This window comes from Rhinolophus sinicus, chromosome 3 (genome assembly GCF_057876585.1).
Source record: "Rhinolophus sinicus isolate RSI-liver-muscle chromosome 3, RSI-T2T, whole genome shotgun sequence".
Taxonomy (NCBI): Eukaryota; Metazoa; Chordata; class Mammalia; order Chiroptera; family Rhinolophidae; genus Rhinolophus; species Rhinolophus sinicus.
This window is the reverse complement of record NC_142503.1, coordinates 191,499,020-191,741,434: the sequence shown is the minus strand read 5'-3', so window position 1 is coordinate 191,741,434 and position 242,415 is coordinate 191,499,020. Positions and strand designations below refer to the sequence as shown.

General features: G+C 39.6%; 4 protein-coding genes across 9 annotated transcripts; 3 read left to right on the top strand and 1 right to left on the bottom strand.

The window, feature by feature from the left end:
- Positions 1–83,223: 83,223 nt before the first annotated feature.
- CPSF2 (cleavage and polyadenylation specific factor 2) lies at positions 83,224–119,152 on the bottom strand. Of its 2 annotated transcripts, XM_074327026.2 has the most exons (17): positions 118,990–119,152; positions 117,573–117,640; positions 115,616–115,677; positions 107,520–107,701; positions 106,325–106,484; positions 106,141–106,246; positions 105,022–105,151; positions 104,250–104,365; positions 102,808–102,995; positions 101,831–102,121; positions 94,407–94,507; positions 93,865–94,065; positions 91,859–92,011; positions 90,560–90,785; positions 89,157–89,456; positions 87,833–87,967; positions 83,224–87,455 (listed from the first exon to the last, which is right to left on the bottom strand). In XM_074327026.2, exons 4-17 carry the CDS (start codon positions 107,666–107,668, stop codon positions 87,363–87,365), a joined length of 2,349 nt encoding a protein of 782 aa, XP_074183127.1. In that variant the 5' UTR covers positions 107,669–107,701; positions 115,616–115,677; positions 117,573–117,640; positions 118,990–119,152; the 3' UTR covers positions 83,224–87,362. The 2 variants fall into 2 exon arrangements, with proteins under 2 accessions (XP_074183127.1, XP_019600869.1); XM_019745310.3 differs by lacking the exons at positions 115,616–115,677; positions 117,573–117,640; positions 118,990–119,152 and adding an exon at positions 114,541–114,651 and having other exon boundaries at positions 85,622–87,455.
- A 190-nt stretch (positions 119,153–119,342) lies between these two features.
- On the top strand, positions 119,343–125,580 carry NDUFB1 (NADH:ubiquinone oxidoreductase subunit B1). Of its 2 annotated transcripts, none has more exons than XM_019745287.3 (3): positions 119,343–119,475; positions 124,404–124,548; positions 125,476–125,580. In XM_019745287.3, the coding sequence occupies exons 2-3, from the start codon at positions 124,409–124,411 to the stop codon at positions 125,510–125,512; spliced, it is 177 nt and encodes a 58-aa protein (XP_019600846.2). In that variant the 5' UTR covers positions 119,343–119,475; positions 124,404–124,408; the 3' UTR covers positions 125,513–125,580. The 2 variants fall into 2 exon arrangements, with proteins under 2 accessions (XP_019600846.2, XP_074183128.1); XM_074327027.2 differs by lacking the exon at positions 119,343–119,475 and adding an exon at positions 120,585–120,609.
- A 4,986-nt stretch (positions 125,581–130,566) lies between these two features.
- Positions 130,567–163,755, top strand: ATXN3 (ataxin 3). Of its 3 annotated transcripts, none has more exons than XM_019745261.3 (11): positions 130,567–130,656; positions 136,440–136,604; positions 136,852–136,896; positions 138,558–138,643; positions 139,068–139,134; positions 141,457–141,544; positions 146,154–146,286; positions 146,622–146,788; positions 148,099–148,195; positions 153,805–153,926; positions 159,541–163,755. In XM_019745261.3, the coding sequence occupies exons 1-11, from the start codon at positions 130,633–130,635 to the stop codon at positions 159,633–159,635; spliced, it is 1,089 nt and encodes a 362-aa protein (XP_019600820.3). In that variant the 5' UTR covers positions 130,567–130,632; the 3' UTR covers positions 159,636–163,755. The 3 variants fall into 3 exon arrangements, with proteins under 3 accessions (XP_019600820.3, XP_088653581.1, XP_019600836.3); XM_088797455.1 differs by lacking the exon at positions 159,541–163,755 and adding an exon at positions 149,164–149,217 and having other exon boundaries at positions 130,588–130,656; positions 153,805–153,881; XM_019745277.3 differs by lacking the exon at positions 130,567–130,656 and adding an exon at positions 133,078–133,200.
- A 2,993-nt stretch (positions 163,756–166,748) lies between these two features.
- On the top strand, positions 166,749–232,112 carry TRIP11 (thyroid hormone receptor interactor 11). 2 transcript variants are annotated; one of them, XM_088797453.1, is made up of 21 exons: positions 166,749–167,670; positions 171,310–171,371; positions 175,107–175,217; positions 177,905–178,174; positions 180,114–180,182; positions 181,867–182,032; positions 183,472–183,837; positions 186,792–186,832; positions 187,416–187,502; positions 190,166–190,378; positions 190,974–193,994; positions 196,902–197,042; positions 197,651–197,844; positions 201,159–201,322; positions 202,429–202,532; positions 206,373–206,472; positions 216,761–216,842; positions 217,657–217,771; positions 227,448–227,564; positions 228,729–228,873; positions 231,483–232,112. In XM_088797453.1, the coding sequence occupies exons 1-21, from the start codon at positions 167,532–167,534 to the stop codon at positions 231,701–231,703; spliced, it is 5,928 nt and encodes a 1,975-aa protein (XP_088653579.1). In that variant the 5' UTR covers positions 166,749–167,531; the 3' UTR covers positions 231,704–232,112. The 2 variants fall into 2 exon arrangements, with proteins under 2 accessions (XP_088653579.1, XP_088653580.1); XM_088797454.1 differs by having other exon boundaries at positions 167,128–167,670; positions 171,313–171,371.
- The last annotated feature ends 10,303 nt before the right edge of the window (positions 232,113–242,415 follow it).

Genomic DNA, 242,415 nt, shown 5'->3' with positions numbered 1-242,415 from the left:
AAAGCACCTTGGCTTTGTTCCATTCCCCAAACCTGAGGAAAATTGAGTCTCCTCGGGCGGACCAGAAGGCAAAGTTCTTTCAAGGTGAGGGTCTCCCAGACATGAAGCAGTAGGTGGTAAAGATATCCCAGCTTGAATAACGTGTCAAAAATAATAATCTTGCTATTTAAAGCTGAGGTGCAGGGAGAATCCTGCAGAAGCACTGATGGCATTCCCGTGAATGCCAAGGGAGTTCATCATGATTGATGGCTCTAATAAACAGCCATCAGAAGTGATTGATTAGGCCAGCTCTTTAAAGCATTGCCAAAAACTGTCTGGGAGAGTGTAGTTGGTCTCCACCAGTGAAAAATGCATGTTCAAATCGTGTCAGCCGCACTACATTATCAGCCTTCGGCCTGGGTAGGTACACATCGATCTGCTGATACCTGCCTGCAGTGTGAAGTTGAGGACTTTGGAATGTGTTATAGATGCATATCTGTGTACGGGCTTCTCTGTATTGTCACCCTCTGCGTTGGCAGGTAGCTCAGGTGGTTAAAGCTGGGGTGATGAGGTTGAGGTCACCGTTGGAATCTCTTGCATCTATGTGGTTATGCTTCGGTTGGATGCACAGCCTGAAGCCAGCCATGGCCGACTGGCCTGCAAGACCATGACATGGGCCTGAGAAGGACCTCGGGGGGACAGTGCAGGGGATCAGAGGGGTGCGGCTGTCTCCTTCCCACACAGTCAGGCTTCCTGGAGTCGCTTCTATACTCCTCTTCCACTCTTCTTTGACCTCATTCACTCTCCAGCCACATGGGGTCCCCTGTACCTGAGTCCCCAGGCCACTGAAAACCACTCAAGTGGCTGGTAACCACACCCATTGGACAGTGTCCACTCCTCAGGGCACACGACTCAAATGACCACTCTTCCTCTACTTTCTACTCTGAGTCTTGACTCCCATGACAGCACACTTTCCTCAAACTTGGGTTGCTGTGTTTCCATCTCCTTGTCTCCCACTTGGTGCTTAATCTTGGTTCTCCTAAGGTGCCAACTTGCCCACCTACGCCCAGAAACTCAGGCATCACCCCTATGCTGAATAGACATCTTCACATCCCACATGTCCCACAGATGCTGCCATTGAACATGTCCAGTGCATAACTCACACTCCTCACAGAACCCGTGCTTTCCCACATATCCCCCCACTCAGGAATAGCACTCCCATGGTATCAGTGTCCACTGGGGATATCTGGGGGCCATCTCAGTACCTCCACCTCTGTCAACCACCCCTACCTAGTGGGTGTGAGCCCACACAGAGCAATTCTACCTTCTGTTTCTCTCACCAGTAGATCCTCTCCTCTCAACCGTCCTCCATCAGTACCTTCGCTCTGGCCCTTGTCATTTATGACTGGACTACTGAAATTTCCACCTAAACGGTCTCTCTGCTCTCTGGTCTATCTCTGCACTGACGCCAGAGTAATTCATCCAAAATGCAAATAGAATCATGCCCCATCCTACCTTCTCTCTCAATGGCATCCCACTACTTTGTAGGACTTGGAAATCAATACTCCTTTGTGGGACTTAGAAATCTTTCAGATTCTGCTCCCCAGGCACCCTGCACTCCAGCCAGCGGGAAGACAGTGGAGAGACAACTTACTATGGCTCCTCCACCTCTGTGCCTTTGCACATTCTGTCCTGCTGCCTGGACCTTCTTCTTTGCTTCTCTGATTGACAGGCTTTTATTTACCTCTCCAGCCCTGAAACCTCGGACTTTGGTCCCTGCAAGCCGAGCTGAGAGGGGATGTCTTGTTCAAGTGATTTAATGGGGTGGTCTCAAGAGAAGGGTGTGAGGAAAGCAGGGTTGGGGAGGGAACAAGCTGAGCAAGAATGCAGACCCAGCTGGGGATGAACTCCAGAATGAGCCTACGGGGAGCTCTGGATCATGCAATGCATCGCAGAGCTCGCCACTGACGCAGAACGGAGGCGGACAGCAGCCTTTTGTAGCCTGCGTCAGTCATTGGCTATTATCTGTGGGGGTGGGGGATGGAGATAGCCTCCCAGGTGAGGCCGCCTGCTGGCAGAGAGCAAGTCTCCCGACAAGGGGGCGGCTGTGAGGGGTTGCAGCAGCTGGGGGTGCTCACACTAACCTGTAAAGGGTACACTGGAAAGGCATGAAGAGCATACATTGCACCAGTGGCTCCCAGACCTAAGTGGTTCTAAAACTCTCTGCAGGGCTTCTCAGCACGCAGGCTGCTGGGCCCCAGCCCCAGAGATTCTGACTCAGGGGGTCTGGGTTGTGCTGACAGCTTGCGTTTCCAACAAGTTCCCAGGGGATGCTGATGGGATAGTCCAGACACCAGCCTTTGAGAGTCATGACAATATACCTTCTCTTCCCTGACCCCCACCCATCACCAGGGCAGAAAGGACCGCGTCCTCAGTCAGTTCACCCAACACCTGGGAGATTGCTCCATACAACCCTGGCCGTATCGTGTGACGGCTGTTACTGATGGTCTATCTCCCTTACGGGCAGGCAACTATTACAGAGCCAGTGTTGATCATGTTCACGCTTGTGTCTACGCATCCCAGCTCAGCGTCCAGCAGGTGGTAGGGCTCTATAAGTGTATCTTGAATGAATAAATGAATGCCTGCAACCATGATGCAAATATACTTTAAACCGCCCTTGCTCCAAGGATGGCTGCAGAAGTCACCGTTGGAGGGAAGAAAGCTCTGATTGTTTTGAGAAAACCACGTCAATGAATCTTCTCACTGTGCAGAGGTGAAGCCCAGTTGGGGAGCATGAGGATTAGAAGCTAAGATGTGCTGTGTAATAATGTTAGAGCCAGTCTTCACCACAGGGGAGCACCTTGGAGAAAGATCAGGATATTGACTGGAAAGAGGGAAGGGTGTTAGTGATCTGGACCCCAAGGGGGCACAGGGCCACGGTCAGGGTCCTCTGGTGGGAAATAGTGGGTGAGGACCTGTCACACGGGATCTCAGCTCCCACTCCCCGCACAAGAACGCAGGATATGGTGAGGCCAAAAAGGAACACCCATGGAGCCATAGATAAGGGAGGCATACCACTATCTCACTGGCGGCTGGGTTGGAGACACAGGAAGCTGGAGCCACAGGATCTGCAACCTGCCGTCTGCTTCTCTACCAACCAACCTCACTTGCTAACTGCAATCCGCGCTTACTAGTTTAGCCACAACAGTTATATTAGTGGCTAATGGCTAACCGGTAACAGCTGACGGCCAACCAGCCATAGCTGATGGCCATCTACTATCCGAGCCAGCACCTTTCCATGTGAGGCCGAGAGCCTGGAAACTGCTCTCTGGGACTCTGTCCCCACAGGACCCTCAACACACACCACACATTGACCCACGCCAGCAGGAGCAGGCGAGGGGCCACGGAGAGAGAAACAGCCTGTGGGTTAGGGTCCTGGGCAGCCAGGGGCCTTGAGGTACACTCAGGTTGTTCTCTTTCCCAGAGTATAGTTCCCAAGTCTTCAGAGAAACTGCAAAGCAAGAGCATCCTGGTTTTAGCTGGGCCTGGGAGAACCATGCAGGATGGGCAAAGAGAAAGCAGCATGGACGGGCCAATAACGAGACAGGAAGAGGTGACCTAAGGAGCTGGAGCAGCTGTGCAGGCAGGAGGCTGACTCGCCCAGGAAGGAGAGGTTTCCCAGGTCACGGGACGTTCAGTGCTGGTGCTGGGAGAGTTCCAGACATACCAGGAGGACTCGGTTGTCCTGCTAGATGAGCTGACCCAAGAAAACCAGCACCCATTTGTAGAAGAATTCCTCCAAGGTTTCCCTAATATATCAGGATGGGAAGCAGTTAAGAGCTGGCCTTACTTCCAACTCTCAGGAAGGGGACTGGGCTAGTTGGCTATTAAGGGAAAGGGTGACCCTGAAGGCTACACATCTGGGGGACATATAGAGTATACCACTATTCTAAGGTATTTTGAAAATTTGTATCATGGCTAATGATTTTATACTGGTCTTCAGAGGAAAACAACTAGCAAATGTGATAGAGTGGACCAAATGGTGGACTAGGAATCATAAGACTTGAGCTCTAGCCCCAAGTCCTTCCACTAACCAGCTGTGTGATGATGGACATGTGAATTACCCTCTCTGGGCTCCATTTTACTCCCTTGTCAAAATGAAGGTTTGAACGAGGTCTAGATTCCTTTATGTACTATGGATCCCTTTGGCAGTTTGGTGAGACTTATGCAACCCTTCTCACAATAATGTTTTGAAGTACATAAAATGAAATTGAATTTACAAGGGAAGCCAATTAGATTGTCATAGAATTATCAACATATTGGAAAAACAACTTTGTTATATAGTAACATATGTACTTCTTAATAAATTCAATGAAGGGCAAAACCCAGCAGTAGGTATAACTACTGCAATTTCAAAGTAATAAGCGTCAATAATATTTCAGGATGTCTGAGACAGCCATAATTTGATGTAAAAATATTGGGGATTTTTATTGGAGACAATGTCACAGGTGCCGCTAGTGCAACTCTGGCTTATTGCCCACATTTGTCATGTAGAAAGGAAATGCTACATTTCAGTTAGAGGCTAGTGAAAATAAAAATGCAGCTTTTTCCTTTCTATTCCCCCCTAATTGTATCCACAAACTCTGTTATGGGCTGAACTGTGTGTCCCCCCCCCAAATCCGTGTTTAAGTACTAACCCCTAGTACCTCAGAATGTGAACTGTATTTGGAAATAGGGTCTTTAAAGAGGCAGTTAAGTTCAGATAAGGTCCTTGGGGAGGACCCCAATCCAGTATGACTGGTGTTTTTCTAAGAAGACATTAGAACACAGACACGCACAGAGGGACAACAGAGAGAAGGCAGCCATCTACAAGCCAAAGAGAGAGGCCTCGGAAGACATAAGCCCTGCCGACACCTTGATCTTGGATTTCCAGCCTCCAGAACTGTGAAAAAAATGCATTTCTGTTATGTAAGTCACCCAGTTGGTGGTGCTTTGTTATGGCAGCCCAAGCAGACTGAGACAAACCTCCAGTCCACAGAAACCCAGGTAAAGAATTCCAGATGGGACCATCTCTAAGGTTCCTTCAACTAGGCCCATGCTGACAAAACCCTCAATGCTGGGAGGCAAGGGCTCTGAGGCTGAAGCTAAAAGGGCATGTTCTTTGGGCCACTGCAGAACAAGCCACGATGGAAAGGAGACCTAAGTGTTCCAGTCCCACTAATTGACTGTGACTGCTGGTTGTCCCCAGTGTGCTGAGAACTTTCCCCACCCTCCACCTCTAAGTGTACAATCTGTGAGCTCTCAAGGGCAACCCCTGGGCACCTCACAGTGGCTCTGAAGAAATCTTCAGCCTGGAAAGGTCTATGACTTTGACCCTGAGACACAGTGGATGGTGCCCACAAGCAAAAGAACAAGGGTTGAGGAGAATCTCCTGTCAGTTCCTGGTGAGAGGCTAAGGTTAATTTTCCCAAATGCTCATGATTTTCCCAGCACCAGAGGGCCTGCCCAGGGTGCCACCATGCAGCCAGGGGACATTTGCCATGTGGGTGGTGTGGATGATGGGAACTTCTTGGAGTTCCAGAGGAGAACGGAAGTAAAAGTGAGTGGAGGAGGAAGGGGGCAGAGGGAGGAGAGACAGGAAATACAGAGGAGAAGGGGGTTGTTGAGGGTGGAAAGGAAAGAAGGAGAGAGGGAGGGAGAAGTGGAAGACAGAGGACAGAAATGGAGGAAGAGAGAGAGAGAAAGAAAAGGAAAGTAGGCGGGGAGCAGGTAACTCTCCATCCTCAGGCAGGGCTGTCCCAAGCTCTCTGGCCTTTCCAGGGATGGCCAGTGACACAAGGACAATGAGAAGGGGAAAAGGACACAGAAAAACCCCCTCACCTTGCACCAAACACACGATTTACAATGATTGGAGCCCCAGCTCATAGGTCAGGTATTGTATCAGCAATCGGACACAAGACATTCCCTTACAGAGCCCCAACTCCTAATTCTGGAAAGGCAGGACAAGAAGGGTTGCCAATCAGCCCAACCTGTGGCTGTCTTTGAGGGGGGGCTGCCTCCATCAAACAGGGAGGTGGCCTGACCCCACGGTTGGCCCACAGCTCCTCTTCCCTGGAAATCCAGCCTTCTCATGGAAAATCATTAGCAGTGTTTATTTTTTTTATGCTGGTTTGTTTTTCAGTCCTGTTGGTCCAGATATGATGCTTAATACTCCCCTGGGGAGCAGGGTGAAGCCATTGCAATCTCTGAGGTAAATACCTAATTAGAATGCTTCTGAACGGAGTATTATTTACTTGAGAGAATGGCTCTTGGGTCAGTGTGCAATTAGGAAGGTTATTGTTTTCTCAAGAGAGGGAGATGGTTCCGGCAGGTTGTGTACTTAAATATATTATTAGGTGCTGCTTAAAGCATCTGGGGTGCCCAGAAGGCACCCTTCATTTATTTTAAAGAAACTTGTCTATTTCAGCATTCATACAGCTGAGCCACTGGAATGAGGAGAGCTGAGTTCTGATTCTAACTATGTGGTTGAGGGAGGCAAAGCCATACTCTGGGCCACCATCCAACCAAACCAGTAGCAATTAATGATTTAGAGCAAAACAGACCAATCAGTTCAACCAAGCATCCAGTCTACATCAGCATGATGCTCAGTGTTTTCATCTCGGACTTCACTTAATCCTCAGGACGGCCTGACAAGGAGCTATTATTACTCTTATTTTACGGATTCTGAATTGGGCTCAGTGAAGAGACGTGCCCAAAGTTACAAAGCTAATGAAGAGCAGAGTCACCACAGTGAGAGAGCTCCAATATAATAACAGTGGAAAAAGCTTCAGGACAGACTCTCTGAGAAGGCGTGCTTAGGGAAGCCCAATTCAAGAAGAGACAAAAACAAAACCACTAGAGGAATTTGAAGCCTCTGGAACATACAGCTGAAGCAAACATTAAACACAACTCCTAAAAAGATTAACATAAATTCTCACACTAAAGGCCTACTTGCCTCAGTATCTATCACCCAATATATGTCTGACTTTAAACAAGAAATTACAAAGCATGACAGAAGGCAAGAAGAGGAAACAGTCTGAAGAGAGAAAGCAGTTCTCAGAACCAGACTCAGATATGATAGACATATTGGATATCAGACAGAGAATGAAAATAAATATGGTTAATATGTTCAGGGCTCTAATAGAAAAAGTAACAGCATACAAGAACATATGGGTATACAAGCAGAGAGATGGAAACTGTAAGAAAGAATTCAAAGGATATGGTAGAAACAAAAAACACTGTATCAGAAAGAAGAATGCCTTTGATGAGCTCACCAGGAGACTGAGCATGGCCAAAGAAAGAATCAGTGAGTTTGGAGACAGGACAATAACTGAATGCAAAAGGAAAAAAGCATGGCAAACACAGAACAGATCATTCAAGATCTGTGGGACCACATCAAAAAGGTATAGCATAATTAGCATATCAGAGGGATGAGAAAGAAAAAACTGGAGAAGAATTTGAAGGAATAACGGTTAAAATTTTTGCAAACCACAGATCTAGGAAGCTCAGAGACACCAAGTAGAATAAACACCAAAACAGATAAGCAAGCAAACAAACTAACACCATACCTATGCACATGACATTCAAACTACAGAAAATCTAATCCAAAGAGAAAATCTTGAAAGAAGCCAGCGTGGGGAACATACCTTGCCTAGAGAGGAACAAGGAAAAAGAGCTACAGTGGACTGCTCAACATAGATAATTCAAGCAAGAAGAAAATAGAGTGGAATATTAAAAATGTTGAAAAAAAAATCCCCTGAACCTAGAATTCTATATCCAGTGAAATTATTTTCAAAAGTGAAGGCGATATAAGGACTTTCTCAAACAAAAACAGGGAATTCATCACCAGCAGACCTGCTCTGCAAAAAAAAAAAAAAAGAAAAAGAAAAGAAAAGAAAAAGATAAAAGAAGTCCTATAGGCAGAAAGCAAATGATATAGTCAGAAACTTAATTTACATAAAAAAGGAAGAATGTCAGTGAAAGAATAAATTAAGATAAAATAAAATCTTTACATTTTTTTATTCTTGATCTAAAAGATAACTTTGTTTAAAGCACCAATAGTAACAATGTACTGTATGAGTATGGCATATGGACAAGTGAAATGAATGACAGCAATGTCACAAGGGTTGGAAGAAAGAAATTTGGAAAAGATACCTGTACTGCATGCGATGTGGTACAGTATTTTTTGAAAGTGGACCTACATTTATTAAAAATGTAGTTTGTAAATCCTAGGACAACCACTAAAAGAAATTAAGAGTTAGATTGATACGTTAAGAGGAGAGATAAAATGGAATGAGGAAAAAATGTTCAATTAAAACAAGAGGAGGGAAACTTCCAGTTTCTGGTCAGACACGTAAGAAGCTTGGAAATCACCACTCCATTCTAACAACAAGTAAAAAGTTGAACAAACTGAAAAATTAGCAACTCTTCTTAGAGTTGTAAAAGAAGTGAGGTCACAGGGCAAACCCCAAAATTGGAGATACTAACAAACAAATATCGAGAATCACAGCTTATCAGAGCAGAAACCCACAGCTGTAACCTCTGAGGGAACCAGTACCAGGTAGAGAAAGCAGAACCATAATTAACAAATTGCTGGAGGCTCAGTGTGGGCAAGTCTGGGAGGTAAAAACTCCAGGGCGACCCAGTCAGAGGGAGGCACCTACACTTTTGTGCAGCTGCAGCTTTCCTCATGGGAGGAAGGACATACCCAACTCCAGCCCCCTCCTGTCCCACCTAAGGGGAAGGGAAAAAAAGAAAAGAGGAAGCATGTGTGAAGTTCACAATCCAGAAGTAGAGGCTTACTTAAATACTGAGCCCTAATCAAAGGGATTATAAAATTCTTCCCCCCACTCCACACACACATCTTACCACTACATTACTAGGGGACTAATATTAATAGAAAAAGTAGACAGCATTCAAGAACAGCAGTTCCTTTTACTTAGTATATCATGTCCAGCTATCAAGAAAAAAAAATTATAAGACATGCAAAAAGACAAAAAATACAGTTGAAAGAGACAGAGCAAACATCAAGACCAGATTCATATATGGCAGTGATGTTGGAATTATCAGACTGGGAATTTAAAACAACTATTATTAATATGCTAAGATCTCTAATTACTATAGTAGACAGCATGCAAGGGCAGATGAGCAATGTAAGCAGAGTGGTAGAAATTCTAAGAAAGAACCAAAAAGAAATGCCAGAAATGAAAAGCACTGTAATAGAAATGAAGCATGCCTTTGACGGGCTTATAAGTAGACTGGACACGGCTGAGGAAAGAATCTCTGAGCTTGAGGAGATAGCAGTAGATACCACCAAGAGTGAACAGTAAAGAGGACAAAGGCTGAAGAAGAAAGAAGAAGAAGAAGAAGGGACTATCCAAGGGCTGTGAGACAGCTACAAAAGGTTATAATGGGAATAGCAGGACAAGAAAGAGGGGAGGAAACAGAAGAAATATTTGAAACAATGACTGAGAATTTCTCCAAATTAATGTCAGAAACCAAACTACAGATCCAAGAAGCTGAGAGAACAAACACTAAGCAGGATAAATGCAAAAAACAAAACCAAAAAATAACCCACAAAAAAACAAAAACCCTACACCTAAGCCTATCATTTTTAAACTATAGGAAATGAAAGATAAAGAAAAACTAATTCTGGAAATAACTGAAGGTAAAATAAAAACTTTAAATTTTCTTATTCTTAATTGATCTAACAGATAACAATTTGTTCCAAATAATAATAGCAATAATGTATTTGAGTATGTATGCATATATATATATATATATATATATATATATATATATATATATATGCTTATGTATAAGTGAAATGAATAATAGCAATGACACAAGAGACAAGAGAGTGAAATTAGAATTATTTTGTTGTTATAAATGCACTCGCACTACCTGTGAAGCAGTATAGTGTTATTTGGAAGTGGACTTGGATTAGTTGTAAATCTATATTACAAACTCTAGGGCAGTGAACTAAAACAAAGTAAAAAAAAAGTACAACTGATATGCTAAGAAAGGAGAAAATAGAATCATATAAAATGCTCAATTAAAACCACAAAAAAGCAGCAACAGCAGAAGACAAAAATGTGAACAAAGAACAAGGACAACAAATAGAAAACAGTAGTAAGTAGAGTAGATATTAATCCAGCTACATCAGTAATCACTTTGAACTAAATGCTCAATGGTCTAAATACTCCAATTAAAAGACATTGTCAGAGTGGATGAAAAGACAAAACCCAGCTAGCTATACATTGTCTACAAGAAACTCACTTTAAATATGTTAACAAAATGTTGCAACCACCAATCCAATGCCAACAGGAATTCTCATTCTGGGGTGCAGGAAAAGCAGAGACTTTATTTAGGTGACCAGTTTGCAAACCAGGGAAACACTGCCTTCAGTGGAAACCAAAAATGTTCTCCCAGAGACAAAGGGGCGGCCCCCTTATATAGAGAATGTGATGCCCTGGACCCCGATTGGTCCATTTTTATGCAAATGAGGAGTCCAAATTTGCACAGTTGGTCCACATAGCACTGTCCTGATTGGTCGGGATCTCACATCCTGATCAGCCATTATGGAGTCTCTCTGATCTGTCCATCAAGATGCAAATGAAGATATAGCCGGGTAGCTCCAATTGGACAGGGCACCTCTCAGCCTATTGGTTGAAATACGATTCTAGGAACTCCTTTATAAGGTTTGGCTCAGACAATAGGAATGCAGTGCAAGAGGCTTGGCAGCTCAGTCTGTGGCTTTTCCCTGATACACAGCAGTGTGCATGAAACACCCTCCCCCACCTCAAGAAAAAACAATGGCTGGTGGACTCTAATTTATAAATGTGGGCCCAGTTAACCACAAGATGTCCTTTTTGACAGGTATATTCCTTTTCAGAGTCAACACATATAAAGACACATACAGATTAAAAGTAAATGGATGGTGAAAGATATACATTGCTAACACTAATGAAAATAAAGCAGGAGTAACTGTATTAATTTTAGAGCAGGCTTCAGAAAAGTTAACAAGTTTAAAGAGGAGCATTACATCATGACAAAGGGGTCAGTTTCTAAGAAAACATTGTGTATGTGTCTACTAACAGCATCAAAAGGTGAAGGGGAGTATAGTCAATAATATTGTGGTAAGTTTGCACGGCTACAGATGATTACTAGGCTTAGCGTGGTGATCACATTAGGGGAATGAGCCCAGCGTTAGGTTCAGCCAAGGGAGGAAGTGGCGGGAGCCGGGATGGTGGGGGGAAAGGGAGAAGCAAGAGTATTTCTCCTCGCCCCTGCTTCCTCAGCTAGCATCCTGGCAAGGGCTGTGCCCTCTCTGGTTCCAGCCCCAACCTGGTGACCCAACCCCTTGGCTGCAGTAACACCGCCTCCTCCCTGGGGCCCCCCAGCCCTCAGCGTCTACCTGCTAATCTCTGGATAATCTCCCCTTCCCCCAGTGGCTTCCCTGCTGTGCTCTGTCCTGTGTAACCAACGCCCTGCATGAAAGTCCCTCTGTTTTAATTCCTCAAGAGCTTCAGTTTCTTCACCAAACCTGTATTGTCTCTATACTGTGGTGGGAAAACTACAGTGCAAGGATAAGTAAGTTGCCTAGGGTTGGACAGCTAGCAAGTGGTGACGCCAGATTGGAACCCAGCTCGGTCTGATTCTGAGACTATGTTTCATTCACACACTTCCTGCCACTACCCTTGAACATCCCTCCACCCACTAGCACACTGGTCTCCATGCCACCTGTACCTGTGGCTGCCTTGGAAAGGTCTCACCTCCCTCCCTGAATGGCAGACTCCAGGTGATTTGGCAGCAGTTGCTGGGCTCCCTTTTAATGTCAGGTGTGTGTCCCCCACCCCCTAATACTGGAAAGTGTCTGCCTGTCTCCTTTCCTGGAAACTGTGAGAACAGACTTTTCCAATGAGACTTGAAAAGCTGTTTTGGTTGACTCAGTTCATCATCACCTCAAACAATGTCTATCCTGAGGACCTGGAATCCTCTCACTGCCAAATGAGACGTGAATTATTATTTTCCAGAATGTTTCCCACCCCTGCCCCCACCCCCGAAGGGACTGGATGTTTTCTATTAGACGTTATGTTAAATGATCTCAACCTCTGATGCCAACAGTACAGTCTGCTGCCCAGCAGCATTCATGGGAGCCTGTCGCAAGCGCAGAACCCCAGGCCCCACTCCAGCCCTGCTGAATCAGGATGTATATTTTAACAAGATCAAAATCCCCAGATGATGGATTCCTGTGCGAGTTGAAATTAGAGAAGTGCTGCCCTAGATGCTTCAGTAGACATTTTTGCGGGGCACCCATTATATGTAATTTCATGACAATAATCCATACCTCATGGGAAGGCAGGAAGAGTTAAATGAATCAATACCTGGGAACAGCTCCTGACACATAATAAATGCTTTACACACGTTTTGGTATAATAATCATTATTAGTGTAACTATTTGCTGGACCACACGTCAAGCACTAGGGAGCCCAAAGCTTAGTACATGAATAAGACAGAGCCAGCCTCAAGGAGCTCTCAGACTGCTGCGAGATGGGCAAGTAAACAAATCCCTCTGACTGAATATAGCCTGTGCTCTACTAGTTACACACCAGGCTACCAGATCTGAGGTGTAGACAGTGCTCTGTGATTTACGAACAAAATTCATACATTATAGCACTTGAGCATAAAGCAGCTTTATAAAGTAAGTGATACGGCCATTATTACCCCATTATTGAACTCAGAGGGGCAATGCTCAAGGTCACAAAGGGCCTTGAATCCGAATCTTTTAACTCCAAATCCTGTGTTTTCCTGTGCCCCCCACACGGCCTTCAGCTCAGGATCAGAACCTGAATCTTTGAAGCAGCCTCTCCCAGCGCTGGGTGAATAGCAGTGGTTCTCAAAGTCTAGGCCCCAGACAAGCCGCTATAGCATCACCTAGGAAATTGTTAGAAAGGAAAATCCTCCGACACACCCTGACCTTCTGAGGCAGAAACTCGGGTTGAGGTCCAGCATTAGGTATTTTAACAAGACGTCCAGGTGATTCTGAGTTTGAGAACCACAGGTGGTGCCATCTGATAGAAATTTCTGCAGTGGTAGAAATGGTCTATGTCCACTCTGTCCAGTAAGGAAGCTGCCAGCCACATGTGGCCATCGAATGTTTGAAACGTGGCTATAGCAACTGAGCAAGAGGATTTTAAATTGTATTTACTTGTAACCAATTTAAATAGTCACACGTGACTAGCGGCTGCCTTATTGGACAGTGCCTGTCTAGAGGACAGTGTTCCCACACCCAGTGCACATTTCCTAGGGAACCCTTGACTCTGAAGGTGGCACTGGAAGGTCTCAGCCACATCCTCAAGGAGAGATGCTGAAGTGGACAGGTGGGGACAAACAGGGCAGAGCCAGATGGCAGGTGGAAGGGCTCATTGACTCACAAGCTAAAGATTCAAAGAGACTAGAAAAAGGCGTCGTTGGAGACTCAGCAAAAGTAGTTGGACATCAATTAAAGCAGGACAGATTTTGGTCTAAGACAAGGAAGAACTGCTTGACAGTCATGGCTGCTGAAACAAAGCCTGCTCTGGGCACCCGAGGAGCCCCTGTCCCTGCAGGGGAAGGGGAAGTGTGAGGTAGTGAAAGGGTCCCTGCATTCTAACTCCTGTTTCCTTAACTAACCAGGTGGCTAGGCTCTTGACCTTGCTGGCCTCGGTTCCCTTCGGCTGTAAAGAACCCAAAAGGCAGAACCCCGAGGGGAGGGGGACAAAATAGCAAGGTCATCTAGAGCTCGGCTTCTGGAGCCAGCCAAATGTGGATCTGACACTCAGTGTGGCCTCGGCTACGGGACTCTGTGTAAGTCACTTGACATTTCTATACTTTAATTTCCTCATCTGTAAAGTAAGTCTGCTGACCATAGGGGTGTCACAAAGACTGATGGTTGCAAAACATAGAGCAAGGCGCTGGACACATGGCAGAGCACGACAATAAGGAAAAAGCGGGTGAAGGCCCCAAAGCCTTTACATGCACTCACTCGTCTACTCCTCACAACAGCCTGAGGAAGCAGTCCTGTTGCAATAACCATTTTTCAGATGAGGAAACTGAGGATCACAAAGACGAGTACCGAGTACCTTGCCCAAGGTCACCTACCTGATGGGTGACTGAGCCAGGATACAGACCCAGCAGTTTAGTGCCACAGCCCACGCTTTCAAACGCTGCTCTAAAGTGCCTCCCATACATGCTCACTTTTGTTATTATCCACCTGCAAAACAGCCAGGTGTAGTAGAAAAGGCAACGTATCAAGAATCAGGAGCTGCAAGCCGTCACATCCCTATGTGACCACGAGCCCCCTTTGCTGCCCTTGCCTCAGCGTTCCCATCTGTGCAATAAAAGGGGTGAACTAATAGGACCTTGAAGCCTCAAGAGCCTTGTCAGTCTTCGGGAAGAAGCTTCAGTCTGAGAAGTTTAAATCCACCGTTGCCGGCTGGTCAGAGGGAGACTGGCCCAGATGTCCCTGGAGGCCCCTTCCAAGTTGAAGACCATTTAAAGTTGTGACCTCATTCCGAAGACTCAGAGGGGGTCGAGTGGGAAATGCCAAGAGCATAGGGTGCAACCTAAGATGCAGTCCTTGGCAGGGTGAGCTGAGGCAAGCCATGCCCCCGCACGCAGCCTCTCACAGCCACTGCCGCCTGTGCACATCTTCCCCGCTGGTTTGACATGGGGTTCACCTTTCACCTTTCCGGTCCCAGGGGTGAAGGCCGAAGGGTCCAACTTAGTCATGTAACTCCACCCCTCTGCTGGTGATTGTCTCAGACCTGAATATAGGACGCAACCCTGGCCAATGAGATGTCACCATGGCCCTGCTGAGAGATTTCCTCCCTAATACCAAAAGCCCCTCCCAAGAGATTGTCTTCAGGACAGACTCTACAGATGCCTGGAACACCATGTGACCGTGAGTCATCAAAAGAATCACAGAGAAGCTGGGACCTGGTGTCATGGGACCTGAACTAACTAGCCCTGCAGCTAGTAGGGTTACTTTGCAAGGAGATAATACACCCACTGCTGTTGAAGTCAGTGTTGGTCCTGTATTCTCTCTCTTGCAGTTAAATGCATTCTAAATTACACAGTTCGTTTCCTCATTTGTCAAATGAAGATAATACCACCAGGTTCTTGTGTGGATAAAATGAGACGAAAGATGTGAAATGCCTAGAAGCATCTATGAGAGTGCCTTGGTATTTCAGTGGTCTAAAAGCCAATAGCTTTCAAGATGGGTGTGGGGACTCCCAGTCCCATTGTAACCCTCTGATAGATGAACACCCAATGGGCTTTTCTATGGGGGAAAGAAACCCTCACAATTATGCGGACTTTCCTTCCTGCTTAACTTGTTACGCTTACATCTAATTCACAGAACTCAGAAAAACAATTTTTCTCAATTATAAATATGATGAATGAAATGTTCTTAAACAATTTGAAATGCAGTTACAAACAATGCATTTGATTCTTATGAATACTTCAAACACCTCAAACATGGACCAAACATCCAGAAACACCATGGTTACATAACTTATGAGCACACTCACTTATGTTAACTTTAAACAGACACACCATGGCCTTAATTTGTTATTCTGTATTTGATATATTACCTTCCCAGGATTATTGCTAGATTTATTTATTCTTCATCACACTTTTTATATCATCCTATGGTTTTAATAATATTTTACTCCTTCTTGGGGAGTCATTAGTCTTACCAGAGCCAAAGACAGAGGACACTTTCTCAGACAAGCTGAGGACATAGAACTGGGCTATTGCCTAATTGATTCTTGGCTGGGACATGAGACCTGGATTTACAATGTAAGGTGACTCAAATATGAGTCCCAGGTCTCCAGGCTGGGTCTCTTTTGATTAAAAAAAACAACAACAAAAAACTTTTACTTGTGATGACTTGGGAATTTTAAACATCTTTTTTATGGATTTTTTTTTTTAAGTTTTAAAATTTGTTATCTTCCCTGAGATGATCTAATGAAAAAGGCACCACACCTGTGAGGTAGTCTTCCCTCAAACCCATCACTCTAGCCTAACCAGAAAAACATCAGACAAATTCAAATAATGGACATTCTACAAAATACCTGAGCAGTACTCCTCAAAACTGTCAAGGTCATAACTGTCAAGGTCATGCAAAATAAGGAAAGACTGAGGAACTGTCACCCAGCAGAGGAGACTAAGGAGACATGAGATTCAATGCAGTGTGGGCTCCCAGAACAAGAAGAAAACATTAGTAGAAAAACTGAATCTGTTTTTAGTAGAAAAATTTAGATCAAATCTAGAATTCATTTACTAGCAATGTACGATGTTACTCTCTTAGTTTTGATAAATGACAACTGACCAGGTAATATATGGGTATAAAGTTTCAGTTATGCAAGATGCATAGGCTCTAGAGATCTTTGTATAAGATCATGCCTATCGTTAACGACAAGAATTGTGCACTTAAGAATTTGTAAAGAGGGTAGAACTCATGTTAAGTGTTCTTACCAAAAAAAAAAAAAAAAGAGTGGGTGGGATACAAAGAACTTTGGAAGGTGTTGGATGTCTATCACCCTGATTCTGGTGATGGTATCCCAGGGGTTTGCATATTTCCAAACTCATCAGACCGTACACAACAAATATGTGTAGTTCTTTGTATATCAAGTATACCTCAATAAAGCTGTTAAATAAGTCAACATAGAAGAAACTAGATGAGGGGGATATGATAAGTCTCTGTATTATCTTTGCAACTTTTCTCTAAATCTAAAATTATTCCAAGTGAATTTTTTTTTTAAATGGTGCCTTAGTCTGGGTTCCTTAGATGCAGACTCTGAGACAAGGATATGAGCAGGAGTTTCTTTGGGAGGTAGTTCTAGAAATCACCAGCTAGGGTGTGGGGACGTGAAACTGGAAAGGTAGAAATCAGAGAGGCAATCAGGTTACCAATGTGGGTGATGGGGGGCCGTCCTGCCTGGAAATACAGGAGACGGGGGTGGGTAGATCAGATTTACCCTGAGAGGGAGGCAAGGATGTTAGAATATTTATCCACCATTCTCATCAGACAGTGGCTGAGGGCTGTCCTAGAGGTGGACACTTCCAGGCTGTCCCAAGTGGGACAAGCAGGTTTCAGTGGCCAGAGACAGTGCTCAGGCAGAGTGGCCGCGCTCAAGGTTGGAAGCTGTCCAACGACAGGCGAAGGGGTGATGTGTGCAGAGGGGAGGTGGGCAGGACCCTGAGGACACCTGTCACTCTCCGTGTCTTTCCCAGAACAGATTCTACCCTTATACGTCTCTTGGGTGATAGCATCTAACTCATTGTCCGATTAGGGTGCATGGACCTGATCTGACGATATTGTTTGACTTTTACATATTCTTATTAGAATTTGATTATAACTCATGTAAGGCCATCCATCTGAAAATTTCATCTCCTACTTGAGGGATCCAATGTGCAGAGCGAGTGCCTCAGGACATTTGATGAATTTGTCACTGGGGAACATCCTGTTGAACCTTCTTTGTCCTTGCTTCTTGCGTGTGCTCACCGGTGCCAGTCAGCTTTGGGTCTTTTCTGCCTGGATTTTATGTGCCCACAATGCTCATCGACTCTTCCTGCCCTTGCTACTGTGTCTGTTTATTCTGGGATTATTTGGTTTACTCGCAGCTCCTGGTGTTTATTCTCTCCTGCTTATTCAGATAGAAACAATGACATATAATCTGTCAGATACTAACCAGGAAAACAGAGTTCATTTCAGTAATTTACACAGAGGGAATTCATCAAAGGGCATTGGTTATACAGCTAAAAAGTCAAACAAGGGATGGTGAGGTCACCCAGAGATTAATGAGAGGACACTGCCAGCACCTTTGGGCTGGTGGGACACGGGAGGAGAAGGTGCTGCTGGGATCCAGGGGCTGGGGGCCCCAGAAGAAGCTGGCACCATGGTGGCTCCCACAGGATAGCTATAGCTGTGGAGGCGATGCAGGGAGGGGGTGCAGCTGGTGCCAAGGAGAAATTGCCTGGCTTCTCCTTTCCTCCTACACTGCAGCCGCCCTCCCAATTGGCCACACTCAGCCAGGAGCCTGGGAAAGGCAGCATATGGGGGCCGGCCCCTGCGTGATGCAGACCAGAGAAGAAGAGCCAAGAGTGAATCTGAGGCTCACACCCCCCCCCCCAATCATCTCTAGTCACATGCCTTACAGAAGAAACAAACTACTCATAAAATTAATACTCCCTTGCTTATTAGAATAAAAAGTGAAAATACCCTAGTAGTCATCTATCGCAAAATATTCAACTACCCTTTCAGTCAACGTGAGGCTAACTTTTCTCATTTGCATCTCATTATGAACTTGTGGCCTTTCATGACTTTGCTCCTATTAACCGCATCACTAGATGGTTAAATTGTCAAACTTGCGTACGTGAGCATCCGCAGGATACATTGGCTCCCTTGAAAGCTTTCTTCCTTTCTGGCAACAACAAGGTGATCCAGGACTTTTCAGCTCGATTTTCTCTGGCCCCAAGACAAGGAATCAGCTACCTTCCAAGGAGCGAAGAACAACGCTCAGAGCCCGTGTGCTTCCCCACTGCGCCATATGGTCAGGTTGGGGTGGTCCATGGTCCCCAAACAAACCATCTCTGTTCCACTGCCATGCCTCTGCAGTGCCATCTGCGCTGCGTCCTGTGCTTGGGATGACTCATTGACCTTCAAATTCCAGCTACATCTCAACACACATTAGAGGAATGTGTGTGTGTATGTGTGTGTGTGTGTCTGTGTGTGTGTCTGTGTGTGTGTGTGTGTGTGTGTGTGTGTGTGTGTGTGTTTATACTTGAGCCCCTCAAGAGCAGACGCTGCGTTTCATTCATCCTCATATCTACACTGCACAGTGCCTGGCACGTAGCTTGTGCGCAAGTCATACTCGATGAAGAAATAAAGAGGGAAACGTGGATCTCAGGTAGCTCAGGAAAATGTTTCCAACACCCGGCACATGCTAATGGATCCCCTCCTCCACGGTCATTTTCTATTTATTAGAAGGACCTTCCCCCCACCTGCATCTTAAATGTGCACCAATATTAGATGGCTGCTTTACTTAAAATGAGTGAGTCTTTATCTGCTGAGGAAAACAATAGCCGGATGTGCTCCTGTCTTCAAGGTTTCAGGTAACAGTCTGAGAGGTCAAGGAGAAAGACTGGCACAGGGTCAGGACTAAGGACTCACAAGCCCTTTCCTAGGGCTTATGACAAATCACCACAAATCAAGTGATGCTCCTACTAGCTGGCGCTCAATATCCTGTTCCCTCCCTCTCTCTCTCTCATTCTCTCTCTCCTTTTGCCTCTCCCTCTCTTTTTCTCTGTCTCCCTTCTCTCTGTCACTCTCTCCCTCCACCCCCACCCAGGCTGCCTTGGTAACCAGTGGTTACTAAAAGAGCCCAGATGTAGCCACATTCCCTACAATGAGAAATCTTCCGATAATGCACAGGGCACAAGCAAGTTTCTTCTGACCTGTCTCATGTGTGTTGCTTTGGAAGTGCCTGTGCATGTATGAGGCCAGGTGCATGCCCAACCTTCCAGTGCATATGCCATGGAGCATTATTTGTCAGGATTCCTCAGATTTAAAATTTGTGAACATTTGGGCAGTGCCAGGGTTTGTGGCCAAGCTTGCTTTATTGAATGCATAATTAGCATCACGTTGCTCTGCCAATGGCCATTGCTTGAGTCCTTGAAAACACTCTGTTCCCTGAAATAGGTTAACACCCCTCCACTGCCTCTGTTACCTCGTTTACACTATTGACTCAGCCACAGCGCCAATATATGTGAAGAAAAATCCCCAAAGAAATTATTAGTGTTGGCATAGCAACAATATGTTAATTATGTCTTCCCCAAAGCAGGCCAGCAGGACCTCTACCCAGTGCTGAGTTACTTTAAAGTGCTGTTCACTTTAAAACAATAAAACTAGGAGAGAGATCCAAGATGGCAGAGTAGATAAATGCTGTGCTTGCCTCCTTCTGTGAACACATTAAAATTACAACTAAATTATAAAACAATCAACCTGAAGAACCATCTGAAGTCTAGCTGAACAGAAGTTTTATAACTAAGGATATAAAGAGGAAGCTACATCGAGGCTGGTAGGAGGGGCAGAGATGTGAAATGAGGAGGCCCCAAAACTCCATGTGGTGGTTAAGAATTGGGAGGGATATCTCAGCCACAGAGGGTCCTCCTGGAGGAGTGAGGGTCCTCAGCCCCACACAAGGCTCCCCAGCCCAGAGTACCAGAGCTGGGAATAGGAATCCCCACAACATCTGGATGTGAAAAACAGTGGGGATTCTGACCATCCAGGTGGGATGGAAGGCTACGGGAAACCCAAACCCTTTAAAGGGACTGCACACATCCTTACTTGCTCGCAAGCACTCACCTTGTGCTCCAGTGGAGAGACAGTGACTCGAGCCATCAGAGACTTACAGGGAGAGACTGAGTTTTGTGGCTTCAGAGCAAGGACTGGAGGGATAGTTGCCATTTTCCCTGTGTGGGATCCTTGTCCTGTGCACCTGGCAGGGGAGCACCGTCTTTCTTGTGTTGAGCCCTGCCCCATGCCCATAGTCAAATCTGAATCTGAATTGGTCTGGTAAGCTCTGCTCATTCTACCCTGCTGACTCCCTGGGACCACACCCCACCTAACTCCCCCAATGCCAGGGGCACTTTCTCAGAGAGCAACCAGCCCCACCTACATTGCACTCTTTCCTGGAAAACCCTTAGGGTCCATAGACCCCAGTTGGGGGGACAACTGACCTCCGTGTGCTCTGAGACTTTTACTGAGTAGCTCCAGGCTCAGCACAGGTACCAAACCAGAATCTACATTAACCTGGTGAATACAACTCTTCCCACTTTAGTGACTCCCTGAGACTGTGCCTCACCCAACTCATGTACTGCATGAGCCTTACAGGAGCCAGTAGGTGGCAGGAGGCGTCTGGGTCTCCTGGCTTTTTGTGAAGCTACCCCAGGCTCAGTGCTGGTGGCAGGTGTCCTTGGTTCACAGCATGGCCTCTCCCATGTGCCTCTAGGTTTATCACAGGCAGCGAACAACCCTGGATCACTTTGTAGCTCCTACCAGGTAGTCCCTGGCCAGTCACAGGCAGTAGGTGACCTGGCCTTCACCAGTGTTCCTCACAAGAAGCCTCAGAATGAACATACTTGAAGGTTGGCTTCAGACCACAGCAGAGCACCACCCAACCAGCCCCACAAGTGGCACACCCAAAGGGTGGTGTCAACAGGCACCAGAGCCCACTGGGGGGAATTCCACTCAGTGGCATAAGCCTCCCACACAGCAGCCCATAAGCTGTGGATGTGGCCAAACCCAACATCCAGTCAGACTGAGGGTTAATTCCACCCACTGATGTGCCAATAACAATCAAGGCTCACCTATAACAGGAGGGCCCACATAAGGGACACTCCTGGAGCACCCAGAGCAGGTGACCAGGGATACTGCACCATGGGTCCACACAGGACACCTACTACATAAGGCCACCCAGCCAAGACCAGGAGACACAGCATATCTACCTAATATATAGAAACAAACACAGAGAGGCAGCCAAAATAAGGAAACAAAGAAATACGTTCCAAATGAAAGAACAGGAGTAAACTTCAGAAAAGTACTAAATAAAATGAAGGCAAGCAACCTATCAGATAGAATTCAAACCAATGTTTATAAGGATGCTCAAGGAACTTAGTGAGAACTTCAATAAAGAGATTGCAAGCATAAAAAACAACAGAGAAACCACAAAAAAGAACCAATCAGAAGTGAAGAATACAATAAACAATAACTGAAGTGAAGACTGCACTAGAATCACCAGATGACTAGGTGAAGCAGAAAATCAAATCAGAGATTTAGAAGGCAAGGTAGCAAAAACCACCCAATTAGAACAGCAAAAAGAAAAAGGAATAAAAAAAAAATGAGGATAGTTTAAGAGACTTCTGGGGCAACATCAAGTGTGACAACATTCACATCATAGGGGTACCAGAAGGAAAAGAAAGAAAGCAAGGGACTGAGAACCTATTTGAAGAAACAATGACTGAAAATTTTCCTAACCTGGCAAAGGAAGTAGACATTCAAGCCCAGGAAGAACAGAGAGTCCCAAACAAGATGAACCCAAATAGGCCCACAACACAACACAACACATTATAATTAAAATGGTAAAGGTTAAAAACAAAGAAAAAATCTTAAAAGCAGGAAGAGAAAAGCAGCTAGTAACTTATAAGGGAGCTCCCATAAGACTGTCAGCTGACTTCTCAACAGAAACTTTGCAGGCAAGAAAGGATTGGCATAAAATATTCAAAGTGATGAAAAGCAAGGACCTACAACCAAGAGGACCCTACCCACGCTACCATTTAAAATTGAAGGCCTGATAAAGAGCTTCCCAGACAAGAAAAAGCTAAGGAGTTCATCACCACCAAACCAGTATTACAAGGAATGTTAGAGGGACTTCTTTAAGATGGAATAAAAAAAGATCAATAATATGGCAATAACTGCATATCTGTCAATAATTACTTTCAATTAAATGGATTAAATGCTCCAATCAAAAGACATAAGAGGGCTGAATAGATAAGAAAACAAGATGTTTACATATGTTATCTTCAAGAAACTCACTTCAGATTGAAAGACACCCAAAGATGGAAAGTAAAGGGATGGAAAGAGATATTTCATGAAAGTGGAAACAAACAAACAAATAAAAGCTGAAGTAGCAATACTTATGCCAGACAAAATAGACTTTAAAACAAAGGCTATACTAAGAGATAAAGAAAGAACCAGTAATCCCACTTCTGGGTATTTATTTGAAGAAACCACAAATGCTATTTTGAGGGGATGTGTGTATCCATATGTTCATTGCAGCACTGTTTACAATGGCCAAGATGTGGAGGCAGCTTGGTGTCTGTTCGATGGATGAATGGATAAAGAGGTGGTACATATATACAATGGAATGTTGCTTGGCCACAGAAGAGAATGGGTTCTTGCCATCTGTAGTGGTATGGATGGACCTGGAGGGTGTTGTGCTGAGTGGAGTGTCAGACAGTGAAAGACAGATGCAATGTGATTTTGCTTATATGTAGAATCTAAAGAACAAAATAAACAAAGAAAACAGAAACAAACTCATAGATACAGAAAACATTTTGATAATTGCCGGGTGGGCAGAGACAGGGTTTGGGGAGGATGGGTGAAAAAAGGGGAAGGGATTAAGAAGTACAAATTGGTTGTTACAAAGTAGTCATGGGAATGTAGGGTATAGCATAAGAAATATAGTCATAATATTGTAATAACTATGTTTGGTGTCAGATGGGTACTAAATTTATTGGGGTGATAGATTGGGCATAAGAGGCAGGGTGGAAAAGGTGAAGGCATTAAAAAGTACAAATTGGTAGTTACAAAATAATCATGGGGATGTAAAGTAAAGCACAGGTAATATAGTCAATGATATGGTATTAACTGTGTATAGTGCTAGCTGGGTAGTAGACTAGTCAGGGGGATCATTTCTTAAATTATACAAATGTCTAACCACTATGCTGTACATGTGAAATTAATATAAAATAATATTGAATGTCAATTGTAATTGAAAATTTTAAAAAGGGAGAAAAAAAAGGTGAAAAGGAATAAGAGGCCCAAATTTCCAAGTATAAAACAAATAAGTCATGGGAATATAATGGACAGCATAGGGAATATAGTCAATACCAATGGGATAGCATATACAGTGTCAGGTGGTCCCTGGGCTTCTCATGGTGGTCACCTCTTTAGGTATATAGATGTTGAATAACTATGTTGTACACCTGAAACTAATATATATATTATTGTATGTTAGCTATGTTTTTAATTAAAATCTTAAAAAAACAACAACAGTAAAACTGCATTCCTTTCTATAGATGCCTATTTCAGACTCTCCCCTATTTAACACAAGTTAATAAGATTTAGGTAATTTTTAATGCATCCATATTAAAACGGAAGAAACTGAGACTTGGTCCATAAAACTGTCTTGATGTCAAGGCATTGAATAGAGGTCACTGTCTCTTCCACCTTCTTCCTTTCTCTTCCATCCCCAGAACCTCACTACATCCCTGAAGTCTAACTGGTCAGGAGGGCTCCTAAGCTTGGTGAGGGGAACAGCTTATAACTGTGACCATGTTTGGGGCTGCAAATAATGGAGGACCCAATTCAATTGAATTAAACTGAAGAGAAGATCATCAACTTTCTGATAAAACATCCATACAGCGTGGGCTTCACAGCTGGTCTATTTTGTGTCTCCAGGACAGAATGAAGAACTCAGGTTCTTTTCAGATCTCTGTTCATCCACCCTTAGCCCTGAACTCATTCCAAGTGTGGGCCTCTGTGGTCACGGCTACTAGCTGCCCAGCAAAGGAGAGAGAGGCAAAGACAGAGAGTCAGACAGACAGAGTGAGACAGAGACAATGGACCTGACTTCACATCCCTCCACAAAAGACAAAACATTCTTCCAGAGGTCTTCAGCAAACCACTTCTTGTGTCTCATTGGTAGAATCAGGTCATGCCTGTTCCAGAACCAGTCAGTAGCAGGATAAATGGGATTGTTCTCAAATGCCTCAGGATGATGCCGTGAGCTGAAGTTAATACTTCAAACTGAAGGTCTACTATGCTCTGTGGGAGGGATGGGTGGACATTGGGGACACTATTATAATACAGGTAAGAACTACTAAAATACGGGTACTATAGATTCTGCCACTGTTGCCACCTCTTAGCCACCCTCACTCAGGCTTAGGCTGGCTCACAGGAGATGCTGAAAAGCAATGGGAACTTGAGGATGGGATCCACTCATCCTCCTTTCAGTTGGGAAGGAGGCAAATCCTCCCTTGACTCCTTTTCATCCTCAATTGTGACATGTGACCCTCTCTCAAGAGGAGCACGGGGCTCTGCCCATGGTCAGTAGGGGTTGCTTTATAAAGCCTAGGCAGATTGTGTACAGAGGAACTTCTAACACTGGCTGCTCAACCACCATCTGACCTCTAGAACCTTCCTGGCTGAGACTTCAAGGGCTCTTGAAAAATAAATTGTGCTTCGGGTTGTGGCTGAGACAAAAGGGTGTATGTAGCTTGTCAGCAGAAACCATTTCTCCACACAGTTCCCCTTTAACTTGAATCTTTTTAATCTGTCAAGTACGGGCTTGGAAGGAGCATAACATTATGCCAATAAAGAAATACTCATTAGCAACAGACCATTCACAGAAGAACCTGGGTAATCCAAACAGCAATAGTGGTCCCTTCCCAATTGCCAATGTTTCACTTGCCCTTATCATCTGGTCCTCCAAGCAATACCGGGAAGCAGGTAGAGAAAACCACATTATCCATATTTAGTAAGTGGGGAGGTTCGGATGCTTAAGTAACTTGCTTAAACATTTGTGGATCTCAGATCCAACAAAAGACTTGTATGCAAAATATATAAAGAACTCTTAATATTCGACAATAAGAAAACCAACTACCCCCTCTAGAAAAAAAAAACAAAGGACTTGAATGGATACTTCACCAAAGAGGATATAAGAATGGCAAATAAGCATATGAAAGCTGTTCAAAATCCTTAGCCATTAGGAAAATGCAAATCAAAACCACAATTAAATTCCAATTCATACCTACTACGATGACTATAATAAAAAAGACGGACAATAGCAAGTGCTGACAAAGACGCAGGGCAACTCGGACATTTCCGGGGGGAATGCAAAATGGTAGAGCTACACTGGATCAGTAGTTTCTTATAAAATTAAACATATACTTTCCATATGACCTAGTAATCTCACTCCTGGATATTTACCTTAGAAAAGTAAAAACATGTTCACGCGACCCCCAGAAAAGTAAAAACCTGGACACAAATGTTAACAGCATCTTTGTTTGTGATAGCCCCAAACTGGAAAAACCCAAACGTTCCTCACCACGTGAATAAACAATACGATGGAATTCTACTCAGCAGTAAAAAGGAATGAAGTATTGACAACTTGGAAGAATCTCAAAAACATTATTTTGAGGGAGAGAAGCCAGTCCCAAAGAGTTACAGACTGTATGATTTCATCTACATAACATTCTCAAAAAAACCAAATCCGTGGTGATGGAGAGCAGATGAGTGGTTGCCAGGGCTTCTGGGTGGCGGAGAGTATGGCCATATAGGGCGTCTTTGGGGGTCGTGGAACTGTTCTGTATCCTGACTGTGGTGGTGGTTACACAAATTTATACACGTGTTAAAATTTAGAGAACTGTACACTGAAAGGACAAAGAGCCAAATTTATTGTATCGTAATTTTTTAAATAAAAGTGTTTTTTTTTAATTTATTGGGGTGACAATTGTTAGTAAAATTACATAGATTTCAGGTGTACAATTCTGTTTTACATCATTTGTAAATCCCATTGTGTGTTCACCACCCAGAGTCAGTTCTCCTTCCATCACCATATATTTGATCCCCTTTACCCTCATCTCCCACCACCCACCCCCCTTACCCTCTGGTAACCACTAAACTATTGTCTGTGTCTATGAGTTTTTGTTTCTCATTTGTTTGTCTTGTTCTTTTGCTGTTTTTGGTTTATATACCACATATCAGTGAAATCATATGGTTCTCTGCTTTTTCTGTCTGACTTATTTCGCTCAGCATTACACTCTCAAGATCCATCCATGTTGTTACAAATGTTCCTATATCATCTTTTCTTACCGCCGAATAGTATTCCATTGTGTATATATACCACAACTTCTTTATCCATTCATCTATCGAAGGACATTTTGGTTGTTTCCATGTCTTGGCCACCGTAAACAAAGCTGCAATGAACATTGGAGCACACGTGTCTCTATGGATAAATATTTTCAGATTTTTTTGGTAGATACCCAGGAGAGGGATTGCTGGGTCATATGATAATTCTGTTCATAATTTTTTGAGGAACCTCCACACTGCCTTCCATAATGGCTGCACCAGTCTGCATTCCCACCAACAGTGTATGAGGGTTCCTTTTTCTCCACAGCCTCTCCAACACTTTTTACTATTTGTCTTGTTGATGATAGCCATTCTGACTGGGGTGAGGTGATATCTCACTGTGGTCTTTATTTGCATTTCTCTGATGATTAGTGATGTTGAGCATTTTTTTCGTATGTCTATTTGCCATTTGTATGTCCTCTTTGGAGAAATGTCTCTTCAGGTCCTCTGCCCATTTTTCAATTGGGTTGTTTGTTTTTTTGTTGTTGAGTTGCATGAGTTCCTTGTATATTTTGGATCTTAGCCCCTTATCGGAGGCACTGTTTGCAAAAACCTTCTCCCATTCAGTTGGTTGCCTCTTTATTTTGTCGATGGTTTCTTTTGCTGTGCAGAAGCTTTTAAGTTTCATATAGTCCTATTTGTTTATTTTAGCTTTTACTTTCATTGCCTTTGGAGTCAAATTCATAAAATGCTCTTTGAACCCAAGGTCCATAAGTTTAGTACCTATGTTTTCTTCTATGTAGTTTATTGTGTCAGGTCTTATGCTTAAGTCTTTGATCCATTTTGAATTAATTTTGGTACATGGTGACAATTAGCAGTCCAGTTTCATTCTTTTGCACGTGGCTATCCAATTCTCCCAGCACCATTTATTGAAGAGGCTGTCTTTGCTCCATTGTATGTTTTTAGCTTCTTTGTCAAAAATTATCTGTCCATATTTATGTGGTTTTATTTCTGGGTTCTCAATTCTATTTCATTGGACTATGTGTCTGTTTTTCTGCCAATACCATGCTGTTTTGATTATTGTAGACCTGTAGTACAAACTAAAGTCAGGGAGTGTGATACCTCCAGTATTGTTCTTTTTTCTTAAGATTGCTTTGGCTATTTGGGGTCTTTTGTGGTTCCAAACAAATCTGATGATTTTTTGTTCTATTTCTTTCAAAAATACCATTGGGATTTTGATGGGGATTGCATTAAATATGTATATTGCTTTGGGTAATATGGCCATTTTAACTATGATGATTCTTTCAATCCATGAGTACGGAATGTCTTTCTATTTCTTTGTGCCTTCTTCAATTTCTTTCAAAAATGTCATATAGTTTTCAGCATATATGTCCTTCACATCCTTGGTTAAGTTCATTCCTAGGTATTTTACTCTTTTTGCTGCAATTGCAAAAGGAATTGATTTTGTATTTCTTTTTCTGAGATTTCATTGTTAGTATATAGGAATGCAATGAAATTTTGTACGTTGATTTTGTAGCCAGCAACTTTACTGTATTCGTTGATTGTTTCTAATAGCTTTTTGGTGGAGTCTTTAGGGTTTCCTATATATAGCATCATGTCATCTGCAAAGAGTGATAATTTAACTTCTTCATTCCCAATTTGGATGCCTTTTATTTCTTTCTCTTGCCTGATTTCTCTGGCAAGGACTTCCAACACTATGTTGAAAAGCGGAGGTGATAGGGGACAGCCCTGTCGTGTTCCTGAACATAGAGAAAAGGGCTTCAGTTTTTCACCATTAATTATGAGATTAGCTGAGCGCTTGTCATATATGGCCTTTATTATGTTAAGGTATTTTCCTTCCATACCTATTCTATTAAGTGTATTAATCATAAATGCATGTTGTGTCTTGTCAAATGTTTTTTCTGCATCAATTGATATAATCATATGATTTTTGTCCTTTATTTTGTTTATGTGATGTATCACATTGATGGATTTGCAGATGTTGAACCATCCTTGTGCCCCGGGAATGAACTCCACTTGGTCGTGATGAATAATCTTTTTAATGCATTGTTGTATTCGATTTGCTAGAATTTTGTTTAGGATTTTTGCATCTGTATTCATCAGAGATATTGGTCTGTAGTTTTCTTTTTCTGTGTTGTCCTGACCAGGTTTTGGTATCAGAGTAATGTTGGCCTCATAAAATGAGTTAGGAAGTAGTCTCTTCTTCAATTTTTTGGAAGAGTTTGAGCAGGATTGGTATTAGATCCTCTTTGAAGGTTTGGTAGAATTCACTAGTGAAGCCATCTGGTCCCTACTGGTGATCGGTCAGTTTAGATTTTCCAGTTCTTCATGGTTCAGCCTTGGAAGGCTATATGTTTCTAAGAACTTGTCCATTTCTTCTAGGTTATTGAATTTGGTGGCATATAGTCCTTCATAGTATTCTTGGATGATCCTTTGTATTTCTGTGGTGTCCGTGATAACTTCCCCTCTTTCGTTTCTGATTTTGCTAATTAGTGTCTTCTCTCTTTTTATCTTAGTGAGTCTAGCCAAGGGTTTGTCAATTTTGTTAATCTTTTCAAAGAACCAGCTCTTTGTCACATTAATTTTTTCTATTGTCTTTTTGTTCTCTATTTCATTTAGTTCTGCTCTGATTTTTGTTATTTCCTTTCTTCTGCTGACCTTGGGTTTCACTTGTTCTTCTTTTTCTAGTTCTTTAAGGTGTAACATGAGGTTATTTATTTGGGATTTTCCTTGTTTCTTGAGATAGGCCTGTAATGAGATAAATTTCCCTCTTAAAACTGCTTCGCTGCATCCCAAAAATTTTGGTAGGATGTATTTTCATTGTCATTTGTTTCTATGTATCTTTTGATCTCTCCTCTAATTTCTTCTTTGACCCAGTCATTGTTTAAAAGTATGTTGTTTAATCTCCATATATTTGTGTTTTTTCCTGCTTTCTTTTTGCGGTTGACATCCAGTTTCAAAGCCTTGTGATCAGAGAATATGCTTGGTATGATTTCAATCTTCTTAAATTTGCTGAGACTGATTTTATGTCCCAATATATGGTCTATCCTTGAGAATGTTCCGTGTACACTAGAAAAGAATGTATAGTCTGTTGTTTTAGGATAAAGTGCTTATATATGTCAATTATGTCCATTTCATCTAATGTGTCATTTAGGGCTGCTATTTCGTTATTCATTTTCTGTTTGGATGATCTATCCATAGCTGTCAATGATGTATTTTAGTCCCCTAGTATAATTGTGTTTTAGTCAATTTCTCCCTTTAGTTCTGTTAGTAGTTGCTTGGTGTATTTCAGTGCTCCCTGATTGGGGGCATAAATATTGATGACTGTTATGGCTTCTTGTTGTATAGTCCCCTTCACCAATATGAAATGTCCATCTTTGTCTCTTGTTATCTTTTTCATGCTGAAGTCTGTTTCATCTGATATCATTATGGCTACACCTGATTTTTTCTGGGTACCATTTGCTTGGAGTGTCAATTTCCACCCTTTCACTTTGAGTCTATGCTTGTCCTTGTAGCTGAGATGTGTCTCTTGGAGACAGCATAAGGTTGGGTTTAGTTTTTTGATCCAATCTGCTACCCTGTGCCTTTTTATTGGTGAGTTCAGTCCATTTATATTTAGGGTGATTATTGATATGTGAGGATTTCCTGTCATTCTATGTTTAGTTTTCTGGTAAGGCTGTGCCTCCATTGTTTCTTTGCCTTTTTGTTGTTGTCTATTATTTCTGTGTGGTGGTATTCTATGATGTTTCCCTCTGTTTCTTCGTTTATTATAGTATATATTTCAGTTCTGGATTTTTTTTTGAGTGGTTACCCTTAAGTTTATGTAAAAGAAACTTTGATATTTAGAGTATTCCATTTTCTTCAGCACGCTTACTTTCTCCATTCCCATATTCCAGTTCTGGCCTTTACTCTCCCCCTTTTTGTTTTGGTTGCCACAAATTGTCCCTGTTGATGGTGGTCGAACAGCCTCCTTTAGTATTTCTTGTAGTGCATGCAGGTCGTGTATTAGAAAATTCCCTCAGCTTCTGTATGTCTGGAAAGGTCTTTATTCCTCCTTCATATCTAAAGGATATATTTGCTGGATATATTATTCTTGGCTCATAATTTCTCTCTTTCAATAGTTTGAATATTTGGTTCCACTTCCTCCTGGCTTGTAGAGTTTCTGCTGAAAAATCTGATGATAATCTAATGGGCTTTCCTTTGTAGGTTACCATCTTCTTTTCCCTGGCTGCCTTGAGGATTCGTTCTTTGTCGTTGATTTTAGACAGCTTCAATACAATGTGCCTTGGAGAAGGCCTGTTGGGATTGAGGTAATTAGGTGTTGTATTTGCTTCTTGGATTCGAGGATCCAGTTCTGTCCACAAGTTTGGGAAGTTCTCATCAACAATTTGTTTGACTATATTCTCTGTTCCCTTGTCTCTTTCTTCTCCTTCTGGTATGCCCATTATTCTTATATTGCTCTTTCTGATGGAGTCAGAAAGTTCTTGTAGAGTTCTTTCATTTCTTTTAAGTCTCAAGTCTCTTTCTTCTTCCATCTGTGTAATTTCCAGGTTTCTATCTTCGATGTCACTGATTCTTTCCTCCATCTGGTCAACTCTACTACCTAAGCTGGTTATTTCATTCTTAATTTCTTCTATTGAGTTCTTAATCTCCAGAAATTCTATTTGGTTCTTTTTAAAAATGTCAATCTCTTTCGTAAAATGCTCATGTTATTCTTTGATTGTGTTTCTGAGTTCATTAAACTGCCTTTCTGAGTTTTCTTGTATCTCATTGATTTTTTTCAGAACTGCAATCTTGAATTCTCTGTCATTTAAGTCACATATTTCCATATCTTTAAGTTCCTTTTCTGGAGACTTTTCACTTTCTTTCTGAGCTGTCTTGTTGCCTTGGTTATTCATGGCAATTACTAATTTATTATTTCTCTTCCTAGACATCTACAGGAGTGGTTTCTGCAACAGGTTGATAGGAAGCGGTCTTGCTTTTGTTTTCCAGTACTTGTTGGTAGAATGTTTTATTTTCTCTCCGAAGGCAGCCTTTTTTATTTTTTCTCTCACACGGTAGGGCTATGTTTTCTCTGCACTATTCCAGCTTCTCACACAATAGGGGATTCCCTGGGAGACGGGCTTCTCCTTTATTAATAGTTCGCCTGGGTCACAGGGCGCAGTGTCCGTGTGGGTATGCAGAGAGCTTCTGAAGTTCCAAAGCTCTTCCTGCACCAGATTCAGAGCCCATATGTTTCAGCAGTTTTGCTTACTCCTGCAGGAATCCACCCAGATAGGTGGGGCCAGGGGTGGGGTGAGTTGTGAGAGGTGGCCCAGAGCAATGGCAGCGACCACCACTACAGCCAGTCCTCCTTCCACAGCTCCCTCCCCTTTGCTGGAACTAGTTGGGCTGCGAATCTGTGTCTGCAGTCCACAGTTCTCAGAATAGCAAATATTCTGTTCTTTTGATCTGACATTACTACTGTTCCACTTCTAGCACTGGGCAGGTGGGGGCGGGGCAAGCTCTGGGAGGGTAGGGAGGGGGCATCCAGTTAGTGGCATCCAGTTAGTCTCAGTGCCCAAGGCTTCCCTTCTCTGCTCGGCAGTGAGGGCTTAAACCACCGTTTTCAGCCTTCTTCCCTCAGTCTTTTCTCCGAGGTCTCTGCCGTGAGCGTTGGGTTCAGCCATGTTATATGCTGGTCCCCTCAGCCCTGTGGGCCATAAGCAGAGCCCTAGTAGTCCGAGTTCTTCCCTCTCCCGCAGCTGTGGTCGTTCCGGTAAGCAGGGAGCTCGGAGCATTGAGCTAGGTGTCTGCGTGCTGCGCCTGAGGGGCTCCGTCTCCGCACTTCTCCCTTCTCTCCTCCCCCCGCTTGCTCGATTCACCCACCTTTAGGTGAATTCAGTAGTGGGCTTCTTCATCTTGCCTGTCTGCTGTGCAGGGAGTCTTTTGTAGAGTTATTGTTGTTTGATTAGTTGTAAATTCCAGGGGAGCTTTACAGAGGCTCACCTCACGCCGCCATTTTGATGACGTCTCTCAAATAAAACTTTTTAAACATTGGTGATTTGAGACCCGGTCAGCTCCTTGCCCACTTGTCTCTACCTCAGCCTAAACCAACTTGAAGCTTTGCTCATGGCGCCGCCCTCAGGCTCTCACTCACAGTGTGTCTCTTACAGAAAATTCAAATAAGTTGCACTCTCAGGTTTCCCAGCCCATGGAAGCAGGAAATTAAAGGAGAAGGAAGGGAGCTGTTGGAAGCAGGCACGCTGGCAATAACGGCAAGCAGCAGTTGGCAGAGGAAGAGAAGGCAGGAAACTGTGAAATGCAAATATTTGCATTCAAAGCATGCTAGTGTCGGGGCCATTTGGTTCCAGGGCTAACAGACCCAAATATACACCACAGAGCCATGTGAGGACACACCTGCATGGCAGTCCTGGGTTCTGATGAGGAAACTGAATCCCAAGAGAAAGGTCACTTCTGGCTCCTGGCTTTCTTGGCTGCATCAGGAAGTACCCACGCGCACCCCTGAAGGTTGGACAAGCAGTGATTTTCCCTTTAGTTGGACAAGCATTTGGACACCAGGATGCCCATGAGTATACCTGTCAATGGCCAGCATCTGCTCCCAATAGGGCCTTGTTGTCTATTATTCCCACAACCAGTGAGCATTACCTCTAATGTTTATCCAGCTCCTATTGTGTTCCAGGAACTTTCTTAAAACCTTTACGTGGACTGTTCCATTTAACCCTCACAACACACCTATGAATAGGAATCATAATAAGCCCCTGTGGGGACAGAGCCAGAAGTGCAGTTTCCAGGCCCTCGGCCTCACGTGGAAAGGTGCTGGCTCAGGTAGTAAATGGCCATCAACTGTGATTGGATGGCCATCAGCTGTGGCTAGTTGGCCGTCAGCTGTAACCAGTGAGCCATTGACCATTAATATAACTGCTGTGGCTACACTAGCAGAAAAATGGGGACCTGCAAGAAGATGGTGGCTGAGCTAGCAAGCATGGATTGCAGTTAGCATGGTGGATTGCAGCTAGCAAGCGCGGAGTGTGGAGGAGTGTGGATTGCAGATTCTGTGGCTCCTGCTTCCTGGTACTCCAACCCAGCCGCCAACGAGACTGTGGTGAGATGACTCCCCTACCTATGGCTCCGTGGGTGTTCCTTTTTGGCCTCACCATATCCTGCATTCCTATGTGGGGAGCGGGACCAGAGACCCCGCAGGCTGCCCCGCACAACAGCCCCATTTTATAGATGAGGAAACTGAAGCCAGAGAGGCATCCAGTTAGTGGTGGATCCAAGACGGGAGAGCTCCAGAGCTGACCCCACAACCACTGTGCCCCACTGCCCCAGAGTGAGAGCACAAAGAAAGCTGACTTCTAGAGCTGTAAGAGAAGAGAAGAGAAAGTGAGGACAGCTAAGAAATTGGTGCTTCCTTTGAAGGGAATATGTTTGGAGTAACTCACAGAATGAAGTTCTCATTTATACAAAAATGTTTTTATATCTGATCCTAACTTTGTTCCTCTTTTGCATCAGAATTTTTGTCAGTTGCATCATTTCTAGATCATTTAGAATCTATCCTTCCATCACAGTCACTGCCTGTGTTTTGGCTCAGTCTACAGTGATGTAAATCCACCACTCTGTGCCTGACCTTTCATGGTACCCTTTCCAGTCATGTCTTAGTGGGTCCAAGTTTACTGTTTAATATTGTGTTTCCCCAAAAATAAGACCTAGCCAGACAATAAGCTCTAATACATCTTTTGGAGCAAAAGGTAATATAAGACCCAGTCTTATTTTACTATACTGTAAGACAGGGTCTTATATTAATTTTTGCTCCAAAAAACGCATTAGAGTTGATTGTCTGTCTAGGTCTTATTTTCAGGGAAACAGGGTAGGTTCCACCATTCAAATACATAGGAATTCTCTGTTGCCTGTGTACTTAAATGACTGCTCAGCTTGGAATAAAAGATCATACTTAAACTTTTTTGAAAAGAATGAAGTGTTTACTTCAATGATGGCTCATAGGGCATAGTCAAGGCCTTCAGAAACAAGAAAATTTGATTCTTGAGGCTATTTAGCATTTTTTCCAACCAGCACAAAAACTGTTAATCAAATGAAAGAGACTTTAGCAAAACTTACAAAGATATTTAGCTTAATGTGTGGGGATATTTATGAGAAACAGATGACATCATAGAATTGTGATGCCTGAGAAATCTAGTCGTACATACACACCTTTCCTTTTGTAATCTAGGTATTCCCAATGGTTTCAGGAATTATATGCCAGAATAACATGCGTCTTCTCTACAGTATGGAAAGAATTTGGGTGCTTAAAAGGAAGAGCCCTCAGTTGTCTGGAAAATCCACTTTGTGGAATGTTTATCCCAAAACCATGGAAGAGAAAGACCCTAGAACCACAGGACAGAATTCCCTGTCCCTCACACCAAAACTTCAACTCCTGAGAACTCCCTTGCAGGAGACTTTGTGGTTGAGGAACTTCTAACTTTAAAGACAAAAGAGTAGGGACATCAGGATAGTGATTAAGCCAAAGCAATCCCTGAAGTATTTGTGATGCTTTGCAGAAAGAAAAGGTAGAACCTGTGGAAGCACCTTTGACGTGGCCCAGTGATCACTACCTCCCGATCTTCACATCCTTGTTTCCTCCCCTTCTCTTGAGTGGGGTTGTATCAAGAGACTTGCTTCTAACAAACAGAATATGGCAGAACTAATGGGACAACACTTTCTAGACTAGGTTATAAAAAGACTGTGGTTTCTGCCTTGGGCCTCAGATTACTCACTCTGGGGGAGCCAATGTCATGTCACAAGGCCACACTGTGGAGAGGCCCACATGGGGAGGGACCGAGGACTGCCAGCAGCCGTGGGCGTGAGCTTGGAAGCAGACCGCCCACCTCAGTCGAGCCTTCAGATGGCTGCAGCCCGGGCCAACAGCTTGACCAAAAACTCCTAAGGGAACTTGAGTCAGACAGAAACCCTGAGCTAAGCCATTCCTGATTTCTGACCCACCGAAACTATGAGATAATAAATGTTGTTTGAAGCTGCTATGTTTGGGGGTAATGTGTTATGCCCGAATAGATAACTAATACACAAATTAAATAGACTGTCAGTGGCAGTCCACATAATAAGCTGGTAATAAAGACTATATTACCCTTATATTCCATTTATCATCCCTTACATAGTAGAAACTCTCAAGGGTCTCTCATATCGCCATTTCAAAGGGAGATATTGTCATTTGTAACTGGGTTTGCACTGAACATTTGAATGGAGACCTGGGCACAGTAAAAATAAATCTTGCCTGATGAGGACTATGTATATAATTAAGGAAACCTGTAAGCTCTCCTGGGCTATGGTGAAAGACGCTCTAAAACACCGGCTCCCAAAGTACCATTTAATTTTTAGTTTGATAAAAAGTGTGCGATAGTGAAGAATATGATAGTTCACTAGAATTTTCTAAGGGGAGTGGATTTACTTCAAAAAGTGTTTGCATTTGGGTTACTGGCAAGAAATCTCGCTCCCTCGGGGCCTCGACCTCCCTCCCACATACTCAGAAGGAGTCGGGGCTTACAGGACACAGGGACCCGAGTCTACTTCCCTAGGACTAAAGAAGCGGATTCCCCGGTTAAGCCAGGACCCTGTGCAGGGAAAGACAAAGACCTCAGCAGCATTTTCCTTAGGGTGATGACTTGGGGAATTTCCCGAGCCTCCTCTGGGCCTCACTGTCCACCCCGCAGCTCCCTTCTTCTGCTGCCTCAGGGCCTCAGCAGAGCAAAGACCCTCCAAGGCCTTAACGTAAGACTTCCGGGAGGAAGGGGGCTGCAGATTCCCGACAGCCGCCCGCTCACCTGAGTCACCTGTTTGAGCCTGATCCCAGGATTCCTCAGGTGTCCTTGGTGGAAAATAAAGCCCAGACTCCTCAGCCCGGCCGGAGGTGAGGAGGATGAGGGAGGTGGGGGAACGGAGGGATGATGACTCCCCAGCGCCCCAATCCCCGCTGGCGAGGAGAAGCGCACTTCCCGCATTTTGCAGACATGGAAAGAAGCCATCTCTTGACTTGGCCTGTTCATTCCATTTGTTTGGGAATGTTTTTTTATTCTCCTTTTCCTTAGTTCAGTTTATTTAACAAGATAAATTTCTAGAATTGGCTGAGCTCTGATTTCCTGCTAAAAAGAACAAAAAACAAAAAACATGAAAACAATAAAAGTCATCCTAACGACCCGTGAGTCTAATAACGATGAGGACCTCTGAGCCGACAGTTGCCTGGATTCGGGTCAGCATGGGGTGGGGGAGGGGAGTAGGTAACCCAGGAAACCCAGGGGCTATGTGGGACAAGTCAGACCTCAGAGGGCCATAATGAATTGCTGGAGCAGATGGTTCTAGCTGACAGGGCGTTCCTGAGTCCCAGTCTCAACCCAAATTATCTGGCATTATTAGTCCTCATTGGCTAGAGACACCTCTGAGGTTAGGGGCTCCTCTTTCCCCTTTGGGACCCCACCCCATGGTGAGCAGGAAGTGTTAATGATTGATGGTGGCTACCCCCTGAGCTTGGGGGGTCTTGCCTGGTAGGATCCTAACAGGGAAGTAAGAGTGAAAAGTGGAAAGGCACCTCTAAGCGGCAAATTGGGTCGTAGCTGCTACAGAGAATTTCCCCCCACCCTGGCCCAGCCCTCTGCGTTACCGCACAGACCTAACAGGTGGGAGGAGTTGACCACCTACGCGCGTGTAAAGGAAAGAGCGAGTGCTGACTAACTTGTATGTGTGCCCTGTGTGTTGGGAACTATGCCAGACCACGTATTATAAGAATAGCTACAATGTGATAAATCCAGTCTGTGTGCCAAGCACTTTGCATAGGAGCTTGTTAGCGGAATCTGTGAAACCACATCAGTCCTGTGTTACCTACTTTCACACTTTAGGTGAGAGAAAAAACAATCTTCCATCTCATATAGGCCAATAATATTTCAAGTCTCAGTCAGCCACAGCCAGAATGAAGCCTAAGCAATATACCCATTTTCTTGCTTAAACTACTGACTGTAACGTTGCTTCCCATTAGAGATGAGATAGACCCCTTGGAATTAAAGTGTAACTAGGAGCCCAAGGGGCAAAAAAAGGTATCCCTCAAAACTACTAAGGTGGTTTCTGTCTCCTAATACTTCTACCCTTGGCCCCCACCGGCAGGTGGGAAACTAGGCAGGTGAAGGAGACCCCCAGATCTGACAGATGCAGTGATAGGTATGTATGCAATGATCCAAGATAGAACCCTTAGAACTCTGTTCTCTGGGATTGGTTCTAGAAGACCACAAATATGCACCAGTCTTGAAATCAGCAGACCAGATATCAAGCTCTTGGCCTCTCACTTACCGATTCTGTAATCTTTACTCTGTCAACCTCTCTAAGCCTCAGTTTCCTCATCTTTAAAATGGGAAGTAAAAAGTAGTGAATATAGAAATGCTTTGTAAACCATAATGCCCTTCCCACATCATTGCTATTACATTTTATTATCGTTGGGTTTTAGCTCTGTTAAGAGCTAAATGGGTCTGTGGGCTAGCTTGGGAATGCAAACGATATTCACAACATTGGTTATGTTGTGAAATGAGCTCAGTTCCAAACAACTCAGTTGCTTTGGAAACCTTAGTGATTCTTAAATTGGGGAAGGTAGGTGTTGTTCTGTGTTACTCTCTAGCTATTGCATGTGATAATATACATTTAACAATGTAGGCAATTTTTAAGGGACAGAAATTCATATCTAGCTGCCTGTCTTTGGAGATGGTCAAAATTCAAAGGTGTTATAAATTTATAATTGCATTAGGTTAGGACCAATACCAATATATTTTACTGTTCTTACTGTTGTTTATTCCACTGTGCCTATGGCCAAGGCCCACGTAAAATTAGTTTTTCATAAGTTGACGCAGCAAGTTTTGCCCTAAGCTTGTCTATTTTTTTTATGACAGTTTCCAAAGTGCTTCTGGACCCAGTGGGTCATCTAGACTCACAATGACCCATTATAAGGGCAGACATTATGTTTCCCATTTTATAGATGAGCAGATTCTTTCAAAAGAACTAACTGAAAGTAAAATGCTTTTCCCAGTATAGTGTGGGACTTGGAGACCCCTCTGCTTCCTTCTATAGCCCCCTGAAAAGGGGCAGAGTGGGCCTGTGATGTTGACCTCTCCCACTGGTTTGGCTATCGCTGAAATTTAAAAGGCAAGAGATTAAGGGGGATCACTGAAACAATAGCTTTCAAACTTCAGTTTGCCAAAGGATCACCCCAGGAAATTACAAGGTAGGTCTAGGCAGGGCTGAGGAATCTGCATGTTAATATTGTTCTAGAGTTCTTGCTTCTCAAACTGTGGTCAGGACCACACCCCTATGATGTTGAAGCCATTCCTCCGACTTGATTAGGGTTCTGTCCAGCAGTGTCAGCAGGACCTGGGGACTTGTTAGAAATACAAATTCTCAAGCCCCATTCCAGCCCTACAGTCTAAAAATCTGTATTGGAACACGATCCCTCAAGGATATGTGTGCACGGTGAAGTTCAAGAAGCCCTGTCCTGGATGTTTTAGATCCTGGTCTTCTAGACCTCACTTTCCCAGACAGCGTCCTGGAAAAAAAATGTACTAATGCGTTTGGTTAACTTACACGATCCCATGAGAAGGGTATGTCAAGCAAAGTGACCAATTGATTGAAACAACTTTTTGATTGTGGTGACAGCAGCAGACAGACTCTCCAAGGAAGACTTTCTTCAAGGACAAATGTATGAGTACGTGAAGGAACTCACAAGCATTCTCTCATCTGCTCGGCAACCCAGTGCAGTGAGATGAGTTATTACTATTTTGTAGATGGGAAAATTGGATCTCAGAGGATAGGAGGGACTGACCCAATATCACGCTGTTCGTAGAGGCAGAATCATGTTCAAACTCAAGGCCATGTCTGACCTTCTACCCTGTTTCCCCGAAAATAAGACCTAGCCGAACAATCAGTTCTAATGAGTCTTTTGGAGCAAAAATTAATATAAGACTCGGTATTATATTATATTATATTATATTATATTATATTATATTATATTATATTATATTATTAGATTAGACCGGGTCTTATAGTAAAATAAGACCGGGTCTTATATTAATTTTGGCTCCAAAAGAAGCATTAGAGCTGATTGTCCAGCTAGGTCTTATTTTCAGGGAAACACGGTATATATGTCCCCGTTTCAGTTACTCTGCAACAGTGATTTCAAAATCTGGTCCTCAGACCTGCGTCATCAGCATCACCTGGAAACTTACTAGAAATGCAGATTTTGGACCCCACCCCAGACTTATTGAATCAGAAAGTCTGGGAATGGGGCCTAGTAACTGTACTACAAGCCTTCCAGGTGATTCCACTCTGTGCTCACGCTTGAGAACCTCTGTGCTACACATCAAGCCTGAAGAGATTCAGGGGAGGAACAGGTGGTGCCCACCAGGTGTGACTAGAGGCCCATGGCACTCAAAAATATCCCAGCGTTCCATGGTAGCTGCAATTCCAGCACAGATTTCCCTCATTAATATGATGCAGGGGGAGGGGGCTGGACTTGCTGTTCAAAGATGCCCATGAACAACAGCATCTGTAGCACCTGAGAACTTGCTATAAATGCAGAACTAGGGCCACACCCCATCAAAATCGGCATATTGAGAAGATACAGATACACATTAGAGTTTGAGAAGTACTGTAGTAGACTGAGCCCTAGGTTCGGAGTGTTAATTCCTGAGTGTAAATTCCAACTTCACCACTTTCTTAGACCTTCCATCGAGAACTCCTTCTGCCCCCACCCATCCCTACCCACCCCCCCAGTTCTTGACGACAGGTGAAACCTCCAGAGCCTCTGGGATGTGTGCCAGAGTTCACACTGGGAAGCTGAGACAGGTGAGTCTCAGCCATCCCCTCAATCCTGCTGGGATCCTGCCCATGACCCTGAGAAAAGTCCCAGGACTGCAACGTTACCCTGAGAGACTCCGGGGAGCAGACAAGCCAAGAAAGAGCAATAAGAGAATACACAGCATGACACACAGAGACTGAATGGGTAAGGTGAGGACAGGAAGAAAAATGGAGAAAATGGAGCAAAAGGTGAGGGGCAGAAAGGAGGGAATCAGTGGCTTAGAAGATTAATCATCTGTAGCCTTCAGGATGGTCCACCACGCTGGACAACTCCTATGGTGTTGAATTCATTCCGCTACTTGGTTGGGGTTCTGCCTCAGTTACCCCCTTGGCATTCCAGCCCCTGCCCTGGGCCCATCCTTAAGAGCTAGCCCAATGACCAGCTTGCCCCTCACCCCTGCCAAGCCCCATCCATAGCTACTCTTAGCGTCCTCCTCGTCCCACTGGCTCTTGTTTGATAGATCCCCTTTGCCTGAAGGTCAAGACCATCTGAAGTATAACTAGATCTTACAGAAATAAGGGACCTTGAGAGGGAGCTGGCAGTTAATCTGGTGGACAGGGAGAGGAAAGGCTGACATGCGAGTAGATATCGGAAATGGCTGAGAAAAACCCCCCAAACCAGGGATCACAGAGAAGAGAATGGAAGAAGAAAAGTTCAACACCAGTGGTAAAACCATATGCACTTTGAAGGAAGTCTAATATGCACACATCTGGGACTTTCAAATCATCAGAATACTTTTTGGTGAGGGCCATTCGATGTCCAGGAAGCCCTTGGGACTCCTTTTGTGGGCTTTGTGAGGCTCTTTATTTTCAACATCAGGAAACTGTACTCTGCCAGGAGGCGACTACTTGAACATCAGATTGAAGCCTACAAGAGTCCAGAAAACTTTATCATGGCCACACCCATTGTGAGGCACCGCTGGCCAACTTGACCACCTGTACCCACCCTGGCACTTCTCTCTGAGTACTTCTCCATCTGGTAACTCTCTGAATCCAGGTGTGTCAGTCGGCTCGGGTCACCATAACAAGATACCACAGTCGGTGTGGTTTCAACAACAGAAATTCATGTTCTCACATTTCTGGAGTCAGGAAGTCCAAAATCAAGGTACTGGCAGGGTGGGTTCCCACTGAGGCCTTGGTCCTGGCTTGCAGACAGCCATCTTCCCACGGTGTCCTCCTGGCCTTTCCTCGGTGCCCACACACAGAGAAAAAGAGCTCTGGTGTGTCTTCCTTGTTTTATAAGCACACAATCCTATTGGATTAGGGCTCCACCCATATGACTCATGTTCCCTTAATTACTTCCTGAAAGGCCCTGTCTCCAAATACAGTCTCCTTAGGGGTTAGGATTTCCACATATGGATTTGGGGAAGGGACACACAAAGGTTGAGAAACTAGGCTCTAATCACTCAAGATGCAGCAAATGGAGCCCATCACTGGTAGATTGTACCCTAAAGTCTGCAGCCCTAAGTGGTAGAGGTGAGTCTCCTCACCTCTGCACCTCAGTTTCCTCTTCTGTAAGAAATGAAGTGGGACAAAGCCCCGCTTCGGTTCTGGGACCCCTAAATTCTGCTTCTGTTTCTGCCACCATCCAGCTGAGTGCCTTTGGACGAGTGTAGCCTTTCTGTGGCCCATTTTATAATGTGTATAAAAATATAACAACAACAAAACAAACCACCCAATTTAAAAATGGGCAAAGATTAGGACAGACATTTCTCCAAAGAAGATTTATAGATGGCTAATGAGTACATGAAAAAATGCTCAACATCACTGAGCACTAGGGAAACGCAAATCAAAACCACAGTGAGACACAACCTCACACCTATTAGGGTGGCTACTATCAAAACAACAACAACAGAAAATAAGTGTTGGTGATATGGTGGAGAAATTGGAACCCTTGTGCACTGCTGATGGGAATGTAAAATGGTGCGGCCGCTGTGGAAAACAGTACAACAGTTTCTGAAAAAAAACTAAACATATCCAAAAAATTAAACCATATGATCCAGTAAATTCCACTTTTGGGTACATACCCAAAAGAATTGAAAGCAGAAACTCATAGCTATTTGTACACTAATGTTCACAGAAGCCCTTGCCAAACAGTGGAAACAACCCAAATGTACATCAACACATGAATGGATAAACAAATGTGGTACATATGTACAATAGAATATTATTCAGCCTTAAATAGGAAGGAAATCCTGTCACATGCTATAATATGAATGAACCCTGAGGACATTATGCTAAGTGAAACAAGCCAGTCACAGGATAAATACTGTATGACGTCACTTATATGAGATACTTAGAATAGTCAAGTTCACAGAGACAGATAGTTGAATGGTGGTTTCCAGGGGCTAGGGGAAGGGGGAAGGGAGAGTTACTGTTTAATGGGGACAGAATCTCAGTTTCAGAATGATGAAAAAGTTCTGGAAATGGAAAATAAAGAGGGATCATTAGACCAAGCCTAAGGTATCATCCAGCTCTAAAATTCTGTCTCTTGGTGCTAACGGCACAAATGGAGATTCCTCCTTCCCTTCACCAAAGGGCAAAATCAAACCCTCAGTTTCTTTCCAGCCTGTGCTTCCAAGACCCATTTGAGAAACCAACACCTGATGAGAATCTGTGGGTTTGGCTGGTCTGTCATCTAGCCGAGGGGAGATTGGAAGTCCCTAAGGAAACTTGCACTTGCCGGCAGCTCAGAGCAAGTATTTTGTGATCCTTGGAGGAGTAAAATTCTTTAAAAAAAAAAAAAAAAAAAAAAAAAAAGAAATCAGTGTTCTTGTACTTTGGGTGAGTCCTGTTTATTGTATTTCTCAGCTGGGCAAGGTTTCTGGTACTCAGATTCAGGAAAACGCAACTCAGAGTCCATCTGTTCAATATTTGGAGCAAAATCATGGAGAGGATTCAGGCTGAAAATTGGTTTGGGGTTTTGGTGGTTGTTTTTAAAAAAAAAAAAATCCTTCAAGCACCATGCAGATGGGCATAATATCTTAAAACGCGCCGCCTTGTGACAACATATCAAATATCATCTTCTGCTTTCCTGATCTTTGGGCATTCTAATTTCAGAAGTCTGCCCTTCAAACGTGATGAGCGACTGTCACTTTAAATATCAGACTCTTGATTCAGGCTGTCCTTAAGACTAGAGGGTTTTGCAGCTATTCAAAGGGATGGTTTCCAACCTGGGTGCCCTCCTCTGCTGGTGCTAATTTCACGGAAATCCCTGACCAGAATCGTCGTGAAGTGTGCTGGGTGTGTAGGTCTGCGGGTTTGGGCCGCTCAACTCCTTCATATTCTCACACTATGGCTGGGGCTTATCTCTGCGACCTCGGGGGTGAAGAAACCTTGTTCCATTCACCTGTGTGTCCCCAGCCTGGGAGCAAAATAGAAACTCAGTCAATATCTATTGAGTTGAACTGAATGTCATCGTGGGTGACAGATACTGAGGCATACAGATCAGGCTCTCTCAATCCAGTTTGAACACAAATCCTACATCTTCCCAGCTAGGTAAATGAATAAGAAACACTCAAGATTTGTCCTTTATACTAATTAATACCCCAGTTTTAAACCCTGAAATCATATTATTTTCGACCCAGGATTTCTTAATCCTGAGCAACAAAGGCAATTATAATGAGAAGTTGATGATTAATTTTTCTCATCAGAAAGTTTCCTTTTTCTATTATAATAAATGACCAATTCAGAACAGGGGGTCAGTACATAGTTCAAACAGATCTGGCAACCCTGAGGGAGACAGTAGGGCCTGGCTGTAGCCCCACCCACTGACCCACCTGATCCCTAAATGTTGGAAGCCCTTGGTCTTGCCACCAGGTATGCTTAGCGCCTATGTGAATCAACTTGGGTAAAACCCTTGTATTCTGTATTACACTTTGTACTTTTCAAAGCATTTCAATGTGTATCTATACCATCTTATTCTCACAATCCCCTCCCCTTAAATCAAAAGGATTCCCATTCTTGCAGCGCAGAATACTGAGGCATGGGGAGGTAAAGGGATCTCTCACTTGAGTTAATAGCATAGTTTAGATCCTAATTACTTCCCAAGTTCTCTGGTTTAATAATTTCTGATTTTAACGCACATTTATAAGTTGAAGACTTAGTAGGGCCTTGCCAGTTTTTTAAGTAGTCTGTCCACCTTCCCTTGGATACACACCAGCCAGTGCAGACACCCAGGGTGCCTGCCAGCTTCCGGTCACTTCTCTTCTGGGACAAGAGCCTTTCTCTGAGTGAGCAGGCTCCTTGGGCTCCATGCTGTCTAGCTTGTTAGTTGCTAGGCACAGAATCCACTTTAGGAATTGAGGGACTTACAGTCAGAATTCAGAGGCAGGGAACTCAGGTCACACCGAAGAGCTGGACCCCAGGAATAACGGAGGGTGATAGCTGGTTCTGGGTCCAAAGCAGCCAAGAGTTGTTTTCTTCCGTTCCCTAATGCTTTACTGATGCTCAGAGCATGTGAAGCTAATATTCTGAAATCAGCACATTAGGTGAAATTCTTGTGGAGTCAAAATTTGCCTTTGACAATTTTTTAAATCCCTCAGAGTTGAGGTGGTTTGATGCATCCAGGCCTATTTTGTAATACGTGTTACGTGCAGAATATATGGGGTACAATCCTTACAAAAACATATTTTTTGTCTGGCACCTTTTACTCAGGGACCCAATAATGGGTCCAATAAAAATTTGTCCAATAAAAATAGTTCCACAAAAGCTCAAGCATTTCTAACATCTAATTGACGACTTGCAGCAAAGAAACAAAGCATGTACTACTACGCCAAAGTATTTTTTTTAATACGTCAGCTTCATCACAGTTACTCTGAGTATATATAAAAATATTTGTAATGTTTCACAACTGCAGTTTCTATTTCAGTTGGTGGAATATCATAGCTGGTTTGAATAAATTAGACCTTACATGTGCATTGCAGCCAATTTCAAGGTCATTTCCGCTTGACAATTTTATTTAGTAAACACAACATTTTTATCACGAAGCTGTGTTTCACCAAAACGTATATTTGCATTGAGACCACAAGAGCAAATTTGTCTTCAATGCTGGATAGTTTAACTAAATTTACAAGTGTTTACATTAATTTTGTATGTTTTACCGTTGGCAGAATCAGCTTCCTAAAAGCTTTATTTTGATTCCATGAATTGGTTGAAAAACATCAAATCCTTATTGGAGTTCACTGATCTACTTAAACTATCAGATAACGTTGACAGCAAATTGGTGTTATTTAACTGTTTGCAAAGTTTTGCCAATGGAGCCCATACATTAAGTTATCACTGCTCTTTGTACAAGAAAATTTGGAATAAAAATGAGCACAATTAATTGTTTTATTGTAGCAAGGTACACGTACCATAACACTTAACCATTTTAACCAATCTTGACCGTACAGTTCTGTGGTCACATTGTTGTGCCACCATCCCCACCATCCATCTCCAGCACTGTTTCATCTTCACCTTCCCAAACGGAAACTCTGTCCCCATTCAACACTAACTCTCCATTTCTTTCTCCCTCCAGCTTCTGGTAACCACTATTCTACTTTCTTTCTCTCTGAATTTCACTATTCTAGATACTTCATATAAGTAGAATTATACAATATTTGTTTTTTTTTGTTTGGCCAATTTCACTTAGCATAACATCCTCAAGTTTCATTCATACTGTAGCATGTTATCAGAATTTCATTCCTCTTTAAGCTGAATAATATTTATTGTACGTCTACACCACATTTTGTTTATCCATTCATCTGTTGACAGACATTTGGGCTGTTTCCACCTTTGGTCGATTGTGAATAATGCTGCTATGAACACGGGTGTCAAACGTGTGTTTGAGTCCCTGATTTCAACTCTTTTGGGTTTATACCCAGAAATGGAATTGCTGGAGCATATGGTGATTCTATGTTTAACTTCCTGAGGAACTGTCATGTCATTTTCCATAGAGGCTGCACCATTTTACATTCCCACCAACAGTGCACAAGGGTTCCAATTTCTCCACCTCCTCGCCAACACTTGTTACTTGGGATTTTTGATAATAGCCATCCCGATGGATATGAGGTGGTGTCTCATTGCAGTTTCAATTTCATCAAAGTGACATTGAGCATTTTTTCATGTGCTTTTTGGCCATTTGTATATCTTCTTTGAAGAAATGCCTATTTATGTCCTTTGCCCCCAAATGGGCAAGATTAAATTTAAAGAACAATCATTTGATAGAAACGACAAGTCCCGGTTCACACTCGTCCCCGGTGATGGTGACGAGTAAGAGGCCTTCTCTGTAGCTGTGCATATCATTGGGCATCATCTGCTAAAATTAACCACTGCCTTTCGCAGTGAATGTTGATGCTTCCTCAACAGGTTTGTGTCTCCTGGTTTTTGTGGGGTTGGTGACGATGGCTCCCAGGGAGTCTCGGTAAACATCAACATTTTGTGCTAGGTACATGTTCATCACCAGCTTTCTAGAGAAACAGAAATGTGGTACTGAAGTTTTCATTAAATAGGCACGCAAATGTTTTTGAGCTCATTATGGCAGGAAGGGCTTATTGAAAAATGTAGGGCTGGCCAGGTGGCTCAGGTGGTTAGAGCTCTGTGCTCCTAACTCCGAAAGCTGCTGGTTAGATTCCCACATGGGCCAGTGGACTCTCAACCACAAGGTTGCTGGTTCAACTCTTTGAGTCCCGCAAGGGATAGTGGGCTCCGCCCCCTGTAACTAAGATTGAACATGGCACCTTGAGCTGAGCTCCCGGATGGCTCAGTTGGTTGGAGCGCGTCCTCTCAACCACAAGGTTGCCGGTTCGACTCCCACAAGGGATGGTGGGCTGCGCCCCCTGCAACTAGCAACGGCAACTGGACCTGGAGCTGAGCTGCGCCCTCCACAACTAAGACTGAAAGGACAACAACTTGAAGCTGAATGGCACCCTCCACAACTAAGATTGAAAGGACAACAACTTGACTTGGAAAAAAGGCCTGGAAGTACACACTGTTCCCCAATAAAATCGTTAAGAAAAAAAAAATGTAAAAAGCATTACTGAACAATACGGCTAATAAGCAGAGTTACACTGTATGGTAAGTGACAACACCACTGTAGCAAGAGCACTCAGGCTTCCCTCTCTATGCTCCAGGACAGGACTGCTCAGTTTCTATCTCCCACTCATATTTTCCATACACCTAATCTACGATTTCCCATATTTCCCACTGACATCATCCACTGGCAGCCCGGTGGCTTCAAGTACTTTGCAGGCCACAGCACAGCCTGTTGGTACAGGCCATCGGCACAACTGGCCGGCACACCACATGGCCACCGGGTCAGCGGCATCCAGGACTTTCTCCTGCCATCAGACAAGACTGGCAGCAATTAGCTTTCCCCGTCACTCACACCACAGTACGCTTTAGTTATTTGCAGGTGCCCTGCGTGCTGTTCTTGAAAGAAATGTGTTGGTCTAACTGTGCAACAGTGAGAGACAGACATTGCTAGGAAACTTCTGGATTTAACCACATGTTAAAATGTTCCCGTGTGTCAGCCACTGCCAGATGAGACCATGGTGGAAGCCACAAGTACCAACTAGAGTTCTCCCAAACCCGTCCGGTCTGTTCGAATGGAACTATTAACAAAATATACTTTGCTAAAAATGAAATGCTGAACAGGGTGAGACTCCAAAACAACAGGCCTCCCCTGGAACTGTCTGGACAAACGAGGGCAGGCGGTCTTTTACCAATGGCCCAAGACGGGTCAACAGGAGAACCCACTCCTCCTCGCTCGGACACAGGAGCAACTCCCCTTCGCTTCTCCACCAAGGCAGCTCATGAGCTCATTTTTCTCGCTTTAAAGATTTCCCAGGCGGGAATCCAATGCCAATCCACTAGGTTGCTTGACTACAAAAAACACATGACAAGGAACTCACTCCTTTGAGATATAGTGCACCTCACTGTTGAGTGATATGAAACTAGTCAAGGGTGTACCGAGACAGCTGAGGGAATGTTCTGGGGTGAGACTGTCTGGGTCCACAGCCCAGCCCTACCGCTTAGCAGCTGTGTGGGCCTGGGTAAGTTACTTCATTGCTCTGCTTCCTCATCTGCAAACTGGTATAAGAATGCCTGCCTTATACTTGGTACATCAGGTTGCCAGATAAAATGCAGGACATTCGCTTACATTTGCATTTCAGATAAATATATTTTTAGTAAGAGTATGTCCCCAATTTAGAGTATGTCCCCAACCGGGCATCCTGGATTTTTCATTGCTAAATCTGGCAATCCTGTGGATGTCGCTGCAAGGACAGTACCCAGCATATTGTAAGTTATACAGAGTCATTGTGGTTGTTGAGCTTTTGGCGATAAGGAACAGAAAGCTTAATGCATAGGGAAAGGGTGTATCTGAGGACACAGCTCTTCTCTTATTTCTCAGGTGCACTGTGACTTCTGTTCTATTTCTCTGTCTTTCAACTGTGGACCCTCCCAGTTGGCTTCTCTCAGACGCATCTTTCTGTTCACTTGGCTTCATGCTAGTCGCACAGAACATGGCCTCCAGCCTCAAGTCTACTCAACCTAGTGGATCCAGCTATCTTAGTTTGGGGTGATCCAGGAGTAGACCCTGACAAAAGGATTCTGGGTACGTCATTGATTTGGGAGGTACCCCACAAACTGCAGGGGAGAGGAAGTGAGACAGAGAAGAAGGAAATCAATAAAGGGGCCACTATCATGCAAATTACCACCACAGAGCCACTGAACCTCCATCCTGCTGGGAAAGTCTGGAAAACAGACTGCTCTCAACAGAGGGCTGGGGAAGCGGGTATTTATCCAATAGATCTGCTCCTGTTGAGGACTGCTTGTGGGGTCGTTAGCTCTCCGACACTTCTGGCTTGCCTTGTACGCCAGCTAAGCGAGCTCCCACTGCCAGACAAAACTCAGATGGAGAGTGTAGGTGTGCCCAGTAGCTGCCATGGGTGTGTAGAGATGAGCGTGGAGGGGCTTTGTGTGGGGCACTGGCGACATCTCCTGCCAGCTCCCACCCTCGCTGAGGAATCTATGTCTCTTAGTTCAGATTCTCGGGGAAGAGCACCCGCTTGGTCAGTGCAGCCAGTGGGCCGGGTGGACTTGGGTCAGGCGCTCATCCAAGGCTAGGTGGTCAGAGTCTGGGAAAGCGCCATGACCTACTCCTTCAGCAGAGGCATTGGGCTGGGTAGTTATCACAGAAGCGGGCAGAGGGTGGGGAGAGCGCCCCTTGTACACCGACCACATCTTATAGTCAGTCATGTTTGTGTTTCCACACAAAACTAAAATCTACCTCTGGAATCTGCCCCCTCCAGGTCAGGAACCTTCCAGACCAGGCCCAGTCAGTCTTCTCTGGGGTTCTTTTCCCACATCCGAGGCTGCATCCACGGGCCTTTGTGTCTTCTCCTTTCTAGGCTAAATCAGCATCCTCAGTTTCTTCTTCTCTTCTTCGTAGCACACTGGTATTTTATTTGGATCAGAAGGACGCTGGGTCCAAAAAAGCAGATGTGAGTGAGGAAGGCAGAGGCGGGGAGCTGGACCCGCATGTTGGGACTTGGGCTGTAAGTGTGTGGGATGGCTGGCAAGGCCAGCTGGTAAGGAACCGTGGGGCAGAAGGCAAGGCCTTGGTCTGAACCATCTTGTTGCAAACATCAGAAACCAGATGGTGCTGTGCCCTGCTGTCTCCAGGAGGAGCTGCTCGGCAGGGAGGTAAGGAACCTGCTCGGGGCCACCCACCCCAAACCAGCTGTCCAGTAAACTGAAGTACACCATCCTGCTGGTGGCTGACAGGGCCTGTGCTACTGCCAGGGGGCCCCAGGAAGGCAACGGAAGGGTCTGTAAGGAGAACGTCCCCCTGAGAGGGGCCCATACCTAGGCCATTTCTCTCAATGGGGACCTCTTCATTAAAGAGAGAAAGTTTTCATCAGAAACGCGAACTAGTTTTGGACGAAGAACAAAACAGGATAAACAAACGGGAGCCAGAGCGAAGGAACACAAACGCCCAGGATTGGCTAATAACAGTGTCTGTCTGAGTTCTATTTCTGGGTTCAGTAGCTCTAACTCGCCCTGACCCTTCTTAGAACTGAACCCTCCCCAGTCCAGCCAATGACTCACTGTCACCAGAGGCTTTCTATAGTCATCAGTGGCTTCTGTCGCCATCGGAACTGGCTTTTCCTTTAGTTAAGGTTACCAATTCTAGTGGTTTCTTGAGACTGCCTGCCATAACAAGTTACCACAAGCTGAGGGGCTTAAAACAACAGTAATTATTCCCTCACAGTTCGGGAGGCCAGCTGTCCGAAATCAAGGTGTCGGTAGGGCCACACTCCCTCTAACGGCTCTAGGGACACATCTGCTACTTGCTCTTCCAGCTTCAGCTGGATGTCAACATCCTGGGCTTTGGCTCCTGGCCCCTCCCTCCAGTCTCTGCCTCCATCTTCATATCACCTTCTGCGTGTCTATGTCTTCTCCTCTCCTGTCTCTAATACGGACACTTGTCATTGGATTTAGAGCCCACCCAGTGAGTCCAGGATGATGTCATGTCGAGATCTTTAACATAATTACATCTACAAAGACCTTCCTCCCAAACGAGTTCACATTCGCAGGCTCCCAGGGTTTATATGTGGACATATCCTTTTGGAGGCTACCATTCAACCCACTAAACCAACTAATTTAAAAGCCTAAAAAGTTCACCCGTGAGGTATTTATTGAATGCCAGTCCAATGCCAGGCTAGTGCAGGGTTGGGTCTCCTTTGCAACGCCCCTCTCCTGAGGCCTAGTGGGGCTTCAGGGAACTACGCCACCTCTGTCTCACGGTGCCTGGCTGACCAGTCATCGACAATTGTTGTCCCCAGCAAGCCAGAAAGGGCCAGGGCTTGCCAAGAGAGCGGTCACTTTTTCCTGATCTGTTGAGCTGTGAAATTATCGTGGGCACAAGGAAAAAAACCCCATCAGGAAGCCAGAACAATACAGCCTGTACCGCACAGCAGACTGAAAATGTCAACTCAGGCATTTGAACGGGGAGGGGAAGGGCATTGGTTCGCTAGTGCTGCCATAACAAAGCACCGCAAACTGGATGACTAGACAGAAATATATTGTCTTACAGTTCTGAAGGCCAGAATCCTGACATTCAAAGAGTCACGGGGGCCCTGCTTCCTCTGAGACTCTGGGTAGAAACTCTCCTTGCCTCTTCCTAGCTTCTGGTGGTGGCCATCGCTCTCGGCGTCCTTGGCTGGCAGCAGCATTACTCATCTTTGCCTGTTGTCACATGGCTTTCTCCCTGTGTCTGTCGTCACATCATTGTCCCTCTTCTTATAAGAACACCAGTCACGCTGGATTAAGGGCCCTACTGTACCTCATCTTAACTAATTACATCTGCAACAATCCTATTCCAAATAAGGTCACTTTCTGAGGTACTGGGGGTTGGGACTTCAGCATACATTTTGAGGGGACATATCCATTAGCAGTCAACAAAGGGCAACACACGTAAAACTCATGTTACAAACAATGTCTATATTTGGTACATTTCTTGTCTGCTTCCCCTGCCTTAGAATGGAGATTCCATAGAGAAAGTCTGACTGTTTTGTACGTTCATGGATGTATCTCCAGTACCTAGAACATTTCCTGGCATATATTGCATGCATTCAACAAATTACTGTGTGTCTGCAATGTGTCAGTCACTCGCTAGGCATGCAAACAGTCTTCACCCTCATTCCTTCACTTTATTTTGTCTCCCCTACCTGGCCTCTGGCTCACTCCTGCCCAAACCCTCTGGCCTTGGTACACCCTGCATTGCCATCCCAGAGTGCCAGCCTTCCAGGCCCCAGCAGGGTCTGTGCCTGCCATCTACTATTTTCCCTGGCTGGCATGACAGAGCAAGCAAGCGAACCCTTTCTGTGTGGCATGGTCACAAGCTAGACCTTTCTGACTGCTTCCCGCTGCTGTCTGAGGCTGAAATCTTTGAAGCCAGAATTTCTGGGTTGGCTCATTTTTAAACAATAATACAGTTTACACATTCAGCACTTCTGCCCAGGGCCCTTGACAACCCACCTGGGCCAGCTTCCTTCCAGCTCTGATAAATCGGCTTCTGAGTCAACCTCTTTCAGTTCAGTAGAGCTTAGCAGAATCTCACCTTGGAACTCGCTTCATCAGAAACTGACAAGACCATGTCTGCAGAAGTGTGAGGGAGTGTCTCTGCATTCTCTCTCAGAGCTAATATTATAGAGTTGACCAGAGATTCCCTTACAACTTTTCCTTGGGGTTCTGGAAATGTAGCGAGACATAAGCCAGAACGGAAATCTGTGCATGCAAAATAACCTTGTTTTAGCAGGTGTAGTACATCTGCCATTTTGTAAAAGCAAGGGAGCTGGTGATGGAGACTTGGGTTTGTACTTGCTGAAGCCCTGAAGGCAAGAAATGCTCCCCAAAGGGATTGAGATGATGGGTTCCAGGACCTGTCTTGTCTCAAGCTTCACTGAAGTGAGTTGAAAACTCAGTGGGTCAGAACAGCACAGGTGTCAAATAGGGTGGGGTGGTGGGTGTTTCTGGTGCCTTCTGTGGGTGGGAGAAGACACCCAAGACATGATTTCCTCATTCTTCTCTGGTTCCAAGAGACACAGGGAAGAAGGATAGTATAGAATATTTTTCGGAGGTGGGGGGGTGTTATTGGGTCTACTGCTAAAATACATTGCTTCAGTTTGTGTTCTCTTTGGTTGATGTAAGAAGACAAAAGGAAAGACATTGCTGAAGGAAACTGAGAGAAAGAAAAATGGCTGCCCACAGGGGTGGAACTGAAGAACCCTCACTCATCCCTCCTCTAAAACCAGGGGTGTGTGTGTATGTACAGAGAGCATGAGGTACTCGGTGCTGGTGATGTACCCATAGGACCTTGGAGAGCACCAAACAGAGCTCTTGGGAATTCCTGGCGGGCCAGAGATCTGGGAGCCAGCCCCCACTGATGGGTGCAATACCATCGTTCTGAACCTTTAGAAAGAAATCTGTCTCAGTGCCCCCCCCAAAGATGACAAAAACGACGTAGAAGAACTCTTGAGAGGCTGAGGTTTGCCTCTTAGGGGGTCCTCATTTCCCTAGGGAAGTTGCAGACTCCAGGGATGCATATCAGTGTACCTGAGATTTCCTCAGCCAATGAGAACACAGCCCCATGTGATGGGCCTCCCTCTCCCAGAAAGCCTCCACCCCCAGCTACCTGAGATTTCCTCAGCCAATGAGAACACAGCCCCATGTGATGGGCCTCCCTCTCCCAGAAAGCCCCCACCCCCAGCCGCCAGCCGCCCATTACAGCTTCCCCTGGCACAGCTCCTCCACCCCAGGCAAGTCCTGCATATTCACGAGTGGTCCCCTTGGGTTCTTCCACTCCCAGATCCCTCTGGGGCCTGCTGCCTGTGAAGCCATTCTTGCTGGCACGCTTGGGAGGGTGCTGATGGGGGTGCCGCCCACAGTGCTCCCCGACTGCCAGTCAGAGGAAGCACAGAGCAGGCTGCCCTCTGGGGCGTCCCCACTGAGCAAAGCCCCTCTGGGATCCACCAGCAGGGGACAGGGTGCTGGCTCTCACCTGGGCTCTCCCTGGGCATCCCCGTCGCACCACTAACGCCCTCCCCTCTGCCTGTCCCTCCACAGTTCTCAGCTATGTGAGGCCAGACCAAGGGGTATAAGGTTCAAACCCTGTATCCTTTTCCTCTCAGGAGCCCCGTGCAAAACTCCTCCACTGGAAAAGCCTCCTATTAGTCATTCTGGGCTCTGCCCATTCGTTCACTGCATTTGCTGAGAGGCAGCTAAATCACAGCCACAGGCACCCAGATTTTCAGCTTCTGTTTGTCTCTTGGCTTCTTAAGCCAGTGTTCCTGACGCTGGACCAGAAGTGCTTGCAAGGTGTAGGGAGCAGGGAGGAGGCAGGCGGGGGCCCCGAGCGTTCAGGCTGTTTGCAGCCTTGGTTTGCGCCCTGTTCATCCTCACCCCCACTGTCCCACTCCTGACCCTCCGGGCTAAGACACGGTGGTTTGCGCCTCTTGTACTTGGCACTGCCTTTCTGGCCTTGATCGTGGCTTCCCCGCAACAATTTTCTGGCTACCCAACACACCCTGGGTAGGCTGTCTTTAGCAGATGCTCTTCCTAGCTCGACCTGGTCCTGATACCCTCTTGCTCTGGAAATATCCCTAACCCTTGCCCTGCACCCCACTGTGGTTGGTGCTCAGGCTGAATGCCACAAGTAAGGACAGAAAATGTTCTGAAACTTAGCAACCTGGGCTCCAATAGAGGGAGACGAACTGAGTGAGTCTTCAGTGGTGGCCACCTAGTTACTCATCATGGGCCTAGGAACAGGAAGCAGAAGCAGGAATGGAGGAGTGCGTTGGCTGTATGGCTGGTCCCCAAGGACAGACACAGCCCAATACGCAATTCTTTAAGGGAGATAATGACACTGGGCTTGATTCCCTTCAGAACCACTCTCCTAGGAGAGAGCTCCTTCCCAACGGACGTCAGGCCAGGCGGCAGCACTGAGATTTACAGGGACCAGTCAGCAGAGCTGACAGGCCACCTCTGTGTCCCCTCTGTGCCAGGCCCTGGGGAGACACAGGTGAGTATGTGGCAGCATCTGTCCTCTGGAGCTCACAGTCGAGCCCTGCGCTACAGAAGCTGCTGCTCTGTGAAATGCTTGTTCCTGGTCTGCGATAAGAAGCTTGAGCCAGAATGCTGATTCCCAGGCTCACTGTCCAGTCAGCTGACTTTTCTATAGCAAGACTTTCTAAGCAGAAAGCAGCGGCTGATTTTCAAATTCTTTCCTGTGAATGGTAACAGTTTAAGGCACGAATCTAGCGGCTACTGTTTGAACAGTATTGTCTGGTAGTGAATGAAGTAGGGCCAGTTGGCACCCCCATAGTAGAGGTCTCGCGTCCCCAGCCTCACCTTTCCATGACCTACCTATAGCTTAACAATAGGTCATCCCCCTGTGGCTTGAGCTCTGAACGTCCCCTGTGCCACTTATTTCCCTGTTTTAGAAAATCACCCTGAAACTCATGATTAATACCCCTTGCTTACTGATCACACTCTCTATGGCCCAGCATCCTTTCCAGGTTACTGTCACCACTGCTCCTGGGTTGATGACTCTGAAGGGGAGCCACATCGCCAGAGGGAAGGCTCCACGCAGACCCTGGAACTGACACATGGCTTCCAGAGGAACACCCAGATTTTCCCTTAAATACCCCAAGCTTGTCTGAGAATTTTAAGGCAGTTTTTGGAGGTGTTAACCTGCTGCCTTCTCAGACCACTGCTGCTCTGACAACAAATGCTTATTCTACAGCCCAACTCCTGTGTCGGTCTATTGGCTGAGCAGCGCAGGTAGCACAAGCCCCAGACTCAGTTTGGCCTCCAGTTTCAGTTTCTGGCGACTCAGATGGGCCAGTTTCGGGGTTCCTCTGGTGAGTCTTTAGGCTTGCGGAGGGTCTCGGGGGCTGCCTGGGACTGGGCAGATTCCTTGGCGCAGGACAGGCCTCTGGGAGCAGCTGCCAAGCGATTTTGCTTGCCAGGGTGGGGTTTGTGCCAAGGTCCTCCTGTCACAGATGCCGTTTCTGCTCATTTGGGATAGAAACAGATTTGCTCTGTTTCCTGCCTCTAGTTACTGGTTCGGAAAGCCAGTAGTTTTGAGACTTACTTTAAAGGGTTAGAAGTGAAAACAGTTTGCTGCTGTAGCAATAGCAGAAGCTGTCGGGAGCCCTCACCGTATCCCCTCGGGGGCATTCACCATTCTAGTGCATGCTGACAGTTTCCTCTTGTAATCGCCTGCAGTGTTCCACCTGAGGGCTTTCCCTGAGGGCCAGTGTGAAGGGAAGACAGAAGTTGGAGCGGATGCCCCAGGGAGAACCGCCTCCCATGCCCCCCCACAATGAATAGGATTTGGAGGATAAACAGCCCAGCTTTTTGCCCCTAGCGGGACAGTACTGATATATGCTCTCTGCTCCCTCCCAGGGGTCCCCAGCAGGGCTCCACTCCAGTTGCCCACAGTAGCAAGCTGCCCATTAGCAAACTGCTGCCTCCTTTCCTTTCTTCTCACATCCCCACTCCCCTCGATGCTCCCTGAGATCACCTCCCTGTGACACTGCACCCACTCATGTCCCTGTCTCAGGATCTGCTTCTGGGGAAGCCCCATTAAGACTCTGTGTTCACTTAACGAGCGCAGTGATCAAATCATGACAGCGGTGCTTTGTGAGCACTTTGGAGGTGACGAGAAAGTGCTGTCCTGGAGCTTTTGCTGCACCCAGAGTGCTTTCATACTTCCCGTTACCAGCTCATCACTCACCACTCGGACTTGCCCAAGGACGTAACTCCACAGGTAAGGTTCGTATTTCATTAACTTTAGGGAGGCAATGGAGTAGAGTGGAAGGAGAACACCAGCTCTGGACTCTTGCTTTTGCCCCAAACCTGTTCCTCTCCCATGAGGCATCACCATCCCTCCAGCTGCCCAAGCCCCAACCCTAGGGGACAACCTGTATTCCTCCCTTTTCTGTTCCTGGCACATCCAAACCATTGGCAAGTCCCGTCACTTGTGCCTTGGGAACCTAGTTGGAATCTGTTTACCCCTCTCCAACCCCTCCCCCACCCCCGATTTCAAGCCACCATTACCTGTCCCTAGGGCCACACCATCAGCCTCCTAGCTGGTCTTCCTGCCTCCACTCTTACTCCTTACAATCCAATTTCCGCACAGCGTTCAGAGAGGCCTATCAAAAGCATAAATCAGAGGTCTCTCCCTTGCTTAAAACTTTTCAGTGACTCCTTGTCTCAGTCAGAATAACATCCAGACCCTTTATCACAGCTTACGAGGCCCTACAGGATCTAGCTCCTGCGTTCTCCAAACCCAGCCATCTCTGCTCTCCCTGTCACTTACTGAGTCCATCACGATGGCCTCCTTTTAGCTCCTCAAATGTCCCCAGCTCGTGGTGTCTCAGGGACCCAGCACTTGTTCCTTCTGCCTGGAAGGCCCTTCCTTGGGTCTTCACATGGTGATGGAGGGTCCTTTGCATCTGTCAAGGCTTAGTTCAGGTGTGACTTGTCAGCAAAGCCTACCTCAATCACCCGATGTAAAATGTTCCCTCCCCTCCAGCAAACACCAGAAACCCCAATCACTTCACACCATATCTCTGTCGTGCAGGGAGGCCTGCGAGGTCTCTGCTCCCGCTCCTCACATAAGAACGCAGGATATGGTGAGGCCAAAAAGGAACACCCATGGAGCCATAGATGGGGGAGTCATACCACTATATTCTCTCTGGCGGCACTATACTCTCACTGGAGGCTGGATCCACACTGTCCACAAACCGCCATCCACGCTTGCCAGCCCAGCCGCCATCTTCTTGCTAGCCCCCATTCTTCTCCCTTTCTGCTAGCGTAGCCACAGCAGTTATTAGTGGCCAATGGCTCACTGGTTACAGCTGACGGCCAACTAGCCACAGCTGATGGCCATCCCATCATAGTTGGCCATTTACTACCTGAGCCAGCACCTTTCTATGTGAGGCCGAGAGCCTGGAAACTACTTTCTGGGGCTCTGCCCCCACAATCTCCCTATTTATTACCTTTTTAGCATTTATCACTGTCATGCAGGGTGCCATGCGGAGTCTCTAGTTCCACTCCCCACGTAAGAACGCAGGATATGGTGAGGCCTAAAAGGAACACCCACGGAGCCATAGATAGGGGAGTCATACCACTATAGTCTCACTGGTGGCTGGGTTGGAGACACAGGAGGCAGGAGCCACACTATCCGCAATCCACCATCCATTTATCTCTGCCAACCAACCTCACTTGCTAGCTGCAATCCGCTTGCCAGCCACCATTCACTTACTAGCCCTCATTTTTCTGCTAGCGTAGCCACAGCAGTTATATTAGTGGCCAGTGGCTCAATGGTTAGAGCTGACGGCCAACTAGCCACAGTTGATGGCCATTTACTACCTGAGCCAGCATCTTTCCACGTGAGGCCAAGAGCCTGGAAACTGCACTCCTGGCTCTGTCCCCACAATCATTAATCTACAATTACCTTGCTTATTTGTTTACTTGTTTATTGCCAGCCTCCTTGACTGGAATGGAACCTCCACGAAAGCCCAGACTGGTCTGTCTCTTTTGCGCTGCATCCCCAGCCCCTGGAGAGGCCAAACGTGTCGTAAGCACTCAGTACGTTTTGTTTTTTTAAGTCACACTAGCTTAGAGTCCTGCCTCTGACACTTAATAAGTGACCTTGTGTACACAGCCTCAGTTTCCTCCAATGTAAAATGGGGTTAATGTAGTAATTAATTACCTTATGAAGCTCCTAACACACTGGGGAATTTGGCAAATGCTGGCTTATTTCTCTGTCTATCAGAATACTTTCAACTCTACAGACCAAAACTACCCAACAACAAGAGGATCAACAGTGGCTTTGTTGTCCAGCATAATTAGGACACCTGCGTAGGGAAGGCCCAGGGCTGGTTCTGAACGATGTCATCAGGACACGGGCTCTTTAAATCTTGCTGTTTGGCCCTCTTCAGCATCATAGGGCGAAGCTCCTTAGTCCTGGGCTTGTATCTGCGGTCACACAATGGCTACTACAGGTCCAACATCCCAAGTAGACAACACCTGCCTGGAGAAGAGCTTTTCTACTCACGTACCTCCTATTCCCGGGGAAGAAAACCTTACCCAGACGACACCAACAAACTCCGCCTCTCAGTGGTCCCATCGGCCAGGACTGGAGCCTAGGCCTCTACGTTCGTTGCAAAAGAGGATGGTGAGGTGTCTGTCTGGCCATGTCAGCCTCTTTGTGTGAGACGGGTGGAGGGTGGTTGGTGGGTATGCAGCCAAGAGGTTCTCTGCATCTTTCTTCTCTTTTCTCTGTTCTTCTCGAGTTTCCTTTCCTCCGAGTGCCCTCCCAGGCTTTGTTGGTTTTGAATTAGGGAGTCCATACCTTTCTCTCAGCTGTGTTACTCCCTATTTGAAAAGGGCTGCAGGGGCTGTTTGGTAGGTGTATGGGTGTTTTGAGGCTCCACGTGCAGAGGATTATTAAGAACTAAGTAGAAAGAGACCCAGGTGTTTCTGGAGGCGGGTAGAAAACACTGCTGAGCAGCCTGGGAGGGTCAACAGGGGCTGAGATGAGAGGCAGGTGAGCACTGGGCCGCCTTTAGCCAGAACGTCCCTGGGAAAAAGGGAAGTGGACAGAGGTGAGGATGGGGCTTTTATTTCAAACCTGAACTTGGTCTCTATTCTTCTTCCTCACCCACCCCCACCCCCCACTTCCCTCTCCTCCTTTCTGTTCCATTCAGACAGATGCTGCTCAAAGCTCCAGCCTCCAGATTTGTGGACCCAGAGAGGGGACAGCCCTCCCGTTCCTCTTCCTGTTCTCTGGGGACCTCTCTGCTCCCAAGCCAAAAAGGGACATTCCCAACTGAAGACACACATGATGCCAAAGGGCCTAATGGGACCTCCGTGTGGGCAGGGCTGAGAATAGCAGCTGAGGCCCCTGGGAAGCCCAGAGCTCGCCACTGTCATGGCAGAGAGAATGCATGTGTATGGCTTATGGTTGTGTGTGGTGGTGGTGGAGGAAGTTTTTAACCCATTCTAGACGAAGTGGTTCGGGATCTTGGAAGCACCACCTCACGTGCCATGTAGTGATTAAGAGCTTGATCCTGGCTTATTAAGTGTTGGAATGATAAGAGTTGGAAACCCAACCTTCATATTTACTAGTGTCATGCAGGGTGTCAGGTGGGGTCTCTGGTCCCTCTCCCCACATAAGAACGTAGGACATAGTGAGGCCAAAAAGGAACACCCACGGAGCCCTAGGTAGGGGAGTCACACCACTATATTCTCGCTGGCGGCTGGGTTGGAGACACAGGAAGCAGGAGCCACACTATCCGCAACCTGCTGTCCACTTCTCTCTGCTAACCAACCTCATTTGGTAGCTGCAATCTACCATGCTAACTGCAATCCATGCTTGCTAGCTCAGCCACCATCTTCTTGCTAGCCCCCATTTTTTGCTAGCGTAGCCACAGCAGTTATATTCGTGGCCAATGGCTCACTGGTTACAGCTGACGGCCAACTAGCCACAGCTGATGGCCATCCAATCACAGTTGATGGCCATTTACTACCTGAGCCAGCATATTTCCACGTGAGGCCGAGAGCCTGGAAATTGCACTTCTGGCTCTGTCCCCACACTAGCTAGGATGGGCATTTGTCACTTTATTCTAGCTTCTAGCACTGAACCCCTTTATGTTTTGGCACACCACACCCCCACCTGAAAAGGTGGAGCCTGCCTCCCACTGTAGAAGTTGAAAATACCAGATGCTCCTATTCCCCATCTCCCAGGCTGCTAATTACGGCGCAGGCATATGGCCGGGCCCCACATATCTGTCAATTCAGCCCATGGATTAAGTCCCTCTCTGCTTCAAAACCTGGGGTGCATTGTTTTCCTGACTGGACAGTCACTGACACTGACTAAGTCCAGTGTCCAGTATGACTCTGGCCATTTTTCATGGCCATGGAGTCTTAAAACCAGGTTCTCTGGACCTACTAATGACCCCGCTTTTTTCAGATTTATTGGGGTATATTTTTTCCAGCTTTATTGAGATCTAATTGACACATGTCATTGTGTAAGTTTAAGAGACACAATGTGATGATTTGATACATGGATATATTGGGACATGTGTGTTTACCACAATAAGGTTAGTTAAGGCATCCTTCACCTCACGTACTTACCATTTTGTTGTTATGGTGAGAACATTAGAGCTCTGCTCTGACAGCAGCTTTCAAGTATACAATACAATGTTGTTAATTGTAGTCACCATGCTGTGCATTAGATCCCTGGACCTTATTCCTCTTGTAACTGAAAGTTTTGACCAACATTTCCCCATTTCCCACACCCTTTTGCCCCTGGCAACCACCATTCTACTCTCTGTTTCTATAAGTTAAATACTTTTAGGTTTCACATAACAGTAAGATCATATAGTATTTGTCTTTCTCTGACTTACTTCATTTAGAATAAAGCATTCAAGGTCCATCCATGCTATCACAAATGACAGGATTTCCTCCTTATTTTATGTCTGTGTGTGTTACACACACATATACATAACACTTTTTTTATGTATTCCTCCATTGGTGGACACTTAGATTGTTGGACACTTGGCTATTATAAATAGTGCTGGAATGAGCATGTCAGGGGGCAGATATCCTTTGAAGTTGGTATTTTCATTTCCTTCAGATATAAACCCAGAAGTGGGATTGCTGAATCATATAGTTCTCTTTTTTATTTTTTTGAGGAATTTCCAAACTGTTTTCCAAAGTGGCTGCACCATTGTACATTCCCACCAACAGTGCATAAGGGTTCCCTTTTCTCCACATCCTCACCTGCATTTGCTCTCTTTTTGATAATAGCCATCCTAACAAGTGTGCAGTGATATCTCCTGTGGTTGTGATTTGCATTTCCCTGATAATTAGGGATGCTGAGCACCTTTTCGTGTACTTGTTGGTCATTTGTATTGGGGTACGTTTTACATGCAGTGATAGTCACCCTTTGTGAGTGTACAGTTTTATGAATTTGGGCAAAATCATTACAGTTGCATAACCACCCAACAATCGATACAGAATATTTCCTGCATGCCAAAAAATTCCCACGAGCGCCTTTCTGGCCAATCCCCTCCCCCACCTCCAGTCCCTGGCAATGACTGACATGATTTCTTTTCCTGTAGTTTGACCTTTTTTTGGTCATAGACATGGAACCATACAGTATGCTGCCTTTTGTGCCTGGCTTCTTTTACCTAGCATAATTCTGTCAAGAATCATCCATGTTGCTGCATGTGTGAGTAGTTTGTTCCTTTTTACTGCTGAGCCATGTTTTATTTTATGAATGCACCGGAATTTGTTGATCAGTTCACCAGTTGATGGACATTTATGTTGTTTCCTGTTCGGGGAGATTGTGAATGAAGCTGCTACAAATGTTCACATACAGGTTTTTGGGGTGGACATATGTCTTCATTTCCTTTGGGTAAATAAAGGAGTTGAATTGCTGAGTCATATGGTAAATATATGTGTAACGATGAGACTGCCACACTGTCTTCCAAAATGGCTGTACTAATTGGCATTTCCACCAATGAGGTATGAGAGTTCCAGTTGCTCTATACACTCACCAACATTTGATCTTGTCAGGTTTTCAAAACGTGAGTCAATTTAATAGATTTATTGGTAGCACTTTATGGTTTCAATTTCCATTTGCCTAATTATAACTGCTGAGCATATTTTCTTGTGATTATTTGCCATTCATATATCTTCTTTGGTGAAGTATCTGTTCAGGTCTTCTGCTAAGTTTTTATTGGGTTGTTTATTTTCTTCTTGAATTTTGAGGGTTCTTCATATATGTTGGTTACCAGTCCTTTATCAGATTTATGTTTTGCAAATATTTTCTCCCATTCTGTGGCGTGTATTTTAATTTTCATGTAAGTGTCTTTCGAAGAGCAGAAGTTTTTAATTTGGATGATGTTCATTTTATCATTTTTTCTAATGATTCATGCTTTTTGTGCTCTAAGAAATATTTGTCTAACCCAAAGAATCAGACTTTCTCCTGTTTTCTTCTAGAAGTTTTTGTAATTTTAGCTTTTACATTTAGGTCTGTAATGCATATCTAATTAATTTTTGTATATAGTATGAATTGAGGGGTTTTTGTTGTTGTTGTTGTTTGTTTTTTTGCATATAGATCCCAATATCACCATTTGTTGAAAAGACCATCCTTCCTCCATTGAATTACTATGGCATGTATGTAAAAATCAATTGATTTATATATGGGTCTACATCTGGGTTCTGTTTTCTGTTCTTTGATCTATATGTCTATCTTTTCATCAATATCACCTTGTATTGATTACTATAGTAAGTCTTGAAATAAGGTTTATGAATACTATAGTATTGTTTTTCTTTTTCAAAATTATTTTGGCCAACTTAATTCCTTTGCTTTTCCATTTAAATATTAGAATAAGTTTGTCAATTTTTCCAAAGAAGCCTGCTAGGATTTTGATTGGACTGGTGTTGGATCTGGAGATCAATTAAGGAAGAATTGGAATTTTGATAATATTGAGTCTTTTGGTCCAAGAACACATTATATCTCATTTATTAAAGTCGTCTTTGATTTCTCTCAAAGAGCAGTTTTCAGCTTATATTACTCATTATCCTTAAGTATTTCATCTTTTTTGGTACTATTGTAAATGGTACCTTTCTAAAATTTCCATCTCCATTTATGTATTGTTAGCATATGAAGATTCAATTAAATAAATAAATTGTAGTATGTTGACCTTGTATGCTGCGTTCTGGCAAAACCCACTCACTAGATCTAATAGTATCTTTGTAAATTCTTTGAGGTTTTTCTGTGTAGATAATCATATTGCCTACAGGTTTCTTCCCTGCCCTTATGCCTTTTATTTCTTGTTCCAGCCTTATCATGCTCCGTGGGATGTTGACTAGGAATGGTGAGAACAGACATCCTTACCTTTTCCCCAGGTCAGGAGAGTGGCCCGTCTCCTACCATTAAATACGATGTTAGCTATAGGTTTTTGTAGGTGGTCTTTGTGAAGGCGAGGAAGTTCCCATTTATTCCTAGTTCACTACGAATTTTTATCATGAATAGATGCCCAATGGCCTTTTAATAAATTTCTTTCCTGCTTAAATCAGCCAGAGTTGGTTTGTGTTGCAAATAGGAGCCCGGACTCATACTCTACCCTTACAACATTGGGCAAGTTCAATAACCTCACCTGAGCCAGGATCTGAATAGAGGCCAGGTAATGAAAACTTAAGTACTTTTAATTCTACCACCAAAAAAAAAATAGCCGTAGTATTCTCCAATGCTGTCTACTGTGTTGTAGAAAAACCTTGTGCTTAATTTATTATTTTTCTCCCACTCCACCCTCAAATAACCTTGCTTATTACATGTCATTATATAAATAATATGTACTCATTATTAAGAACCCAAACAATCCATTAAAATATGAAGAAGGGAGTAAAGATCACTGGGTGTCACCATCCTTAGATAACCACCAGCAACAATTTGGTAATCATCCTTCAAGCCCCTCTTTATGTGTGCTCACTCATACACACATGATTTTATATAAATGAGACCAGAACATACATGCTGTTTTATCATGAACAGGCTGCCATCTCCCCTCTCATCCCACATCGGAACCACTCCCCACACACACTTCTCTCATGGTTCTTAAGACTGACTGGGCTCAGCTGGGCTGTTCTCCTGCTCTCTCATGTAGTTGCAATCATACGAGGTCTGACAATTAAGTTTGCAAACTTGTTGCAACAATGTTACTAAACTTTTTTGATATCAGAGGGATTATTCATTATGAATTTGTACCAACTGGACAGTTAACCAAGTTTACTATTTGGAAGTACTGAAAGGGCTGCATGAAAAAGTTAGACAACCTGAACTTTTCGCCAACAATTCATGGCTCTTGCATCACGACAATGCACCAGCTCACACAGCACTGCCTGTGAGGGAGTTTTGAGCCAGTAAACAAATAACTATTTTGGAACATCCTCCCTGCTCACCTGATCTGGCCCCCAATGACTTCTTTCTATACCCAAAGATAAAGGAAATATTGAAAGGAATATTTTGATGACATTCAGGACATCCAGGGTAACACGATGACAGCTCTGATGGCCATTTCAGAAAAAGAGTTGTAAAATTGCTTTGAAGGGTGGACTAGGCGCTGGCATCAGTGCATAGCTTCCTAAGGGGAGTACTTTGAAAGTGACTATAGTGATTTCCGCAATGAGGTATGTAGCACCTTTTCTAGGATGAGTTGGGGCTATTGACTGGAGTACCTATGCCTGGCCTCTTCGTGTACCTTGGGCTGTGTAAAGCAGGAAGCCCAGGTTCCAAGAAGGAGCACTCCAGGAGGAGAAGTTCCAAAAAACCCTGATGGAACCTGTAAAGCTTCTTATAACTTAGCTTCAGAAGCCCCAGAGCACCACTCTGCTATATTGTGGTCATTAAGCGAGTCTTTAGGGCAAGCCCGGATTCACAGGAGAATTAGGAGAATTAGGCCCACCTGTCAATGGGAGACGTACAAGAGAATGTACGGCCATCTTTAATTTATCACATGTGTTAAACAATAAACATATTGAGCACCTACAACCTGCTGGGGGTTATTGTAAGTGCTAGGGACATAGAGGTGACCAGATAAAGTTCCTGCTCTCGTGTAACTTTCTTTCTAGTGTGAGGACAGACAACAGACAAGCAAGCAAATAAAGGTAAACCAAAAAATTAAATCACTGCATTAAATGAGATCCCTCTTTCTCTGAAGTCCTGGGAACTTTATCAGTGCTTCTGACACCATTGCCTTTGGGCCTTATACTTTCGGGGTTCATATTCCAGTTGGTATCTTTCAAGGGAAGAGGCCATGTCCATGTCTAAGGGCCGGGCACGGACTGACATTCAACAGAGACTGAGCAGCGCAGGGGTTAAGAACATGAGAGCCCGAGTGGGAGCTGCTGTGAGAGTAACATTGGTGAGCCTCTGGCCACAGTGCTTAGCACGTAGTAGGTACTTTGTCAGTGTCTGTTGAATGAATAGACATCTCCTCAAGCCTCTGCTGCTGCAGGTGGTCCAGCCACCCTGTGAAGACCTGGAGTAGCCACCCACCTGCCCGGAAGCTGGCCTGCACAAGCGTGTGTGGGAACTAAGCTGATGTGGGCTCTGCAGTGCTTGTTCGCAAATAAGCCTTTAGCGGTGGTGACGAGCAGGCCCACGCCACCTGTCATTTCAGGAAAACTACCCAGGCATTCCCCTCAAGGCCTGCAGCCAGGCAGGCAGCTCACTCACTCGTTAGCACAGCCCCAAGAAGCTCAGGAGCAGAGTCTCATAAACAATTAGCGGCTCACGGCGTAGCCTAATCGTCCCACAGTCCAGGTTCATGGTGTGGTGGCAGAACTCAAACCCCACAGATGTGTGGCCTGGGCTTTCCTGGCCTGTGGAACGAGAGTACCAGCACCCACCCTTCCAGGTGGTTTGTGCTAGTGACACGCCGTGGATTCAGAGCCGGGCCACTCTGTGGTTAAGCCTAGTGGCTTACCTTATGTACCTTCCAGCCCCGGGTAAGTAGGCTAAGGCCAGCCTGGGAAGATTATTTGCAGGGAATTAGAGCAGGGGAGAGCAGGATTAGGGCATCTTTCCAACTGGTGGTTCATCTGTAGCTGCTGTCAGCAAAGGACTGGTGCCACCTTTAGCTGAGAGTGAGCACTGACAGGGAGTCCATCACCAGCTAGAGAAGCCACTTGGGGAGGCACCTCACGACCTTACCTCCCAAGTGTCGCCCTGCTCCCTACCTCCCCCTCCCAGGACCTCCAACCAGCTACACCAACTTTGCAGAGAATAGGCAGGTAGCAGCTGGGAATGAGGGGATCTGAGTGGGTCCCTTCCCTGTCACTGTGTGACCTGGGTGAGCCACCTTCCCTTTCTGGGCCTCTGTTTCTTCACCTGTAAGATGAAAGTGCAGGGACAAATGACCTGTCAGGCCTACCTCGCTCTGATGTTCTTGAGTCATCATTCAAATTGGAAGGGAGGAGGTTGAGTAGGAAAGATCGATTTGCGATTCCTTCTGGATTTGAAGGCAACAACAGCAGAGACCAAATTGTCACCTACAGGGACACAGAATTCAATGAATGAACAAGTGATGAGAGAGTGAATGAATGAATGAGTCAATGAATGAAACAGTAGATGTGGATGGTATATAGGGCTGTTAAAAGGCAACAGAATTTCCTCCTGAGGATGTGGAGATGATATAACTAAATATACTTCTGAGGGTAAGTTACATAATCCACATCCCATCAGAATTATTCAGGTTATTTAAATAACATTAATAGTAGCATTTATTGAGCACTTATTCTCCGGACATTGTTCTTCCTGTTTTACAACTATAACCTCATTTAATCCTCACAATAATAGAAAATAGTTACTATAACTCCAAACTTACAGATGGGGAGATTGAGTCACAGCAACGTCCAGGCTAACCTTGCAGTCTTACTTCCGAGCCCATGAACCAACATTCCCCATAGTAACCAGAGCGGCGCTTAGGCTCGAGCAAGTCCTGGCAGCCATGTCACTAAGCTGGGTACTGTTTACCCTCTTCAGAGGTAAGAGTCCTCCACACCAAGTGGAGCAGGAGAAGGTCTGAGCTTCGGACTTCCTGGCTTGTCCAGTTAGAAACTGTCCTGTGCGAGCTCCGCAGATGCCAGGCTCACAACTCAGCTGCTTGCTGCTGGGAACCCGGCCACAGTGCTCCCTCCCCAGGCACCGGCCGAGCCAGGGCTGTGAGGCAGGAGCGCCTTCCTAAACCGTCATGCTCCCCTGCCACACACAGGCCTGGTCTCAGCCCGGGGTCCTCACCCCACCTCCGGCAGTATGTTTCCTCAGGATCTTGGCAGGGTGCCAGGCTGCCTGCGGGGTAATAGCTTCGGCAGAAAGCCCCCAAGTCCTGCACAATGCCACAGGGACTTGGAAATTTGGGAAGAGTATGTGGTAAGCTCGGGTCCTCAGGCTGGTTCCACTCCTTATAACTGACTTCACGTAGGGCATGACCTTTACCTGATTACCAGGACGCACCTTCCTGGTTGACAGGAAAGGGCTGAAATAACAGAAGAATTCTTTTTCTGTCACAGGCATGTGATTTCCCAGCCCACACCATAGCCCACAGAAGTAGGTATGTTCCCCTTTTTTCATCAACTCTAAGATTCACCATTATTTTAGATACCACTAAGAAGGGTCAGGGTGGAAGGCATGCTATGAGTGAAACGGGACATGCAAACAATTTTAAGACTCATGCCAATTTCAGCGTTGGGAAAATGTGCTGATTGGAATCGATGAACTATGATTTAATCCCCATTTTATAGATTAGGAAACCGTGAGCTCAGTGTAGGTAATGCAGTCAAGGTCACATGGAGAATGAGGACAGGTGGTTTGTGACACCTGTTCTAACAACAAACAACACATTTTCCATGGTGGGACCCACCCCTTCAGGGGTGTATAAGGAGAGGGGGGCCAGCCTTGCAGACAGGGACACGCTGATCAGCCACTGTTTCTAGTGGATCAGACATTGGCTTGTGCCCCTTCGGGATGCTCTAATTGCAGTGAGCTGAGAGAGCAGACAGGAAGGTCTGTTGCTGGGCAGTAGGTGTGGTGCTAGAGGGATGCTGGAAGGGCAGGGATGAAAGGCAGAACAGAGTCCCAGTGCGGGGAGAGCAGAAGGAGGGTGGAGAGTCCCAAATCTCAACCCTCCTAATTATCAACTCAGTAATCCCTGCGCTGAGCCCCTTCAACAGAAAAAGTATTTCCGAGATGCTGAATAACAATGCACTTTGAACATTGTGAAGCACTCTGAATGTTACCTAATATTTAAAAAAAAAAAAAAAAAAAAGCACCAACCCAGGCTGCTGCGTGGGGCCCATCTCAGCACATGTAACACGTTCCAACGGAACCCAAAACAAACTGGAAAGCAATTTCAATCTTCAATTGCTCTGGTCTCTTGGAAAAACAAAAATACCAAAAAGGAATTAAAGTTGTATTAAAGGTGGCTGGGCAGAAGCTTCCAGAAACTGGAAAAGGCAACACAATGGATTTTTCCCTCAAGCCCCCAGAAGGAAACCAGCCCTGCTGACACCTTGATTTTTTAGCCCAGTGAGACCCTGTTGGACGTTGGACCTCCAGAACTCTAATACATTTGTGTTATTTTAAGCCCCCTCCCCCAAAAGCAATGCATTTAGTACGGTCATGAATGTATGTCCACAGGAGGAATTGTTCTCTGTATTTCCAAGAATAGTACCAGGCAGTGTTAAAAGATGCTGTATTTCTGATAACAACTCAGCCTCAGGTGGTAAACTGTTCAAGGATTCAAAGGAGTGAGGGCACAAGTACAGGTGTCAACGGGCCACAAGCAGAGCTTGGATAAAACTGCCCCATGAAACGTGAATGTGGATACAGCAAATTTCTAAACTAATATATTCTCTCATCTGATATGTGACTTTTAGATATGTAAGCGTACATTTAAAAAATTAAATATAACACCAACACGTGACTACTTTATTTCCCTAAAAGTTTATGTATTCAAGTTGGCCCAAAACATTGGCTTTTGTTTGCTTGTTTATTTGGTTGATTGGTTGGCTGGCTGGTTTTGTTTTGGGGATATTTTAAATCTTTTCATTGGGAAAATGGGAAATTGCTTTATAGAGTTGCATATATAAATTGGGCATATGTGGTCATCATAGGAACAGAATTAATGAGCCTTGAGTTTGTTTGAGTCTGAAGGGAAATAAAATCTGCATTTACTTGCAATTTCAGGATGATGGCTCCATATTTATGTTTCCTGGGCTGATGCCTATTTGTTTCCTGGGCTGGGACTTGAAGAGCAGTAGTTGGAATTGTCAAAACAGACAAGAGACAGGGAAGCCCCTTAACACTGTCTTCAGAAGCATGAAGTTGGGAATTCCTTTTCTTTGCAAGACCTTCTCAAAGACTGTGTGGGAGGGGTAAGTTCAACAGCATGGTCCTTTTTTCTGCAGAGACTTACTCTAAAGAGAAAATGCTGTAGCTGTGACATAAAAGCCCTGGCTTCCCTCAGGGTCCTTCAGAAATGGAGGGGCAAGAGCAGAGGGGAAAGGAGCAGGGAGGGAGGGAGAAGACAGCAACAGCCAAGGAAGCCCCAAAAGAGGCCCACATGGGGTCTAATCAAGCTCCCCTATCCTGCCTGTCCCCTGCCTTCATACATAACCAATGACATCTTATCTCCTGGATTCAATGTTTAAAGATTTTCCAGATCAAGCATCGGCAAATTCTAATTCAACCTCAACCTTACCTCTTTCCAATACTTCATCATTTTCCCTATCATTAGGAAACCTTTAGAAATTTGAAACTCAACTTGCTTTCCTCTTCACAGGGCCTGGTTAGTGTTTCTCTTAATGACAAGAAAAGACAAAGAAGAAAACTTTAAAAGGAATTTGGTGTCATATTTTGAAAAACTGAAAACAAAAAAAGGAAACTTTCTGATTTGGCCACATCTCCACTTTGAATTTCCCAAAGAATCTTGATTTGAGAGAACAGCTGACTGAAAATCATTTAGCAATAGAATTGTATTTTGACTTTCAAAGGGCCTGTCTGTCTATCCTACTTGATCTCCCACCCCCACCCCCACCCAGAAACCCTACGAGGCAAGCGGGTCAAGTATCATCTCCAGTTTGCAAATCAGAGAAACCTGGGTTTAGAGAAAATGAAAACTAACAAACATTTGTGTGGCTCTCACAATTGTTTGATCCTATGCGGTGGGTGCTCTTTAGTCAGAAGCCTTCTGTTGCAAGTTTCAGAAAAAAAACAGTTCAAACTAGCTTAAACAAATAAACCAAAAAGGGAATTCATTGGTTCATGTAAGAAAGTCAAGGGGGAGGGTTCTGAGGACCTCCGACAATATAATCATAATTCTCTCTCTCTCTCTCTCTCTCTCTCTCTCTCTCTCACACACACACACACACACACTCTCTCTCTCTCTCTCTCTGTTTCTATCTTTAGCTTTTTTCCTGTGTTTGTTTCATTCTCAGGCAGGCTGTCCCCAAGAAGTTGCAGAAACAAAGGTGACCACCACCTACCAGTTTAGCAGCCCGGCAGAAAGTCCTTTCCCACCAGTGTTTAAATGACAGTCTGCTGCTGGGCCTCTTTGGCCTGGCTTGAGTCCCATTCCCAACCCTGAACCAATCACTGCGCTGGAGGTGGGGTCATCCTCCTTCCAGTCAAATGACAGGAGAGCTGGGAAGGGATGGATCTCTGAAAGGCAAACCAAGGTGCTGTTACTAGAAGAAGGGCGAACGGTTGCTGGGTAGGCAAAGCTGCGCGTAGAAGTCTATTTCATTCCCCATTCTCATTACTCAGTTGAGAAAATCAAAGTAGAGAGCCACAGTCCTGGGGCCCGTAGCCAGATCTGACTCCAGATTCTGTGGCCTCTTTGCACACTGGTAGAGAGAAACCCACTGACATGCCTTAAAGTGGTGGAATTTATATCAGAACTCAGCCCATCTGTTGTTCTGCTCTAAACTCATACTCATTGTCAGAAATCCCAGCTTGTACGCATCCCGTTGTTAGTGGATACCCCACCACCACCCCTGTAAAGCAGCAACTTTCATTTAGGAAGAATGTCTTCCCAGGTACACAATGAGCCAGCAGTCAAGACTCCTGTTCTTCCTTCGCATTTGCTGGGTGACAAAGGGAAAGCCATCCAGGTCCCAGCCTCCACTGCTTTCTGAGGTTGGCTGGGCCATTCCCAGCTACCCAGCCAGGAGGAGGGGCTCCCCCTTCCCTCGTTTTCTCCCTCACACTGCTTTTGGGCATTTCTCTAATCAACGCAGTTCTGATCTATTTAAGAGACTGCCGTGCCTGTGTTTGTAAACATACAACTAGTCAGTGCCAGGGACTGCGCCTTATTTCTTTTCTCCCCCAGAGTGACTAGTCCAGCGCCCTGCATGTACTCAGCCTCCCATAAATGATTCCACTTGCACGAGGCCCACCTGGGGGTGACTTCAGGGTTAATGTGTAGTAGCCAAAGAGAAAGCACAGGGATGGGTGGTCTCACTTCTATTTTGAATTCTAAATTTTCTAATCACAGATTAATCCAGAAGCCACAGATTGTTCCAGAGTGGATGGGACCTACTCCCTAAGTATTACATAGAGTATGAACTGGTCTTAGGCTTATTTTTCGAATCAAAGCAGTTGCTTCACAGTGTATTGTTTAGAAAATAATTTCTCCAAAGGATATCCTTTCTTAGCCAAGTTCCTCACAATAAAGAAATCCCTTTTACGTTTCTCTTTACATTTTTTGGAACACTCATTCTTTCTATAGATAGAGATTTCTATGAGAGCTATAGATATAGATGAATTATACATATTTTTTATTTCCCTCAAATTTTTATGTGTCTTCTTTAAATTCTATCCCCTATTTCAGGCTGAGAATAAGGAGTTAGATTAATCAGAGCATTAAAGGTTTATCACCTCCATCACTCTTTCTAGGACTTCTCTTACTTCTAAGGAATATCTCATTTGCTTAGGTTATATCACAGAAGAAAGGGGAATTAATGTTTTCTGAAGCCCTGCATGAGTTTTCAAAAATCTGTACGATGGTGAGTTTTTAAGAACTCCAACTAATTACCCTTTTTAAGATTAGGTGTTAAGTTGAAGCTTTTAGGTGTACCACCACTGAAAACTACTAATAAAACCAATTTATTATGAACAAAGTGTGGTTTCCATATGAAGACACCTGAAGGGAACAGCCATTTGTACCAGAAAGATTTTTCCCCAGTTGAGGGTTGAGGAGATATATAGTACATCCACTCAACAAAGAAATGTTTGTTGCAAGTGCTAAAATTCTGTGAGCAGTTCTCCCCTTTGCTGAGAGAAGTGGGCTAAATTAATGAGGTATTTGTTTTCTACCCACTGGGTTATAATGGTGATGAGGAAGGGGAGAGCCATTTGGAGGATGAGAGCTGTGGGGACCCACAAAGGCATTCATTTGCCAGGTCTTGCTTTTATTCCCTAGTCCCCACAGTATCATGGATCTAAAACATAGAATGCCATGCCCTCAGCACCACACCGTGTTTGACTTGGATGATCGAATCATAATGTAGAGAAGGTCTTACACATTATCCAGACTAACCCCACCCCAGGTCCATTTTACAGATCAACTGAGGGTGAGAGAGGACCAGAGTGTTGGCCAACGTCCCACAGAAAGTGGCAGCATCAAGCTTTCCAGATTGCCAGTGTTCTTTCTATATTTACTCATTTGTTCTCTCCATCATGTTTTCGTCCATGTGGGATGGCCAAGCTGGGGACAAAACTCAAAACACTAGCATTAAAACAAGCAGGCATGTTTTTAAACATCTCACCTGAAGCCATGTTAACTATCACAACTTGTCCAGATTTACTTTGGAAAGGGCTATAAATCATATATTGGAAATGAGATGGGCATAGATTGGACGACACTGGGGTGTGTTCCCAGACAGGGTCCATTCTTTGCAAGGGAGGGCGATGGGAGGCCATGAAAGCCACGAGGAGTGACGCTCTGGGGGAAATGCTGCCACGCAGCCTCCTCTACCTCCCTGCTTTCTCCCTCCTCCCCTCTCCCCATCGCCTCCCTGCTGCTCTCTGTCTGCATGGCCACTGTACACTGGCACTGACGACTGCTGAGGAAAAGGGAGGTGGACATATTCAGGTGACCTCCATAACGGTGTCCTTTCAGACTAAGTACTCATCGAGGCAAAAGGAAAAGAACTAGTAAAATTCATAAACTGAAAACTGGGAAAATCTTCATCTTGAATGCAGACATGGGTTAAAATCTTCCCTCAGCCATTGGCATATATGGTTTTACAAAAATGTAATCATACCTTATAGATTACTCTGCAACTGATTGTCATTTTAATGTAACATAAACATCTTTCCAGGTCAGTATGTAGTATCCATCTATCAATCAAAAATTAGTTTTTAAAATAGATGCTAAATATTCCACCGTCTGGATATACTGTAATCAACTCACTGCTCCCAATTCATGGATGGTCAGTGTTTATTGCAAAAAATGCAAATAAAGTGCCTGGCTCGGTGTCTGTGGGATAGTAAAACCAGCGGTCAGGAGGTTCCCTGTCTTCCTTAGGCTACTGGTGCCTTCATAGCTATTCACAGCCGGAAAGGGAATTAGAAGTTAAAGTTATCAAGAAGTTCACGCTATTAGCGAAGACCCACTAATCATCCTGTACACCTCTCCTTGCTGAGTTCACGGGTGTCCTTGGCTTCTGAATTTGCATTTGACATCAGTCCTTTCCCTACGTTTTCTCAAAGGTGATCTCAAAATGTTAAATCTGTCGGAGCGGCTCTACCAGCAGCAGAATACTCCGGGAGTGGGACAGGGGAAGCAGCGTCTTGCTGAGAAGGCATTCAGAACAGAACGTCACGTGATGCCGGATCAAACACCAGCTTTAATTAAGAGACGACCGTGGTTTCTATTTTGAAATGGTGATGAGTGCAAGTTGAAGCCCTGGGAATATGCAGATTCTGGAGTTTCAAGGCAATGGACAGAGAAACGTGGGTTTCCTTCTCTGAAAGAAAATACATTTGTTTTCTTTTATGAACGTCTTCACGTCCTTTCAAGACATACAACTGGTTCCTTCCATTTTCCTTTGCCGCGTTGGCTTGCGTCTCCAATCAGTCCCTTGTTGGAAGTCTTTAATCCATCCTACTCTGAGCGTGGACTTTGGGACACTCAGAAATCTGGATTTGTATCCTGGCTACAGCTCCTAAAGAGAAATTCTTAGCCTCTCTGAGCCCTCACTTCCTCCTCTAGCATAAAATGGGGGTAACTTGTTTGATCTGGCAGGGGCTGCTGTGCATTAAGTAAAGTAACGAACACCAAGTGTGTAACAGTAAGTGTTCAACAAGAGTCCTCGTCATCGTGAGTCAGCAAGTAAATGGAAACATCCTTTCCTTTTGCAGTGTATTAAATAGTGTGTGATATACTGTTATTAGGGCGTGTTATTTGTTGTCCATCATTGATTTCCATAGATTGCCAATGGAAGTTAACCTTTTCTAAGCACTTGGGAGCTAAAATATGCTAAGCTTGGCCTCATTTTTCAGGAAAGCACTCATGGAATGAAGAACATTGGTGCTTCTTGAGATAGCTGCTGGGGGCTGATGTCTGTAGGTGAGTTTTGTACAGTTGCAACAATCGCCTTGCTTTTCCCCACTGCGGAACACATTTTTAATAACTACTAACAATAAGGTCATGAGAAGAGTGACAGTTCTAACAAGTCTTTTAAGAAGCTGTTGTGGCTCCCCTGGATGGTCAGGGTCGAATGTGGTCTCACAAGTTTTGAGAGAGAAACCTTGGGAAAAAAAAAAAAAGGCAGCAAATTCTTGGAACCATTATGTGTGGGGCTTGGTGGTAGGGAGGTTACTGATGTGCTCATGTAGTGGAATGTTGAAGACTTTACTCCTCTTCTCCAAGGAAAGAGGGTTTACTGCACATTGTGTACATGAAGCTGGGTCACAATCGAGAAACTGAAGAACACTGCAACTTGCCTGGTAGTCAGCTTCTTGGATGCTTTTAGTGAGCCTTAGCTCATTTCTTAGTAAGGTACCTCTTTTCCAAAACAGCCCTACTCCAACCTATTATCCTTGGTTCTTATTTGCTGTGGTTCCCAGGCCATTCAACAAACTGAGCCTCTCCTCGACCTTACTCAGGTACTAATGTCCTTAAAAAGTGGTACTTAGGCTGTTTGCAGGTGTGTGCTAGCATTAAAATAACCAGGATGTGTGATTTTATGAATGTGTCTACACTTCAAATTATAGAGAAAAATTGGAAACCAATAATTGAGAAGAGCTAAATAATGATACACCCATATGATGGAGTATTTGTAGCCATTAAAAGATGTTTATGAATATGGAAACATATTCCCTAAAGGCACAATGAAAAATTATATACATACAAATTACATAAACATTTCATTGAAAAAAAGATGGAAATAGGCCAAAATGATAAAAGTATTACATTTAGTATAGGTCTTTTTCCTATTTCTTTATGCTTTCCTATAACTTCTAGATTTTCTATGTGTATTTCTTATTAGAGGGAAAAGTGAAAAAAGGGGGGAGAAAAGTGTTTACTGAACGAAGGGCTGTCACGGTCTTACCAGTAGAACGAAGCAGGACCAGCACCATCTTGATTATAAACAGTCCATTTGTAATTAGAGTCCATTAGTCTATTCGTAATGTGGCCCAAAGTCATTAACTCTTTGGCAGCCATCTTTATAGTCCAGTAAAATGCTTTAAAAAAAAAAAAAAAACCTAGAGTTCTGGGCTTTTTCCCTCCATTACATATTTGTGTCATTGGTTTAGAAAGAAAGGTGAAGTTTCATTTTCTTAGATTTTGCCCACTGTCCAAAGTTGTCAGGATCCCTTAGTCTCCAATTCTGTCTCATACAAGGGATCCTTCTTCCAGTGGCAGGTCATTTGCAAATTTTCTTCACCTGCCACCAATATCCTCAACCAGAAATTTTATAAAAACGTCAAGTCGGGTAAGATGAGGACAGAGCCTGCTAATTCAGACTTAACACAGGTCCATCGATGAGCAGCCTTTGGAAATAGCTTTGGGGGGGTTAGAAACCACTTGGCTGAATCCTAACCCACCCCCCACCTTTACCTCTTATCCATAAAGACTTTATGGGAAAGTGTTCGATGGCTTTTTGGAGTCAGTATGTAAGTATTCCTGGATAAATGTGTTCCAAGATTCTCACGCAGCCTATGGATTGTCTCTTTTTTGACCAAAGGACGCCTGTTTTCTGTAATTCTGAGAATAGCATGAATTTAGCAGTAAAGACAAGATGATTCAGTATCTCTAAATTAATGCATTATCACTTTGATCAAACCAGAAAGTTTGCTGCATTTAAATTGTCCTAGAAAATGTCTTAGGTCTACAAGTTCATATGGTGTAAACCCCACTGTTATTTAGAAGAAATTATGAGTAATACACTGGAAGTTACTTTCAAGGATTCTTACCTAGAAGCTGAAAGGGTTAAATTAGAGCATGTTTGTAGATCGAGCCGCACAGCAAAAGCACCTGAGTCACTATCGTTCAGCTGTGTGACTTGGAATAAGCCACTTCGACCTCCCGGAGCAGTTTGTCCATTTATAAAGATGGGGGTGACCCCTAGCCTTTAGGATTGTAATAAATGAGGCATGTACGTGAAACACTAAACAGCTAACATGTACTGAGGTGCTTACTATGTGCTCTTCGCATGGCTCACATCACTGAATCCTCATGTGAACCAAGAAATGGTACTGTTACCGTCCCCACGTATTTGAAGCGCTGACATAAAGTCACTGGTCCACACAGGAAGTGGTGGCCTTGACATGCAGTGTCTTTAACTCCAGAGCCTGTGACCTTAACCCCATCTCCTATAGCGCGGGCGCTTGTTGTTGTCTGTGCCTCCCAGGCCACTCTTCCACCTTGGGGTAAAGGCCCCTCTAATTCTCCTGGTGAAGTCTCCCTACCTGTGTCTAACCTTGGTAAACCTGACAAACAAGGTGCGACCATTTCTCTAGCCATACAGTCAGCATACGACAAAAGCCGGGCCGATGATGGATTTCCCGCATGACTGTATGTTGAGGGACGCAAATTGCAGCTGATTCGTTTCTTCAGTGCTGCCTTGGCAGTGTTTGGCCCAACACTTGGATCCCCAGAGCTACCCAGGGTTATTAGCCCAATAACTCCTTTTGCCCTGAAGTGAGCCAGTGAGAGTTTTGCTCAAAACTAAACAACTCTAACTGATGATATATCAGAATCGGTACACACCGCAATGCTATTATGTGTGGGAACTGGAGGACTAACAACAGACCACAGGCTTCAGTCTCCTCATCAGTAAAATGGGTGAAAACAGGGCCCATTCTGTTCATGAGCACAACTGAATGACACAATGCACATAAAATACTTGGCACAGTATCTGGTACATAGAAAATACTGTGTCGGCTGCTATTGCCAGAGGCTGTTATTTTTTTCAGTAAAAAAGCACTTGAGCGATTCCCATGAGGTGAACCAAATCTCTAAAATGGAAATAATTATGGCCAGACTCCATTCTTCCACAGGTCGGAATAAATTCTAATACTTACACAGGTTCCCACATTTGTTCCATCACTGGACTCCATCCTGAGCTGACTAAGGCACCATTTGTCCCGGGGCCAATATTACTCCTCCCAGTACACACGGCTGAGATTGGAGGATGACTGTTTGGAACAGCTCGGCACTCAGTGTAGTGCACGTGGTCCTGACACACCTAAAACTTAAGTTAAGGGGGTGGATGATCCAAATGATGAACTGACAGGCAGAGTTTTGCACAAGGACACTTCTAAAATATTATTACAGAACTTACGATCTTTAACTGCTAATGTGTTTCAGCTTAGAGAGCATTTTAGTAGTGACTGCTACTGTCTGGTACCCTCCTGCCTTACCCACTACTCCCCTCAAGCTAGGCTTCCCCTGCCTTCCTTTTCGTGCTCTGCGCCACTAACCCCACTCCACCGCCATCCTGACATTGTCTGGCTTAGCTATAAAGTAGAAAGTAATGAGGAAAGTATTGTAACAAAATAACCAAGACAAACACCCAAAGTCTATACCGTTCTATTCCAAGTAGAAACCTGCAGAATCTGTGCATATTTCACCATTGCTACCATGTAAACGGAAATGAAGTATCTATTGTGGCACTGCCATCTGAGCCAAAGGTGCCTTCTTTAAAATACCTGCTATGGGGTTCAGTTGGCAGGTGTTGCCACGGATTGGGGAACAGGAGGAAACTCAGTCCTTGCAGCAACCATGTGTAGGGGCTTGGGGCAAAGCAGCCAGCCCCACGGTCTGGAGATTGCTTAATCACAGGGAGTGAATAAATACATATACCGAGGGTTATGAGAGCCCCATTTTTTTGCTATAGGGTAAAGGAGGTGCAAATATGGAAGGGGGAAAGACTAGAATAAACTTAACGGAATAGAAGGGGAATTGGAGGTCAGTGTGAACTTGTGGACTTTAACATACAAGGTCAAACAATTAAGTTTGCAAACTTGTTGCAACGCTGTTGCTAACCTTTTTTGATATCAAAGGGATTATTCATTATGAATTTGTACCAACTGGACAGTCAACCAAGTTTACTATTTGGAAGTACTGAAAAGGTTGCATGAAAAAGTTACACGACCTGAACTTTTCACCAATTCATGGCTCTTGCATCACGACAATGCACCAGCTCACATGGCACTGTCTGTAAAGGAGTTTTTAGCCAGTAAACAAATAACTGTATTGGAATACCCTCCCTACTCACCTGATCAGGCCCCCAATGACTTCTTTCTTTACTCGAAGATAAAGGAAATATTGAAAGGAAGACATTTTGATGACATTCAGGATATCAAGGGTAATACAATGACAGCTCTGATGGCCATTCCAGAAAAAGAGTTCCAGAATGGCTTTGAAGGGTGGACTAGGCGCTGCATCGGTGCATAGCTTCCCAAGGGGAGTACTTCGAAGGTGACCGTAGTGATTTCAGCAATGAGGTATGTAGCATTTTTTCTAGGATGAATTTGCGAACTTAAATGTCTGACCTCATATGTAGATGACGAGCAAAGAGCAAAGATGTGTGTATTTTCTAACTGTTCGCTGAGGACCTAGTACCAATGATAGCACAGTGGTGATGACCATGACCTAGCACCCAGATCTTGGTTCTAAATACCGTTCTCCAGTAAAGTGAACCAGGAGGCTGGCAGAATGGCTGACCCCAGGACCGGCAGGGAAAATACAAGATGGAGCCCGAACAGCTTGCAATGCCCGAAAGGAAGGCGGCACTCAAAGAACCATTTTCCATTATGGAAAACACTTGGAAATTCCTCGAAAAACTAGAAATAGAACTACCATATGACTCAGTAATTCCACGGGATATATATCCAAAGGAACTGAAAGCAGGCTATCAGAGATATTTGCACAGCCACGTTCGTCATGGCATGATTCGTAATAGCCAAGTGGTGGCAACAACCCAAATGTACATCAATAAATGAATGGATGGATAAAGAAGCTGTAGCACATCCATACAATATTACGCAGACTTAAAAAAAAAAGGAAATCCTGTGAAATGCTACAACATGGGTGACATTATGCTAAGTGAAATAAGACAGTCACAAAAGGACTGATATAATCACATTCGTGAAGTATCTAAAGCTGTCAAAACCATGAAAACAGAAAGTAGAAAGGTGGTTACCAAGGCTGCGGGGCAGGGCAGGTGGGAAAATTCATGTTCAGTGGATACAGAGTTTCAGTTTTGCTCGATGAAGAAGTTCTAGAGATCTGTTGACCAACAACGTGAATATACTTAACACTACTAAACAGTGCACTTAAAATAAATTTCGGTGGTAAATTTAGTGTTATGTGTTTTTTTTGTTTTGTTTTTTTGTTTTTTTCACCACAATTAAAAACAAAAACAAAAACAACAACAACAAAAAGGAACCTGAAGACATGTCAAAAGAGCACAGAAGTCAGCTTAAAAGTGTTCCCACTAGACAAATCTTGGAAAACTGGAGCATTAAAATGAATCAGGACAGTCTGTAGATTATAAAACAGAATCCATGTTCCGCACTAATATACTAAATGCAGAGAAGGAAAAGTGCTTACACTAGAATGATAATTAAACGTAAAAGCAACAATTAGAAAACCGCCATTTGGCAATAACTGCTTCAGATAAGAATCATGAATGGATTCTAAAACTAGAGGATAAAAATTTATAAAGAACAGGATATTGATACAGTCTCAAAGTAGCTTCCCACAAAATACTACTCATTAATTAATAAGTACAAAAGACTAACTCCACAGTATTTGAGAAACCTTGCAGATATAACCAACTGCTAAAAATTAATTTCACTAGTAATATAAAATATTGATACTATGTGCTCCCTGTTACAATGTAGAGAAGAACGCAACACTTTTTTGGTTATCTCTCAAAAATTCACAACCTAAATTTAATGAGGAAACAACAGACTAAGAGTCATAAATCAAAGTAACTGGCCAGCACTCTTCAAAAATGTCCAAATCATTAAAAAAAAAAAAAAAAAAGAAAAACTGAGGACATGCTCTAGATTAGGGAAGACTGAAGGCAAAACATAACTAAAGCCATGCATCATCCTGGATTGGATCATGGAACAAAAGGGATTATTATTACAAGGATATTTTTGGAGTCACTGCTAACATTTAAATACTGTTTGTGGATTAAATGGTAGGATTTTATCAATGTTGGTTTCCTAATTTTGACGGAAGTACTGTAATTATGCAGGAGAGTCCTTGTTTGTAAAAAAATACACACTAATGTATTTAGGGCTATTGGGACATTATAACTGAGACTTAGTATCAAATATGTACATATAGATAGAATGATAAGGCAAATACGGCACAATGTTAACCACAGGGGAATCTAGCGGGAGGATACACAAGATCTTTTAAACTATTCGTGTAACTTTTCTGTTTAAAATTTCAAAATAAGTTAAAAAATAAAGATACATAAAAGTGGTATTTTATCTATTAAGAATTCATTACACTGATTTTTATACTACTAGAAAAATCTCTGCTTAATGATTTCATTATCTCAAGTAAAACTCTTCAAAAAAATAGTTAAAATAAATGTGAAAATTTTTCTTAATGGGCAATATGTGGATATAAAATTCTGCTTAAAAGGTAAAAATGCACAATGTCCTGAATCTTAATCATATCCTTCCTGCAATAGTTTGTCTCCTTGAAAAAAAAAATCACATATATTGATACAGTCTCAAAGTAGCGATGTTGAAAAACCTTGAGAATTTGACCCTGTCCATTTAGGGTAGGTAATTTTTTTCTTGTAACTGATAAAGGATTTATACAATCTCATTAGGTTTATATCCTTTGATATTTAAATATGAAATTTAACCTGAACCATGCCCTATGAGTGATGCTGGAAATTAGAGCATCTTTATGATTTCTAGTATATTCTACTACTTTTAATTATACTTTGTATTAAATAATTTTTTAAGTATTAAAAATCTCCTATGGTAGCAAATGTCTGTAGAAAAGGGGTTTCTTAATCTTTTTTGTTGTTGTTGTTGTTATCTAGAGTCCAGTGGTCATGTCATGTTGGACCAAGACCACAATGTTTTTCTGAAATAATTTACATTTCTCATAAGCTTGGTAAATGAATCTGAAGAGAAATGAAAGCTCTAAAAATATTTAAACAATGACAGCAACAGCACCCTTGGAATAAAAACAGCTTCCCACAGAGATTTGTTTGAAAGACTTCACAAGTTTTGAATGTATAATTTAGTAGTACCTTTTTTCAAAAGTATCACAATTGTGTCTGAAAAAGTAAATACATACAATAAATTGGATATTGAACATGAGAACCAACAAAACTTTAGAAAATGATGTAGGAGGTCCTTATAAATCCTTTGTGGATTCTCCACTGGAGATTATCGTTCAGTGTCAAGATCTGAGTAGGATCCCTGGAATCCATTAACAATGTCACAAAAGCACATACACTTTTGGTTCTCTTCAATTACAGTAAAGAGAGACAGAACTCTCCAAACTTCTATTTTGCGCCTTGAAATCACATTTTGACTTCAAGAATTAAAATGAAATGGGCCTGAGTAATGAAACGAAAAGCACCAAAAAACAGAGCTGTCTGCATGTGTGTATGGCGGTGGGCAGGAGAAAGGGAACAGGAGAGAGAAGAAGCAAAGATACCCCTCACTTCCAGCGAAGTCCTGGGGTTTTAAATTCATTTCAGTAATTTTTGGTATTTTCTCATAAACACAGCTGAGATGGTTAAAGTGAGAGACAAGCAGGAGGGGGAAGGAAACCATTCCCTGATCCCGGCCCAGGTAGGCAGATCTGAAGCTTCCTTCTCTAGTTCCTGTTGCCTCCTCACTTATATATGTCATTCTATCAAATGGCTGAATAAAAAGGGGGGATTGGGGGCGAAACGGAACCACCACCACCAAAGCAAACAAATAATCACCCTCTCAACCACTGAATTACTAACCACCACTTACATCCTTTGACTTAAGTGGTAATCAGTTCATCAATATTTATTTAAAGGAAAATAATAACCTTGTGATACAACTCTAGAAACTTACAACCAAAGAAAAGTACAGAAGGTCACACTTACCCTTTCTCCCCGCCACCGTTACTGGACATGACATAAAACAGAAATCAATCTCTCTCCACATGCTATTGTCCTAAGTAACAGTTTGCCAGGTACCATTCTCAGAGGAGAAAAACTGAACCTCATTCCTAAGCAAAGTGAATGGAAGCTAAGGAACTGAAACAGCACAACAGTGCAGAAAAAAGTTGAAATCTGTAGCTTCAAATCTCAGAATGTTATGGCTGAGGGACTGCAGAATTCATGTAGTTCAACATACTTAGTTTAGTATTGAATGACTGGATTCTATAAGGAGCCTAGACTCATTCATTTAGTATTGGACTCTGTGAGGCCGGTTCCCATTCCATCTCTGTCTCTGACCGACTATTTGGCTCTCAAGCAAATCCTTTCCCTTCTATAGTCCCATTCATTCAGTACTAAAATAAGTGTGTTGAACTAGACAAACTTGATATTCCCTCTCAGCCAAAACATTCTAAGATGTTTACGCTATAAATTTCAACCACTTTCCCCTCCACCATGGTTTTGTTTTGCAGAAATTTGTAAGCGGATTGAAAATTCATATGGAAATGCAAGGACACCAGAATAGCCAAAACAATCTTGAAAGAGAACAAAGTTGGAGGACACACACATGCCAATTTCAAAACTTAATATAAGGCTACAGTAATCAAGACAATGTGGTACTGATATAAGGATATATAGATCACTGAAATAGAATTTAGAGTCCAAGAACAAATTCATCCATTTATGGGCAACTGATTTGCAACAAAGGTGGCAAGTAAAGTTGATGAAGACATACTCTTCAATAAATGATGCTGGAACAACTGGATATCCACATACAAAAGAATCACATTGGATCCCTACCTCATACCATATATAAAAATTAACTCAAAATGGATCAAAGACTTAAATATAGGAGCTAAAACTCATAGGAAAAAAACAGACATAAATCTTTGTGACCTTCGATGAAGCAATAGTTTCTAAGATATGACACCAATAGCATATGAAACCAAAGAAGGAAAAAAAAAAAGATAAATTAGACTTAATCAAAATAAAAAACCTTTGTGCTTCAAAGGATACTATCAAGAAAGTGGACAAACACACAGAATGGGAGAAAACATTTGCAAATCATATATCTGATAAAGATTTAGCACCCAGACTATACAAAAAATTCTTACAATTCAAAAAAAGATAAAGAACCCAATTTAAAAATAGGCAAAGGATTTGAACAGACATTTCTCCAAAGAAGATACACAAATGGCCAATAAGTACAGAAAAGATACTCAACATCATTAATCATTAGGGAAATGGAAATCAAAACGATGAGATACTTCTTCACATACATGAAAATTGCTAAAATTAAAAAGATGGTGAGTGACAGGTGTTGCTCAGGACATGGAAAAAATGGAACCCTTATACATTGCTGGTGGGGAATGTAAAATGGTGCAGCCACTTTGGAAAACAGTCTGGCAGTTTCTCAAAAGAGTTGCCATATGATCCAGCAATTCTACTCTTATACATATACCCAAGAAAACTTAAAACATATGTCCATACAAAAAATTTGTGCACAGTGTCACAGCAGCATTGTTCATAATAGCCAAAAAGTGGAAACCACTCAAATGTCCATCAACTGCTGAATGGAAAAACAAAATGTGTCTATCAATACAACAGAATATTATTCAGCCATAAAAAGGATACCAATACTTGCTACCACATTGATGAATCTTGAAAATATTATGCTAAGTGAACAAAGTCAGACACAGAAGGCCACATATTACATGATTCAATTTTTCTGAAATATCCCTAACAGGCAAATTCATAGAGACAGAGAATAGATGAATTGATTGCCTGGTACTGGGGAAAAGGGAGAATGGGAAGTGACTGCTAATGGGCATGAAGTTTCTTTTCGAGGTGATGAAAGTGTTCTGGAATTAGATAGTGGTGATGGTTGCACACTCTGTAAATATACTAAAACCCAATGAATTGTACATTTTAAAAGAGTGAATTTTACGGTATGCAAATTGTATCTCAATTTTTTTAAAAAAAAGGCAAATGGCCCTTAGAAAATCGATTTCCTCACTTCTGTCTCAGAACACCTACTCATTCATAAAAATATAGAAAAGTTTGCTATGATATTTGACATTTATAATCCCACTACAATAAATACAAAAGAAAGTTTATTTTTAACCTACTTATTTATAGAGATCAGCTGATGGTCCACTTGTATTTATTTTGCTTCTAAACAGTAAAGATATGGAAGTTCCTCTGAGTTCATGATTTATCTCATAGTTCTTTTTAAAATTTTTATTTTTCTTAAGTAGCTGAGGCTAAACAAATACCTTCATTTTAGAAATCTTAGTAATATTGTCATCTAGAACAGGTAAAAGTATTACTCCTGCAATGATATTAGCACAACCATCTTCGAGCAGTACTTTAAAATTTAATTCCTGTTCATAGGACAATAAAAAGGCTAGGCAGAAAACAATTTTTCATTATCAGTATTGCAGTGTAATAAGTATAACCAAATGCTTTAAGCCATGAAACAAATGCAGACTTTCTTCTCCCTGGAAAATAAATAGAATTTTAGGCTTACGCTATTCAGTAATAAGAGTTTAAGTGAATTTTTTCCAGAGCTCTGCAAAGAAAACATACTCTGTATCTCCATCTTCTGTAACTTTTGTATGTTTTGTATAACATTGTATATCTGGTTTTCAGTATCAGAAGACTGTAAACTTTGCATTAGCGCTATAATCCACAAGAAAAGCTTTGTAAGCATTTGAAATAGAATGAAATATTAATTCTAGTCTGATATCACTGGGTTGTACTGTATACACATAGTTCCATAGAAGTTACATAGGAAGTCTGATCCTTCTAAAAGCGCTAAGTGTAAAGAGGAGGGCTTAAATACTTAAGAAATAAACATCAAAGTCTGCCATAATTAAGCTACATTTTTAAAAAGTATCAACAGATTACAATAGGGTGACATGATTTTCATTTTTAAGATCAATGAAAATTGCATATATTCAGTTTTTACTCTTACATACAAGTGGTTTACACAATATCAGGGCTGCCAGCCCTAAGAAAGATATGACTACAGAAAGGATGACCTGATCCAACCAACCTCAGTATTATTTCTGTAGTAATGTGTATAAATCCCTACCACTGCTTGGGCTACCTCAGGAGAGAGCAAGCCTAAGAGATGAAAACATTCACACCTTTTAATTAGATTATACTCTTACCTTATAAAAATGTGAGGGTCAACATTTATTTCCTTGAAAACAGAGCACTAAACAGTTTTTAATACAGTAACCTAGCTGACAGTTAAGATGTGTCTAAAATGTATGCAGAACTCTTAAGACTACAACACACCAGGGAGTTCTTTTGAATTATAATATGTGTATTCAAACGATGGTGTTCTAATTCACACTGAACAACAAAATCTTAATAAAACAAGAGATGGGAGAAATAAAAATTGATTTCTGAACCAAATGTGTACAAGCTCGCACTAGAGTGCATCAACACTGGGCAATCCAGGCCGGGGGTAAAATGCTCCATGTGAACACAACTGCATATTAGAATTCAAAAGAAGAAAAAGCTTTGATCAGTTTTTTTCTAATAGCACATCGTTTCTAAATAATTCTCACTTTGCATTCCAGAAAATGTAAGAAACAGTTTGCAAGAACGCATGCAAATATGTTTCTCTAAGGCCAGGAACTGGTTTGCTAAGTTGCATTGTTTTATTCAAGTAAAAAGCCCTTCTAGAATAAGGGGTCTGTAAAGGAAACCAATCAGTCCACTCTCAGGCCTGCACATGTGTTAGGATCTCTATCACTCAAAGCCAAAAGGTAGAATGCTCACGTAAGCATTAACAAAAGGGTCTCTATTTACATTTTTAAAAATCTAATGCGTGTTAAGTTTTTCTGGCAGATTCTTTTTATATATTACCCAAAAAAAAAAAAAAAAAAAAAAAGCGCAAAAGTTTAGAACAAGAATCCTTTTTTTCTTAGAAAGGTCGAACAGATAGTTCTTGACATCATGTCCTTTATACAATGGCATACTGTTCATATAAAAGGTCTCTTATCCTATAAAAATCTTGACAAAGGCAGCCTTCTAATCCAATGCGTCCAGTTTCTGTCTAGAAACCAAGTAAAACAAAAAAGTTCTTTAGTACATTTTCTATCGATTAATATGCAGACATAATAACCAAAATCTATTAACTAGATTACTTTAGGATAGGTCAGGGAATGGGTTGTTCTGATTCATGGAATGTGGATATAACGTTCAAGTCATGAATTTTACATAGACATATAAATGTCAGAGAATTCAAATACAAATTTACAATAAAATTATATATCACGTCTTTGAGTCACTTTTATAAGTCTTCAAGGTCATCATTATGAATATAATTACTGATTTCCAGTTCTGTGAAATTACCAATCAAGAACTACAGAATTCAAAATGACACAACCTCAGAAGCATTTGTTCAGTTCAACTCTTAGTGAACATACTTACTCTTCGGACAGCTACTTGATTGTTGCAAACAAGTACACCTCCTACAAATTCGGCTTGAATCCCCTCCCGTAAAAGAACTTGTTTGAAGTCTGATAGTCTTGGTTCGTTCATAAAAACTGACTGATGTCCAGGAACCTTAGATAAGGTTAAAAGGGAAAGAATAACTTCAAATAGAATACCAGGCACGTAGTTGTACTGAATCAAGTGAAGTAACACATGATGTTTAAGACATTTTCTATTATTCCCTGAAGTCCTTTGACAGATCATTTCAAGACTGTAAATCACATTCCAACTTGTTCCGAATTTTACCTCATTATTTAACATTAAAAAGCCCTTCACATCTCTGAATGTTTCACAATCAATTTTATTAGTCATGCCTCATAATAAGAGAGAGGCATTTGGCAATGCTATGCTCTTCAATCACCCACCTGCCTAACGGGTCAACTAGAGTGCCAGTAGGCAGAGCTGAACCAAAAATTTTTTTTGGTTCAGATCCTAGTCCTTTGCTTAGTTCAGAGGATAATTTTCTCCTGATCCCACTCTGCTTTCCCTCCTCCCTCCGAGCAAATGCAGTGGATGCTATGGGTTTTAGAATCGGAGAGGCAAGTGGTTCAAACAAATGCTGCTACTCTGAAATTGCTTTGAAGACTGCTGGCCTTAGTACAGAGAGAAAAAGATTCTAACTCCTCCTCCCAATTCCAGGAGTAGTACTAGAAGGGAATCCAATGACAGAGGCTGTCTCTCTAGTCTTATTGCCTGGAAGGTCTACACTTGACCTACATATGGGACTCTTATAGTTTTAATATTGTTATACATTAATGACCTAAAACCCTTGCTAATTAAGTAGATGGCTCTTGAGAACATGCCAGTACTAGACTAGAATTATATCTATACTTAAAAGATTTCTAACCATAGGTGATTTGAACTGAATTGACAGCAAACACAAACTGGAGCGCAGCAGTATGACATACTTAGAAAACGATAAATCTCCCGATTAGAAGCAAGCAGGTGATCCTCACAATCATCAAACTTAATATTTAAAAATCCATACTGAAAAAACAAGTCAATTAAAAAATCATACAAAAAAACACAATGAAACAATTATGTATCTTATAAGAAGATCTCCTAAGGTTTCCTTTAAGTTGTTATTCCCTAGCCGTACAGGATACACACGCACACACAGAAACATAACTTTGAGTAATCTTTTTAAAAACTCCAACATCAGTCTACATGTGACACATATTTGAAATGGTTAAAAACGTAAAAGGAAAATTCAAAGGATGACAAATTGAGGAAAAGAGAGAAGCAGCACACGCTTTCTTACCTCATTCGGCGGCAAGGGTTCCAAAGTAGGAATGATCTCACTCTCTTCACCTGTTTCTTTCTCATCATCTCCAAACAGACTTTTCATGGCCTTCTGTTGTGCTATCACGCTAGAATCTGAAGGGGCGTCCACTTGCATTTCTGAGTCTTCTCCATCATCCTTTAGTTCTCCTTCTTCTAAAATAACTCCTGTGTCCACTTTGGAAACTCTCATGTCTAAGACACCATCTATCCAAGCTAATTCCGCATCTTTTGCCTTACAGAACTGAAGGGAGCTAACAAGTGAGTCTTTTAATCTCACCTAGAGATGCAAAGCGGAGAAAGAGAAAGAAAACCCACAGAGTATAAATTAACTAATATAACCCATTAGTATCATTTTCTAACTCTGGTAATATGCACATATTAAAATTTGAAACTCCTTCACTCATCTGATCTTCATCATGACTGGTAATGACCTAACGGCCTGTAAGATCACTGGGCCGCTGTCTCCTTTCCAAAGTGAAGGTTCTTACCCCTGCCTGCACACTGGGGTAACATGGCAATTTGAAAAAAAAAAATGTATCACTGCCCGGGCCCCACCTCCAGTGGTTCCCATATATATAACTAGTGAGATGACCAGAGCACTGACACCTGACTCCCTGACGCTCCCCAGATCATGCGCACGTGCAGTTGAGGTTGAAAACCACTGAGAAGTTTCCCTCTCTAATACCTGATGCTACTTGAGGAGCACTGAGTTCCTTATAGTTTTCTAAATACACCATGTAGTTTCACACCTTCATATTCTTGGAACGCTCTTTCCTTTGCTCTGCCCAGAATGACTTTTCTGCCCAAATCCTAATCCATTTTTCCCAAACAAATACAGACAACACTTCTGCCTTAACTGACACCATCTCTCAATGACAAATAAGAGGTGATCAATCTCTCCTCTATTCCTGTTTTCTGTGCCTACCTCCATTTTTTATTCAAATAGGAGAACCCTGACATCTGTGAATTTTTATAAAACCTTAGAATTCTTGAACACTCACCCTTCCCTCACCTGATTGCTTTTGCAAATGCTGTTTCCTCTGCCTTCCTCGCTCTTTCCTATTCTACACACAACCCTGACAACCCAGCTGAATATCCTGTAGGATTCAGCTTAGTTATCATCACTTCCTCCGGGAAATCTTTTTGAAACCTCCAAATTTGGGCTGGGGTCTTCCTCTATACTCTCGTAGCATCCTGTACTTTCTCTATCAGAGGTGTAACAGTGTGATAAATACTATTTCCCTGTATAAGCCCCACAGACTATAAGATCTGCTAGGGCAGGGGACCACGTCTGTCTCACCACTGCATTCCTAATGGATGTGTCCCTATCTGCGACAGAAAGCACTTACTTCTGTGTGGCTCAGATGCCCCCATATTTACCTGGTAGATGTGAGTCTCACTAGTGGCATCCACGGTTTCATGGAGCTTTGGCATGTACACTTTAATATCTTTCCCGCCAAAAGCGCGGCAGCACTCTGCAAGATCCTGACTGGCCTCTGGTGGCCCGTGGACAATGATCAACTGTCGTGGTTTCATCTGATTAATGATCTTTTTAATGGAATCCCCATCGGAGCGTCCTTCATAGTCTATGTAAGTAACCCTAGCTCTGTAATAGACGTGATTATTCAAGCTTACTTTTCTGAACCCAAGAAACATAATGGGAAATATTTTATTTCATCACATCAAAATTAAAGATTTTCATAAATGAAGTAGACGATGAGCAACTCTTATAACACAATGGGAGACGACATTTATTTGCATTGTCTAAAACCAACCAGATAATACCCAGAATATATATCCAGTGAACCTGTGCAAATAAAATCTAACAAAAAGGCAGCAATCCCTAGAGAAAACTGCTCGAAGGACATACACATAGACTTTACAGAACAACCAACAAAGACGGTAACCAGCATTTGAAGAGATAATCAAACTCAATAAGAATCACAGTAAAACAAATTTAAACAATACCGATACATTATTTTACACTGATTGGACTAGAAAACATTAAAGAGTTTACTAGATAACATCAAATGTTGGTGAGAAAACAGAGACGAAGGAAGCCTCCTGGCTCTGCTAGTGAAATATAAACTGGTGCAGCCCTTCTGGAGAGAATTTTGTGATACTGTTAATACGCATTATTTAGACCTTAGCTATAGCCAAGAATATATACTAAGTGATATCACTAGACAAATAGTTTTGAAAAATTCCAAAATGATGATTTACTAATGTTATTAACCATACCAAGTAGAAAAGGAAAAAAAGGTTTCTTAACTACTTCAGATCAAAATAGTATTTTTAAGATATAAGCCAGTAGAGGTGGCTAAATCAAGGAGTATATTTTATGAAGCAAGCACTTAGGAAAATTAAACTTGTGAATTGTGTAACATCTCCTGCTACTAGACATACTGAAAAGGCCAAAAAGCACGTTTCTTCATGTAAGTGTACAATATAATGTTTAACCCTCTCCTCACCGCCAGTTCAATTACTTTGGCATTCAAACAGTATTAATGAAGAGAAAATCCCACCATACTTCATAAGTCTTTACGTGGAAGAAATTAAATTTTAAAAGGACAAACTCACTAGAGGATATTCAGAAATTTCACATTTGAAACAATTTAAATTATGTAATTCAAGTACTTGAAATTTCATGTATATTGAAAACGCAATGAAAGCACTTACTTTATTTCAATAGACTCGGTCATGGAAATGCACTTCGTGGGCACATCAGATAAATCCTGATCCATGGGCTCATCTCCGTTTGTCAAGCCAGATTCTAATTTGCTTTTTTCTTCTTCAGTGGCTTGAAGTTCTGGCACTAAGAAATCCTCTGGTCTAAATAATAAGTCTCGGATTATAAGCAGTAACAAGCAAGCTAATATTATGTAGAACTAGTAGATTGCCTAATTTGTAGACCCCTTACCTATCTCAAGATTTAAATACACATTTGATCCAAAGCGAATGCAACTTCATTGTATCAATGACAGATGACGGCATATATGCCCTTCATGACAGTCAGGTAGCTCTTTAACCACATCCTGCGGGCCAGTGAAAGGGCCCAGACACATCATTAGAAGGTCTTATGATCTATTATAAGATCTATTATAACCTGGCCCTGCATTTGTTTCAACAATTCTTTTTCTCAGTTTCTGTGGTTTGCTTTGCCAACTCCCAATTCTTACAAATCTCAGGCCTCCTTTGATTTCCTTAAGACCCCCAGTTATTCCATACCTGCCCAAAGAAAGCAGATAACTCTCCATTTGCACATTACCAAGACTGAGATACAAAACCATTAGCTACCTCAAAGCCTTAATCTTTATTTCAACAAACTATTAACACATCTATCTTCCCATTTTTACTTATAATATCAGAGAGAGTTGTATGTTAAAATTAAAAAACAAATTTAAAAACTTTGCTTTCTCTAACCTCCTCTAATGGCCTATGCTGCACCCCAAATCCACTCACACGCCTCTCTGAGAATCCCAGCCTCTGTTACCCAACACCCAGATTGTTGAAGCAGCAGCTTAGTCCCTGGAGTCCAATATCTCCAACTGTAATCCACATAATAGCAGAAGCAGTAGCAACCACTTAAAGTGCAATTACTATGAGTCAGGTTCTATGCTAAGTGCTTTAAAAACACAACCTCATTTAATTCTTACCCCATTTTTCAGATAACGACATTGAAACTAAAGAGCACTGTACATATATGCTAAACAGATTGGCCACTAATTAAGTGGAATGGTAAGCAAACTCATCAATGCTTTTAGATTGTTATTTTTCCTCTCTACAATTTTAGAGGGCCAAGTAGAGAGTGGAATTTTCCTAATTAAATCCAAGAGTGACCTAAGTCCACTATTTGCTCAAGCTAGCATGATGAAAGCACAAAGAAAGTACAACAGAGGGACCTGACTGCTGGGGTAGCAAGAAGAAACAGGACAAGTTTCCAGTAGTTTGTGAGGCCGGATTCCCACCTGGGGTGGGGAGGTGGAACCAGGCAGAAGGAAAAGCATAGGCAAAGGCATAACATGAAAAAGCTGAGCAGGAAGAAACTGAGAAGGCTGGTACCACCAGAGAGAAGAACGCACACTGACATAACAGAAGTATACAGAAACATAACAGAGAAGTAGGGAGAAACCAGGTCGTGAAAGACACCATGTGCTATGCTAAGGCATTTGACATTTACCTAAAAGAGGCAGGAACCCTCAAGATCTTTATACAGGGTAGTGATGTTTTAGAATTTGAGATTAGAACATGTGATTTCAGCTGTTTTACTAAAGTGGGTATAGATTTTATAGTTTTTTCCATGGTTCTATCCATGCTATCTCGTATTACTCTTGTAACCCGTTTCCCAAACTTAACCACCCATCAAAGTTCTTCCTACTCTACATCTCTCTCCAATGCACATCGCTTATTTCTTTTTAAGTGGGAAAAAACATCCTGATCATCCTTTTAAACCTTTCACATACTAATACAACTACCAGCTTTCCTTTAACATTAATTTGCTAGATGTTCCTTAACCTGTCAAGTTTTACGTTTCAAACTACAAGTCTCCTACATCTTTCAAGTCGAGGGCCTCAGAAACTAACAAAGTCCATGATGACCAGAAAGACCAAATGCACCAAGCTCAAATGATAACACCGTTAATACCTCTAATCTGTAAGAAAGAAAAGCTCGTTATGTTCACATACTTGATAATTTCTCCATATTCATCCCATTTAATTCTTTCTTCTGGGGCAGGAAACATAGGATAGGACTTTTTAGCCTGTTTGAAGAAACTTCCTTTACGACTGCCTTCACCTTTCATCATCAGGTCGTGCTTTGTCTTATGAGCCGATGGCTGATCAATATCTTCCTCAGCATCACTCTCATCACTGGAATCTATATCGGTCCTGGGATAATTTGGGGACAGATAAAGGTCACAGAGTCCCCAAAAGATTTAGAATTAATGTTATAAAATTACTTTTGAATACTGAATACTAATTGAAGTATGAAATAATTAGCAATATTAATGGGTTGGTATTTTGTAAGATATACTATTAACTGCCAGTTAATAAATACTTGTTAATATTAGCACTGAAAGAATTTGGTATTCAGGCATCATTTGTAAGTATAATGAAAGCAATTAAGTTAAAAGACAAGTTAAATATTTTCAGTTAAACGTTTTTGTCTTAGAAATCAGTTCTACTCAAATTGCATATATAAATTAATAATCTGTCTGAAAATAACTTACTCTTTTGACTGCTCAAGTTTTTTAGCAGCTTCTTTCTTTAATTTCTCTTTTTCCAAGTATTCTTCAAGTTCTTTCCCTTCAAGCTTCACACGTTTCCTCAACTAAAGAGAAACAGCAGACGAAAGGAAATATCAATATTAGCGGCTTTACGGCAGTGGGGTGTGACATACATCACATCTCTGAATTGATTCATCATCTTTAAATTTTCCTCTGAAATTATTCAAATTTCCATTACGTGCACTTACCGATCCTACTTAGATTAATACTAAAATTGATCTGTCACATTTCTAGGACGGGTTTAATATAAACCAAACTGGTTAAAAAAACCACCAATCAGAAAAAGAAAATACTGATAAATATTTTTATAATTTGGTAGATGAGGCCTACACATGACATAAAACCCAAAAGCCATACAGAAAAAGATAAATAAATATGGCAACATGAAAAAAAAATTGCTTTGACATTTTAAATCTTTTAAAATTAAAAGAAACTGAAAAGATTATTTGCAGCCCTATATGATTATCAGAAACTACTTTTTCCTAAGACCTCTTCTAAATCAGTTAAGAAAAAGATGATCAACACACCAAAAAGGACTACACACACACACACACACACACACACACACACACACACACAGAGGGTGCAAAAAAAAAAACGTATACACATTTTAAGAAAGGAAAAAACTGTATTAAAATTGTAATACTCAATATATACCCATAATAAAAGATAAATACAAGTCACGTTTGACTTCTGCAATTACAAGAGGTGCTCAAAGTGGTTACCATCAGTGTAATTTTAATACAGTTTTTTCCTTTCTTAAAATGCGTTTACATTTTTTTGTCACCCTCTGTGTATGTGTGTGTGTATATATAATATATAAATATATAAAAGTACTTTACAAAATAAAAACAAATAACTAATAACCACGAAGACATGCTTCATATCATTAATGATTTTTGAAAAATGCAAAATTTTAAAAATGCAATGCCAGTTTTTAATCTGTGAGATTGGCAACGCTAACTACTATATGGGAAAAAGGGTACCTTCATACACTGTCTATGGGAAAATTAGCACAACTGTGTTAGAAGGCGATTTGCCAACATCTGAGAGTAAAAATGCGCTTGTCATTTAACACAGCATTTCTATTTGTACAAATTTATCCTGCTGAAACAATCACACAAACGTGAAAAAAAATACACTGAAACAACATCTCTGATAAAAAAAAACTCTACACAACTTTAAAAATCCATCAACACAGAATGGTTAAATCAGTAGTTCTCAAATTTTTTGATATCGGGATTGCCTTGGACTCTTAAAAATGACTGCAAACCCCCAAAAGCTTTTGCTTTTAATATTTTTAAAATAAAACATAATTGACATGTAACATTTTATTAATTTAGGTGTACAGGGCTTCTTGTTTTTTGTAGGTTATATTTGTCAATATTTACCACATTAGAAATTAAAACTGAAAAATTTTTTAAATATCAATCTGTTCATTAAAAAAGAATAAAACCACTACAGGTTAATAACAATATCATATTTTTACAAAAGATAATTGTATTTTCCAGAGCAAACAAAAATTGGCAGGAAATATATTATTTTACATTTTTGCAAATCTGTTTAAATGTCTAGCTCAACAGCAGACAGCTAGATTCCCACATCTGCTTCTGCATTCAATCTTTTGTAATATGGTGGTTTTGTTAAAGTATATAAAGAAAATCCAGCCTCAAACCGATGTATAATTAGAAAAGGAAAAATATTTAAATATGAATATTTTTCTGAAGAATAATTCTTTTTATGAATATTCTTCTTCATATTACATTAAAACTCAAAAAGTGGTAGTTTCTTAAAGGTTAGTTGTAATGTAGAATCTGAAACCATACCAATAACTTTTCATACTCTGTTATATGAAAATTTACTGATTTATTTTGCACTTTGAATGGATCTTTTATTCATGCATAATTTTGTAACATCATGCATTGGTTATGTGGAAAATATTAGATCACCAAGTTACATAGATCTTACAAATGTTGACAATATTTGAAAAAATCCCATTTGCAAATATCACCACCAATCTCATCAGAAAAATCTTTTACGTTTAAGCTGTCAATTTCACAGTGATCGGTGTAAGTCTTCTAAAATTCTAATTTTCACTTGAAAGTTTGAACTTTATCAAATTTAAACAATAAATGCTATCAATCATTTTCCTTAAGGTGACCAGCTCAATTTATTCATTTTTGAGAAAATATCTGCTAATTATCCAAGTCTGAATAATCATTGTCATTATTTAAAGTAAAAATGGTGTTCCGAGGAAAAAGTGGCTAGTTCAACTCACAGCTCAAACAATTATACAAGTGGTTTTCTTCAAGACAACCACTATACTTTAGTATGCAACACAAGTGCTTTATACATACTTCCCATCGTTACCCAGATTACTAAAGAAATCTTTTACTGAAGAATTTAGCAAAATTAATAACTTTTACTGCTTCATCAAGGACATTCATAAGTGAAACTGACTTTTTTTAAACAAATGTGTGGAAATGAAAAATGCAGTGACCACTAGTACAGTTTGTGCCACTGCCTTGATTTATGCTAAGGTACCAGCCCTTTACCTACCATTGCTTTTACTCATCAGTATAATACATGTAGAACAGTGAAAAGACAAACAATACCTTAATATTATTATGAAAAATAATTTTGACCTTGTGGACTAACTGAAAGGGTCTCAGGGACACCCCGGGACCCCCACACCATATTTTTGAGAACCACTGTATTAAATAACGACAATACATATATACAAGGTATTATTATAACATTATTAAAAAGAACTCATTTATTCAAAAACATTTGAATGTTTATAATATACCAAGTAATATGTAAGGTAAATTTGTATCTACTTACACTGTTCAAGATTCAAATGAAAACAGCTAGTTTCAGAGTATGTGGATAATTTGGTCCAATTTCTTTTTTAAAGAAGCATATAGATATTGTATGTGAATAGAAAAAAACTGAGGTCATACATGCTTCAAAAATGTCAACAGTCATGAAAACTAAATGCAATGTATAACCCTGGATGGGATCCCGAACACAAAAGGAAAGGGTAACCAGAAAGGACGGTGTTGGGGCAGCAGTTAGCAAAAGGTGAGCGGGGTCAGTGGATGAATTGGTAGCACGATATCAATGCTTAGTTCCTTAATTCAATGGATTACTACGGTTTTGCAGGGGAGCGTCCTTGTGTTTAGGTAATGGACACCCCTGTGTTGAGAGGGTGGTATATCCGCAGTTTCAAATAGTTCCAAAAAAACTAATATTGTGTCTATGTGTATATAACAGAAGTGATAAGGCAAATCCAGTAAAATGTTGACAGTTGGGGAATCTGGGTATACTATTTTTATAACTGTTCTGTTAACTTTGAAATCATTTCAAAATAAAAAATAACAAAAAAATTAAGCCCAAATCAAGTGATTCTACAGTATAGGAGGAAGGAGTGAGATACATTTCTATTGGGCATCCCACATATGCCTAGTCGCTTCCTTGAAAATAAGTTTCGTTTAGAAAGGGGCATTATTTTGCTTTATGATACACTACTGGGAACTGAAACAGATGCCTGTCTTCCCCCAAAATACATTTTACCAGAACATTTACCACATAATTTAGTTTACGCCTGTTGCTGTAATAAATTATTTTTCATTTAAGATATCTGAAATTAATGGCTATATTCAGAAACAGATTTCTAGCATAATCAACCCTAAGATATTTTTTTCCTACTCCTTCACTGTATTACCTCCAAGTTATTCCTTTTCCTAATCAAATCTATTCCAATTTATTAAGCCTTATTCATTTACTATCCTTGCTCTTTCTAAATGAGTCTAAGACTTGACTCAGGAGAGCAATACATGTACATGAAAAAAACATCATACATAGTAGTCTTGTCTAATATGATCAGAAATCTGGTTTACTACATATTCACTAATTCGGTCATTCCTGAATCCGACCAACACACTGCTGGAGGAACTTCAATGTACTCTGTGTGCTAGGGATTTAAAAGAAAACAAGATCTCTTTTCTCATGAAACTTGTATTCTCGTTGGTAGTGGGCAGAGCAAGACAACAAACAAGAAAAATATCAGATGGTAATGAGTGCTAGGAAAAATAACAACTAAAGGTGATGGGTTGGCAGCTGCGTAGTTAGATTGGTAGTCAGAGAAGGCCGACCTGAGCAGGTGACCTTTGAACTGAGACGTGAATGACAAGGCGCCAGCCAAGGGCAAAGCTGGGAAAGGACACGCCAGGCAGGAGAAAACACCTAGTGCAAAGATTCTGATGCCGTGTAGCAATGCAGAGCATAGAGAGAGAGGAATGCGCGAAGGTCAGAAAGGTGGTTAGAAATCAGATCATGTGGGTCTTCAAAGCCTGGGGAAGGAGTGTGGATTTCATTCAAAGAGCAGAAAGAAGCCGTGGAGGGTTTCAGCAAGGGAGTGACATGAAATGAATGTTTAAAAGACGCCTTTGGGAGCTGTTGTTCAATGGGCCTAGAGTTTCAGTTTCACACGATGTAAAGTGCTCAAGAGCTTCTGTACAACAGTGTGCCCACTGGTAATACTGTTGCGCTAAACCCTGAGAAATGGTTAAATGGTAAACTTTGTGATGTGGTTTTTACCACAATAAAGAGAGAGAGAGAGACAGAGAAAGACCGAGATCTCTTTGGCTGCTATGAGAAGAAAGGATTATGAGAGTATAAAAGTAAAAATAGAGAAACCAGTTAGGAAACTACTGCACAGGAAACTACTGGCAAAACCATTTAGGACGGGCTAGGATGCTGGCCGGGATGATGGCAGTGGAGCTGGAGAAAGGTAGGCAGTCTGTATCTGGAGGTTAAGCCAATAGGACTCGTGGCTAGATTATGGGTGTTGAGAGAAAAGTAAGGAATTGGAAGTAAGTTTCTGCTCTTCTGTGTCCCTTGGAAGGGACAGGGAAGATCAGAAACGGGGCGCCTGGGGTACTGCTAGTATTCTATTTCTTGATCTAGATACAGGCTAGAGTAGAGAAGCGGATTCAATTTGTGAAGTCATCACAGTGTATGCTTACAACATGCACACTTTTCAGTGTATATTACACTTCAATGAACATTTTTTTTTTTTTTACATTAAAAGTTTTATTGTTAGGAATTGGCTTAAATGATTATGAGGGCTGGCTAGGCAAGTTGGAAATCCCTAACCAGGCCATCAGGAAGGGCAGAATGGAACTCTCAGGCATGGGCTGAAGCTGCAGTCCACAGGTGGAATTTCTTCAGGATATTTTTAAATTTCTGTATTTTTGGCTTTAGTGAATAGGTGGAACGTGCTGCTGTTCTCTGAGATAAGGAAGACTCAAAGAAGGGCAAGTTTGGGAGCAGAGGAGGAGACACAGTAAAAATTGTTTTGGATGTGACCAAGTAGAGAAAAAGGGATAGAAAATGGATAGAAAAGGGATAACTACAGAAGAAATATCCCTAACAAGGTAGGAAGGGAAAGAATCCTGAGCGTAAAGTACTCCCTATGAAAAAACCCAAAACCTAACATTTCAAGTTTCAGCTACGAATGTCATTTTCCTTTTTTTCAAACTTAAACCTCTTTTAATACTGTTTTATTAATTTCTCACATGGCATACCAGCCTTAATTGAATTTCTAGTAATGAATATTGCCTCATATAGTATTTCATATTTGATGAAAGTATTTCAAGTATTCAAGTATTTCTGAGTTCTTTCAGCTTTCTAAGCTATTAAATAGCCCCAAAGACAGCATTTTACTTTGGTATGCTTGCTCTGAATCATTCTTCAACAGTCTGCTTTTATAGTGAATCTGGATCAGATTTGTTTTTCTTATGTCCAGTTAGTAACAAACCCTTACTACTCACTCAGCTTTTAACAAACTAAACATTCCTTAAAATGGCTGCTATGAAGACAAAATGAAAAGCAGTCATCTAAAACTTTGCACAACCCCGGCAATTATCAACCCACTCAGTATCAAGTTTTATAAACTTTAAGTTAATGATACTAGTTTCGGGAAAATTGGTAGATTTGATGGATTGGTTATCAGCAAAATGATCTTTTGGAATCTTGACTATTTAACTAATTGTCTTGCTCCTGTAACAGGAGACAAGGCAAAGAATGCAAATGCAGGAACAGGTCAGGCAGTCAGTGGTGAGGAGATGAGGGAATTCCTGTCTGACGACTCCCGCTTCTCAGTTTAGTTGGAAACAAGGTCACGTGCAATGGGTGACGACTAAGATGGAGTTGTAGGATTTTTGAGAAGAAACAAGATGTGAAATTGTCTTACTGAAGTGTGCGAACAGGAACAGCACACAGAAGGCTGCGTGCTAGTACTGGGTGCCCTTGTGAGATGTGAGATCATGAAGGTGAAGGAAACCCTGTCCACACAGTAGTGTGTTCAACTCCAGTAACATAACGTTGCTTGGGTATAGGCTCAAATTAAGCAAACGGTTTGACTAAAGTCAAGGCTTTGCTAGCTGAGTACAATAACAGAAAGGGGGGTAAGAGAGCTGAAGGTGTTTGCAAAATGATGATGGACCACGGACTCAAAGTTGGAAGGGCAACGGACAGTAAAAGGGGTGAGGGTCGTGAACTCAAAGTCCCAATGGGAGCGAGACACTGCTGGAGCCATATGGCAGCCATCGAGAAAGCCGGCTGTCAGACCCGAGTGGAATGCCTGGGGCAGAGATGTGGACACTGTTCCATCAGCACAAGGTTGAGGGCACAACTGAGGGAAGGGATGCTGGGGCGGACTGGAGAAATTCACTAAGAAATAGAGTCAAGAAACGGAGAGGGCCAAGGAACCGCACAGACATGAAAGCCAACATCATCCAGAATGGAGTCCAGAGGACGAGTGGGCAGGAAGGCTGTGAACCAGGGTGCGAAGTCACTGTTGAATGACAGAGAAGGACCAAGAGATGGGTAAATGTCAGGAACAAGGAGGGGTTAGCGTATTGTCAAGTCTGACGCATGAACTACATACAGAGGGAAGAGAAATGGCTTCAAAGCTGCAATATAGACCAAGAACACCTACCCCACCCAAAGCACATGCACCGTGAAAGAGAAAAAAAGAGCATCTACCTGGGAGGGCTACAGGAAAAAGAGTGTCAGTAGGAAACAGCCGGATTCCAATTACAGAAAGGAGAGAGACTGAGAAGACAGTGTAATGTATACACCATCTGGGTGTGGTTCTAGAGGGTACCATGGAAGGGTTCAAAAATGAGAATTTCCAATTAAGGAGTTCTGACATTTGTGCAATTAAAAGCTCTCCACTGTTATTCTGATAAAAATCCTGAAAAAGTTTCGAGTTTTCTTTTTGGTCACTGATTTTTATACATCACACATACTGTATCCCCAAAACAGTGTTAAGATAAAGTTCACACGCAAGTGCTTACCTCTATTTCTGTAACTTTTTCAGAAGGATTATCAATTAGGAAACGTGCTAAAGTCCCAGGAGTGGTTCTGTAAGTTAGAATGATTGAGTTCTTGGGGTCCTGACACCATTGAATAAAGAGATCCCTAGAAAATCCGCATTCCAAGTCGGGTTGGCTGGCAAGGACCACTTTCGGGCTAGGCACTCGGGCCAAGTCAGAAAGACCATGACACAAAGAGAGGTGGCGAAACTGAAATGGGTTATTTCTTTTGTCTTCAAAACATCTCATCAGTTTATCACTCATCCATTCTACCTAATATAGGGGGAAAGATGACAATAATTAGAAAATGCTATATTATAACTTCAGTGTATTTTACAACAGTCCAGAGGTCAAGTTCTATCTTAAGTCTTGCTCCCCACCACTGGTTGCTTAATTTGTATTATTTTGACAAGCAGCTTATTTTCTGCCTCTGTTCCCCATTAGATCCTGCCACCCCAGCGTTCATCCCTAAAAACCCAATTTTGCATTATGTTTCACTTAGACGTTACCTTAAATCTATTAAGAAGGCCGTGTGTAGGTTCTAAATGAATATCTTACTCCAGAGATTGCTATTTCAAGGACAGGAGCTTATTCACAAGGACGAGAAAAATGAATTCTAACATTTATATCCTATAAGGTTGGTTCTATTTTTGTCTCCATTTTACAGATTGTGGTAGTAAGTGTAGAGGAGAAGCAACTTGCCCAATCTATAAAATGGGGGGAAAAAGAACCTACTTCATAGGGTATGTAAGGATTAAATTACATGATACACATAAAGCACGAAGAACAGTTAAGTGATTAATGATTAGCTTTTATTACTATTGTCATTATCATGATCACCACTATCACCATCAACCTCATCAACAGAAAAATAAAACCCAGAGGGACATTCCCATATTGTTTCCATAAGCCCAAGCTCTGTAGCAAACTCCTTTATTACAAATAACATGAAAACAAACCTGGGACTTAGAAAACTCCACCACATTGTAACTGACATTATTCAGGAGTGCCAATGAGTAAACACCCAATCCTGCATCTTTCGTTCTCCAAATCTGATCCAGGAGTTGAGCAAGTTCCAAAACTCTGCCTGCGGTGTCCACTGCTATTAATACATTTCCATCACCTCGAAGTGTTTCCAGGACATTTGCTAGAAAACAAGAATGTAAAATCCCTATAGAACATAACAATACTTTGCTACAAAATTGAAAGTAACTTTATCCCCATGTTTTTACTATAAAAACTGTCATTTATAAATAAGCAATTATTGGGCCAGGTACAAAACAAAAGAATTTCATTCAAATGATGGCAAATGTTTTTTATTCGGTGAATGTATCTTTCTAGGAGTGAAAAACAATGCCATCAACTCTCAATTTTTTTCATTGAAAAATTATAAATCAATGGTTTGTTTCCAACCCTTCCAACCATAGTACACATAGAAAATGATATTTGTACAGTACACTGGGAAAATTGAATGAGTAGGACAAATGCAACCAACCTGGGGTTTCCAGTTTACTCCATTTCACCTGTCCCGATAAACTTCACCCGATAAACTTCATTGTAACTCCCAAATTTACACACACACACGCACATACACACTAGTACTTTATTGTAATACATGCTTATTTTAAATGTATGTATGTCTGTAAAATATTGACCATATTCTCTTCCAACAAATGTATCTTTATAAATAGATTTGAATAGATGTCCTTGCTCTAGATGAAAGTCTGCTTGAAAATATTTGGTAAAACCAAACTCTAGCAAAAACAAGAATTGAAAACCTTCTTAAAGTTAGTGTAACATAGTATACGAGTTACAACTTTTTTAGTAGCTGGACGAAGGCAGTGGTTTCAAACATGTTTAAAAGTGGAATCCAACTTTCCCTGTTGAAATCCCCTGCAGCTTATAAAAACCGGAAGGTAAAGCCACTCAAGACAAAGCAGAAGCAATGAAAGGTGACACAGAGGCACCTCATTAGAACCAAGGCTACTAGATAAGAGTGTAAAACACTCAACACCAAAATCAGTGAGCTATTGGCACCCTCATTTATCTCCTTTAGTCACTTTTCTGTTAAAGTATAAATATTTTTCTAATAGATTTATGTGAGATTTTTATATATTTTGTCATTCCCTGGATATTTATCAGTGTGTGCCAGGGAGAGGTAGCTATGTGCTGAGGCAGGGAGAAGCCAATCTTTTCGCCTATCCCATAAAAGTTAAATTCAAACCAATTAGAGCATCTTTTTGTACAAAATATGGATATAGCTGCATAATATTTTTTCAAAAATAATGGACTTAGCCAATCTCTTATGACAAGAAAAGTGTTAACCAAAACCGAATAAACAGTAACTCATACTACCGTGCACTTCCACAGCTCTTTAAAAAGGACCTTATGTAACACATACTCAGAAGTTGCTCGTCTCTCTGTTTTCTCCTCGGCTGCACATACGTGGCATTAAATGAATCTGTGATGAGTAGGGAGGGTCTGCTTAGCATTTCCAGGGAACATCCATTTAAGTGGCTGTAACAAAGTTGACGAAGAGAAATATTTTATATCAATTCAAATAAACAATAGCTTATCTTACCTAAAAAATAAGAACTTCTTTTGTAAGGTTCTTCTTTCCTCTAACTATAAAAGTATACATACATGATCACTGATAAGAAAATCTGGTAAATTAAAAAAAAATTAAGATCTTCCAGAGTTCCAGATTTACCATCATTCAGATATAATCGATATAATATGCTGTGCATACAAACTGAAGTATTTAACATTAAACTATTGTGTCTCCTTTTAAAGGGAGTCTGACTTTAAATATATTTATATTAGATGGTAATACTGACTTTACCAGAGAAAAAAACAAAAAAAACAACAAAATCACAAACTTCCTTTAAATAGCAGGTCAGTGCATATATAGTTTGATGTACAAAAATTAATCTCCTTTGCAGCATCTCCAGGGAGATATTGTTTTAGAGAGGATACTAACGTGGACATTTCAAATATATCTTTTATCTCTGATATCGTGATTTTCCTTTACAATGCAAACAATTACGTAATTTTGAAAATATTCACTATTTGGTGCTTTTGAATTGCTCTAGATTTCTCGTCTAAACTTTTCCCTCCAAAGTACAAAGTAACACCCATTGCATTTTCGTTGGCTTTTCTCTTGCTATACCTACATCTCCCTCTTGTGGTTGAAGTCAACGGCATACACAATTTCTTCTTCTCCATCTTTGACTATTTTCCATATTGTTCCACCGATCATGTGACCAGCTGGCAGAGGTGTGATGGACAAGCCATGGCCTTTTCCTGTGTCAACAAGATAATGAGAATACTCAGATTTCTTTTACAACCCTAAAGAAAGGTTATTTATTGGTAAGCTATTTTTTAATAGGTATTTCATACGATGACATAAAATTCAGAAGTGAAAAGGCATACAGTGAAATGCAAGTCTATTCTCCTGTCCCCCAGCTACTCCATTCCCTCATGGAGGCACATACTCGTGTCATTTTATGATGTATGCTTGAAGACATATTTGTGCTTTTGAATAGGAGGCTAGAGACTGGACTTAAAATTACTTTTACTGTTAAATTACTTAGTATGGATTAATAATTTTTATATTTATATTACACACACATTTATCAAGTGTTTCCATTTTTGCTAACCTCTAAACTGACCATTCAAATCTCATTACAGTAAAGAATTTATCCTACAGAAAAACTAAGTACAAGCAAAACTGATGAGACCATTCATTGAGATTCCACTGTTGCACCATTTTTTTAATGCCAGGGTTCACATCTGAAAATCTTTAATACAATTCTCTGTAGATGATGAATATATACTTAACACATGCCTTCCTGACCTAATTAAATAATAATCATTTTAATGCTTGGTCCTAGAATTCAGTCATTTTCTACTCTGTGCCGCGATAGCACTTCATTTACTTCAGTCACTATGTTTAGTCATCTGAGCTACTTTATCTCCTCAATCTAATGAAATGGTGAGCTCCTCGAAGGACCTGCCCACATCACCTCTGTGCATTCTACACAGTAAACCCAAATAAGTCTTTTCCAAGTGAAACGGGAAAAGGCCCGAGTTGTGAACATTTTGTGAGTACTTCGTCTGGAATAGTTTAAAATCCAGAGGATGTGGGGGAAGATCAGAGTTCTTATCAAAAAACGCTAATTTTGTATTCTTCACAGCATAGTACCTACAATTTTTACTACAAATTCCCCTTGTACTTTTCAGTAGGTTAAATCCCATTAGTCCAATTATTTAAAACTGGAAACATTTTTTACCTTTCAAATTCACAATCTGAGAGAATTTTAACTGCTGTATTTTATCAAAGGCTGCATCCACATCATCTAATGTAAAGAGTGTAAAATCTTCTGTATTGTGTCGAGACTAAAAGAATAACACAAGTAAAAGGTTAAAAATGATCACTGCATGAGTGTTAAAAAATTTTTCAATTGCTCCAATTACCTGATAAAGATCATACATGAACATCTGTCCCATTTTATAAACAGGAATGGTTGCATAGATAGCACAGTTCAGACCCAACTTTCCGACGGCGTACGGGAGGGCACCGAGATGGAGGGGGTCGGGGTGAGACAATAGCACGGCATCGATCTGGTGAACGTGCCTACAAGAATGCAAGTGAAATGACTTTCTCAAAGCCTGTTTTAAGGATAAAGGCAGGATACTCAAAACTAACTCACCAATCTGAGTCCTCTCAATATTCTGAAGACTACGCTGGGGTAAAAGAGCAAAACTAAGAACTGAAAAGTATGAAACCTATGAATTTCAATTATTACCACCCCTGTCCTGCATAGATATCAAAATTATGGTATCAGTTGCATGTAAATACACGTAGACAGTGCATAGAACTTTTAAAAAAGAAAAGTAAAAGAAAGCAAAACAGTAGACACCACATTGTAAGCTGATTTCAAATGGCTACCTTTTATACTATTAAATAGTATAACTAGAACTCAGCTTGAAATTTCAGAAATTAAGGCGGTGATATTTAAATGGCCACATATTTATTACAGATTTTTGTCCCTGCTTTTTATCATGACTGACAGCACATTCTTTACAGTAAAACTTCAATTTCAAAGCATATGCTCTCATTGACAAAAGAAATTAACAAGAAAAATCATTTTTTAAAAGCTCTAAGTTTTTTAAATGTTTAAATCCTGTTCCCTTCCGTAATTAGTACAATACTGCAAATATAACTGAATTTTTCTTTGATGGGTTAGTATCCCTTTGTATCTCATGGTCATTATTCTGAGCACCAATTCTCCATGTCTATCATCAAAAGACACAAAAAGTAAGCTAAGGTCCTCTGGCTACAGAACTTTCACATGGAAGGTATTTCCTCTCTTCGAATTCTTATAAACTTCATCTAGCTCTTTTTCAAAATAAGTGTGCAAACATTTCTACTGAGATCTACTAGCCAAGTAACAACGTAAGATTTTGCCAAATTTCAAATAACAGCTTATAAGTCAGTCAAACTTTACAAGTGAAAACAGTCACTATTTGGCATAAGGAAAACTAAGTCTTCTACTATAAACTAAATTAGAACCAAAAAAGCAAACACTGTGTAACATGAAAACGGTAATACAGCGTAGAAAAGAGAAGTTGATTTACTGAAAGTCTAGAAATAGTAAAAGTAACTTACTTCCTCAGGGAATCTATAATATCCATAGAAAAGTGCTCATCCCAGCCACAGTCCAATAAAAACCTAAACTCGTCGACTTGGAGAAGATAACAAAGAGCAGACTCTTCTTGAACCCCTGAGAGGGTAGTTAATTTGATTATGGATGTCATTTTTTTGGTCCAATAACAACAATCCAAAAGGTTCTTTCAAAAGAAATAAAAATATAGTTAAGCATAAAGTACAGTCTAACATACATAATAGACAAATTAAAATTATATCAAATGTCTAAGTGGGCAGAAATTCCATAGACACGGAAAGCAAACATTTTAAAGACCCATTTCCATCACTGCCAAGTTTACAAGTGCAAGCATGATCTTGTTTACAGTCTGTGGCTCCCCGCTGCGCTTTGATGAAAAGTAGTGGACTTTGGAATCAGACAGACCCAGATCTGAATCTACTCCTCTGCGGTTACAGACAAGCTAATTCACCTTTCCTAACCCATGTATCCCAGTCTATAAAACATAAGGATTAATATATATATATCAAAAGGGTACTGGGATGCCTACTACTTATATTTCAAGAAGCTATAACGTGAACACATCTGTTGAGATTTAGGGCCTAGAACTAGAATTGTGTGCTATTAAACAGATGTTATAAAAATATTCACTAACAAGATACAGCTCCACAGAAACATTCCAGATCTAAGCTCCTTAAAATAAATGAGCCTTTCCCGGCTAACTATGCAAGTAGGAGAGGTCACTGCACACCTAATGGTCTGTCACCGTCCGCCCAAGGCTGTATCAACAAACTAAGGTACACTGTCCCCCGTCAGGGGGCTAATCGCACGACACCTCCCAGCTTGTTCTCCTCAGCCACAGCCAAACCTCCAAGACTCCTACTTACCCATCATCACCGACGTGTACATCTGCTAGTCGGACACAACCACCTACCTCTTCTCCCTCCCAAGTCCCCCCAGGACACCCTCTGGAACTATGATTAGAGTCACCCGTTACTTCAACTTCTCTAGGGGTTCTCTTCACCTGCTTATTTTCAGAGATCTGGCTGTTCTCAAATAATACTGTTTCTTCTGCAGCCTTCTCAAGAGGCTTTTTCTCTTGTACGCCCCGTACCTCAAAAGCAGGAAGTATGGGTTCCTTGCTCCTGCCGCAGCTTCCAAGCTACGTCTTCCCCTTCAAATACCCCAGTCCCATTGAAGGTCATGTCACCCAGTTAGTTCACCATGAGCTTTCCTTCCTTCCTTCTCATTGCTGGCATCCATTCATCTGAGCTCACTCACTGAGAACTTTCGTTCTGACTCAGTCTTCCTTTCAGTAACTTCTATGTTGACCTTTAGTTCCTTGACTTTCTCAACTCCAGTAATCTTCATTTCACTTCAGCCCCCACCATCGTTTATACTCATCACTACCAGTAAGCGGCACCACTTTCAAAATGTCACCTTCAAGCCTCAATCTCTCACGGCCGACCACCTCACTTACTCTTGTAGTGTTCTCACTGCAAAACCCTTTGGCCTCACTGGTATCTCTAATCCACTGACGACTTTTTCACTACCCTCTGGTCTCTACTCATGTCCTCACTGTGGATCTATGACCCATCATGATTATGTTGCAAACACTCTCAAGTGTCTCGCGACTCTAGTCCCTCTCTGTGCGGGCCTAGCCAACCCCAACCCTGACGGACTCGTCATTCACTTCGTCTGTCTATCCCAGTAGCTGAACGTTGCCGGGGACGGGTGGGCAGGGGGGGGGGGAGATCACACAGCTGTGTGGTTTGCTCTTTAAATTCTTGGCCGAAGAACACAAACAGGTACTAAGTACTACCTATCAGTCCTATTTTTCTTAGTAGCCTGACTTTCCGTGTCTGAGACTATTATTTCACATCTCTTCTCTGCTCAAGCATCATCACCCCTCCCTCCACCCTGCTCTCAGCTGATAATCTCACCTCATTCTTCAATTAGCAAATAAAAGTAGACAGCAGCTCCTCATTTTCCAAATACCGTATCTCTTAACCTATCAGCATGTATACTCTTGTGTCTCCAGTATATGGAATAAGTAGCCCTGCTCTCATCCAGGGCCAACCCCTGTGTGCTCTGGATCCCTCTCTCCTGGCGGACAGACGCTCATCACTGTATCATCCACGTATCACTGATGTACCTTTCCTATTAGCATATACAGATACTCCCAACTTAAAGGAACCCTCTCTTAATCCTACCATCCCCTGCAACCACGCCATCATTTCTATGCTCCCCTATCAGAACACATGTCTCAGAATACTTGCCCATCAATGTGTCTCCATTTTCCCTTTCACACTACCAAATCTGGCATCTTTCTCCAACGTATCACTAGAACTGCTTTCATCAAGGTCACTGACAAACCTCTACATGACTTAAGGCAGTGGACATTTCTCTAGCCTCAGCTTATTAGAAATTTTGTTGTAGCATTCAATAAAATTAATTACTCCATCCTCCTGGAAACGCCTTCTTTTCTGCTTCTGTCAAACGCTCTTCTCGTTTTCCTTGTATCTAACTGCCAGTCCTCAATCTCCTTTGTTAATTTCTCTTTCTCTTTTCAAACTTCTAAATGTGGCGGTGCTTCATTTCCGCCGGCAGGACTTCTTTCTTTTTTCTCTTTGTGTAGTCTCACCCAGTCCTATAGCTTTTAGTATCGTTTGGTCTCTGATGGCATCATCCTTGATTCCTTCCTTTACTTTGCTTCCCAGATCTGTCTAATCCATCAGTAAATCCTGTATCGTAACCTCCATTATATTTCCCGAACTTCCTTCTATGTCCACTGTGACCAAGATCTCTAACTAGTTTGAACAAGGTGTGATCAAACAATACGGTGAATGTTTAAATTAAAAAAAATATATATATTACAGTAAAAGACACATTGCCATTAATCCTCCTCAAAATTCCCCCCCTCGTTTTGAACACACTTATCCCATTATTCGTACCACTTTCTGAAGCAGTTCTGGAAGTCCTCTTTCGTGAGTGTCTTTAGTTGCACTGTCATGGCTGCCTTGATGTCCTGAATCATTTTGACTTTGGGGAAGAGTCAGAAGTCGCATGGTACCAGATCCAGTGAATAAGGTGGATGAGGACACACCGCAATGTTTTTATTTGACAGAAATTGCTGTACCAGAAGCGATGTGTGACATGGAGCACTGTCATGATGGAGGATGATTTACAGCAAACTTTAAAACACACCTTCTCTCAACCGTAGCTCACACCTGACTAAACCAAACAAGTTGAAACTTGTCACACACTGTTACTGAGGTTCAATGTGCCGCCTCCCATATTGAAGATCCCTGCCTTTCTGTTGGATGGCACTCGGCAGCAGCATTCACCATAGTTTTTGATCACAGCGTGTCATAAAGTGTGTCACACATCGCTTCTGGTACAGCAATTTCTGTCAAATAAAAACATTACGGTGTGTCCTCATCCACGTTATTCACTGGATCTGGCACCATGTGACTTCTGGCTCTTCCCCAAAGTCAAAAGGATTCAGGACATCAAGGCAGCCACGGCAGCCCAACTAAAGACGCTCACAAAAGAGGACTTCCAGAACTGCTTCAGAAAGTGGCAACAATGATGGGATAAGTGTGTTCGAAGCAAGGGGGAGTATTTCGAAGGGGATTAATGGCAATGTATCTTTTACTGTAATAATTTTTTTTTTTAATTTAAACATTCATTGTATTTTTTTATCATACCTCACACATTTCCTTGCTTCAAATTTATTATTTGAGAGACGTTTTCTGATCACCCTAATGTCCTTCCCCACCTTAGTTACACCCTGTTGACATCATTCTATTTCCCTCAAAAGACTCAGTGCTTTCTACACTTGCTGTTTCTTTATTTACTCACTTTATCCATTCCCTTTTCTCCTTCTAAACCACACACTAGAATATGGACTCCATGAAAGTAGGGACCTTGTCTATTTGACCACAGTTATAGTCTGATGCCCCCACAGTGCCTAATACCGTGTTTCCCCAAAAATAAGACCGGGTCTTATATTAATTTTTTTTCCAAAAGATGCATTAGGGCTTATGTTCAGGGATGTCATCCTGAAGAATCATGCTAGGGCTTATTTTCCGGTTAGGTCTGATTTTTTTGGGGAAACACGGTACATAGTGGTGGGCAATAAATGCTTCCTAAATGAATGAATGAAGCACGCCTAGTATTAAATAAGCTTAGTGCCCTTATCATGCCATTAACAATTTCCCATTTATATGCATCTCCCTCTTGGGAGAAGTCTCTGAGTGCAGGATTAGGCTTGATCTATTTTTGTCTCCTTACTGTATTAGCACACGTCTTGTGCATAGTGGTTTTTCAAAAAATAGTTGTTGAAACAAGTTAAAATTAAAAATACATGTTGACTTAGCGAGTTCCTATTTGTAAGGTGTGAGAAGTACAAAGATACTAATTCTCTATTTGATGAAAAATGTGTACAAATACGACTCTGGAAAGGAGCTAAGAAGTTCTCCTTGCCAAAAAGCTTCTTGTACCACAGTTATTCCTGCAGGCGCACTGACATTTCATAGGCACTTGGTAAATGCAACACCACGGACCCGAGTGCTACTGGTCTGGACCCACACACTGCACAGCAGAAGGCAATGGTAAACCATTGCTGCATTTTCTTTTATTTGTATCTTTCATTTTACCTTAAAAACCCTATAATGAGACTCCAAAATGAAATACGAGATAGTGCTGAAAGATGAGACTCCCAGGTTGGAAAGCACTCAGTTACTGGGGAAAAACAGAAAAGTACAAACAGCACTATTGCTAATGACGCAACAAGACCAAAGCCAAAAGGACGACGAGCAGCCGACACGCACAAAGGTGAAAGGAAATTACAATGCTACACAACACATAAAATCGGAACATGGAACTTCGTAAGAAGCGTGAACCAAGGGACACTGGAAATTGTAAAGCAAGAAATGGAACGTCTAAACATTGCAGTGCTTGGTGTTGGCGAACTGAAATGAACGGAAACAGGACATTTCCAGTCAGGCAGCTACTAAATGTTCTCCTCTGGAAATGACAAATTCAGAAGAAATGGAGTGGCTTTACTACTGAGGCAAGGTGTGGCACAGACAGTCAGGGGCTACAATGCAAGGTCTGACCAAATAATATCAATCAGACTTCCAGGAAAACTTAATTAACATAACCCTCATTCAATCTATCCTCCAAATACAAAGGCTGAAGACGATGAAAGCTTTTACGCCAGGATCCAAGAGGAAATTAATCACACTCCAAAACAAGACATGCTGATAATTTCAGGTGATTGGAACTCAAAAGTAAGAAATAAATAAAGCAGAATCAAATGTTGTCAAAATTTTGGGCTAGAGGTCAGAAATGAAGCAGGAGATTGGCTCATGGATTTCTGCGAGGCCAACAAACTGTCCATCACAAACACATGCTTCAAACAACTGAAGAGATGACTTAGACATGGATCTCACTAGATGGCCACATAGAAATCAAATAGACTGTGTAATTGGAAGCAGGAGATGGAGAAGCTGTGTTCTCTCTGCTGGCACAAGACCAGGAGCAGACTGTGGTACTGACCACACACTGTTAATAACAACGCAGAGTGAAGCTGAAGAGGAAAACTATAAGAATCAAAGTGCCAAAATATAACATAAATAACATTCCTGCTGGATGTAAAGTCCACATAAAAAACAGACTTAAACTTTTCAACATAATTGACCAAGAACCAGAAGAAATGTGAACTGAAACTAGAAAATTAGAGAAGAATGTGAAAAGACAATGCCAGAAGTGAAAAGGAAAGAAACATTGGGGTGGATGACAGAAGAAAACTAAAAATTGTTAGAGACAGGATAAAGGCAAAAGTAAAAGGTGACAAAAGCAGGTTAGAATCCTGAATGCAGTTTTTCAACGACTACCACATAAACATAAAGAAAATTACAATAGTCAATGTAAGGAGATAGAAGAGAACAACAAAAAAGGAAAAATAAGGGATTGCTACCAGGAGAGAAATAAAAGGGAAATTCAAACCTAGAATAGAAATGCTGAATGAATGACCAGGAAGGAAGCACATTATCTGACCAGGAGAAAATAAAGGGAAGGTAGAAAGAGTACCTGAAAATCTATACGGAAGAGTTATAAAAGGATGACAGACACCTTGAAGAAGATTCCTATGGGAAAGAACCTGTAATTCTAGAAAGTGAAGTGAAAGCTGCCCTGAAAGTATAGGGAAGAGATAAATCACCAAAGGTAGATGGGGTATCAATAGAACGATTCCAACCCACGGAGACTAAATCTGTCAAAATCCTAATAAGAATATGTCAACAAATATGAGACATTCAACATACATCCCAGTTCTTGAGAAAGGAGATGCAGTAAGCATAGGACCATTGCTCTAATTTCCCACATAAGTGATGCTCAAGGGGATGCAACACAGGCTTCCACCTTCTATGGAGCAAGACGTGCCAGGTGTTCAAGCTGGAGTCAGAAGGGGAAGAGGCACCTGACGTGTAATTGTAAGCATGCGTTAGGTACTAAAGTGCTCCGAACACTTTTAGAAGGTTAGTCTAGGTTGTAGAGACTACAGGAAAGCCTTTGCCTGTGTGGATTTTGAAGAGCTACAGGTTGCTTTGAAGGAAACAGACGTAACCTGTCTTGTGGACGGGAAGCCACTGTCAGGACAGAATGTGGAGTCGGAATGGTTTCCTACAAGCACAGGTGTCAGACAAGGGTGCCTTTTATCTCCCTTTTATGTTTAATCTGCACACAGAACATGTCATGTGAAAAACTGGGCTGGACTCAGAGGAAGGAGAAGTGAAAATCGGTGCAACAAATATCAGTAACTTAAGATATGCAGATGACGCCATCTTACTGGCAGAGACTAGCTATGATTTGAAAAGACTTTCGATGAAAGTGAAAGAAGAAAGTGTCAAAGCAGGACTGCATTTGACTATCAAGAAGACAAAAATCATGCCTGCAGAAGAAATACACAACTTTAACATAGACAGTGAATATATGGAAATTGTTAAAGATTTTGCTTACCTTGGTTCAGTCATCCATTCTAATGGAGACTACAGCCAAGAAATCACGAGAAGACTAAGACTCGGAAGGGCAGCAATGGAAGAATGAGGAACGATCACCAAAAGCAAAGATGTGTCATCAGAGACCAAGGCTAAGATCACCCACACCCTCATATTCCGTTACTTATGGGGAAGTAACAAAGTTAGATACAAACAGTACCTAACAGCTGTGTTGAGGGTTAGAATTGACAGGTTAAGATATTTAAGGAAACTAATAAGGACAGGTGACAGAACAGATGACCCGTGAACTTCTGTGGAGACCTATATTGTCAAGTATTTTGTAGTTTAGTGCTTTTGGTTACATTATCCTATCTGCTTAAGGCACACATTGTAATTCCCATACTTGACGGGTACGGAAGCAAAGCTGGACTGTGAAGAAAGCTGACAGGGAAAAATTGACTCATCTGAAATATGATGTTGGAGTAGAGCTCTATGGAAACACATGACAGCCAGAAAGATGAACACATGAGTCCTAGAGCAAATTAAACCTGAAACCTTGCTGGAGGCCAAAATGACAAAACTGAAGCTGTCCTACTTCGCACATATCACGAGAAGGCAGGGTTCTTTGGAAAACACAATAATGCTGGAAAAAACAAAAGGCAGCAGAAAAAGAGGAAGGCCAAATATGAGGTGATGGACTTCATAAAAGAAGCCATGGGCAGGAGTCCACAGGAGCTGAGCAGGGCTGTGAGGACAGGACATTGTGGACGTCACCCATTCATAGCCGCCGGGAGTTGGAGCCGACTCAACGGAACATCTCACACACACACACACACACACACACACACACACACGCACACACAATTATATAAATGGCCTAAGAGAAACTCTTTTTCTACTCAGATGTACTTTACCTCCCACTTTCTTTACTTGCATCATGAATTGAAAATACAAACTATCTTGCAGATATAACTGAATGAGCTCATGTTAAAACATTTTTGCAGACAGGCCCTGATTTCAACAGGTGTAAACGTACTTTAATTACCATTGTTCATAATATAATACAGCTATATCTTTATTAGACATTCATTACTTACCAATATCTCAGTCGTATATAGGATGAAACACCTTGAATTCAAAGGAAGAGTTCTTTATAAATCTAAAAAAGAAATAAGAGCGTCTCATGAATGTGGCATAATGATTTACTTCAGTTTTTATGGTGTTTAATTTCTATGTCTTGCCCTAAGATGAACACCATGAGCTGCAAGTAATATAATATTAATATACGGTCTTTTTTTAAAAAAGACACTTGTCATAATTTTAGGAAGCTTAAGCATACACAAAACTACAGGGATAAGAAATAAAAGTTATAATAAAAGACAAAAATAAATAATAAATACCAAATTGGTTATAATCAAGGGCTGAAATATGCAGTTTAGGAAATAAGATTTTTAAAATGGTCATTAGCTTGTTATTGAAAATCATAAAAAGAAAAAAGGTAGGATCTTAAATTATTTGTTAAGGATTGGGAGAACCTGGGTAGAAAGAGATAAAGAGAAAAGGTATTCAAAACAATAACATGATCAAAGCCACAAAACAACTTACAGGCCACTAGTAGAAAAACTAGGCTGGCATATGAATAAAAAGGGGCCAGGTAATGAAAGGCCTTGCAAACTTTGGACCTAGTTCTATAGGCAACAGGGAAACATTTTAAGATCCATTATCAAGATGACATGATACAGGTAATTCTGTATTTTAGGAAAATTGGCTGGTGTGTATGATTGATAAGAAAATACAAAAAGGGGAGGGACTAAAAGGGAGAATATTTAGCAGACCACTTCCTCCTTTCAACTTGGCTGTTTCTGTTTTGAGATTAAATTTCTTTAGCCCCAAATGTACTTTTATAACTCTACAACATGAATGCATAGTCTTTAAGTAACCGAGGCTTGAAATCTACGTTTGAGTCCCTCCTTCTTGAACAGTCTACAATCAACGCCTGATTATTTTTCCCTCAGGACGCTGTGCACATACCCCATTCCTTTTCCATTCCTACTGCCAGTACCTCAAAGCAAGGCCTCATTACCTTATATTCGGGTTTCTCTTTCTCAGCCTCCAGCCTTTCTCCCCTGCATCTCAACCTAAACATTCCTGCCAGATGACTCTTCAGAGATACCCCTGCACATCTCATCCCCTGCTCAGAAATCTCTGAAGGTTTCTTAGTGCTTCAAAGAAAACAAAAAACAAAATCCTGAAAGTCTTCACTAGCAATGGAGGGGAGCCAGCAAGCGGCCCTGACATCAATGCTCACCATCACCTCAAGACCCAATTCAAATTCCATCTCCTTACTAATTCCTCTATCGTCAGTCTAGACTACAATAGTCTAATCCAACAAAAATAATAATGTTCCTCACCAGAACTCAACTATATTGGAACTGTAATCTCAGACTTCCAGCTTCCAGAAATTTATTGAGAAATTGCTGTTGTTCATACGCAAAAATATATACCTAAAAATTGCAAGCCACGAATGTAATTCAAAAATTTTTCCCAGCCACATTGAAAAGTTTTAATGGATGAATTTTAATATATTTTACTTAACCCTATATATTCGAAATATTATCATTTCAACATGTAATCATTAAAAAAAAATGGAGGTATTTTATATTATTTTCTTGTACTGTCTTTGAAATTCAGTGTACATTTCATATTTACAGCACATCTCAATTGGATCTAACCACAATTTCAAGTGCTCAATGACTATATGTAGCTTCTAGCTACTGTAATAGCACAGATCTAGACTAAAAGCAATGCTTTGAACGTGGGGCACTGTGCTCTGCCACTCCTAAAATGCAGGTTGGCACCATTCTATTTTTAGGTACATGTCTTAGGCTGGATTTTAATGGTATCACCGACCACTTAGTCTCCCAGACTAAAAATTCTGGAGTCATCCTCTTACCACCAAATTGGCTGCCACCAGTTGAATCCTATTTGACGTTTCAGAAATGTCTCTCTGTCATCCTTTACTATCCTACCTCAATGGAGGTATTCATTGCTTACCTGAATGATTGCAATTTCCGCTCATCTAGTTTTCCTTTTTCAAGTAGATGTTCCGTACAGCTGTCATCCTAAAAAACAACAAAGATACTCATGCCCCTCCCTGGGGTAAAGTATTCACTGGCTTCCTGCTAATTACTGAATAAAAGCTAAATTCCTTAGTTGGAAATGAAGGTCCTTCACAAGTTGGTCTTAACCTCCCTCTTGCTTCACCCTTGCACTGCATGCTGAAGCATATTTATTTTCCCACTCGAAGTACACCAAAACTTCTCAAGTCTCAGCATCCCTGTACTCCATCCGGGAACGATCTTCCCTTGAGCCTAGCAAATTCCTTTGGACCCTCCATGACCCAGCTCAAATGTCTATTCCTTAATAAGGCTTTTCTGGTGTCCTCGGGGCATTTTTTATTTTCACCGGGCACAAACTAAGCAGAAAGAGTATTTGCTGAATGGATGCTGAATGTATAAGCGAAGAGTAAAAGCGATCATCTCTGTATCACCAATACCAAGCACAGCACTCAAAGCAACCTAAATGTGCACTGAAAGAAGGAAATGGACCCTAACTACATCATAAAGTCCGTCAGGGCAATGATTCTGACCCGTACTACTTCATCTCAATTACCTATCACAGTTACTTGCTCTCTCAATAATGTCTTTGCACGTTGAAGACAACCAAGGGGAACTATGCAAAAAAACCATGAGAAAAGAAAGGATTGAGGTGGCATTCCAGCTCACTGAGCGCGGAAAGTCTCTTCTGGGTCAGTTACGAGAGCAGCGGTTTCCTAACAGGATCAAAGGGGCTGTAAAATAAAATATTAGAAGATGGGCAATTGGTAACTCGGGTTCGCCAGGTCACAGGAGGCCAGACTTGCCCGGGTTATGGCTAGTCTGACTTTCAGTTTACTGAAGAGCATGTAGAACGGAGTGATGGTGCGAGCGCCCGGGAGACGCTGAGGGCCCAGACAAATGTAATAAGAGTCGATTCACTAAATAGGGTGCACACTTTGTCCCCAGTGCTTAGTAGCCTCGTGGTCTCTCAACCCGAGACGACGGGAAAACGCCGAGTGAAGAGGCTGAGAACACGGCAGCCACGAGACTAAGGAGCCAAAGCTGGCGTCGGATTAACTCCTCCAGCGCCGAGAGCCTGAAAGGGCAGAAGGAAACAGCAAAAAAAGGGAAGAGCATGGGAGTAAGTCGTACGGACTGCCATAAAAGACTGGGAGCTTTAGGGCCATGGAGAAGTCACTTCTCTTTCCCTCGCTGAGCATTTCTGCCAAGAACGACCAAGACAGTCTCAAGCGAAACCCCGGGGGCACATCCCAGGGAAGACTGGCTCAGACTGGGAGCCAGGTTCTCCCTGAGGGCCGAGGACGCCCCCTCCCCCATCCAATGTTTCACTCAATCCTTCCGGCCTCACTTGCCTCGTCTGTCCTCCCCCAATGCCGTCCACTGCCCTTCCCAACCCCTAGTCGAATCCAGGTTCGAGAGCAAGAAAAGCTGACGTTCGCTCAGCAGCAACCGTGACGACCGGCCAGCAGAAGCCCCACAATGGCGGCCGCCATTTTGAAACTGGAGGCGCACTTCTGAGGCGGGGAAGACCTCGGGCGATACCATCTTTGGGAATGTGGGGACGATGTTGTAGAAAGGAGATGGGACATATATCAATAATTTTCCTCACCTGGGGCCGCAGTTTTATTTTAAAATAAATTATAATGCGTGAAAGCTAAAATAAATGTGAGAAGAGTCACATATTAAGAGGGAGGAGAGGTACGGTTTCACTGTGCCACCCCTCTCTTGGATCGGGCGTGGCGAATGGTGGGTCCTGAGACCGCGGCTTCCGCCGGCGCCGGAGGCTGGGCTCGCCGCTGCCCTTGGACGAGGGGTCGCCGTTGGCGCGGAGACCGTAGGTGGGTGAGGGGTTCCCGGGCGGCCGACGCGCCGCGGGTCACCGTTGTGCAGGCGGGGAGGGTGCACCTCTAGGAAAGCCATAGACGGTGGAGTGCATATTGGGGTGGTCTGGGCCTCCTCGGGGCTGGAGCGGCCGGCCTCCTGGGGCTTCTGAGAGAAGGCGACGGGGGAAAAGAAGGGCTAAGTGGGGGTTTCTGGTGGATGGCTGGGCTCACGTTTTCTGTCTGGCGGCTTTTAGAAAGGGTACTCTGAGGTTGTCATAACTGGAAAACGTCTTTAAGAGATCACCGGGTGACCGCCCCCTACTGGACCGGAAAGGAAACCTGCCGGGATCACACTCCTAGGGCTGACGCGGGGAAGGAGCATCTTAGATGCTTTCGGCCTAGATCCAGCGTTGTCTTCCTCGTTCCTCGGGGGGAAAGCTAACCTCACTCTCTTCTAAATCTCAAACGCTCTTGAGCCTACCATTCCACAAAATGTGCACTTTTAAAAAATGTAATCTTTAAATTGTTATTAATTTCTTAGGTGTATGATGTGATTATTACACGGTTGCAGACTTGAAGGAGTTCTGTTTCTCCATGCATCCAGCACTCTTTTTCTGTAGGTTAAATCCACACTTTTTGATCAATACATATAAAAATGCTGCGGGGACCAATTAGAGAATAGAAATATATTTTTTAAACTTTTATTATTTTAAGTGTGTTTTTTTCAGGACCCATCAGCGCCAAGTCAAGTAGTTGTTTCAACCTAGTTGTGGAGGGTGCAGCTCACAGTGGCCCATGCGGGGATCAAACGGGCAACCTTGTTAAGAGCACCGCGCTCTAACCGAGTTAACTGGTTGCTCCCTAGAAATATTTTTTAAATGACTAATCATGTATATTTTTCCACCTGAATTTGGAGTCGCTTACAAAAATACTCACTGGATAATTTTCAGAAGTTAAGTGGGAAAAAAATGGGTTGGGGAATACTTATTAGGAAAAATAAGATAAAGTCAAGAGTGATGTTAATATAAATATTTACCTCTGGACTTACCGTAAGAGACGGTAAAGCAGAAATAAAATGCTCGGATCAAGGAGCCAGACTGCCTGACTACGAATCCCAGCTCTGCCACTTAACTGCGTTTGTGACCTTAGGCAAGTTGATTGTTCCTGAATTTCCCCATCTGAAAAAAATGTCTACTGCATTGGGGCCATCTTATTAGTTAATACTTGTGTAGTACTGTGAGTATTACTTAAGTTCGTGATTATGAGACGCATTAAGAACAGTGCTTTACAGAGTGTGCTGTAAGAGTCAGCTCTTTCTAGAGGTAGGCAAAAAAAAAAAAAAAAAAAACTTGATCAGTTATGTGATTCCTTGAATCCATAAGATAAAAACCAATTATTTTTTGTTTGTTTTTCAGAAATACCAGCTATGTATTTCTGTGGCAAAATTTTTCTTGAGAGTCTTCGTATAAAGAAAACACTAATATGTACAGTGCCCTCATGGGCACCCATGTGGATGTCACTCTTCATCCAAACCTAGGCTTGTCTCTTTGGAACCTGTCCCCTTTGCCCATCCTTTATGCTCTTGGTGGTCCCATGACCAAGAGTCAGAAAACCTGTCCATACTCCCCCGTCTAGCCGTTCTCCAGGGAATCATTCTAGCTCAGTTCTTATGTCCATAAACCTTCATCTGCCCTGGTCATCTACTTGCAGTAAAATATATAGGACAAATTGTATGCAGTACCACTGTTCCCAAAGTCCATTAAATAGTAGATTATACAAATGTAATATGAAATGCCTCTGGGACTAAGATTTGTCATTTACAACTTGGGGATGGAATCAGGCTTCCTTCATGGTAGTTGAGTCCAACTCTGGATTCTGAATGTACAGAATCCTTTTATCGGTCAGTCCCACTATCTTTTCCTGTAGTCTCTATAAGACCTTTAGGCAGCTAGAGCCTCAGGGACGTGTCTTATCTCTTCTGCTTGGAGTAGAACCAGACAAAATTAGCTTCTGGCCCTGTTGGTGGAATACCAATAATGAATGACTTATAGCTTACTGGTGGCCCTGGACCTATTTAAAACAATTTTGGGCTGAGCGCATGTACTTTTTTATTGTTGGTTAAATACAAACAGTATCTAACAGTTGTGTTGAGGGTTAGAATTGACACGTTGAGAAATATAGGGAAACTAATAAGGATAGGTGACAGAATAGCTGACCCGTGGACTTCTGCAGAGACCTATATTGTCTAGTATTTTGCAGTGTCGTGCTTTCAGTTACATTATCCTAGAGGCACGCATTGTTATTCCCATACTTGATTGGTTTAAATTTATAAAACAAGTAAGAGGCTAACTTCGTGGGGATTGGTCAGAATCACAAAAAGTACTTAAATGTTTATCAAAAAGTACTTAAGGATCTAAATGCAAATAATGCTAAGAGAACCATGGTCTTCTAGGAAATAAGGTAGATTAGTTACGTTTTCATTTTTATGTCCAAGATTTATTTGCAGCAAATCGTCTGAGGAGTTCTTTCAACTATACAGATTTTTCCAGCCCCACTCTGGAGGTAGGGCCAAGGAGTCCCTATTTTGAAAAAGACTCCCCAGGCTGTTTTCATATGCAATCAAGTTTGAGAATTCTAGCTATAGACAATAGACTAAAACATAAAACTAATTGATGACTAAATTGTAAAGTATATGTTTTAAACATCTTATTTACATCATCATTTTCTAGATCAATGATACTCAGACTGGAACCTGCTGTGTGTGATATTACACTTTATGAGAGACAGTATGCAGTACAGGCATACCTCGTTTTATTTTACTGTACTTCGCTTTATTGTGCTTCGCAGATGGTTGCATTTTGTTTACTAATTAAAGGCTAGACCCTCCACCAGCAAACAGATTATGACTCACTTTATTGGGACACTCGCTTTATTGCGTGGTCTGTAACCCAACCCGCAATATAGCCGAGGTACGCCTGCAATTTTTAAGTTCATGGCCATTTCCTAACCCAGTGCTTTTTGATAGTGAGTGAGTGGTTCAAGTTTGAGGAATAAAGAATTAGACTGTGTCAGTGTGAGAACCAGTGTCTTGGGAGGAGAGGCAGGAATCTGGTCTCCATAATCGTAGCGCAGTTTAGTGCTGAGCGCTTTTGTTGGCAGTAACGTACTAATACCGTGCTGCATAATGACGTTTTGGTCAGTCACAGACCGCTTATAGGATGGTGGTCCCTGAAGATAGTAATGGGGCTGAATAACCTGTAAGAAATGGAAAGATGTGTGTTTTAGCAGAAAATTTCTTTTCTCTGATGGAAGCAAAATCTGTACAGCAGTGTTGTCATGCCCTGGGCCTTCACACTCACTCACCACTCACTGCCTCACCAGGGCCACTTCCAGTCCTGCAAGCTCCATTCCCAGTAAGTGCCCTACACAGGTGTCCCATGTTTTCTACACCGTATCTTTACTGTACCTTTCCTATGTTTAGTTACACAGATACTATTGTGGTACAGCTGCCTACAGTGTTCAGTACAGTAACCTGCTGTCCAGGTTTGTACCCCAGGAGCAATAGGTTACACCATAGAGCCTAGGTGAGCAGTAGGCTGTACCATCGTTTGTGTGAGTGCCTCTGGGATGTTCGCACGGTGATGAAATCGCACGTTGCATTCCTCAGAAGGAATCCCCATCATATGACCTTATTCTCTTTCTGGGGTTTCGTCATAAGTCTTTTCAGCTATTCTAAATGATTTACTCATTTTAGACTCTTTCTGGGGTTTCATCATAAGTGCTCAGCCATTCTATGTGATTTACTAATTTTAGACTCTGGGTTTACGTCCTAAGTCTTCTCAGCCATTCTAAATGATTTACTTATTTTAGATTCATGTGTGTAAGGTATATCTTGATTTAATCTTTAGGTGCAAATTTTTACAGAAAATTAGCAATTCAACTATGTTTTTATGAATTAGTGCAAATTTATTTACCATATGATGACTTCTGATTCTTCTATTCCTCCTCTGGCTTTTGGAAACTCTTAGAGCTTAAAAGCTCTTTAGTACCATAAACACCAGTTTGGGGAGGGGTCTCTTAAAAAGGCATTGTGTTGTAATAGAAAGCACCCAGAGCTTTGAAGCCAACCTGAGTTTGAATTCCAGCTCTGCACTTAATACCTATGATATTTGGGTTAAGCTGCTTTCTTATGTGTAATGAGGATAATAAAAGTTATTTCATGTTACATATAGGACTATATGTTTCTGGTACCTAGTAGTCATTCTATAAAAGTTAAGTTCCCTTCTCTCCACATCTTTTGTAGAGTCATTTTATTGACATTCAGATCTACTGTAATATTATTGAATATGGTTTTGTTTAAAATTTCTCTCGTAACTTTTAAGTTCCTTTCCAAAATTAGTTTTCGGCTTTGCATAGTGGCAGTATCATACAGCCAATGAGATTTAGCGAAAACAAGATTACTGCTAATTGGAAAATTAGTTGTCAATAATTAATAGCTTTAGCTAAGGAATTCTGCTTCTGGCAAAATAGTACTATTCTGTATTTGTTTTAGCATTGTGAGAGTTTAAACTATTTTACGCATGAAAGTTTTTAAGTTAGTAGTAGGTGAGTATAAATACTCAGCTTTTGCAGGTAGAATTTTTTTATACTCTCTCCATTTCTCTGCATTATATCATATCAGATCACTGATGGAACTAGGAAAAAAGTTAGTAAATTGACTTTAGTGCAGTGTAATTTTTGTACTAATTGTCACCTATGTAGTCTTTATCAAATAAATTTTAAGTAGTATACTACATTTGGATGTCAAGCAAATTTAAAGAGGCTTATACTTTTAAAATCTATTCCTATATTCAGGGCTACCTTCCTGTTTCAGATACAATTTAAAAGATATATCAAAGGCAGTTACATTTCTGACAATCTTTTTTTTTTTTTTTTTTTTTAAGCATTCATGATGAACGTAATTCAGATTGTACGTGACCACTGGGTACATATACTTGTCCCTATGGGATTTGTCCTTGGATGTTATCTAGACAGAAGGAATGATGAAAAGCTAACTGCCTTCCGGAACAAGAGTTTGTTATTTAAAAGGTTAGTTTGGGTACTTTTTAAATCAAATATTAGTCAGCTTTTGGAAGTATTCTTAATATCATATATGCCAAAAAGAAACAAAAGGGGTAATTCCCTCCCCCCAGAGGACTTAGATTTAAGTGATATTATTTTGTACTCTTGTTTATTGTTTAATTCTTGCATAAAACTATATGATTACACTTGGAATGTAAACAAGTCTTCAGTTTATGAACAGTCTATTACAGATCTTTGAAAACCTCCCCCCCTTTTTTTTTTTAATTCAGGGTACATTTTAACATAGAAACAATGTTTTAAAGCAGCTCACCAAATCATGCTCTGTATGCAGCTTTCATGTACATTATCATATACTGTCTCACGTAAGCCATGGTGTACTGAAATAACTGGCACTACCAGTGGCTTGGTGCTATGTTCTCAGCAACACCGCTTGAGAGCTTAGGCATGGTGGTTGTGTGATCACAAGGCAACTGGCAGCTGCCGGGTCCCACTGTGTCTCTGGAGATGGCTCCTCTGGCAGCAGAGTTGGAGTTGTTAGCAGGGCAGGGTGTCTGCCACTGGGTGTGCAGCTGGGTAGGAGGAGGCTCAAGGAACAAGGGAACTGAGCAGAAGCCACAGTCAGTGTAGAGGAGGTTCCCAGTCAAGGATTTCCAGAAAGAAAGTGAGCTGGAAAGGGTCTAGAAAACATTAAATGAACTTGAGAGGATAATAGCTTTCCTATGAAGATAGACTAAGAAATGAATTGAAAAGATGGTAAGAGTTTAAAATCATGCGCGAATAGAATGAATATGTTGAATCTAACAAAGTTTTTTAAATGGATCAATTTAATAGAATGTAAAATATTGAATTCATATTTTTTGACTTTACCTTTTATACCCTCATAAAAGTTTTATTTATACTTTTCCCTTTCCTTCCTTTTTTCTTTCCACACAGGGAATTGAGACCTAATGAAGAAGTCACCTGGAAATAAAGGCTGTGGCTGAATTACAGAATGTTCACATTTTAAAATTAAGAGAGAAATAAAAACACATTATTTAATTTGGAGTCTCATTCTTTTAATGCTGGAGTAATCTTTCACATTTCAAGTAACAGGCAAGGCACACTAGCTTTGAAAATAATTATTGAGTGCCTGATTGTGTACACTGATTAAATTTATAATTAGCATTTAATTTTCTGTTACTCATTTTGATTACAGTACTAATAACTCACATAGCCAATTTTTTCCTGATATTTTTCAGAAATTTTTCTTTCAAACCATGTGCTTCAGAGGAGCTTTAAAAGGATGATGCTAAGATTTTATTTGCTAAAAATCATACAGCTAAGTTGTAGTGACCATGGGTTTGGCATTTCTTAAATATAATACATAAAGCATGAGCTAGTTTTAAAGATCAAGAAATTGTACTTTATTGAAATTAAAAACTTTTGCTCTTCAAAAAACAGTTAAGAAAATGAAAATGCAGCTACAGACTGGGAGAAAATATTTGTAAAACACAGCCAAAACAGAGAACTTACATCTATAATATGCAAAGAACTTAAGAAGACAACCCAATTTTTAAAATAAGCAAAAGATTTTAACACACTAAAATAGATTTGAGGGTAGAAAGGAAGCACGTGAAAAGATGCTCAACAGCAGCAGTCACTAGGGAAATGCAAATTAAAAACACACCACCACTACACACCTACTTATTAAAATGCTTAAAATTAGAGACTGGTCTTACCAAGTGTTGGGAAGAATGTAGAGCTACTGGAACTCCCACTCACTTGCTGGCAGGAATGGAAAAATGTAGCTGCCAGGAGGAGTTGTACCAATTTGGAAATCAGTTTAGCAGTTTCAAGTTAAACACAACTACCATATGACCCAGCCATTTCACTCTGAGGTACCACCCAAGAGAAATGAAAGCATACGTTCACACAGACACTTTTGTGAATGTTCATAGCAGCTTTATTTATAATAGCCAAAAATTACAGATAACCACAATGTCCACCCAAAAATGAATGGATAAATGTGATAAATCCATGTAATTGAGTACTACTCAGCAATAAAAAGATCTGTTGATACAACGGATGAATTTCAGATTAATTATACTGAATGAAAGAAGAGACAAAAACTGTGATTCCATTTATATAAAATGTTAGAAACTGCAAGCTAGTAACTCAACAGTCTTTGCCCGGGGAACCAGGGTGCAGAAAGATCGGAGGGAAGAATTACAAAGGGGCAATTGGAAACGGGTATGGTATTTTCATTTTCTTGGTTGTGGTGATGGTTTCATGTGTGTATACATATGTCCTCATATTCGACTACCTCTCTTGAGAAACATTGTTTTAGGTGAGATTGAGTTCAGAAGTAAAATTACAAGGAAATGATATTCCCTAATTATCACTGATTCTTGTCAGAACTCAGGACCCAAGACAACACCCATTACAAGTTTTAAAATGTCAAATGTTTACAATTCTGTCAAACTATTTGGTTTTGGGTAACAAAATGTCAGTTTAAAAAGTATAGTGTTCAAGAAGCTAGAAATATCTTTATGCAATCTCACTTGTTAACATAAAATTTCAATGAAGTGGATTGAGAAAAGCTGATTGGCCGAGGGGACATAGAAAGTATGGAAATGCAACTATTCCATCTACCCTGTCTCCAGGAACTCTTTCTGATTAGCTCAGTAACCTCTCCTACTGAATTATTGTAATACTTTTTTGTGCCAATCAGTCAGAAAGAATTCATGCATTTATTCACTGTTCTGTACCACCACTTTATATGAAGACTCCTCTGACCCTCAAAAGTTGAGTCTGGTAGTGTATAAAGTAATCACAGTATGATGTAATCAATGCTTTAATACAGGCATGTGCAAGGTACTGTGGTGGCACAAAGGACTTCATCAGAGGACTTTCTGGAAGTCAAGGGAAACAGCTGGTGTGACTGGATCAGAGGGAATTCTGGGAGATAAAGCCAGACAGGTGGTGGGTTCCGATCGTAGAACTTTTTAAGCCAGCAATGGGAAGGTACTGAAGGATTTTAAATAGAGTAAAACTTGTGTCATTATTTAAAGATCCCTCCCAATATAAGTTCCATGAAGGTGGGACTGTGTCTCTTTCACGGTTGTAATCCAGTGCCTGATAACATAGTAGTACTCCATTTGTTAAATGAAAGGAAAACTGCTGAGATTTGTGTTTTTGAGAGATCACTGACAGCACTATGAATCGAACATACTGAGACTGGAATCAGAAGAATAACTCAGAGATCCTCAAACAACTACACACGAGACCAAGGCAGCTCGAGCTAAGCAGTAACAAAAAAGGGGAGAGAGAGGAGTGAGTATATAGCATTTGAGGTCAAACTGGGACACAGGGTGAGGGAGAAGAGCTGGGGGAAAAGAATGAAGAATGGTTCCCAGATGCTTGGCTTCATTAATTCACTTGGAAGGCATCATCAACTACTAGATATATGAAGTCAAATAAGACCTGAGCCCGGCCATCAAGACATTTATAGGGTAGTGGAGATGCATGATTAAACCAAGTAGTATGATGCTGTGTAAAAGGCACCATGTATGATAGAAGCACATACAGAAGCTCATAAGAGGGACAGGGACTTCTAGATTAGTTGGAGAGCAGGGAATGCTTTCTGGGGAGTATGATCATTAGTCCTTAAAAGACGATATGTGTTGTCTTGCAAAGTGAAGTGCTGACTATCGAATGGAGTTATTAAAATAGGAAATGCAACAAAATCTAATACCCAAATTATACAGAGATTTGGCTTCAGAGATAAAGCCAAAACCAGAACCTGCATTCTGACTCCCAGGCATTGATCTTGTCACTTTATTCTTGCTATTAACCATATGCTCAATAGGTCTAGAAGGCCTAATGAAATGACTAGTATTAATTCAACTATACTAAATACTGTCAGGCTCTGTTCTAGGTGATAAGGATTTAACAGTGAACAAAACAGTAAGGCCCTCTGGCTAGTGTATATCCTAGTGAGCAATGAATTACTGTAGAAAGTTGAATCATGTTCCTCCAAAATTCAAGTCCACCCAGAACCAAAGACCTTATTTGGAAACAGGGTCTTTACCAATGTAATTAAAGAGCTCAACATGAAATCACCCTGGATTAAGGTGGGATCTAAATCCAGTCACTGGTACCTTGTAAGAGGACATGGAGAGACACAAAAGGAGGAAAGCCATGTGAAGACACTGGCAGAGATTGGAGTTATGTGGCCACAAGTTAATTAATGCCAGGAACCACCAGAGCTAGAAGAAGCAAGGAGGGATTCCCCCTAGAGACTTCCGAGCTGACACCTTGGGTTCAGACATCTGGCATCAAGAATAGGGAGAGAATAAACTGTTGTTTTAAGCCACCGAGTCGGTGGTAATCTGCTACAGCAGCCCTACGAAATGAACACAATCACATACTTTTTCTGAATAATACATTAATAATATAGCTCAAAAATCAAGAATAAAACTGTAGTGAAAAGTCTCCCTCCCACCCGTATCCTATTTACCTAGTTCCTTTTTCATCTCAAACACATAACCTCTGGGATTCCGGTATATACTTCCAGAGATGCTTGTATATAAATACATGTTTCTCTACATGGACACATACTCTCTTTCGAAAAAAAATCAGGAAAACTGTTTTGCATAGTTTTTCACTTCATGAGCCCATGATGTGTTTCCCCAGTTAGGCGACAAGTCCTAAGAACACAGACTATTTCCCCAATACAGTACAGGACTGCAGACCACACAGAGACGTTCAGTAAGCGGTCGCCGAATCCTCCCCTGGGCACCTGGTCCTCACTAGCAGTCTCCATTTGCTTACCTCCTGGTGCCCCCTCTGTTGCTCTGAACCTGCACTCTCCAAAGTCACCAGTGGTTTCCATAGCAACAAAATTTAGTGGGCTCTTGTCCTTACGTTGCTGAACCTCTTCTTGGCAGCAAGTGACACTGGCTGCTCTATGAAACATTTCCTTCCCAGGGCTTCCATATTACACTCTTCTGCTTTTCCTCCCTTTTCCTGGACTAGTCCTCCACTCTCAGGGCTGTGCTCCAGATATTCTTCTCAACCTCTTCCTTTCCCCCCTAGATGATTTTATTCACTCCTGTGGTTTCAGTTGCCTTTTCAATGTCAACAACTCCCAGTTGTACAGCCAAACCAACCTCCTGAACGCCAGACCAACATTTGTGTGTGTGTGTGTGTGTGTGTGTGTGTGTGTAAAATCTCCACCCATTGCTCAACACAGTTACCCTACTTTCAAGATGCAAGACCTGCTCCTGTTCTACTTCTTCAGCTTCCTCAAAGCCCTTTCCCCCTTTCTTTACTGGATTTTTCACCTACGCGAATTGATGCTTTCTCTTCAGGGCCAGAACACATACACTAGTAACAAGGTGTCTGGATTTGGACCTCAGCCCAAACTAGTAATTCACTAGTCGTTGACCTTGGACACTGTGCTGTTCTTAACCTCTCTGTGCCTCAGTTGCCTCGTGTAACATGGGATAATAACAACGCCTGCATCAAACGTTGCTGTATTAAATTCATTAACACATGCATAGCTCTTAGAAGAGTGCCCACCCTACAGTAAGCCCTATATAAATATTAACTATCATTTTCACGTAAGTGCTAGGTATTCGGGGACGCAATGATACCTGTTTTTAATGAGGCAGAGGAGGAAGATACTAAATAATTATAATCAGATACAATAAGTAGAAAGTACAAAGTAAAGTGGAAAACAAAAAGAACATAGAACCCTCGTGGCACTTATCCAAACCCCTAGAAGCCTAAGAATCTACAGCAACGGGTGCGAAGTAGAGAAAATCCTCCAGACCTCCGGAGGCGCTGCAGCATCCTCCAGCAGCCCAGGCAACAGCCCACGAGAGGACGCGCTACAAAGGTCACGTGTCCCCGCGTTTACCGCCCCTGCGTTCACTCGCTCTTCGGTCCACGTGACTCTCATCCTCGGGGGTGATTGGTCCGCATGCGGAGCGTGTTTAGGGGCGGGTCGAGGCGGGGCGGGGCAGGGTGGGCGGAGGGGTGGGGCCGGGGGGCGGAGCCGGAGTGGGGTGGCTCGGTGCGGGGGCCGTTGGCTCCAGACAAATAAACATGGAGTCCATCTTCCACGAGAAAGTGAGTGTCCGCGTCCGGGGGGACCTGTGTGCGGCGCTGTGGCGGGCGTGGGGTGCGGTATCTCTACCTCCCGGAGAGCTGGGTGGGGCCCGAGTCACCCCCATCCCGATCTCCCCGGGCGGGCGGAGCTTCACCGGAGGGGAGCTTCACCGAAGCCCCCACCGCACCCCCCGCCCCTGAGGCCAGTGCCGGCGGTCCCTGGGGAGCCCGGGGTCCGAGATGTCTGGGGAGCCGGGAGGGAGTGAGGGCAGGGCCGTGGGCGCCTCGGGGCACCGGAGAGGGGGTGGCACCGAGTGGGTTTGCTTCTGCGCTTCGCTTCCACTTTCCATGGGATTCCTTCTCCGGTCCCTTCTCCTCTACTCTCCGTAGGTTTTAGCTAGTCACCTCTCGGACACCTCCTCGATCCTTCCCAACTCTCCCAGTGCTACCCCTGGCAGAATTATAATAACTTTTCCTTCTCTGGACTCAATTCTATTTTGGAATCTCCCATACACTTAGCTCCCTGGCGGTGTATTCACGTCCTTCTCGTGCACTAGGTTCGTGAGTCTCTCGAGTGCAGGGACGTTGGCTCAGCCCACGGAGGGCCTGACACTAAGGGACATAAAGTAGGAAACCCCGTGCGCCCCTAAACAGGGAAGTCGTCATAAGTGTTTTTGTTAGGAAATGTTTGGTTTTCGTTTCTTTTGGTAGTTCCATCTTTCCGGATCAGGAAGCCAGCTTTCTTATTGGATATTAGGGGTGAACTGGAATAATATTGCAGTGGTGCGCCTGGCCTGTTTTGTTTTGATTCTTCGATGACCACGTACTTGAAGATACTGTTTGTGGCATGTGAAGAAACTCGTCTTTTCCCACGTAGAGTTATCAAGCCTTTTGGGTGTGAGTGAAATCTTCCTCAGGACAACTATGGCACATCTTGTTTCATAATAGTCTCGTTTGGAAAGGGTTGCTGGTGCGGCTCTTATTTAGTAGGAGCAAAGGGGTTTTCTTTTGTTAAATACTTCTAAATGATCATTTATTTTAAAAAATTAACACACGACAATCAAATAAAGCAATCAAAGACAAGAGACACAGCATCAATCTAAACAGATTGTTAAATGGAATGCTTTTCTTTATAGAAAACATTTCAGAAAGTTTGGCACGTTCTAGAATGGACCAATTTTTATGCGTGGGGAGGAAGAACTCTGATAGAGTTATGGCTAATCTTGACTTGACTGACCTAATATAGGAAACTTGGACAAGAGAAATTTAGTTGCTTGTCAAGGAGACTGCATGAAGAGAACCCTTGCATGTATGTATTTTTATTACTAAGCTTCAGACGCTTTGGTGTAGGACCAATGTTTCCACATGGAAAACTTCCAACATTTTCCACACCATTTCTTGAGACCTACACAATATATATTTTAACAATATTGATTGTTACCTCTTTTGGATACATTTCAGTAGAGGTAACTACCAAACCATGGCATCAAAAGAAACTGGGGGATAGCCTAATGAAAATGCGTTTATAAGAAAGAAATCAGTCTCAATTATTAGCATGTGTGTAGGCTTAAAGATACTTCAGGAGAACATTTATGCTTATTAATTTATGTGTACTTAGCAAATGAAGGTTCTTGTTCAAGTTCTTCGGGCATATTTCAAGAGTATGGAAAGCATCTGTAATCATAGGGCCCATTGTTAATCTTATACACAGTCCATTATGAAAATACTTGACCTTAATGTGCCCTTTTCCAGCATACTTGCTTCCCCTCCTACAAAGGGCCCTGCAACCTCTTCTCCGTGGAATATTGTTTTCCCCATTTTCGTTGTTGTCACTTTGAGTTCCTTGTATTACGTTACAATGTAATCTAAACAAGTTGTTTACTGATATATTCTCTAGTGCCTGGCACATAGTAGGTGCTCAATAAATATTTGAATGAATCAAGTGAGTTCTTTGAGCATCTAAGATGTATATGGTGCTGTCTACCTAAATAATTTTTCTGTAAATATTTTAGGCTTTGCAGGTCATATATAGTCTCCATACTCTAGTTTATGTATGTCTTCCCAACCATCTGTAAATATAAAAACCGTTCTTAGCTGCTGGTGCAGGTTGAATTTGGCCCAAGGGCTCGAGTTTGCCAATCCCTAACTTAAACCCTAATATTAAATGGCCATTAACTGCTCTTTTGTTTTGTTTTTATGTTTTGGTTCTGGTGCCTGCTTTCTGTCATTTTTGTTATCACATCTATTGCTGACTGCTCTTGGTGAGGTTATTGTACCATCTGAATTGGTACTTTTATGTGGTATAAACTGGGATTGATGACCGAACTGGTTGGGGTTATATTTAAAATTAGTGAAAACACCGAAAAGATGCTGAGCATTGACTTTATGACATCTATTATGCCCTTTGTGATTGCCTGTCCTTAGCCGTCTTTAGGATACTTGAGGTTTAGTAATAACCAAATTCCACATCAGTGGCCTGAGGAAGTGGTACCTAATAGCACAGACTTGAAGGCTCTGCCTGGGTTTGGAGCCCGGCTCTGCCCTTTACTACCTGTATGATCCTGGGTAAGTTACTTCTTATCTCTGCTCCAGTTTCCTCTTCTGTGTGTGAGGATAAAGTGTTTTCCTCGGAGTTGAGTGCTTAGAATGTTACCGGCACTTAGTGCTGTAGAAGAGCTGGCATTGTTGTTATTTGGATGCCTGTGTTTGCTGAATCTCCTAAAAAGGATGGAACCTTATTATCACTCAGATGAGAGGCTCAAATAAGACATGAGCCCTGCCACAGCCACCCTTACTTAGGTTCATGCCCAGTTTCTGTTCTAGTCACTAGTGTCTGGGAATTTGAACTAGTTTCAGGTTGGTCCTAAAAACTTTGAGGGCAATGGGGGAATGATTTGGATGCTCTTCCCTTTTGTGGTTTTATAAAATATCTTGGGAAAACTGGAGATGCAGTTTGTTCATTCTCTGATCCCAAGACAGTCGAGTTTGGTACTTGTTTTTTGTATTATAAAGGAATTTTTTTAAAACATTATGTACAAGAAATTTTATGTAACAAATAATTACAAAACACAAGAACAGATACAAGGTGCAAGAAATTTTATGTACCGGTAACAGATTTATGATATTTACATATCACAGAAGGCCAAGAACTCTTCTGTTATTGCAAGTTTGTCCTAAGTTCAACAAAACCGATGATCGTATTCCAGGGTATTATTTTGCATGCGGATATCGTTATTGATTTCTAGAGTTACACTTTTAACTCATAAGCATAAATAAAAGAATTAAAAACATTTATATAGATATGGAATTAGTACTACCCAGGTGTAATGCACATCCTTATTTTTCCCTCACAAATTTGGGCAAAAAAAGTGCATTATGCACAGCAAAATACGGTAGCTAGCTCTTGATGCGTGCAGTCTCTGTATCTTAGCAGAGGCTTTTTTGTTGTTTGATTTTTTTTTTTAATTAAGTATAACACATGTTGGGGCACCACATCATAAGAGTACAGCTGAATGAATTCTTACAAAGTAAACACATACTCTTGTTTCCCCGAAAATAAGACCTAGCCGGACAATCAGCTCTAATGCGTCTTTTGGAGCACCTTATATTAATTTTTGCTCCAAAAGACGCATTAGAGCTGATTGTCTGGCTAGGTCTTATTTTCGGGGAAACACGGTATGTGCAAATAACACTTAGATTGAATAGCAGACGTTTATTTCCCTGCATCCTCTAAGCCCCCCCATGCCCTTTTCCAGATACTAACTCTCCTTCCACCCCTGTAAGGGTAACCACTATCCTGAATTCTAACATCATAGACTAATTTTGCCTGTGCTTGAACTTTTGTAAATGGATTCATATAATGTGTACTCTTTTGAGTCTGTTGTTTTTAACATTGAGAGGTTCATCCATATCATCACAGGCAGTTATAGATAATTCATTCTCATTGTTACGTACTATCCCTTTGTGAATATAACACAGTTTATCCATTCTACTGAGATGGACATCTTTGCAATTTCCAGTTTGGGAGCCATTTGGAATAAGTAGTGCTTCTGTTAACATTGTTATGTAACACATGTCTTTTGATGAACGTATGTTTGTATTTCTTTTGTTTGCATTCTGTACCTAGTAGTGGAATTGTTAGATCACAGGGTGTTAAGCTTTAGTAAATACTGCAAATAATTTTCCAAAGTGGTTATACTAGGTTATGCTTTCATTAATAGTAACTAATAGTTTTGATGTCTCTAGTCCTCTCCAACGTTGTAGCCACTCTGGAGAGTGTGTGGTCTTGGTAAAACATGGTGGTTTTAATGTACGTTTCCCTAATGGTAATGAACTTGAGCACCTTTGTGTTTTTAAGCCCCTCGGTTATCCTCCTGTGAATGCTCGTTCATCCTGTCCATTTTTCAGTAGGACGTAAGTAGGACGTCTGCATGTTCTTCAGCTCGTGGTCTGGTATTCAGTGGGAGTTGCTCTCTGGTGGCAGGAATACAGTAGAAGGAAAAAGAGGTGCAGACCAGTCCCCTCACCTTTGTGACTGCACCTTGAGGGCTAGATACTGCTTCTTTACTCTAAGCTACTTATTCCGTACCAGGTTATGAAGATAACTTAACCTCTCAGCCCCCAGTCTCAGACTCACACCCTCTCAGTGCTGCCTTCCTATTCCATTATATCTGTAGTCTCTGTATCTTTTTCAGCAGCTGAATTTTGTTCCTGGAACATGAATTCACCAGGAAAAATATATGTTGCTCTCTGGGCTCACTTTCTATTGTGTAACATGGCTCAGAACAAATTGCAGGATGTCAGGCTGGATTATGGAACAGACTCTAGTGGGGAAAGGGAGAACTTAGTGGGTCCAGGGTTAGCAAGAGAAGAAAGTGTTCTCCTGTCTGCCATCATCCCACAGCAGGGCAAACCCCGGTCTGTGTTCCCAGGAAGGGATCTCATCCACCTGTGAATCTCCCTTCTTATAAGGCAAGTGGGGAAAAGCAGCACTGTTGCCAGGAGAGGGGTGACAAGCAGGCTTGTCAGTGCCAGGCAGTCTTACACGTATGGGTTCCCCAGCTGTCCAACACCCACAGACCCTGGGGCCCAAGGGAAGTTGTACTCCCCACTCACATAACAGTAAGTCAGTGATCCCATGGAGTGCTGAGCTTGGATGCAGCCCCCCCCTTTCCAGCTTGTTCAGAAGTGAGCTCCGGGGGTGCTTTTTGGGTATCTTGCTCATTGCATCATACTGTGTGTGTATTATTTACTGAGTTCCCTGAAGAGAACCTCGACTCTGTAGCTATAAGTCTTAACATCAAACAGAATTTTTCTTACCTGTATCAATTCTTGAGATACGAAGTTACGTGAACAAGCATTTAGTTCAAGTAGAGATTATCTTGTTAAAGAACAAATGTTCTAGGGATTAAAATCCCCTTTCAGCATTAGTATAATAATTTACCATGGAATCTCTAAAGTTGGATTTATGTTAGACTCTGAAATTGAGGGAGGCTAAGTGTTTGTAGAGTAGTTTTTAGTAAATTATGAGATTTGGTGTATTTGATAGATAATAATGTTTAATATAAATCATTCTTAAGTTTTTGATCCTATTACTAAATTATTGTAGTTCCATTAATGGTACAATTGTAAAATAAGTGTTAAATGAAAATGCACATGCCTTATGTTAATCATGTTTGTCAAAAACTAAAAAGGTTCAGTTTTGACAGTGTTAAGAAGGTAATGATTAAATTCCTCTTTTAAAAAGCCATTGTACAAATCTGTTTAACAAATCACATTTGAATTTTTTCTTTTGGAAAAATTAGCAAGAAGGCTCACTTTGTGCTCAGCATTGCTTGAATAATCTATTACAAGGAGAATATTTTAGCCCTGTGGAATTGTCTTCTATTGCACATCAGCTAGATGAAGAAGAGAGGATGAGGATGGCGGAAGGAGGAGTTACTAGTGAAGACTATCGCACATTTTTACAGGTACTGATTTTTAAACTCACCAAATTGCATGTGGTTTTGTTTTTCGGGTGTTTTTAATGTGGGTATTGTTTAGAAAAGGATAAACCATTCTGCCTATCAGGATCTGACTTGTTAATTATAACTCTGCTCTTGACTTTGTAAATGGGGTTGCACAAGATGTTATTTTAAATATGCACACTAATGACAGTTTTTATCCTTCTCTCCCCACCCTCCACCCCCGCCTCAACTACCTATCCAAATTAAACAGCAGCCTTCTGGAAATATGGATGACAGCGGTTTTTTCTCTATTCAAGTGAGTAGTCACAAGCGAGTACTAAGTGTTGTTTATGTCCCAGGCGCTGTTTAAGCTCAGGGTATGGTTGGTAGAAGTATTTTTTCACAGCGTTTCATAGTCACTGTAATGATGTGACCTTCAGAAGTTCCTGCAGTAGATTGTGTCTATAATGAGTATAAGTATACTCTAGAGTACTAGATTTTTTTTGTATAGATAAACATGAAAATTAAGATTGTAGCATCTTCATTATAGGGTAGGGGTTTGTTTTTTTAGAATTCTCCTGGCAGTTTGATAATTTTTTTATTTTATTAGTTTCAGGTGTACAAAACAATGTAATAGTTAGACATTTATCATTTATACCCCTCACACACAGTGATAACCTCCCTCCCCAAATCTACTACCCCTCTGACATCGCTTACAACTGTTACATTTCCACTGTCTCTATTCCTTATGCTGTACTCCACTTTTTGTGAATATATATATGTGTGATATATCTATATATAAAATTATAGTTGACATTCATTATTCTTCAGCTTCAGCTTCAGGTGTACAGTGCAGTGGTCAGGCATCTACATCATCCCTGAGGTGGTCTCCCTAATAAGACAAGTGTCTGGGATATAGAGTAGGGCTTTTTGAAAGAAGATTTAATTATCATCTAGATGCTAATAACCTTAATTCCAATAAGTCACAGTCTTTTAAACTTACTGTCTCTTGTGTAAATTTGAGAAAATGCAACCTCACTCCCCTTTAAATCAGCTTTCAGAGGAAGCTATGTTACTTGTGAAATTCTTTTATCTGTGGGTCTTTCAATGTAACACCTGGGAGGGGAGAGCTCCAGAGTTCTTTCAGAACCTCTCTTGAGGGGCCTATTTCTGCAGGTGTGTTTGTTTGCATTCCTCTCATACTGTCCTGGACTCCTCATTCACCAGCATTCCCCGTCAGTGCTTCTTTGTGGACGGTTCCAGGTAACAGCTATACAGGGCTGGCCTCGGCTGAGCTCTTGCAGTTTCCTGTGCGTGCGCTGCCCTTGGTGCTGACTCACGTCTGCCCACTTCATTGCATTCACTTTTTGTCTCTTCTGGTACCTGGTTCACTTGCTTCTATGTTGGCTGCCTTGGAAGTGAATTTTCAGAAATCTATTTTTTTCAGGCAGTTTGAAATAATCAGGTTTATCTTTTGTTTTTTCCTAAAATTATAAACCCATGATAATAGAAGTTTAAAATCTTTAAAAGCTTCAGTTTAGATCTTTAGAAAGAACTCATTTTCATAGACATACGAGATAATTATCACTGTTACAGACATATCAGGTAGTTAATTGAAATATAATTTCTCTAAAGCGGGACCTGTAGCAGCCAAAGTTTCATATGGAGACTAGTTTTAAGAATAGCACTTACTAGATAAAATACACATCTGGATTTTTGTGGCAGCTTTACTTAGGAATTGTGTGGTTCTCTGAATATCCCAGAAACCCAGTGTTAAAAAACACTCTTTCAATGTTGTGTTTATACGTCATATATAAATTTAGTGATATAGCTATATACATACACTTTTTAAAAACAATAGCCTTCTGGGGAAATTGATATATGAAGTACAATTGTTTGTACAGCTAACATGGCTACCCTGTTTGTATTTGGGATTGAATGGTTTAGCTCATGAAAACTCACTATTTTCTTCTACAGGTTATAAGTAATGCCTTGAAAGTTTGGGGATTGGAACTAATCCTGTTCAACAGTCCAGAGTATCAGAGGCTCGGGATCGATCCCATGTGAGATTGTATTTTGCTTTTCCTACACTTTCTTTTCCTAAATTTGACTTTTAGAGTTGTAATTTCTTAAAGAAGCAAAATATATTTTGAATACCTGTGTTTTGATGTGTCATGTTTCATTCCCTATTTCACCTTTTGGGGATGTCCCTGAACCTGTGCCCTCTAAGCCTTCCTGGCAACCCAGTGTCTGGCAGCGCACAGCTGACCCTTCACTGCTGTGTGATGCCGTCGTTTTTTGCAAAGCATCACTAACCTGCAGAGAGATTCATTCTGTTTGTGATTTTTTAAAAATCAGTGCTACTTAACTGTAAACATAATCCTAAATTATTACAAGTTTTGTATAATATTAACAATGGACAAACTAAATGAATATGAACGCTATTATCTCCACTTAATATTGGATCTGTATTTTTTCTTTTTCTAGAAATGAAAGATCATTTATATGCAACTATAAAGAACACTGGTTTACAGTTAGAAAATTAGGAAAACAGGTAATGTGTCTCCTCCTTCTCTGTCTTTTTTCACATTCTACACTCCATTTGCAACTAAAATGTAAGGGATTAGTGCCTAAAAGATGAAGAAACTCACCAGTACTCTGTGTGTGTGTGTGTGTGTGTGTGTGTGTGTGTGTGTGTGTGTGTGATAGTTTCAATCTTGATAGATAGGAATTTGCTATTTTAAAAGACAATATCAATTTTCCCTATATATTTATTTGTGACAACCACATACAGTTTAGCTGTATCATAAGAAGAATTATTTAAGACAATGTAAATGTGGTTACTTATAAGTGGGTTTTATGTGATAAATGTTCTATCAGCTATTTCACTTACAGATTTGTATTTAGCATAGTACTATCACAAAGCTTGAAATAGTGTTCACATGAATGAAAGTTTTCAACCATGTTTGCTTTAGCTTAACAAGATTATTCATATTCCAAAGTGCCACATAACACATATATCCACATAAAATAATTTCTATTAAAAAAAAAGAATATGGGATATGTCTTGAGCAAGCCCTTTTTAAGATCAAGAAATGTACCTACAGTGTTATTTTTAAAAATAATTAACAATGATCGTTGTACACACAGTTCCATTTTTTTAAAACAGAAATAAATTCCTTTGTTTAGAATTTTGAATCTTTGAAAGAGTGTTGTTGAAAGCGTACTAATACAGTAAAAAGGAATTAACTAGGATACATGGGATAAATCTCCAAATTATTTTGAGTGAAAGAAGGTAGACACAAAATACTGCATACTGTATGGTTCCATTTATATAAAAGTCTAGGAAATGCGAATTTCCTGCGAATAATCTGTCCTGATAGAAAGCAGAGGAATCAGTGTTTGCCTGGGGCTGAGGAAGGAGGAAGAGTGAAGGAGGAGGATCAGGAGAGCACGGGAAACTAGGCAGCGAGGAGTACAGTGCGCTCACTCTCTTGGCTGTGGTGGTTTTAGGGTGTGTGCATGTGTCAAAATTCTCAAATTGTACACTTCAAATATGTGCAGATTATTGCATGTAGATGATACCTCAAGCTGTTTTAAAAAATAATACCAAAAAGAAAATGAAGTCAAGAAAGAGTGCATTGAATTAAGTCATTAAAAGATAATTCAGAAACAAAACGCCTTGCTATTATCGTTTAAGTCAGCCACCTGAGAAGCAGCTTCATCGTAAGTGGTTATTTCTTAAGGTCCCTCCTGAGCGGCTCAGAGCAAGTAATGGGGACCTGGTGTCATAGAGAGTGACCCAGGTGTGAATAAGGAGGAAATGGGGTGTAGTAGAGAGTGACCCAAATGGGATCAGCTCTAGGGAAAAGCCAGGGCAGGACACTGCCGAGATTATTTAACCTCTGGGTTTTATTTATATCTTTGAAAATTATGATCAGGTATTCTTATTTTGTATAAAGTAATCACCGGGTTTTTTTAAAGATCTGAAGGCTTAGATTCCAGAAGTTCCTATGTATTGATTTGCATGTAAATTTACCTATTTTGAGAGATTTTTTTGTTAATTTTAATTCTTCAAAATTGATTTTTCACATTTTAAATTATCTTTGACAAATACAGGAAATGTCAAATTTTGGCTAATCTCTGGCTGTAATTGATATTCTGGTTTAAAATTGTATTTTTCACTATAGACTCTTATGTCTGAGGTCCCTGTTAAATGAAAAAGGTGACTGGAAAAAGTATTGTGATCTATGTGAAAATTAAAGAAAAGTAGTTGGTCATGATACTGACAGTAACTTTTGAAACTTTTTGTGTCTTGTGGGTTAAATTAGGAGTCCTATGAAGTAGTGACTAAATGATGTTAATTACATGTGATGGTGGCTTAGTGACCTCTTAAAATGAATTGGTGGTTACAGATTTTCTTCCTGGAATGCCTGGCTTTTTTCTCACAATTGACATTTTTGACCAAAATTATCAGTAATGGGAAAACTGTGTAGTTGTCATTTTTCTTCCACATCAATATAATGTGATTAGATTAAGGTTTTGTCAGGCATACTTTGAAAAAAGATTTACTTATAGATATCAATAAAGACACTTTAAAAGTCGTATCTCTTTCTCTTCTTTATTGGTGGGGGAAATTTAAAGTATATGGCTTAAAACAAACTTTTATTTTTAAAAACATTTAATAGTGAGTAATCTCTAACATTCTATTTCAGTCTTTTTAAATCACATTATTACTTTAAAAAAAAATCTTGGTTTGACATGTTTCCAGTGTTAGACAGTCATACTAAGTCTAGACGGGTTATATCCTTAACCTGTGTAACTTCCTTTTAATTGTGATGTACACTAACTTCAATGTTGGACATTTTTTTTCCAGTGGTTCAACTTGAATTCTCTCTTGACGGGTCCAGAATTAATATCAGACACATACCTTGCACTTTTCTTGGCTCAGTTACAACAGGAAGGTAAATAAAGATGGAAAGTTTTATAATTATATCTTTCAAAGTAGCTAAATAAAACTTAACTCATTAGATGTGAGAGTAACAATACTGTTTTTATGGCAATGGCAGTGAAAAAAATCTTTGTTTTACATGGTGAACTTGAAGTTGGGGTTTGACTGATGCTGTTCAGGTAGAGTTCTCACTGACACCTGGCCCTCTCCTGAGGATGCTGCTTCCTTTGCAGCCCCTCTAAGTAATGCCTCTTGTTTCTTCCATACCTCACATACCACAGGGCCAAGGGGAAGGCCAGGTGTTCTTCTTGCTCCTCTTAGCCTTCTCTAGGCTGCTGTTCTTCCCTAAAAACTCCGCTCCTTTGAAATATGTGCCACTAGATTCAACTACCTCTTCTCTTTTGCACTCACCTGTGATCCTTCTCCTTTTCCATTGAAGACGTTAGGATCTGACTCACTGTCTCCTTTCTGCTTCAACTCCATTCATCATTCTTAGTGATTTCTATATCAAAAATCAATCCAGTTCAACACAACACTTTGCTTCTTACTTTCAAAGATCACTTTCTTCACTCTTGCCTGGCCATTACCAATAACTGTACCACTTTCGAACCCCAGCTGCAAGCATCCTACTCTTTGACTACTGCCTCTGATCTTTGTACCATATTTTCTGTTTTTTCCGTTCAGACCATTCTTTGAACCCTACCACAAGACCCAGACATTCCCCTTATAATCTTCTTTTCTTACCCTGCTTATTTTCTATAATCCATCATTATAATCATTTCACTGCATTCAACTCCTTTCTCCTCTCCCTCCATCATACTTTCATGACCTGGTTAAAAGCAAATCTTGGTCTTGTCCATTCCTGTACCAGAGCAGCTGAACATGGCTAAAGACTATCAGAAATATGATGATTGATTTTGCTTTAAATTTATGATCACAAACTTCAAATGAGCCTTTAGTGCTACTTGCCATTCCTACTATGTTTTTTAGTAACTTCACCTACTCTCCATGGTGGTTATTTCATAGCTTATCTCTTCAAAACTAACCACCCCCCTCTCCCTTCCTGACTCCTAGCTTATGACCTTCCTTTGTATTCTACTAAGAAAAGAGAAGAAGAAACTGAAAGAGAACTTCTTCATCTTTCTATGAGAAAATCTGTCCACTTGCCTATATCTCTACATGTGCTTTGAGTCTTTAAAGTAGATGAATTGTCCCCTCCTCCTAACCAAGACCAACCTCTGTTCATTGGGGCTTGATCCCAGCTCCTCCCACTTACTCAAGCTCTTTGCTCCTGCTTTTATCTTTACCCTCCTGTAAGATGAGTTCTCCCTCTTTCTGTATTATTCCTATCAGCAGAGAAATAAGCTCATTATGTCCATTGATTAAAAAGAAAAGGCCACTCTTAACTCCAGGAAACTCCACCTGCCTTCCATTTTTATTTTCTCCTTAGAATCATCTCCAGTGTACTGTCTCCTGTTCGTGAGCTTGTTCCAGTTACACTGTCACAACGTGTCACTGAAACATTCTCTTCTCAGTGTCACCAGTGACCTCTGCATTTGCCAATGCCAGTATTTAATTCTCAGTCTTTTATTTGCGCTCATCTTATTTAAGAGTGTAGTTGATTATACCCTCCTTTAAACAGAACTAAACAAAACTTACTGAAAATTTCCAACAAATATAAAGTATAGCAAATAACTTGATGAATCGTCATGTACCTTTCACCCAGCTTCACCAAATATCTTATGGCCAATCTTGTTTTATTTATATCCTACCCTCTTCCTTCTCTTTATTTGAGCAAACACTAGGCATCTTGTTATTTTCTCTGTAAATTTTTAAAATTAAAATCTGTAAAAGCAAGGATTCTTAAAAAAATATAGCCACAATACTATAATCACACCTGAAAATTTTAACTATTGTGCTTTCATAACATCAAATACCCAGTCATTGTTTAAATTTCCCATTTCCGTGGTTGTCTCCTATGTTTTTCACAGTTTAATCCAGGTTGAAGTAAGGTTCATTGATTGCGTCTAGCAATGGGATTCCTCTCCACTTTATTTTTTCTTTGATTTATGTTTTGGAAGAAAATGGGTCATCTGTTCTGTTTCCCACATTCTGGATTTTGCTGATTACATCCCTATTTTTCTCTCAGGCCTGGATACACAGTAGTTTAGTCCTTAAATCAAGAGGCTTAAGCAGATTCAGGTTGATTTTGGGGGGACAGAAGGCTTCACAGATGGTGTGGCACTTAATGTCTGGTTGTCTTTTTGTGATTTGAGTAGTTATTGATGAGCAATGCCTAGTTCATTATTTCATTAAGGATTGCAAAATGGTGATAATAGATTCCCATCATTCCTTCATTTATTAGCTGGAAAGCTTCTATACTAATAAACTTTCATTATTTGGTTATCCTGAAGTATGGTGTTATAGTAAAAGCAGGGTGAATACTATTTTCCCTTTATCGGTTTTTAAAATGAGTTCGTTTCATAGTCTCTTTAAAAAGTAACCAATTGTCTGTTTTTTTCTGAAGTGTCATTATAAACTAATCCAGTAAAACATAGCTCATGTGCTCTAGTCCGTCATACTATTCATATTGATACTCTAATTGTCCCATCTTGGGCCAGTGGGGACCTTCTGAACTTGACTCACAAGTTTCTGAAATGACCACTGTAGGCTTTTGAAGCCGTTCTTTCTCAGGTAAGCAGAATTTCAGGCTTATTTTGTGTATTTCCTGCCCCTTTAGTGATGGTGTTTAGAGATCACAATGTGGGCACTGGCGTATTTACTGCTAATGGGTTGGCCGTCATGTAGTTCTTTCCAATTCGTATGTAAGACTTTAGTATTGTAACTAATTTGATTTTTATATACTTCTGTCTCTTTTCTTTTGTGCCCCAAACCTTGGGTCCTAACTATTTCTTCCTTCTTGAAATACCATCTACACTTGGCTTCCAGGCCACAATGCTCTGATTCTCCTCAGATTTCACTGGCTGCTTCATTCAGATTCCTTTTGTGGATCTTAACTCTTTCCAACCTCTAACTGTTGAAGTGACCCACAATTCAGTCCTTGGACAACTTCTTGACCATGTACTGTCCCATTATTTTAAATATCATCTCTGAAAACATCTATATGCCAATAATTCCCAAACTTTTATCTTCTGCTTAGATATGTACCCTAAACACCAAACTCCTAACTTTGACTTCTCCACTTGGAAGTCCAGAAAGCATTTCAAACTGAACATGTCTACAAAAGATGGATTTTTTTTTTCTCCCCATTCATGCTATCCTTCACGTTTTCCATTTCAGTAAGGACCCCTCTTCTTGCAGTCTGGTTCCCATATATTATATAGATAAAGCAGCCCGTAGTGCTTTTTAAAAAATACAATACATATTATGGCACACCCTCCTCCTTCACCCTTCAGTGCTTCCCAGCATGCTGAGAGTGAAGTCTAGTCTTGAATAAACCCTAAGATCCTTACAGTGTCACCTGAGTAAGGCAGAGTTTCTACTCTTCATGATGCTCTTCATGGAATGCCTTGGTGAGCTGATAGATTTGTTCTAGGATCTAGAAACAATTTATTGGCATGAAACATGTTAAACCATCTGAACTCTGAGCACACTTGTCCTCATAAAACAAAAAAAGTTAAGCATATTAACTTATTACGTATTAAGTTACTACTGTTTTGAGTTTTTCCAATACTCCTTTTGATCCTTGTTTTTGTGTTTCATTATCTGTTTTTATTTTTTATTTTTTGTTTCATTATCTGTTAATGCTCACAAAGGATATCTACTAATAAGCATCTAAGTTTCAGAAAATTTTATGGTAGAAAAATGTGACTTGATTAGAATGATTTTGGTATAACCCATCGTTACTCAGTGTGGACTCTCCAGCTGGGAAAACCCTGGCTTTCTAGAACCATATTAAAAAAAAATTGCACAGGATCAGTGTATTTCTTTCAAAAGACAAAACACACTTTTAATACCTTGACTAGATTTTCGGTATTGGCTTCTCAGACCATGTTTTCAGTTGGGAGGGAGGTCAGGGTGATGGGACAGCTGTTTCCACAGGTGACCCATTTTATACATATTACATGATATTATGCATGTTATCTGATTGTGTCCTTACAACAACCCTCTAAGGATGGTTCCAGTACTATCTGTTTAACAACTGAAGAAACCAAGACATAGATGTGTCAAGTGATTTACCAGAGACCATGCGACTAGGAAATGGAAGAGCTAGAATTAAAACTCGGGCAGTCTAATTCCAGACTCCTTGCTCTCACTCACTGCTTTACCTGACTGTCTTACCGTTTGGGGAGTAGCCTGCTCGGTCAGGCACTGTTTTAGGAGAGCTGTTTACAGATACTCTTTATTTCTCATAACCACTCTGTGAGATGGCTACTCCCATTTATAGGCGAAGAGAGTCAGACTCAATGGCTTAAAGGACTTTGTTCTACATCACCCTGCCAATAAGCATAAGAATCATTGTTTGAAGTCAGGTCTTTCTGACTCCTCAGTTTGTATCTGTTTCAGGACTGTACCATGCTGCCTCTCTGTCTGCTAGCATTGTTCATCGATTTTGGATCTCTTACTAGCTGTTTCAGTTATTTTTGCCCTTTCTTTTTTAGGTTATTCTATATTTGTTGTTAAGGGTGATCTGCCAGACTGTGAAGCTGACCAACTCCTACAGATGATCAGGGTCCAACAGATGCAGCGACCAAAACTTATTGGTGAAGAATTAGCACAACTGAAAGAACAGAGGTAAAATTAAGCCTGCAGTATGGAACACGTGATAGCATTTCATTACGAGAATTAAATTTTCATGCTAACATTGAATGTGTAGTCCTTTTATTGTTGGTGATTTTTTTTAGACCTTTATAGTTTAGTGAAGTTTCTTGGTTCAAACTTGAATCAACTCTTTGAATTACTTAACTATATTAACTTAGAGTCACATCACAATACAATCTTTATATTATTAAACCTTATCTGCAGGAAAATGTGTAAGTTTTGACTTACGTAAAATCTTCGGTTTATAAATGTCTATATCTAAACTACAAGATGGGTCTGCAGTCATTGTCAGTGCTTTCATTCTTTAGAGTCCAGAAAACAGATCTGGAACAAGCCTTAGAAGCAAATGATGGGACAGCAATAGTAGACGAAGATGAGGAGGATTTGCAGCGGGCTCTGGCACTAAGTCGCCAGCAAATTGACATGGAAGATGAAGAAGCAGATCTCCGCAGGGCTATTCAGCTCAGTATGCAAGGTATAGACATTCTGACGTGGTGGTTTTCATGTTTGAAGAATTGCTTCAGGTAACTCATGGTTTCCCTGGAAGTTAATGAACGGCCAGCAGTCCTTTGAGAATTTCTGCAGAAGGAATGGGTATTTCTTTTGGTTTTCTTGTGAAATGAATGACTTTTTACAACCTATGTTATGTTAGGACTAGTTATATTTTTATTTCTGGTTATTCCATTTGGTTATAATACTGTACCAACACAGCAGTAAACTGAAGTTAATCTTTGTGGGCAAAAGTGGGGGGACCCTTACCCAGACCAGCTCTTTCATAAATGTATGCTATTGGACACAGAGGAAGGCCTGGACAGAGAACATGTATCGATTTTACAAAAATCTAACATTAGTGCCATGCAACTGACAGCCTAAGCCCACTTCGATGGGCCTGCTTTTATAGTGATCTAAGCCCCTCAGCAGGGGAGGGTGAGCTGTAGCCTCTAGGGAATCCAGGCAGCAGGACATGTCTGGGATGTAGCTCAGAGCGGCTGACATAAAAGTGTAAGGAGTTTCTTGTGGTAGTTTTGTTTTTATCTAATTAATACGAATTTGCCTTCTATTTTCTAATGAAATTACTCGTCGAATTTCTTAAATATCTAAATAAAATGGAGGTTTCATTCATACGAAGATCATCCTTTTTACCTTGTATTTGATCCTGACCTTCTCACGCCTCCTGCCGTGCTTCAGGGCATTCTGTATGGTGTGCAGTCCAATGTTTGATGAGTAGAGCCCTGCCGGATTGGCCCAATTATGGACGGACACCAGCTTTTGTAATTTTAGATATTTTTGTGTAATTCACTCTTCTTACCACCTTATTTCACAGTTTGTACAGAATCTCTGGTGAGACCACAGAAACGTACTTAAGTTGCTGTAGGACCCAAATGTTTGAGAATAGAGCACACAGTGGATTTGAATAATTGTCCACTATAAGTTGCTTCTAAGGAATTGTATGCCTTTGAAAGTATAGATTTATGTCTAATAAGTTCAAGAGAGCACACAAGAGTAGTGTTAATGGCTCTTCCTGCCACGCTGGCTTTTGGACTTGAGTCCTCACATCTGATATCACAGGTGGGTAATGGCTTTGGCTGTAGTGGACACAGGTCAGATTTGAATAGCTTTCTTCAGATTCCCTGAGGTTTACAGAGCCATTCTTATATTTACAGAAGAGTAGCAGAATGATTTTAAGAAAACTGTTTAAAAGCTTGTTCCTATAAGTATAAACATACATTGCTTTAACTGGTATATAAAACGATTGGTTTTTGTTCCATTTTCTTCTGTCTTCAGGTGGTTCCAGAAATATGTCTCAAGATACTCCACAGACATCAAGTACACATCTTACTTCAGAAGAGCTACGGAAAAGAAGAGAAGCCTACTTTGAAAAGTAAAGTAGTTGGTACAATATTAAAATTGCATATTCAATATTTACTTTGGCTATTTTGTCTACTCGTGAACTTACAGCTTTGGATTAAACTATTTATTTTATTTAGGATTCTCTTTTTTAGAAAGACTGGTTACTGCCTGACCCTATGAACATTTAAATGTTTTTTTTTTAATTAAAAACGAACTGTGAGATGAAATGTAGTTTTAGGGAAAAATGTTGCCCCATTACTAATTATATTTACATGAAATAAGGTGAAGGAAACCCTGTAAAATTTCAGTCATCAAAAAGATAATGGAATTGGCCTTTGAATGTGCCTCTTTGTTACCTCATCTTGCAAAATTCTTTCGTCAGTTAATAGGAAAAATGGCCTATCACAATGCCAGTGGTAACCAATGCAGATGTTTTGTCAGCCTTGTACTCTTTTAATAGGAAAAAACAGCACCCTTCCAAATAGAGGTGGTGGTTAATGCTCTGCTTGTTGCCACTTTAGTGGGGGTACCACAGGCCTGTCAGCATAAGGGATACTGGGGCAGACCATAAATCTGAATCATCAGCTTCTAAAATCTGACTTTGTGCCCAGCTTTGTAAGTGCTCTCAGAATAGAAATTTCACTCCATAAAATACCATCCTTTCCAGTAAGTGTCATTCACAAGTCGTCTTCCCTTTTTCTTTTTTTAATGATAAAAATCCATCTTAAAGACTGCATGATCTGTGATAGCTACTCAGCTCCTGTGATCCCAGATCACAAACCAGAAGGCCAGTGGCTGAATCTGGCCTGTGAACTTACTGTATTTCATCAGTTCTAAGATGCACATGTTTCTCACATTTCAACATCTTTTTAACTGAGAAGCATCTTGTGGTCATAATTGGCAGTATTTTCGCAGTATCTAAAATATTGGAGCATTTTACATTTGGTGGTGTAATGAAGATAATATTTATCTTGTTTTCTGTTTTGTTTTGTTTTTAAGTCACAACTCAGAAGTATATGAAGGAAAGTTCTGATCATCTGACATCCTCTTAATGTGAGATATTTCTAGTCTTTATTCAGTGATAGATTAACAGATTTAATTATATATAAAATTTCAAATAGTGCTTATTAGTGCTTTTCCCTTTTAAATTTTAAAATTAACTTTTTTATTTTTTAATTATGATAAACTTTAAGTATATATAAAAGTAGAGAAACCAACGTAATGAACCCCTATTTACCTATTACCCCAATATAACAAATATTAGCACATAGCCAGTCCTGGGTTTTTATGCCCCCCTCTCCCATGCTCTTCATTCTTCCACCCCTAAGCTGGGATTATTTTGTAACAAATCTAAAAGCATCATTTCATTTCATCCATATATCCATCCATTTCAGTATATATCTCTAAAATATATGGACTTTTTAAAAACATAGCCAAATGCTATTATTACAATAATGTTAATTATTACACAATAATTATTAATGGTAATTTCATAATATCTTCAAATATCTGGTTAGTGTTAAAAATAACTTAAAGCTATTTAATTAGTTAAAAACTAATATCCTAAAAAATTTAAGATATCGAAAATTAAAACAATCCTACTGTCCTTTAGTAACTGATGTTAGTATTTTGGCACATTTTGTTCTAGTCACAAAGACATACATATATATACTAGTTACACCCATTTTCCCATGATAGTGAATATTCTTTTTAAATAGGCTGTATGATATGTTATAAAATGAGTGTGTATATGTTTTGATTTTTGTCGTTATAATTAGTAGTACAACAAATAATCCTTTACTGACTCTCTGCCTCAATTTTCTCATCATTTCTTCTAATTATTCTTAGGATGTCAGATTATTGGGTTAAAATACATGAACAGTTTTGAGGCTGTGGTACAGATTTCTAAACTGTATTCTAGAACGATTCCCAAGCGTTACTTTTACCGTGTTTTTTTCAGACTTTGTTGTTGCCAGATTAAAATTGTCCAAATAGACATAGCTTATAGAGAAACTGCAAAATTCACAAATACATCTAAGAAGAGTAAAACATCTTTAAAGTATAAAAACAAATCGCTCCTTTATGTAAACATTTTTGTAGATTTTTTTTGGATTAAAAATGTGGAACTTCCAGTAAGTTAAACTTTTTATAGTAGAAAGAATAATGCAGTAACATTCCATAATGACTAAGTTATAAGAAGCACAATGCCAGTGATAACTAATGCAGATGTTTTAGTCAACCTTGTACTCTTTTAAAATGTTTGAGCATTGTTCTGGCTCCTTCCTGGGTGGAGGTTGGATGACTGGGAAGGAAGGTGCGCTGTGATGGTTTCCAGCTTCAGCTTTTTATCTTCTGCCTCCTAGTTTGACCTTAAAAATATGGTCGGAACTTATGGAGAACTACAGAATATTAAAGACTCACATGTTACTAAGAAGAGTTAAGAGCTCCTCTTGGTGTTAAGAAACACTTCTTAGGGTTGCTTTTTAACATTGGCTAGCATTCAAAATTTTGTAGGATGCATTAATAAAGGAGAAACTAACGTTTGCCCGTCACCAGGATTCCTGATTTCTTAGTCTAGATGGGTCCTTGTCTCGGTAGCTTCCATCTTTGGGAACTTGGTTCTAAGGTTATCGAGTTAACTATTTCTTCCTTTTCACCCTCTCCAAACTGACCTTGGTGCTAACTTGTTACTCATTCACATTCAAATTTATAAAGTGTTTTTTTTCCTGTAGAGTAATTGAAGCGTCATACTTAATGTAGTAACCACAGTGTTCATGCATGAAACAGAAAACTACTGTTAAAAATCTACCTGTTACAGATTCACAGGTTATGAATAAGAGTTGTTAAGTATTTTCATAGCCATGATTTTTTTTCCCAGTAGTAATGTCTAAATCCATTTTATCTATCATAAAACCCCAAGCAAAACATTGTTACATCAGCTGTGTCACTGTAAAACCAGCCTTAACTCACTGTGATAAGCATCAAATTAGGCAAGGTACATAAAACTATTTTGTAAACTGTAAAGTGTTGCATAGGTTTATATTAATATTAGCATTATTAATGTCTTCGCCAAGTATAAGTCTGAAATGATGCAGATTCTTTCTGTCTTTAAAAAAGTGTTTCCCAACAAGGAGGGAAACATACTGTTTTCATGGTCATGGTTCACTACTGGGATTCTTTGGTTGTCTAATACTTGAGCCACCACTGCAGTGGCGTGGCGTAGTTTATCAGGGTTCAGTTTAAGAAATGTAAACCACTAGAAGTGTTTTAAGCAGAAAAGTATTTAATACAGAAATTAAGGCAATCCTCGGAAGAGCTGGAATGCAGGCTGTGAGCCAGGCCTCCAGAATTCCAGCTTGTTTGAAGAGCTGTGACCACTGCCCCGGTTGGGATGATTGGCAGTCAGGATATCAGGTCTAAGAACATACTGCTATAGCTATGATCCTAGGATCAAGCCACAATTACCTGAACATGAAGACACGGGCACATGACGTCTGTCCCCCATTGCAACTGCTATAAAGCAGAATTTGGGGACTGCCGTCTCCAGGGCTTTACTTGCTGGCAGAGAACAGCCAAAGCAGCAGGAAGATGGCTGTTTTTCATTTCTGCCTTTAAATCTCATGGGAGTGCTTGATTGGTTTCCAGGATCCTAGTTATAAAGCAATTTAAGACACGGCACATGAGAAGGCACAGTGGGAATGGATGCTGAGTGCTTTTCGAACATGTTCTATCTTATAGTGTCATCACATATGAGAGGTGTCAGAATTGTTCAAGATTGAAAATTCAGTTTTCACTTTTCATGAATTTAAAATAGAATAAAAGTTAACCCTCTAAAGTTGCTGTCTCACCTATCACTCCTTTGCATCCTGATGTTTTCTTGAGTAGAAGGGGGAAGGGAGAGGACTGGAGAGATATCTGCCAGGAAATCTGCATGACTCACAGCTGTCTTTCTCGTGCCAGGTTCTACAATCAGGATATGCTCTTGGGAGCAAGCTGCCCCCATGTACATTGATAGCCATGCTCACCAGGGAATCACAAACCTTTGTCAATGTCAGTGTGCTCCTCAAAGGCCAACAGAGAGAAAGTGCAGTTCCCCACTGGTTGAATTTTTTTCGTTGCTCACTTGGAACATGAAATTAAGAGGGACCCTAGGAAAACATGTGCTATTCTATTAATAGTGTTACTGATAATTTTAAAATTCTAGTTCCTTTAAAAATCCTTTTATATATTTTTTTGAAAGCTATGGCTTCTCTCTGATAATTTTAAAATTCTAGTTCCTTTAAAAATCCTTTTATACATTTTTTGAAAGCTGTGGCTTCTCACTCAGATTGTGAGCTGTTTTTAAGTTTTTAATTTTCAGCATATATATGTATATATGAAATTATTTTAAATATACACAAAAGCAGAAATAGTTCACAGAGCTTGTACCTTTCACCCAGTTGCCCAGTTGTTGACATTTCTGAACCATTTGAGAATAACTTGGGGGCATGATTTCTCATTACATCTCAATACTTTAGTGTATATTTGCTAAGTACAAGGACCCTCTCCTACATATTACATCACAACCATCATGTTTAAATGTTTTAAAGTGGATTTTTATGACACTCTTTCCTGTTAAAAAAAATATAGGGAGAACTTATTTTAATGCAGTAGATATGACTGATACTTGATAATGCATGTTAAAACAGTTTTCATTTGTTTCATCAAGTATTTGGTGAATGCCTACTATGTGACAGGCACAGTTTTTTGCACCGGGGAAACAAACAAAGATAAGATGTGTACTGTTGTTAGCTTACACTCTAAAGAGGGAGACAGAAGATACCAGATGGTGATAAGTTTATGCTGAAAATTAAAATGAAGTGATGAGATAGTGAGAATGCCAGGTGGCTACTGTAGTTGGGGCAAGCAGGAAAGGTATCTCTAAAAAGATATTTATAAGCTCAAATCTGAAGGACATTAAGGAGCCAGCATGGAAAGATCACATTAACTCACGTGGTAATTTGAGCTGCTCTATCTTCTTAAAGGTGCTTATTTCCAGTGACTTCCCACAATATTAAGGTTCTGTAAATCAACACATTTGCATCAAAATAGCTACCAGTGAATCTTTTTTTTTTTTAATTTTTAATTTTTATTGGGGAATACTGGGGAACAGTGTGTTTCTCCAGGGCCCATCAGCTCCATGTCATTTTCCTTCAATCTAGTTGGGGAGGGCGCAGCTCAGCTCCAAGTCCAGTTGCCATTTTCAGTCTTTAGTTGCAGGGAGCGCAGCCCACCATCCCATTTGGGAATTGAACCGGCAACCTTGTTGTTGAGAGCTCGGCGCTCTAACCAACTGAACCATCCGGCCGCCCCCAGTGAATCCTTTTGTACAATGTGTTGTTTTGTGGTGAAAATTTCTACCTACTAATTTGTCTGATAAATTCAAATTTTGTATCTAGGTTTCCTAGGCTCACCACTGTGATACTTTCATATATATCGAACTGATTATTCTTGCATTCTTTTGTGTTCACACCAGTGATTCTTTTGTTTTGGGGAACCATTTATTTTCCATGTGAATAGTGTCTCATGGAGTATTTATTCTTAGGTTTTGTTTTTTTTACTGTAATGAAAATGCTTAGGTTTTGCTTTTGGATGTTTCAGGCAGCAGCAGCAGCAGCAGCAGCAGCAGCAGCAGCAGCAGCAGCAGGAGGATCCGCCAGGACAGCTCTCACACCCATGTGAAACGCCGACCACAAGTTCAGGAGCGGTAGGCAGTGACCTAGGTACGCCTCTACCACGCATCACGGTTGTTACCTGCACACGCTGTTCGACACACACGTTCTGTGTGATTTGGGCTTTACAGGCTTTTATTTTCCTCTCTCTTTAATTGTATTGAAACTCTTGAATGAATTTGTAATCTACTAAATTTCCCTAGATTAAGGAGCAAACAGATTAGAGCACTCAGTGAATGTGTTGCTTTAATATTATAAATAATACTTGCAACTTCACAGTCACTAGTACATTCTACAGAAGTTCCTCAGAGATCATGAGTATTAGTAGGTGGAAAAGAAATGCATTTTACCACCTGGAAAACTAAAAACACCTGAGTGTAGCCTAAATATCAACAGGAAGTCTAGAGTTATCTATCAGGCCTTGGTTTAATACATCTTAAAGGTTGGTCAATTATTGGTAGGTAGTAGAAATTGAGTGAAAAAGAAGTTGTATATGACAAAGGACTTATAAGCAGAATATATAAAATGTATTGAAACAACTCAAAAAAAAAATGGATGAAAGATTTGAACAGACACTTCAGCAAATAAAATATCTGAGTGACAAAGAAGCAAATGAAAATATGATCAACATCACTAGTCATTAGGGAAATGCAAATTAAAACCCCAATGAGATCATTACCCACCTATGAGACTGGCTTGAGAAAAACAATGAAATTGACAATACCAAGTGCTGGCGAGGATCAGAGCGAGGACTGTCATTCGTGGTTAGTAAACATGCAGAACGGCACAGCACCTTTGGGAAACAAGTTAGTGTTTCCTTACACACTTAAAGTACACTGAACCATGTGATCCAGTCATCCTACTAGGGATGTAATCAAGAGAGGGAAAGAAAACTGAGGTTCACACAAAAACTAGTATGTGCATACTTACAGCAGCTTTGTTCATAATTGCCCCAAACTGGAAACTGCCTAAATGTCCTTCAGCCAGTGAAGGGATGCACAAACTGTGGTCCATCTAAACAGTGGACTGTATTAGCAATAAAAAGGAACGAACTGCTACATTTTCCTACTCCTGCTAAGTATAGCAAACAACTCTAGATGTTGGTATAACACAAACATAAGAAGAATCTGGAAGGTGGAGAGGAGAGAGACGGCCTGGGAAGCTCAGGACTAGAGGAATGAGAGTGGTGAGTGGCCTAGGTTTTCTTTCTGCCTCTTCTATCGTGGGTGTGTGGTGCTAGACAGCCAGAGGTGCAGACGAAGAAAAAAGGCCCAAGGAAGGCGTGCTGTATGTAGCCAAAAGAGACCACCTAGCGAAACAAAAACTTGTAGATAAACAGCCAAACTGGACTAGGTAAATATTAATAAACTGGCCCTACTGCCACCTTACCCAGTCAGCAAAGGCCATAGGAGCTGGGACTTGTATCCCCACCTGGCCAGGATGGTGTCAGAGAAAGCAGAATGGGGAGTGGGATTTTCATTCCCTTCAGGAGACAATGAGGCCCCTTTCCCATGGGGTCAGTGGTCACAGGGAACCTGGACTTGCACCCAGCAATAAAGACTTGTCTCTCTGGCTTCCTGCCTGGGTGCTATAAGAAAAGGCCTAACGGAGATTCAGGACTGTCAGTAATTTGAGGCAGTAACAAGGCCACCCCACAGTGTCATTGAGAAACAGTAACAAAGCGTTCCTACCCTCCCAGTCAAGTAGATATCAGTGGAGGACAGTAGGAAGCCAGAACTCCCATGTGTGTTCAGCAATAATGATCACACACACTCTCCCCCGTCTGGCAGCAGCAAGGCAACCGCCCCTTTTCCCCAACAGGTGCTGTGTGAGAGGCGGCCTGCTGAAAGAGAAGAGAAGATTCCCAGTCTTACAATACCCCAAATGGCCAGGATTCAATTGAAAATCACTTGTCATACCAAGAGCCAGGAAAATTTCAACTCTAATAACAAAAGACAGTGGATACCATCACCGTGATGACACTGATGATAGAATTATCTGACAAGGATTATTAAAGCATGAAAATGCTACGATGAGCAATTACGAACACGCTTGAAACAAACGAAAATATAGAAAGCCTTAAGGAAGAAATAGAAGATATGAAGAAGAACCAGATGGAAATTTTAGAACTGAAAAATAACAAGAACAAATTTTAAAACTCAGTGGATAGACCCAACAGGTGAATGGAAGGATGGAGGAAAGAATCAGTGAACATGAAGATAGAATGATAGATGTTAACCATTCTGAGCAACAGAGAGAATTAGACTGGAAAAAATTTAACAGAGCCTGTGAGACCTGTGGGACAATGATAAAACATCTAATATCTGTGCCATGGAAGTCCAGGAAGGAGATGAGAAAGAGGGTGGGGCTAAAAAAGTATTTGAAGAAACAATGGCTAAAAATTCTCCAAACTTGGCAAAAGATACAACCCTACAGATTCAAGAAGATGAGTGGACCGCAAACAGAATAAACCCAAAGAAATCCCTACCAAACACATCATAGCCTAATTTCTGAAAACAGAAGACAAAAAAAAAAATCTTGAAACCAGCTAGAAATTCCTTAACCTACAGCAATTTGCATGACAGAGATTTCTCATCTGAAATCATGGAGGTCAGAAGGAAATGGCACAATATGTTTTAAGTGCTGAACAAACCCAGAATTCTATATCCAGTGAAATTTTGCTTCAGAAATGAAGGAAAAAATTAGACAATTTGTCACAGCAGATCTACCCTAAAATAATGGCTAAAGGAAGTTTTCTAAACAAATGATAAAAGAAGTAATTTGGGAACATCGGAAGGAAAAAAGAACGATAGAAAGAATAAAAATATGGGTAAACACTATAGACTTTCCTTTCTTCTTGAGTTTCCTAAATTACGTTTGATGGTTGAAGCAAAAATTACAACATTGATTTGGTTTTTAGTGTATATATAGGAAATATTTTTTTTAAAGATTTTTACCAAAAAAAAATATAGCTAACATACAACATTATATTAGTTTCAGGGATACACCATAGTTATTCCACCCTTATATACCTAAAGAAGTGATCACCATAAGTCCAGCAACGATCTGACACTGTACCACGGTATCACAATATTTGACTATATCCCCCATGCTGTACATTACATCTCTGTGACTTGTTTGTTTTATAACTGGGAATTTGAACCTTTTATTGCTCTTCACATTTTTCCCTCATTTTAAAATTTTTCAATTACAATTTGCATTCAATATTATATTGATTTCAGGTGTATAGCACAGTGGTTAGACATTTGTATAATTTAAGAAGTGACCCCCCCCCCCCCCGACTAGTACCCATCTGGCACTATAGTTATCACCATATTATTAACTATATTCCCTATGCTTTACTTTACATCCCCATGACTGTCTTGTAACTACCAATTTGTACTTCTTAATCCCTTTCCCTTTTTCACCCACCCCCAACCCCCTCCCATCTGGCAACCATCAAAATGTTTTCTGTATCTATGAGTTTGTTTCTGTTTTGTTTGTTCATTTTGTTCTTTGTATTCCACATATAAGTCATATCACTTTGCATCTGCCTTTCTCTGTCTGACATACTCCACTGAGCACAATACCTTCCAAGTCCATCCATGCCACTGCAAATGGCGAGAACCCATTCCCTTCTATGACCGAGCAATATTCCATTATATATATGTACCACCTCCTCTTTATCCATTCTTCAATCGATGGACACCCAAGCTGCCTCCATATCTTAGCCACTGTAAACAATGCTGCAATAAACATATGGATAAACGTCCCCTAGAAGTAGCGTTTTGTGTTTCTTTGGATAAATACCCAGAAGTGGGATTACTGGTTCTTTCTTTGTTTTAAAGTCCATTTTGTCTGCTATAAGTATTGCTACCCTAGCTTTTGTTAGTTTGTTTGTTTCCATTTTCATGAAATATCTTTTTCCATCCCTTTATTTTCTATGTGTGTCTTTCAATTTGAAGGGAGTCTCTCATAGGCAGTATATGTAAGAGTTTCGTTTCTTATCTATTTAGCCACCTATCTTTTGATTGGAGCATTTAATACATTTACATTGAAAGTTAACTGTTGATTGATACGTAGTTGTTGCCATTTTATTGTTCATATTTATCTATTTATTTTTTCATCTTAAAAATAAATAGATAAATATGGCGATGAACTCCTTTTTCTTGTCTGGGAAGCTCTTATCAGTCCTTCAGTTTTAAATGATAGCCTGGGTAGTATCCTCTTGGTTGTAGGTCCTTGCTTTTCATCACTTTGAATATTTTGTGCCAATCTCTTTTGGCCTGCAAAGTTTCTGTTGAGAAGTCAGGTGACAGTCTTATGGGAGCTCCCTAGTAAGTTATTAGTTGCCTTTCTCTTGCTGCTTTTAGGATTCTCTCTCTGTGTTTAACTATATAGGAAATATTTAAGACAACTATAAATGGGGGAGAGTAAAAGAATGTAAAGGGAAGTCAGGTTTCTATATTTCATTTGAACTACCACAGACACTCTGGAAAATAATTTGGCAGTTTCTTTAAAACACTGAACATACACTGACCATACAACCTAGTAGGTTACACTTCTGGGCATTTATCCCAAAGATGTAAATACTTGCATCCATGCAAAAACCTGTACACAAATGTTCATTGTAGCTTTATTTGTCACAAAAACTGGAAACAACCAAAATGTCCTATAGGAGGTGAATGGTTAAATAAACTGTTGTACATCCATACCATGGAATACTACTCAGGATTAAAAAGAAACCAACTGTTGATACATGCAACTTGGATGAATTTCAAGGACATAATGCTGAGTGAAAAAAAAATAAAAAAAACAGCCTCAAAAGGTTTCATACTGTATGATTCTATTTGTGTAACATTCTAAAATGACAGATTTATAGAGATGGAAAACAACTTAGTGGTTGCCTGCAGTTAGGGAAGGTAGGGGGAAAGAGAAGTGGGTATGAATATAAAAGGTAGGGAGGGAGATCTTTGTGGTACTATAACAGTTCTCTGTCTTAGTGGTAGTGGTGGTGGTTACACGAATGTACACATGATAAAATACCACAGAACTCCATTCAACATTGTGCCAGTGTCACTATCCAGGTTTTTCTTTGAGCTATAGTTGTGTAAGACTGGGTGAAATTGAGCCAAAGTGTACATGGGTCCTATCATTGCAACTTTTGTGAATAAATAATGATTTCAAAACAATTTTTTAAACTAACAAATTGTCAACATGTACAGCAAAATTAAATCTTCTTTCACTTAGCATAGTGCATTTGTTTTTAAAATAAATGCAGTATGCTAAGTGAAAGAAGCCATACTCAAAAGGCTATAACATACATACTGTATCATTGACATGCAGGGAAAGGCAAACTGTAGGGCAGAGAACTTAGGTTGCCTAGGATTAGGGATTGGGGGTTGACCACAAAGGGGCAGCACAAGGGAATTTTGGGGAGCAATGGAACAGTTCTGTATCTGGGTGTTGATAGTGGTTATTCAATTCTATGCATTTGTCAAAACTTATAAAACTGTAAAATTAGAGTGAATTTTAGTATATGTAAATTTTAAAAATCAAAGGAAACTATAGTAGTCAAATAGAAATATGTTTTCTAAGAGCTTACCTTTCGTGATTGAGAAGTTTCCAGAAATTTCTAATAAATATGTGTTTTCTTTCCCAACAGGTGATGCTATGAGTGAAGAAGACATGCTTCAAGCAGCTGTGACCATGTCTTTAGAAACTGTTAAAAATAATTTCAAAATAGAAGGAAAAAAATAATACCTTTTACAAGTCCCTTAGATATTCATATTTTCCAGCATTATCCTGTGTGATCACAGCCATAGGGTCCATTTTGGTGATGTGTCAAAGAGAACAATGTTCAACAGAGGAAATAAAACTTTTAGGTGGTTTGCAAACAAAAAGATGACAAAGTGGAAAAATGCATCAGTCGTAGGACTAAATAATGATCCTCTAAATAGTAGCCAAAGAGGCATTCAGCAATTAAAGAAATTTAAAATAGTTTCCTAAATGTTCCTTTTTCATTTTTGAGTGTGCAATATCTAAAATTAGGGCATTTTTCTTGGATCTTTTTGCAGACCAACTAATTAGCTCTTGCCACAGAACTTTTCCTGTACATTTTGTTTTCTTTTTCTCCCTTCTGTGTAGGTGATTTGCTCTCTTTCATCATCTAATAGTTGCTTCTGTTTCTTATTAACCAAATTCACCTTTTAGGACAGTGTCTCTTCTCTTTGTTGATAATAGTAATGTTTCCAGAAGGATAGGCTGTTCGCCCTCCACCCATGTGTTGTGCAATTGGGTGTTTTCTCATGTTATTGATTCTGATCATCCTGTCTCTCCTACTTGGTTTTTATTATTTTTTACAACTCTTTTAAAAGATGGTTATTTTTCTTGAGGTTTTGCTTTTTAAGCCCTTTAAGATGGGATCATTATTTCATGATTCTGGTGCATTCCTAAACTCTGAAATCAGCTCTGCACAAGTATTTCAGAATAAAGGAACATTTTTTAAATGTGTGAGCACATCCTTTCCCAGATGCTTTGTGAATGTCTTCTCAATTATGGCAGAACTTTGCAGCTTTGCTGTAACCCTAATTCCAGCACCTTATTATTTCTTCTCTTTTCAGTTGAGAAAAACAGGAGAAGCATAGTATGCAAGCAAGTTTCCTTCTGTTATACTCATAAGACAACATATAATACCCACCCATGAATGTATGATAAACAAAATTGGCCTTTGATTTTAGTAGCAGTTTCATTTTATTTTTCTCGTGACTGGGGTTACCTGTTCTATCTACAGCTGATTCGTGGAATGTAGGTGTCTACTTCTGCTGTACATCTCCTAGTACGTGTAGCTTGCCAGTGGTGATGATCTGAAACATGAAAATAATTTACTAACAAAAAGACATTTAAATTTATGCTGTCATTTAACACTTGCATTATGTTTAAATGGCTTAAGAATCATAGAAGTCACAGTACTTAATGGGTCTGTAAATTAGAAAGTCATTAGTTTTGATAAACATTCTTTAATTGGGATACAGTTTCTTGCTAGGTCAATACAATGGTATGGTTTTGGTGAAAACTAACCATGTCTTTCAGAAATAGGCATTTAGATTTCTGTCATCTACTCCCCACCCCTCATTCCCCACCCCCTTTTAAAGCCCCTTTGAATGTTGAATTGTTCATAAGCTAAAATTGAAAAAGAAATTCCAGCCAATGACTTAGGAAGTTAAAGTACGGTGTGTTGCCATACTGGTGTGTAGCTGCATACATTTTATCAGGGAAATTTTTTTGATTGGGATTTACTCGTGTTGCTAAGTGAAAAGAAATGAGAAAATGCCTTTTATTTATGATTATGATACAGCTTTTTCTCAGAGAGTGACAGATTTTTTTTAGTTGTTATTTTGTGCCAAATGAAGTCTTCTGAAATTTCCCTTATATAAAATAAGACAGTTTCACTTTAAAATCTAAAGTGTTTCAGAAGAATTATAAAACTTTAGAATTATAAGAGATGTTAGAGTTTAGTCCTGCTCCCTCAAGACTTGCGAACCAAAATACGGTAATCATATTTTTCCATGGGTATTTGGCCTTTACCTTTTTCCATTGAAAAATTACAGTAAACTTTTCATACACTTGAATTGATGAGTTATCTGATATAAAAATGAGAAAACGAATATGCATAAGTTTAACCTTAGCGTGTATAAAGTTCTTACATTACACACTTATTAAAGCCCTTAAGGAAATATGGCATGTTGACCCTTGTTTGTTAGGGATTTTTTAAAAGCAGAGCTGAGCACACACTGGATACATTTGAATGTGTTTATTTAATTTGTTGTAAAATTGTTATATTTGGCAAGCAAATCCAGAATCACTAGTAAACTGCCATCTTGTTTTTGCATTGGCTTAAATTTAATTGAACATTCAAATTCCATTGATTGGCTGATATGAAAAGATGCCAATGCTCATACCCACAGTATCAGAAAATTTAAAAGTTATACCAAGCTATAGTTCACATATTAGGAACTGCTATTTACTTATAAACCACCTGCAAAAGAAAGTCAGGAACAACGAAATTCATAGTCACTGTCCTAACCACTTTATTTATATCAAGATTTCCATTCTGTTTTACCAATTGGGAACACCTTAATGTTTAATATTTAAACTATTGGTATCATTTTTCTAATGTATAACCTGTATTACCAGTATAAAATACACAGTGGCGATGCTAGTGTTATAAGTTTAAACAGGCTTTGAAAATGCCACTTTCATATTTTGAGATGTCATGGATTTAATAAGTAGTTATTTATGTTTTAAAAATTCACAGTAGTTAGCCTCTGGTCTAAAACCATCGCTATACATTTTTTATAGTCATTAACTTACAAATACTTCAGTACTGTAAATTGTTTGAAAAGGTTGCTGTAGGTAAACTATTTCAACTCTAAAGATCTTGGCCAAATTTACAATTCACAGAATATTGAAGGAGGTGCTTTTTTTGTTTAAAACTTGATTTTTCTTCATTAAGACTTTATTCATGCCAAACTTAATGAGGAAAAAAACTCAAAACTAGTTGAGAATCATTATAGGCAAAACTACCAGTAGTCTACATTGTTTCACTTAATATTAAATTCAATAAACCAAATTGTATAGTCAGAGCCTAAATCACATTTTTAATGTCTGTATGTTTGATACTATTTTTAAATAGTATCATGGTAGTGCCAAGATTTACTAAATATCTTTAAATTGGCCCATTGGACCTGTGCAAATCAAAAAGAATTCCGTGCATAAGCAAAATATAATAATTGAAATATCTTCAGTTGAAAAAATAAATCTTGATGTGTCAAATTCTTTAAAGGATTCAATAATTAACATTGGTGACTTCCTATTAAAAACCTGATCTGCAGTCAGACCTATGGCCTCTACTCAAGTAAATTGTTGTGTCTGGGCCCTAAGAAGTATGGCGATGTCATACATATGTGACCTTAATTAAGAAAAACCTGATTGAATCAACTAATCATCTCAGCAGTAAATAATTTTTCATGTTTTCAAATAAAAACTTTCCTTCATTCCTGGTCCCTTTAAAACAAACATCTTTTGCTAAAAAAGTGAACGGGCTTGTATTGTGTTTTTAAAGTCTTATACATAACAAATATTTTTGTTCATTCTGCTTTCATGAATGAAAAGATTGTTGACATGGTTAATTCTTGAATTTTGATTTTTTTTTTTAAGTTGAAGAAAACCTTTGCTATTTTTATTTTTTTCCAAAATGGTCTGGCATTTTAAGAATTAATGCTAGTAACATCACTTCTAAATTTACAGTAATCGGCATATTCAATAATAGTGTATCACTAAATATTTTAAGACTATGGACTCATAGACAAGGAGTGGGAAGCAATAGTGAAATATATGTGGAAATTCCTGGTTTATTTAGGAAGCACTTCAGTTGTCTCTTGCATAATTCAAAGGTGAATGTTGCCAGGAATTTTTTTATGCTTTTTTTTTTTTGAAAGAGGAAAATGTACATTTGAATGTGATTAATTTCTACAACACTGGAAAAACTTTTTAAAAATTACTGTTCTGTGTAAGTAAACTATTTGAAATTCAAGTACAAAAAAAAGTCTGAAATAAAAAGCATTGTCTTTTGGTCATGACACAAATGCACTGTGACAGTGCCATTTGCTCAGGATTCAACTCTGCAGCCCTTGTGTGTGTGCCCCTCGAGTTCTTTTGCCGTTATCACACACACACAGGCCTTCCTGTCTGGTCCTTAGAAAAGCCGGGCTTCCAAAGCACTGTTGAACACTGAGGATTCTATTGTTAATATGGATGTCCAATGAGTTGTATTTTAAATATCAAAGATTATTAAATAAAGATAATGTTTGCTTTTTTATTTTCGTTTTTATGTGTTAGTTGTTCATTCCTAGCCTTGCCATTTAAAGCTTGATTGGAGAACCAACTGCATCTGCGCCACCTGGGATCTTCTCAGAAATGTGGAGTTTCAGGCCACACTCCGACCTGAGTGAGAACCTGTGTTTGTAACAGGCTTCCCATGCAGAGTGAAGTTGGAGAAGCATTGCTCTTACAGACTGTGGTGATGAATAAAGCAAGTCAGGAGAGCCCACTGATACTCTGTTCCAGCTAACTGCTCCCCAAGGCCCCGTTATTACCAGCTCCTCTGCTCCTCTGATCTTTTATTCTAAGACAAGCTAAGAATCCCACATTTTTATTTGAAATTAACTTTTAAATGTTGGCTCAGTTATTTTTTAACCTTGAGGGCCAAACCACATTAGTAATAATTTTTAAGAGTGTTGGTTTTTCCTCATTTTATCCAACTGGACACCAGAATCCAACTGTGTAAGTGGAATCCACCTGAACATGACGATTATGGAAACCTCAAATTTTAAACCGAGGGTTGTGTATCCATTTTAGCCTTCATTAGGTTTGGGCACAAACTTTGAAACAAAATTTTCAAATTGATTACATGTATTGTAGCGTAACTTAGTAGCTTGGTGCTTAGAAGCACCAGTTCATTGAATTTGGGTGCCACCAAATGACTGATCTCATCAGCAGTTATCTGTGGGCCTTATGAAAAATGTAAGTTGATTTGAAGGCGTATTTTATATGCTTGCTAAAAACTTCATAAGAGGGAATTTGGAGGTTGTCCTTACCCTGAAGACTGCATGTTTTAAGACCCTTTAAACCATTTTGTGTCTGTGTCACCAAACAGTCGAAGTTCATTTTATACATGATTTGGGTCCAGCTGACCTCTTCAGCCCGTACTCTTGCCGATTTCCCCTTTACACACTGTGGTCCTAGCAGGCCTCCTTACAATTCTTCTGATAAACCAGGCCCTTTCCCTCCTCCAGGCACTCTTAACACTCTCCCTGTGTTCTTTTCCTTTGCCCTTTTGAGATCCTTGCCTCCACAGTTCATTGGCCGTCCTTTGCTATAAGGACTATCGTTCAGCTGGACTACCACTATTTGCTGCGCCGTTTTCCCAAGATTGTTCAGTTCTCCCTGTGTCAGGAACCCCAGCCACCCTTGGTCTCATGGGCTACTAGAAACAATTCCTGTGTTATTCATTTACTCATGCAAAACATTTGAGCACTTGTCATGTGCCAGGCATGGTTCTGGGAGCTTGAAAACAGCTACAAATAAGAGCTTGCTCTAGTGTGGCTTGCATTCTAGTTGGCTGCTAGGCAGAGGAAACATTTAAGTTAACCAATACAACTTTATAACATGTTAAGAGCTATGCTTCTGAGAGCTAGGAAGACAAAACAGGATGACACGATAGAATGTGACTGGGAGGGAGGGCTGCTTCAGACTGGGTTCAAGAAAGGCCTCTGCAGAGGTGACATTCAAACAGACACCTGAAAAATGACGAGGCTGCCATGCAAAGGTGTGGTGCCACTATACCTGCCTGAGGAAACAGCAAGCATGATGCCTCTGCAACGGGGGAAGTGGCTGCTTGTTTCTGGGGAACAGAGGAGGCTGAAGAGTTCAGATGGTAGTGAACAAAAGATGAAATTGGGATGTAGGCAAAATCATGTTGGGTTTTATGAAGTATAGACTCTGTTTATAGTTTATTACACCAAGCACTCTGGCTCTACTTTCTAGAATACCCTGAAGCCTTTTTTTTTTTTTTTTTTAATAATCTTTTAAAGGGGCCCGTTAACTACATCTCCTACCAAAGAGCATGCTAGTGTCCAGCTTAAGCAACCCCCAAAAACAGGCTGAATGTTTAATATTAAAGATACCATTTAGCCTACCTGAGAATTTTAGTCAAGGCTCCCACTACTCGTGCATTTTAGTTTTCTTCCTGTTAAATCTGCAATTATTTTCATCACTATCAGAAAACTATAGTTCAGTTTGGAAACTTAAGTATCATATTTTGGCTGTTAATGTACATCAACTGCAGTGAGTAATATCTGGGTCTCTCCCGTTAGACCTTTTGTCTTTCTCAGCCACTTTTAATCCAGGACGTCAGATCACATAGCAGCATCTCAGCTGTTTTTGAGTCCACCCTTCCCAAAGTCGCTTAGCCCACACTCCAATTACTTTTAAGTGAAACTTCATTACCGTCATCATGTTATAACAGGGAGTAAATATGTGTAAATGTTGGAAAGGGTGATGTCAAATTATTTGCTGAAATGATTGTATGCCTAGACAAACAACCCAAGGAAATTAACTGAAAGGCTACTGAATAAGGGAGGTCAGTAAGTCAACAAGATACATAATAAATACACAAAAACCAATAGATTTTTGTATACCAGCAATAACCTGTTAGAAGATAAGACAGAAAAATGCCAAGCCCAAGAGTGTCTAATCCTTGAGTGCCAAAGAGGTATTAGGTTCCAAGCTGAGAAGAGTGGAATGCCACATTTTATGAGAAATGGATACACAGGTTAAGAAGCCTACCAAGGTCATAACAGCTAATAAGTGAAAGATCCAAGCAGTCAGGCCCCAGAGACTGAACATCTAACCCTTGGGCAATGATGTCTTTCAAACGAAAACATGAAAAACGTTTAGTAAACACTTCCAGAACGAAATGCAAATTTTATTTGAAAATTCCGATTTCAGAGAGAGCTCCTATCTCCTGGTGCCCTGATTCCAACTGCCAGAGGCATTTCCAAATGTTCCAGTCATGAGTAAAGCTCTTCGTATATTAAGGAAGGCAGGCCTTCAACTGTGAGCCGGAAAGCCCAGCCACCAGAGACAATTACGATAGAAGTTAACCCATGTAAGTGTGTTTCTTGCCGAGACACTTGAATTTGCAACTCCTCCTTTCTGTGTATCCGCAGCTCCCACCGTAGAGCCGGGCACAGAGCAGCCCCACGTTGTCCAATAATCGATACACTGACGTGTGATAAGCTACGTAAAGCCGCTTCCTGAGCCGCCGAGTGACCCCGCAAAGTCTCCTCGCACCGCTGCTTTAACGGGTGCAGTCAGAATTAAAGCATTCAGGTTTCACCAACACAGTGCGAGTCCCCGGGGTTCTCGGGGGCGCACCCACGGAGGACCGACTGCCTGAAACACAACCGCCGCCGGCAGAGCGCCGCGTCGCCGCGAGGTCCCGCCACTCCGGTCGCGGCCAAAGCAGGAGGGCTTCGCGGAGGGCGCCCTGGCCCTTCGCTGGAGGAAGCGGCCCCAGCCGACTGCACTCGGTCCTCCGCGATCCCACGCTCCCTTGCGCCAAGGACACGTCCGTCAGCTCCGCGGGGCCCTTCTGCGCCACCGTGGCGCCTCTCTATGATACGCTGCCGCGTTCCGAGTGGGTGTCATGGCGGCCGGCGTCGAGTTGGCAGGAGTTGCCTCCAGACCTGGGGGAAGTCACTAAAGCAGAGGAAGAAGTGGCTTAACCAAGAAGTGGCTCAGCCCGGATGGTTGGAAGTCGTGGGAAAATGAGCGGAGGCCCCTTGGGAGTGACTGTGTCACAGGAGGCGGGCCCCTGGTAAAGTCTCAGGCCAGGCCTCCGCGTTCTGGGCACAGCCAGGCGGTTGGTGGCACCTCCGGAAGCCGGCTTCACTTAGGAACTCCGCCTTGGGCTGCAGAATTCCGAGTGGCTGGTCCCGCGAGGGCTGCGGTTCGAGGACCTTTGCCCGGGGTCGTTCGACGGCGCGGGACGCTTTTCCCGGAGCGGACCTGGGCGTCCTCTAAGCCGCAGCGATGTCATCCTGGCTTGGGGGCCTCGGCTCCGGCTTGGGCCAGTCTCTGGGTCAGGTCGGGGGCAGCCTGGCTTCCCTCACTGGCCAGATTTCAAACTTTACAAAGGATATGCTGATGGAGGGCACGGAGGAAGCAGAAGGTAACAGCTGGTGCGACCGGAGGGAGGGCTTTTCTGGGACCCTGGGAGCGTCCGTTTGGTCCCCACTTCCATCCGTCAGGAGACGTGGACGGGTCGCTGAGGAGAGTCACTCCGCCCTTTTTTCTTTACACTCCTTCTTTTGCCTCTTCTGAACCGAAATGCTCTGGCGACAGACCGCGGTTGCGGTCCTCCCCCCTTAGGTGCTGCGGCGTCGCAGGGCCGAGGGAAGGTGCTTCTCCGTGGAGGGGCGTTTATTTTTGTTTGGGTCATGCACGCCCACCGCTCACTGGGTCTTGAACTTGAGGGCGGAGCTGAGAACGACCCTCTTCCTTTACCCTGACACGGTTTAAACAAAATGATTTGTGTATGACACATAGTCACTTTTTTTGTTTTTGATTTTTGTAACAATTTAAGTAACTCATAATTATTTAGTGCCGCTTACCCTGTCTGACTTGAATATATTGTCAGTGAAGCATGGCTGTGTTTTTCCTATTATTTTATATTTTTGTTTATTCTGGTGACACGGCGTTCCAGCTGAAAATGGATTTTTGTACCTAACTGCTCATTCCTCCCATATTTCGACAGCAGAACTGGGAAGATACTCTATTCTTTGGTTATCTTAGCAACCTTCGCTCATTTTTTTTAAGTCCTCGTTTTGTTTTGCTAATGGGTGGTGACCCAGAATTACATGGTAATCGATGGTGAAGTTAATTACTGTTTTGATTTCTTGATACCTCCTCTTTCAGCAGGTAGTAGTCAGATCAAAAGAGTTTCTTTCATCTCAGTCTAGGTCTGCCTCCAGAGTTAATGGGTTGGTCTTTTGGATGAGTTCCTTCGACAATTTTATTTCTTATACATTAATAAATTAGTATTCTGGTTTAATTTTTAAAATCCTAATTGAAATGAGCCTTCATGTTTCGTTGGTTGAAATGAAGATAGTTTAATAAAAAGCATTTATATTTAGAATTTTTGTGGGGTCTGTATAGAGGGGAGGAAAATTGGGGAGCTGCCAAAATCTATTTTACTGCTTGGGGTACTTCTTGGGTGGCCGGTACATCAGGTGGGGCAGGTTGGGGATGGGAGTGAAAGGGATTCTTAATCTATGTTCAGGAGAAGGTCATGTGACCTTGAGGGCAGCCAGATGCGGAGAAGGTTTGGATAACTTGGGCAGTGACTAGTCTCTCCTTGTGTCCTACTTAGGGTAAAACAGTTGGCAAGTCCTTTGACCCTAACTATGCATCCCCCCAATTTGGATGACCTGCCTGCTTAAATGGAATTTATTTTGTTCTTCCCACAAAATGTACTCCTGTATTTTCAATCTTAATGGTTTAACCATCTACCCAGTCTCTTAAAGTATAAATCTTTGTCAACTTTGTTTTCTCTCTTTTTCATTCCTACTTTCATTCCTACATTCACCAAATCTTGTACGTCCTGTGCCAGAATTCTTTCTTAATTTTTCCTTAGTAAAGGTATTAATGCTGTTTCTTTAGTTCAGATCCCCATTAGCTTTTCCATTTCTCTTTCACATCTTGTCACCCATTTCTCCTTACTCCATTCTGTTTTCTTTTGTGTTGCCAGTTACTTTTCTAAAAACAAATGTACTTTAAAACCTCTTGACTCTATTACTTAAGGGATAAAATCCAAACCTCTTCGTTTTGGGAGACCAGAAACCTAACCTGTCTGTCCCTCTCTTGATCTTTTCCAGTCTTAGTTTCTGTTTCCTGCCCTTCTCTTCTAATTCACACTGACATACAATGTGTACTTACACCCAGAGCTTCTGCCACATGGAACTTTGTCAGGTACCTACACAACTTCAGGCCTCTGCGTGGAAAGCCCTTCCTTTTCTACTTCCTCTTCTAGCCTCTTTTGCCTAGAAACCAATTTTCCAGCAAAACTCTGCTCGCAGGTCAGGTACTTGGTGAAACTGTTCTCTCTCCTTGGCAGGTTGAGTTGATCGCAGGTGACCTGTGTTCTAACAGAACTTTGTGATGGTCTCTGACAGCGCTTACCATGTTGAGTTACAATTTTTCTCTTTCATTGATGCCCAGGGTAGGGACTGTATTTTATTTATCCTTATATTAACCAGTATGTGACATTTTCCTTGGCACATAGTAGATGCTCAGTAAAAATTTTGCTGAGTGATTAAAAATCTGCAAAGTTGCTTAATGATTTTTCCCCCTTTGTATTAAAATAGGACTTCCTTACACCTAATTTATTGGTTTTGTAAATCATTTAAAAATAGGGCCAGAGTACAGTTCATTTATTCATTCAACAAGTATTTATTGAGTGTCTGCCCTGTGTCAGCAGTGAACAATAGTTCCAAAAATAGCAGTTGGTAGAGCTTGAAAATCACCCATATTTACAATATCAGAAAGTTGCTATTCTACCACACACATTCAAGGTTAGGAGCTTAGGCTTTTAAATCAGACATGGATTTAAATTCCACTTCCATGCATTAAAATTGTGAGCTCTTTGGCAAATTATTAAATACTTAACCTCTAAAAAGCAAAGTTTTCTTATCTGTTAAATAGGGATAATCATACCTATCCTGAGATTGGGAAGATTAAATGAAATCATAAGTGTAAAATTCCTAGCACCCTGCCTAGTGAATAGTAAGCAAGCACTAATAAACAGTAGCTGTTATTTTTGTTTTCCCCTATTGAAGAATTTTTTTGGTCTATCTAATATCTCCCTTTTATTCTTAAAAAGGCCGGGAGTTTGGGGGGGGGGGGGGCGGGTGAGAGAGGGATGTCTGCGTTAACCTTTTTTTTAATCCCTCTTTGCAACAATTGCTGTTTGTACAGGTGTCTTCCTAAACAGATTAGATTATAATTTGTTCTCTTGTGAGTAGCAATTAGACAGTCTTATCACAGTTTCAAGCAAGATGTATAAACAATCACAGAAGCAACTCCACCTGGTTTTTAAAACAAGAGTAGTTTTGGCACTGTTATTTATTGGATGCCACTTGTATTTTCTTTTGATTTAAACTAATTTAGAGAACTTATTTTTAATTAAAGTGTTATGAGTAATGAAATACTAGTACTTAGAAAAAAATCTAACTCTGTGGATGATTTTCTAGCAACATCAACGGTGCCGTTTTGGCATTGCTGGCCTCAGTCTCCTTTTAAATGAAAGTGTTCAAAAGTAGACTGACTTATTTCCATTTTAAATAAATTGAGTCTATGTTACTTGAAATAAGTGTTCTTTCAGTGTGTTTTCTTTCTTTGTTCATAGGTCATTAATTGTTTGATAGTATAGGGAGTAGAAGAAGTTAGAAATAAGGCCTTACACCTCAGTTGCATAAATTTCATCTAAAATTATACTAAGCCAAGAAGAGATAATTTCTAAAACTTAATTTCCCATAACAAAATTTTAATGAACACTTCCAAGAAGCAAGAGTAGACGTCCTGGCGTGTAGAAGATGGGCAAAAAGAATGACTTATGTGACAATAAAGAACATTTGTGACAGTAGAAAATTGTGATAAAAATCAGGTGCTATTTGTCTCCTGAATTTGTTCTCTGATCGATCAGCATACATTTCATTTTAAAGCTCAATGAAATAATATTTTGTTTAAAATGCCTGTTTCTTAGTTTACATGGTATTGATAATATATTCAGTATATGCTATTTCTTTTGTAGCAGAATTACCTGATTCTAGGAGAAAGGAAATTGAAGCCATTCATGCAATCTTAAGATCAGAAGTAAGTAAAACTAAAGACTACTATTGAACTTAGAATTTTCCATTTCAAAACCATGAAAGTTATTCACACTTTATTTTGGTCCTCTCTTTTTAATACACTGCTTACCACTTTTTATCTCTTTTAAAACTTCTTTTTTTTAAGCATTATCTTCTACCTTTAGATAAAGAATATGTTCACATGTTACTACACTTTGATATTTAATATTCCCATCTCTGCTTCTATATGTTGGAAGTAGGAAAACTGCCAAATATAGAAATAATAGTGGCAACAGTTTATCATTATCGAGGATTTACTGTATTCTAACAATGTGTTAAATTGCAGTAATACATTTATTTAAGTATAATGTGAAGAATGCAATTCTGTTTAATCTAGAGCATTTTAATCTAACATTTAAAAAGTGTGATATTTGTATACAAAGAAGTTAAGCTTATAGGAATAGCAAATTAATTTTATCATGTTTTTCACTATTAGAGCCTCGTGCTGACTGGCTCTGGACATTGTACTTAATAGGGATGAGGAAAACTTGGAAAGGGTTTAGAGGAAAGCCGTAAAAGAAAATGAAAGGATTTATTAGGATCCAGTGTAAAATACTAGACATTCAACCAGTTAGTCTTTGGATAAGAGCAGTGAGGGAACACGTAATAGTATTTCAGCAAAAGATATCCTTAGAGGACTGTGGTAAGCGTGTATTCTTCTCTGGTAAGCCCATAAACAGAGAAAATTGAATTTAAATATAAGAAAATGTTTACTGACACCAAGCATTTTAGAATTCTGGTCTAGATTACCAAGGCGAGATTGTGGAATTTGAAAGTAAAGGACCTTTCAAGAGGAACTACAGTAGTATTTTGCCTCAATAGAAGATGGCACCATGGTGGCACTTAAGAGACCTTAGCTTAATTACCTAATAAGTAGCTGCTTTAGTGACAAATGAACGTAATAGTTTCTTGGTTTGTAAGCCTGAGATAGGAAATTGTTCCAGTGGTCCCTAAAGAAATCCTTGAGAAAGTACTCATTAGTACTGGCCCGCTGAGAAAAATTAAATGGCAAAGATGTGTGTAGTGGCATTAATGTAGGAAAATTCTCCAGTGTACATTTGGAGGGGAAAAAGTAAATAGGGTTAACCTGCTTAATGAATGTCTGTTCTGTATTGAGCTTGAGAAGGGAGAGAGAAATCTCGTCCCTCTGTTGATCTCAGCTCTAATGTCTCATAGTGTTATCATTGGACTATACGGCAGGTATGAGTCCAGTGTTTAGAAACACGTATTTGTAGTAGAAACATCCCCAAATGAAAGCCAGCTTTCTCATTTGGTGTTCATTCAACGTGGTGTGAGCTACTCAAGTACTAGAGAAAAACAGACTATTGGACTTCCCAAGGGCTTTTTTGGTAAGGTGATTTTGACTGTACATGATTCTTTCCTTATGTCAGCACATAAGCATTCCATACCCTAACCCCTATGTGACTGCAATAAGAGAATGGGTGACGAAATGACTGAAGCCATCAGAAAACTTATACTATATAAAATTCTATTGAAAGTTTTAGTATAGACAGAGGGCAGTGTGTTTTCCTGAAGAAATTAGATTTGCTTACAGATGTTAATATTTGAAGTTGACTGAATTAGTTAGGTTTCTTCAGTTGCAAGTAACAGCGACCAACTTACTAGCTAATTCAACCCTCTATGCCAAGAAAAATATCACATTTACCATCTGGAGCTAATGGACTCTTAATTTTTTTATATATAAAATAATTTTACAGATATTTACAGAAGTAAGAATAAAGTGGTGTGAAAAACTTTATTAGAAATTTTAATAAGAACTTATATAACAAATCCAAATTTTTATTCCATACTCTATGGAATACTTTGAAAACATATACTCAAAATAAGCAGTGTTCTTTGAATGCGGTTAACTGCTTATTTATTAACTCTTATGATGAACTGGGATGTAGCTTACCTTGTAAATACTGGTTCCAGATTCACTTACATCTCTAATGGATTTTAGCTTGTTACTTCCAGTTTGAGCTTATCATTACATCTGGTTCTTTTTCTTGACTTGTGTCATTAAAACTAATACTTTCGAAAACTTTGATGGCTCATGATTTTGTGGAAGAGACAATGGCTGTTGTCTTTGCTCCATAATTACAAAGCATTTTTATTCTTGGATTTATAAATACCAATTAAAATGATCAGTCCACTGAATTTTTTCATTTTTATGTCACTGTTTCTTCCCAGTCACCTTTGTATACACATCTACCTTCAGCATTTGTCCATGCATGCACTATATTAAGTAAATATTGGTATGCAAATGTCATATATAATGAAAGACTACTATCACATATCCATTTTGCAAAGTGGGATGGTTCAGATCCTTGTCAAAAAATATTGCGAGATAAAATATTTTCTTATTGAACTTGATGAGAATACCGTATTTCCTTTTTGTTCTTAGAAATATATTATGATATTTATATACAAAGAAGTTAAGTACTCATCAGTTTCTGAGTTTGAGGAAATTCATGTTGTTATTTGAAGACTTGTCTGAGATTTTGCTTCTGCATTCAGTTTCACCATTGCTGTTAGACTAGAGTGCTGTTTTCTTTCTCTTTGTAGTTATTTTCTTAGTTGTCTAATGACTGTGAACCATTCTCCTCTGTTTTATTCTCTTTGAAAAAGGAGAATTCTGAGTTTTCAACAGTGTTCAATGAAAGCAAAAAAAAGAAAACCTACTAAGATGGTATCTCCAGATTGCTTTTTCCTTTTTAAAAGAGTTGATGCCGTATTTGAGCAATGCAGTCAGAAAAGTGCTAATTTTACTATTACATCATTCTTCTAGGTGATTCTGTCAGTCTTCTGTTTCATTATTATTTACATCTTTTTTAGCATAGTTGGGAATAATTGATGAATAATGATAAAATTCTTAGGATGATAAAATAGCAAAATGTTTCAAAATACAAAAACACTAGATCATTACAATCCAATGATTATTCTTAGACTTATAAAAGGGTCCAGTGTACCCGTATGGCATTGCAAGATAGAATGAGTTTTATTGTTAAAAAAAATAAGTAAATGTCAAAGAATGATAGTTAAGAATAATTTACTATTCATGTACATAAAATTTAAGTAATTTTTTCGTATATGCAAGCATCTTAAAAGACTGTGATACGTAGATTCATTGAATTATGCTTAGAATATTTTGTGTCCTTCTAACTGTAGTTTTTAAAACCAAGTGGTTTTCAAATTGAATTTTTCAAGGGTGCCTCCGGAACCTGGGGCTCAGGTAGACAAGTAATGAGAGGTTTTAGCCTCCTACCTGTACTTCAGCCAGAAGTCATTTTAAAAAGATTTCTTTAAAAAAGTTCTTTTTGAGGAGAAAACAAAAGTTCAAACATGTAATGTGGTTCATTCATTTGCCAGACATTTACTGCCTACTATGTGCTAGGCACTGGGTATTCAAAGATGGGGGAAACATTGATCAGTGGCTTTTTCTTAGCAGAAAATCAAACTGAGCCACGCTTTTTTTTTTTTACACTTTGGTTCAGAATTATGTACAATCTCTATAAACATGCTTATCTCACTTGTAACTTTAATTGAAAGTATTTTAAAGCCAGAATTCTGTCAGACCTGTATTTTACCTTTTTTTATATGAAGCAATATGTTTTTCATAATGCCAGGCATATAACTGTTACTAACATGTTTTGCTTTTTAGTATTTTTGTTGAAAATACTTTTTTCTTTGTTTCTAGAATGAGAGACTTAAAAAACTTTGTACTGATCTAGAAGAGAAGCATGAAGCTTCAGAGCTTCAAATAAAGCAGCTATCTACAAGTTACCGAAATCAGCTGCAACAGAAAGAGGTAAAGGTTATTACTGTTACTTCATACTTATTTCATTGTAAGGTATTTAGGAAGTGTTTAAGAGTTACAGTATAAATCAAGGTATATTTAGATCCATAAAAATATTGAAAGGATATTGAAGTTAATAATTCCCAATTCAGTTTGATGTCACTAACAAGAACCCTGTAACCTTTTTTATTACGTTTATAAACTAACATTTTTGAAGTTCAGTTTCTGCTTTCTAAAACAAGAAAAGTCCTTGTGTAAAATATCTTTAGGCATCTGTTGCTTATACTTTCTGATTTTATGAAACTTAATTGCCCATCTATTTAACTAAAATTGTTTTAAATCGTGATCATTATTAATGACATTTCTTTTTTTAAAAATGATTTTAACTACAAGTGTAATACATGCTGTATTAGCGTTTACTTGATTTTCCATTGAAAAACAGAGTGGAATATTAAGTATTTTATACTGTTCTACAAATTTTTCCCCTTTGCTGTGATAGAAATAGTTATTTTGGAATTGGCTTATCTTTTCTATGCAGTGCTGGTAATAGATATTATGTAATTTAACTAATGTTTCATGAATCCTTAAAATACAGACTATGTTTCCATGTTTCATTCTGATGTTGAATTCTTTTTAGTATTCAGTACATCACTGGAATTCAGTAAATACTTCTATCTAATTTCTTGTTTTATTATCCAGATCATTTGTTTGTTCTTCATTTTATTGATTTAATCATTTCTACCCAAAGTTCATATTTGGGTTTTTAAATTTAGATGCACTGATTTCTAGTTCCTTTCATGACATGCTAAGATGAAAAATTAGAGTAAACCATGTTGATGATAAATGTAAAAATTTAAAGAAGAGCTTAAATTTCCAATCTATTGGGAATTGATTTCATAACATAGAACAAAAATGAACACTACAAAAATAAAATGAATATAAAAAACCAAAATTACAAGTTCAAATTAAAGTTAAAAGCCCACTTTTTTTTCTTTAAGACTCAACAGACATAAAATTACTCTGTGAAATTGCTTTAGAAGTTGTAAGCCTTACTCTTTCAGTTTCTGACTGGTAGCAGACACTCACGGCATCATTCCAAGGACCACACTCTGAGCAGCATTGACTTAGACATTACAGTATAGCTGTAGATCCCACCCAGGGGTTTACAGCTGAATCATAAGTGACACTTTAAAAATATATACATGCTTCCATCCTGCTGGGGATTCTGATTTAATGTACTGGGAAGGGACCCCGGTATTGGTATTTTTTGAAAACTTGGTCGGTGACTCTGATGCTTCCATCCTAGTTGAAAACACTGCTGTAGAAAACTTCGGCATTCTGTTTTCTGCTTAACTATTAGAGAGCAAATTAAGCATTCAAGTTTAGAAATACCTCTCTGTTATTAGCACTTGCACTTTTAAACTCTTCAGCTTGATATAAATGTCTGTTGTATAATGAGAACTTTCATTGTATTATAGTTACATTTGAAAAAAGTTGTGGATTTCATTACTTCTTACTAGAATGAAAGATAATATAGGAATATACTTTAGCAGAATCTTTAAACCTGCTATTTCTGACTCTTTGCTGCCCTCATTGATGTTCATACTCCTATTCCCTAAAGATGCAGTTTGATGGGAAAATGAATGTAATTTGTGCACTGTTATAAACCCTCCACTAGAGACGGGGCTCTGATATGAAAAATCTGTTTGTTACAATGTTTGACAGACTGGTAGTTGTGTTTGGTTTTCGTTTGTCCGATTGCTCGACATCACATGTGTAGAAATACCGTCACTTGTTGACTGTCACTTCAGTGTCAGATTTTCCTCAGTTGTAACAGGGTGTCTTCTGGACTAGCTTGAGTATTTTACAGAAAGCTTATTTCAGTTCTCTCTAGCTTCCTCACCTTTATGTTTTGAGTAATCTCCCTCAGAATGGATATGGCATCCTGGTTAAGTCTTATGTTCACAATTTCTTTTGGACAATGGCTTGGTATTGCTAGCCTTCCGTCAAAACTCTGCTCAGGGTTTCAGAATTTTTATACTGTTCTCTCCCTGAGTGGAGTCAAATTTTCACTGGCCCCTCTTAGCCAGGGCTAAAGCCAAGGTCTCTTTCAGTGTGTGATTTTTTTCTAAGATTCATGGGCTAATAACCACAGGCTCACCATGCTATCTCGTCTGAGAAGATTGAATTAATAAACCCAAGCATTCTTCCAGCTGTGTTGCACAGAACTGTACAAAGTTCACTCCTGATTCATGGGGCATTTTAAGCCTAAATCCAGCCGCAATCAGTTACATAAGACTCTTCCAACGGATGGTCTGAGGAAACTTACCAGTGATAGACTGATCCAGCTTTCACTTTCTCATCATTTGAGGTTCAATAATCACAAGCAGACCCCTAAGAAATTGCCTGTCTGGTACATAGAAGACAGTAAACCCATTTTTGACTGAGAAATGCATGACTTTAGTTGTCATAGGTGCAGTCTTCCTACTATTCAAAACATTATCTGTGCTTGAACTATGGTAATTATGTTTGCTTTTTAAATAAAAATGTTACGATTGGGGTGTTATGGCAGACTTGGATTCAGTTGATAGCGTACTGTCATTGGATCTTAAACAAATGATCATGACTTTTAACGTTAGGAATCTATAATATGGTTATTTTAAAGCATCTTTTCTAAGACATGGATTGTAAATACATAGGTGGAAATCAGCCATCTGAAAGCGAGACAGCTCGCGCTGCAGGATCAGCTGCAGTCGGCCGCTCGGCCGCTCAGTCCCGGAGCTGGCGCTGTGCCGGCCACCACGGCGTCTTCTTCATTCAGTTACGGGGTCAGTCATCACGCTTCGGCTTTCCATGAGGATGACATGGACTTTGGGGACATGATTTCTTCACAACAAGAAATAAACAGATTGTCTAATGAAGTGTCAAGACTTGAGTCTGAAGTTGGCCATTGGAGGCATATTGCTCAGGTAGGTACAATTTTGATGACTTTTTGAAAACTGAGTGAGTGAAAATACTGGTGCTATGTGTAGAGCTTTTGGTATCAGAAAGAACCTTGGACTAGGAAATCGAAATCTGTATTCTAATTCTGCCAATAACTCTCTGAGTGATTTTAGTCGGGTCACCAGCCTCAGTTTCCCCTTTCTGTACAATATATGGAAGAAATGTTCAAAAAAAATTTAAAGCAGCAGAACCATGTTTTAAAATAAAATAAAACGTTACAAGCCCAGGGATAAAAAGGAGAGAAAAATGGAATTAAATTACTGTAGTTGAACCAGCACCTTTTCCCCTGGAGTTCCTGAGGCTTCACTTGTGGAAACCAGGACTCCAAGACCTCAGGTTTGAAACTGCTTGCTTAGATGTTGTCTGAGCTTCCTGTTTGCATTGGTTATATGTAAAACGGAAATCTGATCACTGGTATTATAAATTTGGTAAACTGTTTTGTGTTGTTTCTTGTGCCTTAGAAATTAAATCCTTGATATTTGAGGCTGTAAACTTTCTTCCAAGGAATGCTTTTTTGTCTTACAGATCAGATTTTATATACACTACTAAGGTTGTTTATAGACATGAGAGCCAAGATAAACTGGAACATTGTTCATGTGGACTTAATTTCAAGTGTAGAGAAAACTGAAATGTATAAGTAAAGAGATTATTTTATATTTTTTTTGTGAGTGTAATCTAATTGTGTAAAGGAGAAATCATCTCAGTTAAAGAGATCTCCTTGCTTCCCAAGTTGCTAGACATTCCTAATGCCCAAAATAAATCTAGAGAGAATGATCTGTTTGCTCATCCTATGTCTAAAAAGTAGTAGTGCTTAAACTTTATGCATGTAACAATGACCTGGGGAACTTGACACTGTTGTAGATTCCTGTCCTCCCTTCACAGATTAGGATTTGGTGCCTATGTTAGGGCATTGGAAACTGCATTCAGGCACATAATAAATATCCCCATGTGTTTCTGATAATATGAGGAATACATTTTGCTTAGTGTAATGTTGCATAATGGAGAGATGGATTTTTGGTATGTTTACTTCAGCATATCTTGAATCTCTGGTACTATATGACAGACTTGTACTGGGATATAAAGGTGAAAAAGGCATAACTAGGACCTTTCAGGGAACTTTTCTAGCAAGGCATAATAAAAGTTAATAATTTGTATTATGCTTTACAAGATGTCGCCACATATGTTATCCCAATATATATCATGTTATCCTTAATAACTATGTGAGGTATTTATCACTTCTGTTTTGCAGGTGAGAAAAGTAAAAGTTTTTAAGTAATACAGCCATTGTCACAGTGGTTAAGTTGTCATTCAAACACACGTCTTTCGACTCCAAGTCCTATGTTCTTTTCATTACTGTGTTCCTTTCATCCAGAGAGCAGCCTTTGGTTCCTTGACACACTATATAGTAAATGTTAATAAAAGTGAACGAACAACATACAGCTTTGAATGAGAAGAATCCGAAGTTCTTTTATTTACTTGTGAAACTAAAGGTTATTCTATATTGGGGTAGAGATCTTTTTCGTAAAATCATTTAAAAAGATTTTTATTGTTATTAGAATTAATGTTGGGTAACTTTTCATTTTAGAAATTATCTTGTAGGAAGCTGCTTGATTATCATCAAATTTACATTTTGTTAAGTAAGTAAAATATTCTGTGGTATTTTCCTTATTTTGTAAAAATGTTGTCTCCCCAATTAGTTAACATACTTTTGAACGGTATCTTTTATTTACTGTGTATTACCTACTCCCTATTAGAGTAGGTCCTTGAAAGGTGCTTGGCATGCTTTAGTCAGAATTTGTCTGGGAAAGGCCCCTTTTTTGAGAAATATTTTTTAATAAAGTTAGTCTGACTTTCTCTTTTATAAGAAAATCAATATAATTTTCTAATTCTTTTTTTCTGATCTAGATTTCTAAAGCACAAGGATCGGATGGCTCTGATCAAAGTGAAATCTGCAAACTGCAAAACATCATTAAGGTAAGGCAGATTGTTGGAACAATGGCTATTATACATTTAAAATTTGCTTATGAAAATTAAAAGGCCAAATCAATAAGAGACTCAGTTATAAAAGTAAGTATATAGATTATGATACCGTGTTTCCTGAAAATAAGACCTAGCCGGACAGTCAGTTCTAATGTGTCTTTTGGAGCAAAAATTAATATAAGACCCGGTCTTATTTTACTATAAGACTGGGCATAATATAATATAATATAATATTAATTTTTGCTCCGAAAGATGTATTAGAGCTGATGATCCAGCTAGGTCTTATTTTCGGGGAAACATGGTATTCATTTCTTTTTACTGTTTTGTATCTTCTTTATTCTTTATGACAAGTATGGTATATAAAATATCTTAACAAAATCATTTGTTTTTGAACGTTTATTATGTAGTTTATGTTTTGTAAGTATTTTCCATTGTATTTCATAAAATGGTCTTTATTAAAAGAGAATTCCAAGGTTTCTAAAGTTTCAAGGTTTAGGGTTAAAGGATATTGACAAAAATAAAATGCTAATGTTACTCATTTTAAGTAATTTTCTCTTGATAGTATTTTGCTAGTTTATGCCAATTATTTCCTTCAAGAAAAGTCTTAATTACATATACTTATCATGGCAATGAATTGTTTTTAGTGTGTAAATTATTGACAGGTCTAGATTTTTTGGTTTTGGGTTTTGTTTTGATTAGTACTAGTGTGGGTGGGTTTCTGAGTCAGACCTGTGTTTGACTCAGCTATTTACAAGCTGTGCTACTTTGGACAAGTTACTTAACCTTTACAGACTTCCAGTTTTATCATCAGTAAAGTAGACATCATCATAATTCCTCCTTTGTAGGATTGTTTTAAAGTTTAAATGTAAAGCTTTTTCCCAGGGGCTGGCACATATGTGCATACATAGGATTTGAGAATAACTTCACTTGTCTTCTTAGGAAATAGAGCTAATTTATAGAGTAGGATTCTTCGTTACAAGCAGCAAAAACCACTTCTGGCTGGATAAAGCAAAAGCAATTATGGAAGGATCAGGGTAGTTTGTTCACAGGATTGAAGGAAGAGAGTTGAGCATTTTGGCCTCAGGAAGGGCAGGATGGGAACAGCATCAGGAACCTAGGTAGCAGGAAGCAGTGGACAGACTCTTCAGGGTGCAACTGTAATAATGCTCTGCTCCAACCAGTTTCTCTCTTTGAGGAACGCAGCTCAAGATCTGTCTTCCTAGGAGAGAGACTGGGGTCTCAACTTGGGTAGCAAGGCACTTTGATTGACAGTTTGGGAGTCTCATCAAGACTGGTGGGAGGAAAGGCTGAGCAAGAGGATGGGGAGTAGGACAGCAGGTATAGGTTGGCCAGACGGTTGACACTGATATTGGTGGAATATGTCATTTGCAGGAGAAGTTTCATGGTCACAGATACGAAGGAAACAGATATTTTTGCTCACTTTTTGTTTTTTCTTTATTACAAGCAGCAGTATTTCCTCATTAAAAGCAGAAAAACTGTTTTTAAGGACCAGGAAAGGTAAGGGTGGAGTCTCAGAATGACCTAAAATTTGGGCCTGTGTTTAAATTCTTTTCAGCCTTAGCATGTTCAGAGAATTATTTTTAATAACACAGGCTTTTGGACAACAAGGTAAATTCTTTGATTAAAAATGTGGTTAACTTTGTTTTTGTTTTTTAAGGAACTTAAACAGAACCGAAGTCAGGAACTTGATGATCATCAGCATGAAATGTCGGTATTGCAGAACGCACATCAACAGAAATTGACAGAAATAACTCGTCGGCATCGGGAAGAATTACGTGACTATGAAGAACGAATTGAAGAACTGGAAAATCTGTTACAACAAGGTTATTTTCATTAATTTTACATATTGGGTGACAGAATTAAGTGACAAACGTAGCACTGTAAGGTCAGGACACTGATGTAAACTTGGATAAAATTCTAAAGAATGAGTAAATGACTAGTTCTGCTCATCTGCCATTCATTTGCAATGGCACCACTATTGTCAAAATTCTGCAGAAATGGAAGGGTCCTCTTATCTTTGTGGTAAATAGTATTATACAGAAACTTTTTTGCATTGTTTGGTATATTTTCACTTTCTTTCAAACTCAATTATATAGGCTTTTTAGTATTTGATTCAAGCAATATCATTTCTCAACTATGTATTTAAAAATACTTTGTTTATTGTAGTAATTTAACTTCTTTTTAGACTTAATTTTTTTTAAGAACATTTTTAGGTTTACAACAAAACTGATGAGATGTCACAGAAATTCTCTTATACTCCCTGCCCTCCCCTCCACATGCGTATCCTCGCCTGTCCTCAGAATCACTCATCACAATGGTGCCTTTTTACCAGGGATGAAACGACATTGACACATCATACTCACCCAAAGTCCTTAGTTGATCTTAGGGTTCACTCTTGGTATTGTACATTCAATGGATTTGGACAAATGTATAATGAATGACATGTGTCCATTACTATAATGTCATAGAGAGTTTTTCACTGTCCTAAAAATCCTCCATGCTCTGCCTGTTCATCCCCCTCTGCACCCCCTGCAACCAGTGATCTTTTTATTGTCAGCATAGTTTTGCCTTTTCCAAAGTTGTTATTGTAGTTGGAATCATACACTGTATAGACTTTTCATGTTGGGTTCTTTCGCTTAATAATATGCGTTTATGTTTTTCATGGCTTGATAGCTCATTGCTTTTTAGCACTGAGTAATATTCCATTATCTGGATGTACTAAAATTTATTAATCCATTCACCTACTGAAGTACATCTTGATTGCTTCCAAATTTTGTCAACTATGCATAAAGCTACTATAAACGTCCTTGTTTGGGTTTTTGTGTGGATATAAGTTTTTAGCTCCTTTGGTAAATACCAAGGAGTATGATTGCTGGATCATATGATAAGAGTATGTTTAGTTTTGTAAGAAATCACTGCACTGTGTTCCAAAGTGGCTGTACCATCTTGCATTCCCACCAGCAATGAATGAGCGTTCCTGTTGCTCCACTTCCTCACCAGCATTTGGTGTTGTCAGTGTCCTGGACTGGACCATTCTATTAGGTTGGTGCAAAAGTAATTGTGGTTTTTGCAATTATTTTTAACCTTTTAAACCACAATTACTTTTGCACTAACCTAGTAGGAGGAGGATGGTATTACCTCATTGTTTTTAGCTTTTCTTTTTAAGCCTTCCAAGCTCTGAAGTCTCTTCGTTGTATATAATGCGCTGTTTAACTCTTGGTACTTGACATTTGCTGTGCTTGATTTTATGTTTATGTTCCAGGTGGCTCAGGAATTGCAGTACCTGATCACTCTGCAATCCAGGAGATGCAAAACCCTGCTCAAGTACTACAAACTGAAAAAGTAGAGTCTACAAAAAAAATTAAAGAACTGGAGGATAAAATAAAAGACATAAATAAAAAATTATCTTCTGCAGAAAATGACAGAGATGTTTTGAAAAAGGAACGGGAACAACTAACTGTGGAAAACAGACAAATAATTAAAGAATGTGAAAGCCTGAAACTGGAATGTAGTAAATTGCAGTCTTATGCTATGAAGCAGAGTGATACTGTGACAGAAAAGGAAAGAATTTGTCCACAGAATACATCAGTAGAAGAAGAAGTATTCAGACTGCAACAAGCATTATCTGGTATAAAATGTTTGGAACTTATTTCTCATTGGTGTTTCATTACATACTCATTGTTTTTAGAGACAACTAGTACTTTGTGGAAATGGAGTATACATGGAAATGACTGTGGAGTTGGAATAGAATTGTTTGTTTTAGATACAGTGCCGACATAGATCGCAAATAGGAATTTCTTCCTAAAATGGGTTAAATATTGGCTCGGTGTCTCTCAACTTCCCTTCCTCATACTTTAACATGTTGCATACGGCGGGGTTTAAATCCCTCATACCCCTTTGTTCCGGCAGATTTTTAAAAGAAACTACTTTAAAATGCACTCTTCTCTTTAAAGCGTAAATGCTTCTATGTCATTTATTATTTTTCTATAAATAATAGATTCTACAAATAAATTATTCTATAAATAATTATTCTACAAATAATTCAATAAAATATGCAAAGTAAAAAGTCAACAGTAAAAACGAGAATTCTCGTTATCCGTCCTTAACGCATGGCTCAGAAAAAAACGAAGATTCTTGTGATCCGTACGCAACGTGTTAAGTATTTACATGGAACTCGTTAATTTAGGAAGCCATGTAGATTTGTGAGAAATGTCTGCGCAGACATTTTTTGGGAGGAGATGTGGGTCTATTTCTGTTAATTTATACAGAACCAAATACTTAACAATAATTCATTAGGGCCCAGACCTTCCAGTTAGGTAGGGAGTGCTGCCTACCTTCTTAAAAATTCTGTATGACCTTTCCAAATGATCTCCTGTACCTACACACACCTGAGAATGATAAGAGCCATAGGTCTTCCACCATTTTCCATGCTCTAGAGGATATTTATTTACCATCCAATGTTCTGTGTTACAAAAAAATAAGTGTTGAATGAAATAGGCCAAATAGCAGTGTACATTCATGCCAGGAAACCACAGTGGATGCATCTCTTTAGCTGAAAAGATGCATTTTATTTCGCACTTTGTCCTCTTCTCACAATATAAACTCTCACTTTATTAACTCATTCATTCCTTCTCTGGAGGTTTCTAGCCCTTGTGTGCTTGTGAGCGCTGCCCTTCCCCCACCAGCTGTATTTCTCACCTAGTTGTTTATCGTGAGCCCCCGACCTAGCCCCCGACCTGGATGGCCAACTCTCTATAAATTCACAAGTTAGGTTCAAAGTAAAGTCACCATGTCTTCCTCTCTTCCCCTACTTTGGTAATTAGTACCATTTACCAGGCTCCCAAAACAAAAAATTGGTAGTCATTACCTAGCAAGTCCTATAGGTTCTATTTCCTTAGCTTCTCTCAGGTTCAGTGATGTTTCAGCATGTATCCCAGAGGCGCTCGCTCTAGTATTTCTCCTAAGTGCCTCAGCCCCAGGAGCTGCCATGACAGCCAGTCGAAGGCTATGCAGAGGTGTTTTGGACTTTTTTCTCATTTGACTTCAATCAAATTATATCTGGTCTTTTCAAAATAAATGTGTCCATTTATTCAATGTAGTGGGTGATTCATATGAGTTTATTTGCTTTAAAAACAAATCTGCTTAGGCCTGCCCCTTTTTTCCATTTCCACTACCACTGAATAACTTCAGCCAATCTTAGTTTCTGTTTGCCTGGTTGACTTTCAGTCTTTGAATGGAGCAGGATAGCATAGTGGTTGAGAACATGATGGGGTTGGAATCCAGGTCCATCGTTAACTGGCTGACCTTGGGCAAGTTATTTAACCTCTGTGCTTGGGTTTTTTTCATTTGTATGGTTGGGATGATAATACCCTCCTTCATAGTTGTAGTAGTAGTGATGAGTAGTAATGAGTAGTTGTAGTAGAAGATAATATTATCTTCGTCATAGTTTTAGTTACTAGCTGCAAAGTTCTCTTTAGAACAATGTCTAGCCACAGTAAGCATTATAAGTGTTGTCTGTTATCAGTCTCTGGTCTCCGTGATCCCATCGTCAAACAATGATTTTCTTCCTGCAGTCAGAATGATTTTTCAGAAGTGCAAAGCAGGCTCCTCTCCTGATTTTAGTGCTTTGTGGCTCGCTGTGAACTTCAGGATAAAGGCTAAACTTCTTAGTCAGACAGTGTCTTTCACGATCTGGTCCTCGTCTACCTCTTATGTTTCAATTCTAAGCTTAGCCATTTTGATGTAAAGCTGCTTAAGCCAGCAATGTTGTCTCTTTGTATTTGCTGCTTTCTCGATGTGGAGTGTCTCTTTTTCTTTCCCCTCTTTTTCATGTATTAAGATTCAGCACAGGTGTTGCATCCACTGGTAGGTACCGAACACTGCTGCTTCCGTCGCCCCACTCACCTTTCCCCCCTCCCCCGCCTCTCTGGATTAGGTGTTTGCCATTTTCGGTCTAGTAAAACAAGGACTGTTTGCATCTTGTTGTCTAGCAACTGTCCTCATAGTAAAAGTTCAGTTATTTCCTGAATGAACATGGAATGAATTACTTCAGCTGAACTCATGGTATTCTCTTTGTGTTCTTCTAGAACCCCTTCTATTTGTGGATCTATCCAGATTGAATGGTCTTTTTATTAGTACTCATGTTTAAGTCACTTTAAATAATTGATAGATTATTGTATTGTTGTATAATTACACATTTATGTTTTTTAGTTTTTCCCCCTAATCTTAGTCCTTATACTATTTCCTGTTACACAAACTAATCAACTTATTTTGAAACAGTTGTTAATGTTTTATGAAGGCAATAACTTATGACTCACTCAGAATGCAATTACAATTATTTCTTACACTGTTCCATATAATTGGATTTTAAACAGTTTCTAATTGGCATTTATATTATGATTTCTTTGGTATAGTCAAAATAGAAATACAAAATAATACAAATACATTTCACCTAAAAACTTTGAAGGCTTGCTAATTGCTTATAAATATATTTTAATTGGGTTTCACTTTTGAGTTTAATTTTAGGAGGTAATTACTAAGTTCTTATAAAGAATTTTAATGTCAGATCCATTGTTTCTACAGATGCTGAAAATGAAATAATGAGACTGAGTAATTTAAACCAGGTAAACTCATTTTAAGAGAGAAAGCTTTTGGCATTGGTTTACCAAGAAAACGTATTTTGATTATTATAGCTACTTATTTTGTGTCTTTTTTACAAATTCTTGTGAACTTATCCGAGGAACTTTTCATCTTAGTAATTTTATTCTTGCTTATTATTAACAGACGCTGTTTGCATCATAAATTGACAATTTTAAAAGTTGCATAATTGAAAAATGCAAGTATATCTCTTTAAAGATTAATTTGACAAATATTACATATGTAGAGATAGTAGAAGCAGATCCTCCATCAAAGTGAGGAATATGTTTTGATTTCTCTTTATGATAGTCAGGGAGTTGTTTGTTTTTCTGATGATTACAGGTTATTTTGCAAATGTATGCATATATTTTTTTCAAATACAATAAACCCTCTTTATGAATGTCTATAAAGTGAGTGACTGTCTTTACATGGCCATTGTTGCATGCTTATAATTTTTATATATCACTAAAGAAATGCTGAGTAGAAATGCACAACTGTATAGAATGCCTGTTTTCTTGTAAACTTGAAATTTCCTGCTGTCTGAAAACACTGTTTTTAACATGTTTGTAGGATAACAGTCTCGCCGAAGACAATCTGAAACTTAAGATGCGTGTCCAAGGTTTAGAAAAAGAGAATTCATTATTGAGACAAGAAAAGGTGGGTGCAATAAAAATGGAGGCCAAGTTAAAATGGTGTGTATGTTATATAGAGATCACAGCTAAGGGCCAGTTCATATCAAAGTGAGTGTTTAGTTCTTGAGAGTCCTGAGGATAAAGCTGATCTCACTGATGCTTGTCAGGCCAGGTTGAAGTACTTGGTCAAGGTTCAGAGTATGAGAGGCTGGCCAGAGTGTACGTTTAGAGATAAGCCAGTAGACATACAGATATGAGCAGAAACGATAGGTAAAGGTTCTGTTTGGTTTCAGGTGAAGTCCTGACGGCAGCTGCATGCACAGGTGGGTCAGGAATCTGGCGGGAGTACTGTACTCTAGTACTGTACATACTGCTTGTATGCCCCAGAATGTGTCTAGTCTGGTGGACAGGAATTCCTTCGTGGTAAAGAGGGGTAAGGAGGGACATTCTCAGTAGTAGAAATAGGGTCTCTAGTGTATATCGGTAGAAGGGATGGAAAAAGCTCTGTCATACCATGTTGGCTATGGAGAGAGGTATTTTTATGTTTGTACCACTTAGGATAGTAATTCCTTGGCTAAGGCAGGTGTAAATATAGGACGGTTGTAAGCTGGTATTATTACAGGCGAGTGTCTCAACTTAAAATCTTAATTTTTAAAAAAGTAACATATTTACTGATGTACATATTCAGTAATACATACTAAAAAACTTCAGGCAATACAAATGGAGTATCCTTCATCCCGCTGTTGGTTGGCCTCTTCCCCAGAAGCATTCTTTCTTAGCAATTTCTTGTGTATCCTTCTAGGCTATACCCATGCATGTATGATATTACACACACACACACACACACACACAGAAAAACACACACACACACACTGCCAAAAAAATGTGTACGCATTTTAAGAAAGGAAAAAAACTATTAAAATTACGCTAATGGTAACCACTTTGAGCACCTTTTATAATTATAGAAGTTAAACGAGACTTGTATTTGTCTTTTGTTACCGGTATATATTGAATATTACAATTTTAATACCGTTTTTTCCTTAAAATATGTACACATTTCTTTGGTACCCTTTGTATATATATAGATATACATTATATCTATATCTATATATCTATATCTATATATATTATTTGGCTTTAAAAAATACAAATGTTAGCATATCATGCATACTGTCCATATATACCTTAACATTATATTTTTGACATCTTTTCACGTTACATACCGGCAGTGTTTCTCAAAGGGGTGCTATTGGTATTCAGATGGGAAAATTCTTAGTTGTGTACACTGTCCTGTGCATTGTAGGATTCTTGTCCCCACTCTTTTTACCCACTAAATGCCAATAGTGTCTCCCAGTCGTTTTTCTATTACTGTATTATATGTATATTTCTTTGTTCTTTTCTGCTCCGTTGCATTCTGCTCTTTTCAGTTAATTCTTTCTGTAACTGGCCTAGGAGCATTTTGTAGTTTGCAGATCTCTACACATATCTGATAAAGCCTGTAACTTTCTCATGATATTTGTGGGTTCTGTAGCTATTCGTGATAGCTGGTTCTCTTTTTGATGTTAAATAATCAATATTGTAACTCTTCCTTGAATAGTGTCTGCTATGGGTCTGCTCACTGGTTAAGAATGCCAGAAGTACCTGCAAGGCTGTATGTGTTAATAAGATCCACCTGAAAATGTTGTGATTCTTCTAATTGTACAGATAACTCTAGAAAGATGTAAGAGAATGCTATTTCCATCTTTAAATTGTAGTTCAAAATAAACTTTTGAATTGGAAGAAGAATGAGAATTGTGAGACAGATGTTCTAATATAGTTTTCATTGGTTTCTTTTGTAAGGTATATATTAGGCTATTTGTAGAAATTTGAGATTCTTATTCACTTTAAAGTAGACTCCATAGAATTTTGATTTTTTAAAACTATCAATGAGAGAAGGCTTTACAGAGACATAGAGTTTATCACAGACATCATAATCAGAGGTTGAAATAATGTCGAAGCATAGAGAACTGTCCAACTTCTTTGGAGGAAAAGCATTAGATACCACTAGAACAGAACATAAAATGCACTAAAAAATGACATATAAATACACTGTTAGGAAAGTTAGGTTTGATAAATGATATGTGCTCAGGTTAGAAGGTAAAGAAAGGACGGAGGTTACTTTCTTAGGTCAACACAATGTTTCATGTGTGTTTCATTCCTTTAATGAGAAAAAAGAAGCTTTTTATCTAATTAGTAAGGACAAGCTTTAGAGTGAATGAGTGTTGTTTTTTACGTTTTTGTTTTTGGCTGTTGGTGACTGGATGTTAAGGAATGGAAGTGAAGAGAGCCAGACTTGGGACATTTTGAAAAGTGTGTGTGTGATGGGAGGGGAAGAAACAGAACAGAGGCAGCAGTGGGAATGGGATCGGAAAGTCTCTCAAATGGGAAGGTTTTTATTTAAAGAAGTTGGAGTTAGACTAACTTTTATAGTTGTTGCACTTTCTCTAGGGTTATAGAAATGTTTTACATATGAATGAAGGCTGTGGTTTGTTGAGTTTTATAAGTGATTGCTGAGGTATTTACCCAATAATGATTCAGACAGAGCATTTAAAATAGATTCCCAAGTTTTGTTTACATATATAATTTTAATCTTTTGCTGTCTCTTCCAATTAATAGTATGTGTTTTTTTCCCTCCATTTATCATTTAAGGAAGAACTTCAAGTATCACTTTCAAAATTGAGTAATGAATATGAAGTAATTAAAAGTACAGCTACAAGAGACATGGATTTGGATTCAGAATTACATGATTTAAGACTTACTTTGGAGGCAAAGGAACAAGAACTCAGTCAGAGTATAACAGAAAAGGCAACACTGATAGCTGAGCTAGAAGAACTGGATAAGCAGAACCAAGAAGCTACAGAGGTAACAGATGCTACCATTCAAGACAGTGCGGGGGCACATTCTGCTCAGTAGGGTGAACGCTGGGTTAACAAGCAACGGTGACTGGTGTAGGTTAACTTTGTGTTTTAATGAATATTTTAGTTAATTGATACTCTAGTTATAGAGGCTGGCAGACTGTTTTTGAGAAGCGTTAGATAAATATTTCTGGCTTTGCAGGCCATATAGACTCAGTTGGAACTGCTCAACTCTGTTGTTGTGATATGTTAACAAGTGAGTGTGGCTCTGTTCCAATAAAGCTTTATTTACAAAAACAGGCAGCAGGCCTGATTTGCCCCATTGGCTGCGTAATTTGTTAACTCCTGCCCAGTGTTTTAAGAGTTGAAAATAAACTTCATATATCATTTACCATCTTTAGGTTTAAGTTATAATCTCTGAAATGATAAAATGGATTTGCTATAAAATATTAATAAATTTTGTTGGGATTTTGTTTTAAGAAGGGTTAGAAATATCTGAGGATTATTCTATTTATGTATGACGTTTTATAAATTTTTCTTTGGGTACTAAAACAAAAGAATGTTTTAATTAAAGTCATCATGCAAATTAATTTTTTTTTCAGCACATGATTTTGATAAAAGATCAGCTATCAAAACAACAAAATGAGGGAGATAGCATCATCAGTAAACTAAAAAAAGATCTAAATGATGAAAAAAAGAGAGTTCATCAACTTGAAGATGATAAAATGAACATTACTAAAGAGTTAGACATGCAGAAAGAAAAGTTAATTCAAAGTGAACTGGTCCTAAATGACTTGCATTCAATCAAGCAGAAGCTAGAGGATAAAGTAGAAGATTTAGTAGATCAACTTAATAAATCACAAAACAATAATTTAAACATCCAGAAGGAGAACTTTGAACTTAAGGAACATATGAAACAAAATGAGGAAGAGCTTTCTAGAATCAGGGACAAGTTAGCTCAGCCTCTTAATCAAGACTCTAACAGTAATTTTAAGGATGACTTCCTTAAAGAAAGGGAAGCTGAAATCAGCACCTTAAAGCAAAATCTTGCAGAAATAGAACAGCTCAATGAAAATTTAAAGAAAGTTGCTTTTGATCTCAAAATGGAAAATGAAAAGTTGGTTTTAGCATGTGAAGATGTAAGACATCAGTTGGAAGAATCTATTGCTGGTAACAATCAAATTTCCTTGGAAAAAAACACTATTGTTGAGGCTCTAAGAATGGAAAAAGAACAGTTGGAAGCAGAATTGTGTCAGGCTAAAAAGAGGCTATTGGAAGAAGCAAGCAAGTATGAGCAAACCATTGAAGAACTGTCCAATGCACGGAGTTTGAATACCTCTGCTTTACAGCTCGAACATGAGCATTTAATTAAACTCAGTCAAGAGAAAGACTTTGAAATAGCACAACTCAAGAAGAATATTGAGCAGATGGATATCGATCATAAAGAAACTAAGAAAATGCTGTCATCGAGTTTAGAAGAGCGGAAGCAATTGACACAACTTACAAACGATAAAGACATTTTTATTGAAAAACTTAAAGAGAGAAGTTCAGAGCTCCAGGAAGAATTGGATAAATATACTCAGGCCTTAAGAAAAAACGAAAATTTGAAGCAAACCCTAGAAGAAAAAGACAGAAGTCTTGGATCCATGAAAGAAGAAAACAACCATCTAAAAGAAGAACTGGAACGACTCAGGGAACAGCAGAGTCGGGCTGCACTTGTGGCCGAGCCTAAAACCCTTGATTGCAGTATAGAACTAGAATCGGAGCTATCTCAACTGAATGTAATAAAGGAGAACCTTGAAGAGGAAATAAAGCATCACCAAAAGATAATTGAAGACCAAAACCAGAGTAAAATGCAACTCCTTCAGTCTTTACAGGAGCAGAAGAAGGAAATGGACGAGTTTAAATACCAGCATGAGCAAATGAATGTTGTGCACACCCGCCTCTTTTTAGAGAAAGACGAGGAAATTAAGACTTTGCAAAAAACGATTGAAGAAATCAAAACCCAGTTGCCTGTAGAAAGACACAACATTCAAACAGAGAATTCTGATATTTTTCAAGAAACAAAAGTTCAGAGCCTTACTATAGAAAATGGAAGTGAAAAGCATGATTTATCTAAAGCTGAAACTGAAAAATTAGTAAAAGGAATAAAAGAACGAGAATTGGAGATTAAACTGCTAAATGAAAAAAATATATCTTTAACTAAACAGATTGATCAGCTGTCCAAAGATGAGGTTGGTAAACTAACTCAGATTATCCAGCAGAAAGATTTGGAGATCCAGGCTCTTAATGCTAGAATTTCTTCACCTCCCTTCACCCAGGACGTTGTTGATCTTCAACAGCAGCTGCAGGCCTGTGCTATGGAGCGAGAACAAGTATTAGCTGTTTTGAGTGAGAAAACGAGGGAAAATAGCCACATGAAAACAGAATATCACAAAATGATGGATATCGTTGCTGCCAAAGAAGCAGCCCTCGTGAAGCTGCAAGATGAAAATAAAAAATTGTCCGCTAGATTTGAAAGTAGTGGCCAAGATATGTTTAGAGAAACTGTTCAGAATTTATCACGTATCATTCGAGAAAAAGACATAGAAATAGATGCATTAAGTCAGAAGTGTCAGACATTGTTGACAGTCTTACAGACGTCCGGCACCGGGAATGAGGTTGGAGGTGTTAACAGTAATCAGTTCGAGGAGCTTTTGCAGGAACGCGATAAATTAAAACAACAAGTAAAGAAAATGGAAGAGTGGAAACAGCAGGTGATCACCACAGTACAAAACATGCAGCGTGAATCAGCCCAGCTTCAGGAGGAGCTGCATCAGCTTCACGCGCAGGTTCTGGTTGACAGTGACAGTCATTCTAAGTTACAAGTGGACTACACTGGCCTGATCCAAAGTTATGAGCAGAATGAAACCAAACTCAAAAATTTTGGGCAGGAATTAGCCCAGGTTCAGCACAGCATAGGGCAGCTTTGCAACACCAAAGACCTTCTTCTAGGGAAACTTGGGATTATTGCCCCTCCACTCTCTTCCGGGTCATCGCTGACGTCCCAGTCAGCAGAGCTTCCTCAGACAGCTAAGTCTGATGCATTGAGTGAGTCTTCTCAACAAGAGGTAGAAGAGCTAAGAAAGTTGCTGCAGGAAAAAGATGCCACAATTAGGACTCTCCAGGAAAATAATCATAGGTTGTCTGATTCCGTTGCTGCTACCTCAGAGCTAGAAAGAAAAGAACACGAACAAGCAGACTCAGAAATTAAGCAGCTCAAGGAGAAACAAGACGTTTTACAAAAGTCGCTTAAGGAGAAAGACCTCTTAATCAAAGCCAAAAGTGATCAGTTACTTTCTTTAAATGAAAATTTCACTAACAAGGTGAATGAAAATGAACTTTTGAGGCAGGCGGTAACAAACCTGAAGGAGAGAACATTAATTTTAGAAATGAACATTCGGGAACTAAAGGAGGAAAATGAAAAAATAATAGAAACAAGCAGGGGAAAGGAAACAGAGTATCAAGCATTACAAGAGACTAACATGAAGTTTTCTATGATGCTGCGAGAAAGAGAGTTTGAGTGCCATTCAGTGAAGGAAAAGGCCCTTGCTTTTGAGCAACTCCTGAAAGAAAAAGAGCAGGTATGTTCTGGATGGTGCATTATATACAGAGGGAAGTTGGGGTGGAGGAAATTTCTTAGTGTGTTACTTTACTGATGTTATTTTTGTAATATGAATGTGTTCATTTAGAAATAGTTATTTCAAGGTATTGTCATTCTAAGTAAATATTCTTCAGAGGCATCTGGAAATTTCTCCCCCAAATTACAAGATATTTCCAAATATTTTTAGTACTACATTAATTTTTTACAGCCTGTTAAATAGAAAAAGAGTTTAGTAGCAATTAATATTTTTCTTTAGAAAATAGAAATGTGTTACAAGAGGGAATTTTGAAGTCAGTGCAATTTAACTAAATTTTAGGCATATTTTAATAGCTGCTGGTAATGGTTAACATTTCAGAGGTTTTTTTATATGTACTGGGGAGCTCTGAAATACACGCAGCATCTTTGAGGATGATCTGCAGTAAGAAATACATTTTACATTGTGACACAGTGAGTGTGTGTGTGTGTGTGTGTGTGTGTGTGTGTGTGTGTGTGTGTAAACCTGAGAAGTTGCAGGAATTACAAATCACCCTTACTACACGTGATGCTCTATTAAAAAAAGAAAGGGCTGGAGGACCCATTAAATTGATTTTTATGAATCAGTCACAACCTGGTATTTGAAAAGTGCTAGCCATGAGTAGTGCTTTTCACATAGTAGGCTCAGTAAATAGTCTGTTCCCAGCTCTGTCACTGGCATGACTTGGGGTGTGTTTTGACCTTACTGGTTTGTTTATTCAATCACAAAATGGAGGGTTGTAGCAGTTTCATATAGATACAGAGGGTGCCAAAAAAATGTATACACAACTTAAGAAAGGAAAAATGTATTAAAATAATGCTGATGGTAACCACTTTGAGCACCTCTTGTAATTCATCTTTTGTTATTGGTATATATTGAGTATTAGAATTTTAATACTGTTTTTTCCTTTCTTAAAATGTATATACATTTTTTTGGCACCCTCTGTATATATATGTATATAAAGTATCAGTTGGTTTTGATATATTTCAATTTTTAAATGCAGTTGATTTTGGTTTATAGAAGAATGAATTGAAGGAAGACCTTCTAATGAATTATACTGTGATAGATGCTGTGCAGGGCTGGTTCCATAGTGCTCTGTGACTCTGGTTTCTGTATTTTTAGTAGAAGTTTGGGAAAGAAATGAGAATATGCAACATGTGCTTCTTGAGCATTTACGTGCTGCCAGGCACAAGATACAAAATGATTTAACAGCTTTTGCCAGTTAAGTTCTCTTAGAGTCTTGGATTTTAAAGTTTGGGAATGCTTGAAGTAGTTTTCATTTGGTAAGAAAAGTCTTACCTCATTTTCCCCTCCATTGCCGTCTAATCAAATAGGTACACTGCTAGTGTGGAGGTGTTTTCCCTCCTGTAGCTTCTTGTGGTTCTGGTCTGTAATTGGTATGGAAACGGGCAGAAGCTTCTGTTGCTCACCAACCGAAGTGTCGTGTCTTAGGGCTGTGAGATTACAATAGAGGAATGTGGAACAACGAAGGATTCTCTTAATACATTTCTTTCCTTTTGTAGTTTTAGCATCTTGTGGAAATTAATTGTTTCATTGACATAGATCTAAAGTGTGCAGATTCCTCTACCTTTCAGGAAGCTCCCTATGTTAAGTCGTATTTGAGGGTAATTAGTGTGGAACAATCAATTTCTTCCAATACTCTATATTATTGAAGAGGACTTTTATTATATTTTGAATATAATAAATAACATCTCTTTAGGGAGACAGGGATGTTCTCAACAGGAGATCTTCAACTCTATTTAATTTTCAAGCATTTGTTCTTCTGTAATATGAAAAAATTTTTTACCTGAGTAGCTACTTGGAAAATATTGGCTTCGCTATCCCAGAGGAGGTGGTGAGATAAAAGGAACAGATGGTTTTATGTTTTGGTTTAGATCATTTATCTTGAGGGACACATATATTCTTAAAGAAATGGAAACTTTCCATGACAATTTAAAATAATACCTAACTATGTAACTAGATTCATATGATATGCATATTTAAAACAGAGAAAAGCATTGGCTGTAAATAGCTTGTCTCTTTTGTGCTTTTTAGAATTCGAGCTATGGTATCATCTTAAATTCCTGGGCCTATTTTTGCAATGAAGGGTTATCTTTTGTTTCTGGTATCCTTAATATATTGTACTTGTATGCAGTGCATTCAGGAATAAATTCTCACAACCATCTAGCAAGTTATCATTCCAGAGTTGCTTTCCTTTGTTAAATTGTTGCCAAAATGTTGTTTGAAAATAGACTGTGCATGTGAAAGACTTCCCTTTCTTTCCTCTGCTAGCATCTTGACATTGTTCCTTTCTCTAACAAAAAGTGTACGCTTGATGACTGGGACACACACACACACACACACACACACACACACACACCTTTTTTGACTGATTTTGGGGTTTGTGGACACTTTACTGCGTAGGGTAAATTTGAAGAGATTGTGTGTTTTGAGTTCCTTTTAAAACATTTCTAATAAACTTTTTCTTTGAGTAGTTTTAGATTAGAAAAGTTGCAAAAATAGCGTTCCCATATACCTCACCTCCAGTTTCCCTTATTTTTAACATTTACACTGCTATGGTACACTTGTCGCAGCTAGTGAACCAATATTGATACATTACTATTAACTAAAGTTCATACTTTATTTGAATTTCCTTAATTTTTTGCCAAATGTCCTTTTCCTGTTCCAGGATGCCATCCAAGGCACCACATTACATTTAGTCATTATGTATTCTTAGGCTCCTTTAGACTGTGACAGTTTCTCAGACTCCTTTTTTGATGACCTTGACATGATTATATTTTGAAATTAATTAATGAAGAAATATCTTTTTTTAATGTATTTTTCTTTAAAGCTAAAGTTATTTCTTTCCAAAAGGGCAAGACTGGGGAGTTAAATCAACTTTTAAATGCAGTTAAATCACTGCAGGAGAAGACAGTTACATTTCAGAAGGAGAGGGATCAAGTCATGTTGGCCCTGAAACAGAAGCAAATGGAAAATACTGCTGTCCAGAATGAGGTATACTTTCATTTTAAAGAAACAGTGATTCAGGCACTAAGTTTAATAACAAGTAAGAAAACTGTAACGATTACCATATAAAATGAATTTCTTTCTTAGGGGATTTTTTTCTTAGTCTTCCTCTGGTGTGCTATAATAGGATTTTCATCTCCCAGAATGCATTTTATCTCAGTTTTCAAAAGTGAAAGCCGTGATCGAATCATTAGGTTGTACACCTGAAATTCAATTGTATCTTCTTTTTTTAATGGAGAAAAAAAAGTGAAAACCATGGCATATTTTGGATATAAGAAAAATTGCCCTCCCATGAAATATGGAAAAAATGAGATTTACTGAAAAATCAGTCTGTCATAAAAAGCCTAGTAGTTTGTATAATTCCATTTTCCATTATAGCCACAGGGAATGAGATCTTAGAAAGTAAACCTTCCCAATGAATATTCAGGATGATTTCAGGAGACTTTTCCTAGCATAAATACATCTTGCAGTATGAGAAATTAGTATACATTAACACACTTCAATAATGGGGAAAAGATTTGATAATAAGTGGCTTGTGGGGCAGGGGGAGAGGGAGCATTTTACAGAAGAAAAATAAAGAAATGTCCTCTATCTAGGTTCAACATTTACGTGACAAAGAATTACGCTTAAACCAGGAGCTGGAGAGATTGCGTAACCATCTTTTAGAAACAGAAGATTCGTATACCCGAGAAGCTTTGGCTGCCGAAGATAGAGAGGCTAAACTAAGAAAGAGAGTCACAGTGTTGGAGGAAAAGCTAGTTTCATCCTCTAATGCAATGGAAAATGCAAGGTAACTTTCTCATTTTTTTAGCTTTAATATTAACAATACTTCTTGCGTGTAAGACTCAATACGCATTTTTCATGTTACCTCATTTTATTCTCACAAAATGTATTATCTCCATTTTACAGATGAAGAAACTTAGGGTAAAGAGGTTTGTTTAGTTACCACTCCAAGGTCAGGCACAGAGTGTGTGTGGGTTTCTCACTTAGGTCTATAACGCTTCACCAGATCTGGCATTCAAACTGAAGTTTTTCTGAATCTTAACCATGACTGTAGAGTAATCGCCTCTCATCATCTTAGGAGTTTAGACTGAAATCCGGACTGCTTTAATTAGCCTTTTCTGGTTCCCAACAGAACTAATTTATGTGACTATTTTTAATCAGACGATCTGAGGTTGAACAAGGTCTGGCTGTAAGAAGGGAGAGAGTAAAGGAAGTAGCATGGTAAAGACTTAGGTCAGTATGAATTAACTCTTGGTTTATTAAAACGTCTGAGTAACCAGGTCCTGCTTAAATATTTAAAAATTTTGTTTTTCTCAATAAAATGTCTTTTCTTGTTTTTCTGTTTTTCCTTACTACAAAACATTTTATTTTCCTCTTTAGGAAAATCACATAAACCGAAAAGAACATAAAGCCACAGTCCCACAAACCCAGAAATACTCTTTTTTGTGTGCCTTTATATGCATCTGTATGTGTGTGTACATATTACATACATATGTATATATATGTGTAATATATATATTACACATATATATGCAAAACAGAGATCATACTATTCATACTGTTTTTTAACCTGCTTCTATCCACTTAATATGAGTATCAGTACATGCTACGCCATATGTTTCTGCAATAACATTCTATGGCTATATAGTATACCATTATTTGGATTGCCATAATTTCTTTCATCCAGTCATTTATTATTGGACATGTATAGTGTTTCAACTTTTCAAAATAACTAAGATATCTCAAGATAGGTATTTTGTGTTGATAACAGATTATTTCCTTAGCGTAAAGTTTTAGAAATGGAAGTTCTGGTTTAAAGGGCGTTTTTAACACTTTTGAAATGTACTGTCAAATCTTCCAGAAGAATCATGCCCATTTATATTGCCATTAGTGGTATATGCGTTTTTGTATTAATCTTTTTACTATGTATGATGCTGAGGGAGATATGAGGAGATAGTAGATATTGTATCTGTTCGCAAAGAAATTATGGGCCAGTAAAGACAATATATTTGTGAGGGTGAACAACTCCCTCACTTCCTAGGGTGTGTGATTATGCCTTCATGCTCAGAAAGAAAACTTGTTTAAAATGGGAATGAAAACAATGAATGATCATTTGTGTATGTGTTTCACATTGGCAGAGATGCCACAACATCCTCAGGCTATAAAATTGATAATCTTTCCTTTCGATTTCAGGCCCTTATTTTCTCTAATTAAAACAGTTTCTAGTCTCTGCCCCCTTTCATTTACCCTTCATAATAATTGCCAGAATACCCTTCGTTAAGTAGAGCTGTGACCGTGTTGCTCCTTTTTTCAAAACCAGGGCCGACTCCTGTGACTTGGTCCTGGGCTGTTTACCCCTTAACTCTACTTGTCACTATCATCTGTATCCATCCAAACTGTATCACTCAGTTCTTCAGATACAGCTACTAGTTTTCTATTTCTTCTACTTTTTCAGTTCATAGTCTTTATTCCACCTGAAAGGGGGCCTGATCCCTAACAGTTTTTCTAGTAATCCCACCTGTTGTTCAAGTAGAAGAATTTGTTTTCTTTGAATAGAAGCATTTCCTTCATAAAGAATGATTTATTTAGCAGCCCGCTCCTCAAATCCAAACCAAACACTGGTGGGATGTTTTTCCCTTTGAACCTGCATACTATTTTGAGTCTTTGATAGGGCACTTGTATTTATTTTAGGGTACAGGTCATTGTTGATCTGTCTTACACTTTCTCCCACCCATGGGATGTAAGGTCCCTGAGGGTAGGAATGTTGCCATTTATTTTGTACTCTTCCCATAAACATATTCTTGCACATAGTTAATAGATCTTTAGTAAATATTTGTTACATAAGTAACTCAAATCTACAAACCAGATTGTGGTGTTTTGAGCCCTTATTTAACAACAGTCACACCTCGTAATTTATTAACTTTTTGAGTGACATCACAGCTCATCTCATCCTTACAATCACGCTTTGAGTGATTTGCAAATCAGGAAAGTTGAAAAAAGTCCGGTGAATTTGAGGGCAGTTGTCTCCTGGTTACCAATTTACTTCTCCTTCCACAAGAGGGTGCTATTGGGTAACGTTTCTTCAAATTTAGCTGCTCTTAATGAGCTTTGATGGGCAGCCCTTGAATAAGAATTTAATTGGATATTAAAAACCCAGGAAAGGCTATTGCAATATTTTGTATGTAACACTTATACATTAAAGAAGTACATCAATGACATTAGCCTGGATAGGTGCTGTATAAATCTCTTAGGGAACTCTGATTTATAATGTGGGGCAGGTGTAGGGGTTATTTAATGCAAGCAGCAACATGATGGTAAAAGATAATTACCTAGTAATCAGAGCAGTTAATCAGCGTGCTAACCTTAGGGAAGCTGTGACTTCACCGTGGTGGCAAGTGTTAAAAGCAAGGGGCTGTCATGGAATTCATTGTTTGTTGGGTTGGAAACTGGACAAAAGGACCTCCAAAGTCCCTTACAAGTTACAATTTTATGATAAATTACGTCTTAGAGGTTTAGCCTGGAAGCACAAAGATTGCAGGCTGTTTGTAAATTTTTCTTACACTGACATTTCTTGTTCAGCCCAATTCTGTCTTTAAAATGACTGCCATTAATTCAAAGTCACTTTGACAGAAAAGATGGTTGTATTAACAAAAATGGAGAACAAAGATTAGAGGCACTCTTCACGTTTCTTTGAAATCTATCTTGAATTTAATGCAGTAAAGTGTAAGGAAGGTCAAATTCATAGAGACAAAAAGTAGAATTATGGTTGCTGCAGGAAAAGGGAGTTATTGTTTAATGACTGGAGTTTCAGCTTGGGAAAATGAAAAGAGTTCTGCAGGTGGATGGTGGTGGTGGTTATACAACATTGTGAACGTGCTTAATGCCACTGAACTCTACATTTAAAAATGGTTAAAATGGCAAACGTTATGTCTATTTTATCACAATTTAAAAAAACTAGGGAAGAGGCTTCCATCTTGTTAAAGTTATCTGAATACTTTGAAATCTAAATTGCATTTAATCCAGTAAAATGTAGAGAAGGTGTTTCATCTTGGTAAAGTACCTAAATAGAAACAGTTTGACTTTTATTCTTTCTGTTTGAAGCCATCAAGCCAGTTTGCAGGTAGAGTCATTGCAGGAACAATTGAATGTAATCTCCAAGCAAAGGGATGAAACTGCCCTGCAGCTTTCTATGTCCCAGGAACAAGTAAAGCAGTATGCTCTCTCACTGTCCAACCTGCAGATGGTACTAGAGCATTTCCAACAAGGTAAGTTGTGTGGTCAGTCTTTCAGTGAAGAAAACGTATTGTAGTTATTGGGAATTTTGGCTTATTTGAGTGTTATTTTAGATTGGGGATGGGATGGGATATCTTTGAAAGGTTATCCACTTATAGGGGGAAAAGATAAGTGGCCATTAACGAGTTGATTTAGACTGCTTTTACAATTCAGTCATAAACTGTATATAAAGTAATTATTAAAAATTTGTTTAGTATCATATTACGACAAGTTAAGGTGAGTGTGGGGGGAGTATAAGGGTTACATAGAAAGGACAATCACGTGATAAAGAGGGAGGTGCAAAGGAAGAGAGAGGCACACGTAGAGAAGATGGTTAGGTTTTGAGATATTGCTTGGAGGTTGAACACTTTGAAGAGTTAATCACCAGTAACTGCTGTCCTTTGAAATGTCAATGAACTTGTTCTTAGCTCTTCATCTGTACTTTGAGGTAACTACGTTTTCTACTCCAGGTGGAAAATACTTTTCTGGAGACACAATAACAGCGGCCAGAGCAGTTTTACCCTCATAACCGAATATGCTTTCTCACCTCCCATCCTCAGATTTACCCCCTTTTGAGCATTCACCCATCCGTTTGTTTATTCATACATTCAGTAATTATTGGCAATGAATTAACTGCTAGTGGGGGGCGGGTGGGGGATTAGGGGATATGAGGCTAATGAAGCAACAGGGGTTATAGTTTTACATCTAAGCTAAGCTTTAAATTTGTACATATGTAGGCCAGGGTTAGTCCTGGTTGAAATCTTGAATTTTAAATATACGATTCCTCTACTCTATGTAATGCTAGAGTAGACGTGTGCAAAGGGGTGTCGTACTGAGGCCATAGGGAAAGCTTTGCCAAAGAGGAAATACTTGAGTGGAGTTCCGAAGGGAAAGAAGAGTTTGCAAGATGGAGAAGACTTTAGGCAGAGGAAACTGATCTCATCACTTCAATTCCAGTTAATATTATCACTGAGGCATATATAATTTTCTTGAGATATTTGAACTGTTTTTGTTGAATTACTAAATTTCAAGTGGTTTAAAATTCTAATTTTATCACACAACTGCAAAACACTAATGCAACTTTTTTTCACCTCTTTAGAGGAAAAAGCTATGTATTCAGCTGAACTAGAAAAGAATAAACAGCTAATAGCCGAATGGAGAAAAAAGGCAGAAAATCTGGAAGAAAGACTGCTGTTGTTACAGGTTGGTTATAATATTTTTGTCTGGTAAATTTTATTACTCATGAAACAATTACTTGTAGAATCTTTGTCTTAGAAATAATCTCCTAAACAATTAATTTGTTAAATATTGTTTGAGTGGCTAATTAATACTCTATGCTGGGACATAGTAGTGAACAAGATACTCAGGATTTTTCTCATGTGACTTATAGTTTAGAGTAGACACAGCAAATATGAGATGATAGGACATTTACAATTTTTAGCACAGATAGGTATTTTAGAGATCACTGAAGAAAAAAATAAGTTAATCTACAATTTTAACTTTGTAATGGTCTCTTTTCAACAAAATATATTGGGTACTTTGTTTCATATGGATAAAAATAATGTATATTATCCCTTTAGATGTTTTTCTTTTGCAGCATAATCCTTTAAAATATTTTTTTCTTTATTAGTGTGCTGTATTTCATAGATACAAAAATTATGTGTAAGATATAAATAAAACGAAACCTCGTGAAGAAATATGATACCCAGTGACTTGCTTTTAGATTGAGGATAAATTTCTAAGTCATAAGTAAACTCTGGTGATAGCTGGCGGAAAAAATAATAAAATTTCTTTACCTGTCATTAATGGTAAATGTGCTGTTCAGGCACATTAATATTCCAAATAAGTGAAACTATGGTTCCTGTAAAGTTTTGAAATGTTTATGAAATATTTAGATAATATGTATACAATATAAGAATAACAATGTAGCAAATACCACGTCCTCATCACCCAGTATGAGACGTAGAATGTCATCCTTTGAAGTTCCTTCCGCACCCCTCCACGTCTCATCCTCTTCTCACCACCTCCTAGATAACCATTATTCCAAAATTTTATGTTTGTCACTGCCTTGTTTTTTTATGGTTTTATCACGTAGCTTTGCATTTCTGAACAATACACCGTTTGGTTTTGCATATTTTTGAACTCTATATAAATGGAATTTTTAACTGTATGTAAATTGAAAAATTCTTCTGTGACTTGCATTTTTTGCTTAGTATTACGTTCATGAGTGTCAGCCATGTTACTGTGTACAGATGGTCCATTATTTTCACTGCTCTGTTTATGCATGAATATATAATTTTGTACACATTTTATTGGTAAAGGACATTTTCATTATCTGCTGTACAAACAATGTGGTTATGAACTTTCTTGTTTATATCTTCTGATGCACATACATGTACAGGAATTTCTTTCAGGCGTGTATCTGCACTGGAATTGCTGAGTCATGGGTACATATGAGCAATTTTAGATGATGGCAACTTTATTAGATGATGGCAAATTGTGTTCTAAAGCAGTTGTGCTGATTTACTCCTACCAATAGTACTTAGAGTGCTCGTTCTACATCCTCGGCAACACTTAGCATTATCAGAATATTTCAAGCTTTTGTCTATGTGCTATGTGGGAAGGGCTATCTTCTTATGGTTTTAATTTGCATTTATCTGACTACTAAAGAGGTCAGGCATCTTTTAGTACATTATTGACCATTTATGCTTCCTTTCTGGTCAACTCATTAATATATTTAAAAAGAATATTTTATCCAGTGCTTCTAGTTGTTTCCAGTGGGTCCAGAGTATCTAGTCTGCCATATTGTTGGAATAGAAGATATCTTCTTTTTAAACTAACTTTATTTTTTTTTAATTTAAAATGTGGCATATATTTAGAAAAAGAACAAAATAAATCAGAAGAAACTAAAGAAAGAATTACTAAAGATAAAAGCAGGGCTGGCCAGTTAGCTCAGTTGGTTAGAGTGCAGTGCTCTCAGCAACAGAGTTGCCGGTTCATTCCCCACATGGGCCACTGTGAGCTGCGCCCTCCACAACTAGATTAAAACAACTACCTGACTTGGAGCTGATGGGTCCGGGAAAAACACACTAAAAAAAAAAAGATAAAAGCTGAAATTAATGAAATAAAAACCAAACAAATGGTAGAAAGAATAACGAAATCGAATGTTAGTTTTTGAAAACGTCTTGATGTTATTTGAAGTTTTAATAATTTCTTAAATTCTACATGGTTTTAAAAAGTATAATTTCAAAGCTTATTTAAATTTCATTTATATTACATTTAGTTTTGTGGGTTTTGAATATTAAAGTTTTAGGTATGTACACACACACACACACATATATATTCATACACATAGATATGGATGATATATGTGAAATACACACCTACGAGATTTTTACAAGGAACTGGCAGTGTGATTGTGGGGGCTGGCTAAGCGAGTCCAAAATTTGGAGGGCTGGAAGTCAGAATGGGAAAATGACAACCCAGGCAGGCTGGAACTCTCAGGCATGGACCAAAGCTCTGTCCACAGGACGGCAGGAAGGAGCATCACAAGCAGGATGGTTCCATGGTTAGGGATGGAACTTGATGTCCACAGAAGCAATGTCTTCTCTTTCGGGGGAAGCCTCAGTCCTGCTTTCAAGGACTTCCAACTGGTTTAGTGAAGCCCACCCTCATTATCCAGGATAATGTACCTTTTTAAATTCAGCTGATTAGAGGCTTTGATTATATTTTTAAAATACCTTTACAGCAATTCAATCTAGATATATTTGAATAACTGGAGACTAGAGCCTATCCAAGATGATGCATCAAAAAAGCTATCACACTCTGATTCAAGGTGATAAAACTTGATCTGCAATTTACATGACTGAATACTCTAGAGTAGCCAAGAAAATTGTGCAAAAGAACAACAGTGAGGAGGGACTTGCCTACTAAATAGCAGAACAGAGCCATAAATCAATATCATATTGACTAGATTAGTGGAAAAGCAGGAGAATCCAGAAATAGAGCTCAAGATATATTTGAGAATTTAAAACTAAACCCTAAACTAATTTCAGTTTAATGGGGAAATAGTTTAGATTATCTAATATATGGAAGAAAATAAAATTGGGCCCGTATCTTTCACTGTATACAAAAGTAAATTCCAGTTGTATTAAAGCAAGGATTCTCAGCTACGAGTGGTACTAGAAATCTGGGGGTCCCTTGGTTATTACGGTGACTGCTTGGGTCTTCTGGCATTTAGTGGTCGGGGCCAGGAATGTTAAATGCACTCTAATTGAGAAACATTATTTTAAAGATGTAAATATTTTTTAAAGAATAAATATCTTTTAAGAAAATCTAGAAGATCACATGTACAATCTCAGGGCAAGGAGGAGCCTAACCAAGACTAAAAAGAAGCTATAAAAGCAAAATTGACTATATACAATTTAAACACTTTTACACGGCAAACATATTTAGTCAAAAGACGAATGGCAGATCTGGCAAATGTTTGTAGCACTGATGACAAAGGGTTGACACCTACTATGCAAGGTACTCTTACAAACTGACAAAAGACAGCACAGCAGAAAAACAGGCAAGGTACGCAAAGAGATTTTCTCAGAAGAGCAGGTGTACCTGTCCTATAAACATGAAAACAAAAATGCTCAAATTCACTAGTAGTTAGGGAAGCAAAAATTAAAGTAATAAAGTAATAGTGAAACATAACTTTATACCAGTCAGGCTTGCAAAAATTAAAAAGAACGTTTGTTATATTTCTTGACTTTTTGTATTTGCTTTTATTCTTATTATTGTCTTTTTTTTTTTTTTTTTCATTTTTGTCACCATGTTGTCTTTTTCTGATTAGTTCCTCTAAAGGAGACAGTGTTGTGTTGTGAATGTGGGGTCTGTCTTTGACACTTGCTAGTTGTGTGATTTCCCCCAAGGTCACAGAGGAACAGCTACATCAGCTGAAATGAAAAGAGTTGATTGATTCTGAGATGTCTTCCAGCCCTGTAGTTTGTGAAATAGTTTTTGTATGCTGCTTATTAATGAACTTTCCTTTCTCAGGAGCGTCTGGATGAAGCAAATGCTGCGTTGGATTCAGCATCAAGACTCACAGAACAGTTAGATTTAAAGGAAGAACAAATGGAAGAACTTAAAAAACAAAGTAGGGTTTTTTTCTTTTCCTTCCCCCCGCCCCCCCACACTAGTGTTAAATCAAATGTAGTCTTCCCCCATGTGTTGGTACAGATGAATGAAACCAGCTTCCATTGGTGGGTGACTTCTATCTCCGTCTTCCATGACCAATTTGCTTCAGTTTGAATATGGTCTTAGTGAAACCAGAGTCCTAAGTTGGCCCTGGCTGTGCAATCAGTTCTCCCTGGTGTTGAGGAAGTCCAGTTGTCCAGTTGTGTTGGCTGTCACCCTGTGGGCCATCAAGGGGAGTGATTGGACCGACCTGCTTTTTGATGATTATGACTTCTCCTTAATCAGTCCATACTCATCCTGCCTAAAGCCTTCTGATGTGTTAGTGCAATGTTGTCATGTAAAGGAGGAACTTTTTGTATAATGAATGTCTGGGGAAAACTAGCTTTTTGTGATTATAGATGGTGTTTTACATACAGGCCATTCATCATGTATTTTTTAATGCTTGTAAGGTTTATCGTAAGTCCTGTCAATTCCCTTGGGCCTCAGATAATCAGGTGCTTTGTTGAATCTAATAGCTGACGAAGATGGCATGTCCTCATTTCATCTCTGGTTTAAGGGTCCCTAGGAAGTTGAAGCTATTCTAGGGCTGCATTTAGTAGGTAATGATTTAAAGCTATCAGAAAGGTAATAATTGAATCTAGAAATACACTAACTTTAGGTGTCTAGGTTTGGCTCCGTAGCACTAAGACACGTAATTAAGGAATTAAGAGGTACCACCTACAATGAAATAGAAATTAAAAATAGGCAAAAGCAGAAGAATACGCCACAGCAGAGAGACTGTCAGACAGCAGAAACTGGCTTGAATGCTAGGGAGGCAAGCAGAGGAGAGCTCCTGGAACATGGAAGCTGAAGGACAAGCCAAAGTGTTAGCCTAACCCAGCAGGAGACAGGAGGTGAGAGATGTTTAGAAACGCACACATCAGTAAGGTAGATCATGTGAGGTAGTTTGCCTCAAGATAATTTGATTCTGATGCAAATTACTGCCCAACTATAAGTCCTGTGTTTACTTTGTAAGACTTGGCTGGCCTTGGAAATCTAAATCTAATAGAGGGGCTGGAAATAGGCGTCAAGGAAACAATTATATCCTGAGTATCATGGACCTTTTATATAACATATACAGTATTATTTAGTCTTCTCATTTATTTACACTTCACAAGCAACTGTAAAGTAGGTGGTATTAGTTCTACTTTACAAGTTAAACTGAGATTTGAACTCTGATCTTTTACCCTTGACCAAAGCTCATGTTCTCTCCATGTTCCTATATTTCTTACTGTCAGGAAAATGGCTGTTTATAGTCTGACTTGTATTTGTCTGTATCTCCATCTCCTTTGATGACAGAACAGTACCCTCTGGGTTGTACCTTAAATGTTAAAATGCTTGCCCTTTGCTGGAGGCAGTATTTACTGGGAAAACAGTCTAGTTAGGTTGAAGGCCAGTGCAACTACAGCATTAGCCGGACGACAGGTGAACAGCCCAGAGGAGACACACTGGGCACCCAGGGGATTAGCCAGAGAACTGATATCTTAGGGTTGGGCTGGCCTGACGGAGGTGAAAGGCGGTATTGTGAACCAATCCATGGGTCTGTGATAATTCAGTGCTGTGTGTATGCTGTATGTGTGTATAATATTTAAGGCCATGTCCCCGATTAGACATCCACCTGAGTCATTCCCAGTAGGTGATGGTAAGAAAAAAACTTCTATGACTAATTGCAGTTGATAAATAGTATCAGCGTCCGTGCATTCCTTAGTGCTTGTTCAGGTACCATTTCAACCTCCCAGTGGTAGTAGAATTTTTTCAGATTTTGATTATAAATGACAAGACTTAGGTGGCCTAGGTCCCTATTCATGTAAAAAATTACAGTTATATTCATTGTAAATGTATCGGAACTTTGCACTCATTTTGTGGACTCAGTATTAGCTACAGCAAAAGCTTGAATTATGCTTATACCACTGGTTTGAAAGCACAGGCAGGAGGCCAGTGTTGCACAGACAGGAAGGGAGCAAGGACACAGTTCTGTTGTGTCGTGAAACTGTTCTGCCATTAACCGTTCCTCTTAACAATCTTTTTTCTTTTATTACCTAAGTGCTTGCTATTGCTTTCATATCGCTAAACAAAAATATAATTTTATTTTCTCAAAGCTACATTCTTGATTTGATAATATTAATAAAACTTTAATTGGCTTGGTTGTTTCAAAAGAATCACTGTATATTTTCTTTCATAGATCATTAAGTACTTTAAATGTTGATTGATGTTGTAATACTGTACTTTATTTTTAACGCTAAACTTGGCCAGACAGCAAAAATATTTGCCAGGAGAAACAATTTTGAAAAGTACAGATTGGCTTTTGTTGCGAGAAAGTACATACAGACTTGAATCTAGAGTCAAAGTATTGTTTTATTTCTAAGCATCGGTAGACCGATGATTAGTTAATATGCAGTTTCAACATTTAAACAATATTAGGAAACTCATTTTCAAAAGTGGCATTTTATTCGAAATACTTGACTATGTCATTGCTACCAGAGACAATGTGATTCAGTCTGGTCAGGTCAGACATGAAGAGAGCAATTGTGTATTAACAGTATTGAAACAGTACATGGTTGATGGTTTCAGTCATTCAGTGCATCATTGTTAGTGCCATGTACGTGCAACTGTGCTTATGAGTTCAGGGTGTTTATAGGTTTTGAATGAAAAGTATGAAGACACTTTATCAGGCATTAAGTACTTAATTAGAACCAACTACGTGGCTTCATGTTAGATACTGTGTGACACACTCGATCCAATCCCCTTTGCGGGGAAGTAACAGTATCGATGCACCATAGGTTCCCAGTTGAAGGCAGTGGTGCCCAAGGTGGTCATTAGACGGTGCATATTCAGTTCCCCAGGAATCTCATTAAGGGCCAGGGCACTCCAGGGAGGAAAGGAACTTGAGCAAAGCCCTCAACCAGTAGTAGGATTTCACCCTGAAAATGTAAGAACTTCTTTCTCTCCCCCCACCACCCCTTAAGGGAAAGTAATGATGAAAGGAAACCCCAAGATATTACAGATGCTATGTTTCAATAGATAGTGCTGGCTGGTAGAAGAATTACTGCTTTCCTTCCTTTTAGAAATTATTCTTGCAACATTTTACCTAAAAGTATTCTTTTTTTGATATTGTTCCAAAGACTTATTTCACATGCCTCCTTTATTTTTATTGATTTTTTAAACTGAAGACACTAGCCCTCTATGAAACAGCTAGGATAGAGTCTTTCGTTAACTATTCTGGGTTGATCAGAGTTCATAATTTCTATGGAAGTGTCATTCATGACAAAATACACACATATAGACTATCTTGCTATATTTATGGCCAGATTTGTCATTTTCCTTCTTAAGCTTCTTGTTCTTTACCATCATTCTTTGAGGTAAATTCCTGCTTAAATGAAAATGATGGGATAAAATTGAAAGTACAAAATAGTTTTTGTTTTGATAACTTGTTATTCAAAAGGGTGGTGAATTTTGTACACAAAGAAAATAAGTTTTCATAAACCATACAAGTTTAGATTATAGCATTGGAAAAATCTTTTTGGTCTGTCTGCAGTTTATAACTGTATCTTAAAGGGCCCCGTAACTGATGTGTTTTTTTAGAAATGTTTGGTGACTGCTTTTTAAAAAAGTCTTCTGTGAGTTAAGAATGGAAAATTTCCTTAGATTGTTTTTTTTAAAGAGAATCTAGAAGAATGTATAAAATGAGACCTAGTAAACCTGTAATATGAAGCATAAAAACATGTTTTAAAACTACAAATATAAGAGAAGTTTAAAATGTTTTTCATGGAACTACCTTTATGGTGCTGGATGGTAGAGTTTTTATTTTAAATAAAGATATTCCGTTTTCCAGGACATGATTTATACAAGAAAACATATAATGTCCTGTTGAACATAGGCCAAATACATTCCCAGACGCTTTGTTACCCAAACCTTTTGAGGGATTTCTTTATAGATGTTTTTGGCAGAAGTGGTGATTTTAGAGGAAACATATAAGAAATACCAGATGCAGTTTTCTGAATTGACATAAATGGTTAAAAAAGTTATTTGTGATGATATAAACATCTGGGTATGCAACACAATGCCAAAATTTTAGTTAAGAAAAAATTATGCATCAGATAAATAATTAAGCACTTTTCAACTTAATGGTTATATTTTTACATGTGTGTTTTATTAATTCTAAGTATAAAGAAAAAAGTAAATTATGTAGAGATGAGAATGTTTTGAATTAATATGTTTTGTGTATTTTCCCTCATGTGGATAAGTAGTTCAGAATATAAATCATTTATTCTTTTTGTCCTGCATTGTTCTTCCCAGATAGTCTCCCTTCCCAGAGAAAAATCAGTCATTCTTCCATTTATTTATCAAAAATTCATTGTTTTCTGTTGTGTACCAAGCATTAAAATAGGCACCAGAGATACAAAGGTAAGGGGACAGGGGTCCTACCTTCAGGAGGTTTACAGTCAGGCGTGAAGGGGAAGGCTACGTGTAGTCACATCCATGCAGCAAGTTTCGAAAGGAAGGAGTAACCCTTCTCCTTAGTCATGGTGGTGTGCAGGGTAGGAAGGGCTGGTGAAGGGTAGACTTGACCTCACTTGAGTGATGAATAGGTGCAGCTAAGCAGGCAGGGAATTGGGGAAGAGCGTTCTAGACAGAGGGAGGAATTCATGTGAAACTCTGCGGCATGTTCTGGAGATCGGGTGAACTAGTAATGACCTCAGGAGGGTGTGTACAGTGTGTGCGTGTGGAGTGCTGAGTGGGCAGAGGTGAAAAAATGAAACTGTGTGTATGGATCACAAACACAAATTGTAAACTCGGGCCCAAATTGTAATATAAAAGAGCAAACAGAATTGAGTAGAGACTGTGGTGAATTGTAGAGTTTCTTATCCGGAGCAGCAAATTCTCAGTTCCACCCAACTGTTGGCTTGCAGGAATGTGGGCCCAATGTTGCCAGATCTTCAGATCTTTCAAAAGACACTGGCAGTGTCGACTTTTATGTGAAATATTCTAATTTTTTAATGTGACACCTAATTTACGTTTTTCCAAAAAAAAGCCCTGTGTGGACTGAACACAACATTTTGGGGGCCAGATTTACTCTGTGTTGATTTGCAACAGGGAGCTTTCAGAGATGAATTGTGGTTCAGTCTGCAGTCTAGAAAAAAAGCCTTTTGTCTTTAGCATATTTTCTATAGTAATGATGATATTCAGCAAGTGGCAAAATTGTTGTAATGACTTTACTTCTCACCGACAAAATTGTCGTCCTCTTTGGGAAGTATGGCTGGGCTATGTGAACCTTTAAAAATTAAATATATAACCTGACTCACAGTATTCAGTCTTTTAAAAAAAATTAGTTTTGATATGGAAAAATGCAGTACAAATTACCTGAATTCGTACTGGAGAGTTGAGGGAGGAATATGGAGAGAGAAAATCAATTTGATCTGGTTACATTAAAAATATTTATATAAAATCTCTTTCAAATGCACATATTTAACTGTACATGATTTAACTGTACAAATAATCCAGTAGACCTCAACATTGCTATTTCAGTTTAATCACTGATTCTGATCCAGTAAAATTCAAATTAATGGGGTTATACTGTATTAATAAAATTCTTTTCCTGTGAGTTCATTGCTAGGAAGTGGAATATCACTTACCAATTAATAATTATGGAACAAGAAAGTATTCACCATGTATTCTATACCTTAAAATTCTGTGTCCTATATAGTTCAAAAGAATTGAATTAAAAGACAAAGCAGATACTAATATATCTTAACTTCAAATGTAAATAAATACAAGATACTTAAAAATATTACTTGGTGTTGTAATGAAAGTGATTTTGTGTAAGTTGAAATTTTGTAATAAAAAGACCATTTAATTTCTAGCTTTTGCTTTGATTATATTTAATTAAGTGAAGAGGTGAAATTTCCTTATATTAGACTTAATGTATCAGTTTTAAATTTATTTTTTAAGTAGCCAGTGCAAGTAAGACACTAGACTCAGTTTATTTACTGAAATATCTGTAAATGAAATCATCTTTCTCACATTTTGTTTGCTTCTTCCTACTGTTACTCCTTTGCCTTGGTTTGTAAAGATGACAAATAAGGCAGAATAGAGGAAAAATTATCAATATTAATGTTAACCAGAGTGATGCATATTATTGATATTGGTTAGGGCTTGGACGAAAGATGATATTTTAAGAAATCAGATGAATGAGTACTAATGCTTTATATAGCGCTTGACTGTTTAGAAAAGTCACATTTAATCATTCAGTAGATTCTCTAAAAATCCTTTGCGATAAGCATGCTTATTTTACAAAATAGGCAACCAAGTCTGGCCCTAGTGACAGATCCATGATTCATATCCAGGTCTTGTGACAGGGCCATAATTCATATGCAGGTCTCCTGACGCGCCGTCCGCTCCAAGCCCTGGTCTAGTCAGGTGACGGTTAAGCCTCACTTGAATCTTGTCCAAGGGAGCTTAGTCATGAAATAGCCAAATGACTTTGTAAGGAGTGTGACTTAATTTTACGATGTTCTCTGAAGACAGTATTATAGTGCAGTGTTAAGTAATCACAAGTAAAATGTAAAATTATGATGTGTTGATTTGTTTTAGTCAATTACAGTTTATATTCAATTTTGATTTTTTAAAACAAGTGATGGAGACCATGGTGCAGTCTGTAGGCATTACAGAGAAGAGGTGTATATGGCAGGTTTTAGGATGTCATATATTGAGATTAACTCTTCCCTAAATTAGACTAAATCTCAGTTGCTTTATTGCTTAAAGTGTATCCCCTCACCACCTTTTTTTTTTTTTTTTTTTTTTAACTTCCTAAGGATTTTTTTTTGAATATGTTAGATTATTTCACAGGAATATTGTATTTGGCTGACAACCCATTTCTGAATAGCTGTATTTTGCCTGCCCATATAAATACAGTTCTGATTTCAAATTGTGGTTTGAATAAGTATTCAGTTTTTCTGGAGAAATATTCAGAATCTCTGATGGGAGGAGAAGAAAGGTTCCTGAAGAGAGAGTTTGTAAGCATCTTTGAAGTCAGTATTTGACTTTCTTTTCTAAACCTTCCCTGGTTAATACCAGCCTTCCAACCTCTTCCCCCAAATTCTGAGGGTTCTTTTCTAGACTCAAATATCAGTTTACATTTAAACTGGTACTTGAATTTAAAGTAGCCTTCTGCCTGCCTGCCTGCAAGCATATGCAGTTATCAGTTCTCTATCACATTAGCCCAGGACTAACTTGTATTCTGATAATGATTTTCAGAAACTTTCATCCTGTAATTTTGGCTTTAAGGATGTTTTGAGCTTACCTTTCAGAACACAGAGATTTTAATCGAAATTATACCAATCTTAATTTTCATCAAGAAAATATTTTTGACTTGAACTTTATTAAGACAGATTTCTTGATCAGGTTTTCATAAAGTAAAGTTATATTTTCCTAATTTATTTGACTAAAATCATTTTTATCAGAATCAACTTTGCTTTGTAAATTGTACTCTGAAGATGTCTATTTATCATTCAGCTTTGTCTTTGCTTTTTAAATAAGAAACAGTATAGTACAGTGGTTATTTCCTGGTTATGTTCCAAAGCAGTGCTATCCAATAAAAGCATAATGCAAGGCACATGTATAATTTACAAATTTTAGTAGCCATGTTAAAAAATTAACAGATATAGTTGAAATTAATTTAATAATTTGCGTAACCCAATATATCTAGAATATTATCATTTTAACATGTAAACAATATAAAAAATCATTAATGTTAGGAGAAAGGTAGGAGAATGGAAATCCCAGAGAAATGGAAGGTAGAGGTAGCATGAGTTTGACCTCTTTTTCTCTGCTGCCTTTCTATATACCCTTGGAAAAGAGGAGGAGGATGAAAGAGAAGGCCATGCCCATCTTTACTTTGGCTCTTACTTTAGTTCGTGAGTGGGATGGTTAATTCAGAGTGGTTAATTTAATTTACTTGCTGTTCTTCTGATAGTTGAGAATTCTGTTTACATTCAGAATGTAGTACTAGAAAAGGCCCAGACAGCAACATTTGTTCATAGTATATTCATGCACAGTAAGAATCTAAAATGGCTTTTACTGACTCAGACTTTAATAATAGTCTTGTTCTCTTTCTCGCTCTCTCTCTTTTTTTTTTAATGTCCAAGCTTAAATTCCTTACTGGAAAGACAGGAAAGGAAATGTTTGTAGTAGATTTTCCAAACACAAACCTTGCTTTTATAATATGGTTATGGCAACCATCTATTTTGGTAGAGTTAGCCTATTACATGAATTACATTTTGCAATTCAGATTTTTGCAATTTAGAAAAAACATAAGCCATTGCAAGCAGTTAAACTGGACAGTTCATATATATGTTTAATACTCTTAAGTCAGGATTTTAGGCAGTGTGCGAGACAGAATGAAAACATAAAGCAGATGAACCTGGCCTAATTTTTAAGGTTCAGAGAAAACTTCTTTGAGGAAGTGACCTGGGAACTGAGATGTGAAGAATGAATAGGAGTTAATAGGTAGTGTCAATGGAAAAGAGCTTTCCAGCTAGAAGAAAAATTATTCACAGAAGTCTTGCAGTGGGAATTGCAAGTCCAGAAATAAACCATACATTTATAGTCAGTAGAGTTTCAACGAGAGTGCCAAAAGAATAGTTCTTTCGACACGCGGTGCTGGAACAACTGGATGGCCACATGCACAAGAACGAAGTTGGACCCCTGCCTCACACCGTGTTCCAAAATTAACTCAAAATGGATCATAGACCTATATTTTAGAGTTAAAAATGTGAAACTCTTAGGAAAAAACATAGGAGTAAATCTTTGTGATGTGGAGTTAAGCCGTGGTTTCTTGGATATGACACAAAAGCAGAAACAACAAAAAACAAAATAAATTGGATTTCAATAAAATGAAGATGTTTTGTACTTCAAAGGATAGCATCAAGAGAGTGAAATGACAACCCAAAGAATGGGAGAAAATATTTGCAAGTCATGTATCTGATAAGGGAACTTGTATCCAGCTACTACTGGGAAATGCAGCATGACTCAAAAGAGTAGATCTGTGGAAAGAGGTCAGCGTCTAGTGTTTGGATGTGTTACTTGATTTGAAAAATAGATCCCCGTCGCAAAGCAGTCTTCTCTTCATTTCTTTCAGAATGAAATTTGTAATCTAACTTGAAGTTAACAAGCATCTCCTTCAGCTCAAACTATCCATTTCTGAGGTGACAGGTGTAAACTCCATGGGTTTGGCAGAGAGTTCCTTAGTCTAGGAATCCTTGGCCCTGTGGAGTAGTTGAATTTCTGTACAGAGCATTTCCTGTTATAATTCTAGACACTGCTTTTAATACTGTTCAAATTCCAACAATTCACCAAGATTTTACAGATTTTGCTTCCTTTTTAAATAAGAATTTTAAGAGTCCAAGCATCCATCTAAATCAGTCAAATTGGAGTATCTCAATTAGTATATTAGAAGCCGTGATATGAATTATATTTTGCAGTTTATGCACCCCAGAATTTGCCTCTCAGTTACATCCTGAGCCATGGTCTCAGTTGTCTTAGATACTTTTCTTAGCTCACCAAAAAGCAGAGTCCAGCCAGGAAAATAGAAAAAGGAAAATCTAAAACTGTCTTTTCCATTTCTTCCCGTTAATGAGTAGTTCTGGAAATGTTTCCCGCAAGGAAGCAGTGGTGAAAATCTCTTCTTTGCTATTAAGTTTCTGAAGAGAGTGAAAACCTTTTTTATTTTTTTTAAATTAGTTTCAGATATATAAAACAACATAATGATTAGACATTTATACCCCTCACAAAGTGAGAACCCCTTCCCCAATCTACTACCCCCCCCCGACATCGTATGTAGCTATTACAGTTCCATTGACTCTATTCCCTATGTTGTGCTTTACATCCTGTGACTGTGTGTGTGTGTATGTGTGTGTATATATGTATAATTTGGGGTTTTTTTTAAGTTTTCTGGTAAAGAATTGATTGCTTTATTGGGAGTAAACCATGTGAGTTAATGCATATATGCATATGCTGGCTTCTAAGTAATTTCTATACCAGCAAGCCTAGTTCCCTAAACCAAAGAAGAGATGGAAGTAATTGAATCTTCCTAATTAGAATAAGTGCTTGTATTCAAAATTCATAGTAAAGATGTCTTAAATCTCATTATATATTCATCCATATTATTTTAATCAGTTAATAACTATCTTTATTCACATGTTTTAAAACAGATGAGCTCCGACAAGAAATGCTGGATGACGTACAAAAGAAATTAATGACTTTAGTAAACAGCACAGAAGGAAAAGTAGACAAGTATGCTCTGCCTTTTAAGTTTTATGTATTTTATAGAGACTACTTTTATGAAAAAAACTTCCACATGTAGATGTTTATATGTGATTAAGTTTTTTAAAAGCTTTTTCTTTTTCTTATATGGTGATAAGATGTGAGTAGTTTTAATGAGGGATCAGTAGAATAATTTCTCTTCTCTTGATTAAATAGGTTTTCTCAGCTCAAATTCTTTTTTTTTAAAGCCATATGGAAGCACTAAAACATCACTACACTTAGAAAAAAGTTTATTCTTCCAATACTTTTTTAACTCTCTTTACTGTCCTTAAATGAACATAGTTGGCTCAAATGCATTAAGTCTGAAATGTAGGTATATGTAATGTATCATTAATATTTTACAGATTTTGACATTATTAGCGAATTTTTAATAAATGTGTGTAGGGAAATAGAAGCATAACCATTAAGCACACAGACTACCATCACCATTTAAGGTGGGGAGGGAAAAATCTGAAGAGTCTGTTAAGATTGACATCAACCCAGACAGGCACTGAGAATTACTAATGAGGCACCATCACAGGGGGTTATTTGGTTGAAGAAAGTGGGTGGCTGACTAGTAAGTGTGTTTGAAAAACATTTTGGGTTGTATGAAGTATTCTTAATTAGACGTGTCAAGGATTTTTTTAAAGTTACTTTAAAATATTGTGTAGTGTTTTATAATTAAGTATTGTTTAAGTACAATTAAATATTTATATGCTTAGTGTTTATTATTTGGGCACACTAAATATTGGGATGGGATAACTTGTTGAGTTAGCTTGAGCTGTTTCTGCCTTTGTTTTTATAGAGTTCTAATGAGAAACCTCTTTATTGGACATTTCCACACACCAAAAAATCAGCGTCATGAAGTGTTACGATTAATGGGAAGCATCCTGGGTATCAAAAGGGAGGAAATGGAGCAGGTAACTATTGGAACAATGAAAGCCTTTCGGAATACATTTATAACTAAAATAATGATATATAAAATTTTCTTTCACTGTATTGTACATAACTTTTCCTGAATACAATTTTCTCAGTAATGTGGAAATGGAATCATTTCATACTACAGTGAAGAGATAGATTTGTTCAGTTTGTATATTTTTTTTTTACTTTTTAAAATTTATTTTGTATTGTGATAAAAACATAACATAAAATTTACCATTTTAACTATTTTTAAGTGTACAGTTCAGTGATATTAAGTTCATTCATTGTTATTCAACCATCACCAGCATCCATTTCTAGAACTTTTTCATCTTTCTAATTTAAATTTTTACCCATTAAACATTAACTCCTCATTCTCCTCTCCACCACCCTACCAGCCCTGGGCCACCATATAATATTTATCCTTCTGTGTCTGGCTTATTTCACGTAACATAGTGTCTTCAGGATTCATAATAGTATAGTAGCATGTGTCAAAATGTCCTTCCTTTTTGAGTATATTAAATATATTAATATTCCCTTGTCTGTATATACTATATTTTGTTTTTCCATTCATGATGGACAGTTGGGTTCCTTCTACCTTTTGACTGTTAATAAATAATGCCGCTACGAACATGGCTATACAAATATCTGTTTGGGTCCCTGCTTTAAATTCTTTCAGGTATATACCCGGAAGTCGAATTACTGGGTCATATGGTAATTCTGTGTTTAATTTTTTGAGGAATGGCCATACTGTTTTCCACAGTTGCTGCACTATTTTGCATTTCCACCAGCAATGAACAAGCGTTCCTAGTTCTTTACATCCTTGCCAATGCTTATTCTATTTTCTTTCTTTTTTTAAGATACAGGAAATAGCATCCTAATAGGTGTGAGGTATCTATCTCATCATGATTTTGATTTGCATTTTCCCTAATGACTAGTAATGTTGAGCATCTTTTCATGTACTTGTTTGCTACTTACATATTTTCTTTGGAAAAATGTTTGTTCAAGTCCTCTGCCTATTTTTGAATTGGGTTGTTTTTTTGTTGAGTAGTAGAAGTCCTTTATATGTTCTATATATCATTCCCTTATCAGGTATATGATTTGCAAACATTTTCTCCCATTCTGTGTGTTGTCTTTTCACTTTCTTGATAGCATTCTTTATACAAAAGTTTTTAATTTTGATGAAGTTCAGTTTTATTATTTTTACTTTTGTTGTTTGTGCTTTTGGTGTCATATTTCAGAAACCACTGCCAATCCAAAGTCATGAAGATTTTTTCCTGTTTTCTTCTAACAGGCTTAGTTCTTACATTTAGGTTTTTGATCCATTTTGAATAAATTATATATGTATATATGGTAATGTAGGGGTCCAGCTTCATTCTTTTGCATGTGGATATCCAGTTTTCCTGCAATATTTGTTGAAAAGACTGTCATTTCCCCCATTGAGTGGTTTTGGCACTCTGATGGAAAATCAGTTGACTGTATATGTGAGAATTAATCTGGGGCTGTTCATTCTATACCGTTGGTCTATGGATCTGTCTTTATGCCAGCACCGCAATGTTTTGATTACTGTATGTTTCTAGTAAGTTATGAAATTAGAAAGTGTGCATCCTCCAACTTTGTTTTTCTTTTTCAAAATTATTTTCGTTATTTAGGGTAACTTAAGATTCCATATGAATTTTAGGGTGAATTTTTCTATTTCTGCAGGAAATTCTGTTGAGGTTCTAATAGGAAATGCACGGAATGTGCAGATCCTTTTGTGTAGAATTGTCAACCTAACAATATTATACCTTCCAAGCTATGAATGTGGGGTGTTTTCCCACTTATTTATGTCTTCTTTCATTTCTTTCAGCAGTATTTTGTAGTTTCCAGTGGATGTCTTTTGTCCCTGCTGAATATATTCATTTATTCAATTTATACTCGTTATTTTTAAAGTTATTTGTATTCTTTTTGATGCTGTTAAGTGGAATTGTTTTCTTGATTTCCTTTTTGGATTATTCATTGTTAGTGTATAGTAATGCAACTGGTTATTGGGGGGATCAACTGGTTGGACCATGTATATTTTTGAAAGGCTTTTTAGGGAGTTTTGATGTATGTCTTTGGTTAGGCCCCCAGCTGGCCCTTCTCAAACTCCCCAGGAGGTTTGAAGCTAGAAAACTGTTTAAATCTCATCTCTGCAGCTTACCCACTTAGCAGTTTATGACCTTGAATATTTCCTCAGCATTAAAATGGAAATTATGCTATTGATTACCGAGGGTTGATGTAAGAATTGAATGTATATTACTTGGGATTTAGTAACCCCTCAACAAATATTAGCGTTCATTCTGGTTTTGTATTTATTTAAAAATTATTTGTTATTACGTAGGTAATGCTTGCAGTGAGTTTGAAAGCCAAGTAGAAGTTAGGAAGAGTATTGCATCAGAAACAGCCTACATATGACGAGAGGAAGGTGTGAAAGGTTTCCCATTTGGGTAACTACGTAGTGACTAAGAACACGGGCTTTCGAATGAGGTAGATTTGGATTTGAATTTCAGCTCCTCTGCTTCTTCACTGGGTCAGTCATTTAGCCTTTCTGACATATGAGTCAAAAAGAATTCAAAATGGAAATTGTAAATATTTTGAATGAAACGAAAATACAGCATATCAAAATTTGTAGGATACTGTAAATTAGCACTTAGGGGACGTTCATAGCATTAAGTAGCTATATATTTTTTATTTTTCAATTACAGTTGACATTCAGTATTACTTTATATTAGTTTCAGGTGTATAGCATAGTGGTTAGACATTTATATAATTAACGAAGTGATTTCCCCACAATAAGCCTAGTACCCACCTGACACTACATAGTTATTACAATGTTGTGGACTATATTCCCTATGCTGTACTTTATATCCCTGTGACTGTTTTGTAACTACCAGTTTGTACTTCTTAATCCCTTTACCTTTATCACACAACTCCCCAAGCCCCTTCCCATCTGGCAGCCATCACTTTGTTCTCTGTATCTATGAGTCTGTTTCTTCTGTTTTGTTTGTTCACTTATTTTGTTCTTTAGATTCCACATATAAGTGAAATCAGACAGTATTTGTCCTTCTCTAACTTATTTCACTTAGCATAATACCCTCTAGGTCCATCCGTGTTGTTTGTCACTAATGGTAAAATTTCATTCTTTTTTATGGCCCAGTAATATTCCATTGTATATCTGTACCACATCTTCATCCAGTCATCTATTGAAGGGCACTTAGGTTGCTTCCATATCCTGGCTATTGTAAATAACACTGCAGTTAACATAGGGGTGCATATATTCAAATTAGTATTTTAGATTTCTTTGGGTAAATACCCAGAAGTGAAATTTCTGGGTCATAAGGTAGTTCTATTTTTAATTTTTTGAGGAACTTCGATACTGTTTTCCGTAGTGACTGCACCAATTTGCAATCCCACCAGCAATGGACGAGGGTTCCCTTTTCTCTATGTCTATTAGCATCTTTTCGTATGTCTATTAGTCATCTGTATGTCCTCTTTGGAGAATTATCTATTCAGCCCCTCTGCACATTTTTAAATTGGATTGTTTTCTTTGTGTTAAGTTGTATGAGTTCTTTGGACATTAAGCACTTATTGGATGTATCATTGGTGAATATCTTCTCCCATTTGGTAGGTTGTCTTTTCTTTTTGTTGATGTTTTCCTTTGCTGTGTAAAACTTTAGTTTGATGTAGTCCCATTTGTTTATTTTTTCTTTTGTTTCTCTTGCCTGAGGAGATATATCAGAAAAAATATTACTAAGAGCAGTGTCAGAGAGTTTACCACCTATGTTTTCTTCTACGAGTTTTATGGTTTCAGATCTTACATTTAAGTCTTTAATCCATTTTGAGTTATTCTTGTATATGGTGTAAGAAGGTGGCCTAGTTTCATTTTTTTACATGTATCTGTCCAGTTTTCCCAACACTATTTATTGAATAGACTGTCTTTACCCTATTGTATGTTTTTGCCTCCTTTGTCATAGATTAGTTGACTGTATAGATGTGGGTTTATTTCTGGGCTCTCTGTTCTGTTCCATCGATCTAAGTGTCTGTTTTTATACCAATACCATGCTGTTTTAATTACCGTAGGCTTATAGTTTTACATCAGGTAGTGTATTACTTCAATTTTGTTCTTTCTCAAGATTGCTGTGACTATTTTGGGGTCTTTTGTGGCTCCATGTAAAACTTTAAAATTATTTGTTCTAGTTCTGTGAAAAATGCCATGGGTATATTTTGATAAAGATTGCATTGAATCTGTAGATTGCTCTGGGTAGTGTGGACATCTCAACAATGTTAATTTTCCTATCAGTGAACACCGCATATGCTTCCATTTATTTATGTCTTCTTCAGTTTCTTTCTTCAATGTCTTACAATTTTCTGAGTATAAGTCTTTGACCTCCTTGTTTAAATTTATTCCTAGGTTTTTGTTTTTATACAATTGTAAATAGGACTGTTTTCTTAATTTATCTTTCTGATAGTTCATTATTGGCACATAAAATGCAACCAATTTCAGAAGATTAATTTTCTGTTACTTTACTGAACTTGACTGCTACTTTACTGAACTCATTTATGAGTTCTAATAGTTTTTGATGGCATTTTTAGGGTTCTCTCTATATAACATCATGTCATCTGCAAATAATGACAGTTTTACTTCTTTTCCAATTTGCATACCTTTTATTTCTTTTTCTTTTTTGATTATTGTGGCTAGGACTTCCAATACTATGTTGAATAAAAGTGGTAAAAAGGGACATCTTTGTTTTGTTCCTGATCTTAAGGAAAACACTTTTAGCTTTTCCCTGTTGAGTACGATTAGGTTTGTCTTATATGGCCTTTATTATGTTGAGGTATATTTCTTCTATTCCCATTTTCCTAAGAGCTTTTATCATAAATAGATGATGGATTTTGTTAAACACTTTTTCTGCATCTACTGATAATGATCAAATGATTTTTATTCTTCATTTTCTTTATGTAGTATGTGTATCATGTTAATTGATTTGTGGCTATTGAATCAACCTTACATCCCAGGAATAAACCCCACTTGATCAATGGTGTATGATCTTTTTATTGTATTGCTGAATTTGGTTTGCTAATATTTTGTTGAGGATTTTTGCATCTATGTTCATCTGGGATAATTAGCCTATAATTTTCTTTTTTTACAGTGTCTTTGTCTCGTTTTGGAACCAGGATAATGCTGGCCTCGTAAAATGAGCTTGGGAGCCTTTCCTCCTCTTGAATTTTTTGGAATAGTATAAGAAGGATAGGTATTAATTCTTCTTTGAATGTTTGGTAAATTTCACCTGTGAAGCTATCCAGTCTAGAACTTTTGTTTGTTGGGAGTTTTTTGGCTGCTGACTCGATTTCATTAGTAGTAATCGGTCTGTTCAGATTTTCTGTTTCTTGTTGATTCAGTCTTGGAACATTGTATATTTCTAGGAATTTATCAGTTTCTTCCAGATTGTCCAGTTTGTAGTATTTTTTAATAATCCTTTGTATTTCTATGATATCAGTTGTCACTCCTGTTTCATTTCTGATTGTATTTATTTGGGTCCTCTTTTTTTCTTGATGAGTCTGGTTAAAAGTTTATCAATTTTGTTTAGTTTTGTTTAGCTCTTGGTTTCACTGATCTTTTATATTGTTTTATTTATTTTTTTATTGGGGAAGGGAACAGGACTTTATTGGGGAACAGTGTGTACTTCCAGGACTTTTCTCCAGTCAAGTTGTTGCCCTTTCAATCTTAGTTGTGGAGGGTGTCGTTCAGCTTCAAGTTGTTGCCCTTTCAGTCTTAGTTGTGGAGGGCGCAGCTCAGCTCCAGGTCCAGTTGCCGTTGCTAGTTGCAGGGGGCTCAACTGGCAACCTTGTGGTTGAGAGCCCGCACTCCAACCAACTGAGCCATTCAGGAGCTCAGCGGCAGCTCAGCTCAAGGTGCCGTGTTCAATCTTAGTTGCAGGGGGCAGAGCCCACCATCCCTTGTGGGACTCGAGGAATTGAACTGGCATCCTTGTGGTTGAGCCCACTGGCCCATGTGGGAATCGAACCGGCAGCCTTCGGAGTTAGGAGCATGGAGCTCTAACTGCCTGAGCCACTGGGCCGGCCCCTATTGTTTTTTAAGACTCTATTTCGTTTATTTCTGCTCTGATCTTTAGTATTTCCTTCCTTCTTGTTCACTTTGGGCTTTGTTTGTTGTTCTTTTTCTAGTTCCTTTAGGTGTAAGGTTAGATTGTTTGTTTGAGATTTTTCTTGTTTCTTGAGATAGGCCTGTATTGCTATGAATTTCTCTCTTAGGACTGCTTTCACTTTGTCCCATAGATTTTGGGTCGTTGTGTTTTCATTTTCATTTGTCTCAAAGTATCTTTTGATTTCTTCCTTGATCTCATTGTTAACCTATTCCTTGTTTAGTAGCATCTTGTGTAGCCTCCATGTATTTGTGTGTTTTTCAGTTTTTTTATTGTAATTTATTACGAGTTTCATACCATTGTGGTCAGAGAAGACTCTTGATATGATTTCAACCTTTTCAATTTATTGAGACTTATTTTGTAGCCTAACGTGGTCTGTTTTGGAAAGTGTTCTGTGTGCACTTGAAAAGAATGTATGTTCTGCTTTGGGGTGAAATGTTCTAAAAATATCAATTAAAACCATATGGTCTAGTGAGTCATTTAACACTGCTGTTTCCTTGTTGATTCTCTGCAAGATCTGTGCATTGGTGTCAGTGTGGTGGTAAAGTCCCCTATTATGATTGAGTTACTGTTGATCTCTGCCTTTATGTCATTCAGTATTTACTTTGTATATTTAGGTGCCTCTGTGTAGCATAATCTTTACAAGGGTTAAATCCTTTTATTGGATTAAAACCTTTATCACTATATACTGTCCTTCTTTGTCTCTTGCTGTAGTCTTTGTTTTAAAGTCTGTTTTGTGTGGTATGAGTATTGCTACCCCAGCTTTTTTCATTTTCCTTTCACGTGAAATATTTTTTTCCATCCCTTTATTTTCAGTCTGCGTGTGTCTTTCGATCTGAAGTGGGTCTCTTGTAGACAGCATATGTACGGGTCTTGTTTTCTTATCCATTCAGCTATCCTGTGTCTTTTGATTGGAGCATTTAAGCATTTACACTAAAATAATTATTAATAGGTACATAGTTATTGCCATTTTATTCATATTATGTTCTTTTTTTTCATCTTCTTAAAGAAGTCCCTTTAACATGCCTTAAAATACTGCTTTGGTGGTGATAAAACTCTTTTAGCTTTTTCTTGTCTGGAAAGCTGTTTATTTCTCCTTCACTTTTAAATGATAACCTTGCTAGGTAGAATAGTCTTAGTTGTAGGTCCTTGCTTTTCATCACTTTACATATTCCCTACTGGCCCGCAAAGTTTCTGTTCATAAATCAGCTGACAGTCTTAGAGGAGCTCCCTGTGGGTAACTAACTGCTTTTCTTTTGCCCCTTTTAAAATTATTTCTTTTTGGTATTCTAATTATAACATGGGCCTGTTTGGGTTCGTCTTGTTTGGGACTCTCTGCAATTTCTAGGCTTGAATATCCATTTCTTTCACCAGGTTAGGGAAGTTTTCTGTCATTATTTCTTCAAATAGGTTCTCAATCCCTTATGTTCTCTCTCTTCTCCTTCTGTAACTCCTGTGATGCAAACGTTGCGCTTGATGTTGTCCCAGAGGCCCCTTAAACTATCCTTATTTACTTACTTATTTATTTTTGTTCAGTTTTCTTTTTGCTGTTCTAATTGGATGTATTCTTTTATCTTCCAAATCTCTGGTTCGATCTTCTGCTTCATCTAATCTGCTATTGATTCCTTCTAGTATATTCTTCATTTCAGTTATTGTATTGTTCACTTCTGACTGGTTCTTTTTTATGGTTTCTATGTCCTTTTTTATGCTTGCTATCTTTTTGTTGTAGTTCTCACTGAGTTCCTTGAGTATCCTTATAACCAGTGTTTTGAACTCTGTATTTGGTAGGTTGCTTGCCTCCATTTCATTTAGTTCTTTTTCTGGAGTTTTTTCTTGTTCTTTCATTTGGGACATGTCTCTTTGTTTGCTCATTTTGGCCGCCTCTCTGTGTTTGTTTCTATGTATTAGGTAGATCTGCTATGTCACTCAGTCTTGGCTGGGTGGCCTTATGTAGTAGGTGGCCGGTGGGGCTCAGTGGCTCAATCTCCCTAATTACCTGTGCCAAGTGCTCCTGGAGTGTCCTTTGTGTGGGTTGTGTGTGCTCTCTTGTTGTGTTTGAGCCTTGATTGCTGTTGGCACATCAGTGAGTGAGATTGTCCCTCAGGTTGACTGGCTGTGAGGATTTGCCATGCCCAGAGTATTATATGCTGTGTGGGGGCTGAGTCCATGTGTAGAATTCATCCCAATGGGCTCTGGTGCCTGCCGAGACCACCCTTTGTATATGCCCCTTGTGGGGCTAATCGGGTGGTGCTCTGTTGTGGTCTGAATCTGGCCTATAAGTGTATTGGTTCTGGGGCCTCTTGGGAAGGGCTCCTATGTAGGCCAAAATCAGCCGCTGCTTGTGACTTGTGGGTCTACCTGGAGGGAGCTACAAAGCAATCCACAGTTGATAGCTGCCTGTGATGGACCTGGGGGCACATGGGAGAAGCCTCGCTGTGAGCTGAGGTTGGCTGCCACCAGTACTGGGCCTGGGGCAGCTCTGTAAATTGTACAGTGTACCTCAAGGCCTGCCACCGCCTGCCAGCTACCCGTAAGGCTCAGTCACTGAAAGAACCTTGGGCAGTGTGCAATTTGGGTGAGGCAGGTCTCGGGGTCATCAGGGTAGGGCCAGTGGAGTTCACCAGGCTAAAGCAGATTCAGATTTGGCTATGTGGTTGGAGGGCTCAGCATAGAGCCAATGGTGGCTGTTCCTCTAGCCCTCGTCTTGGAGCCATACAACTCAATTTTTGCCTGTATGTCTCTGGCCACCATGCCTCTGCTGGAGCCCAGGGTGAGTGCTTGCAAGTGAGTGAATCTGTACACAGCACCTTTAAGAGGATGCCTCGGTTTCTAGCAGTCTTCCATCTCAGAATCCCCACTATTTTTCACAGGTAGATGTTGTGGGGGCTCCTCTTCCTGGCACTGGTGCTCCAGGCTGCGGGGCCTGATACTGGGCTGAGGCCCCTCGCTCTTCAGCGGATACCTCTGTAGCTGAGATACCCCTTTTGTTTTTTTGACCACCACACAGAAGTTTGGGGCCAGCCCGTTTTGCATCTCCACCCCTCCTACCAGTCTCAACGTGGCTTCTTTATATCCTTAGTTATAGGACTTCTATTCAGCTAGTTTTCAGACGGTCCTCCAGATTGATTGTTCTGTAATTTAGTTGTAATTTTCATGTGGTCATGGGAGGAGGCGAGCATATCATTGACCTCCTCTGCCATTTTGACCAGAACTCCCAATTTGTATAATACTAGTTTTAATGTTTTGTAACTTGTAGACCACCTCTCTTACCAGAATGCTGAGATTTTTGAGACATGACAATCCTCAACTTTTAGTTAAGATAGTATTTGGGATGACATTTCATTGTATTTATAGCCTCTGTCACTAGGAAACATTTATTAGAAATTGGACTTGAACAGCATGGTTTGCTACCATCTGAAATCACGTAAAAATGGTTCTTATTTTGTCTTTTCTTGTACTGATAATATTTTTCTGTTTTAAAATAATTTTTCAGTTGTTGAATGAAGATCAGGGCGGTGTTACCAGATGGATGACTGGGTGGCTTGGCGGAGGATCAAAAAGTGTCCCCAACACACCTCTCAGACCAAATCAGCAGTCTGCGCTTAATAGTGTAAGAACCAGCTTTAGTTTGCTGAATTTGAATGGTGAAACGATTGCATATCACATTCATTTGCAAAGAACCAGATTTATTTTTTTAGGTTATTTGTATAGCTTTTTTGTTTTGAACTCGTGGAAACTCAGAGCCAGCGACGTGATTAGCTTAAGGATAATAACCCAGTTTTAATACGTTTACTTCATATAGGTTTTATTTTAACTTCTTATTTATATAGTATACTTTTATTTTTCAAAGTATTAACTGTTCCTTTATTGGTATTTGATCGTGATGCTGTAGGCACACAGTCATTTTTCTATCTTACTACTAAATTATGAGATTCTTAAAGACAGAGTCTTTATTTTATGCATGTATATGTATCTACATAGTCATTGAGTCAGTACATACTTATTGAGCACCTGCTGTGTACTCTTCTGTTCTAAGCACTGGGGATGCAGCAGCAATTCAGATAAAGGGCCTGCCCTCAACAAACTTGCATACTGGCAGGAAGAGGCAGTTAATAAGCATGAAAATGTAGTGCCTGTTATGTAGTAGGCTTATGATGAATATCAACTGAATTAACACTGGGAAATAGAATGTGGAGTTTCCTTCTTTATTATTATTTTTTTTAATAAAGAGGAAACTGAGGATAGGTGACTTACCCACAGCTAGCCAAAGACAAAACCCTATTTTAAATTGGATGGCATAAAATTTAATTTAAAGGAAAGGTCTACGCTATATTATTTTAATCTGATAAAATTACTCGTGAGCTTTTGCTGTATTCATTAATTGGGTGTTAGTTTAGAAAAATGTGACTAATATTTGTTTTCTGTCAATACAAGTTTTCATGTCTATGTAAACAGTTATTAAAATGATTTAAGACTTAATGTCTTAAGTGCCATTGATGACGAGAAATCTAAGTGTTATCAGGTGGCTAATTCTGACTAAATGTCTGTAAAGGGCTGTCATCATAGATTATTGATTAAGTTAAAGTTTTTACTTGATATCTGTGTAACTAAAGTGTTAGCAATTTTAATTGTTCATAAAACTTAGTTATAAAGAAATGATTCAGATGGCATGATTAGTTTTTAATATTTAATTAGAATAGCTGGTATGTTTTCTAAGTTGTAGTGAATATAATTTTAACATTTGCCTAATATAACCCAAATATGTTCTTTTTAGTCTTTTTCAGCACTTTTTGTTAAATTTCTAGAAACAGAATCACATCCATCTGTTCCACCACCAAAGCTTTCTGTTCGTGATATGAAACCGCTGGATTCACCAGGAAGGAGAAAACTAGATACAAATGTACCGGAAACTTTTAAAGGTAAATCCAGATATTTATTTTTTCTACAATTTAAAAAATTGAATGTTTAATTTATGATTATGTTTTACAGTGATATCAACTAAATTTTTAGTGCTTTTGAAAATGGGTAATGATTTCTTCCAAAATTCCAATAAGGCATTATATTTTGGCTTCATATATTCTTGTAGCAATATGGTATTTCATTGACTTAGATTAATTTAAGCAATGTGAAATATTTTCCCTTTGTGTATTGGTACAATTGTTTTCTCTCTACATAAGCCACTTTGTATTACTCTCCTTGGAAGTGGGGGTGAACTGGTAAGCCTTTGCTTGTTACCTGTTTTCCTTTACTCAATAGCCAAACCTTGGTGTGTTAATAACATTTATGAGTAGTTTAGTAAACTGGCTCACACATCCAGGAATGTTAGGAAGCATTCGCATATGTTGAAAGATCTGCCTAGAAGCAAATGGTGTGATGGTTCTGCAATATGTATACGTAGTTTTCTATCCCACTGGTTTATAAGGGTTTTATTTATATTCATATCCCCTATATTAGCTTGCAGTAAAATTTCTTGAGTTGAAATTTAAGTATATCCTTTAGACTGTAAGCACATTCTTTCTTGTAAGGTCTCTTTTTTTTCTGAAATCTTCATATTTTAATTCAGACTAAAATGTTTGCTAGTTGGGACTGTGAAGGTATGTGTTATATATTCTTAAGTTTACATCATGTCAGATACTTAATTTGGATAAAATATTAAATATATTCTGAAACTTAAAAAACTTACTTACTCATTTAGACAAATATTTCTATTTTCCTGAACTTTTATAGAAAAAGAAAGTGATAAATTTGCTATTTACATAAAAGGTGGCTGTTAAATTTAGTGAAAAGTCTTAACTTGATCTAACAAGTATAGACGCTACTAAAAACACTTTTTTCTTGTTATACTAGGTTATAGCTTCTTAAAGTCAATTCTAAAATTCATTATGGCAGGATTTTCCCTCTTTTCCCTCCCCCTTTTCTCCTCTCCATCCCTTCCCCTTCTTCCCTCTCCTTCCTCTTTCAGTTATCAAGTCACGTACCCAGCTTGATTTGTATTGATCAGAGACAAAGGCCACTGAGGTTCCGAGTAGGTACAGGGTTTGCATGAAAAAGCAAACTCAAAAAAAAAAAAAAAGAAAAAGCAAACTCAGCATTTAATACTGGATTTGGAAGTGTGTGGTTAGGCTCAGAGCTTACCAAGTAGCACCGCCAGCTTTTGCAGAGGTTAGAAATTTGTGCTTCACAGGAAAGTGTAGCTCGGGGACCCAGAAGTGCTCAATGATCAGTAGATTTGATGTATTTGTCTCAGTGATTCTTTGTTTTAGAGGCCTCTTGTGTTTGAGTTTCCCACTGCTTAAGTGAGCACCTTCAAGGGGTTGCTTGTCTCTTAATGTAGTTGTTAGTGGTCTTGGGTAATAAAAGCACAGTTCTATCCACTAAGACATTGGGGCATAAACCAAATACCTATTCCAATAAAACTAATTGTTCAACCTAACTTTATAAAAGAATAATCTAATTAAGAATTGTTTTCAAATCTTTGTCTAAAAGATGGTCATGTAATATAATGCATATATTGTTTTTCATTTCATAAATTAATATTAAATCTGATTGCTATTGTTTTATGGGTGCCAGGTTTGTTTGTTTGTTTTATGATCATCATACTTACTGGGAAAAGTTCTCAAGTTCTTCATCTTTCAGGTGGGTGATTAGAGAGTTTGCCTTGTAACTAGAAATCGTTTTTTAAAAAACTGTTGTTATAGTGTAGGGGCTGAAAAAATAATATGTTTCCTCCCACTTTCTAAGTTCTTCTGGAACTTATTAGCTGGACTAATAATCAAATTAATAGGGAAAGATTAACGGGAAAAAAATCAAAAATTTAATACATGCACATGGGGAATTCACATAAGCATGAAAATTCCAAAAACATGAGGCAACATTGGGTATATATGACATTTTGGACAACAGAAAAAAGGAGTGTAGGGATAGAGGTTTCAAAAGTGAGAATGGGCGATTTACAGGCGATTGAGGAAGAGCAGAACGTACCTGGCAGGCAAATTCTTAGTAGGCAACTCAGAAACATTGGGACCCATGAAGCATCCAGCTAACATGCTCCTGCCTGAAGCCGTGCTATTTACCAGTTAATTCAGATTAGGCTAAGGCAACCTCTTAAGCAGGCCTTTCCCTCTGAATCTCTTAAGGTGGGGAAGGCGCAAAGGTTCTTTTCTGAGTCTTTTCTTAATAACCAGCTTAAAAATCAGTATCCCAAAAGGCAAAACTGTTGGTCCTTTTCAGTAGTAAATGAAATTTATCAGTTATATAACTGGTATTTAAATATAAAACAACATTAATGTGTTTAGTGAAATATTAGCTATACATTCAAATATTCTTCTCTCCCCTTTTCTCTGCCATTCTTTTCTCTCATTTTGTCCTTTCACCCTGCTATATTTCAGAGACCCTGCTTATTGGATCCAGAACCCAGCAGCATATGAATTAAATTTATTTGGGGGCTAAATCTGGGAACCTAAAACACATGTGTAGTGTTGACTAACTAGCATACAGGAGACTAAACAATTCCTATTCTATCGTTTAGATACCACAGAATCCAGGTCTGGTAGAAGAACAGATGTGAATCCTTTCTTGGCTCCCCGCTCTGCAGCTGTGCCTCTTATTAACCCAGCCGGACATGGCCCTGGCGGACCTGGGCACCTTCTTCTGAAACCCATCTCAGACGTGCTGCCCACATTTACACCTTTGCCAGTGTTACCTGACAACAGCGCTGGAGTTGTGCTGAAAGACCTTTTAAAGCAATAGATGAGTTTCAAGCCAGAAACGACAGAAACATAGCACTTTAAAGAAACCGTGAACACTATGTGTATGTACTTGATCACAAAGTGGCCTTTTGGAAAAAGTCATGCATTTTGTTTGTAGTTGTACTTTCTCTACAATTAATAAAAATATTCTTAGTGATTTTAGAAATTGCAAATGTCACAGGAGGGTTTGCTATATTATCTGCTTTTATCCTTCTCTGATTTGACCTAATTTAAGCTAGAAACATTTGATTTTTTATCTTAACTTATAAAAATAAGAAAAATAAAAAGAAAGACAATACTAGTAGCTATATATCAGTTCTTTATTTTCCCCTCTGACTTTCAAGTTCATTTAAGCTAGAGACATGTGGTTTGTCTTTTAAAGATAATCAAGAGATTTACCAAAAAAAAAAGAGAGAGAGAGAGAATAACAGTAGTGGCTTATGTACATAGTGCAGAAAATTGATCTGAAGTGTATAGTAATCATCTTTAGAGAACTTCATGTAGACAGGCTGAGACGAGGCTGTCCCTGGGAGGTCATCAGTGTCCTGAGGTAGAATGTGTGTGTATTTGGTTCTATGCAATTTTATCAACGTGTAGATTCACGTGACCTTCACTGCTGGACAGATACATCCAGGACCCCTCATGCTACCCGTTTATAATCATAGCCACCTCCTTCCCTAGCCCCCTCCTTAACCTCTGGCAACCTCTAACTTCTCCATCTCTATAATTTTGTCATTTCACGAGTGCTAAATAGGGGCGGCCAGTAGCGCAGTTGGTTAGAGCGTGGTGCTGGTAGCACCACCAAGGTTGCCGGTTCCATCCCTGCACGGGCCACTGTGAGCTGCGCCCTCCTTAAAAAAAAAAAAAAAGTGCTATATAAATGGAATCATACAGTATGTAACCTTTTGAGATTGACTTTTTTTTACTCGGTACAATGAACTTAAGATCCGTCCAAGCTGCCTGTATCAGCAGTTTATTCTCTTTATTGTTAAGTACATACTGTGGATATATGATTTGGTTTTAAGAGCTAAGGTATCTTTTTAAAGGTACTATCTTAAAACGAATTGTTTTCTTAACACACATACAGACGACTTTCATGTAAGTGTTAAATTGTACAGCTGCATACGGAACTATAATTAGCAATATCACTAAACACAATACCTCCTGCCTCTGTCTGAGTTATCGATAGGAGAGGTATGTCCGTCCCGGAACTGGCCATTCTCAGCCTCATGGTCACTGAGGGCAGGGAATGACTTCAGCAACACTAGCACCAGGTCTTTGGAACTTCAGAGTAAGGAAGTATTGCTGTAGTTTTTTTTATAGACCTATTCTAACCAATCCTGACTTGGAACTTAACTGTATCAGGATGTTCTTGTTTTTATTAATTGTGGAAGTTGTACATTTAAAGACATTTCTTGCAAATTTTGTAAATTTCAACATGCCTTTAAAATAGAAACATCTGTATAACAAAGAAAGGTAGAAATGATACTAATCCAAATATGTAAATAGCCCTGGCTCTGGCCAGGGCTAAATTTGATTGTTTGTAAATTTTGCTGTGATTAACTGTATACTTTCCACTGTATTTAGAAGATGGGAAGTCTTTATGTGTTGACACGTAAAACTGGTTTTTCTGAAGAATTAATAACTGAGACATTGCTGCTTCACAACGTCCCATCTCCTTAGCTAACCTATTTATATTGCCATTTTTTATTTAGTATACTTTAAAGGAAGTTGTCATACCAGTTCTATATTAGAACTGTCAAACTGCCTCTTGTCTGTTTTGCCCATTATTATTTCTCTATGAAATTATTACTCTTAGGTTTTGTATGATGCTTTCAGAGATGCTTTCACTGGCCATCCTAAATTATTTTCTGCTTGCTACTAAAGTTTCATTTCAGTGTGGAGCATCTAAAATAAAAGTTTCTAAGTTAAAAAAAGAGAGACAGACACACAGTCCTTCAATTTGGAGAAATAGAACATGCAAAACATTTTTTCTCTTTTCATTTGAAAATTAAAACTTAAGTAGTGGGTATTTAAGTAGCATGTCATCATATTTTAAATGCCTTTTATGACATTTTGAGTATTTCCTTCTCTACTCAAAACAGCCTGTCCCCTTTTACCCCATAGTTTAACATAAGTTTGAAAGCTGTTATGGGTGGATTGTATATCTAAACATCACATCGTGACCTTACATGGCTGCTATTTAATTAAGTATGTGACCTTGAACTAAAGCTGTAGTACCTAATGTTTCATTTGTATCATCATTGAAACTATAGCTCGCTGGTATGCATACTCAGTGTTTGTTGATCTAAACCAGACATAACTCACCTACTTTTCTGAAACTAAGTTGTGTCAGAGATGAACCATCTGCTCAAGGAATCTTAGTAACCATATAGTGATGAAGCATGTAATTCTCATGCTAGCAATAGGACTTTGCTAACAGTAATTTTACTGCAATATTTTAACTACAGTAATTTCACTGTATACTTCTCTACAAACTTACTAGAATTTGTGGTTGAATTTTGCTTTAGTTGTCACAGTTTTTCACAACATTCCTAATGGTTTTCAACCACTAATATACTATAATAGAAAATCCAGCGACACATGGAATTTAATTTTAGTACAATTCTGCATCAGATGGTTGTTTTTTAGTTCCTGCCATTATTGATTTAAAAGAAAAAAAAAAGAAAAACATGAGAAAAAGAAATGACTTCCTTAAAATCAGCCAATTAAAATATTAAGTATTTCCCCCACCAAATAAAGCTTCCAGTTTATTTTAACCTTTTAATGGTTAATTGAAGGGAGGAAAAGACTCAGAATACTTATCCAATCATTAGGTGGAAAAAAATAAACTCTTCAGGGACAGGAGAGTGTTGAGAATTATTGAGAAAGTGTTATTATGCATCAAACTTAGAGCATTTGAATTTTATTTCTAAAGCTAGTGAAGTTTTTCATATATCAAAGTATTTAAAACATCGTCCATCAACAAAAAAATTTAATTTTGTAAGTATCAAGTATAACGTATTTATTTTATATATTCCTATGGAAAAATAATGGTACTTTTAATGTTCTGACATTTGTGATTATTTGCCAGTGTTTACTTTATAACTTATTAAGGTTTCTCTACTCAAAATTGATTGATTGTCTTTCGATTTTTCGGGAAATAACTAAATGTGGGAAATTTACAACCCAACCATAATATTGGGTTGTGTTTTATAGAGCTAAAGTCAATGTGTTTCTGAATTTCTCAGGAGCACTGCAAGGCAAAAAAAATAAAAATACTCCAAATAAAAATGATATATGTGAGTTGGCAATGTCTTCATCCACAATAAAAAAAGATTTTTTAGCAAACAGCTGCTGACTTTTTCTTTAGAAGGGGGAGAAATGACTTACACGTGTTGTTTATAGCAGCAGTTGATCAACTACTGAAGCTAATGTCTTCAAGTGTTCCCCGGATGTCTGCTGTCAGGTGCTCTTCGAGCTGGGATGGAGGCTAAGTATGAACAATTGAATAGGTGCTGAAGATGAGATGATGTATGAAAAGAGGGCCCGAGAGGTTTCAGCCGGCCTGTTTTACCCCTTCAGATGTGAGATGCATCATTGGGCTCTCGTGTTTCTGCAAGACAATGTCGTCTTTGCTTTTTTCTTTTGTGGCAACTTTAATATTTTTAACTTCATATGATGGCTGTATTGGGAGATCATGCGTTTTAAAGTTGAGAGATGGGTGGGAATACTGACATTGACCGTTTCTGCATGACCGTTGACAAAATTACTTTGACTATAGGATGGATTTTTCACATCTGAAACAACACCTACCTACTAAATTTACGGGTTCTAAGGATCAAATGGCACATTCATTTATAGCACTTATTAAGTGAATCAATGTACCACTTGTGGAAATGCTTTATAAAATCTATAGTTCTATACAGATGTTAGAAGTTGTGATTATTACGGCCTAAGTGGGTAAGAATATCAGGTGTGGAGGTGTTACTGAAACCAAGGATTATTGCAGGAAGATAAGGAGAGGTCAAAAGTGTGAAGTGTTTTCTGCTCTGGTGAGGGAAGTTTCAGGAAGACTCCATTGCATGTAGGGACCAGGAAGTTCGCTTCGACTTAGAAAAGTGTTGGTGGAACGGTCCCATGTTGTTAGGTGGGGTGAGTAGGTGACTTGCAAGTGGAGATAGTGTTTCTGGGTAACTCTTCTGAGAAATTAGATGGTTAAGGGGACAGAGGACATTAGTAGGAGAGGAAAGTGGGATGGAAGGAGAATTGGTTTAAGTTAGACGGGAGACCTAAGCATGTATACATATTTACAGGATGGAGAGGCTGAGAGTGGAGAGAAGAGTTCCTGAGAAGGAAAAACAGGTAGAATCCGAACACGGAGGGAGGGACTGGCCTTAGATAGGAAGGGATTCCTTTATTGGGACAGGAGTGATGGAAGAAAGGGGAGATGCAGATAGCAGGTGGATTTGGGTGGAGGGAAGTTGTGGGAATTTTCTTCTGTGAGGTTGGGAGGGAGCTTGACCTCAAAATGAGGGCCTGGGGAGAGTCTGAGACTTGAGATTTCATAGTCAAGTGGAGAGACAGGCTTATCCCCCACATTACTAGAGAAGTGTGAGAAGTGCTGGGGGTGAGGGGGGTGCTGCTGACTTGGGCCTGGTGCACAGATGGGAGGAGGGGATGTGGTTAAAGGAAGTAACATTTGAGCACTCTAAGAGGAAGCGAGCTAGCAAATTAAACACCAGATAAAAGTCAGTTTTTGCTCTAACCAATTCGAATGGAATACAAAATGTTAACTTGATCTTGTTTTCCTGTCCTTGGGGGTTAGGCCATGTGAATATATGATATGTCTGAGGGTTTTACAGCATGTTATTGTCATAATTTAATACATCCAGTAAATTAATAATCCAATATAATTACACCAATATTTGTTTTGGAGATAAAGAAAAATTCAAGAATGGTAATAAATGGATCACTTAAGGCAAAAGTTTGAACCCTTAGTTTGTTTTCTGCCTTAGCTATTACTGTGCATCAGTCTTTTAGCCTTTCTGGGGTTAAGAGATTAATAATTTGCACTATAATATTTTAACTGTGATAATTTTCAGCTGTGACTGTTTTACAAGAGTATTCGCATTTTCAGCTCTAACATTCCTTGACTTCAGTGAACTATTCTGACTCTCAAAAATTAAATCTTAATGATTGAAAATATTTGTGAACTAAAAGAAAAAGAAAATATTTGTGAACTTAAATGTAAGAATTTGGTAAAGTTGTTTCCTAGATATCCTGGCACTTAAAAATATAAGATCTGTTATTCTTTTTTGTAAAATATAAGGCGTTTTGATGTTGAAGGACATTGTACTGTGAGACGTTTTCTCTCTAACAGTGGTATATTCTTGAATGCTACATTTCCCAAAGGGCAAGTGTGCGGGGTGACAGGCAGGGTCTCTGCTCCCGCTCCCCACATAAGAACGCAGGACATGGTGAGGCCAACAAGTAACACCCACGGAGCCATAGGTAGCGGAGTCATACCACTATATTCTGGCTGGCAGCTGGGTTGGAGACACAGGAAGCAGGAGCCACACTGTCCGCAACCCGCCGTCCTAACTGCAATTCGTGCTTACCAGTTACCATCTTCTTGCTAGCCCCCATTTTTCTGCTAGCGTAGCCATGGCAGTTATATTAGTGGCCAATGGCTCACTGGTTACAGCTGACGGCCAACTAGCCACAGCTGATGGCCATCCAATCACAGCTGATGGCCATTTACTACCTGAGCCAGCACCTTTCCACGTGAGGCTGAGAGCCTGGAAACTGCACTCCTGGCTCTGTCCCCACAGCAAGGTCCATCCCACATGGTGAAAGGAAACACAATTTCTTTTAAAGAAAAGAATTAGAAACAAAGTAATATAAATTTGTTTCTGGTTTCCTGTGCAGCTCCTTCCATTTAGGTGTATTTAAAATACCAGGGTGTCATCTGTGAGTTAACACGTTAATCCCTTTATACAAGGGACTTTTCCTGCACTCTCATAATAAAAATGGAGAGGTGGTGTTATCAAATTCTAGACTAACGAGGAAATTTTTTTTTTTAATTAAATTTATTGCGGTGACAATTGTCAGTAAAATTACATAGATTTCAGGTGCACAATTCTGCATCACATCATCTATAAATCCCATTGTGTGTTCACCACCCAGAGTCAGTTCTCCTTCCATCACCATATATTCGATCCCCCCCACCCTCATCTCCCACCCCCCACCCCCGTTACCCTCTGGCAACCACCAAACTATTGTCCGTGTCCACGAGTTTCTGTTTCCCATTTGTTTGTCCTGTTCCCTTGCTGCCTTTGGTTTATATACCACATATCAGTGAAATCACACGGTTCTCTGCTTTTTCTGTCTGAGGAAATTTTTTTATTTTTGAAAAGTTATATGGAATGTGTAGTCTTTGAAAATTTTTGGAATCATTTCAGAGTCATCTCCCTAAAGCATTTGACATGCCAGGTGCACGCACACTTACTACTAGAGTAGTCTAGATATATGCCTGCAACCTGTGTTGCTCTTTTCAGGATCGCTGTAGGTCCTGGATTGAAAACTATCGATGGTGAAAATCAATTCTCCCCAGAACTGCTACTTGAGAAATTGACTTCCATTTTTTAAAGTGTTTTCACTTATTTTTTTCCTTTAAATGTTAGATTTGCTTGGTGAAAAGTAATTTTACCCCAGCTGTCATCATTTAATGTGTGTGTTTGTCAAATATTCAAGAATAGTCATTACAGATACAGTGGTACCTCGGTTTCGAACATAATCCGTTCCGGAAGACCGTTCAAGTTCTGAAACGTTCGAAAACTGAGGCACGGTTTCCCCATAGAAAGTAATGCAAAATGGGTTAATCCATTCCAGACCTGTAAAATCAAACCCTAAAACTGGAAATTTAGCATGAATTTTACTACCTAATGATACCATAGATCCATAAAATTTACGGTGTTCGTAAACTGAAATGTTCACTAATGGAGACGTTCGAAAACCGAGGTACCACTGTATTAGGAGGGACAGCTGGATATGAAAGTGTGAAGAAGTCAGCCAATCCTCCCTGCAAAGAATAAGTATAAAACGAAAATGGTCAAAAATGACCCTTTTGAGGCTCTCTGGTAATTAACCAAAGACAGACAAGAAATTGATGACTGTTGATTTTTGAAAAACTTCTAGAGCTTCAGATAAGAACTATTGGAGTCTGTAGCCTTCCTGCCTGGGGCTCTCCTGTCTCCCCAAGCCTCCTGGTTTTTCTAGCACCAAGCCAATCTTGAAAACCAGCAGCTTTGTTGCCTGAGGGGGTGAACTCAATGGTGGGCAATGGAGGCTATGCAAAAACCAGGACTTTGTCAGTTAAAAGTGGTGAACTTGGGGGTGGTTGACAAAGGGGAAGGGATTAAGAAGTACAAATTGGTTGTCATTCAGTAGTCATGAGGATGTAGAGTATAGCATAATGAATAGAGTCAATAATATTGTTATAAGTATGTATGGTATTAGATGGGTACTAGATTTATTGGGGTGATAGATGGGAGGGGGGTCAGGCGAGATGAAAAGGGTGAAGGCATTAAGAAGTACCTACAAACTGGTGATTACAAAGCAATCATGAGGATGTAAAGTAAAGCCTACGGAATCTAGTCAATAATATGGTTAGAGCTATGTGTAGTGCCAGGTGAGGACTAGACTAGTCAGGGGGATCGCTTCTTAAATCATATAAATGTCTGACCACTATGCTGTACACCTGAAATTAATATAAAATAATTTTTTTTAAAGAAAAGAAAAAGTGGTGAACTTGGAAGGAAAACATTGAGAAAACTCAGCTTTGCTAGCCTGAGTTTGTAATTCCAGATAGGGCAAGCGGCTCCCCAGTAGAAATTGAATGGGGAGACCCTGGGACTGAGAAAGCCATGGAAGGGTCCTGGCTGATAGAAAGACCTGACTTATGAGCAGGGGAAGACCTGAGAGCCCAGTGGGAAGAAGAGCCTAAGCCCATGTGAGACTGGCCTGTAAATGTTTCTCAGTCCACACACATTTGTTGGCAATGGATGGAAGCATGTGTGCGAGCTATTTAACGTGCACAGCCCTGTTGACCATTAAGCCATGAGTGACAACCTCTGCGAAGCCAGAGTAAAAGATAAGACTATAAAAACAGCAGAGACATGAAAGGATTGGCACATAATGTTCAGTGATGGAAAGCAAGGACATCCAACCAAGATTATTCTACCCAGCAAAGCTGTAATTTAGAACGGAAGGACAGATAAAGAGCTTCCCAGACAAGAAATAGCTGAAGGAGTTCATCACCACCAAACAAGTATCACAAGAAATGTTAAAGGGACTCATTTAAGAAGAAGAAGGAAAAAAATTATATGAATAAGAAAATATCGCAAAGAAAAAATTCTCATTGACAAAGGCAAACATAATAAAAGTGGATCAGCCAACACTAAAGCTAGTATAAAAGGCAAAAGGCAAAAGGCAAAAGTACAGTAGGAAGATCAGATGTAATGGTAACAGTAAATTAAGGAATACACACAAAAGAAGTGAAAAATAATGACAAAAACAAAAATGTGGAGGGGGTGAGTAAAAATGGTAGTGATTTTAGAATGTGTACGAACTTAAGCGACCAGCAACCTAAAGTAGACTGCTGTAAGCACAGCTTGGTATATATGAAGCACATGGTAACCACACACCCAAATCTACACGAGATATACTAGAAATAAAGAGGAAGCCAAATACAGCACTACAGAAAGTCATGAACATACAAGAGAAGAGAACAAGAGAACAAGAAAGGAACAGAGAACTACAAAAACAATCAGAAAACAAAATGGCAATAACTACATACCTAACAACAATTACTTTAAATGTAAATGGATTAAATGCTTCAATCAAAAGACGATTGGTTGAAGAAGATGTAGTACATATATACAATGGAATATTACTCGGCCGTAAAAAGGATGAAATCTTACCAATGCAACATGGATAAGCCTAGGGGCAATTATGCTAAGTAAAATAAGTCAGAGAAGACAAATACCATATGATTTCATTTATGTGTGGAATCTAAAAAACAAAACAGAAACAAACTCATAGATACAGAGAATATTTTGATAGTTGCCAGATGGGAGGGGGTTTGGAGTGCTAGTTGAAAATGGGGTTAAGATGTACAAATTGGCAGTTACAAAATAGTCATGGGGATGTAATGTACAGTTTAGGAAATATCGTCAAGAATATTGTACTAACCATATGTGGTATCAGGTTTGTGCAAGATTTATGGAGGGATCACTTTGTAAGCAATATAAGTGTCTAACCACTATGCTGTACACCTGAAACTAATATAATATTGAATGTCAATTGTAATTGGGAAAAAAAAACAAAACAGAGACATCAGCAGCCACACTCTCCCATGGGGAAGACGGCTTCCTCAGTTTAAATCCAAGTTATAAAAAATCAGAATAATATATCAGAATCAATAGTTATTACATATAACCTAAATTGTCTAGATTTCAGGCCCAAAACTATGTGTAATCCGCAAAAGAAAGTGTGACCCATACTTAGGAAAAAAGCAATTAAAATTAACTATGGGCCTAAATGTTGGATTTAGCCCACAAGCGCTTCAAAGCAGTAATCACAAATACAAAAGTTAAAATATGTTCAAAGGATACAGAATCAATGCTTGCATACTCATTACTCAGCTTTATGAAATGTAAACATTATGCCGTGTTTTCTTAAAAATTTTTAAAACTTTTATTCAAGAAAATTTTGAAATATAGACACAAAAGTAGACAATGAACCCGTGTACCCATCGCCCACTTCAATGATTAACAAATCAGGATTATCAACTCTGCTTTCATCCTGTACCACCACCTCCTTCCTTTTATTTTGAAAGCATTTTCACATAGCATGTCTTAAAACTGTAACAAGGAGCCAATCTTATACTTTTTGTAGGACAATAGAGATGATCAAATAATGTATGCCTCTCCTGTTCTTGAACTCTCCAGGAATGTTAAGATTTGATATCCCATCTGGATATGTAGGGAAGCTCACACAGTCTTGCCTACATTTGGTGTTAAAAGTCCTTTCTTTTATGCAATATGATGATGTGCAATATGACGGTTGTATATATTTTTAATTTTGATTTGGCAGAATTGAAAGTTGGAGGTATAATATTGTTTCCTCTAATTTTTGAGGGGGTTGATTTTACTGGTCTGGTAAATTCAAGAATCTCAGAGCCGCTGATCTTATGTGGATTGCAAATAGGAAATGAGGTAATTTGAACATCATCCTATTATAAAGATATTACATGTATTAACTTTGCCCCAAACCTCAATTCATATGAAGTGTCAGAAAACTAACAGACAAAAATGAAACGGAGATGACAAACAGAAGAGTGCCATTAGCTATTTTCTCGAGTGCAGCTCGGGGATTCCATGGCAAAGAGTGTGCTCGCCTAAAGACTTTTTGATAGTAGAGCTCTCATGTTTTATACATGATTATATGTTAAAATCACAGCCAGTTAAAACAATCCGCACAAAAAGCCCAGGGGTTTTCACCATTCGCCGAGTTTCCTGAGAATTCCAAGTATGTGTAGAAAATCCTGACATTCTCGAACAAGTTGGTTACATTCGAGTACAGTTAGAGACCACATGTGATAGGGGAAGAAATCCTGGAACAGGAGTTCAAAAACCTGGATTCCAATTC

Excerpts from the sequence above, each read along its gene's own strand:
- CPSF2 (XM_074327026.2), bottom strand. The coding sequence starts at position 107,668 with ATGACATCCATAATCAAATTAACTACCCTCTCAGGGGTTCAAGAAGAG. Across the intron at positions 102,122-102,807 it reads TGGAGTTTTCTAAGTCCCAG|GTAGAATGGATGAGTGATAA; the intron begins GTTTGTTTTCAT and ends CCCCTATATTAG. Across the intron at positions 90,786-91,858 it reads ACCGAGTCTATTGAAATAAA|AGCTAGGGTTACTTACATAG; the intron begins GTAAGTGCTTTC and ends CGTCTATTACAG.
- NDUFB1 (XM_019745287.3), top strand. The coding sequence starts at position 124,409 with ATGATGAACGTAATTCAGATTGTACGTGACCACTGGGTACATATACTT. Across the intron at positions 124,549-125,475 it reads AAGAGTTTGTTATTTAAAAG|GGAATTGAGACCTAATGAAG; the intron begins GTTAGTTTGGGT and ends CTTTCCACACAG.
- ATXN3 (XM_019745261.3), top strand. The coding sequence starts at position 130,633 with ATGGAGTCCATCTTCCACGAGAAA. Across the intron at positions 130,657-136,439 it reads AGTCCATCTTCCACGAGAAA|CAAGAAGGCTCACTTTGTGC; the intron begins GTGAGTGTCCGC and ends TGGAAAAATTAG. Across the intron at positions 136,897-138,557 it reads GCGGTTTTTTCTCTATTCAA|GTTATAAGTAATGCCTTGAA; the intron begins GTGAGTAGTCAC and ends TTTCTTCTACAG.
- TRIP11 (XM_088797453.1), top strand. The coding sequence starts at position 167,532 with ATGTCATCCTGGCTTGGGGGCCTCGGCTCCGGCTTGGGCCAGTCTCTG. Across the intron at positions 167,671-171,309 it reads GGGCACGGAGGAAGCAGAAG|CAGAATTACCTGATTCTAGG; the intron begins GTAACAGCTGGT and ends TTTCTTTTGTAG. Across the intron at positions 197,043-197,650 it reads ATACTGCTGTCCAGAATGAG|GTTCAACATTTACGTGACAA; the intron begins GTATACTTTCAT and ends TCCTCTATCTAG.